The sequence below is a fragment of the Oncorhynchus masou genome, chromosome 12 (genome assembly GCF_036934945.1).
Source record: "Oncorhynchus masou masou isolate Uvic2021 chromosome 12, UVic_Omas_1.1, whole genome shotgun sequence".
Classification (NCBI taxonomy): domain Eukaryota; kingdom Metazoa; phylum Chordata; class Actinopteri; order Salmoniformes; family Salmonidae; genus Oncorhynchus; species Oncorhynchus masou.
In genome coordinates this window covers 59,111,132-59,399,489 of record NC_088223.1, presented here as the reverse complement: position 1 = coordinate 59,399,489, position 288,358 = coordinate 59,111,132, and the positions used below count along the sequence as shown (strand labels likewise).

The following is a 288,358-nucleotide window of genomic DNA, read 5'->3' as shown; positions in this document are numbered from 1 at the left end:
TGTATGGCTTGATTTGTTGTCTGAGCGCCGTACTCGGATTATTGCATGATTTGCTTTTTTTGAAATCTGACACAGCGGTTGCATTAAGGAGAAGTATATATCTAATTCTGTGCATAACACTTGTATCTTATATTAAAGTTTATGATGACTATTTCTGTAAATTGATGTGGCTCTCTGCAAAATCACCGGATGTTTTGGAAGCAAAACATTACTGAACGTCACGCGCCAATGTAAACTGAGATATACACTTTATCGAACAAAACATAAATGTATTGTGTAACATGAAGTCCTATGAGTGTCATCTGATGAAGATCATCAATGGTTAGTGATTAATTTTATCTCTATTTCTGCTTTTTGTGATTCCTCTCTTTAGCTAGAAAATGGATGTATGTGTTTTTGTGACTAGGCTCTGACCTAACATAATCATATGTTGTGCTTTCGCTGTAAAGCCTTTTTAAAATCGGACATGATGGGTAGATTAACAAGAAGTTTAGCTTTAATTTGATGTATTGCACTTGTGAATGTATGAAAGTTACATATTTCTACAAAATATTTTTGAATTTCGCGCACTGCCTTTTCAGCGGAATGTTGTTGAGCCAGCCTAGCCATTAAACATGCCTTAACAAGCTCTCATTGGACTGAACAAAATTAGAACTTAACTAAGAGAGCCTATGCTTGAGCTCTGACGAGGGCCTTCTTTGACCGAAAGCTCCAACACCAGGACCCCTGACTGACCCTTTTCCCTGTGTACCACTCTGTCATAATAGAAACTCACCTGAACCAGACAACACTCAAATTCACGTAAGTACCTTGTGGCATTTAATTTCCCTTCTGTGTGACGCTGCGTGCTACTCAAAGCCTAACTGTGGGGTCTGTACAGCTTAGCTAACGAGTAGCAGTGGGCTGAAGTGTAGCTGTAGTTAGCACTTTGTTACCAAGAGAGCACTTCATGGTGGTGTTGCTCTACAGGCTGAAAAAAAAACACGACCGTAGTACCGAGCGTGTGCTAGATTGGTTTTACCTTGCAACGTGGGCTAAACAAATCTAAAAAGTATCTTTACTCTCTTCCACCGTGGTGTGAAAAAGCAGCAAGAAGCAGGAGCTAATTGGGCTAGAGGGGCGAAGGCTTTTCCTTTCGGTAAAAGTACTCAACCCTCTCGAGGAAAATCTGTAATCCTACTCTTGGAGGTGAGTTCTAGCAGGTCACCTGTTCCCAGTTAAGCAGAAAAGCAGTAATTCAAGTCATGCTGAGGGGAGTTGGTGAGAGTTTATGATCTCCGTAAGGGGAGAAAACAATAACGACTAGTGGGCGGGATCGTGGCAGCTTTTACGGTTCCCCACTATTCGCCACACTTCCTTTCTGTCTACGACAGATGTTGTGTGATTGGAGCTTCATTGTGGTCAATGCATCGAAGGGGTTCCCCATCATGAGATACCGAAACAAGTATTTGAAAGAGAACCACATTTGCAAAACACTCTCAGGAATAGATAGACAGGGAGAGAGGGAAAGAGAGAGGTGACTAATGGCCCTCATGTTAGCAGCACTTTAGAGATGCTGAAAGCCATAGATGTGCCTCTGATGTCATTAGAGACCTCGCCTACTGGAATGCAGCCAACCTTTGGTGCAGTCAACTCTGAAAAATCATTGATGATACAATATACAACTTAGATAAGTGAAAGAGAATGCAAAGATATAATGTGTCAACAGATTTTGTTTTCAAAACAGTGATTTGTCTTTCTAAATTAATAAGAGGTTCTATGTGAAAAAATATAGTCCAAAGAGCAACTGAAAAGCACATAATGCAAGAAGAGCACATAAGTGTGTGTCAAGCAAAGGAAAGAGTGGTGCTGTTTTGGATAGGAGTTGAAGTGGCTAAAACTTCAGGGCTTACTGCAGTGTGGGGCATGTGTAATTATAGGGTCTAAAATGTGTCATCAATTATTTAATGGCGCCAGAGAAGAAGGCAGACGTTTTAGTGTCCCCTCGTATTTTTGTTAGTTTATTTGCGTTGTTTTGTAACTTGTTTTTTAATTTATTTTGTACATAATGTTGTCGCTACCGTCTCTCATGACCGAAAGTAACTTCTGGACATCAGGACTGCGATTACTCACCACGGACTAACAGAATCCCTTTTTTCATTTAACGAGTCTGACGAGCCCGACGCAAACGATATACTGCTTTCTCGGTAACAGGCCCAGATCCCAGTGATTTCCTTGGAGAGGAGGTGGAGAAAAAGGGGCCAGAGGGCAGGCTTACTTCTGAGAATTCGTAGGCGACCGAATAAACCCCCACTTTCTTCCATTCTGCTAGCAAACTTGCAATCTTTGGAGAATAAAATCGATGACCTACACACAAGATTATACTACCAACTGGACATTAAAACTGTAATATCTTATGCTTGACGGAGTTGTGGCTGAACGACGACACTATCAACATACAGCTAGCTGGTTATACGCTGTACCGGCTGGATAGAACAGTGGCGTCTGGTAAGACAAGGGGCGGCGGACTATGTATTTTTGTAAATAACAGCTGATGCACGATATCTAAGGAAGTCTCGAGCTATTGCTCACCTGAGGTAGTGTGGTTTACAGCTTATCATGAGATACTCTATCTACCTAGAGAGTTTTCATCTGCATTTTTCGTAGCTGTTTAAATACCACCATAGTCAGAGGCTGGCACCAAGACAGCATTGAATGAGCTGTATTCCTCTATAAGCAAACAAGAAAATGCTCACCCAGGGGCGGTGCTCCTATTAGCCAGGGACTTTAATGCAGGGAAACTTAAATCCTTTTTATCAAATTTCTGTCAGCATGTTGAATGATCAACCAGAGGGAAAAAAACTCTGGACCACCTTTACTCCACACACAGAGACGCATACAAAGCTCTCCCTCACCCTCCATTTGGCAAATCTGACCATAATTCTATCCTCCTGATTCCTGCTTACAAGCAAAAATTAAAGCAGGAAGCACCAGTGACTAGATCAATAAAAAAGTGGTCAGATGAAGCACATGCTAAGCTATAGGACTATTTTGCTAGCACAGACTGGAATATGTTCCGGGATTCTTCCGATGGCATTGAGGAGTACATCAGTCATTGGCTTCATCAATAAGTGCCTCGATGACATTGTGACCGTACGTACATACCCCAACCAGAAGCCATGCATTACAGGCAACATCTGCACTGAGCTAAAGCCTAGAGCTGCTGCTTTCAAGGAGCAGGACTCTAACCCGGAAGCTTATAAGAAATCCTGCTATGCCCTCAGATGAACCATCAAACAGGCAAAGTGTCAATACAGGACTATGATCGAATCAGACTACTAAGAACACTAAGGTAACCAGCCTAAATGACTAACGACCCGTAGCACTCACGTCTGTGGCCATGAAGTGCTTTGAAAGGCTGGTCATGGCTCACATCCCAGAAACACTAGACCCACTCCAATTTGCATACCACACCAGCAGATCCACAGAGGATGCAATCTCTATTGCACTCCACCCTGCACTTTCCCACCTGGACAATAGGAACACCTATGTGAGAATGCTATTCATTGACTCCAGCTCATCGTTCAACACCATAGTGCCCTCAAAGCTCATCAATAAGTTAAGGACGCCTCCCGGGTGGCGCAGTGGTTAAGGGCGCTGTACTGCAGCACCAGCTGTGCCATCAGAGTCCCTGGGTTCGCGCCCAGGCTCTGTCGTAACTGGCCGTGACCGGGAGGTCCGTGGGGCGACGCACAATTGGCCTAGCATCATCCGGGTTAGGGAGGGCTTGGTCGGTAGGGATGTCCTTGTCTCATCGCGCACCAGCGACTCCTGTGGCTGGCCAGGCACAGTGCGTGCTAACCAAGGTTGCCAGGTGCACGGTGTACCCTCCGACACATTGGTGCGGCTGGCTTCTGGGTTGGATGCGCGCTGTGTTAAGAAGCAGTACGTCTGGTTGGGTTGTGTATCAGAGGATGCATGACTTTCAACCTTCGTCTCTCTAGCGATGAGACAAGATAGTCGCTACTACAATAATTGGATACCACGAAATTGGAGAGAAAAAAAGGGGTAAAATTCAAATAAATCAAATCAAATCGAATTTATTTATATACCTCTTCGTACATCAGCTGTTATCTCAAAGTGCTGTACAGAAACCCAGCCTAAAACCCCAAACAGCAAGCAATGCAGGTGTAGAAGCACAGTGGTTAGGAAAAACTCCCTAGAAAGGCCAAAACCTAGGAAGAAACCTAGAGAGGAACCAGGCTATGTGGGGTGGCCAGTCCTCTTCTGGCTGTGCCGGGTAGAGATTATAACAGAACATGGCCATGATGTTCAAATGTTCATAAATGACCAGCATGGTCGAATAATAATAAGGCAGAACAGTTGAAACTGGAGCAGCATCATGGCCAGGTGGACTGGGGACAGCAAGGAGTCATCATGTCAGGTAGTCCTGGGGCATGGTCCTAGGGCTCAGGTCCTCCGAGAGAGAGAAAGAGAGAGAGAAGGAGAGAATTAGAGAAGGCATACTTAGATTCACACAGGACACCAAATTGGACAGGAGAAGTACTCCAGATATAACAAACTGACCCCAGCCCCCCGACACATAAACTACTGCAGCATAAATACTGGAGGCTGAACCAATAAATAAATAAATTAAGGACTCTGGGACTAAACACCTCCCTCTGCAACTGGATCCTGGACTTCCTGACAGACCACCCCCAGGTGTTAAGGGTAGGTAACAACACATCGGCCACGCTGATCCTCAGCACAGGGGCCCCTCAGGGGTGCATGCTAAGTCCCCTCCTGTACTCCCTGTTCACTCATGACTCCATGGCCAGGAACGACTCCAACACCATCATTAAGTTTGCCGATGACACAACAGTTGTAGGCCTGATTACTGACAACGACGAGACAGCCTATAGGGAGGAGGTCAGAGACCTGGCTGTGTGGCTCTCCCTCAGCGTGATCAAGACAGAGGAGATGATTGTGGACTACAGGAAAACGAGAACCGAGCACGCCCCCATTCTCATCTACAGGGCTGCAGTGGAGCAGGATGAGACCTTCTTGTTCCTTGGTGTCCATATCACCAACAAACTGACATGGTCCAAGCACACCAAGACAGTCGTAACGAGGGCACGACCAAACCTATTCCCCCTGAGAAGACTGAAAAGATTTGGCATGGGTCCTCAGATCTTCAAATATTTCTACAGCTGCACCATCGAGAGTATCCCGACTGGTTGCATCACTGCCTGGTATGGCAACTGCTCGGCCTCCGACCACAAGGCACTACAGAGTGTAGTGCGAACGGCCCAGTACGTCACTAGAGCCAAGCTTCCTGCCATCCAGGACCTCTATACCAGGCCGTGTCAGAGGAAGGCCCTAAAAATTGTCAAAGACTCCAGCCACCCTAGTCATAGACTGTTCTCTATGCTACCACACGGCAAGCAGTACCGGAGCACCAAGTCTAGGTCCAAGAGGCTTCGAAACAGCTTCTACCCCAAGCCATAAGACTTCCCAGACTACTTGCATTGCCTCCCCCCCTTTTTACACCGCTGCTACTCTCTGTTGTCATCATCTATGCAAAGTCACTTTAATAACTCTACCTACATGTACATTACCTCAATTAACCAATGCCCCCACCTATTGACTTTGTACTGGTACCCCCTGTATATGGTCTCCCTATTGTTATTTTACTGCTGCTCTTTAATTACTTGTTACTTTTATTTATTATTCTTATCCATATTTTTTTAAACTTCATTGTTGGTTAGGGGCTCGTAAGTAAGCGTTTCACCTGTTCTATTCAGCGCATGTGACTTTTACATTTTGATTTGATTATAAAATATTTGATTTGATTATAAAACACATTTTCTTGTCATCCAATATTGTAACGTCTGTTGTCGGGAGAAGGAGAAGACCAAGGTGCAGCTGGATAAGTATTCATAATACCTTTTAATCAATAAGAATACTTGAACAAGAAAAACGACAAACGAACAGTTCTGCAAGGTGCAATACACAAAACGGAAAACAACTACCCACAAACACAGGTGGGAACAGGCTACCTAAGTATGGTTCTCAATCAGAGACAATGATTGACAGCTGCCTCTGATTGGGAACCATACCAGGCCAAACACATAGAAATACAACACACAGAACAAAACAGACTGAAAAACATAGAATGCCCAACCCAATTCACGCCCTGACCAAACCAAAATAGAGACATAAAAAAGGAACTAAGGTCAGAACGTGACAAATATTTAAACGTTTCTTCAAAGGAAGCCATTGAGTCCCTCTAATGTTTGGCTTTCAAGAAAGATTTAACAATAACAAGACAACAGCATTATAGAATCAATGACGGAATTGTTTATTGAGATTTTTATGGATCTGCAGGAACAATTATGGTTGCTTTTGTGTTTATTTGCTATGACAGTAGAGGCTAGCATTTCTCTCAACGAGCGAGCCTATTGCTGAATATGCATAGCCCACAATAGGAGAGAGGATGAGAGGACCCCCTGAGTACTCTCAGGGTTGTGAGAATGGAACAATACTAACTTAAAAACACTTTATTTAAACTGCTCTCCAGAAACTACTCTGCCTTGGAATATTATAAATCAGCCATGGCTAGATGAGACAGGGGAAATGGCTATCGACTCATGGGACAGAATAAGTCAATTGAATTAAGACTGTTGCACAATGAGGAATATTTCATCTCAACTTTTGTCAGGCAATTTCCTTGCCATTTTGACTTATCTCAGCAGATATTAGATTTTCCTACTAAAATAAAGTTGCAGGAGTTGATAATACAATTATATCTAGGTCATGCACTTCTAGGAATGTATTAGGTCTATTCTTTGGGATTGTCCTTCATTGCCTTCAGCTACCTTGGCGTGGTCTGACTCTGATCTCTGATTAACACTTATCATTTCATGATGTGCCAGAAACATTCTGGGGGGATTCAAAAACCTCCAATAAAAAGCAGCTGCTCCTGGTGCAGCTGCTGCATGAGGGATGTGGACATGGCTGGATCGCATGACTGTCATGAACCTTCATATGTAGGCTACAGTACAGTATGATTTCTATAAGAAAGCGGTAAAGCTGATGGATGATCAGACAGTCGCAAGGGCATGTGAGCTTGGAAAGCACATTTTGCTACACCAAAGAAAACCAGTACAAACACTGCCACTATAGCATAGTGCAGACCAACATGACCGGCCCTAAGCGACATAGGCAGACACCTAGGGCCACCGGCAACTAAGGGGCCGCTGACCAGAAAAGGGGTCTTGACTTACTGTTGAGCTGTTAATAGTACAATACACAAGGTACAATCTCTTAATTTGTTTGTGCATCAGCAGTTTTCCTCTTCTTGTCAGGGGCCCTGACCTCCAGGGGGTTTGTCATGCCAAATAGTGTCCCTCTACCAAAAAGTGTCCCCCCCCCTGCTTCATAGTGGGATTCGCTAAACTATTAGTGTCCGTTGCTGTATAGATGGTATGATGAGCTAATGCATTGAATTTTGGAGATCATTACAGCCTAAATGACATTCTTTTCATCCCCACAATACAAGCAAAGCTGAGTTCTGCGACAATTTCGCTGTTTAAACTAGTTTTGCTTAGCTATAATAAGATGACACCATTACTTCAAACTACTTTTGTGTACTTTGTTAACATTTCAACAACATGAAGTCCATGTCATAAACGTTGCTACGTTTCGGGAAATAGCAAAGCAAATGTTTAATCTGCTTAACACGTCAATGTTATTTACCTTATAGATCACAAAATCAGCGAATTTCTGCTCCATTCATATGCAAATCTGTTTGATTCATACACTGGCTTGTCTGGCTGCCATGTTTTTATTTCAACCTGCCCTTCCCTTATCTACAGTGAAATAATATTATTTCAGTCCTCTGTTATGATTCATTTCTCTCTATCTCGCATAGCTCATTAGTACACCTTTGTGGTTGAATATATATGTATCTATTGTAGGTCCTAGGATACAGCAATGAATAATGTTGAACTAACAAATACCATCAAGGGATACCTTATCATTTACAACAATGAACACCTTATGAAACAGCTGTGAAAACCAACCTGGCAATATTTAAATATATTTTAAACTTTTTTTGGTACATGTGTGGCATTCCTTTATTTTCACAGATGTTTTGTACACTCACATGGTAATCATAGACTGCAATGCAAAATGTTGGTGTGTGTAATAGACAAGAGGTCACTTCTGTGTGCGTGGGAGGTTCTGCCTGTCACTTGTTCTCAACAGGCAGCCAGTCTCGGAAGGAGGACTCAAAGAGGGAGACTGCCAAGTCCAGGCACTGCTGCTTTCTTTGTTCTGAGTGTCTGCAGTGCTAGTGTTTTTAGTTCATCTGTGTATCACAGTATGATAGAGCAAGAAAACGTTCTTAGCAGATAATGACAACTTGACAATAACAGTAGCTGTGTATTATGTTATGAAAAGTTGGAGGGTGGTTGGAAATTGAGAAAATCAGGTTGACATCAGGTCATGACCCCCCAAAAGTCCTCCATCTGGCCACAGAGAGTAGCTGGCCTTACTTGCCCCCGTTGGACACTAGTGACAAGAACCTGAAAAGTGTCTTCTAGTCCAGTGACTGGACTTAGCTGCCCCTGTTCCTCCAGTCGACACAAGCCACCTGTGAGAACATTTGATGGATTAGTGCAGTTTTATGAAGGATAGATATGTACTTTTCAACCGTTTTTGAAGGTATAGCCTACTTCAAGCTGGTCCCCCTCCGAGCACAGAGAATCATCAGACTGATCCGAACTCACTGGCTCTGGTAGATGGTATACCTCATGGGTGGCTCGGACAGTCAATGGTCCTAAAGTCATTTGGAGAGGTCAATTGTAGAGGTATATTTTGTAAGCTCAGCATAACTACCATTTCTTGCTTTCTTAAATGTCAACCAAAGCTTAACATACTTTGTCTCATGGACTTCACCGAAGTGTAGGCCGTCAGGGCTTTCAGTGGTCAACCGTCCGACTGCTCCAACTGGAGAAGATTGTTGGCTTCCAGCAAGGTAACCCAAGGAAAACAAAGAAAAATATCATTGAAACTAAACAAGACTAAAACTAGCTTCAGGTTATTTTGTTTGCAAATGCAAATTGTTATTATCTGAGATTTTTATATTCACCTTAACATATGGTGAACCCCGCTAGGAGTGAAAAAGCATGGTTTTCCAAGTCTCGCCTTCTTTTCGTCCTTCTTCCAAACCAAGTCAATCGACCGGATGTCGAAGCACTTGGTCCCTTTCTTGATTTTCCTCCGGTAGCTCTCCTTCTGTTTCTCCTGCGCCTTGTCAATGTTCAGTCTCACCTTGATTGATAATAGAAATACAATTATATTTCATATTATTACAATTATACTGTATCTCGTACATATCTCTTGGAAAGACAGAATTGTTTTACTTGGTCAATAACGAAAATATATTTTTGGTTCAAATCACCCTTTTTTATGGGATACAGAAGGGAATTTAGAGTTGAGCACATGCTCTTCCTTTACTGAATTTAAAGGGTATTGCCTCCACCCACTTGGTAAAGTTGCCAACAGACACCAGCTGTTGCCATTCCTGGATTTTGTAAAGGGTCTAATGAGGTCCACCCCTAACATTGAAAGTGTTAGAGAGATTACTTAATTCTTAACTGTATCTGTGTAATACAGTATGCAGCTTTTCATATTTGTAAGGATACTGACACACACACATTCTATAATATTGAACTCTGCTGTGGTCAAATAAAGCAACCATTACAAAACAACAATCAGGGCAAAGTTGTTGACACTTACCGATCATGTGCCATGGTGAAACAACTGATGGGTTTCAACTCCGGCGCCACAGTCTTCACCCTCTCAAACTTCTGGGAGACCAGGTACTGACCATTAATCACAAAGTGACAAATTGAAACATTGTGTGCTCTCTGATATCACATTCATTGAAATCATAATCATTTCAGATATAAAAGAATGTGATTGTTAATCTGGTTATTTCATTGCCCAGCTGTCCACATCCTTGACAATTCCATGCCAGAAGAAGCGTAGGTTGATTTTGGCCATCAGCGCTTCACTCCGAAATGGCCAACATGCATGTTGGTCAGCACGGCCTCCTTCTCCTCAGTGAAAATCACCCTCCATAGGTACATGCTGTCTTTCTCTCTCTTTTACTCTCTCTCCCCATCTCTCTCTCTGTCTTTCACTCTCTTCCCACCTCTCTCACTTTCATCCTTTATTTATCACTTTCTCCCCTCTCTCTCTGTTTGTCTGTCCGTCTGTCTGTCTGTGACACCGAGTTAAGGGTAGTTGGGATTACCATAATTGCTTACACCTGTCCATTTGATTTATCAGGGTTAACTTATAGCTACATACCTCAATCAGCAGTTAGTCAACGATTCTGAGGTAATCATTTTGTGCGAACTGAGCGAGAGCTTATGAGGTGGAATAGAACTAGAACTGCCCACGTCCTCCATCTTCCGCGACACCTACGAGGACAAATAGTGCCAGGAAACCAGCATAGCAACAGATGCTTTGGTTCATTACATAGGCCAGTCAGAATTTTGCAAGTTCTAGCAACAACCCTAGAAACGGAAGCTGGACCTCATCGAAACCCCCTCCCTCCTTTCAGCAAATCTGAACACAACTCCATTTTAATCCTCCCTCCCTATAGGCAGAAACTGAAACAGGAAGTACCCGTGATAAGGACTATTCAATGCTGGTCTGATCAATCGGAATCCACACTTCAAGATTGTTCTGATCACATGGACTGGAATATGTTCCGGGTAGCTTCCGAGAATAATATTGAGGAATTCACTCAAACGGTAAATGAGTTTATCAGGAAGTGTATAGGAGATGTTGTACCCACTGTGACTATTAGAACCTACCCTAACCAGAAACCGTGGATAGATGGCAGCATTTGCGCAAAACTGAAAGCGCGAACCACATGAGTATAGAGACAAAGTGGAGTCGCAATTCAATGGCTCAGACACGAGACATATGTGTTAGGGTCTACAGACAATCACGGACTACAAAAGGAAAACCAGCCACGTCGTCTTGCTTCCCTGAACAAGCTTAACACGTTCTTTGCCCACTTCAAGGATAACAAAGTGCCACCTACGCGGCCCCCTACCAAGGACTGTGGGCTTTCCTTCTTCATGGCCGAAGTGAGTAAGACATTTAAACGTGTTAACCCTTGCAAGACTGCCGGCCCAGACAGCATCCCTAGCCGTGTCCTCAGAGCACTTCAATTTTCTTACCGCCCCAATATGTCCACAGATGATGCAGTCGCCATCACACTACACACCAGCATATTCCATCTGGACAAGAGGAATACCTATGTAAGAATGCTGTTCATTGACTATAGCTCAGCATTCAACATCATAGTACCCTCCAAGCTCATTATTAAGCTTGAGGCCCTGGGTCTGAACCCCTCCCTGTGCAATTGGATTCCGGACTTCCTGACCGGCCGCCACCCAGGTGGTGAAGGTAGGAAACAACACCTCCACTTCGCTGATCTTCAACACTGGGGCCCCACAAGGGTGCGTCCTCAGCCCCCTCCTGTACTCCCTGTTCACCCATGACTGCGGGGCCAAGCATGCCTCCAACTCAATCATCAAGTTTTCAGATGACATAACAATAGTAGGATTGATTACCAACAATAACGAGACAGCAAACATGGAGGAGGTGAGGGCTCCACACGACGCATCAGCAAGGGTAAACTACCTGCCCTCCAGGACACCTACAGCACCCAATGTCACAAGAAGGCCAAAAAGATCATCAAAAAGACAACAACCACCCGAGCCACTGCCTTTTGACTCCGCTATCATCCAGAAGGCGTGGTCAGTACAGGTGCATCAAAGCTGGGACTACTGTATCACAGTCTATGCCGCTCTGACATTGCTCGTCCATATATTTATAAATTCTTCAATCCATTCCTTACTTAGATTTGTGTGTATTGGGTATATGTTGTCAAATTGTTAGATATTACTTGTTAGATATTGTTGCACTGTTGGAACTAGAAGCACAAGCATTTAGCTACATCCGCAATAACATCTGCTAAGCACATGTATGTAACCAATAAAATTTGATTTGACGCACAGGAGGGCGGGGCACTATTTGGCATGACAGTCCCCCATAGATTTTGCTAGTCACTCTTAATCAGATATAATTTTAACATGGCATAAGTCATCGCAAAATGTGTTACATTTCAGTACATTTGCTTTAAAAGTGCAAAAATGTCTCTCCACCCTATGGCAAAATATGTAGAATTGCAGGAAACTTGCTGTAAAACTGCTAATTTTCTCTCCGCCCCAAGACAAAACGAATACAATTGAAAAATTGTCTCTACCCCATTGCAAAAGGAGTAGAATTGCAGAAAATGTACTTTAAAACTGTTCTCTCTGCCGTCAGGCGGGGGGGCCATTAAAATGTTTTTTCAGCCTGACGGCCTACCCCAGCCAAACCTGAACGATGCTGGGCCAATTGTGCGTCGCCCTATGGGACTCCCAATCACGGCCGGTTGTGATACAGCCTGGAATCGAACCAGAATCTGTAGTGATGCCTTTAGCACTGAGATACAGTGCCTTAGAATGTTGCGCTACTTGGGAGCCTGGCTAGGGCCGGTCCTACTGACCAAAGTTGATTTATTAAAGTTTTGAACACCCTTAATATGAACGAATGAGTGCCAGCAACCATCATACCTTCATACCTATCATACATACAGAAACTGATAAACCACAGCGATACAAGCTGCATCAGGTTATGTTTGTATCATAAGAAAAGAAAAGGCTGCACACTCTTGGAGCTCTGATGCAATAATGTATTTTTTTACCAACATTTCGACAGTCAAGCTGTCTTCATCAGGGTAGCATTACATCCATCATGTGGTTCAGAAGCCTCGTCTCCCAGACTGTGCACATTCAGTAAACTCTCATGTTTATCCGCAGTGGATTAGATTGTGCATTAGCTAGTTAGAGAATTATCCAATCAACATGGCTTAGTCTCCACTTGTCTTTATCATGAGACCAAGGGCTGAGAAAAAGGTTCATCAAGATCTTTCTTCACTCCTCTTCATCATGAGACCAAGCACTGAGAAACAATCAAGGTACAGCAAGGTCTTTTTTGTGATTACTTAAGCAACCCCTTATCAGTGTTAGGGAAACTATTCTGAAAATATAGTTTACCAAGCTCCCAATTACTTCACACTAAAATAACTTACACTAAAGCTACCCTTAATAAAAAATATTGTTTTTTAAAACTGAGGCTACTTTCAAAAAGTAGTTCTCTACTTCCAAATTAGGCTCCTTCATGAAACATGATCATATGTACATTTGAAATTTCAAAGACTACAAATTGCAAAATTGGCGTCATAGTGTAACAGAATATGAAATTTAGCCTATTAAACACGAAAACATTGTTGTGAGAGTCAAGGAGATCTGATGCCGAAAAATAATATTTAGGGATGCAAGCCAGCAAAGCTGGGTGAAACCCAGCGGTCTAAGGCACTGCATTTCAGTGCAAGAGGTGTCATTACAGTCCCTGGTTCAAATCCAGGCTGTACCACATCCGACTGTGATTTGGAGTCCCATAGTGCAATGCACAATTGATCCAGTGTCATCCGGGGTAGGCCGTCATTGTAAATAAGAATTTGTTCTTAACTGACTTGCCTAATTAAATAAAGGTTAAAAAATATAATAAAAAAACGTTTTTATTTGTTGGTATTCATTATTATATATTCTTGTTCGAGTTCTTCCATCAATTTTGTGAGGAAAATACAAATTCCTTTGGCATGGTAAGGCCTAGGAGGTTGCAACCTTGCTTAATGATAAAGGGCCACACCCTCTCATGCAATGTCATGCCAATTGGCCACATGGTGGCGCTATAAAAAGTGATGGAAATTGCAAACGCTGAAAGGTCAAGCCCCTCACCCCGTGTGACCCAGAGTCCTAAAATGAGGTACATAGGTCCCTCTCTTCACAAGGAGCAAATTTGCCTCAAGGACCCTAAAGGTCCGCCATGATGGATTTTACACAATTTAGAATTTTGTGAAACACTTAAAACGCTACTCTTCTGGCACTGAATGAGCGATCTGCACAAAACTTGGCATCTATGGGTACATGGCATCTATGGACCAAGCACTCACATGTCAAACAACATGGCCGCTACTAAACAAACTTTCACGTGGGCATGGTCTGGCACATAAATGCATAACTCTGACACAGATATTCGTATTATAACAAAACTTAGTACACATGTTCCAAACACTGTCAAGACTCAATATTTCTATATACATTCAGAACAACCACACAGTGGTGTATAATGGGGACATGTCTCTTGATTTGACTCACAGTGATGATATTTGGCACATATGGTGGAGCTGTGGCGCCAAAGCATGAACCCCGGCATGGCTGCTAAAAAGTACTGTGTCGTCCATTGCAGTAGTTAGCTGCACTGCTACATGGAAAAAGTATATTAACTACTGAAAACACTACCTAAATGTAGATTTGAATTTAGTTAAACTACCGCCAAGCTACTGCCAAATGTAGTTAAATTAATAGTTGAAATAGAATATCTCAATCTGTTGCATGTTGCTTTCACATTAGCTCCACCTGGCTCAGCTATCTCATAGCTTAGCCTCAATGCTATGTTGCCACAACTTGATTGATAGGCATTCTGATTCTGACTTTCTTTGTTGCTCTTAATTTCAAATCTCAAATAAATGTAGCGTGCTTTCAGAGACATGTACAGTATCTCAAATTAGTTAAGTGTATCCACTTGAAGGCCCAATGCAGTTAAAAACGTGATTTTCCTGTGTTTTATAAGTACAGCATTTCCACAATACAATATTTAAATAATTGATAAAATATTGATAATGGCCCTTTAGTGTAAGACTGCGATAACAGCTAATTTTCAGACCACTCGCAGACAGTCCTAGAATAATTATTGCTTGAGAAATGGCTCTTTACTAAGAAGTTTTTTTTTTTTACCATATTAATTGAAAACAATCACAATAAGGTATTTAACTGTTACCCATAAATTATTTGATATTGAGGTAAAAATGGCTGCATTGAACCTTTAAAGCACCGCATGTCTTCAACACCTTTTGACAGACTTTTCAGAAGGTAATGATGATTCAGACCATGACTCATGTGATTCAGTGTGAGCTCATAACTCACTGTCGGGTGGTGGTTTAAAAATAAAGAATTAGAGGAAGCCCTCTAACATTTATCTTGACCCTGCAGGCTCTCACATCAGTTTGCCTTCCGCATGTATAATTGTGAGCCCATGATCCCTGCACTGGCGTCCCTGTGTTTAACAATGCTTTCAAGTTTCCTCCCTGATTAGACATCTCCCCACTCGTGTTGAGGTTGGGCATGGTCCAACACTGCCATCCAACAATTCAGACCTGAAATAGCAAGTTGTGGGAATATATTGTAGAAAGTATAGATGTAAGAGATAAGCAAGAAGATAATTGAGTCGTAAAAGACTGTTTAATTAGCATGTTTATTCTCTGTGATGTGTTGTTTATTTAATATGCTACCCAGTAATTAACCCGGGGAATGTACAGTCCATTGAGACCAAGGCGATGGATCCCATGAAGAATTACTTATTCATAGTTTGTGAAGTGGAAAAACATCAAAGCACAAGGGCATTTAGTTTTTTTGTTAGTTCATTGGTTTTATTCGATTCAATCAAGAACGTGTGTTCCATGATTGTGCCTTTTTTTTTACATACAAGTCCTCAGATACTTTAAAAAAAATTGCGTTATCTGGTGAAAAATGTGACCGAAATTTCTACATATCTAAGCACGTCAGACTTTGTTCAGTGATGGAGTATAAGAAGAGCAGGTCATCTAGTACTGACAGGAATGCGATGGAAAAGTTTTCTTTAAAAAGTTGAAATCACTTCCTTTCTCAGGACACCCTCTGGGCTGTGAGGAAGACAGCTTTGGGATGGAGGGTGACACAGGGGTATTCATGGGGTAATGGAAAAATTTCACACCTCCACCTCTAAGACCCATTTAGAGCTTAACCCCTTTCCCCTGTGAGTTTTTTCTTTGTGTCGAACATGAATATGAATCCCCAAAGCCCCAGCAGTGAATGCCCTGAAACACCTCATTGAAAGGGGAGTGCAGAGTTCCTTAGCCCCCTCTCCACGTGAAGAGTCTGTCTTCCTCTTTCTCTCTCTCGCTCTCTCTCGCTCTCTCTGTCGCTTCAGTCCCACTGTTTCTTAGAAAGACAGGAGACACAACATAGCACCACACGGTCATCCTCAGAAGTGAGCTGCTGCTGCTATTGGGGAGTTTGAGATGTGTTTCTCATACACTGTAGTAGGCAGACTGCTAGAGAGCACACATCAATTGCAAAAAGTAAAATGAAAGATGTATGAAGTAAAATGTGACCATGTGGCTTAATAGGCCGATGCATCTCTGTCACACTAAGAAGATACAGACCCGACTCCACGAAATACAGAATTAGTTCAGCTGGAGCATCAATCATGTCAGCTTACTGAGCGAGAGGGACCCTCTTCCACTCCGCTCCACATGTTATGTTCCCAGATTTATTTCAGCTCTTGTCCCGGGATCATCTCTCCTTTTTGAAGATGAGCATTCATTTTCCCTGGGCATGCAGCAAAAGAGGCCGCCACGAGCTAATCATCCTTTTCCACTGTGAAATGGGGACTCGGGAGATTCAGTAAACAAGGCATGAAATTGAAGAGGACTGTGACAGACCCATAATTTCCACTAGGGACACTAATGGGAGGGGGGGGGGGATTAGGATGGAGAAGATAAGGATCTTTGTTCTCACCCCAAGGGATGGAAGTTGGTGGTGATGTGGGAGGATGGGGGTTCAGTACAGTATCCAGCCCTTATGTTGATAAATGAGGTTTCAGTGTCATACATAGTTATGTAATAGCTCTACATTACAGCATAAAGTGAAAAGGGACTAGACGCTGAACCCTGGTGTAAAGAGCTTTCCTCAGCGCTACAGTACATGATTTAATGATTAAAAAGTCCATTAGTACTGACATATGGATGTACTAAACAACTAATTAGGTGAAATGTTGCACTAAAGTGTATTCCCTTTCCAGAATTGTTATTGCTCTCCTTTATTAAAAATATGTTTTATTTACAAGATTCTTGAAGTCCTATTGTTACAAATTCCCATGACTTCAACATTTTATTCACTGTAAACAATGTAACTTTTGATACAAATCAGCTACTTTGACCACTTTCCCAACAACTTAGACAAAAACTTAGAGGGTATGACATCTTGGTCTTCTTCTCTGCTTTTTAAATCTAAAATCAGAACAGTATTCTACCAATCAAATTATACATCTGTTTTAGTAATCACAACTACTTTTTGTTTCAACTTTTTGAAACAAGTGATATTTTGACCACTTCCCCACAAGTTGGACAAAAATGTAGAGTATATTAAATATTTGTCTACTTCTCTGATATTTTAATCTGAATTCAGAACATTTATAACTTCTACCAATAAAGAAGTACCGCTGTTTTAGTAACTGCATCAACTCAATTCATTACACTAACTTTCCACCGCTGAATTAACTGTCATAGAAGTTTCAGAAAGGTCAAATTTATAGCACTGGCTGAGCACATTCTAAGCATGAGACAATAAGTAAGCATTGTGACTTTTGACACAGATGAGCTACTTTGACCACTTTCCTAACAAGCTAGACAAAAACTTAGACGTATGAAATCTTAGTCTACTTCTCTCCTATATAAATCTGAAATCAGATATTCAAACGATGCACCACTCTTAGTAACCACATCAACTACTTTTTTTTTATCTCAAATTTGACAAACAATTGACATATTGTCCACTTTCCCAACAAAAGAAGTCTTGGTCGACTTCTCTGCTTTCAGAACAGACATTTCTTCTACCAGTCAAATTATAGCAGTGTGGGAGCAAATAAGACTGATTGTGCCATTCAGCTCATCCAAACCCACTAAACTAACCCACTATAACAACCCCCACACTCACTAACCAAACTACCATAACAACCCCACCGACTATAGTTAACCCATGACCCACCAATCTAAAACCCTCCGTATTACTACTGCAATGTACTGCTACTAGCACTTCTGAGCTACTTACTACTACCTAGTCTCCCACTGAAGGCTACTATCAACTATTTATAAAACAGTCACTCCCTACTACACCAGCCTAAATTTTCAACACTAGCAAGATATATGCACCATCATATTTCTCTCACCAAATTATAGCCTAAAACTTTTCTTATTCCTTATGAGTAAAAGTGTAGTAGTCTGAGCGTAGTTATATTTTTTATTAAATATGTGATCTAACTGCCCCACACTCCAAAGTAAAAAGGTTGATATAGTAGTCTATCAAACTTTGACTCTATTTACTGCTTGAATAAATCAAATATTTTCAACTTCTTCAACTACCACAAAAATACTTAGAGCGGAAGCAAGTCACCAAATGTTTTTTCATGGAAAATTACCATTTAGTTATTACTGTAATTATTTATCATTAGCAATGAAGTACAGTAGATTTTGACTTAATCCAAAAGGTGAATATGTGTACTTTTCATGTTTCATTCCCATGAGAAGCAATTGCCTATTGTTGTTATTTTTATCACTTCCATTGAATGGGATGTGACAAAGTGATTAGTATTTTTTTTGAGGATTTAAGCATGATTGGCAGAGTGATTGACAGAGGAGGCTGACAGTCCAGAGTAGGGGAACTGAGAACGGGAAGGATAAGGATGTTGCATTTACAGTTCATGAGTGGACACTGAAGTGTTTAACTGTTGGCAAGAGACAGGGGAGCTGGAATGACTATTTTGTTCAGCAATCATATGTATTTACATGCATGTTGTAATGTGAACAATAGGCCTAAATAAAATGAAAATGTATTTTACTGTAAATTCAAATGTTCTAAATTGTTGTCTCTGTGTTGCCTACTCTTGCTCCTGTCTCTGTGCCTCATGTAATAGTTTAATTGCTATAGGTCTACTTATTTTTCTTAAAGAAAAGGTCTGTATTTGAACATGTATTAATTGGAAGTTTTATGCAAATTCCAGAACCCTTACAGTTAACAGTAAGGGAAGTTGAAACCTTCCCTACTTTGTTACCACCAGCTGTGAAAACACACATACAGTTGAAAACATCTCATACTGTACATTCTTCATCCTGTTTTTATCCTCATTTATATGGTCCATCATAAAGTCACACAAGTGACTAATACGACTAAGTAATAGATATGGTAAGGCCTGGGTTGCTTGTTCTGTATATTGACTACCAAAGGGAATTCCTCAATTTAAAGATTTTCCTTGTCTTGTACTTGGCACGAAAAGATGGAGCTCTCACCTCCCTGAGAATTGAGAGGATTTCTTCTCTTGTGGGGAGATAAAAATGCTCCATTGTATGTTGTCCTAGAGAACACACTTATGAATTGTTAGTAGCCCTGCTATTTTTCATTATAACTGGAAAATAACCACTTTAGTCACAGTCAGCTGAGACTTACTCAGTCTGGTTTTGAAATCGTGTACTTTCCATCATCGAATGGCAAACTAATTACAGTACTTTGCAAAAGTATTCATCCCCCTTGGCATTTTTCATCTTTTTTTGCATTACAACATGACATTTAAATTGATTTTATTTGGATTTGATGTAATGGACATACACAAAATAGTTCAAACTGGTGAAGTGAAATGATTTTTTTTTTTGAAAAAGTAAAAGTGGTGCGTGCATATTTGCTATGAAGCCCCTAAATAAGATCTGGTGCAACCAATTACCTTCAGAAGTCACATAATTAATTAAATAAAGTCCACTTGTGTGCAATCTAAGTGTCACATGATCTCAGTATATATACACCTGTTCTGAAAGCCCCCAGAGTCTGCAACACCACAAAGCAAGCGGCACCATGAAGACCAAGGAGCTCTCCAAACAGATCAGGGACAAAGTTGTGGAGAAGTACAGATCAGGGTTGGGTTATAAAAAAATATCCCAAACTTTGAACATCTCACAGAGCACCACTAAATCCATTATTAAAAAATGGAAAGAATATGGCACCACAACAAACCTGCCAAGAGGGGGCCGCCCACCAAAACTCACGGACCAGGCAAGGAGGGCATTAATCAGAGAGGCAACAAAGATAACCCTGAAGGAGCTGCAAAGCTCAACAGCGGAGATTGGAGTATCTGTCCATAGAACCATTTTAAGCCATACACTCCACAGAGCTGGGCTTTATCGAAGAGTGGCCAGAAAAAAGTAATTGCTTTAAGAAAAAAATAAGCAAACACTTTTGGTGTTTGCCAAAAGGAATGTGGGAGTCTCCCCAAACAAATGGAAGAAGATACTCTGGTCAAATGAGACTAAAATTGACCTTTTTGGTCATCATGGAAAATACTATGTCTGGCGCAAACCCAACACCTCTCATCACCACGAGAACACCATTGTCCTGCTGGAAGGTGAACCTCCGTCCCATTCTAAAATCTCTGGAAGATTGAAACAGGTTTCCCTCAATAATTGCCCTGTATTTAGCGCCATCCATAATTTCTTCAATTCTGACCAGTTTCTGGTCAATGCTGCCACCACCATGCTGTGGGGATGTTTTTCATCGACAGGTACAGGGAAACTGGTCAGAATTGAAGAAATGATGGATGGCTAAATGCATGCTCTTCAACCGATCGCTGCCCACGCCTGCCTGCCCGACTAGCATCACTACTCTAGACGGTTCTGACTTAGAATATGTGGACAACTACAAATACCTAGGTGTCTGGCTAGACTGTAAACTCTCTTCTAGACTTATTTTAAGCCTCTCCAATCCAAAATTAAATCTAGAATTGGCTTCCTATTTCCCAACAAAGCCTCCTTCACTCACACTGCCAAACATACCCTCGTAAAACTGAATATCCTACCGATCCTTGACTCCGGCGATGTCATTTACAAAATAGCCTCCAACACTCTACTCAGCAAACAGGATGCAGTCGATCACATCAATCCGTTTTGTCACCAAAGCCCCATATATCACCGACCACTGTGACCTTTATGCTCTCGTCGGCTGGCCCTCGCTACATATTTGTCGCCAGACCCACTGGCTCCAGGTCATCTATAAATCTTTGCTAGGTAAAGCTCCGCCTTATCTCAGCTCACTGGTCACCATAACAACACCCACCAGCAGGTACATCTCACTGGTCATCCCCAAAGCCAACACATCCTGTGGCTGCCTTTCCTTCCAGTTCTCTGCTGCTAATGACTGGAACTAATTGCAAATATCGCTGAAGTTGGAGACATATCTCCCTCATTAACTTTAAGCATCAGCTATCTGAGCAGCTCACCAATCGCTGCAGCTGTACACAGCCCATCTGTAAATAGCCCATCCAACTACCTACCTCATCCCCATATCGTTTTTATTGATTTTTTTTGCTCTTTTGCACACCAGTATTTCTACTTGCACATCATCATCTGCACATCTATCACTACAGTGTTCATTTGCTAAATTGTAATTTCTTCGCAACTATGGCCTATTTATTGCTTTACCTCCTTACTCCATTTGTACACACTGTATATAAATTTTTATCGAGTGTTGTTTTTTTGTAATACTGCTTTGCTTTATTCTTTGCCAGGTCGCAGTTATAAACTGGCCTAGCTGGTTAAATAAAGGTGAAATATTTAAAAAAAAAATACAATTAAAAAAAATGCCTGCTGTGACTACGATTCCTGCCTTCTGCGAAGGCGAAATAAACACCTGCCGCGCCCTGTACCACGCTTTTCTGGGCGCTAACTTTTACTATACCACAGGTCAATATAGTCTACTAGTCAATCTGCCCTGCCCTCTATCCAACATTCATAGTAACAATAGTGGTAGGTGGATTGTTTGTCCAGATCTGCAATAGGCTAACTAGCAATCTTACCACACATAAAAGCGTTTAAAGCTGCATCAATTTTCAATATGAATCCACAAGAACAAATAGGAAGATCTGATAGGCAGGGGAGAGGCCAGGTGCATCATTGCGCATGAAATAACTCAAAGGTCCCCTATTGATCTTGTTTAGGGACAATACAATTATCCTACCTAGACTAGCCTACAACATCAAAATGCATTGAATAATTACATTGTTTTCAAGTGAGTACAAAATTCTACTCTAGGCTGCAGTGAAAATGTAATTTTAATAATTGCGCAAAAGACATGTGAATCCCTCCAACCACAGTCCAACCCCAACCCAGGAGGAGCCAATGCCCAAGTCTCATCACCCAGTGCTACAGGCGTCGCTGTAGTTCCTCCAGTGAACCTGCACCGGGAACCCAAGATCCCAGCCACTGAGCAGTATGACGGCCACCCGGGAGGATGCAAGGGGTTCTTTACTCAGTACTCTCTGGTGTTGGAGTCCTCCTTGTTACACACTGATCGGGCCATGATCGCCTACATCTCTCTACACTTGGGCAAGGCCCTGGCCTTACAGAGTCAGTTTAGAACATTTTTACAATGATGGCCTAACCCGGCCAAACCCTCCCCTAACCCGGATGACGCTGTGCCAATTGTGCTTTGCCCTATGAATGAATTGTGTGCTGCTCACTTGATGAATTTATTAAATGTCTTCCAATTATTGATAAACATGCACCTGTTAACCTGTTACATCTATGGGGGCGCTATTTCATTATTGGATAAAAAAACGTGCCCGTTTTAAGCGCAATATTTTGTCACAAAAAAATGCTCGACTATGCATATAATTGACAGCTTTGGAAAGAGAACACTCTGACGTTTCCAAAACTGCAAAGATATTGTCTGTGAGTGCCCCAGAACTGATGCTACAGGCGAAACCAAGATGAAACTTCAAACAGGAAATGAGCAGGATTTTTGAGGCTCTGTTTTTCATTGTCTCCTTATATGGCTGTGAATGTGCAAGGAATGAGCCTGCCCGATCTATCGTTTCCCCAAGGTGTCTGCAGCATTGTGACGTATTTGTAGGCATATCATTGGAAGATTGACCATAAGAGACTACATTTGCCAGGTGTCCGCCCGGTGTCCTCCGTCGAAATTGGTGGGTCATCTTCAACTGCACAGGAGAAAGTAGACATCCACAAACGATATATCAATGAAGAGATATGTGAAAAACACCTTGAGGATTGATTCTAAACTGCGTTTGCCGTGTTTCAGTCGATATTATGGAGTTAATTTGGAAAACAGTTCGCCGTTTTGATGACTGAATTTTCTTTTTGGTACCCAAACGTGATGTACAAAACGGAGCGATTTCTCCTACACAAAGAATCTTTCAGGAAAAACTGAACATTTGCTATGTAACTGAGAGTCTCCTCATTGAAAACATCCGAAGTTCTTCAAAGGTAAATGATTTTATTTGAATCCTTTTCTGGTTTTTGTGCAAATGTTGCCCGCTAAATGCTACGCTAAATGCTACGCTAGCTATCAATACTCTTACACAAATGCTTGTTTTGCTATGGTTCAAAAGCATATTTTGAAAATCTGAGATGACAGTGTTGTTAAGAAAAGGCTAAGCTTGAGAGCTAGCACATTCATTTCATTTCATTTGCGATTTTCATAAATAGTTAACGTTGTGTTATGCTAATGAGCTTGAGGCTATAACTGGATACAGGTTTTTTTCATAGCCAAACGTGAACAAAACGGAGCGATTTGTCCTACACAAATAATATTTTTGGAAAAACTGAACATTTGCTATCTAACTGAGAGTCTCCTCATTAAAAACATCTGAAGTTCTTCAAAGGTAAATGATTTTATTTGAATAATTTTCTTGTTTTTGTGAAAATGTTGCTGGCTGAATTCTAGGCTTATAGCTATGCTAGCTATCAATACTCTTACACAAATGCTTGTTTAGCTATGGTTGAAAAGCATATTTTGAAAATCTGATGACAGTGTTGTTAACAAAAGTCTAAGCTAGAGAGCAAATATATTTATTTCATTTCATTTGCGATTTTCATGAATAGTTAACGTTGCGTTATGCTAATGAGCTTGAGGCTATAAATAGGATCCCAGATCCGGGATTGCTCGATGCAAGAAGTTAAGAAACTGACTGTTAGAACTGTTTAGGCTACATGAATTGATGAGGAATTGAAAAACTGAATGGTTGAAAGAGAATGGGGCGAGAGGAGTGGCTAATAAGTCTGGCTCCACTTCTAACTGGCTGACTTACTGCAAATTGAGAAATTATGTGACGAAACTCAACAATTTAAAATAAACTGTATTATGAAGCCAAGATCAATGACATAAAGAATGATGGAAAAAAGATCGACCACTTTAAATGAAATTATGAGCAGAAAGACATTCAACTCCGTCATTTATCGAATCAGATGGCTTGTTCATCACAAAATAATTTGATGTTGCCAATTATTTTAATGATTACTTCATTTGGCAAAGTTGGCAAACTTAGGTTATAACGACACAAGGCGAGACCCAGATGCAGACACAGGAGGCAGATGGTTCTAGTCTCTGATATTTATTGAACAACGAGGTGCAGGCAAGAGGCAGACAAGGACAGGCAAGAGTTCATAACCAGGTCAGAGTCCAAACAGTACAGGCAGGCCCAAGGTCAGGGGCAGGCAGAATGGTCAGGCAGGCTGGCTCAGTGTCAGGGCAGGCAAAAGGTCAGAACTGGGAGGACTAGAAAAGAGAGACTAGGAAAAACAGGAGCTTGGAAAAACGCTGGCTGGCAAGACAAGACAAAGGACAAACAGAACACAAGTAAAATGAGGGTAATAGGGAAGATGGGTGACACCTGGAGGGGGGTGGAGACAATCAAAAAGACAGATTAAATAGATCAGGGTGTGACATAGGCAGGAAATGCCAACAATGAATAGTGAGCCATCGTATTCATGCATAAAAAAAAAAAAAACTTTGCAGGTTTGAATTTTGTCAAATTAGTGTGGGAGAGGTGTAAAAATGATTGAGAAACCTCCTGGCATTGAAAACTTAGATGGAAAGCTACTGAGGATGGTAGCTGACTATAGCCACTCCTATCTGTCATATCTTTAATCTGAGCCTAGAGGATAGTCTTTGTCCTCAGGTCTGGAGGGAAGCCAAAGTAATTCCGCTACCCAAGAGTGGTAAAGCGGGCTTTACTGGTTCTAACAGCAGACCTATAAGCTTGCTGCCAGCTCTTAGCAAACTATTGGAAAAAATTGTGTTAGCCAAATACAATCCTATTTCTCTGTAAACAAAAAAACAACAGACTTTCAGCATGCTTATAGAGAAGGGCACTCAACATGTACTGCACTGACACAAATTACTAATGATTGTTTGAAAGAAATTGATAATTAGAAGATGGTGGGAGCTGTACTGTTAGATTTCAGTGCAGCCTTTGATATTGACCATAACATGTCCTATGGCTTTTAAACCACTGCCATATAGTGGATTCAGAGCTATCTAATAGAACTCAAAGGGTTTTCTTTAATGGAAGCTTCTCTAATGTCAAACATGTAAGGTGTGGTGTACCACAGGGCAGCTCTCTAGGCCATCAACTCTTTTCTATTTTTACCAATGACCTGCCACTGGCATTATGCAAAGCATGTGTGTCCATGTATGCTGATAATTCAACCGTATACGCATCAGCAAAAACCGCTAATGAAGTCACTGAAACCCTTAACAAACAGTTGCAGTCTGTTTTGGAATGGGTGGCCAGTAATAAACTGGCCAGTAATAATAAACATCTCTAAAACTAAGAGCATTGTATTTGGTACAAATCTTTCCCTAAGTTCTAGACCTCAGTTGAATCTGGTAATGAATGGTGAGGCTGTTGAACAAATTGAGGAGACTAAATTACTTGGTGTTACCTTAGATTATAAACTGTCATGGTCAAAACATATAGATTCAATGGTTGTAAAGATGGGGAGAGGTCTGTCCGTAAAATAAAGAGATGCTCTGCTTTTTTGACACCACACTCCAAAAGGTTCTGCAGGCTCTAGTTTTGTCTTATCTTTATTATTGTCCAGTTGTGTGGTCAAGTGCTGCAAGGAAAGACCTAGTTAAGCTGCAGTCCCCAAATCCAGAACAAATTCAAGAAAGCGTACAATGTTATTTAGAGCCATTATTGCATGAAACTCCGTTCCATCTCATATTGTTCAAATTAACAGCAAACCTGGTTCCAAAAAACAGATAAAGCAACACCTCATGGCACAACACCTCTCCCCTATTTGACCTAGATAGATTCTGTGCATGTATTGACATGTAGGCAAAGTGTGCCTTTAAAAAATGTATGTAGTTCTATTCTTGATGTTCTTGTCTATTAATGCTCTGTATTATGTCATGTTTCATGTTTAGTGTGGACCCCAGGAAGAGTAGCTACTGCTTTTTCAACAGCTAATGGGGATCCTAATAAAATACCAAAATACGGTAGCCATGCATGGCATCGATAGTGCCACAAAAGCATGATGATGTGGCAAAATCAATATCCACATTTATAAACACAGGATCACTACAGTTATTTATGTAATAAACAGGGGTTTAATGGTGCCTGGAGAAGTGGGTATACTCTACTTTGCCTCAATTTTACTAAGCAGCCTGCCCGGCGAAGGAAAGGCACCCTGTGTCAAAATATCTATGTGAAACAGGGACATACACTCTGAATGACCTAAAATGATGAATCCCTTATTGGTCTTTCACATTCAGGCCAACACAAGCTGTACTGTTCAAGTAGGCTAATAGTAGGCTTAATATTGAAACAGATAAATGAGGCTGGCAACGGGGTCAAAAATTCACAGGTTTCAGTTAATTCCCATTTTTTTGTCAGGTTTTTGCTCTCAGTCACACTTTTTTAATAGAAAAACAACAAAATGGTATGTTCAAAGTCTAGTTAACATTTAACTGAGAAGGTTTTTGGGAAAGCCTTTCCATATAACATAACACGGTTAGGCCTATTATTAGCGTATATATTTTTCCTGTTCCTTAATTGTGTGAAACCTGGAATATTTTTGTTGTTGTTGTTCTTGCTGTGAGATGTTACCCCACTCTTCCATCAAGGTACTGTCACGACTTCCGCCGAAGTCGGTCCCTCTCCTTGTTCAGGCGGTGTTCGGCGGTCGACGTCACCGACCTTCTAGCCATCACTCATCCATTTTTCATTTTCCATTGGTTTTGTCTGGTCTTCCTTCACACCTGGTTCCAATCCCATCAATTACATGTTTTGTATTTAACCCTCTGTTTCCCCTCATTGTTCCGGTTTTCTAGGTGTGAAGGAGAGTCGGACCAAAATGCGGTGTGTAGATTACGATCCATGTTTAATGAACTGAAGAAACACGAATCAAAATACAAACACTACAAAAACAATGAAAGTAACGAAAACCGAAACAGCCTAATACTGGTGCAAACTAATACACGACAGACAAAAGGACACTAAGGACAATCACCCACGAAACACTCAAAGAATATGGCTGCCTAAATATGGTTCCCAATCAGAGATAACGATAAACACCTGCCTCTGATTGAGAACCACTTCAGACAGCCATAGACTTATCTAGAACACCCCACTAAGCTACAATCCCAATACAAAACACACCACATACAAAAACCCATGCCACACCCTGGCCTGACCAAATAAAAGAAGAAAAACACAAAATACTTGACACTCATGTCCTTGTCGGAGATGGTTTTGTTTGTATGTGATGTGCTATTTAGTGTTGGTGTGCAACGGGTTTTGTACTCACTTTGTTATTTTGCACATTTTGGTTGTTTTGGAGTTTTGTCAGCATTTATTTAAAAAATCAATTTATACCAAGTTCGTACTCCTGTACCTGACTTCCCTGCCACCAACACGCACCCCTTACAGGTACCTGCATGATCCCGGACATTTCTGGGAGGAATGGCCCTAGCCCTCACCCTCCGATCCATCAGGTCCCAGACATGCTCCAAGGGATTGAGATCCGGGCTCTTCACTGGCCATGGCAGAACACTGACATTCCTGTCTTGCAGGAAATCATGCACAGAACGAGCAGTATGGCTGGTGGCATTGTCATGCTGGAGGGTCATGTCAGGATGAGCCTGCAGGAAGGGTACCACATGAGGGAGGAGGATGTCTTCCCTGTAACGCACAGCATTGAGATTGCCTGCAATGACAACACGCTCAGTCCGATGATGCTGTGACACACCGCCCCAGACCATGACCGCTTCCATCTCCAAATCGATCCCGCTCCAGAGTACAGGCCTCGGTGTAACGCTCATTCCTTTGACGATAAACTTAAATCCGACCTTCACCCCAACCGCGACTTGTCAGTGAAGAGCACATGTTGCCAGTCCTTTCTGGTCCAACGACGGTGGGTTTGTGCCCATAGGTAACATTGTTGCCGGTGATGTCTGGTGAGGACCTGCCTTACAACAGGCCTACAAGCCCTCAGTCCAGTCTCTCTCAGCCTATTGTGGACAGTCTGAGCACTGATGGAGGAATTGTGTGTTCCTGGTGTAACTCAGGGAGTTGTTGTTGCCATCCTGTACCTGTCCCGCAGGTGTGAATTTCGGATGTACCGATCCTGTGCAGGTGTTGTTACACGTGGTCTTCCACTGCGAGGACGATCAGCTGTCCATCCTGTCTCCCTGTAGCACTGTCTTTGGCGTCTCACAGTATGGACATTGCATTTTATTTCCCTGGCCACATCTGCAGTCTTCATGCCTCCTTGCAGCATGCCTAAGGCACGTTCACACAGATGAGCAAGGACCCTGGGCATTTTTCTTTTTGTGTTTTTCAGAGTCAGTAGAAAGGCCTCTTTAGTGTCCTAAGTTTTCATAACTGTGACCTTAATTGCCTACCGTCTGTAAGCTGTTTGTCTTAACAATCGTTCCATGGGTGCATGTTCATTAATTGTTTATGGTTCATTGAACAAGCATAGGAAACTGTTTTTAAACCCTTTACAATTAAGATCTGTTAAGTTATTTGGATTTTTACGTTCTTTTTTGCTGAGTTTACATTGCTATTGATTACGACATTGTTGGGTTTATAGTTTGCAAGAAAGGCATTTCACTGTACTTGTGACATTAACTTCAAACATCGTCAAGTTTAGCAGGTGAAGTTAACTCTTTGCTAGGTTGGCATCCATCTTACTCTGGCACGTAGAAAGTGCTTTCAGTACTCTGTAAATGAGAGCCTTCCACAGCGACCACCAGTCATTTGATACTTTCCAGGCTGTAATGTCAATGAAAGAGCTGGCGAAGCCTTCAGAGTCTCTGCATGACGAGGTAGACAGGCTTACTGTATAACCACCAACTCCCAGGAACTGTTTGAGAGGCCTCTCTCTGCCTGCAGCAACATTTGGTCTATGCTCAAACTGGAACTCTCTCGAGCACATTCTAAGAGATGAGAATAAAATACCTCTGAGATGTTTTTGTTTATCAAACAAATATTTGTACATATGTGGCTTGGTGCCATGTGCCTGCTTAGTGCTTTTTATGTGAGAATGCATAGCACTCCCAGTAGAGACACAAGAGTTGTAAATATTTTAATTCGGTGCCTCTGATATCTCTATGAATGTATTTTGTTCCATTCATCAATGGTAGATTTTTTTTTTATTCTGTCACTGACAAGTAAACAATTACCACAGGTTATTTGCATGAAGACTGTCAACCACATTGCTTCTTCTTCTCAATTACCCAAAGGTTATCTGCATACGGTATGAGTCAGCTAATGGCAGCCAATGATTTTTCAATGATCGAGTAACAGCAAATCACCAAAAGCCTGTGGGGTTTTCAGGGTGTCTGTAGCATGTCACCATACGATTTGTCAGTTTCCTACTGCAACACACAACACGTAACTCTAACCGTCACCTACCAGAGCAGGTGCTTCGAAATGCCGCTTGTCTGTAACCTGAACTGACTGGCAGTAAAAAAAAAAAAATTCAGCAGCTGTCACTCAAACAGGACTCGCATGAGTAATGTGAACCTGTCAGCTCTGCAAACCCTGATTTCAACTGTCCAAACACTGAGGACTTACAAGACAGCATAAAGTCACATAGCCTATAAAAATACTGTCACATTCCTCACTCAACACTCAATCACAATCATGCAAAGTGGTCAGTAACATGTCAGCACTTGACCCAATACGGAATAGTTATAGATGGATAAAAGAAAGTACAGCACAGTTTTCATTGTGCGATTCTTTCGTTTATTTTGGCACTCTTTGTTGTTATAAAGATAACAATGTATAAGCATGTAATTTTATTATTCTGTAACAACATTTCTTAAAACAGTATGTTTTTGACATACCTCGAAAATAACTGCTTTGAGCCTCTTACATGTTTCTAATATTTACATAAATTCTGAGACTTATGGAAAAGGAGGGGACATAGTCTTCATTAACCTACTTCGAGGCTTGTTTGGGCATATATTGACCCACTTATAACCCACTGGGCACAGACTTCATTTCGGAGTGTAGTTTTGAATTAAATTTGGTTGTGTTGTCAACTAACATGAATTTAATGTGAAATCAACTAAACATTTTAGGTTAAAATTTAAGATTTACGTTAAAAGTTGGATAAAAAAGAGACAGAATTTCCTTACGTTCATGACTTTTTTGCTAATTCAATCTGAAATTACATGTAAACAACATTGATTCAACCAGTTTTTGCCCAGTGGGAAGTGATGGTGATATGAGTGAATAATGCTAGACAGTCTGTAGGTCAGGCTCCAAAGTCTGTTAGTAGAGATGCAGTCCAATAATTTTCTCACATGTTGGTTGTATCTGAACTGTAGAGGGACGGTTCCAAGGCGAAACATGAATGTGCTGACAAGGAGACCATTTACCATACACAAGCAAGCAGCACAATAGACGTTTGAGAACGATCAGTAAAGCTCAAACCATTCTCATAGGCTTCCAATGAAACATGGCTGAGTGCTTGAATCATAGTCTGAGAAATGACGGGGGGTCCTAACCCCTGTGTTCATGTATAGTCTCAATCATGAGAGATATGTTAAGTGTAATCCAGAGCCTAAATACAGTGATTTAATATATTACTGTTTCTCTAAATAACTTCAGGGCAGATGTCACAGAGTCTTCAGACTGGAGCGACCTCTCCACGGCACCTTCTGCTTTTCCTCGCCACTATCAAAGCCCGTGGAGTGGTGGAGTGCAGTGGTTCTGCACTCATCAATCATCCTGAAGGGAGTGGAGTGGCAGCAGAGGGCGGGCCACCATTGTGACTTGTAATATCACTGGTAGAACATAGATAGACCATTGTACAGATAAAGACACTTTTTATCTTGCCTGGTTGGACTGGCATGACCAGAGGTGGGGGAAGGGGACATTACTTATCCCTGCAAAGTTTCAGCTAGAGTCATTACACTCATAAGCTTGGGGTCTAGCATTTTATATATCTGCTCTATTCTTTCCTCTCTCTTTAAATAATTTATTAGAAGACACATTTGTTTCAGGATTTCTTGCCCTACATTCCAGGTTAATGTTGCAGATACTTTATTTTCATGGACTCAGTGTGCCTCAGCACAAAGCACTGTGCAGTTTCTTAACAAGGTCCTTCTCAATTTCTGAGCGAACAGCTCATGTATAAGAGCAGCAGTATCATTATTTTTTTAAACATAGAACACGTTATACTCTGTAAACTCTAGATGGATGAGATATAGTAGCTTCAGACCAATTAACAAATGACAAGTGGAGAGTGGCCATGCTCCAGGGGGCAGAGAGGAACAATCTAATGTGTACAGTGTTTTGTGTGTACAAAGACAGTGTAATTGCCGGTCCTTTATCATTCCTGCCTGCAGATGCATGTTTCACAGGCCTCCTCTACACTTGAGTGCACTGGAGTTTAACAGCATATGGCCAACGACAGCATAAGTGATCTGTAGCAACATTCAATTAGACCCCTATCACCACCGTCTCTGGTTATGGCTCTTGGAAACAGGGAACGGCCACTGTGTGCAGAGCCCACTTCACACTCTCATCCAGGCTTTACAGTATATCTACAGCCTCCACTATCCCAGCTAGTGGAGTGCTACTTTGGTGTGAAAATGTAAGAAAATGGGGAGTGAACAGACCTTTAGAAATAGAGATAGTGCCATGACACTGTAATGCCTTAGAGAACACCAAGGATGGGGTTCTGTTGTGAGGAAAAGGACAAATAGAGGGGAGGACTTAGGAGGACGGACGGTCATTCTGAAATTATTGCCTTCAGGATAGCAACATTTATTTCATGCAATAAACATTTTGTGACCTTCGAAATCAAAGCTATCATCAGCAATTTTTTAAATAATAATATGCATTCTATACTGTCTTGTACATGAATGAATATGTCTGTAACATCAAACAACGTGTTTGGATTACTTGTCACATACCTGTGTAGTGTGCTAACAAGGAAAAAGTAACCATTGACAGAAGATGTGAAACATAGTGTAGCAGTATATTTCTTCTGGAGATTGGAGTTAATATACTATTCCCAGAGCATGAATTTGACAAATGAACGGTGCTGTATAGCCAATATCTGGTTTGTGTAAGAGGGAGTGAGTGAGGCTGTAGTTTCACTCATAGTTCTTATAATCGGAACCACATGATTTTTTCTAGCACCTTTGATTGTCCCCCTGTGGTGCATTGGTTAAGTTATTCTCTGGAATGTCTCATGACTGACATTATGATTTGATTTCGCAAGTATCAGTAGTGAAGGAACCTCAATTTCTTTCTCTGGCGATTCTTCCTCTAGTGGTTCCTCTGGCGGTTGTATTATTGACGGTATGTTTGTTTCTTCCATGTGTAACTCTGTGTTGTTGTTTGTGTCGCACTGCTTTGCTTTATATTGACCAGGTGGCAGTTGTAAATGAGAACTTGTTCTCAACTAGCCAACCTGGTTAAATAAATGTGAAATTAGAAAAAAAGGAAACCACCTGTATGCAAAGGATTTTCGATTAAAGATTAAGCGGTAAACAAAAAAGCAGACATATTTGTTTAAATTCTTATTTGTATTTTTGGGTTATGTACAGTCGTGGCCAAAAAGTTTGAGAATGAAACATATAAATTTTCACAAAGTCTGCTGCCTCAGTTTGTATGATGGCAATTTGCATATACTCCAGAATGTTATGACGAGTGATCAGATGAATTGCAATTAATTGCAAAGTCCCTCTTTGCCATGTAAATGAACTGAATCCCCCCAAAAACCATTTCCACTGCATTTCAGCCCTGCCACAAAAAGACCAGCTGACATATTGTCAGTGATTCTCTCGTTAACACAGGTGTGAGTGTTGACGAGGACAAGGCTGGAGATCACTCTGCCATGCTGATTGAGTTCGAATAACAGACTGGAAGCTTCAAAAGGAGGGTGGTGCCTGGAATCATTGTTCGTCCTCTGTCAACCATGGTTACCTGCAAGGAAACACATGCCGTCATCATACAAAATTGGCTTCACAGCCAAGGATATTGCTGCCAGTAAGATTGCACCTAAATCAGGCATTTATCAGATCACCTAGAACTTCAAGGAGAACGGTTCAATTGTTGTGAAGAAGGCTTCAGGGCGCCCAAGAAATTCCAGCAAGCGCAAGGACCATCTCCTAAAGTTAATTCAGCTGCGGGATCGGGACACCACCAGGACAGAGCTTGTTCAGGAATGACAGTAGGCACATGTGAGTGCATCTTCACGCACAGTGAGGCGAAGACTTTTGGAGGATGTCCTGGTGTCAAGAAGGGCAGCAAAGAAGCCATTTATCTCCAGGAAAAACATCAGGGACAGACTGATATTCTGCAAAAGGTACAGGGATTGGACTGCTGAGGACTGGGGTAAAGTAATTTTCTCTGATGAATCCCCTTTCCATTTGTTTGGGTCATCCGGAAAAATGCTTGTCCGGAGAAGACAAGGTGAGCACTACAATCAGTCCTGTGCCAACAGTAAAGCATCCTGAGACCATTCATGTGTGGGGTTGCTTCTCAGCCAAGGGAGTGGGCTCACTCACAATTTTGCCTAAGAACACAGCCAAGAATAAAGAACACATCCTCTGAGAGCAACTTCTCCCAACCATCCAGGAACAGTTTGGTCGCGAACAATGCCTTTTCCAGCATGAGGGAGCACACTGCCACAAGGCAAAAGTGATAACTAAATGGCTCGGGGAACAAAACATTGATATTTTGGGTCCATGGCCAGGAAACTCCCCAGACCTTAATCCCATTGAGAACTTGTGGTCAATCCTCAAGAGGCTGGTGGACAAACAAAAACCCACAAATTCTGAAAAACTCCAAGCATTGATTATGCAAGAATGGGCTGCCATCAGTCCAGATGTGCCCCAGATGTTAATTGCCAGCATGCCAGGGCGGATTGCAGAGGTCTTGAAAAAGAAGGGTCAACACTGCAAATATTGACTCTTTACATCAACTGCATGTAATTGTTAATAAAAGCCTTTGACACTTATGGAATGCTTGTAATTATACATCAGTTGTTACATCCATCGTCAATTGAATGAGACCGTCGCCGGAGGCTCGGGACCGCGGACCAGCGCCGTCGCAGGAGGTTCCGGACTGTGAAACGTCGCTGGAAGCTCTGGACTGGGAACTGTCGCCGGAAGCTCTGGACTGGGAACTGTCGCCGGAAGCTCTGGACTGTGGAGGCGCACTGGAGGCCTGATGCGTGGGACCGGTACAGGTGGCACCGGGCTGATGACACACACCTCAGGGCGAGTGCGGGGACGAGGCACAGGATGTACTGGACTGTGGAGGTGCACTGGAGGTCTGGAGCGTAAAGCTGCCACAACCCGTCCTGGCTGGATGCTCACTTTAGCCCGGCAAGTGCGGGGCGCTGGCACAGGACGCACTGGGCTGTGAAGGCGCACTGGAGACACTGTGCGTAGATCTGCATAACATGGTGCCGGAACTGTGACACACACCCAGGGCGAGTGAGCGAAGGAGACACAGGACGCACCGGACTTGGGAGGCGCACCGGAGGCCAGATGCGTGAAACCGGTGCACATGACACCGGACTGATGTCACGCTCCTCAGCGCTCTCAACGCCAGCACCTCTCTCCGGAATCTTGTGTCAAGCTCCTCACTCGACTCCCTGACTGGCTCTGGTTCAACCCTCTGCTCCGCCGACCACTCTGTGTCCCCCTCCCCAATTTCTTTTGGGGCTGCCTCTCGTGTTTGCGTAGTGTCCTAGATTCCTGGTCTCTTCGCTGCCTCTGCCTACTTCCATGGCAGGGTCTTGTCCCCTGCCATTACCTCCTCCCAGGTCCAGGATGTCACTTGGTGGTGGGATCTTCTGTTACGTCTGTCGTCAATTGAATGAGACCAAAGCGCAGGGTGGAAAGTGTTCATCGTACTTTATTAAATGAACACCAAAAACCAACAAAATATAAACGAACGTAAAGCTCTGTAGTGCAAAACAGCAACTATATACGAAGACAAGATCCCACAAACTAGGGTGGAAAACAGGCTGCCTGAGTATGATTCCCAATCAGCTGCCTCTGTTTGGGAACCCTACCCGGCCAACAAAGAAATAGAAAACTAGAATACCCACCCAAATCACACCCTGATTTAACCAAATAGAGAAATAAAAATGCTCTCTAAGGTGACATCAGTATTCCACAGTAACATCTGACAAAAATATCTAAAGATACTGAAGCAGCAAACTTTGTGAAAATTAATATTTGTGTCATTCTCAAAACTTTTGGCCATGACTGTACTTCTTATGCTTGTAATCTCAAAACTTATTCAAATGGAAAACATCATAATGAGTCATAAAGCGACAAATTATTTCAGATAAAATCAATCAAATGTGAAGTAATAGAGAAATTCTGTACATGGGGCTGCTTGTGTAAAATAGATAGACTTTTCCATCAACTCTTTATCTCTGCCTCTTCCTAACATACAGGCTCCCATCCTCATCATCGCTTGTTTGAAAAGTATATCCCAGCGGTGTCTCTCACCTCTGAGATATTGGGAAGGTCGAGAAACAAACAAGTACAATACCAGGAAGGAAAAGTAAGCAGACAGAATCGATCAGAGGACAGAATATCCCCCTATATACAAACTTTTAGGAAATCAACACTAGAGCCCCTGTTGGTTTGATTTAAATGCTTTTACTGTGAACTGTCTGGAATGTAGAGAGTTGATGATCACAGACAGCAGATAAGGAGAGCGGTGGCGTTAGCTATCTGAAAGGGAGCAGCATCTGTCTGTGACATGCATAAGAGATTCTGTGCCTGCCGTTATGATCACTCTGAATCTGCCTTAATCAAAGCTGCAGGGTCTGAAATTGCCCAGAGCTGACCCTCAGACCCTAGTTTGGAAACAGTACTTGTGACCTACAGGACAAATGTAGAACCAAATAAACTTTGTTAGATGGTTATTTGATGCAGCTGTTAAGACAAACTTGTGTTGACAGTCCTTCAGCAGCTGCCAACACATATTACTGGAGGGGTCAGACCCAAGAGAATTAGACACACTGGTATTCAGTACAATCACTATAATCAGTCATACTGTATGTCTGGCTGTTTTTAGGTACCAAGCTTCCTGCCATCCAGGATCTCTTTACCGGGCGGTGTCAGAGGAAGGCCCTAAAAATTGTCAAAGACTCCAGCCACCCTAGTCATAGACTGTTCTCTATGCTACCACACGGCAAGAGGTACCGGAGCGCCAAGTCTAGTTCCAAAAGGCTCCTTAACAGCTTTTACCCCAAAGCCATAAGACTACTGAACACCTAATCAAATGGCTACCTGGACTAAAGTATTTGCATTGACCCCCCTTTTTTTAAACTGCTGCTACTCGCTGTTCATTATCTATGCATAAATACTGTACCCCTACTTACATGTACATATTACCTCAATTACCTCAACTAACCTGTACCCCCGCACATTGACTCCGTACCGGTACCCCCTGTATACAGTATATAGCCTAGCTATTGTTATTTTATTGTGTTCCTTTTGATTTTTATGTACTTTCATTTATTTAGTAAATATTTTTTAAACTCGTATTTTTCTTAACTACATTGTTGGTTAAGGGCTTGTAAGTAAGCATTTCACGGTAAGGTCTTCACCAGTTGTATTCGGTGCATGTGACAAATAAAATTTGATTTGATGTTTTGCACTGAGACACTTGACATAAGTTGTGTGACAGTGTCTTCTGAGTGTGTGAAAAATAAGGAAATGTGTCACGTGTCTGTTTTTCTCCCATTAGCTTCCATCACCTGAGTTCCCACTTGTGGACAGAGGATGGTGGACCACACAACGTTTGTATCGCAAGAGTGGTCAACTTGTCTATCAATATACCCAGTCAGCTTGTCTGTCAAACGTGCAGTTAGCCACTCTCTCACTACAAGCTGCAGGTCTCTTCTCTTTCAGGCCAAGACAAGGCCCATCTGAAAGGGGGGATTAAAACCCAACAGAAGTTCAGCCCTTAATCCTGTTTAATTACAGGTCCATTTGTTTAACGGCTGATTGACAGCGTCCATGCAAATGCAGCTTCTCTTGACGACCACGCGGCTCATTGTGTGAATGCTAACTAGAGCGGTGCTTAAGAGAAGTAGCCCTGTGTGTGCAGAGAGCACAATAACACCAGGGTGAGGAGGAAGAGAATGTCTTCACACTCCTGGAGGGGGTCGTTACCACTAGAGAGGGGGAGCTGTGAATTGATCCGCCTTCAATGGCCACTGAGAGCACTGCGAACATTCCTCTTGGTGAGTGGAGGAGGAACCCAGCCAACCCCACAGCCAGGTCCACCATTCAACAGGGCCAGTCCAGCATGGTCTGGCTCACTAGTCATGCCACTAATGAGGAGTCATAAATAACTCTAAAATAACTGAACCTTTTAACTATGTCCAGCCAGGTGATGTTGTTACGGATTTGTTTTAAAATTTGATATTATATATGTTTGAATGTCTGTGAACATGTAACAATTTGCCATGTTTGACATGTATACTATGTAAGACAGCGTACATTTGAAGATAACAACTAACATAAGGACAGTTGACATGCTGGTTGATGTATCTCCAGTTATCTCTAGATTACCATGATTGTCTTTCTTATATGGTATATTGTGCAGGTAGATTCCTGATTTTAGGATGAATTATTAGTTCCCCATATGAACTCGGTGTCTGGTTCAGAGCCAAAGAAAATGACTGCTGAGAAAAGGTGAAAGTGATGACTTGAGATTCAACATCATCCTATATCCTGCTTATGGAACTAAGAACAGAGATCTGTAATAGCCATCACTGATGATGCTGTTGGGTACTGTACATCCCTATGTAAAAGCCCACTCACTGTTGCTTCAGTGTACATAAGGACACAGGGTGATGTTAATAGAGTCAAAGACACAATCATCAAGTCCAAACTTCCACCTCATTCAGTAGCCATGCTCTGCATCATCAGGGATGATGACTCTTCCAAACAGACAGGGTTGTTTCCAGTCTGTTGTGTCTGGCACAGGTTGGCTGACTCTCCAATCTAGTTTACCATCTGCATTGACAGTGCTCATTTCTCCCATTATTTATTTTTCAGTGGATGATAGATTTGACTGAATATTGCACAAACTAGAAATGTTGTGTGGACGGGTCAGAATGGTCTAAATTATGAATTCCAACTAAACTGTTTATCTTGTCCCCTTTGTGATGGAAAGCATGTATTGTGCTGTGTTTGTAAAACAACTACAGTATAATTGAAAGGGCTCCAATGAGAACCTACCTTATCACAAACAATACCTAGTTAGTGGAGGGGAAGGATGAGGACAGAGGTTAAAGATGTGCTGCGGGTTATTCTTGTCACGTTGTAACTTGTAGCTAGCATTCATATTAAAACTAAATATTTAGCTCTATGCTTGAGGAGTGTAAATTGCTTTATTGCTGTGTTAGTGCTGCTGCCAGCCCATTGAGCACACCATATTATTTCAATGTGCTGTTGAGACGTTGATCAACGAGATTATAACCTATTTTCAACACTCAAAAATACAGTCAATAGTTACTTGAATTTCCAATATGTTATCACTATGCTTTCAACCATCTAAAAGCACAACTAAAATCCAATGAAAAACAATGTCTGATTTTTGGTTTAGTTGTCACCCAAATGTCTGTCACTGCACTTTCAACCATTTTAAAAGCACAGCAAAGTTCAAATGTGAGTACAATGTCAGATATTTTGTTTATTTATACAACAGATGAATAAATTATTCTATCACTGTGCTTCATCTGATAGCAGAACCAAATGACCTGAATTAAAAGTACATGGTGCAAGTGATCAATGCTGTTCGAGATTCTGTGTAGACTATTACAGCAGTTGTGAAGATCTCCACAGACCTGCAACGACATATACACGGAGCTGTGAGGGGAACGGCACCGCAGTACCTCCAGGCTCTGATCAGGCCCTACACCCAAACAAGGGCACTGCGTTCATCCACCCCTGGCCTGCTCGCCTCCCTACCACTGAGGAAGTACAGTTCCCGCTCAGCCCAGTCAAAACTGTTCGCTGCTCTGGCCCCCCAATGGTGGAACAAACTCCCTCACGACGCCAGGACAGCGGAGTCAATCACCACCTTCCGGAGACACCTGAAACCCCACCTCTTCAAGGAATACCTAGGATAGGATAATGTAATCCTTCTCACCCCCCCCCTTAAATGATTTAGATGCACTGTTGTAAAGTGGCTGTTCCACTGGATGTCAGAAGGTGGATTCATCAGTTTGTGAGTCTCTCTGGATAAGAGCGTCTGCTAAATGACTTAAATGTAAATGTAAATGTACATGCTATTTTGATCATGCATGATTACATAAGCAGACATTTATACTTGCAGTAACCTCAATGTGGCCATGGATGTGTTACTCATTTTAAGGTTGAAAGTTACATTAGCCTTAACTTTAGGCTATTTATTGTATTTCAAAAGTGATATTGAATTGTGTTTGGTTGTCAATGCAACCAAATATCCACATTGGAACAAGATTTATCTGCTGCTTGGATAGTTCCATTTGTGCCACTGACTGGCCAATTAGAGCTTGAAATCCTAGGAATATTGTATTGTCTATTTTTAGTTGAATTATGGGTTGAATTGAAACAATAGCTGTTGATGACTTTGCAAATGCTATTTGGCCTAAATAGTATCATTGATGGTGAGTAAAAGTATGGTTACATTTAATTTACTCTGTAAAACCTACCCTTTGGATTAATTCTGTAGCAACAGCGAATTTATTTTGTTTTTAAGTGGAGAACTCTCAACAATCATTCTCATGATAACACGTTGGTAAAAGCCTGTGTCACAGCTAAGCAAGGCTGGGCTTGGTTAAAACCCTGGATGGGAGACCAAATGGTAGCTGTAGATAAATCAATTATCCAGTAGGAGATGCTGCCCCGCATATTGTTTTATTTTTTCTGATAGCGGATTTAACATTTAAACTCTGACATTTTTTTAAAGGTACAAATTCAACATCTTTTATACATGGTTTGTTTATGTTGAAATTTGGTTACCACAATGACATAATCCTGTGGTTGAAATTTCACCTTCAAAACAATAGTTGATGACTTTTTTCAAATCCAATGTATTTTCCAAGTAAATTCCACGTCACAATACGTTGACAAGTTAAAACAGCGTTGATTCAACCAGTTTTTGCCCAGTGGGAGGGCTCTTCCTCTTATTGGTTGTATGCATTCATTCCCCGTTTATTTAACTAAACAAGTCAGTTAAGAACAAATTCTTATTTTCAAGCAAGCCTGGATCATAATGTGCAACAGCTGATGAAACTAACACTGTAAAAGTGTGAAACATTTTGATCAGTGTTATTTCCTGATAGTTGCTGGTTGAATATACAATCAACACAGGACCTTCGAATCAGCAGGTTTCCATGGACAGGAGTTTCGTCTTTCCATGGTGACATCACCATGCGGTAAATTGGTTCATAGACAAATAACAAAGAGAGTTCCAAACCTCTCTGCAAATAACAGCTAGTTTTCAGTTTCCCCTCCCCACTCACACCACTTCCAGACAGTCCTAGCAAAATTCTTGCTTGAGAAATAGTTTTTTGCTAAAAAGCTATTTTCGTCCATTTTATTGGAAATCTATTACAGTAAGGTACTTAATTGTTACCCAAGAAATCATTTGATATAGATATAAAAATGACTTCATTGGGCCTTTAAATTAGGGAGATATGGCATATGTACTGTATCATTTTATGTGGAACTTTTAAACATAATCAAGCTCACAGCGATGATTGGACTAGCAATTGTAAGTCAAAAATATTATCCCAAAATAGCACACCTCCTAAATCAGTTATCTTCAAAGAGATACTGTATTATTGATCTTGCTACAGTAGTCCATTACTGTCAAATGCATTTGTAGCCCTTGACAGTTTTAAAAGTATTTGAATACAGAAAGCAGGTGTCTTCTCTCCCTGGGACAATAGACCTGTGACAGTAAAGGCCATGTGACAGTAAAGGCCATGTGACAGTAAAGGCTGCCAGTGTTATTTTAAGGCCTCATTAGTGGGATTCTTGTTTTAGCTCCTCCTTTTAGCTGTATCTCCCACCTGGTATGGGACTGATTTATGGAGTAAGGAGCCCTGTCTGAAACCCAGCTGAAACCGGCTGTGCTTTAGTACTCTCTTATATTTGTCTTGGATGTTTTATCTCAAATAATGTGTGGACTTCAAAGCCAACGGACAGGAAAAAACATCCCTTGGAGCCACAGCTTAAAGATTAACCAGTTTCCTGTGTCTGTGTGGTTTTACAGACAGTAAGATTGCATGATACAGTGGAGGTTATCTCGATGACCAGCTACAAATTTACATTCGGCACCGGACAAAGATTCCTGCTAAATGACAAACAATAGAAAACAATTTGCAAAGTACATTTCTCTCAAGAAACCAAGCATTTGGACTTCAGCTATTGCCAGTTCTATAGAAAGCCTCCCAAAGTGGTTTGTGTCCGTGTTTCTGTGTCACAGAGTGATGGCTTTGGCTAGAACAGTGCTGACCTATGGCCTCGACTGCACCTCTACTCTTAAGGTGTTAAGGTGAGCCATATAATGCAGCATGTGTGAAGCTGTGCCACATAAAGTTAATCCCCAAATGGAACAGCACAACTCGGCAATGCTACAGTACTGTATATGACTTTTAACGGCTAGAGGGTAAGTGTCAGAAAGCAGGTTTCTTAATCCTGCTATGACATCTTTAGCACCATATAGAGTGAGTCTGTGAAGGCGGTGGGCATTGATGTAGCTGTGAGTGACAGTCCCTGCTGGATCTGGGGACACAGTGTGTGACAAGACAGTACTCTTTTAACCCAGCAGCTGTCCTCACAGGGGTACATGTCATTCTGGGGGTATAGGGATGAGGTCTCTGCTGCCCCCAGCATCCCCTCAATGACGATCTGGTACTCTGCCTGCATGCCTGAGAAGGACATAAATCAATCACACAATCATGCAAAGGAATATTGTTAGAAAGGAACACCCCTTGTGATGTTAAATATCAGACACCTCACATCTCTATTAGTTTATCTGGTTGTCAGCAGAAAAGTTGTCTGGATCAGTCTTTCACTGGGCAAAATTGTTTAATGGTTAGACAACTTGGTTGTAAAATGTATGAATAAAAACTATTTTCCAATACAGTAAGCAGGCCCCATGGCATGTTGTTATGGTGTTATGTTCCATAAATACATTCTTAAGTAAAGTTCCTGAGTGTTAAATTGCATATGTGCCATGCTCGCTCCCCAGGTCACACCTCCCTACATTTTATTGCTTCTCTCTATTGACAAACTAGCTGTCACCTCACCACAAAGATCAGTGCCTCTGTCGGTCACCCCTTCCTGTTGCTCTCCACCCGTTGGTGATTCCAGCAACCATTGGGAGCTGCTTTTTCTGCTCTCCTCTCATTTTTTCCTTCATCCTATTCACGTGAGCAGAGATGTTCTTTACTGCTTTTGTTTGGAGAAGCTTGGCTAACCTGTTGTGGTGGAGGACCACCTGCCACCACACATTCTCAGGTTTCCAGAGCTCCCAGTGACTAGGGGAGGGGGCAGTGGAGGGGTGGAGGACAGACCTGTCCCAGGGTGCCTCCCCCACATCCATCACTGTCTGATGGACAGAGCTGGACATTCCTCCTCCCCCCCCCCATGTAGTACATCAGCCTGGTTTCATCCTGAGCTCATTTTTCACACCCCACAGAGCTGGGGAGGTGCGGGTGCTGATTTTGTGAATGGAGTGCCTTCACTGGATGATTGGCTGTCGTCAGCTGCTTCTGACCAGAGGTCGCTTCCTCTGCCTCATTTCTGAGTGGCTGACTGATCTTTACTTGAGGAGTAACAAAGAGATACTGACTTTAATGAACTCTCAGACCTGGCCTCCCAAAGGCATGAGGTCAGTGGAAACATCAAAGCTCCTCCAATAGACTTTAGAACCACCACTGGAACGTACACAACGAATCAGTCATTCCATGATTATCTACAGTTGACTTTTTTCATAATTCAATATTTTAAACTATTATAAATTTGGCGACAGAACTAAATTATGTATTATTCTTCCACCAAATTGCTCAGAAACTATTCATGTCAATGTCCATGGATACAATAAAGGCTTAAAGGCAGAGGTAATGGATTTTGACAGAATGTATTTTATTGCCAATGCCTCCATCCTTCAAGTACATCCTGTAATCAAAGTGTGATATGTATTAATCCACTGCACTGTGTGACAATCAATTGTAATTCATGTTTTAACTTCTTGGTGAAAGGGGGGCAGTATTGAGTAGCTTGGATGAACAAGGTGCCCAGAGTAAACTGCCTACTACTCTGTCCCAGATGCTAATATATGCATAGTATTAGTATTGGATAGAAAACACTCTGAAGTTTCTAAAACGGTTTGAATGATGTCTGTGAGTATAACAGAACTCATTTGGCAGGCGAAAACCTGAGAAAAATCCAACCCGGAAGTGGGAAATCTGAGGTTTGTAGTTTTTCAACTTTTTGCCATTCCAATATACAGTGTAAATGGGGTCATCTTGCACTTCCTAAGGCTTCCACTAGATTTCATCATTCTTTATAACGTTGTTTCAGGCTTCTACTGTGAAGTGGGGGCGAATGAGAGCTGATTGAGCCAGGTGCCTGACAGAGTGCCACAGGCTCTGAGGCGCGGTCACGAGAGAGTTAGCTCTCGTTCCATTGCTTTTCTACAGACATAGGAATTCTCCGGTTGGAACATTATTGAACATTTATGATAAAAAAATATTGATTCTATACTTAGTTTGACAAGTTTCTACGGGCTGTAATATAACTTTTTGAACTTTTCGCCCGAAGTTCGGCTGGACCTGAACGCGCGTTTGGATTTGTTTATCAAACACGCTAACAAAAGAAGCTATTTGGACATAAAGGTATGGACATTATCGAACAAATCAAAAATTTATCGTGGAACTGGGATTCCTGGGAGTGCATTCTGATGAAGATCATCAAAGGTAAGTGAATATTTAAAATTGTATTTCTGACTAATGTTGACTACACAATATGGCGGATATCTTTTTGGCTGCTTTGTTGTCTGAACGCTGTACTCAGATTATTGCATGGTTTGCTTTTTCCGTTAAAAAAAAAAGAAATCTGACACAGCGGTTGCATTAAGGAGAAGTATATCTATAATTCCATGTATAACACTTGTATTTTCATCAACATTTACAATGAGTATTTCTGTAGATGTGGCTCTCTGCACAATCACAGCATGTTTTAGAACTACTGAACATAACGCGTCAATGTAAAGAAAAATCATTTTTTTAAAGATTTTAAAAAATATAAATATGCACTTTATCGCACAAACATACATGTATTGTTTAACATGAAGTCCTATGAGTGTCATCTGATGAAGATCATCAAAGGTTAGTGATTCATTTTATCTCTATTTGTGCTTTTTGTGACTCCTCTCTTTGGCTGGAAAAATAGCTGTTTTTTTCTGTGAGTTGGTGGTGACCTAACATAATCGTTTGTGGTGCTTTCGCTGTAAAGCATTTTTTAAATCAGACACTGTGGCTGGATTATTTATTTATTTAACTAGGCAAGTCAGTTAAGAACAAATTCTTATTTTCAATGACGGCCTAGGAACAGTGGGTTAACTGCCGACAGATTTGTACCTTGTCAGCTCGGGGGTTTGAACTTGCAACCTTCCGGTTATTAGTCCAACGCTCTAAACACTAGGCTACCCCGCCGCCCCATTAACGAGAATTGTATCGTTAAAATGGCGTAAAATACTTGTATGCTTGAGGAATTTTTATTCTGAGATTTTCGTTTTGAATTTGGCGTCCTGCACTTTCACTGGCTGTTGGCGAGGTGGGACACTACTGTCCCACATATTCCAGAGAGGTTAACTATCAAAGCCTTTATTTGTGAGGGCATGGAAAATCCACTGGATGAAAGGTTAATTAACAAAATTGTAGGGTTAGGGTTGCAGAGGGAGTGTATATTACGGGATACTTTTGAAGTTTACCAGTAAACTACCAGAATTTAGGTAACTTTCAAGAATTGTATGTAATATATCACAAGACATCTAGTGGCCCTTTTGGGTACTTCAGATTATCACAGGTGTCTGTAATTATATCTGTCCCACTGTGTGGCCTTATCATATGTAACAGATTTTTAAATTAAAAAAAAAAAAAAATAGAATAGAACGACAAAGCTGTAAAACATTATCCTAAATATAAACCATCAACTTAGTGAATATCATTGATTTTTAATATGAGGGTTTTAGCATGAAATATCCTTTATATATTTTTTACACACTTTTATTTATTTTATTGAAAATATGTCTTTGATGTAAATGTTTTGGCGCCAAACTGGTAGCAGTTGTGAAAAAGTAAATAGTTTGAAGAATTGTAGAGTTAACTGAAAAAATGCCATTGTTGATTAAATGCTTTTTAAAAATTAATTAGGCTATTTTCTCTTGAACCATATGGTCTATGCACTAGAAACTCATGGACAATATGGACACATACATAAAAATGTATAGTACATATGAATACATTTTAAAAAGTTATTCAAGTATAAATGACAAAGTTACGATTGCTTTTTAATTACTAAAATTGCTGAAGATTCTGGTAACTTTGGTAAATTACCGGTAGCTTTCCAACCTATGTATAGTTCAAAGAACTAGCTGCTATGTGTGAAAAACAGCTCCACACTTAATAAAGTCCAAACAATATCATATTTGGCTTTAAGTGCTCACTCTTGCTATTGAAAATTACAGTGCCAGCAAAAAGCAAGCAGAGAGAAAATTATCTGAGATCATTTAACTCCCTGACTGCCATTCCTCTAGGTGAAGCATCTGACACCAAACTTTCCAGCCTCTCACTATCAGCCACCATATTTACTCCCCTCCTCCAAAAGTTCCCTCCATCCCCCAACTACCAAAACCCCCTTGCTAAAGCCTTTTAAGCTCCAACCATTTTAATAAAGTAGAGGGTTTCAATAGACTGCCTCCTTTTTGGGATATGTGAATGGACAAACATCTGGGACTGATCATGATCCCGTAGAGCAATAATCTCCACAGTGCAGAGTTGGGAAGTTTTCATATATCACCAGGCTATCTCCACTCAGCTCTCTTCTGCAAAAACCAAACAGGCCTCTCAACCACGCAGATGTATTACTCATTTCTAGCATATGGATGTGTGGGGAGTGGGGCTGTAGATGGGACTCACCAGTTAACAAATGGTCAGGATGAAGAATGGGCACTTGACACCAGCCTCAGTGCATTAGTCAGCCCGGCTAATTGTGCCAGCCTCCTGCCACCCAAGACTGTCTCCATCTGGCCTCTACTAACATTCCTCTCTCTACAGGAGTCTACCCTGCCCTGGCTGGCTCTTTCTCCGTAACTATTACCTTGGCCTGAGAAACACTCACTCCTTTCTTCTCTCTCCCATGCTGCTTAACTGGTCATTTATATCTCCATCTGTGTCTCATCTCTCATCTAACCCAATGGGTTTACCTTACCCTATCCCACCGCTCTGATTCTAACACTGGCTAGTTCCATCTCCAACCGATAGAGGAGGACATGCGTCATTAACTTCCTGAAGAATAGCATTGATTTATATGGATATAAAAACAATAATGAAAACTTGGATGTTGATGAAAGGAGTTCCTGGATGTGAATGTGGGACACAATGTGTCTTTGTTGAGTCAAAATTCAAACAGTATGTCATCCAAACTAAAAAGAAAACATGCATTGTGATGAATGTTTTGCAAACCTTCATTTTCAAGTTTCATGTTGATACACATTCATAAGCATACACTACCTTCATCTCTGTTCAGGCAGGTTCAGGTCGATCCCAGGATTCCTCCCGTAACATTTTTTCCTGCCATTGGAAATGTAATTCAAACAGACGTGGTTGTCTACACCCCCAATCAGCTCCCCACTCACCAAGCTTTTCTATTCAATTATTGAACATTTTCATTCGATTTAAATTAAAACAAGCATAGAGCAAATACTGATTCTTGCCTAGTCCTTCTGTTTAATTCTATGATTGCTAACTTAGGCGATAATCATTGCAATTTTTGTGACTATTACTGTACAATCCACAGCATTAAGAGTGGGGTTCTACATGTACCAAACAGTTTCCAAACGTGTTATCTACAATATTTGGATGGAATGTGTTGTTGGCCCACTGTGTCTACTGAGACAGAGATAGTGATGGAAAGCTCATCTAACAGAGTATGTGTGACTCTGTCCCCTTGGGGGATAGACCAACTGAAACAGCAATTACCTTTCCCGGCTTGGCCTGGGTCCCACATAAACTGTTTGTTTTGCACACACTGGGCTTGGTTATCTGGTTGAAGACTATACTAGGAGGAGGGGGTATCTGGTGGAAGACTATACAGGAAAGAGTGGAAATATGGAGATGTTCTGCCTCCAGATATAGTGCTTACTGTAGCAGCTGCCACAGCCCTGAGGTGACAAATGGTCCTGATTCCTCCCTGATGCACCAAAAACTGATGTGTTTTAGAGAGAAATGACCGAGTGTTATAAAATGGGTTGTTTGGATCCTGCATTATGATTGGTTGATAGCAGGGAGTTACTCGCCACAATCCCTGGGGAGGGGAGAGTGGGGTAAATTAAGCAACCCTTGTTTCTAGGAAACCTTTCACAAAATTAATAATTTGACCAAATGTTTAGGAAGAGGTCATCATTTCATGGAGTCTGTGAAGGAAGAAACCACAAGGAAAAACTGGTAAGCAAGTTAGGTCCAAAAAACAGATTTTTACCAAGTCAAATTAATTATTATAAATCATTGTGTTACAGGTTTCATGATGTTTGTATCTAAAACAAAGTAAATACTTTTAAGATTGTTCTATACATCAGTTGTGGTCTCTATAAGCTTAAATACGAGGTCCTAAACCTAGTATGAAAGTGGACCCTTGTTGCTCTGTGAACTAATATAGTCAAAATGTTTGCCTTGGGTTAAAGTGAGCCAATGTCCATGGGGTAAATTGAACCAATAGCCATGGGGAAGTGTTATGGTGCCGAAGGGGATGGCTGCCGTCTTATCGGCTCTTAACCAATCATGCTATTTTGTTTGTTTTTTCTCATTGTTCGTAACTTGTTTTGTACATAATGTTGCAGCTACTGTCTCTTATGAACGAAAAGAGCTTCTGGACATCAGAACTGTGATTACTCATCCTCAGATTAGACAAAGAGTTTTTCTTCAATGAGTCAGATGGGAGGGATATACTACAGACACCTGACCAGACCCAGATCCCTGTCATTCGCTGGAGAAGGAAACAGATTTTGTGGGAAAAGATCAAATCAAATGTTATTGGTCACATGCAGATGTTAATGCGAGTGTAGGGAAATGCTTGTGCTTCTAGTTCCAACAGTGCAGTAGTATCTAACAAGTAATCGAACAATTCCCCAACAACTACCTAATACACACAAATCTAAAGGTGTCACACCCTGATCTGTTTCAGCTGTCTTTGTGAACATCTCCACCCCCCTCCATGTGTCGCCAACCTTCCCCATTATACCCTGTGTATTTAGACCTGTGTTTTCTGTTTGTCTGTTGTCAGTTTGTTTTGTTCGTGAAACCTACCAGCGTTTATTTCACTGCTCCTTCCTGTTTTCCTGCTCCTGTGTTCTAGTCCTTCCGGGTTTTGACAATTCTGCCTGCCCTGACCCTGAGACTGCCTGCCGTTCTGTAATTTAAAAATCAAATCAAATTTACACCACCGTTCTGGATTATTGACCTCTGCCTGCCCTGACCCTGAGACTGCCTGCCGTTCTGTAATTTACACAACCGTTCTGGATTATTGACCTCTGCCTGCCCTAACCCTGAGACTGCCTGCCGTTCTGTAATTTACACAACCGTTCTGGATTATTGACCTCTGCCTGCCCTGACCCTGAGACTGCCTGCCGTTCTGTAATTTACACCACCGTTCTGGATTATTGACCTCTGCCTGCCCTGACCCTGAGACTGCCTGCCGTTCTGTAATTTACACAACCGTTCTGGATTATTGACCTCTGCCTGCCCTAACCCTGAGACTGCCTGCCGTTCTGTAATTTACACAACCGTTCTGGATTATTGACCTCTGCCTGCCCTGACCCTGAGACTGCCTGCCGTTCTGTAATTTAAACCACCGTTCTGGATTATTGACCTCTGCCTGCCCTGACCCTGAGACTGCCTGCCGTTCTGTAATTTACACCACCGTTCTGGATTATTGACCTCTGCCTGCCCTGACGCTGAGACTGCCTGCCGTTCTGTAATTTACACCATCGTTCTGGATTATTGACCTCTGCCTGCCCTGACCCTTGCCTGCTGTTCTGGACCCTTAATACATTCTCTCGATTATTGACCCCTGCCTGCCTTGACCTGTCATTTGCCTGCCCCTGTTAGGAATAAACTTTTGCTTCTTCAACTCGTTCTGTATCTGAGTCATATCTCAAACGTGATAAAAGGGATGAATGAGAATATGTACATATAAGTATATGGATGAGCGATGGCCTAGCAACATAAGCAAGGTACAATAGATTATATAAAATACAGTATATACATACATGTGATATGAGTAATGTAAGATATGTAAACATTAAAATGCCATTATTTAAAGTGCTATTGTTTAAAGTGACTAGTGATCCATTTATTAGCCTGTTGAAACTCTGGGGGCGCTATATCATTTTTGGATAAAAAGACGTGCCTGTTTTAAGCACAATATTTTGTCACAAAAAGATGCTCGACTATGCATATAATTGGTAGCTTTGGAAAGAAAACACTCTGACGTTTCCAGAACTGCAAAGATATTTTCTGTGCGTGCCCTAGAACGTGAGCTACAGGCAAAACCAAGATGAAACGGCATCCAGGAAATGAGCAGGATTTTTGAGGCTCAGTTTTCCATTGTCTCCTTATATGGCTGTGAATGCAAGAGGAGTGAGTCAGCCCTTTCTGTCGTTTCCCCAAGGTGTCTGCAGCATTGTGACGTATTTGTAGGCATATCATTGGAAGATTGACCATAAGAGACTACATTTACCAGGTGTCCGCCCGGTGTCCTGTGCCGAAATTGGTGCGCAAAAGTCAGCTGCAAGTATTTTTCCACAGAATTCAGAGAAGAATGCAGGCTTCCACGAACGATATATCAATGAAGAGATATGTGAAAAAACACCTTGAGGATTGATTCCAAACAACATTTGCCATGTTTCGGTCGATATTATGGAGTTAATTCTGAAAATGTTTGACGTTATTGGTGACTGAATTTTCGGTTCGTTTCGGTAGCCAAATGTGATGTACAAAACGGAGCGATTTCTCCTACACAAAGACGCTTTCAGGAAAAACTGCACATTTGGTATGTAACTGAGAGTCTCCTCATTGAAAACATCCGAAGCTCTTCAAAGGTAAATGATTTTATTTATTTGGTTATCTGGTTTTTGTGAAAATGTTGCGTGCTAAATGCTACTCAAAATGCTAAGCTAGCTTAGCATACTCTTACACAAATTAGTGAATTGCTATGGTTCAAAAGCATATTTTGAAAATCTGAGATGACAGTGTTAAGAAAAGGCTTCCATCACGGACCAATTTGGAAACAAGCATTTTAATTAGTCATTTTAAGTGATATCCTTTGAGGCCACATTGAAACATCCAGGTGCTTTTGCAAACTTCAGATTTGCAGCATTGTTATTTTTGGACAGCAGTGACTTCTTCCATGGTGTCTTCTCATGAACACCATTATTGTTTAGTGTTTTACGTACCCTAGACTCGTCAACAGAGATGTCAGCATCTTCCAGAGATTTCTGTAAGTCTTTAGCTGACACTCTAGGATTCTTCTTAACCTCTTTGAGCATTCTGTGCTGTGCTCTTGCAGTCATCTTTGCAGGATTGTGTGACGGTTTTCTTCCTATGATGGAAAGGAGGACCAAAATGCAGCGTGGTTAGTGTTCAACATGTTTAATAAGGACAATAAACATGAACACTACAAAATACAAAACAACAAATGTGGGGAAAAACGAAACAGTCCTATCTGGTGCATAGACACAAAGACAGAAGACAACCACCCACAAAACCCAACACAAAACAGGCTACCTAAATATGGTTCCCAATTAGAGACAATGACAAACACCTGCCTCTGATTGAGAACCATATCAGGCCAAACAACAAACCCAACATAGAAACACAAAACATAGAATGCCCACTCAGCTCACGTCCTGACCAACACTAAAATAAAGAAAACACAAAAGAACTATGGTCAGAACGTGACAGATGGCCACTCCTAGGGAGAGTAGCAACAGTGCTGAAATTTCTCCATTTATAGACAATTTGTCTTACCGTGGACTGACTTTTAGAGATACCTTTGTAACCCTTGCCAGCTTTATGCAAGGCAACAATTTAAGAGATCTCTATTGTTCGAGGCATGGTTCACATCAGGTAATGCTTCTTGTGAATAGCAAACTCAAATTTTGTGAGTGGTTTTTATGGGGCAGGCCACTCTAACCAAAATCTCCAAACTCGTCTCATTGATTCGACTCCAGATTAGTTGACTCCCGACTACAATTAGCTTTTGGAGAAGTCATTAGCCTAGGCGTTCACATACTTTTTCCAACCTACACTGTGAATATTTACATGATCTATTCAATATTGACCAGAAAAATACAATTCTTTGTGTGTTATTAGTTTAAGCACACACTGTGTGTGTGTGTATTGTTGTGACATAGATCAGATCAAATTTTATGTCAAATTTATGCAGAAATCCAGGTAATTCAAAAGGCTTCACATACTTTTTCTTGCCACTGTTGTAATATTTTTCCAATCGTCCCCAGTGATCTTACCCATGCACCGCTACTGTTAATGAAATGTTAGAGAAAGATCCCACTGAACGATTCAGAACATGAATAAAGTACTTTCTAACATACGGAAGTTAAATTTGATCACTCTGGGCAGGGTGGGTGGTCACCCTACATACTAGAGTGAATTAACGTGACAAGACTGACAGCTTCACAGAGCCACATTTATCAGGACCATTAATGGCAATAGAAACAAAGGTAAAATAAATAAAAATGCACATAGTTTGCTGTCATTTCAACTCCTTGGCAACCTTCTTTGCTTAGAACTTTGGATAGCAGCCATGCCAATAGAATGGACGACCAGCTCGTTTGGCTAGCAACTTCAGAATCTAAGAATTAACAACAAGCATTTGCCCGGATTATATCGTGAGGGGGAAGGATGAAATAAAATGAATTTACTCATTTAAACAGCTCTTAGTCGGGAGTTTTTTTATTTTTTTATTTTTATTTAACCTTTATTTAACCAGGTAGGCAAGTTGAGAACAAGTTCTCATTTACAATTGCGACCTGGCCAGGATAAAGCAAAGCAGTTCGACACATACATGGAGTATCATACGATAATCCCCGGGTTGTAAATGCCGTATTGCTAGCCTAGCCCTGTTTCACTGTAGAGTTTTGATGACTCAAAATATTTCACTCTCACCATTGTGACAGCATAGCTGGCACATTGCGCTTTGTTATTTTGCACTTAATATAATGTTATTTATACCGTCTCCCATGCTGCACTCTGCTTTTCATATGAAGGCCAGATTGAATGCATTAATTTGTCCTCTGGCAACTATTTTTTTTCTCCTGTGACAAATCACAAAATATAGTTAATCTTGAGGAATTTAAATACATGTTCTGAGCATTTTGATTATGTTGCATTAATTGAGGGAAGTCTCGTTCTTTCCCATCAGTGAGGGGAGCAACAGTATCCCCTTCTCCTGTCAGCGTTGTTTACTGAGATATTATGGTGCATGCTATGTGCCCGCATGTACCTGGCTGCTGATGAGTCTCCTTCCCATACCAACTGGAGCCAGAGCATATTTCACAAGTCAGACAGAACCACAATCAATCAGAAACCATCCCCCACTGAGCCTCAGCACCCTGGAAATATTCCCTAAAAGCTGCAGCCAATTCCTCTTTACTGAACCCCCAATCCCGCTTTGGGCACACATGTTTTCCGCTATTGAGAATCCCTCTCCCAATATTCCAGGCTAAACGTAACTCTTGGTAAGGTAACCAAGCCTCTGCTCTGCCTGACAGGAATGCTAAAAGAGATGTGCTTTTCCACGACTAAGATTCCTCCCTCCTGCCACCGCTTTCCCTCGGTACACATATGACTGATCCTTAAATCTTTAAACTGAGACCATCTGTCAAAAGCTGTAAAGACTCAATATTCCTGTGCCAGCCAGAATAGGACCATGATGCTCAAAGGCTGGAAAATCCCCTCGAAGGAGCCTCTCGAGTAACAGACAAGGTCTTACATTCTCTATCACCTTTGTGACTAAAAACCCCTACAAGCTAATACCACAACCTTACGGTGTCTCTAAAATCTGTCATTAAAAATCTAACTTGTGGTTGTCTCAGTGACTTTAGCAAATGTATATTTTTCAATTCACTTTTATTTTTCAGTCAAATTAATTTGGCGGTGATATTTAAAACCAATCACCTTGATTAACATATGGCCTTGGCCTCCACATAATATTATTTAAATTAGATATGCTTTAGGTTGCCTGCCTCCCAGGTTGGGCCATAGAAAGGCAGAGATATTCTCTACTCCTTTTCCAAATACCGGAAATTGTTGTGTGCCTAGTGTTGCAGACCAAGTGGTGTTTGCTAATTTGCCGAGCCATTAGTGAATGAAAATAATCATTCCTCAAATATGTTGGTCAAATTAGACAACATGCTTATGGTCATCTTAAAATCTCTTGCTCAGAGAAACCACACAGAGGGATACAGTAAAATGGCTGAGCTGAAATGTCCTGGGGCCTGGAGCCTAAAACATCTCTGGTGGCAGCCTCGTAAAGCTGGGCATGATTCATCCTTGCCTCAATGCTTCCTTTTTATACAGTACAGTGACACCGTAGCTAATATGATCATATCGCAGTGCTTTAGTTTCACTGTAGAATCTTTCATTTTAAAACATGATAAACAAGTGTTAAGAGCGCTGTACAAGAGCGCTATATTTCTGGGGAAATTAATTCAAGGTCAACTTCACTCCCTTTGTAGTAGGCTGTACTAGTAGGTACAAAGCAATTGACCTCAAACCTTTATATTTCTGTTGTGTATATAGCTACCATCTATACAGACAGCTCCAACAACCAGAGTGACATAGGCTATTAACCAATTTAGCCAAGATACACAAGCCATAGCCTCCGATGGAGGCATACTTCATATCATCTGACAAAATGACACGCTTCTCAGCTCAGCTCAGCCATAGACTGATGTAGCATTCACAGTTAAAACCAACAGGTGGCACTAAAATAACAATATACGGACACCAGTGGCGGTCGGTGACGTTTAAGATGAGGGAGGGTGATCATTATTTTTATGAGCATTGCCTTATATTACAGCATATTGGATGACTGCCATTCATATTCCATTCACCCAGATCAATGTCAGATCAAAATCATCGATAGGTTTAGGATAATACATACTCAAATTTTCACTATACCCATCATGAGTTTGCTACAACCTAACTTATGAATAAAAGTTTACAAAAGTTTACAACAGCACAGGTCGCGAGAAACATTTGAGTAATCAAGGTTACAGACATTCAATACCGCCTTGCACACACTTGCCTGCATCTAGCTGATCTAGGGTGTAATCATTAGTCCAACAGTTGCAAACGAGAGTTTCTATTGGAAAATTCATGTTTATCCCCGAGTCGGTGGAATGAATACACCCCAGGTCACACACAAACAAAGTCATAGCAGCCACATACAAACGGCATGATCATTTTGCTTGTTGTATAATTCCTTCTCGTATCTACGCGCTCTCCTCCTGTCACCTTTTCCCTTTGCATGTGGACTTCAGTGCACAACACATCAGCTCTCTGTGACCAGACGAAAAAACCTTTCCAAGCCATACCTTCATATCATAATCGCTAACCGCTACACACAGCGGTTAGCGATTATGATATGAAGGTATGGCTTGGAAAGGTTTTTTATATAGGTAGCCTACAGCCTACATCATAGTCAACAAAGCTTATAAAAGTCCCTTCGATGTCGGCTCTTCCTATGATTGTGAAGCAGAATTCACCAAGCGTTGGATTGTTCACCCACTAATAGGGAACGTGAGCTGGGTTTAGACCGTCATGAGACAGGTTAGTTTTACCCAACTGATGATGTGTTGTTGCAATAGTAAAAATCCCCAAAACTTCACAGATCTTCATTGTAAAGGGTTTAAACACTGTTTCCCATGCTTGTTCAATGAACCATAAACAATTAATGAACATGCACCTGTGGAACGGTCGTTAAGACACTAACAGCTTATAGATAGTAGGCAATTAAGGTCACAGTTATGAAAACTTAGGACACTAAAGAGGTCCTTTGACTGACTCTGAAAAACACCAAAAAAAAGATGCCCAAGGACTCTGCTCATCTGCGTGAACGTGCCTTAGGTATGCTGCAAGTAGGCATGAGGACTGCAGATGTCCGTACTGTGAGACGCCTAAGACAGCGCTACAGGGAGACAGGACGGACAGCTGATCATCCTCGTGGTGGCAGACCACGTGTAACAACACCTGCACAGGATCGGTACATTCGAACATCACACCTGCGGGACAGGTACAAGATGGCAACAACAACTGCCCGAGTTACACCGGGAAAGCACAATCCCTCCATCAGTGCTCAGACTGTCCGCAATAGGCTGAGAGAGAGACTGGACTGAGGGCTTGTAGGCCTGTTGTAAGGCAGGTCCTCACCAGACAACAGGCTCAGAGACAGTTTATATCTACAAGCCATCAGACTGCTGAACACTAAAACTGGACTTACCACCTGCTCTGTTTCTCCGCACCTTAGCACACATGTATTCACTCATAAACACACCCACACAGACATGCACACACACACACACACACGCATCGCTTCTAGTTCTTAGGAAACTTTGCCGTAGTAAATCATACATTGTTATTACATACAGCCGGGAAGAACTATTGGATATCAGAGTGGCGGTACCTCACCAGCACTACCAGCATTACAACCAGGGAATACAACTTTCCCAAAGCAGATCCTTTGTTCACAATACCCAGGGCAATTGAACTGATTCCAAAGGCCGACACAAAACATAACGCCAGTGAAAAAGGGGCACTCAGAGCGGTCTTCTGGTATGACTTAGGAGGCGCGCACACCACCCACTGCTTCCAAGTATATTACTCGCTAATGTTCAGTCCCTGGATAACAAAGTTGACAAGATCAAGGTAATGGTTTCTTTCCAGAGAGACATCAGGGATTGAAACATACCCTGTTTCACGGAAAGCTCTCTCGGGGTATATTGTTGGAGTTGGTCCAGCCATCTGGATTCTTATTTCATCGCGTCAACAGGAATAAACATCTCACCGGGAAGAAGAAGGGTGGGTGTGTATGTTTCATGATTAATGCCTCATGGTGTAATAGTGATAACATACAGGAACTCTCACCTCCTCCCTGTAGGCGTTTTTGTAATTATTGTTAATCAGGCCTACTACTGTTGGGTTGTCTGCAAACTTGATGATTGAATTGGAGTCATGCGAGGCCACGCAGTCATGGGTGAACAGGGAGTACAGGAGCGGGGCTGAGCTCGCACCCTTGTGGGGCCCCAGTGTTGAGGATCAGCAAATGGAGGTGTTGTTTCTTACCTTTACCACCTGTGGGTGGCCTGTCAGGAAGTCCAGGACCGACTTGCACAGGGCGGGGTTCAGACCCAGGTCCCCAAGCTTAATGATGAGCTTGGAGGGTACTATGGTGTTGAAGGCTGAGCTATTGTCAATTAACATCATTCTTATATAGGTATTCCTCTTGTCCAGATGGGATAGGGAAGTGTACAGTGCAGTGCGATAGCAATCGTCTGTGTATCGATTATGAAGGTAAGCAAATTGAAGTGGGTCTAGGGTGTCAGGTAAGATGGAGGTGATATGATCCTTGATTAGTCTCTTAAACTTCATGTTGACAGAAGTGAGTGCTACGGGTCGATTGTCATTTAGTTCAGTTAGCTTTGCTTTCTTGGGCACAGGAACAATGATTCACATCTTGAAGCATATGGGGACAGCAGAGAATGAATATGTCCGTAAACACTCCAGCCAGCTGGTCTGCGCATGCTCTGAGGACGCAGCTAGGTATGCCGTCTGGGCCGGAAGCCTTGCGAGGGTTAACACGCTTAAATGTCTTGCTCAAGTTGGTCACTGAGAACGAGAGCCCATAGTCCATGGAGGTGGGCAGCGTCGGTGGCACTGTGACATCCTCAAAGCTGGCGAAGGAGGTGTTTAGCTTGTCCAGGAGCAAGACGTCTGTGTCCAGGACGTGGCTGGTTTTCCCCTTGTAGTCCGTGATTGTCTGCCACAAACATCTGAGCCTTTGAATTGCGACTCCACTTTGTCTTTGTACTGACGTTTTGCCTGTTTGATTGCCTTACGGAGGGAATAACTACACTGTTTGTATTCTGCCATATTCCCAGTCACCTTGTCATAGTTAAATGCAATGGTTCGCGCTTTCAGTTTTGCGTTTTGCTGCCATCTATCCACAGTTTCTGGTTTGGGTAGGTTTTAACAGTCACTGTGGGAACAACATCCCCTATACACTTCCTGATAAACTCAGTCACCGTGTCTGTGTATATATCAATGTTATTCTCAGAGACTACCCGGAACATATCCCTGTCAACAATCTTGAAGCATGGATTCTGATTGGACATACCAGCGTTGAATTGACCGTAGCACGGTTACTTCCTGTTTGAGTTTCTGCTTATAGGAAGGGAGGAGCAAAATGGAGTCGTGATCTGATTTGCCGAAGGGGGGGCATGGGAGGACCTTGTAGACATCTCGAAAGGCAGTGGTCTTGTGTTTTTCCAGAGCGAGTACTACAGTCAATGATGTGTTGATAGAACTTCGGTAGTGTTCTCCTCAAATTTGATTTGTTAAAATCCACAGCTATAAAAAAATGCAGCCTCAGGACTCAGGATATGTGGTTTCCAGTTTGCATCGGCTTGAGGGGGAATATACACGGCTGTGACTATAACCGAAGAGAATTCTCTTGGGAGGTGATACGGCCGACATTTGATTGTGAGGTATTCTAGGTCGGGTGAGCAAAAGTACTTGAGTTTCTATATGTTATCACAATCACACCACGAGTAGTTAATCATAAAACATACACCACCGCCTTTCTTATTCTGCGTGATGAACTGAGAACATAGCTGGGTGTATGGATGGGGACAGTATATTCTGAGAGAGCCATGATTCGGTGAAACAGAGTATGTTACAGTCCCTGATGTCTCTCTGGAAGGAGATCCTCGCCCTGAGCTTGTCTACTTTATTGTCCAGAGACCGAACATTAGCGAGTAATGTACTTGGAAGTGGTGAATGATGTGCACGCCTCCTGAGTCGGACTAGAAGTCCACCCCAAATACCTCTTCTCCGCCGGTGGCGTCTTGGAGCTGCCTCTGGGATAAGTTCAATTGCCCTGGGGGTACGAACAAATCGGGAAAGTCATATTCCTGGTCGTAATGCTGGTGAGTTGCCGCCACTCTGATATCCAAAAGTTTTTTCCGACTGTATTTAATAACACAAAAAAAGTTCTGGGCTAATAATGTAAGAAATAACACACACAAAAATGAAATACTGCAAAGTTGCATAGGAGCTAGAAGCAGAGCTGCCATGCCTGTCGGCACCATTTTATGACGGTGCCATCCTATGACTGGAGTCAGGAATGGCTGCACGTGTCAATGATTTGAATGGAAAGGAAGAAATGCAGACATACCCTGGTTCCTTTCCTGAGATTGTAGTGCAGTTTTAGCAAATTCTGATAATTTGTGCATGAAAACCTCCAGAATCATTGTGAAAAAACATTACATAACAAATTATTGTTTGCATAAAAGCTTTTTTTGTTAGATTATCCCTGCCTAACCTGACTGCACGTCACTGGTATTTAATCTATATTTAGATGTAGTTTTATGAGACTGACCGCTTACTGCTTACATATGTGTATTTAATATCCATTAGTTATTGGGATGGGTAGTGATCTGAGAAGGCAGTAAGGTTGTCTGACATGTTTTGAGATGCTGGAAATTCAGGCACAGCTTGTCCTTTCAACCGTCTAACATAGTTATTTGTTTTTTAATAATTTAATTTGGCGAATGACAAGCCATACTGAATCAAGCCACATAACTCACAAAAGCAAGTTTGTATTATCTAATAAACAAATTACCCCTTTAAAAATAAATGTCCTCATCTCAGAGCAGCACACTCCAACATTGTCACATTTTAAGTCTCTATTTCTATGCTACATTGTTGAATGACAGAAATCAACTGACCAAATGTTTTATGAGAACACTCTTGAAGTACAGCACAGCACTCATTGTGCTATTGTGGAATTAGATTATTGCATCTCTTTCAGTTTGATAGAGTCTGAACCTCTCTCTAAAAGATGATGGGCCTTTTAAAAAGTGTCCTCTTACTCAGAGCAAAATCTTTAAAAACTGTTGTTGTTTGCATGTCAGCTGATGAATGATTCAGTCTGAAAGACAGGAAGGCCTTGCGTGCCCTGTGGCACAAACAAAGCATGCTGTAATGTAAACTTGTACTATCGGATTTCCCAGACTGTACCCGTGGGGCTGTTTTTACCCTTGGCTCGCTTTCCTTGGCTGTGCAGTGGTACATCAAGAGCACAGGCTAATAATACACTGAGCCGTTTCTGTGTGGCAACCCACATGAAAGTGTTTTACAGTTTACTATAGAACACTACAGTACATACTGTAGTATACTGTATAATAATATGCTACACACATTAGTATCCCTTAATCATGTGTAGTACTTACTATAAAATGTTGTAGTATTCTGTAGAATACAACATAATACTACAGTATTATCCCCAAACAGAAGCATTGCCCATCCCCCTCCTCCATATCGCAATTTACGCAATTTACGAAAAACCTACATGACTAGACTATATTGTGTTCCTTAGAGTATATAGAAGAGCAGAAGCATTAACTATCCAGTCAGACCTCAGTCCTACCAACCTAATGGTGATGGAGAATTTGCTCTTTTAGTATTTCTCCAGTAGGTTTCCTGAGGGAGATAGCCTCCACTTCCATGTCAAAGATAATAAAACAAAAACACTATAGTTAATACTACAGTAATGTCTCCATAAACACTACAGTAAATACTACAGTATACTACAATTCACAAAAACACATTAATTACTCTAGTATACCCTTAATACTACAGTTATTTTACTACCATATTTATACTACAGTTAACTGTAAATACTACAAAAGACTACAGTAAATATTACAGTATAGTCTGCAAAAACACTACAGTGAACGTTAAAGCACTGCAGAGAATACTGTAGTATTTGTGCCATAGTATACTATGACCCACTGCACACATTTAGCTCCAACATGGAGATCATACAGGGCAGAACGCTGCAGCTGTACTTTGAATTAGATCATGGGTTACTTGTCTTTCCTCTACGTTTCCCACTTCCTACAGGGGAGGGCAGTTAGACATGACAGCTCAGGCCACACTGGTTTCTAAACGTAATGTAATTTGGTCAAGTAATGAGTGTACCACAGGAAGTTGGTGGCACCTTAATTGGGGAGGACTTGCTCATGGTAATGGCTGGGGCGGAAGGAGTGGAATGGTATTAAATACATCAAACACATGGTTTTCATGTGTTTGATGCCATTCCATTTGCTCCGCTCCAGACATTATTATGAGCCGTCCTCCCATCAGCAGCCTCCACTGGAGAGAACCCACATAAAAAACTACTACAGTTTACTATAGAATACTACAGTACTTACTATAGAATTCTGTAGTAAATGGTAGTATACTGTAGAATATTATACTACACACTGTAGTATCCCTCAATCATGTGTAGTACTTAGTATAGAATTTTGTGTTATACCATAGAATATTATAGTACATAATTCAGTATTATCCACAATAAAGAAAACCTGCAAAAACATGATTTTTTTCCTACAGTAAATACTACAGTATTTTATTTTCATATACCCTGCTACCCCAACCCGGCCAACAGAGCCACACTCCCTGCAGCTACTTGCCCAAGCCTCCCCAGCTTCTCCTTTACCCAAATCCAGATAGCAGATGTTCTGAAAGAGCTGCAAAACCTGGACCCGTACAAATCAGCTGGGCTAGACAATCTGGCACCCACTCTTTCTAAAATGATCCGCCGCCATTGTTGCAACCCCTATTACCAGTCTGCTCAACCTCTCTTTCGATCCCGAAAGATTGGAAAGCTGCCGCAGTCATCCCCCTCTTCAAAAGGGGGTGACACTCTAGACCCAAACTGTTATAGACCTATATCCATCCTTCCCTGCCTTTCTAAAGTCTTTGAATGCCAAGTTAACAAACAGATCACTGACCATTTCGAATCCCACCGTACCTTCTGCGCTCTGCAATCCGGTTTCCGAGCTGGTCACGGTGCACCTCAGCCACGCTCAAGGTACTAAACAATATCATAACCGCCATCGATAAAATACAGTACTGTGCAGCCGTCTTCATTGACCTGGCCAAGGCTTTCGACTCTGCCAATCACCGTATTCTTATCGGCAGACTCAACAGCCTTGGTTTCTCAAATGACTGCCTCACTTGGTTCACCAACTACTTCTCAGACAGAGTTCAATGTGTCAAATCGGAGGGCCTGTTGTCCGGACCTCTGGCAGTCTCTATGGGGGTACCACAGGGTTCCATTCTCGGGCCGACTCTTTTCTCTGTATATATCAATGATGTCGCTCTTGCTGCGGGTGATTCCCTGATACACCTTTACGCAGACGACACCATTCTGTATAGATCTGGTCCTTCTTTGAACACTGTGTTAACAAATCTCCAAACGAGCTTCAATGCCATACAACACTCCTTCCGTGGCCTCCAACTGCTCTTAAACGCTAGTAAAACTAAATGCATGCTTTTCAACCGATTGCTGCCCGCACCTGCCCGCCCGACTAGCATCACCACTCTGTTATATTTAAGTAGCTGTTTTTCCCTCCTGTGTTTGTGGGATATTGTTTATGTGTAGTTGCATGTTAGCACTCCATTGTCATCATGTTTCGTTTAGTCTTTATTGTTTGTTGTGTGGTTCCCTTATTTCTAATAAAAGATGTGGAACCCAGATCATGCTGCACGTTGGTCTGAGTATGCTTCCAACGATTGTGACAAATATATTTACAACTTTTTTTTTTACTAAAATATTTATACTGTAAATACTACTTCAGTAAAGTCCTCAAAAACACTACAGTATTTCTTCATGTGGGTAGAGTTGAATTTTTCAAATTGATTACCTCAGAGCAATCAGAGCGGCGCTCCTGATTCTGATAACTTTGATTTGCAGTACAGAAGCTGTTTTCTCAATCATAATCTGGGGAAATTTATTTTTGGGCAATGCAAATATAAATAACAGTTTTAGAAGGACACGGGTGTTCAAACCCTTCCCCAACACGTATTATTTTTTTGGTTACTGCATCCTTCACGGCCAGCCATCAAAACAAGATCCTACATATCTGCATATTTAGATATTCATATTCTAACAATTTCAATATTCATGTGGTATTACTTTCATAACTGTTCTTGATGCCAGACTGACAACTCACAAAAGCATTATTTTGGCTACAAGTCTGCTATATGAGAACACACGGAATTAAAAGGTTGGAGGACGTCGAGTCAATCCAGAAACTAGCTAAATTATTAATGAATCAACGCGCCCAACTTCTTTGTTTCCTGAGAGGAGACCGTCCAACAGCCAGACAAAGCCCCTGCTTATGAATGAGCAGTGAGAACTGCCCTATTTTCCCTGGAATGCTGGGGATGGATTTATTGACTTGCTCCCTAAACTGTGAATCACTTCATTAAACTAGACCTTTGGGACTCTGAGGGGGTTCACTTATAAGTCTATTAAGAGAGCAGTTCTAATACATATAACTAACAGCATTGACATCTTTATTCTAGCTTTTCGTACTGTATGAGGTGTGTTCCCCTTTTTTTACAGTATGTTTCAGCTGTTTTCATTAAGACATAGCTATGTATATCCCTAGACACTCAGAATAGCTGTTATGAAGAGCAGAATAAGTGCAACACTGCATGGCCTCTCCATCGGAAATGCAACTTCCTTAAACACCCCATAAAATACACATTCCCCTCCCTTTCTAGCCATGTGTGTGAAGCCAACAGACAGGCCTCATGGTAGTCCCTGAGACCATTTATTCAATGATTAAATAAAGCTCTCTGTCTGCTCAATTAAAAAAAGATATGCTAATACATATGTGTGTGGAGAGAATAGAAGCATTATGCCTCAAATATCTTTAGTCAAAAGATTCCTTATATATTTTTTTACAAGTAATTGAAGCAGCACGTTTTCCCCCGAGTACAATATTGCAAGACAAACAATTATTGTTATTTGAGTCTGCAACGTGTTTGAGCCATACACATACTCTACTTTTGAGCCAGAGCCATACATGTACTGTAGTAAGTGTTGTGTACTGTAGGGAGTGATATCTTAATTTCACAGTGGGATGTCATGTCGCCATCGACATATTGCCTTCAATACAGCTTCAATTATATGTTAGAGCAAGTCATTGGAGGGGGAAACGTGTTAGAAACGTACATCACTTGAAAAGTAGATAGTCAAGTTATGGCATTTTTATTGCAAGGAGAGCGCGTGAGTGAGTGAGCCAGTGCATGTAGTGATCTTTCTATTTTAACCACAATCTTATCAGAACTCTGGGTGGGGGAGATATGACGGGCTCAATCTCAGGTGCCAGCATTTCTAGAACAATAGATGATTTGAATGGAAAATGATAACACAATGTGCTGTTTTCTGTTTTAGCCTAAATATATGCCAACGGGGATTTCCAGAGGCTAGTGATTCAGCATCTAATGTCTTCAGCAGGCAGTGTTTTGCCTACTGTATTGTAAATAACAGTGTCACCACATGCATGTGTCACTATCTCTTACACGCACATCAACTACACACAGCACACACACAGAGCCACACAGTTTTGTTTTGAAATACCAATCTTGTTTGAATTCATAATCCCCGAGGCATTGCTGTGTTGAAATGAAATGTATGATACATCTTTCTTATCCCTTCACATTACTCCAACACGTGTGATGTTAGCATACAAAAGCAAAGTGGGAACTCAGCCTGTATCCACAACTCCAGGTCTCGTTAAAGCCCCTGCGATAACTCTCCTGCCCTCCACTACGACATAAATCTCTGCTTATCTCAGCCCCTGAACAGCAGGCTTTCTCTAAATATCTGCTTTATATTAAGTCACAGCCTTTAAAAAGGAGAACAAAGACTTGTTCAGGGTATAAATAATGCCCAGGGTGAAGCCTTGAGCAGATTTACACTGCTAGACTGGGGCGGGGGGGGGGATTACCTCTGCCACTCCTCAGCTAGGCTGTAGCCCAGCACTGATCGGCTCTCTCTGTCCAGTTAGACGGATGGCCTAGGGCCACGTAGGGCCAGGCCTGGATCTGGAATGTCTGAGTTCACAGGGTCACCACAGAACCTTCACCCCACATAATCAGGGTCCAGTGATTAACTTCCATTACTCCCCTTTCCCAACAGACACAGCTCAAAACGTAAAGAAAATATTTTGAGCACAGATTATGGCTGTGTTCTATTGAGATTGAAGCATAGTAGGCTTAGTTACCCTTTTGTTTGTTTGAACCAAATGTTTTTGTTGACTCTCACAACTATTTATAGCAGCAGGCGTCTTTAAGGAATGTCTTGGGAATTATGATCAATACTCGTTCAAGCAAAACTAAATATTAAATATTTTGTTTCGTTTTCTACTCAGTTTAAGCTTCACATGAAATTCCAACCTAAGCATAAAGATAATAACCAACAGTTTAAAAATTGGTTGCGTTTCACAGTCATCAATTTGTAATTACATGTTTTAAATGTTCAATGCTTTCAGATATTTCTTACAGAATAATATTGCAATAGCTCATTTAGAAAGAAAACAACCTGTGAATGTGTTTCTTAATTTGGTGGTTTCTTCCTGGGCAGTATTACTTTCATCATTAAGTCCTCAAACATTTGACCGCACTCTGTATTATTCGGCATATGTAACCCATGAGCATAGTTTTTTATTACACATGCCTATGCAGCATAGGGAGATTGTCTTTAACTTATTCCCTCTCATCTTTATGGATTGTGAGAAGGAACCCAAGAGCAGTCTTAGTGTAAACATTTGTGATGGTCATCTGAACCTGCACAGCATCTTCTATTACAGTTGGAGATCAGATTACTGTACAATCAATAACGATGTTGCTCAATAATTCCGCTAGTACAGACTTACAGAAATTTGAGTCAGATGACCTCAGCAGTTTGCAATATTCTGTAAAATAAATTAATAATGATATCCAACTTGTATAAATGAACTACTCCATTTATGGACTTTGGTATTGTCCTTAAACAACCTTAGAGGGTAGGGTGTGTTTTTGTGTGTGTCTATGGTCAGTATTTCCTGTTAACATTTGTATCACACTATATACTTATACCAATCCTAGACCAATGATTGTTTTATATTTAGATCTTGGCTTGAGTTAATATATGTATGTTTTATTAAAAGACGGCAGACTTGGTCTGAAAACATCTGTTTCTAGTATGCGTTACCAAAACCTGTCCCTCCAGGTTAAACATTTGATCTTTCTATCTGGGCTGTTAGTCAAGCCTCTCCTGGGACTAGGGTTAGGGTGAGATTAAAGTAGGTTATAGTTTCTCCACAGCGCTTAGTTTACTGAGTCCATACTCTGAGTTAATAATCTGCGTTGGAGAGGAGAGTTCCTCGGTGAATTAATATAGTGGACAGTAACAATATAATCTCAAATCAACTACACTGAACAAAAATATAAACTCAATATGCAACAATGTCAAAGATTTTACTGAGTTACAGTTCATACAAAGAAAAATAAATAAATTCATTCAGCCCTGATCTATGGATTTCACATGACTGGGAATACAGATATTTGTGACCAACGGATGCATATCTTAAAAAATAAGTATGGGAGTGGATCAGAAAACCAGTAAGTATCTGGTATGACCACCATTTGCCTCATGCAGTGCGACATATCTCCTTCGAATTGTTGATCAAGGTGTTGATTGTGTCCTATAGAATGCTGTCCCACTCCTCTTAAATGGCTCTGCGAAGTTGACGGATATAGGCAGGAACTGGAACACGCTGTCGAGCACGTGGATCCAGAGCATCCTATACGTACTCAATATATGCAGGCCACAGAAGAACTGGGACATTTTCAGCTTCCAGGAATTGTGTACAGATCCTTGCAACATGGGGCGGTGCATTATCATGCTGAAACATGAGGTGATGGCGGCAGATGAATGGCACGACAATGGGCCTCACAATGTCGTTACGGTATCTCTGTGCATTAAAATTGCCATCGATAAAATGCAATTGTGTTCATTGTCCATAGCTTATACCTGCCTATACCATATCCCCACCACCACCATGGGGCACTCTGTTCACAACGTTGACACACGCCATCTGTCATCTGCCTGGAACAGTTGAAGCTGGGATTCATCCATGAAGAGCACACTTCTTCAGCGTGCCAGTGCCCGTCGAAGGTGAGTATTTGCCCACTGAAGTAGGTTACGACGCCAAACTGCAGTCAGGTCAAAACCCTGGTGAGGACGACAAGCACACAGATGAGCTTCCCTAAGAAGGTTTCTGACAGTTTGTGCAGAAATTCTTTAGTTGTGTTTCATCAGCTGTCCGGGTGGTTGGCTGGTCTTAGATGATCCCGCAGGTGAAGAAGCTGGATGTGGAGGTCCTGGGCTGGTGTGGTTGCACATGGTCTGCGGTTGGGAGGCCGGTAGGACATACTGCCAAATTCTCTAAAACAACATTAGAGGAAGCTTATGGTAGAGAAATGAACATGAAATTCTCTGGCAACAGCTCTGATGGACATTCCTGCAGTCGACATACCAATTGCACGCTCTTAAGCAACATTGCAAGCCCTTAAGCAACATTGCAATTCAATATATAGAGTTAAGAAAATATTTACTAAATAAATCGGATCAAATCAAAAAATTCCATAACAATGATGAGGCTATGTACAGGGGGTACTAAACATGTAGGTATTACAGACATGGTCAGGGAGAGGTTGAAAATGTCAGTGAAGACACTTGCCAGTTGGTCCGTGCAAGCTTTGAGTACACGTCTTTGTTATCCGTCTGGCCCCGCGGCTTTGTGAATGTTGACCTGATTAAAGATCTTATTCACATCGGCTATGGAGACCTGATCACACAGTCGTCCAGAACAGCTGGTGCTCTCATGCATGCTTCAGTGTTGCTTGCCTCGAAGTGAGCATAAAAGGCATTTAGCTGGTCTAGTATGCTCGCGGCTGGGTTTCCCTTTGTAATCCGTAATAGATTTTAAGCCCTGCCACATCCGATAAGAGTCAGAGCCGGTGTAATAGGATTCAATCTTAGCCCTGTATTGACGCTTTGCCTGTTTGATGGTTTGTCTGAGTGTATAGCGGGATTTCTTTTAAGTGTCTGGATTAGTGTCCCTCTCCTTGAAAGCGGCAGCACTAGCCTTAAACTCGGTGCGGATGTTGCCTGTAATCCATGGCTTCTGTGGGTACGACGTTGTCGATGCACTTATTGATGAACCGATGACTGAGGTGGTATACACTACCGGTCAAAAGTTTTAGAATACCTACTCATTCAAAGGTTTGTCCTTATTTTTACTATTTGGAGATTGTAGAATAATAGTGAAGATATCCAAAACTAAATTCAGAAAAAAATAAACATCCTCTCACTGTCAACTGCATTTATTTTCAGCAAACTTAACATGTGTAAATATTTGTATGAACATAACAAGATTCAACACCTAAGACATAAACTGAACAAGTTCCACAAACATGAGTCTAACAGAAATTGAATAATGTGTCCCTGAACAAAGGGGGGGGGGGTCAAAATCAAAAGTAACTGTCAGTATCTGGTGTGGCCACCAGCTGCATTAAGTACTGCAATGCATCTCCTCCTCGTGGACTGCACTAGATTTGACAGTTCTTGCTGTGAGATGTTACCCCACTCTTCCACCAAGGCACCTGCAAGTTCCTGGACATTTCTGGGTGAATGGCCCTAGCCCTCACCCCCCGATCCAACAGGTCCCAGACATGTTCAATGGGATTGAGATCCGGGCTCTTCTCTGGCCATTGCAGAACACTGACATTCCTATCTTGCAGGAAATCGGACCCTCCACCTTCAGATCGATCCCGCTGCAGCAGAGGTAACTCTGGGTCTTCCATTCCTGTGGTGGTCCTCATGAGAGCAGTTTCATCATAGGTTTTTGCGATTGCACTTGAAGAAACTTTCAAAGTTCTTTAAATATTCCGTATTGACTGACCTTCATGTCTTAAAGTAATAATGGACATTTGTTTCTCTTTGCTTATTTGAGCTGTTCTTGCCATAATATGGACTTGGTCTTTTACCAAATCTTCTGTATACCTTGTCACACCACAACTGATTGGCTCAAAACCATTAAGAAGGAAAGAAATTCCACAAGGCACACCTGTTAATTGAAATGCATTCCGGGTGACTACCTCATCAAGCTGGTAGAGAATGCCAAGCGTGTACAAAGCCGTCATCAAGGAAGGGTGGCTATTTGAGGAATCTCAAATATAACATATATTTTGATTTGTTTAACACTTTTTTGGTTACTACATGATTCCATATGTGTTATTTCATAGTTTTGATGTCTTCCCTATTATTATACAATGTAGAAAATAGTAAAAATAAAGAAAAACCATTGATTGAGTAGGTGTTCCAAAACTTTTGACCGGTAGTGTACTCCTCAATGCCACTAAATTAATCTCGGAACATATTCCAGTCTGTGTTAGCAAAGCAGTCATGTAGCGTAGCATCTGTGTCATCTGACAACTTCCGTATTGAGCGAGTCACTGGGGTTTTCTGCCTTTGTTTTTGCTTGTAAGCAGGTGTCAGGAGTATATAATTATGGTCAGATTTTCCAAATTGAGGGTGAGGGAGAGCTTTTTCTGCATCTTTGTGTGTGGAGTAAAGGTGGTCGAGAGTTGTTTTTCCTCTGGTTGCACATGTGACAAACTGGGAGAAATTAGTTTAAATGGATTTAAGTTTGCCTGCATTAAAGTCCCCAGCCACGAGGAGCGCCACTTTTGGATGAGCATTTTGTTGTTTGCTTATGGCACTATACAGCTTGTTGAGTACGGTCTTAGTCGCAGCGCCGGTTTGTGGTGGTAAATAGACGGCTACAAATAATATAAATGAGAACTCTCTTGGTAGATAGTGTAGTCTACAGCTTATCATGAGGTATTCTACATCAGGCGAGCAATACCTCGAGACTTCTTTAATACTAGACATCACAAACCAGCAGTTATTGACAAATAGACACACACCCCTCGTCTCACCAGACATAACTGCTCTGTCCTGCCGATGCACGGAGAAGCCAGACAGCTCTATATTATCTGTGTTATCATTTAGCCACGTCTCGGTGAAACATAAGATTTTACTTTTTTAATACCCCATTGGTAGGAAAGTATTAATCGTAGATCCACCAGTTTTGTTTTCCAACGATTGCACGTTGGCCAATAATACGGAGGGTAGGGGTGGTTAACCTACTCGTCTGCGAATTCTTACAAGGCACCCGCCCTCCTCCCTTTTTTTCTCTGTCTTTTCTTCACGCAGATTCAATTCAGTTCAAGGTGAGTAATCGCTGTTCTAAAGTCCAAAAGCTCTTTTTGGTCATAAGAGACAGTAGCAGCAACATTATGTACAAAATGAGTTACAAACAATGCTAAAAAACAAACAAAATAGGACAGTTGGTTAGGATCCCGTAAAACGGCAGCCATCTTTTCCTGCGCCATTATTAGAGCGAACTTTCATTGTCCCTAACACAAGGTGCACCTGTGTAATGGTGCACCTTAATTAGCTTCCTATTATGCCACACCTGCCAGATTACCTAAGCAAAGGAGAGATGCTCACTAACAGGGATCAGAGATCCTAATCATCCCCAGCTTACAATTGGCTCATTCATCTCCCTCCTCTTCCCTGTAAATATTCCCTAGGTCATTGCTGTAAGTGAGAATGTGTTCTCAGTCAACTCACCTGGTAAAATAACGGTAAAATAAATAAAAAAGAGAAATAAGCTTTTGTGCATATGGAACATTTCTGGGATCTTTTATTTCAGCTCATGAAACATGGGACCAACACTTTAAATGTTGCATTTATATTTTTGTTCAGTATATGTATTTGTAAAATGCATTTTTACTCTGACTGCGCAATCCACTGTCTCATCAGCCCAGCCAAGCAATTTATAAACTATAAAAAGCATCTAGACTATCTCACATTTCTTTTAGACTAACATTTAGTTTTCAACAGTGAATATTTGTAGAAACCTTTCTGTCTGTGTCTCCGGCATTTGTAACATTGTATTAATATTCAAATTTGATATCCAGCTGTCCCATAGTAACGAATGTGTCGGGAGTCAGGATGAGACAGACACGCAGGCAGTGTTTCTCAGCCAGTCAATTTCATCAATAATTTGTATGGATATATACAAAGAAATGTCAATTGAAAAAAAGTGCAGCTAGTTTGCAGTCTTTCCAGCTTATTTTTGAAGTGATTGTGTTAGCTGTGTTGTTGGCTAGCTCTTCTGAACAACAGTGTCCTGACGAGTGAGCAAATTTTCTATGCCAGGAAAAATCGTGTCTCATTAGCTCATTGTTATGGATGTATCCAAATAAATGTTGGGGGAAAACAAATATAGCAAATGCTAATGCGGCTACTTTGCTGTTATTCTGGCTGCACCTTTTGATGTGACTAAGTTAGCAGTAGTTGGCTAGCTAGCAAGCAAGGGATAAGAACATTGCCAGGCAATATGGCAATGGAACATTTAGAATGAACGACAAGGTTGCGTTCAAAGATACAGAACAAAAAGACTAGGTTGCGTCTCTAGCAACTGAACAAACAACCAACCCTAATTGTGTGATGGGACTATATCTTTTTATTGAACTAGGCAAGTCAGTTAAGAACAAATTCGTATTTTCAATGACGGCCTAGGAACAGTGGGTTAACTGCCTGTTCAGGGGCAGAACGACAGATTTGTCAGCTCGGGGTTTGAACTTGCAACCTTCTGGTTACTAGTCCAACGCTCTAACCACTAGGCTACCCTGCCACCCCATCTTGTGGAAGTATGAAATAGTATGAATAAATACATCAGACATTTTAGATTCTGTATGGGAGGTGGATATATATATAGTACACTGCCGTGGGAATACAGTCAGTAGCTGACTGTCCAACATGCTGACAAAGATAAAGTTAATGTAAAGCAAGGCACAGTTCCCTCTGGTGGTGGAATAGAACAGGCTATAACAGGACAGGACACCGTGCAAAGTTGCAAGGACTCTCGTATAAACAGCTTTTTGTTTAGACTTATCAGGGATGTGGTGCAAATGTCCTGCAGACATACCACGGGCGTTTCCTGTGTTACTTCACTGTCAAACAAGAACCCTAGCGTCTCAGACCATGTCTCGAGGATAAGGAGGAGGAGAGGCCCATCGTTGCCTCTCTCATGTCAGACTAGTAAATAAACACAAGTTAACCTATGGGAGTGGAGAACTTAAGAGCTCCCACTATGTGTCCATCCTGGCCTATGGTGCCTCGTGATGAGTGATGGGTGGTTGGGAGGCCTTTTAAAAATATACAGTCACTTTAGCCAGTTCTGTTGTTCCCTTTACTATCTAAAGATAAACCATAGCCAGCTGCAGACAGACCAGTCCTGGTCCTAGGGTGCTCTAAGATATTAGACATCAGCTGTGCTAACAACCACACCTCAGAGTCCCGGATGTAATATCCCAGATATCATGTAGAGTTATTTTTAATGGCCAAAGCATACATTGAGGAGGAAATGATGTTCTCACTGAAGTAATGAGAAGGGTTCAGGGATACAGTACAATAGACTCATTTACACTGTAGTAGGAAAACTGAGGGATAAAACAACTCCAACTTTGTTTTCTTCGTCCCGGTCTCCCTTTAATTCCTGGGGCAGCATATAAAAAGAACACAAACAAATTCACATATGTTTCACTTATTCAGTATCAAATTAGCTGTCATTTAGGTACAGACAATGATAGCAATACAGTGCCTTCGGAAAATATTCAGACCCCTTGACTTGTTCCAATGTTACGTTAGCCTTATTCTAAAATGGATTTTAAAAAATGCAATACACACACACACTACCCCATAATGACAAAGTGAAAGTAGGTTTAGACATTTTTGCAAATGTAATAATTAAAAAAAACTGATCTCTTATTTAGTATTCAAACCCTTTGCTATGAGACTTGAAATTGAGCTCAGGTGTATACTGTTTCCATTAATAATCCTTGAGCTGTTTCTACAACTTGGGAGTCCCCCTGTGGTAAAATCAATTGATTGGACATGATTTGGAAATGTACACACACACACAATATAAGGTCTCACAGTTGACAGTGCATGTTAGAGAAAAAACCAAGCCATGAGGTTGAAAGAATTGTCCATAGAGCTCTGAGACAGGATTGTGTCGGCACAGATATAAAGGGCAAAAAAATAAATAATAATTATAATAATAATAATTCTGCAGCAGTGAAGGTCCAAGAACACAGTGGCATCTGAAATGGAAGAAGTTGAAACACCAATCGAGGGAGAAGGGCCTTGGTCAGGGAGTTGACCAAGAACCCGATGGTCACTTTGACAGAGCTCTAGAGTTCCTCTGTAGAGATGGGAGAACCTTCCAAAAGGACAACCATCTCTGCAGCACTCCACCAATCAGGCCTTTATGATAGAGTGGCCAGACAGAGGCAACTTCACAGTAAAAAGCACAATACAGCCTGCTTGGAGTTTGCCACAATGCACCGAAAGGACTCAGACCATGAGAAACAAGATTATCTGGTCTAATGAAACCAAGTTTGAACTCTTTGGCCTGAATGCGTCACGTTTAGAGGAAACCTGGCACCCTCCCTACAGTGAACAATGTTGATGGCAACATCATACTGTGAGGATGTTTTTCAGGGGCAGGAACTGGGAGACTAGTCAGGATCGAGGCAAAGATGAACAGAGCAAAGTACAGAGAGATCCTTGATGAATACCTGCACCAGAGTGCTCAGGACCTCAGACTGGGGCAAAGGTTCACCTTCCAACAAGACAACAACCTTAAGAACACAGCCAAGACAAAGCAGGAGTGGCTTCAGGACAAGCCTCTGAATGTCCTTGAGGGGACTAGCCAGAGCCTGGACTTGAACCTGATCGAACATCTCTGGAGACCTGAAAATAGTTGTGCAGCAGTGCTCCCCATTCCACATAAGAGCTTGAGAGGATCTGCAGAGAGTAATGGGAGTAACTCACCAAATACAGCTTGTAGCGTCATACCCAAGAAGACGAGGCTGTAATCGCTGCCAAAAGGTGCTTCAACAAAGTACTGAGTAAAGGATCTGAATAGGGTTTGGTATTTTTCCTTTTTGTACATACAGTGCCTTGCGAAAGTATTCGGCCCCCTTGAACTTTGCGACCTTTTGCCACATTTCAGGCTTCAAACATAAAGATATAAAACTGTATTTTTTTGTGAAGAATCAACAACAAGTGGGACACAATCATGAAGTGGAACGACATTTATTGGATATTTCAAACTTTTTTAACAAATCAAAAACTGAAAAATTGGGCGTGCAAAATTATTCAGCCCCTTTACTTTCAGTGTAGCAAACTCTCCAGAAGTTCAGTGAGGATCTCTGAATGATCCAATGTTGACCTAAATGACTAATTATGATAAATACAATCCACCTGTGTGTAATCAAGTCTCCGTATAAATGCACCTGCACTGTGATAGTCTCAGAGGTCCGTTAAAAGCGCAGAGAGCATCATGAAGAACAAGGAACACACCAGGCAGGTCCGAGATACTGTTGTGAAGAAGTTTAAAGCCGGATTTGGATACAAAAAGATTTCCCAAGCTTTAAACATCCCAAGGAACACTGTGCAAGCGATAATATTGAAATGGAAGGAGTATCAGACCACTGCAAATCTACCAAGACCTGGCCGTCCCTCTAAACTTTCAGCTCATACAAGGAGAAGACTGATCAGTGATGCAGCCAAGAGGCCCATGATCACTCTGGATGAACTGCAGAGATCTACAGCTGAGGTCTACAACTCTGTCCATAGGACAACAATCAGTCGTATATTGCACAAATCTGGCCTTTATGGAAGAGTGGCAAGAAGAAAGCCATTTCTTAAAGATATCCATAAAAAGTGTTGTTTAAAGTTTGCCACAAGCCACCTGGGAGACACACCAAACGTGGAAGAAGGTGCTCTGGTCAGATGAAACCAAAATTGAACTTTTTGGCAACAATGCAAAACGTTATGTTTGGCGCAAAAGCAACACAGCTCATCACCCTGAACACACCATCCCCACTGTCAAACATGGTGGTGGCAGCATCATCGTTTGGGCCTGCTTTTCTTCAGCAGGGGCAGGGAAGATGGTTAAAATTGATGGGAAGATGGATGGAGCCAAATACAGGACCATTCTTAAAGAAAACCTGATGGAGTCTGCAAAAGACCTGAGACTGGGACGGAGATTTGTCTTCCAACAAGACAATGATCCAAAACATGGAATGGTTCAAAACTAAAAATAATCCAGGTGTTAGAATGGCCAAGTCAAAGTCCAGACCTGAAACCAACCGAGAATCTGTGGAAAGAACTGAAAACTGCTGTTCACAAATGCTCTCCATCCAACCTCACTGAGCTCGAGCTGTTTTGCAAGGAGGAATGGGAAAAAAATTCAGTCTCTCGATGTGCAAAACTGATAGAGACATACCCCAAGCGACTTACAGCTGTAATCGCAGCAAAAGGTGGCGCTACAAAGTATTAACTTAAGGGGGCTGAATAATTTTGCACGCCCAATTTTTCAGTTTTTGATTTGTTAAAAAAGTTTGAAATATCCAATAAATGTCGTTCCACTTCATGATTGTGTCCCACTTGTTGTTGATTCTTCACAAAAAAATACAGTTTTATATCTTTATGTTTGAAGCCTGAAATGTGGCAAAAGGTCGCAAAGTTCAAGGGGGCCGAATACTTTCGCAAGGCACTGTATGTTTCGTCCCCATCTGAACAAATACTAATCTGCTTGGACTGGACGACCAAGAGGTCAAGAGAGAGAAAGCTGGCCCTGTACCAAGGTAAGGTTGCTGTCTCCCTGCGCACATGTGCATCCAAAACGGTCCTGATTTCTAATATAAATGCACACATTCAATTTATAGACAATGTAACTAGTTCTAGGACCCCTGCGCAAAGCGAGTGCAACAGTATCAATAGGCTGAATTGGAGAGTAACTGATTACAAAAAAACAAACTTATCCGTTACCAGCGAAATATTGTAATCAGATTACAGATAGAAGATTACTTCAAATATTAATTTTGAATTCAGAATGGATGTTTACGAAAAGAAATAGGGCATGTGCTGTGGGATTATTTAAAATACTCTTGGAAGAGGTAGGGTTTCAGATGTTTTCTGAAGATGGGCAGGGACTCTGCTGTCCGAGCTTCAGGGGGAAGCTGGTTCCACCATTGGTGTGCCAGGACATAGAAAAGCTTTGACTGGTCTGCGCGGGAGCTGCCCTGCTGTAGGGATGGGAGAGCCAAGAGGTGACAGAACTGAGTACTCGGGTTGGGTTGTTAGCATAGCCTGAAGGTAGGGAGGGGCAGTTCCTCTTGCTGCTCTGTATGCAAGTACCATGATTGTGTAGTGTATGAGAGCTTTGACTGGAAGCCAGTGGAGTGTGCGGAGGAGCGGGGTGACAACTTGCAAAGGTTGAACACCAGACGGGCTGCTGCATTCTGGATAAGTTGCAAGGGTTTTATGGCACAAACTGGGACTCCAGCGAGTTGCAGTAGTCCAGATGGGAGATGACAAGTGCCTGGTGTAGGACCTGCAACACTTCCTGTGTGAGGAAGGTTGTACTCTACGGATGTTGTAGAGCATGAACCTGCAGGAGTGAGTCACTGGTTTGATGTTTGCAGAGAAGAACAGGGTGTTGTCCAGGGTCAAGTCAAGGTTCTTTGCACTCTGGACGTGGGACACCATGGAGTTGTCAACTGTGATGGAGGTCTTGGAGCGGGCAGGTCTTCCTCGGGACGAAGAGCAGCCCCGCCTTGAGCTTATGGTGGTGTGCCGACATCCAAGTTGAGATATCTGCCAGGCAAGCAAATATATGTGTCGCCACCTTGATGTCAGAATGGGGAAGGAGAAAAGTAGTTGTGTCATCCACTTAGCAATGACAGGAGAAACCATGTGATGACATAATGGAGCCAAGTGACTTATATGTATATTGAGAAGAGGGCCTAGAACTGAGCCCGGAGGACACCAATAGTGAGTGTATGTGGTGTAGAGAGATCCTCTCCACATCACCTGGTAGGAGTGGCCTGCCAGGTAGGAGTGGCCTGCCAGGTAGGAGTGGCCTGCCAGGTAGGAGTGGCCTACCAGGTAGGAGTGGCCTGCCAGGTAGGATGCAATTCAAGGGTGTGCAGAGCCTAGAACGCCCAGGCCTGAGAGGAGGATCTGATGGTTCACGGTGTCAAAGGCAGCGGATAGATCTAGGAGGATGCAAAGATGAGGGACAGTCCACTTTGTCAGTGCGGAGTGCCCCCGTGACACAGGACAGCAGTCTTGATTGAGCAACAGTCTTGAAGCCTGACTAGTTAGGGTCAAGAAGTTTGCTCTGAGAGAGATAGTGAGAGAGTTGGTCAGAGACAGCACAATCTAGTGTTTTGGAAAGAAAATAAAGGGACACCAGACTAGTCAGTGTTGATTTCTTAGGGAGGGGAGCGACTCTGGCCATTTTGAAGTCAGAGGGGACGCAAGCCAGTTGTCAGGGATGTGTTGAGGAATGGAAGAATGTGTCCAGCAATGGTCTGGAAAAGTTAGGAGTGGATGGCGTCTAGCGGGCATGTTGTCAGGCGGTGGTTGCAGGATTTTATCTGAAGAGAGGGGAGAAAGGGGTCAAGGTGTAGGGTAGTTCTGAGAGTGGAACCAGAGCTCAATAGGCTGAGTGATTGACAGTCATCTGCAGAGACGAATGAGGAGTGGAGGATTGAGGGAGAAGGTGAAAATAATTTCCTTGGGTAGGAGGCAGAAGCATGATATTTAGAATGATAGAAAGTGGCTTTCGCAGCGGATACTGAAGAGAAAGTTAGCGAGGACAGAGTGAATGGATGATAGGTCCTCCTGTAGTTTAGTTTCCCTCCATTTTCACTCAGCAGCTCACAGCCCTGTTCCGTAAGCTCGCAATGAGTCACTCAGCCACGGAGCAGGAGAAGAGGGATGAGCTGGTTGTGAGGAAAGGGAACAGTGCAAGTCATTGGATGCAGAAAGTGAGGAGAGTAGGGTTGAAGAGGCAGATTCAGGAGACAGGAGAGAGAAGGATTCAGCAGAGTGAAGTGATGATAGAACAGGATAGAGTAGTGAGAGAGCAAAAAATTGAGAGGGCGCATGAGGTTCTGGGTAGGTCCAGGGTCAAGTCAAGGTTCTGAGTGGGTAGGGTTGGAGGAGAGAGAGAGAAAAGGAAACAAAGTAGTGATCAGAGACCTGGATGGGGGTTGCAATGAGATTAGTAGGTGAACATCCTCTAGTAAAGAGGAAGTCAAGCATATTGCCTGCTTTGTGAGTGGGAGGGGTCTGGGAAAGGGTGAGGAAAGGAGGGAAAATAAATAAATAAAAATCGAAGGCATTGGGAGGTTGAAGTTGCCCAGTACGTTGAGCAGTCAGGAAATTAACTTATCAAGGTGTTAAGCTCATTGGGGAAATCTAAGGGCACCTGGGCAAGATGACAACAATATTAAGCTTGAGTGGACAAGTGACAGGAGTAGCAGAGTTCTCTGGGCTGAAAAGTCTAGGGACTGGAGGGCAACATAAACTGAGATGAACTCGAGATTCTTGACCGCAGATTGGCGGTTCCAGATGCTGCTGGAGATAAGGAATTCCACATGGGTTGTGCGCGCAAGGTACACTAAATTAGGAGGGTTGCAGCCAAGGTGTGGGAAGCATCTGTAAAGCCTACAGGGATAGGAGAAAACAGGTATAGAAAACACATACATATTTGATAAAGCTACAAAAGAGCAAAATGAGATCATCTGAAAATAACTAGATAAAATAGTCAAGCGAAAGAGTGGTGTTGCGCTTTCCTCTCTTTCCTTTTCGAACAACTCTGTTGCACAACAGTCTACGTTTCTGTGAGGAGACCATCACTTGCACCTGTCGCTGAGAATACAGTACAGGGTGAAACAGAACTACCTCCCGGTACTAATTTCTGATTGCCGAGGAGAGACCACTCCCCCTCCAATAAAGCTAATGATTACCAAAACAACAGCAGTCAGAAATTGCCCTGCCCCTTAATCCTGGTTGATGTGTAAACAATCAGCTGCAAGTTTTGACCAGTTAGCAGTTCACACACCAAGTAAGCTACTGGGAAGACAGACAGTGCTTAAATTAGATTCTCTTAGCTAGTAGAAATACAGTACTGGACAACAATTAAGTAAAAAAATTATACCTATCACTCCTGGAGATATCAGCAGTCCTCTAGCTATAGATTAAAGAATGACCAACTTGAATAAACGATCGGCGGTAAGGACAACAGCAGTGGTGCAGCTTACAGACAATACGGATATCACTTAGGCCTATTATTGATACTGTATATGCATAGCATTTACACCTTATATAAAATAGTATATGGACACCCCTTCAAATTAGTGGATCCAGCTATTTCAGCTACACCCGTTGCTGACAGGTGTATAAAATGGAGCACAGAGCCATGCAATCTCCATAGAAAACATTGGCAGTAGATTGCCCTTACTGAAGAGCTCAGTGACTTTCAAAATGGCACCGTCAGAGGATGCCACCTTTCCAACAAGTTAGTTCGTAAAATGTATGCCCTGCTAGAGCTATCATTGTCTAGGAGACAATCTAGGAGAAAAAACGGCTCAGCCGCGAAGTGGTATGCCACACAAACTCACAGAACTGGACCGTCGAGTGCTGAAAAGAAAAAAGTATGTCCTCGGTTGCAACACTCACTACCGAGTTCCAAACTGCCTCTGGAAGCAACGTTAGCACAAGAACTCTTCATCGGGAGCTTCAAGAAATGGGTTTCCATGGCCGAGCAGCCGCACACATGCCTAAGATCACCATGCGCAATGCCAAGCAACAGCTGGAATGGTGTAAAGAATGAATGAACACTTATTTTAACTTAACATAATACATCAATAAAATCAATTCAGCCTCAAATAAATAATGAAACCTGTTCAATTTGGTTTAAATAATGCGCAAACAAAGTGTTGGAGAAGAAAGTAACAGTGCGATATGTGTTGTGTAAAAAAAAAGCTAACGTTTAAGTTCCTTACTTAGAACACGAGAACATATGAAAGCTGGTGGTTCATTTTAACATGAGTCTTCAATATTCCCAGTTAAGAAGTTTTAGGTTGTTGTTATAGGAATTATAGGACTATTTCTCCCTATACCTTTTGTATTTCATATACCTTTTTTAATTTTAAGTTTTAAAAATGTTACCCCTTTTTTCTCCCCGATTTTGTGGTATCCAATTATTAGCAGCTACAATCTTGTCTCATCGCTACGACTCCCATACGGGAGTCATAAGTCAAAAGTCATGCGTCCTCCAATACACAACCCAACCAAGCAAACACCGTGCACCTGGCAACCTTGGTTAGCGTGCACTGCGCCCGGCCCACAACAGGAGTCACTCGTGCGCGATGAGACAAGGATATCCCTACCGGCCAAACCCTCCCTAACCCGGACGACGCTAGGCCAATTGTGCGTCGCCCCACGGACCTCCCGGTCGCGGCCGGTTGCAACAGAGCCTGGGCGCAAACCCCGAGAATCTGGAAACTATCATTTCGAAAACAAAACGTTTCAGTGAAATACGGAACCGTTCCGTATTTTATCTAACAGGTGGCATCCCTAAGTCTAAATATTGCTGTTACATTGTACAACCTTCAATCTTATATCATAATTATGTAAAATTTTGGCAAATTAATTACAGTCTTTGTTAGGAATAAATGGACTTCACACAGTTCGCAATGAGCCAGGTGGCCCAAACTGCTGCATATACCCTGACTGCTTGCACGGAACGCAAGAGAAGTGACACAATTTCCCTAGTTATAAGAAATTCATGTTAGCAGGCAATAATAACTAAATATGCAGGTTTAAAAATATATACTTGTGTATAGATTTTAAAGGAAGGCATTGATGTTTATGGTTAGGTCTCAGCCTCCAGTATTTATGCTGCAGTAGTTTATGTGTCGGGGGGCTGGGGTCAGTTTGTTATATCTGGAGTACTTCTCCTGTCCAATTCGGTGTCCTGTGTGAATCTAAGTGTGCGTTCTCTAATTCTCTCCTTCTCTCTCTCGGAGGACCTGAGCCCTAGGACCATGCCCCAGGACTACCTGACATGATGACTCCTTGCTGTCCCCAGTCCACCTGGCCGTGCTGCTGCTCCAGTTTCAACTGTTCTGCCTTATTATTATTCGACCATGCTGGTCATTTATGAACATTTGAACATCTTGGCCATGTTCTGTTATAATCTCCACCCGGCACAGCCGGAAGAGGACTGGCCACCCCACATATGCTCTCTCTAATTCTCTGTCTTTCTCTCTCTCAGAGGACCTGAGCCCTAGGACCATGCCCCAGGACTACCTGACATGATGACTCCTTGCTGTCCCCAGTCCACCTGGCCGTGCTGCTGCTCCAGTTTCAACTGTTCTGCCTTATTATTATTCGACCATGCTGGTCATTTATGAACATTTGAACATCTTGGCCATGTTCTGTTATAATCTCTACCCGGCACAGCCAGAAGAGGACTGGCCACCCCACATAGCCTGGTTCCTCTCTAGGTTTCTTCCTAGGTTTTGGCCTTTCTAGGGAGTTTTTCCTAACCACCGTGCTTCTACACCTGCATTGCTTGCTGTTTGGGGTTTTAGGCTGGGTTTCTGTACAGCACTTTGAGATATCAGCTGATGTCCGAAGGGCTATATAAATAAATTTGATTTGATTTGAGGTACACATTGGTGCAACAACAGTGCTTTTTTCACGAATGCACTTGTTAAATTATCACTCGTTTGGCGAAGCAGACTGTGATTCGATGAGAAATTAACAGGCACCGCATCGATTATATGCAATGCAGGACACGCTAGATAAACTAGTAATATCATCAACCATGTGACTAGTGATTATGTTAAGATTGACTGTTTTTTATAAGATAAGTTTAATGCTAGCTAGCAACTTACCTTGGCTTCTTGCTGCCCTAGCAGGTAGTCAGCCAACCACGTAGGCTCCTCGTGGAGTGCAATGTAAGGCAGGTGGTTAGAGCGTTGAACTAGTAACCGGAAGGTTGCAAAAACAATCCCCAAGCTGACAAGGTAAAAATATGTTGTTCTGCCCCTGAACAAGGCAGTTAACCCACCGTTCCTAGGCCGTCATTGAAAATAAGAATGTGTTCTTAACTGACTTGCCTAGTTAAATAAAGGCGTAAAAAAAAGGCCACAATCGGTGTCCAAAAAGTCAGATTACTGATTGTTATGAAATAGGCACTAATTAATCGGCCCTAATTAATCTGTCATTCCGATTAATCAGTCGAACTCTAGTCTGGAGCTGTTTTTCATGGTTCGGGCTAGGCCCCTCAGTTCCAGTGAAGGGAAATCTTAACATTCTAGACGATTCTGTGCTTTCAACTTTTTGGCAACAATTTGAGAAAGGCCCTTTCCTGTTTCAGCATGACGATGACCCCATGCACAAAGTGAGGTCCATGCAAAAATGGTTTGTCGAGATTGCCCAACCTCACTAATGCTCTTGTGGCTTAATGGAAGCAAGTCTAGTGGAAAGCCTTCCCAGAAGAGTGGAGGCTGTTATGGCAGCAAAGAGGGGACCAACTCCAGATTAATGCCCATGATTTTTGGGATGAGATGTTCGACGAGCAGGTTTTCCACATACTTTTGGTCATGTAGTGTATGTGAATCAAACAGCTTCTCTCAATTATTCAAGCCTTAAGGATTGTGGTGGTTGTGGATGGCTATTCACAAATGTATAAGTTTGTTTTAACCCAATAATGTTGGATTTAAAGAAATGTAGGCTAAGCTGCCTATCAATAATGGTTTGTTGAACCAGTGGACAGCCAGTTAAAATTGTGCTCTTGCAATAGCTGCATAGGGGGGGATCTCAGCCTATAGAATACAAGTTTGAGGGAGTTCTGTGGTGTTGTGCTCCATTCTAATATAATTGGTGCTGATTCACAAAAAATCTAAATGTCTAACGGACAAATTTGTGCACTTTTGATAGACAAATTATCAAGATATCAAAGTGTCACCCATAGAGATCCCAAAAAATGTATTCATTATTCTAATTCCGTATTCTATGGTGTCACAAACAAAAACTTAAACAATGTGCCTAAATGCAGCATATTGCATTCCTTTTTCACGTTTTGCAAATAGCACTTTTCGGTAATGCTCAAAGCATACCATTCCATGAGAGCAGAAATCTTTTTCAATCATGTTTTGAAGCAATGAGCCCGATCAATCTTCCATGACAACAAAAACATAAACAACAGAGTAGACTAATAAGTTCTTTGTTTTGGGGGGTTTGTTCAGGTAAAATAATTTGATTAATCTACAGTATATTTCCAGGGTATTTAATTACTTGGAATGACTGGAAATCTGACAGACTTTGGTTTTTAATGTAAATATATATCTTCATTTTTTCCTTTTGGGGTGTGTGGGATCTTGTTTTCTGTATAATTCATTTTGCCTTACAGAACTGTGCGCTTTCATTTTTGTCGTTGTTATTTTGCTTTTGGTGTCATTAATAATAAGAACGATGTACGCCTACCACGCTGCACCTTGGTCCGCTCATTCCACAAACGAGAGCCGTAACACATCTATTTACCCACTTTGCTATGAAGCCCTAAATAAGATCTGGTGCACCCAATTACCTTCAGAAGTCGCATAATTAGTTAGAATGCACACAGGTGGACTTTATTTAAGTGTCACATGATCTGTCACATGATCTCAGTATATATACATATGTTCTGAAAGGGACAAAGCTGTGGAGAAGTGCAGATCAGGGTAGGATTATAAAAAAATATCTGAAGCTTTGAACATCCCACGGAGCACCATTAAATCCATAATTATAAAATGGAAATATGGCACCACAACAAACCTGCCAAGAGAGGGCAGCTCACCAAAACTCAAGGACCAGGCAAGGAGGGCATTAAACAGAGAGGCAACAAAGATAACCCTGAAGGAGCTGCAAAGCTCCACAGCGGAGATTGGAGTGTCTGTCCATACGACCACTTTAAGCCATACACTCCACAGAGCTGGGCTTTATGGAAGAGTGGACAGAAAAAAGCCATTGCTTAAAGAAAAAATAAGCAAACATGTTTTGTGTTCGCCAAAAGGCATGTAGGAGACTCCCCAAACATATGGAAGGAGGTACTTTGGTCAGATGAGACTAAAATGTAGCCCCCATCACCCCGAGAACAACATCCTCACAGTGAAGCATGGTGGAGGCAGCAAAATGCTGTGGGGATGTTTTCATCGGCAGGGACTGGGAAACTGGTCAGAATTGAAGGAATGATGGATGGCGCTAAATACAAGGAAATTCTTGAGGGAAACCTGTTTCAGTCTTCCAGAGATTTGAGATTGGAACGGAGGAGCAGTTTTGCCTTGAAGAATGGGGAAAAATCCCAGTGTCTAAAATCCCAGTGCCAAGCTTATAGACACACCACAAGAGACTTGCAGCTGAAATTTCTGAAAAGTTGGCTCTACAAAGTATTGACTTTGGGGGGGTGAATAGTTATGCACATTCAAGTTCTGTGTTTTGTCTTATTTCTTGTTAGCTTCACAAGAAAAAATATTTTGCATTTTAAAGTGGTAAGCAGTTGTGTAAATCAACTGATACAACCCCCCCCCCAAAAAAAATAAATAATTTTATTTCCAGGTTGTAAGGCAACAACATAGGAAAAATGCCAAGGGGGTGAATACTTTATCAAGCAACTGCAACTAGAAACAGATTGCGTAGCCCTCGCTACATATTCGTCGCCAAACCAACTGGCTCCAGGTCATCTATAAGTCTTTGCTAGGTAAAGCCCTGCCTTATCTCAGTTCACTGGTCTCATAGCAACACCCACCAGTAGCATGCGCTCCAGCAGGTTTATTTCACTGGTCACCCCCAAAGCCAACACCTCCTTTTAGCCTCCTTTCCTTCCAGTTCTCTGCAGCCAATGACTGGAACGAATTGCAAAAATCACTGAAGCTGGAGACTTATATCTCCCTCACTAACTTTAAGCATCAGCTGTCAGAGCAGCTTACCGATCACTGTACATGTACACAGCCCATCTGTAAATTGCACACCCAACTACCTCATCCCCATATTGTTTTTTGTTGCTATTTTGCACCCCAGGATCCCTACTTGCACATCCATCACTCCAGTGTTAATGCTAAATTGTAATTATTTTGCCAATATTGCATATTTATTTCCTTACCTCTGTGTTGTTGTTTTTGTCGCTTTGCTTTATCTTGGCCAGGTCAGTTGCTCTCAACTGGCCTACCTGGTTAAATAAAGGTGAAATAAAATAGAAAATATATAAATAAAAACATTTAGAAAGTAACCTAAACAACCCTGTCCATAGGCTAGGTTTTGGTTTTGTAACATCATTTTAAATTATGTTTATGGATTACTCTATCTACCCTGTTGGTCAAAAACAAAAAACAAAGCATGTGTGTATGTGACCCCAATTTTGTTTCCCTATCCATGGCAACCAATGTGTCCTATGCAGACTAGAATTGGCAGTGTTAAAAATAGTAGACTGTTTTGGTCATGGAATACGGTGGCAGGGTTGGATTCAAGTTCAGAGATTTCTTTAGGCTGGTTTGTTGTTTATGCCGACATATTGAGTGTTGATTGCTGTCCTGCAGCATTTTATTTGGTTGAAAGATTGTTGGAATCTAGGGGGAAAACTTGGAAGATGTGCTTTTTGCTCAGTAGATTAAAAAACAACTTCCTCCACAATGTCTGTTGCAGTGCAGAAACACAGGGGTGCTTAGTACTGGGTGACCGTGCACAACTCCTACCCATAATGATGTCTTTGTATCATTAGAAAGTGCCTTTGGCTTTCTGTCCAAAACTCTGCTAGGACCATTTCAATGCACACACTTCTCCCCAAGCCGAAAGAGAGAATCATTGTGCAAGAGTATGGCAAGACTTGTAGCCGGGTTAAAATAAACAACTCTATCCCCAAGCTATTAAACAAACACTTGTGAGCCGTGACAACATCAAGTTGCTTGTGAGGTTCAGACCCGCCCCCCCCCCCCCCAATGTTGTTCCTTCTCTAGATACGCGTATAAGGTCTCAAGATTCCCCCAGCCAAAGGTCCAAAGACTAAGGGCACAAGTGTTGTGCTAGAAGTCTAACAGGCAGAAGCAGACCTTTTCTAATTACCCTCCAGTTCCTGGCTGCTTACATTACACAAAGTTATTAGTTTGGCCTTAGCAATCAAAGCAAATAAAGAGTCCACACTCTGAAAGACAATCTGTGTTTATTGGCCTTGGTGATGCCGACATTCCAGCTGGTGGCTCCATCCCGAATCCTGATCTTGCTCCACTGACTTTTAATGACCTCAGAAATATGTCATGAGAGCCAACAATGGAGCCAACGGGCACCCAGACCATTGCAAATGATTCATTAACTAGCCTTATATTCTTGACCAATGTTTCATAAAGCTAAGACCCCTCTTTCTACTTTCAAATCAATAAATATCATACTGTATATTGGCAGAAAGATAAATAAACAATTTATTGCTGGTGTTTTCACACTCAACATCTGTAAAAACAAAAGGTGTTAAAATATTTTTTTGGGGGGGGGGTGGCAGTTCCTATGAATCACTCATCGTAGTTGGACCAAATGAAAAATTATACTGGCTTTCATGAGCACCTATTCCCTAGGACTACTCTTTTACATGCGCTAACAGGCCCTGTTGAAGTGAAATGCACTTAAAGTGAACATGTTGGCTAATGTTACACGTCTCCAAGGTACAGTGGTTTCACAGTGAAGTTGGTTGCGGCGGCCTGGTCATGTTCAGGATTTGGTCTTGGCGAGAAACGAGGCTCCTGGTTTTTAAAGTGCTGGATATCTTACGTGAGAGCATGAGGAGTCGGGTTCAAGAAACCTGCCACAGGGATAAATCGAACCTGGCAAACAGGGACAAATTATTAAAGGCTCTTTTTAAACCAAGCCACTCTGACAGCCCAGAAGGAATAGTCCTCTTCTCCTTACAAAGGGCCTGATGTCTAGGTGAGGTCCAACAGGGAAAGGAGAGACATTGAGCATGCGCTCAGCTATGGAAACTGAACATGACTCATCCAAATGAAAAAACAATGTTCAAGTGTGTCTGCGTGTGCATGTCCGTCCGTGGGCATGTGTGGCCGCGCATGCGTGTGAACATATGTGTAGGCGGAGGAGAGAAGAGAGGACACAATGACTTTCAGAGACAGCACCATTGCACATGATCCTTCTCTGTCAAATGCCACCCATCATTGGCTGTGACAGGTCCTGACTGTGATGTGGCTGCAGGTGTCTCCTCAGCAGTGCAGCGTCTGGGAGAGGAGCAGGAGGCCTGTCTCCCACAGCCACATCTACAGCATGGAGCTGAGCAGGCCACAGCCTGACTGACTCACCCCTCCTGTCTGACCTGCGTCCACTACATACAGACATAGGATCTTAATTTGTTCACCCTATTGCAGGAGAACTGAGGCTTAAAAAGGCTTCTGAAGTTTGTAATTCCCACCGTTAATTATAATCCACATAATAATTCACATTTCCTGTTGCTGCAGGATTATTTTCCTGCTATTGCAAACTGGCTCAAATTAAGATCCTACGTCTGTACTGGTAGCAGGCGTTTCCTTCTATGGCAAAACTAAACAGCAGATATGAGAACGTGGACATCCTGAAGGTTGTGAGCTGAGTAATGGAGCCTGGACCAATAGGAGACTGGGAGTGGTTTTAAATTCATGACATGACTGACATGACTAAGATTTACATTGACAACATGACATATAAGTCAAATCTATTCATGGACTTTGATTTCAGGAAGACTTTTTAGATCAAAATTGAATTTGTCACAGTCTGCAAGAGCCTATGGGTGTCCAACTTTACCCTCTCTGAGGCAATATAAATATCCACAAACACAAACCCAGTGTATATAGAGGGCTGACCTCACCCTGACAAGAAATGCATGCCTCTGGTCTAGTTCTCTTTAAACAGGATGCACATGGAAGCAACGTTTTTTTGCCATTGAGTTTAAATGTCATTGCAAAATGTCCTTAAGCTCAGCTTTCATATTCTTTGGCATTTGCTCTGATACATATGAATAAAGGTATTCCCCACCTGTGGAAAAGTTTGCCTTTCTTAGTAATATCATTGCACTAAACATAAACAAGATGCACTAGTGTCCGATGTGGAAGTAAGCAATTATGAGACCATAATAAAATGTAAGCACAGTATAATGAGGCCTAATGGTCACAAAATAAACTGTTTGTTTGGTTGCTGTAATCACAAAGACAGCCCTCCAGTTCTGCCTACTGGCTCTAAATCCCAAGGAGAGCAGCCCACTGGCCCTCCCATTTGTAAGGCTCAAAGCAAATAGGCCTGAAATCACTAGTGTCACCACAGAGCCCTCCCTGGAGACTCCAACAGCTCTGAGATCAGTGATAATATCAAACAGAAAAATGTTCCATTTGGAAAATGATCTAGGGGAATTCTGAAGTTGTAGGCAGCAGTTTTCTGGGTTCCCTGTATTTTCTAACAAAGCAGTTAACTATCTGAGGTAGTTTTTATTTTTGTTTGTACCTGAACCAGTGGTTGTAAATCTCAATGAACTTATATGGCTGTGCACATGGAGGATAGCAGAACCAAAAATACTGCCAATGTGTAATGAAAGTGAGGGTTGGTTTGATCATTTAGCCTTTATTCTTACTTAAACAGTTCAATGTACACATGTGGAGTAACACCTGGGAAAGCATAATGAATAATACAAGGCTTTTTAGAGCATCTCTATAACCATGGATCTTTGCCTGCTAATGAGGAGCTCAGCCCTGAAGCAAGAAGAGTACAAAAATAGTTTACTGATAGTTTTACTGAAAGATGCTGATTTTACTTTTTACAATATTTATATTGGTTTTGCTTTGTGCAGGGTTTAATAGATGAATCTGGCTTTTTCTTAATTATTTTCAAGTTTTGAACGATCCATACTCTTATTGCTGAAAATATTTTCATCATATTCCACAAGTCTCACGTCTTAAAGTGTCACGACTTCCGCCGAAGTCGGCTCCTCTCCTTGTTCAGGCGGTGTTCGGCGGTCGACGTCACCGGCTTTCTAGCCATCGCCACTCCATTTTTCATTGATCCCTTTGTTTTGTCTTGTTCCCTGCATACCTGGTTTTCATTCCCCAATCACACTGCATGTATTTATTCCTCTGTTCCCGCTCATGTCTTTGTGTGAAACGCGCCAGACTGGTTTGCTTATACCGTGTTGTTCACGAAGATGTTTATTGTTAAACAAATTATTGTGAGTGTTTTGCTCGTTTTGCACTTTTGTCTATGGGCTGGAGGTTTTGACGCAATTGCATCCGTCTGTTGGTTTCTCCTGCCTCAATAAAGTGTGCGCCTGTTCACAACTCTCTGCACCTGACTTCGCTACCAGTACGCGCACACCTGACATAAAGGCTCACATTTTACCACGTCCTTATTTGATGAATCAAGTTTGTCACAGGGATGTAATCTGTTTCATCACCAATAAGCTCCATACTCAGATGAAGGCATGAAAGAGGAATGTGTGCTTCTGAGAGAGCCTCATCAAACACAATAGAAGGAAGCCATGCCAGAGAGAGTCTCTCCCGATGTGTGTGTGTGTCTCATGTCCCTGGCTAGCCTTGTGTGGACAGCTCATTAGCATTTCCCATACACTTCCTGGCCCTCAGCTTGAAGAGGCTGCCTGGCACATGTAACTGCTGAGGAAGCCACGTTGAGCCCACCCACATGAAAAAATACTACAGTTTACTATAGAATACTACAGTACTTACTATATAATTCTGTAGTTAACTGTAGTATACTATACTACACACTGTATTATACCTCGATCATATGTAGTACTTACTATAGAACATGGGTCTCTAACAGGTCCGCAAAAACACTACCTTTTAACTATAGTAAATAATATAAAGTATTTAATTTGCATATACCCTTCCCACTCCCCTTCCCCATATCGCAATCGCAATTTGTGCCACCCATACAGTGTATCCGGAAAGTATTCAGACCCCTTCCCTTTTTCCAGATTTTATTTCATTAAATCAAATCAAATCAAATTTTTTGTCACATACACATGGTTAGCAGATGTTAATGCGAGTGTAGCGAAATGCTTGTGCTTCCAGTTCCGACAATGCAGTAATAACCAACAAGTAATCTAACTAACAATTCCAAAACTAATATCTTATTCTTATTCTAAAATGTAATATATAACATGTTTTCCTCACCAATCTACACAAAATAACCCATAATGACAGAGTGAAAATTTGTTTATAGAAACAGTCCACCTGTGGTAAATTAAATTGATTGGACATGATTTGGAAAGGCACACACCGGTCTATATAAGGTTCCACATTTGACAGTGCACGTCAGAGCAAATACCAAGCCATGAGGTCCATGGAATTGTTCGTAGACCTCAGAGACAGGATTGTGTCGAGTCACAGATCTGGGGAAGGGTACCAAAAAATGTCTGCAGCATTGAAGGTCCCCAAGAACACAGTGGCATCCATCTTTATTAAATGGAAGAAGTTTGGAACCACCAAGACTCTTCCTAGAGCTGGCCACCCAACCAAACTGAGATATCTGAGGAGAAGGGCCTTGGCCAGGGAGGTGACCAATAACCCAATGGTCACTCTGACAGAGTTCCAGAGTTCCTCTGTGGAGATGGAATAACCTTCCAGAAGAACAACCATCTCTACAGCACTCTACTAATCAGGCATTTATGGTAGAGTGGCCAGACAGAAAGCCACTACTCAGTAAAAGGCTTTTACCAGCCCGCTTGGAGTTTGCCAAAATGCACCTAACGGACTCAGACCATGAGAAACAAGATTATCTGTTCTGATGAAACCAAGATTGAACTCTTTGGCCTGAAGGACATGCCTCATGTCTGGAGGAAACCTGACACCATCCCTACGGTATAGCATGGTGTTGGCAGCATCATGCTGTGGGGATGTTTTTCAACGGCAGGGACTGGGAGACTAGTCGGGATCAAGGGAAAGATGAATAGAGCAAAGTACAGAGAGATCCTTGATGAAAACCTGCTCCAGAGTGCTCAAGACCTCAGACTGGGGCGAAGGTTCACCTTCCATCAGGACAATGACCCAAAGCACACAGCCAATAAAACGCAGGAGTGGCTTCGGGACAAGTCTGAATGTCCTTGAGTGGCCCAGCCAGAGCCCGGACTTGAACCCGATTGAACATCTCTGGAGAGACCTGAAAATAGCTGTACAGTGATGCTCCCCATCCAACCTAACAGAGCTTGAGAGGATCTGCAGAGAAGAATGGGAGAAACTCCCCAAATACAGGTGTGCCAAGCTTGCAGCATCATACCCAAGAAGACTCGAGGCTGTAATCACTGCTAAAGGTGCTTCAACAAAGTAGTGAGTAAAGGGTCTGAATACTTTTATGTTAATTTTATATTTCAACTATTTTTACTTTGTCATTATGTGGTATTGTGTGTAGATTCATGGGGGGGGACAATTTAATCCATTTTAAAATAAGGCTGTAACCGAAAGTATTTCTCCAGTAGGTTTACTCAAAGAGAAAACCTTCACAAATAAACACCATAGTAAAAACTGCAGTATGCTTCAATCAGCAAAAACATCACAGCAAAGACTACATCTGCAAAAATACTACATTAATTACTATAGTATATACTACAGTTCTGTTTTACTACAGTAGTTATACTATAGGTAACTGTAATTACTACAGTATACTACAGTATTCCACAGTAAATACTGCAGTATTCACTACAGTAAAGTTCACAAAAACACTACAGTGAATACTATAATATTTATATATTGTACACAGTGGCTTGTGAAAGAAATTAACCCCCCATGGCATTTTTCCTATTTTGTTGTCTTAAAACTTGGAATTAACATGGATTTTTTTTTTTTTGGGGGGGGGGGGGTTGTATCATTTGATTTACACATGCCTACCACTTTAAAGAATATTTTCTATCGTGAAACAATCAAGAAATAAGACAAAAAAAACTTGAGCATGCATAACTATTCTCCCCCCCAAAGTCAGAGCCACCTTTTGCAGCAATTACACCTGCAAGTCTCTTGGGGTATGTCTCTATAAGCTTGGCACACCTAGACACTGGGATTTTTTCCCATGCTTCAAGGCAAAACTGCTCTGGCTCCTTCAAGTTGGATGGGTTCCGCTGGTGTAGAGCAATCTTTAAGTTATAATACAGATTCTCAATTGGATTGAGGTCTGGGCTTTTACTGGCCATTCTAGATATTTAAATGTTTCCCCTTAAACCACTCAAGTGTTGTTTTAGCAGTGTGCTTAGGGCCATTGTCCTGCTGGAAGGTAAACCTCCGTCCCCGTCTTAAATCTCTAGAAGACTGAAACAGGTTTCCCTCAAGATTTTCCCTATCTTTAGTACCATCCATCATTCCTTCAATTCTGACCAGTTTCCCAGTCCCTGCCGATGAAAAACATCCCCACAGCATGATGCTTCCACCACCATGCTTCACTGTGGGGATGTTGTTATCGGGGTGATGAGAAGTGTTGGGTTTGTGCCAGACATAGTGATTTCCTTGATGGCCAAAAAGCTACATTTTAGTCTCATCTGACCAGAGTACCTTCTTCCATATGTTTGGGGAGTCTCCCACATACCTTTTGGCGAAAACCAAATGTGTTTGCTTATTTTGTTCTTTAAGCAATGGCTTTTGTCTGTCCACTCTTCTGTAAAGTCCAACTCTGTGGAGTGTATGTTTTAAAGTGGTCGTATGGACAGATACTCCAATCTCCGCTGTGGAGCTTTAAAGCTCCTTCAGGGTTATCTTTGGTCTCTTTGTTGCCTCTTTGATTAATGCCCTCTCTTTGTTGTGGTGCCATATTCTTTCCATTTTTTAAATAAGGGATTTAATGGTGCTCCGTGGGTTGTTCAAAGTTGCTGATATATATTTATATTTAATTATCTTATTTAGGTGGCTTCTTAGCAAATGGGTGAATACATATGCACGCACCATGTTTCCATTTTTTTTATTTTTTTTCATTACATTTTTTTTCATTTCACTCCACCAATTTGGACTATTTTTTGCAAGTCCATTACATGAAATCCAAATAAAAATCTATTTAAATTACAGGTTGTAATGCAACAAAATAAAAAAAAACGGCACTTTTGTAAGGCACTTTACTATGGAATGTTTTTCTTGTGGGCACCGTGCCACAGTTACATTTCAAAGACCTCAAAGAGGGCGGTGTTTCGTGTGAAACCCCCGTGCTATGTTCTTATTGTGTTCCAGAGCCGTGTAATGGAGGCTGCTCTTACTGAGCTAATGGTACAGACTTGGTGCTGTAGCTGCAGGTTTTGCTATTTCAATACTAACTACTCTGCAAAACACTGCCCTGTTTGCCATACACGTAGACTCTCTCTAAAGTGCATTTACTGTATTATGGTGTTATGTGATTTTCACAAGTCTTTTAGGCCATAGATAAAGCCAGTAGGGCATTATTTTCAGTGAATTGAAAGGAAATGTGCTTTTCTTTTCTTTATTTTGAGCTTGTAGTCCTCCAACCATTGCACTCAAAATGTTAAACGGCTCAGCCTCTGTTTTCCATTTTTCCAGAGAAGGACTGTGTCATTATTCTGTGTTGGCTGGGTGGTGGTGAGACACTGTGAATTTTGTGCTGGCACATTAGTCATATGAGACAAGAAATGCAGTTTCTCATATTCTGTTGACGTGTCAAATGTACTTGCTTTTTCACATCCAATGAAGCTGAGCTCAAAAAAAGAAATGGATTTATGCTGACATTCTGTTCAAAAACCCACAAACCAATATGACGTGGTGCAGCAGCACATACAGAAGTCCAGAGCCTACCCTGTCAATGAATAAGAAGAAAGACTAGTTCAGCAAGGAAAGACTGTTACTGCCATCTAATGGCTCAAATAGATCAAATTGTTTTTCTTAGCCAATAACTGCTTCAATTAGCTCTTATTTATTTCTGAATATTTTTATTTTCATGTTGAGTTGCCTCTAATTTCACATTTAGCCTTTTAGTTTCCGCAAATGCTTATTTTTATATGTCATGGTGTCTCAGGAGTTATTAAGATGGCCTCAAACTTCAGAATGACAGATATTTATTAAGTAGTACTTTAAGCTATTTTTGCTTTGCACCACTGTATAAAACAGTAAGTTACAATGGCCTTATATTAATTAAGAATGATTGGAAATCATAATATTTTAGAGAAAAGAAAGACTATAAAAGCTCAGACCTTTTCTCTTTCTTAAGTGTCCACTCTTTCACTTCTGTTTTGAGTGAAATATGGTCTCTATCATAGGGCCGCTCTTGGAATTTGTACCCTGACGGTTTATTTAGGGCAGGTTATCTCAGTGTGCAGCGACATAATTCTTAATGGCACAGGGTTGTGTTGCATGACCCAGGTCATTAGTCCACTCCAGACAGTGGGAAGAACTGATAAAATTCTAGGAGAGTTAATGAATTACAGTTTAGGGCAGATGAGTGGCTCCTCTTATGATGTAATTCACCCTAAGTCCCCCCTACCTGCCAGGCATTACTCATCCTAACCCCTGACCCTTCAACTCTGTTATTCCAGGTCCTGTTAGAGAGAATGTGCTGAGTTGCAAGGAGCCTTATCTGCTAAGCCTGTTGAGTGTTTGTTTAAAGGCATGTCGATGATGATCCGGGAACAGCAAAATGAAAGTAAGAATGTACTGGGATAGTTCTAAAGGGATTTTTATTGTTCCTCAAACATGCAAATACTGTGTAGGCATATACAAGTTCCAATGAATTCATGTTTCAATATGTTAGTAAATTATTTCATTACTATAGGCATTTTATTACACAGTTACTGTAAATTCAAGTATATAATCTAATGTGTTCTAGCTTGACTGTACTGAGTTGTACATTATGTGATACTATTTCCGATTGAGGGAATGAATGTGGATGTTGAGTTAATTTTTCCTTGCTTCACCACAGCAAAGAAAAGGGTAGCTCTATTATTCAGCTTCCTTTCCCACTTTTAGAATGGCACTGGGTGGGGTGCAGCACTGGATAAAAAGACTAAAACAATGGCTGCCCATGTTGTGGTTGGCAGGCGGAACACTATCATTATCAAATCATTTAAGTGACAACCGCCTGCCATCGACCAACATAGAAAGTATGATGAAAGCTATCATTAATAGAAGACCACGAGATGGTTATTGTTGGCCTTTTTTAGTTACAGAGGAAGTCAGCTTGTTTTTTATGAAATGTCATAAATCCTTGTTGGAGATGGAATAAGTCATGTTGTCAGTCATGATGGCTGATACTTCACATTAAATACAATGCATCAGATTGTCTAGTTTATAGAATCTGCATTATTACAAAGTGCAAAACAATCCATTTTGAATTTTGATTAGAGCTTGTCTGCAATCATACATACAATTTTATAAATCTTCTGTGCACTGGCATCCATCTAACAATTCCCACAACTGTCATTAATGTAATAACTAGATGTTGGCTCCAGGTACTATGGCTGTTGGTCTATCGAGAAACAGCCTGGCAAATGATTAATTTTGCCAAGAGTAAGGTAGGCATTTTTCATGGGGCCCTCCACACAGTATGTTACAAATTTTACGAATGATATATAGGTTTACACTACCACTGTGATTGTATGTACTTGTCCATACATGTTAACTGTTGATAAATATACATCTAGTTTCTCAGATACAGTACATTTCTGAGTAGCATATTTCATCTCAGATATTTTAGTGTAGGGTCTTATGTGGATCACACTAGCATTTTCACAGGTGCGGTGTTATCACCTGAGACCTGGAGCCATCGCAAATCAAACAGGCAGAGACTGAGAGCTTTGGCCCTCAGAGTATAAGGGCCTGAGGTGATTCACTCCATGGCTCAGCATTCTGGCCTATCACGTTACGCCAGCTCTCCAAACATACCAGGGCCATCTAAGCCTGCCAAAGGAAGTGTTATCTTACCTCACAGTTCAGCAAGTTTGGACTCCTCCACTTTCAGTACCTTTGCCATTCCCTTAGCCTTCAGGAGTATTTAAGGACTGAATCAGGATCAGCTTCTGAGGGACCTCTGGAAACACAAACCTCTGTGGCAGCTTAGACAGTAATCAGGAGCTGGGCTGAGACTGATACTAGCATTATGCCAGGTAGTGGTGGCTGACCCCTGACCTTGGAGTTTGAAACTGATCATTGGAGTTCTTGGGAGAGGCAGTGTATTATTCTAATTGAGAAGCAGAATACTGTTGATATGCACGCATAGGACATTCATGAGTCTTCTTCTCGAGGGATGGATTACTCGGTCCTCACAACTCAGGGAGTCACCCTCTCCATTACACTCAATCCGTGTCCTTCTGACACACAGGGGGCAAATAACCAATGAATGTCTCCCATGATCTCTCCATCAATGCTCTGCTGTAACCCAAAGCTTTTTGACAAACATTAGAGGACTGAATGTTCTCGATATATCTATTGACTGGATGTTCTCAGTGACGTGGAAAAGTTATTGATTGTTCACTGATCTGATTCACTGCTATTGACATTTTCTATTTTGGTTTTTGTCCATTATTTACCCAATAAATATTTACTTGTTTCTCCAGTAATTTGGTTATGTGTGGTTGTGTGTGGGCCCGAGGTTTGTTATGAGTGAGACCCTTGAGTCTTTAAGAGCAACTTCCTGAGAGAGGGAGTTTGACAGCCACACTGACGGCAGGATGCTGCAACAAAACACCCACAGTCTTCCATCATCACCAACCCACTAACCACGTCGCCACAGAAACCAATGAGCCCTGAGCGACAATCAATGGTAATATGGTGAATCAAAACATAGGCCGTCTTTCATCTGGAGTCGTATGCATAAATAAAGAAGTGTGTTCACCCACAAGTATTCTCAACAGAGGAGGTTGGTGGCACCTTAATTGGAGATAATGGGCTAGTGGTAATGGCTGGAGAGGAATAAGTGGAAGGGTATCAAATACATCAACATGTCCTTTCCGTGTTTGATGCCATTCCATTTGCTCCATTCTGGCCATTATTGAGTCATCCTCCCCTCAGCAGCCTCCTGTGACTCAAGTATGTGTATAATCTAGGTTAGATGACATATCTAATGGTAATGACTTCGCCTTCCCACTGGGCACACGCTGGTTGAATAAACGTTGTTCCCACATCATTTCAATGAAATTACATTGAACCAACATGGAATAGACATCAATGCCCAGTGGGTTTACTCTTTATTCCGCAACAACAAAAGATGTAACACAACACCACATCTGACAATGGTGGAGGCGTAAAACCACTACAACATTGTCGCTGTCATTGTTTGATATGGCAGTCGTCTATAAAGAAATAAAAACAACCATTGTAACCTCTTTGTAGAGAAAGCACCTCTAAATCTAATCCAATCAAACATCTTGACCAGTGCAGCTAGAGGGTGCCAGGTTGAGTTTAATCTATATTAAGCTTTTACTCAGCAATTGAAATGGAAAGGGAAAGGGGATACCCAGTCAGTTGTCCAACTGAATGTATTCAACTGAAATGTGTCTTCCACATTTAACCCAGATGCCTAATGATAGTACATCAAATCAAACTTTATTTGTCACATGCGCCGAATACAACAAGTGTAGACTTTACCGTGAAATGCTTACTTACAAGTCCTCAACCAACAGTGCAGTTCATGAAGAAGAAAATATTTACCAAGTAGACTAAAACAAAAAGTAATAATAAAAAGTAACACAATAAGAATAACGAGGCTATATTCAGTGGGCACCAGTACAGACTCAGTGTGCAGGGGTACAGGCCAGTTGAGGTAATCTGTACATGTAGATGGGGGTAAAGTGACTGTGCATAGATTATTTTATTTTATCTTTATTTAACTAGGCAATCAGTGAAGAACAAATTCTTATTTCAATAACAGCCTAGGAACAGTGGGTTAGCTGCCTGTTCAGGGGCAGAATGACAGATTTGTACCTTGTCAGCTCGGGATTTGAACTTACAACCTTCTGGTTACTAGTCCAACGCTCTAACCACTAGGCTACAAAAGTACAAAAGGGAGGGAGGGGTCATTTTATGAATTGGGGTGGCGATTTTATGAATTGTTTAGCAGTCTTATGTCTTGGGGGTAGAAGCTGTTGAGGAGCCTTTTGGTCCTAGACTTGGCATGGCCATTATGTGTGTCACGTCCTGACCTTAGTTCCTTTTTTATGTCTCTATTTTTGTTTGGTCAGGGCGTGAGTTGGGGTGGGCATTCTATGTTTTGGTTCTGTGTGTTATATTTCTAGGTGTTTGGCCTGGTATGGTTCCCAATCAGAGGCAGCTGTCAATTGTTGTCTCTGAATGAAAACCATATTTAGGCAGCCTGTTTTCCCACTATGGGTTGTGGGTAGTTGTTTTCCGTTTCAGTGTTTGCACCATACGGGACTGTTTCAGTTCTCATGTATTCTCTTGTTCTTTTGTATTTAGTGTTCAGTTAATTAAAGGAAATATGAACACGTACCATGCTGCGCTTTGGTCTACTCCTTCTTCCTCAGACGAACATTGTTACAATGTGCCTGTATTGTGGCTATCTGGTAATGTGATGTGGAGTCTGTCTAAACTAAAGCACATCTCTATCTTTGAATTTCTTCCCAGTGCAGAACCGGAATCCTGACCTGCCTGGCTCTGATGTAAGATGCTGGCCCTGAGGTTGAAGCAAGCCCGAACAGAACCTTTTTGTTCTGAGTGCATGGCCCCACAACATGGCCTAGATGGTCATGAAGCTATCAGTGGTAAATATGTACACATCTCTCCGGGATCTGGTTTGTGGTCTTCCAGACAGCTGATACCGCTGTGATGTATTACGGAGCCCAAAGACATAGAGATATTTACAGCACACGGTGTCATAGGAAGGCCTCGATCATCATCAAGGCCCTCAGGCACCCGAGCCACGGTCTGTTCTCCCTGCTACCATCTAGCAGACGGAGACAGTACAGGTGTATCAGAGCCGAGACCAAGAACCAACAATCTCCAGGCCATCAGACTGTTGAACAGCCATCACTAGTCGGCTACCTGCCCGGTACTCTGCCCTGCACCTTGATACTAATGCCTCATGTACAGTATATAGAGTCATTGAATGCTGGTCACCTCATATTCTGTTTATATACTGTGTATTTACAGTATATACTGTATTCTCGACATAGCTCATCCTAATATACCTACTACTATGCCTTTCCAAATGATATACTGCCTATACACACACCACATATTTGTATTCTGGATACTAACACATGTTCACTCTACTCTAGATTGTAAATTGGACTTATTCAGTTTTTTCTTGATTTCCTGTTTTTATTATTTGTGTAATTGTATTCTATTTGCGTGACTTTCTACTACACTGTTAGAGCTAGTAACATAAGCATTTCGCTGCAACTGCTATAACACCTGCAAATCTGTGTACGCGACCAATAAACTTTGATTTGATTTGACAAAGGAAACAACAAACTGTGGTGTTTGAGCTGGAGTGAGGAGGGGAGTGAGGAACTGCTCAGCACACTGTGCTTATATCAAAGAAAACTTCCTTCACAACATGCCTCCCACCCTGTCACACGCACACACAAACACACATATATACACACACCACAAGAGGTTGGTGGCACATTCATTTGAGAGGACAGGCTTCTGGTAATGGCTGGCGTGGAATGTGTGGAATGGTATCAAATATATCAAACATGGTTTACAAGTGTTTGATGCCATTCCACTTGATTCGTTCCGGTCATTATAATGAGTCGTACTCCTCTCAGCAGCCTCCTGGGGCACACACAGGCATGCAGACACATGCACACACACCAACAACAACTTCTGACTTCTTCTTGCCCTCATTGTTTTTAAGAGTGGGGTTGAGTGTCCAAAAATGCAGCCTTTACAGAGGAGTGAGAGTTCTATCTCACCATGTGGACTAGTGTCAGGAGGATATTGTACAAAGCCATATGCATCAATGACAGACTAATTCACACAAAACATGCTGTCAGACAACTTTCCCAACCCCCATTAGGTTCTAAAAGATCAGAGTTGACGTTTCGAGAAATATTTAGTACTGTTTTCAAAATATACGCATTACAATGCATATACCCACAGTACTGTAACTGCCGTTGTGACTAAACAGAGAGCAGTTTCATTTTGTCTCATTTGGAATTATTAGAAACTGACAGCATCACCCACTGTAGAATATGAATGTGTATACTTATTTTGTCATTACAAAACAATAATAGTTGATTACAGGCTTATTGTTCCATTGCTTTTAAAAACGTTTTCATAATTGATATGGTTTCTATTGCCCTTATTGGCTATGAACATGTACATTGTTGTTATAGAATTCCCTTACCAGCAGGGGGAACTGCAAAGCCATTTGTAGACTCTTATATTTCATATAGAACGGCAGCAAAAAAAAGCCTCTATTTACATGTTCCTTATGAATGCATTTCACACAACTTTTGGATTATAATTGGATTTTAAGGCCAATATGAATGTCCTACTTCATATAATGTTTGTGTCATCATTGCAAATCAACTGCATTTGCTACAACCTATGTCAATGAGCGTTAGCATTGTAGCTAATAATTGCTGTATCCAAAATACTTATTTTGCAAAGATCACAACCAAATATAATCTTAGCGACTGTTAAAGCAAAAATCTAAACATAATTGTAAGTGTATGAGAACCCCAAAAGTGATTTTGTTTAGAAGTAAAACGTAAACGTACATCTAGACTATGTTGAATGGGGGCAGATGGAGATGGCTTTCTTACTGCCGCCAATAGTCGTGTGTATCTTTGCATGACATCAGTGTGTTGTGTACTGGAAAGGGGTCTATAGTACTGGTATGTAGCCTGTCACGATATTGTCTATTGAAATCATGTGGTATTGCAAGTGGCTTGTTAATGGAAGGCAGCATGTGGGATTTCAGTATTGGCAGGCAGAATTGAGGTTGAAGCCAGGTGCAGCTATACCATATCTGAATCAGGCATTTCTTGGCCATAGAAGTTACAGAGACACCTGCTCAATGCAAAGCCATGGAAACTGAAGGTTTATAATCGTTTATTTTAGTTACCTTAAACTGATTGTGTGTGTGTGTGTGTGTGTGTGTGTGTGTGTGTGTGTGTGTGTGTGTGTGTGTGTGTATGTATTGTAGAAACATGGTAATAATCCGCCTTTGAAACTGGGTAAATGAAAGGGGAACTAGAGTCTCAGATTTCACATGATGCATATGCATCATATTCCGCATCCATCACAGGAAAATCCTGACATCATGGAGGAAGAATTTTCTAATTCCATTTCGGCAATTGTCCACAGATGCAGCCTTAAAAAGTACCATATTTCAATGAAGATAAATGTATATCCACTCTTATTACGTTTTTAAGCACAAAATACTGTACTTTCATCTTCTGCCTTCATAATAATATACAAAACTTTTCTGAGCGAGAAGGACTGATTGTGGAATTTACTGCTGGTGTTTTCCAATTTTAAAATGCAGAATACATTGGCAGAAATATTAGGATAGAACCTATATGTATCTGTTTATTTATTTTCCCTTTCATGCTTCAACTATTTGCACATTGTTACAACATTGCCAATAATATAGCATTTGACATGTCTATAATTTTATGTGTTTATTTCCCTTTAGCTTCTTGTCTGTTTCACTTGCTTTGGCAAGTGAAATAGATAATAAACAAAAGTTAAATAAACTATAGAAAATGAACAGTAAACTTTACACTCACAAAAGTTCCAAATGAATAGAGACATTTCAAATGTCACATTATGGCTATGTACAGTATGGTAACAATGTGCAAATAGTTCAAGTACAAACGGGAAAGTAAATAAACGTAAATATGGGTTGTATTTACAATGGTGTTTGTTCTTCACTGGTTGACTTTGTCTTTTGGCAACAGGTCAAAAATCTTGCTGCTGTGATGACACACTGTGGTATTTCACAGTCCCCAAATCGAAAACAAATTCAAGAAAATGTACAGTATTATATAGAGACATTATTGCATGGAACTTTGTTCCATCTGAAATTGCTCAAATAAACAGAAAACCTGGTTTCAAAAAACAGATAAAGCAACACCTCACGGCACAACGCCTCTCCACTATTTGACCTAGATAGTTTGTGTGTATGTAGGCTATGTGTGCCTTAAAAAGAAGTTCCGTCCTTGAGCTGTTCTTGTCTATTAATGTCCTGTATTATGTCATGTTTCATGTTTTTTGTGGACCCCATGAAGAGTAGCTGCTGCTTTTGCAACAGCTGATAGGGATCCTAATAAAATACCAAATTACAAAATAGATATGGGAGTTTATCTCTCTCAATAGCACGGCTATGCTCACTGAGTCTGTACATAGTCAAAGATTTCCTTAATTTTGGGTCAGTCGCAGTGGTCAGGTATTCTGTTCAGAGCCAAGGTAATTCTCTTTTTGTTTTCTCATGATTTGGTTGGGTCTAATTGTATTGCTGTCCAGGGGCTCTGTTTGTGTTTGTGAACAGAGCTTCAGGACCAGCTCGCTTAGGGGTCTCTTCTCCAGGTTCATATCTCTGTAGGTGATGGATTTGTTATGGAATGTTTGGAAATCGATTCCACTTAGGTGGTTGCAGAATTTAACTGCTCTTTTCTGGATTTTGATTATCGTGTATTGACCTAATTCTAACACTTGGGGCTCCCGAGTGGCGCAGAGGTCCATGGCACTGCATCTCTGTGTTAGAGGCGTCACTACAGACCCTGGTTTGATTCCAGGCTGCATCACAACCGGTCGTGATGTGATTGGGAGTCCCATAGGGCGGCGCATAATTGGCCCAGCGTCGTTAGGATTTGGCCGATGTAGGCCGTTATTGTAAATAACAATTTGTTTTAACTGAAAAAATCTGCTCTGCATGCATTATTTGGTATTTTAGGTTGTACACGGTTTCACTCTCAACAACATCTATCCACAATAATCCTATTGTATTTATATTGTCTTATTTCGGACCTGCCTTCCTGCCTTTGGGATAACAACTCCCATTGTTGGGGCAGAGACATGAGCATCTTGTCATTTTATACAGATCTCCGGATGGATACACAGCCTGCTACTTTAGGTTAGATGCACACATACCACACACAACACAACGATGAGGGACAGAGACCGTTTGTGAAAGTATGCCTTATCTATGTACTTTGAAGAACTAGTCAAATTATTTTGTCAGACAGCTGTGCTGCATACTTAGGTAGGCTAGCTAAATAGAATGACTAAAGGCAGTACAGTACAGTAAAGGCAGTACAGTATGGGGAGCACTGTCTGAGCAGAGATGAGATGATTACTTTTAAGGAATGAAAAATAATAAAGTCATCACATAAAAACAAAGTAATATACACAAGTGAAATATTGTATTATTATGTCTACCCAATTCTGGACCTGATTGAATGTTCACTATTTTGGCCTTTGGAATTTCCATTAAAAAGCTCTAAAATCATTGTAATTTCGAAAAAGATTATCAAGACCGAAATCCTGGATTATTTTTTAATAATCTTACCGAAACCGAACCAACCTCAAAAAGCACTAATCGCTCAGCACTACTACATATAGTAGTGCACCACCATCACACTGCATTAAAATGTATTACACACGTGTATGCTTTACTGGAATGGGGACAATTCTAGAGCACATTCGACAGCCAAATTCACGTATCTTCTTTACACCAGTCATCTGTGGCCGACCAGTTATTTAGAAATCACTACTGAGAAACCAAAAGGGCAGGAGAGGTGTCCTCTGTAAAATTACTATGGCTTCATATACTCAATCTGTGGCCCAAAAAACTATTCCTGGATTTGTGAGGATTGAATGCTCTTTCACTAGGGAGGCAGGGGGGAAATAATGTTTGGAAAAAAATCCAGGTTAACGCACTAAAGAAATGTAATAAAGCACAGGCAGTGATTGAAGTAGCACGCCGTGTTAAAACGACTAGGGTCTGTAGCTGGCAGGTTACCAGGGCAGATGGTTCTTATTTAACCTTTGATCTTGATGCCAAGGTCTGTCATAAAGAAAGCCCATTCTCCCCATCTGCTGGTGACAAGGGCTCATCTTTAAAGCCTATTTGACATAAGAGAGGTGAGCCACATGTTCATGTGCATTACAGGGTTAGCTACCCTATACAGTCTGCTCTCCCATGGATAACATGACGTTTAAACAATAGGCTGTTGTCTGACTTCAGAGACGTGCTGTAAAATGTCTTTGTCCAAATGGTCTGATTTGCGCAGAGCTTGAACATGCATGTCTGTCTCTCCAATCCAGTGGCGATTTTAGCACATAAATCTTGGTGCGGCAGACTCCCAAAATGTATATTGTGATGCATGCCAGCAAAGCCACTACACAGCACAACACTAAATAATACATTCATTACACTATAATGGTGACAAACAGTTACCACAAACTGTTAGGGCCTACATAAAGCTGTCCCAACAGCAGAGTCCCAACAGCAGTAACAACAGCTGTCCCAACACCTTACCACTGCTACACCTGGCTATCAGCGGAGCCTTGTCTGGCAGCAGAACAGTTCATTCAGCCTCATTTAATGATATGGGTGACTTGCTTAAACAAATGTGGTTTCTACTGACAATTGAGATGTACAAACTATAGCATAAGAGGACGACGAGCGGATAAGAGGCAATCTGTAATTTGGATTAAGACATAAATGAGCAAGCTCGGACAGACGTAGTCAATATAACTATTTGTTCAGCACTTTTGAAATGTACAGCGACAGAATTCAGAACATGGGCCATTCTTATAGTTCTCCCTGTACACAAAGTCAGAACCATAGGATAAATAAAGGGGGCAGATAAGTACAGAGATGGCCGCCTCGTCGCGTTCTAGGAAACTATGCAGTTTTTTGTTTTTTACGTGTTATTTCTTACATTAGTACCCCAGGTCATCTTAGGTTTCATTATATACCGTCGAGAAGAACTACTGTATATAAGATCAGCGTCAACTCACCATCAGTACGACCAAGAATATGTTTTTCGCGAATCCTGTGTTCTGCCTTACAAACAGGACAATGAAATGGATCGCATGCAGCGACCCAAAAACGACTCCGTGGCGGTATTCTGGTCAGACTACGGAGACGGGCACATCGTGCCCCACTTCCTAGCATTCTTCTTGCCAATGTCCAGTCTCTTGACAACAAGGTTGATGAAATCCGAGCAAGGGTAGCATTCCAGAGGGACATCAGAGACTGTAACGTTCTGTGCTTCACGGAAACATGGCTCACTGGAGAGACGCTATCCGATGCAGCCAACGGGTTTCTCCACGCATTTTCTGGTAAGAAGAGGGGTGGGGGTGTATGCCTTATGGCTAACGAGGCATGGTGCGATGAAAGAAACATACAGGAACTCAAATCCTTCTGTTCACCTGATTTAGAATTCCTCACAATCAAATATAGACCACATTATCTACCAAGAGAATTCTCTTCGATTATAATCACAGCCGTATATATCCCCCCAAGCAGACACATCGATGGCTCTGAACGAACTTTATTTAACTCTTTGCAAACTGGAAACCATTTATCCGGAGGCTGCACTCATTGTTGTTGGGGATTTTAACAAGGCTACTCTGAAAACAAGACTCCCTAAATTTTATCAGCATATCGATTGCGCAACTCGGAAAACCTTGGATCACTGTTACTCTAACTTCCGCATGCATATAAGGCCCTGCCCCGCCCCCTTTCGGAAAAGCTGACCACGACTCCATTTTGCTGATACCTGCTTACAGACAAAAGTTTAAAAAAGAAGCTCCCACACTGAGGTCTGTCCAACGCTGGTCCGACCAAGCTGACTCCACACTCCAAGACTGCTTCCACCACGTGGACTGGGACATGTTTCAAAGTATTGCGTCAAATAACAACATTGACGAATACGCTGATTCGGTGTGCAGTTCATTAAACTTGCGTTGAAGATGTCGTTCCCATAGCAACGATTCCCTAACCAGAAACCTTGGATTGATGGCAGCATTCAAAGCGCGAACCACTGCTTTCAATCAGGGCAAGGTGTCTGGTAACATGACTGAATACAAACAATGCAGCTATTCCCTCCATAAGGCTATCAAACAAGCTAAGCGTCAGTACAGAGACAAAGTTCCCAATTCAACGGCTCAGACACAAGAGGCATGTGGCAGGGTCTACAGTCAATCACGGACTACAGGAAGAAATCCAGCCCAGTCACGGACCAGGATGTCTTGCTCCCAGGCAGACTAAATAACTTTTTTGCCCGCTTTGAGGACAATACAGTGACACTGACACTGCCTGCAATGGAAAAATGCGGTCTCTCCTTCACTGCAGCCGAGGTGAGTAAAACATTTAAACGTGTTAACCCTCGCAAGGCTGCAGGCCCAGACGGCATCCCCAGCCGCGCCCTCAGAGCATGCGCAGACCAGCTGGCTGGTGTGTTTACGGACATATTCAATCAATCCCTATACCAGTCTGCTGTTCCCACATGCTTCAAGAGGGCCACCATTGTTCCTGTTCCCAAGAAAGCTAAGGTAACTGAGCTAAACGACTACCGCCCCCGTAGCACTCACTTCCGTCATCATGAAGTGCTTTGAGAGACTAGTCAAGGACCATATCACCTCCACCCTACCTGACACCCTAGACCCACTCCAATTTGCTTACCGCTCAAATAGGTCCACAGACATGCAATCGCAACCACACTGCACACTGCCCTAACCCATCTGGACAAGAGGCATACCTATGTGAGAATGCTGTTCATCGACTACAGCTCGGCATTCAACACCATAGTACCCTCCAAGCTCGTCATCAAGCTCGAGACCCTGGGTCTCGACCCGCTGCAACTGGGTACTGGACTTCCTGACGGGCCGCCCCCAGGTGGTGAGGGTAGGTAACAACATCTCCTCCCCACTGATCCTCAACACTGGGGCCCCACAAGGGCATTCTCTAGCCCTCTCCCTGTACTCCCTGTTCACCCACGACTGCGTGGCAACGCCTCCAACTCAATCATCAAGTTTGCGGACGACACAACAGTGGTAGGCTTGATTACCAACAACGATGAGGGCCCTCGGAGTGTGGTGTCAGGAAAATAACCTCACACTCAACGTCAACAAAACTAAGGAGATGATTGTGGACTTCAGGAAACAGCAGAGGGAACACCCCCCTATCCACATCGATGGAACAGTAGTGGAGAGAGTAGCAAGTTTTAAGTTCCTCGGCATACACATCACAGACAAACTGAATTGGTCCACTCACACAGACAGCATCAAGCGCCTTCAACCTCAGGAGGCTGAAGAAATTCGGCTTGTCACCAAAAGCACTCACAAACTTCTACAGATGCACAATCGAGAGCATCCTGGCGGGCTAATCACCGCCTGGTACGGCAACTGCTCCGCCCTCAACCGTAAGGCTCTCCAGAGGTAGTGAGGTCTGCACAACGCATCACCGGGGCAAACTACCTGCCCTCCAGGACACCTACACCACCCGATGTTACAGGAAGGCCAAAAAGATCATCAAGGACATCAACCACCCGAGCCACTGCCTGTTCACCCCGCTGAAGGCGAGGTCAGTACAGGTGCATCAAAGCTGGGACCAAGAGACTTTCTATCTCAAGGCCATCAGACTGTTAAACAGCCACCACTAACATTGAGTGGCTGCTGCCAACACACTGACACTGACTCAACTCCAGCCACTTTAATAATGGGAATTGATGGGAAATGATGTAAATATATCACTAGCCACTTTAAACAATGCTACCTTATATAATGTTACTTACCCTACATTATTCATCTCATATGCATACGTATATACTGTACTCTATATCATCGACTGCATCCTTATGTAATACATGTATCACTAGCCACTTTAACTATGCCACTTTGTTTACATACTCATCTCATATGTATATACTGTACTCGATACCATCTACTGTATCTTGCCTATGCTGTTCTGTACCATCACTTATTCATATATCCTTATGTACATATTCTTTATCCACTCTAGAGCATTTCGCTACACTCGCATTAACATCTGCTAACCATGTGTATGTGACAAATAAAATTTGATTTGATTTGATTTGAAAGCTCTGACAATAGGTTATAGGCTACATGTGCACCATGGACCTATTAGGGTAAGACACATGGGCTACTAACAGTTTACTACACAACATACACTTAGTATTACTTTCTTAGCTACAATATACATATCTCCCTGGCATATTACGTCATTTATGCAGCAGCATACAATACATTTTTGCACTCACCTTGTTGTGCTGTGCTCACTTGAACAGAAAGGTGGAGCATAAGTTTTTTGCAGGCAAATTTTGTCATCAAACTTTCATCTGGCATTTTCTGGATTTATTGTGCTTTCAAGACAACTGGGAACTCTGAAAAAAACAAGGTTGAATCATGAGGACGTCAGTGATCTTCAGGTTAGAGCTCTAGAAAGAGACCAGAGTTCCCGACTTGCAATTCCGAGTTGGATCACTGTTCAAAACGTATTTTCCCAGTCAGAGCTCGTTTTTGTCTGAGTTCCCAGTTGTCTTGAACACGGCAGAAGTCATGCTGGATTGACAGCATGGCCAATGTTGAATGTTTATCCTTTTAAGCTTGGAAAAGAGACCCTTAAACCAATTTAACCAATGACTCCAAACCACTCATTGTTGAGATTGCGATTTCCAACTCGTGGTGTAATGTTTATGTCCAATGGCCGATGAGCACCGACTTGTTTTATCTATAATTTCTCTTCATTATTTATTTTCATATGACAAGGATTGAAAAAATATTTGCCAGTAGATTGTTGAGTTGATTCATGATGACGACTTGCTAGCTAAGATTTTGAAGGTATGATGTTGACATGATCAGTCCAATCAAATCTACTGTAGATATAACGTGATTTGACGTAATTTTATCTGTAGCCAATGACCTTGAGCCTTCTTGGATGGGCACTTCTAATGTAACTCCATGGCAGCACCCAAGGGGCTTGAATTTTTGAGCTATACTCGTAGATTTTGCAGTGACATAGTGTCCTCATGAGTGACAGAACACTGAGCAAATCATGGCGCAACTAGAGAACATTACCAACCATTACGCTCCGTATTTTCCACTGGCTGCCCCACCACCACGGAAAGCACTGAGCTTGGCTGAAAGACCTGCATTTTGGAGTTGCCCTACTCAAGAAAGCAAAAAAGACACCAAGTTTGTATGTGACTTAATTAACTTTATTAACATTTCTTTATATCGTTTGCAAACTGATATGTACTAATGCCAAAATAACATGTAAAACATGAAAAAAAATGTTGGGGTCGCCACTGCTCCAATCAGAATTAGTTCCTATAGGGTAGAGACATGACCATTACAACTGTTTCTGGATGAGGATAGAGCAGACAAAATAAAAATCAGATACAAAACTTTGGGGAGCCTGTGTGAGATTCTGTACTTTTGCTTGTTACTAGTTAGAAATGCCTGCTGAAAACAAAGAAAAAAACTGTTCATATTTCTTATTAATATTATTCCGCTAACCTCGTCACCAGGATCGAATTGCTGGCGCATATAGCCTGGTAACACTGTGCAATCAAGTGGCACTCGAAAGAAGTGTGTTTAAAATCGAGGCAGGAGAGGGAGCGAGCCTGCAACTGATTTAGATGGAACCATATGATTTTTTGGAAGCCCAATTGATTCTGAATTCCGGCATGTAAAGTCTTCGAGCATATGAAGTCTGTCAAAACTTTTTCTAAAATGCGGTACTTTCAGATTTTCCGAACTCATGTCCACTTTCGCTGCCTGTGCTTTGAAGTCCACAATGTAGGGGAGGTTAAAAAGGTTATATTAGATGGTGATGGACTGAGAGATCAGTCAATTAAAACCAATGCTAGTTTTGTTCGCTCCTGCCATAGATTTACAGTCAAACCCCATTCTGAGGCGCTGTGAAACCAGACAGTTCGACAGAGAGAAAGCCGGCTGGTGAACTAGATTATTATTCCACTGGAACCTGTAGCATGAAAATTGTAAAAGCTACCAACACCAAAACAACTTTAAAATGTCCAGACAACCACTTGTAGGTGTGTTTGAAGAAACGTTTCACACTACAAACATTATTTGCATAATTTCCAATGCATTCCAGTTGCCATAGCCTTGAATGGGAAAAATGCAGGTCACTGCTAGTCTTGGACCATTTAATCTAGAAACACCATCAAACGTTAAAATGTGCAGACCGGTCTGGAATAGTGTGCTTGTATACAGCTTTTTCATACCATTTATACATTTTTATTTTATTTTACATAGAAGCTCCATAGCCTTGAATGGGAAGTATTTGAATTCCCTCTGCTCTTGAACCGTTAAAGATACGAACACCAAACAAATGTTTACATGTGCAGACTGACTCAACTTAAATTGCTTGTCAAAAGATTGTTGATGCTATTTATTCATTTTGAACTATAACCGTCTTAAATTAGCATAAACGTTCCATAGACGTCTAAGGCACAATTTTATTCAACACAGCTTTGTGCTACCATTCCTACTTCATAAACTATAAAGCTCGTCGTATCCCCATTCATTTCAATTGCGGAATGCAGGCTTCAACATTCTAAGCTGAAATCACTGCCACGAAACTCAGAATGTTCGAAACAAAACATATTATATGTCTTAGTTTGTGACTCACTCTAACCTACTATACTAGCCACTAACCCACTATCATTAACTCTACACCTACAAACCACCCAAAATAGGTCACTATAACTAACACATAGCCTATGAAAAACCTATTACTAGCATTACTACTACTACTACCATTACTACTGGCGACACTACCACTGCTATTTCACAACTGTAAATACTTCAAGACTTGCAAATACACCACATTTACTGAAGTAAATGTAATTTTCTAGTTGCCTATTTGATCCACTTCAATAACATTAGTACACAGCAAGTTATACAAAACATGTGCCTGTTAATTAGCTATGCTAATATTAAGTTCATATATAGTTTATGAGACAGTTCTCTAGTCAGTGATTTAAAGGGAGTCACTTTCATTATTTTTCCAACAGGTGTCACTGTACGGCAAAAAGATGTGTGCTTAGTTAGGTCAATGCTTGACAGTTACTGAAAACCTGATTCACACTATATATATTGTACTGTATAAACTCACACTATTTTGCCTTTGATGGACTATGGTGATGTTCCTTTACATGTATATCCCAGGCTTACACGTACACACTAGAAACAAACACAAGGCCCTTACACATCACTGTACCTTCTATCAGTTAGCAGCATGGTCATCCTTAAACAGACTAACTAATACATGTTTGTCTATAAGCCATTGTAGGGCAGTACCAGTCAAAAGTTTGGACACAACTACTCATTCAAGGGTTTTTCTTTATTTTTACTATTTTCTACATCTGAAGAACAACAGTGAAGACATCAAAACTATGAAATAACAGCTATGGAATCATGTAGTAACCAAAAAACTGTTAAACAAATAAAAACATTTTTTTTATTTGAGATTCTTCAAAGTAGCCACCTTTTGCCTTGATGACAGCTTTGCAGACTCTTGGCATTCTCTCAACCAGTTTCACCTGGAATGCTTTTCCAACAGTCCAACTCATTGGCTTGCGGTTGGGTGATTGTGGATGCCAGGTCATCTGATGCAGCATTCCATCACTCTCCTTCTTGGTCAAATAGCCCCTACACAGACTGGAGGTGTGTTGGGTCATTGTCCTGTTGAAAAACAAATGATAGTCCCACTAAGCGCAAATCAGATGGGATGATGTATCGCTGCAGAATGCTGTGGTAGCCATGCTGGTTAAGTGTGCCTTGAATTCTAAATAAATCCCAGACAGTGTCACCAGCAAAGCACCCCCACACCCTCGCACCTCCTCCTCAAAGCGTCACGATGAGAACCACACATGGGGAGATCATCCATTCACCTACTCTGTATCTCACAAAGACACGGCGGTTGGAACAAAAAATCTAAAATTTGGACTCATCAGACCAAAGGACAGATTTCACCAGTCTAATGTCCATTGCTCATGTTTCCTGGCTCAAGCAAGACTCTTCTTATTATTGGTGTCCTTAGTAGTGGTTTCTTTGCAGCAATTTGACCATTTAGGCCTGATTCACTGTCTCCTCTGAACAGTTGATGTTGAGATGTGTCTGTTAATTAAACTCTGTGAAGAATTTATTTGGACTGCAATTTCTGAGGCTGGTAACTCTAATGAACTTATCCTCTGCAGCAGAGGTAACTCTGGGTCTTCCTTTCCTGTGGCGGTCCTTATGAGAGCCGGTTTCATCACGGCGCTTGATGGTTTTTGTGACTGCACTTGAAGATGATGTATTGATGATGTATTCACTATTATTCTACAATGTAGAAAATAGTAAAATAAAGAAAAACCCTTGAATGAGTAGGTGTGTCCAAACTTTTGACTGGGACTGTATATAAGCACTTTACTCACCCTACAGAGTCATGGACCTTACCATCTGAGATCACAGAGCTGTAAATCTCAATGTGACTTCTCTGGTTAAATTAAGTATAAATAAAGAATCTCTAAAAATATAGGACTGAGCCGAACCAGCTCTGATATTTTTTATTTTATTAACATTGTCCTTTCCAGCATAGTTCCAGCAGCGAAGGTGGATGCGTAACCAGGCCAGCACAGTTCGGCTCAGCATGGCTTGGCTCAGTTTGCCCTATATTGTGAATCAGATTGAAATCTACATGTATTATATGAAATTTAAGCAAATAACTTCTGTTATTGTATGTAACAAATGTATATAGCAGCTCAGGATCAGTCGAACAATGAGTCAAACAGATACCTTTTTGGACAAGAAACAGACTAAATTATACTTAATTATAGAAACTGGTTGCAAGTAATCTTATTTAATCCATTGATTTAGCTAATGGGGGAGTAATTTTGCTTGCATTATTACACTATATAGTGAGAAACAATTCTAAAGCAATCTAATTTGTGCGGTAAAATTGAGTTTACTTTCTTGTGGACCAAAGGATGTCTTTACAATGTAAACCTGCATTGCAGAGAAATTACATTTTTCCAGTGCCAACACAATTATGAGTGTCTATAGAGATGACTACTCCTTCTCAATTTATTCATTTACATGTCATATACATTCAAAAAATGTGTTTTCAATACAATATAAGGCTTGATCTACATAGTTATGTGCAGAACCATAGAGTTTAGGATTATTATTATTATGCCATACATATTATGGTTCGTTTTTTTATTTTGTATTATTACTGTGATAAACTTTAGTACTAGTAGCCTAGCCAGGCAGGAGAGGAAGGACTACAGTAGCAATTGATGACAATCAGTACCACTCTAAAATATGGTGAGGGTGGTTTCTCTGTTGGGAAAACACCATCAAAGAAGTGTAAAATGAAATTAACTAACATTTAATGATCTTCTGACCTCACAGTTTTGGGTTTGTAGTATATCACCACACTCAACATCATCTAAATACGTTTACCATGGCATATATTTTTTACAACATATAAATTGTCACATGTATCTATAGTCACATTAAATATTTTCTTGCGAACCAGATGAATAACGTGGTGTTTAATCTCTATCCTTAAATGCCTCCTGGGGTAAAGCTGTCCAGCGAAAGGAATGAATGAAAGCTGGGGAATGAATGGAGCTTGCGTTAATGGGGATGTAAGAGATGTGGAACCACAGGGGCGACGAAGAGCGCAGGCGCCCCAACCCCCTTCAATTAAAAAATCTCAAGGTTTTCTGTGCAAAACCGAAGATGGCGACAGACTAAACGAGACTATCAAGGAGGGAGAAGATGAGAGGCAAATTTCGCTTTTTTTTCATCAGAAACGGAAGAAAAAAATTAGTAATTGTGTCATGTTTGAGGATGACAGATATAGAATAAAGATTTCGTTTTTGTACATACTATGCGTTTCTTGTGTGATGCTGCACCGGTGCTGGAGGTGTCAGTAGGATTTCGCAATATGTTACAATTTTGGGTGTATAGGGAATATTATGCCGGACGTTATCTATTTGCAATGGATCATTGTAAAAATTAGACGCCAGGGTTTGGAACTGGATTGATTTCTTGACACAACAACTTGGGGAAAATTCTTCCCATCACCATGTTGCAAACGAGGTAGGTGACATTGTTTGGGGGATAGCCTATATTGCAGAGGTGAAAAACCCATCTGAGATCGCTTTTGTCTCCCCCCTAAAATATGATCAGGGGTGCTTGGATGTTTCGAAGGGAAGATGACGCCGTGTTAAAAATCTGTTGTGCACCCAAACAAAACGACAAACCCTGTGCCGATTCCGAGAGGGTACAGAAATGGCGAATGTCTTTGGCATCCCTATTATTTTTCACTGTCCTTCTCTCTGATCACCTCTGGTTGTGTGCTGGAGTTAAACTGAGGTCCAAGGATAGGAGCAACCGCAAAATCTGGAGTAACGCGACTGACGGGGTCCACCCGGCTCTAAATGAGGAGAAATTTGGTATTTTTCTAAGCAATTTCACCAAATCCGCTGCTCCAAGTCCTCATTGCACTGATTCTCAAAGCCACCACACTCACCTGGAGTCAGCCTGCACCACGTTGTATCAGCAAAAAAATGGCTTTGGGTCCTCTTTCTCAACTCCATCAACGTTCTCGTCACAGATGTTACTTGATTATTTTAGGAATTTTAGCCTTTCTTTTTGTGATTCTTACACCATCTCCGACTTACTGTTGGGGATGTCAAGCCCAGACAGTTTGAATTGCAGTCTTCAGAACATGGTTTTGGATTTGTTTAGAGGCGGTGGGGATGACGAGGATGTCTGCAGCATCTGTATCCAGGCGTACATGCGGCTGGACCAACACGCTCAGGAAAAATATGAAGAGTTTGACTTCTTCTTTCTCAAGTATTTATCGGAGGATTATTCCGTCCGATCCCACACAGAAGACTGTAAGGTAAGATCAACTTGTACATCCTGTCATAAGGGCATTTTACATTGTAATTGCTGTTTTATTCAGCAGGGAGCTATGGGCGGAACAGTTAAAGCTCCTTCGTCTTCAGGCTACAGAAGACACATTTACACACAATAAATGATTTCAGGTGACTAATTACACAGACAAAGTACCATATGCCTACACAATACCTCTTATGAATGTTTTCCATTTGAAACAATTTATTTGCTCATTCATGAACAGGCCTACTGTATGTGAATATTCATACTGAATGCATGAATAGCCTATGAATATAATAATACATGTGGTTCATGGTTGTATAATATCTACCTATAGCAGATGTTTGTTTCCTTGTGCTTCTATCATGTTAATAGTGTTTTGTTTTTCATGCCACTTCTCAGCTCTGGTATCTTGCCACCTGTGTGTCGAGCTGTGATGATGTCACCCCTCTGTGCCCTCTCTGGGTTGTCTGGCAGAGCCCTTGATGTTCCACTACCTCACAGCAGAGGGATGTCTGTGGTTAGGGGTATTTATGAGTCATATTGGACCACAGTCAGACTCTTTGCCCTGGTTGGTGTTGATAGAGCCATGATGCCTTAGGTGTTTCCCAAGTCTCTAATGAGAGCTCGGCAACCAGGATTTCCTAAGGCTTTGAAACTACTCTGTTTCAGGGTGGCACATGTGGAGAGAGGTGTCACTGAGCTGTAGACTATTGACCCACAGCTGTAGGTTTAAGAACAGCCCTGGTGATAAGAGACAGTGCTTCCAGCAAACAGAAGATGTAGGCTACATAGAGCAAAGGTAATATTCTATGATGGTTGTCATAAGGTTTTGACCTATGAATGTTCTAAAAACTTGGAAGGCTGAACTAATATCCATTTCAAAGATTCCATGCAGAAACAACAGGCAAAAAAAGGCCACAGGCTCACTCAGGGATTTTCAATGAGTGATGGATTTACTTGTGCATATTAACCAACCGTTATTAGAATGTTATTACACAGGTATAAGAGAAACACTACATTTAAAATATATCTAGTTGAGATGATCATATTTTGAAAACTTCAGATAACATCCACTTTTTCATGCTGGCTGCCAAGCCATCGAACACCTTGCAAAGTAACAACTTCATGTACTGTTACCTTGTTATCAAATGAAAATGTTAGAAGTTATCCAGAGTGCAATTGATCCCACACATACAGTTAATTCTGCATATGCACACCCCAGCGGTAGAAGCTACCCCATCCTAAGGCTACTAATTGGTTCCCAGGTGCTGCATATCAAAAACAAGCAAGGCACCCTGTCTTCTTAAACAAGACTGTCTTGACATTTTGTCTCAAGGTCACCTTTTGTAGAGCACATCGGTTGCCCTTCAAGTGTCAACTAAGAAACACCTGTCAACTAAGGAGACCTATCCACACAGCACTGCGCTGTGCTGAGGTGACACGTGTCATGAGTTTACTCATGTCCCCTGCCCTGTTGTCCCCACTTACATCCTCTATTATGGCATTTTCTCACAAATGTCCAAAATGCAGAAAAACAATTTTAAATAGAAAAAAAACATTTGATGTATTCCTGTATTAAAATACCATGATTGGTATTTCAGGAATGTATGTACAGTAAGCCCATTCATTTAATAGATTGCCACATGGCTTCTGCATTTTTACTAGTTAATAAACAAAAGGATCTATTTCTATGTGAGTAGGGACATGAACTGAAACATTTTGGGCCGGAAGAGGTTGCTGTCAGTGTCAATTAGTTATCACATGTCTCATCTCCTTCGCTGTGGATATTCTTGTTTATATGATCATACACTGGGCTTATGTTGGTTGTAGAGCTTAAAATATGGAGACAGATAGAAGGTGACAGCCCATACAGGCTAATTCCTCATCTTTCCTCTTATGTAGGCTAGAGATGCTGTTATTTCAGACAGCCTCTCCAGGCCCTTGTCCCAAACTCCTGAAAGCCTTCCCCTGTTTGACAGAACTGTTGCTCTTTCCAAGGACAAACATTTTGCTCACAGTGTGACCTTACAGATCCGTCTTCTTTGGTGACGGGACACACAGTGATCCTTCAGGCCTAACTGTTATTGATGGTGTCGACCTCTTGGTGGGGTCAGCTACAGATCATTTTCAGTTATGTTTTAACATTGCTAGTGCCAAGTCGTAGCTCCTCCCTCTAGGATGTAATGTATCCCCTGGCTACTACTTTACACAAACGAATGGACACATTTCATAGGTGCCGTGGATTAGAGGGGGATTGTCACTGTCCAATGCTTGACTCATACACATTTACTCTTAAAACTGCTTTGTGTTTTACAAAACACTACTCTGCCCATACAACTATGAATTGTATAGTTCACATTTTTCCAGTTCAGTTTAACCTGTAGGCCTATCCCAGTTGTTTTCCTATTACCATATCATTATCAGAGTAGAGTGTAGGGCTTGAAGGAGATGTTTGTTACCTTTTGATTTTTACATACAGTACATATTTTCTAAGACCAGTTCCCACTATTTAAAACAGGGTCAATTATTTATGATCCCGTTCTGCTGCTGCTACAAAAAGGCAGCCAGTAAATACAGCCTTGTAGTGAACACTGTGTCTAATCAGAATCAATGTTTAATCACTGTTAATCTTATGTAACATCAGCTTTCTTGTAGGAATAACAGAAGCAGCACCTGTGCACTCTGCTTTGAGATATGATATTAGTCTACGCTTGTACATTCACTACACCAAGCTGCTTTGATACCTATTTCCTATTCCAGAAAGTAGGGAAAATATTGTAATCTTGAAGCTGCAATATGCAACTTTTTGGGAGACCCAACCAAATTCACATAGAAATTTGACCTATAGATCTGTCATTTTTATTGAAAGCAAGCCTAAGAAGTGGTAGATCTGTTCTATGTTATTTGTATGCTTCACGTTCTTAAGTTTAGTTTTTTTGGTTTTGTACACTGAGCTTCAAACAACTGAAAATACAATATTTTGGGTTATGAAAAATAGATTTGACAGCAGTTTAGATGGTACACGGATTCTCTACAGTATACTTGCTTGTTTTGTCACATAAACTGAAATTCGGTGAACTATTAGAATGGTAGCAACCAGGAAGTGGCAGAACGATTTCTGCATAGTGCATCTTTAATGAGTACTGTTTATATTCAACCCATATTAAACCCTTTAACACATTTTCACACACGTTTTCAGCAATTTAATGTTTTCAGTTATTGGTGTGAATATGTGTACTTACTTATTGCATTATCGAATATTCATCCTTTACATCGAAGTAAAATACTCCAAACAGCCACATGGTAATTTGTGGACCAGAGGGCTGTGTTTTGGAAGTAACATGGCTGGCTCAAAGAGAGTGTCAGAGTATGAACCAGCTGACTCACAGCACACTAGAATATCAATGAGGCAATGAGCTTCCTGAAGGATTTACAACAGGCTTGTCACGTACCCACACCCCTAGTATTAGTCCAGACCATTGGCTGCTGATTGGCATCATCTGACCAATAAAACGGTGCTAACCTGGACAATCTCTTTCATAAGCTTGCGGTCATCCTTCTTTACCACATGCATTGAGTAACAAGCATACTGCATCACATCTGTGCAGTGGATACCTGCAGTATAAGTAGAAAGAACATCTTGCATTGAGATACCATGAAATTTATCCTAAATGGTAGTCATATTAATACTAATAGTAACATTGCGAATTATGTGCTGCTACAGTCGTTGCACTGATAGTTTTTTATATCTTCCTGAAAGCAGTGAAGCCTACAGGGCCCTACTGCTGATGAGTGATTATGTGCTTGCCTTCACGGGAAGGCCATGCTGTCTGCCTGCTTATCACCCTGGTGAATGGGCTCCATCAGCTTTGTAATGTGGCCTCCCTCCGTTGTCCTGGATGGCAATATTATAAATGTGCTCACAGAGGAAAGTGGCACCACAGGGAGAAAGACCGTTTCTAACGTAAACAAAGGGATATTTTATTTATGCAGTTAATCAATTCCGTGCCTAACGTTTGAGGATTTCAAGTAATATCTGATCTTGAGATTGTTTGTATTTTTTGATTTTGGCTTTGCATTTACATTATTCATTGCACTTTGTGTATTTACTTAGATTATTCCATTAATTTGGTTGAATAATAATGTATGACTAATGTCAATTTAAGAACCTTTTTCCCCTTCATGATTAAGGTTATAACAATCTTCAACAGCATATTGTGGCAACTTCTAATTTAATACGCACTATATATACAAAAGTATGTAGACAACCCTTCAAATTAGTGGATTCGGCTATTTCAGCCACACCCGTTGCTGACAGGTGTATAAAATCGAGCACACAGAAATGCAATCGCCATAGACAAACATTGGCAGTAGAATGGCCTTACTGAAGAGCTCAGTCACTTTCAACGTGGCACCGTCATAGGATGCCACCTTTCCAACAAGTCAGTTCGTAACATTTCTGCCCTGCTTGAGCTGCCCCAGTCAACTGTAAGGGCTGTTATTGTGAAGTGGAAACGTCTAGGAGCAACGGTTCAGCCACGAAGTGGTAGGCCGCAAAAGCTCGCAGAACGGGGACCGCCGAGTGCTGAAGAGCTTAAAATCGTCTCTCCTTGGTTGCAACACTCACTACTGAGTTCCAAACTGCCTCTGGAAGCAACATCAGCACAAGAACTGTTCGTCAAGAGCTTCATATCAAATCAAGTTGTTTGTCACATACACATGGTTAGCAGATGTTAATGCGAGTGTAGCGAAATGCTTGTGCTTCTAGTTCCAACAATGCAGTAATAACCAACGAGTAATCTAACCTAACAATTTCCCAACAGCTACCTTATACACACAAGTGTAAAGGGATGAAGAATATGTACATAAAGATATATAAAAACCTACAGTCATCTCATGGGTCTCTCAGTCAAGGGTATTGAACCAGCATCTGCAGCAACACAGCTTGATCTGCTATGCATCTGTAGCAGTATCTTAGACCGTTGAGCCACTGAGGTGCACTGGTTGAGCAGCCGCACACAAGCCTAAGATCACCATGTGCAATGCCAAGCGTCGGCTGGAGTAGTACAGCGGATTGCGAAACCTGGAATTTAAAAAAAAAATTGAGGGGTTTGTATCATTTAATTTACACAACATGCCTACCACTTTGAAGATGCAAAATATTTTTTACTGTGAAACAAACAAGAAATAAGACAAAAAAAATGAAAACTTGAGTATGCATAACTATTCACCCGCTCCTTGGTCTTTATTAAATTTTTTGTTTCACCTTTATTTAACCAAGTAGGCTAGTTGAGAACAAGTTTTCATTTACAACTGCGACCTGGCAAAGAAAAAGCAATACAGTTCGACACATACTAGAATACAGAGTTACACATGGAATACACAAACATACAGTCAATAATACAGTAGAAAAAGTCTATAAACAGTGTGTGCAAATGAGGTAAAGAAATAGGCCATGGTGGCAAAGTAATTACAATTTAGCAATTAAACACTGGAATGGTAGATGTACAGAAGATGAATGTGCAAGTAGAGATACTGGGGTGCAAATGAGCAAGTTAAATAAATAATGGGGATGAGGTAGTTGGATGGCTATTTACAGATGGGCTATGTACAGGTGCAGTGATCTGTGATCTGCTTAAAGCTAGTGAAGGAGATACTGTATGAGTCTCCAACTTTATGGTGCCCCTAGTTTAGTGGTGTTGCAGACTCTGGGGCCTTTCAGAACAGGTGTATATAAATACTGAGATCATGTGACACTTAGATTGCACACAGGTGGACAAATTATGTGGCTTATGAAGGTAATTGGTTGCACTGGATCTTGTTTAGGGGCTTCATAGCAAAGGGGTTGAATACATATGCACACACTACATTTCATTTTGAAATCTTTTGAAATAAGTTATCTTTTCCTTTTCACTTCACCAATTTGGACTATTTTGTGTATATCTATTACATGAAATCCAAATAAAAATCTATTCAAATTACAGGTTGTAATGCAACATAATAGGAAAAACTCTGGAGTGATGAATCACGCTTCACCATCTGGCAGTCCGACAGACGGATCCGGGTTTGGCGAATGCCAGAAGAACGCTACCTGCTCTAATGCATAGTGCCAACTGTAAAGTTTGGTGAAGGAGGAATTATGGTCTGGGGCTGTTTTGCATGCTTCGGGCTCGGCCCCATAGTTCCAGTGAAGGGAAATCTTAAAGCTCCAGCATTCAATGACATTCCAGACAATTCTGTTCCTCCAACTTTGTGGCAACAGTTTGGGGAAGGCCCTTTCCTGTTTCAGCATGACAATGCCCCCATGCATAAAGCGAGGTCTATACAGAAATGGTTTGTCGAGATCGGTGTGGAAGAACTTGACTGGCCTGCACAGAGTCCTGACCTCAACCCTATCGGACACTTTTGGGATGAATTGGAACGCCTACTGCAAGCCTGGCCTAATTGCCCAACATCAGTTCCCGACCTCACTAATGCTTTTGTGGCTGAATGGAAGCAAGTCCCTGCAGCAATGTTCCAACATCTAGTGGAAGGCCTTCCCAGAAGAGTGGAGGCTGTTATAGCAGCTCGACGAGCTGATACTCGATACTTTTGGTCATGTAGTGTATTTAATTGTATAGTTTGAGGTGTCTATCTGAAAAAAGATTTGTTGATGACAAAGGTCAATATTGCTAGTTATAAAAGTTTTATTACACTTTCATTATGCTTGGGCATCAGAAAATCCCTTGTAAAAAAAATGGCAGAATTGGAGCAGTTTTATTTTCAAAAACATAATCTTTCTATGAACCAATTTCAATAATTAGATAAGACGAGTTTCAAACAGTTTTGGCATCAGCACTTCAAGTTGAAACAAACTCCAGAGAACACCTGATGACTAATTTACTGTAGAATACTGACACCTTGCATTTCAATTTGTTGCGCAAGGGCATTTTATTGAGTGAGATTGTATCCATCTGCATTTATCTTAAGATTTGGCTCAAATAACTTTATATCGAAGGATGCGAAGATACTTTGACAAATGGAATTATGTCACATTTTCACATTAGAGTGAGTTTCTCACAAAACCAGGACAAAAAGGGACCATGATTTTTTTCACAAGATTTAATCCATAGAATGGTCTTTTGAAGGAAGGATTGTTGACATATATTTGACATTTGTATCTAAAAGCACAACTGAGAAATAATTCATCAAAGATAGCATATTTATGACGTTTTGGTCTCCTGCTACTTTGAGTTATGATCCAATTTGTAAGCATTACAAACAGTGAACGTGAAATTGGATTCAAAATGCCCTCTGCTGGTGATTTGCAGAATGTGCAATAAAATGAAATCAAATGAAATCCATTTTTATTGGTCACATACACATGGTTAGCAGATGTTAATGCGAGTGTAGCGAAATGCTTGTGCTTCTATTTCCGACAGTGCAGTAATATCTAACCTCTTGAAGCTAGGGGGCACTATTTTTATGTTTGGAAAAATAACGTTCCCAAAGTAAACGGCCTATTTCTCATGACCAGATGCTAGAATATGCATATAATTGACAGATTAGGATAGAAAATACTCTAAAGTTTCCAAAACTGTATAAATATTGTCTGTGAGTATAACAGAACTGGTATTGCATGCAAAAGCCTGAGGAAAATCCAATCCAATTCCTTTTTCTGTGGCTTCCCTAAGGTGTCAACAGTCTTTAGACATAGTTTCAGGCTTTTATTTTGAAAAATGAGCGTGAAGGATCACATTGTGTAAGTGGAGAGGTGGGGGCTCTCAGAGTGAGTTTGTGCGCAATTGAGTAAAGCGGCCATTGTTCCTCCCGCTGTTATGGAAAAAGCTACACACGGTTTATATATTATCGAATATATATTTTAAAAACTACCTGAGGAATGATTATAAAAAACGTTTGACATGTTTCTGTGGACACTATGAAGAATATTTGGAATTACAGTCTGCGTTGTCGTGACCGCTCTTTCCTGTGGATTTCTGAACATAACGCGACAAACAAATGTCGGTATTTTGGGTATAAAAATAATCTTTATGGAACAAAAGGAACATTTGCTGTGTAACTGGGAGTCTCGTGAGTGAAAACATCCGAAGATCATCAAAGGTAAACGATTAATGTGATTGTTTTTCTGATTTTCGTGACCAAGCTTCCTGATGCTAAGTGTACATACTATGCTAGGCTATCGATAAACTTACATAAACACTTGGATTGCTTTCGCTGTAAAGCATAATTTCAAAATCTGAGATGACAGGGTGATTAACAAAAGGCTAAGCTGTGTTTCGCAATATTGCACTTGTGATTTCATGAATATGAATATTTTTTAGTAATATTATTTGACTGTTGCGCTATGCTATTCAGCGGTTGCTGACGAAAATGATCCCGCTACAGGGATGTGTATGCGTCAAGAAGCTAACAAGTAATCTAAGAATTCCCCAACAACTACCTAATAGACACAAATCTAAAGGGGTGAATGAGAATATGTACATTTAAATATATGGATGAGCGATGGACGAGCAGCCTAGGCAAGGTGCAATAGATGGTATAAAATGCAGTATATGATATGAGTAATGTAAGATATGCAAACATTATTAAGTGGCATTATTGAAAGTGGCATTGTTAAAAGTAACTGGTGATCCATTTATTAAAGTGGACAGCAGCCTTTCTGAGTTAGTGATTGCTGTTTAGCTTTGATGCACCTGTACTGACCTCGCCTTCTGGATGGTAGAGGTGTGAACAGGCAGTGGCCCAGGTGGTTGTTGTCCTTGATGATCTTTTTGACCTTCCTTTGACATCGGGTGCAGTAGGTGTCATGGAGGGCAGGTAGTTTGCCCCAGGTGATGCATTGTGCAGACCACACCATCCTCTGGAGAGCATTGTGGTTGAGGGCGGTACAGTTGCCGTACCAGGCTGTGATACAGCCCCGACAGGATGCTCTCGATTGTGCATCTGTAAAAGTTTGTCAGGGTTTTGGGTAACAAGCTACATTTCTTCAGCCTCCTGAGGTTGAAGAGGCGCTGTTGTACCTTCTTCACCACACTGTCTGTGTGGGTTGACCATTTCAGTTTGTCTGTGATGTGTACACCGAGGAACTTAACATTTTCCACCTTCTCCACTGCTGTCCCTTCGATGTGGATAGGGGGGTGCTCCCTCTGCTGTTTTCTGAAGTCCATGATCATCTTTGTTTTGTTGACGTTGAGTGAGAGGTTGTTTTCCTGACACTACACTCCAAATGCCCTCACCTCCTCCCTGTAGGCTGTCTCGACGTTGTTGGTAATCAGGTCCACTACTGTTGTGTCGTCTGCAAACTTGATGAGTCATGCATGGCTATTCAGTCGTGGGTGAACAAGGAGTACAGGAGGGGGCTGAACACGCACCCTTGTGGGGCCCCAGTGTTGAGGGTCAGCAAAGTGGAGATGTTTCCTACCTTCACCACCTGGGGGCGGCCCGTCAGAACGTCCAGGACCCAATTGCACAGGGCAGGGTTGAGACCCAGGGCCTCCAGCTTGATGATGAGCTTGAAGGGTACTATGGTGTTGAATGCTGAGCTGTAGTCAATGAACAGCATTCTTACATAGGTATTCTTCTTGTCCAGATGGGATAGGGCAGTGTGCAGTGTGATGGCGATGGCATCATCTGTGGACCTGTGGGAGCGGTATGCAAACTGAAGTGGGTCATGGGTGGCAGGTAAGGTGGAGGTGATATGATCCTTGATGAGTCTCTCAAAGCACTTCATAATGACTGAAGTGAGTGCTACGGGGGCGGTAGTCATTTAGTTCAGTTATCTTTGTCATCTTGGGTACAGGAACAATGGTGGCCATCTTGAAGCATGTGGGGACAGCAGACTGGGATAGGGAGCGATTGAATAGGTCCGTAAACACACCAGCCAGCTAGTCTGAGTATGCTCTGAGAACGTGACTAGGGATGCTGTCTGGGCCAGCAGCCTTGCGAGGGTTAACACGTTTAAATGTTTCACTCACCTCGGCCACAGAATAGTAGAGGGGGCGCACTCCTTATTAGCGGGCCGTGGTGGTGGCACTGTATTATCCTCAAAGCGGGCAAAGAAGATGTTTAGTTTGTCTGGAAGCGTGACGTCGGTGTCCGTGACTTGGCTGGTTTTCTTTTTGTAGTCCGTGATTTCCTGTAGACCTTGCCACATATATCTTGTGTCTGAGCCATTGCATTGCGACTCCACTTTGTCCCTGTACTGGTATTTCACTTTTTTAATTTCTTGCGGAGGGAATAGCTACACTGTTTATATTCAGCCATATTCCCAGACCTCTTTCCATGGTTAAATGCGGTGGTTCGCACTTTCGCGCGATTGTCGCCATCCATCCACTGTTTCTGGTTTTAATAGTCACAGTGGGTACAACATCTCCAATGCACTTCTTTACTCACTCACCGAGTCAGCGTTAAGATGTGATTGGTTACATTGTCTACTGCAGGGTTACCCAACTGGCATTTAGGTGATTTTATTTGGCCCCCCAAGTTTTTGGAGAAAAAAAAGTAACAATATATATTTTTATTGTTGGACATAAAATACTATAAAAACACCAGCAAATCAGCTCCAAGTCATTTTTATTTTGGAAATCTGTTCTAAACTATTCCCATGCATAATAGAAAGATACAGTACCAGTCAAAAGTTTGGACACACCTACTCATTCAATTTCTTTATTTTTACTATTTTTTACATTGTAAAATAATAGTGAAGACATCACAACTATGAAATAATACATATGGAATCATGTAGTAACCACAAAAGTGTTAAACAAATAAAAATGTATTTTTGATTTTTCAAAGTAGCCACCCTTTGCCTTGATGACAGCTTTGCACAATATTGTATGTAAAGTGGTAGGCAACAAAGAAAGAGTGAGATATAACTAACTAACTAACTTACTTAACCATTAATTTGTCATGTTCACAGACTGTTTATTCTACTCTTTTCAAACTGAGAGGATTGTGTTTTTAATCAGCTCTCCCATCTCAGTGTGCCTATTAGTGGAGGGGAGGTGACTGTGGAACTCCTTTCTGCAAGGATCAGAGACTCACATTAAATGAAGACACCTCGCTCTGTTCCTCTTCCCCTGACTTTGCACATCTATCACTGCACATCTATCACTCCAGTGTTTATTCGCTAAATTGTAATTGTTTCGCCACTATGGCCTATTTATTGCCTTTCCTCCCTTATCTTACCTCATTTGCACACACTGTATATATACTTTTTTTCTATTGTGTTATTGACTGTATGTTTGTTTATTCCATGTGTAACTCTATGTTCTTGTTTATGTCGCACTGCTTTGCCTTATCTTCGCCAGGTTGCAGTTGTAAATGAGAACTTGTTCTCAACTAGCCTACCGGGTTAAATAAAGGTGAAATAAAATAAAAAATAAAATACAAAAACATTGCATGCACAAGATTTTCAGGGTCATGACTCAATTAACCATCATCCTCCCCATGAGTTGGCGTGTCCTTTATATGCTTTCAGTTAACACAGGGAAGTTCTTAATTCCCCATTCTCCAATTACCTTGTGTATCAGAGATACCTCCGCTGACTAGTTTGTGTGAACATGTTCCTATGGTGGTTCATTACACAGACTTCATAATGGTAACTGCCCAATCACACACCATTGTCCTTCCTCCAGAGACTGTAACGTTCTTTGCTTCACGGAAACATGGCTCACGTGTTTTTGGGAAGGGGATTTGGGGGGCAAGTGTTTACATTGTGCAGTATTTAACAATACTGATAAGTCTGGTAGCAGCAGTTGTGGTGTGTGGATGATTGTATATCTGTATGGGTGTGAGTGAGTGTATATGTGCTAAGGTGCAGAGAGTCAGTGCAGGTGGTCAGTCCAGTGCAAGTGTTCAGCAGCCTGATGGCTTGTAGGTAGAAACCGTCTCTGAGCCTATTGGTATCATACCTCATGCTTCGATACTGTCTGCTTAATGGTAAGGGAGTGAACAGCTCATGGCTGGGGTGTGTGGGGTCCTTGATGATCCTGAGGGCCATCCTCAGGCACCATTTTGAGTAGAGGTTCTGAATGGGTGGGACCATGGTCCCAGTGTTGTACTGGGCCATCTTCACCTCCTGCTGGAGAGCCTTGAGGTCGCAGATGGAGAAATTCCCATACCAGGCCGTGATGCAACTGGTCAGGACTCTCTCGATGGTGCAGTGGTAGTATTTGGAGAGGACCCGGGGTGTCGTGCCGAATTTCTTCAGCCACCTTAGGAAGTAGAAATGCTGATGCGCCCTTTTGAAGTTAGTCTTGTTGGTCCAAGTCAAGTCCTCAGTGATGTGGACACAGAGGAACATAAAACTGCTGACTCTCTACTGCAGTTTCATTGATGTGGATTGGGGCATGTTCCCTCCTCTGCTTCCTGAAGTCAACAAGCACCTCCTTTGTTTTGCTGAAATTGAGGGAGAAGTTGTTGCCCTGGCACCACAATGCCAGTTCACTTACCTTCTCCTTATAGGTTGACCACTGCCGACAGTGTAAGCCGATCAAACAAATGTTCAGAGCCCTTTTTTACAATGAGGTTGTGCTCTGTGTTAGGCCACCAGAGATAACATAGTATAGTAATGACCTTCTCTGCCCACAGCTTGTTTAAGGTCTTGGTGTCTTTTCTGATTGGTGCCCACCTGGAAGACCCTGGGGCCTCATTTATAAACTGAGCGTACGTACAAAATCAGTGGTGGGCCGTCAGGGCCAGCAAGGCCTTCTATGCTGGCCTAAATATTATCAGAATATAATTTTAAAAAATATATATTTTCACACAAATATGTATTAAATTATTCCCCAGAGTAAGAGTTACACTCTTCATTTCATAGCGTTCCTCTTGGTTGCACTGCTTCCAGCCCCAGGTTGAGATTTGGAGGGCTGGTCTTTATGATAGATATTTTATCCAATCATATTCAGCCATCATGTGTTGCCAGGGGTCTAAAATCTGCCCCCAGGCCTTCAGAATCAACAGTGCAGTGCGTAGCTTAAAGTGAATGGAAATTAGAATTGAGTGTCAACCAATCAGCTTTAGAGTTGGCTATTGTACGCCTGCTGGCTGGCTCCAGTGTTACACAGGAGCCAGCGAGCAGGCGTAGTGCGTACACGTCTTTTGATTGGATTACCAATATTGAGAGGCAGGTCCTATATGGGCAGGTCTCAGAACTAGGAAACTGAAATTGATCAACTAATTAATTTGCGTACTACTAAGCTGTTTTTTCAACCCACAATGGCGGAAGGAGAAGATATCGATTTGGTCGAGGATATAATTATAACGCCATTCTCAAGACAAACTTTTCAAGAAAAGTTAGACATTGTCAGGAGAGGTGGACGCCGACGCTACAAAGCCTGTCACAGGCGGGAAAGGGGTTCGTTCGCCACTTCCAATTATGGGCGCTATCAATGACTCACAGGCTCCGAGAAGCAATGCAAACTGTACTGCTGGGAATGCCTATTATTTGCAAGTGATCAATTTGTTGTTTGGAGCCACACTGGCTTTGCAAACCTGAGTTGTCTAACCAAGGCAGCAACGAGACACCAAAGTACGGCTGGGCACTTACAAGCAATGGTGCTTTTGAAAACTTTTGGGGACACCTGAGTGGATCTAAAGCTCAGTGAACAAGCGCACAGGGCAACGAAGCTGCACAATGAAAAGGTATTGTACTCTTCCCCTGCAATTCTCTGAATAAAAATGTAAATTTCAAGGTGACGCAACGCCTGGTTATACTGCGTTTCTGTCTAAATGTATAGTGTGTAGAGCCATGGCATCAAAATGATGGTAATAAGAGGTGGATTAATTCGGGTGGGACTGTGTAGGACTTCACTGAAGGCCCAGGCCCCAGAACCACGATGCGCTACTGTACGAAATATACCCCAAAAATGTGCGTGCGTCAGTTTTCACGCAAAAGTTAGCATTCATACAAATTTTACTTGACACGAGAATGTGCTCATCTCCCCACAGACCTTAGACCATGCGGACACACATCTGCTAGTGGTTGAAATATTGTATTGCAAGCTGGCAAGTAAGTGTTTGTGCAAATGGGGGATATGATGAAAAACTTATTCATAAAAGAATGAGCGAAAAACACAGATTTACTTTTAGAATCTAAAATAATTAGACATAGGAATCTTATAATTAGACATACAGTACCAGTCAAAATTTGAACATACCTGCTCATTCATTGGTTTTTCTTTATTTTTACTATTTTCTACATTGTAGAACAATACATTTTATATTTGAGATTCTTCAAAGTAACCAACCTTTCCCTTGATGACAGCTTTGCACACTCTTAGCATTCTCTCAACCAGTTTCATGAGGTAGTCACCTGGAATGCATTTAAATTAGCAGCTGTGCCTTGTTAAAAGTTCATTTGTGGAATTTCTGTCCGTCTGGCGTTTGAACTAATCAGTTGTGTGGCAAGAACAACTCAAATAAGCAAAGAGAAAAGGCCATCCATCATTATTTTAAGACAGTGAAAGTCAGTCAATCCGGAAACTTTCAATAACTTTGAAAGTTTCTTCAAGTGAAGTTGCAAAAACCATCAAGCCCTATGATGAAACTGGCTCTCATGAGGACCGCAACAGGAAAGTAAAATCCAGAGTTACCACTGCTGCAGAGGATCATTGGAGTCATCCGCCTTAGAAATTGCAGCCCAAAGTAAATGCTTCACAGAGTTCAAGTAACAGACACATCTCAACATCAACTGTTCAGAGGAGACTGCGTGAATCAGGCCTTCATGGTCTAATTGCTGCAAAGAAACCACTACTACAGGACACCAATAATAAGAAGAGACTTGCTTGGGCCAAGAAACACGAGCAATGGATATTAGACCTGTGGAAATCTGTCCTTTGGTCTGGTGTGTCCAAATTTGAGATTTTTAGTTCCAACCTCTATCTTTGTGAGACAGAGTAGGTGAACGGATGATCTCTGCATGTGTGGTTCCCAAAGTGAAGCATGGAGGAGGAGGTATGCTGTGTGGGGGTACTTTGCTTGTGACACTGTCTGTGATTTATTTAGAATTATTATTTAGCACACTTAACCAGCATGCCTACCACAACATTCTGCAGCGATACGCCATCCCACCTGGTTTGCTCTTAGTGGGACCTCCAGGCTGTGTAAGGGCTATTTGACCAAGAAGGAGAGTGCTGGAGAGTGCTGCATCAGATGACCTGGCTCAGCATATGTGGGAACTCTTTCAAGAATGGTGGAAAAGCATTCCAGGTGAAGCTGGTTGAGAGAATGTCAAGAGTGTGCAAAGGTATCATCAAGGCAAAGGGTGGCTACTTTGAAGAATATCAAATATAACACTTTTTTTGCATTCTACGTTATTCCATAGTTTTGATGTCTTCACTATTATTCTACTTTGTAGAAATTAGTAAAAAATAAAGAAAAGCCCTTTAATGAGTAGGCGTGACCTAGTAGCCTAGTAAATAGATAGGGTAAATATATTTCAAGTTGTGCAATATCATAAGCAGCACGGTTTATATTACCGGTATAAAGTCGAATTTAACAGCTGATCTATTACATAGAAGTAGGCCTATTTATCAAGTTTCACGTTTTTATTGTCATGTGCACAAGTACAGTGAACTGTAAGTGCTGTTATTGTGAAGTGGAAACGTCTAGGAGCAAGAACATCTCAGCCGCGAAGTGGTAGCAAGCTCACAGAACGGGACCACCGAGTGCTGAAGCTCATAGCGCATAAACGCATAAACGCGAGTTCCAAACTGCCTCTGGAAGCAATGTCAGCATAAAAACTGTTGATCGGAAGCTTCATGAAATGGGTTTCCATGGGCGAGCAGCCGCACAAGCCTAAGATCACCATGCGCAATACTAAGCATTGGCTAGATTGGGGTAATGTTTTGCCTCCATTGGACTCAGCAGTGGAAATGCGTTCTCTGGAGTGATGAATCACGCTTCACCATCTGGCAGTCTGACGGGTCAATCCGGGTTTGGCAGATGCCAGGAGAACGCTACTTGCCCGAATACATAGTGCAAACTGTAAAGTTTGGTGGAGGTGGAATAATTGTCTGGGGCTGTTTTTCATGGTTCGGGCAAGGCCCCTTAGTTCCAGCCAAGGGAAATCTTAACGCTACAGCAAACGATGACATTCTAAATGATTCTGTGCTTCCAACTTTGTGGCAACAGTTTAGGGAAGGCCCTTTCCTGTTTCCGTATGATAATCCCTCCGTGCACAAAGCGAGGTCCATACATAAAAGGTTTGTTGAGATCGGTGTGGAAAAACATGACTGGCCTGCACAGAGTACTGACCTCATCTCTATCGATCACCTTTGGGATGAATTGGAACATCAAATGCAACGCAGGTCTAATCACCCAACATCAATGCCCAACCTCACCTCCGGAAGGTGAGGTCAGTACAGTTGCATCAAAGCTGGGACCGAGAGTCTGAAAAACAGCTTCTATCTAAAGGCCATCAGACTGTTAAATAGCCATCACTAGCACATTAGAGGCGGCTGCCTATATACACAGACTTGAAATCATTGGCCACATTTTTTTATTTGGATTTTAATGCTCTTGTGGCTGAATGGAAGTCCCTGCAGCAATGTACCAACATCTAGTGAAAAGCCTTCCCAGAAGAGTGGAGGCTATTGTAGCAGCAAAGAGCGGACCAACCTAATATTAATGACCTATATTTTGGAAGGAGATGTTTGACATGCAGGTGTCCACACACTTTTAGTCATGTAGTGTATTTGACAGTATGGGTAGGCTACAGTATTGCTGTGCGATAGGAGCATTTTCTATTTTCTATTTAATCACATAGCCTTTACCCATGCAGGACATATAAACCTAATGCCAATAGTTCCAAATTATACAGCAGATAAAGGGCGTTATTGTCACCATAAAAGGCGATTGGAGGCGTTTTCCAGGCAGAGTTTTAATGCTGTTCACTCTCGCACAGTTTTACGACAGGTCTGATTTATAATAGGAAACATACGTATGGCGAGCGCCAAGTTTATTAATCTTAATATTTTGTCCGTGTGCAGATTTTTCAGAAATGGCGCAGAAATGTTGTGTAAAATTGACGGAATGGTTACAAATGAGGCACATTTACTTTCCAACCTTGTCTCCCTTGCAGCCCCCCTCTGCTTTAAGGGACATAGTGATCCATCATCTGACAAGATAATTTTGTTTACTCATAATTGTCTTGCCAAAGCCAATCAGTTTGTTTACAGCTTAAAATCACTTGCAACACTGAATTCTTATGAAGCCCTATTTGTAACTTGAAGCAGTATACTATGACTTCTATGCTGCAACTAATATGTATGGCAACTAGTGGAATGGACTGAACATGATCCTTTACTATCTATTTACCATAACCTTTACCAGATTTCATACATTTCCTTCTGATTGCAATGAAAACTTTTGTCTTCAGCACGTAGTAGAATATTAACACCTGGAAGCTGGATCAACACTTCTGGGGCTCCTGCCTAAACCAGTACTGATAGGAATGTACTGTGGTGGTGGCATAACGCATGTCAGGAGAGGACTCACATTTAGCTGATCAATGTAAGCTGTTAATGAATCCAATCACAGGGATGTTTAATGAGATCTATGGGGACTTCAGCATTACAGGTTGACCTGTCACGCTTTAATGTCTTCATATGGCAGCAGTTACTTTAGACTGCTTACTCAGATATGAAATTATGTTATATTTTGCTCCAGAGCAGTAACTCTCTGATATTCAGACCACTAGTTCCACCACTGAGGACGTCTGTGTGGGTGCTTGTGTGTGTGTGCGTCGTTTCTCTGCTACATGGATATTCCAAAGATCTTGACAATAGTTGTATAACAGTGTAGCTGTGTTTATTTACATGCAAATGTATTTCCCTTTACTATTGTCCAGACACCCCATCTCACATCACTGTAGGCTATGTGTGGCCTGTGCTCAGCTGCTCCACTCCATGTGAAGGACCCTGGGTAGGGTCTGTCTATGAAACGTATGCAGTCAGTCAGTATTGTATTCTGTGAGGTGTGGGTGGAAACTGTTTGCATGATCCTTTTCCTCAGTCTTGATTTAGCTGTCCAGGCAGCTGTCTGTGTCCAAAGGAAGGGTTGGCAGTTCACAAGCTCCTAGCCTTCCCTCGGGACTCCCGTTCAGGGGAGTCTGCAGTTACCATAGATACGACAGTCCATGACTAGCAACCTTCATTTGTATGGCTTAGAGAATAATCACAATTAGAAAGGATTTGTTTAAATTTAAACTAGCCTCTGAAGGGTTTACCGGTAATACCCATTTTCAGATGTTTAGATACCTTGACTTGGTGCAGATGAGATAAGTTGTGAATAGTGATAGGATTGTTCAATTTATTATCAAGAATTGACAGAATTGACATAAATATTACTGTCACATTGATTAGATTGACACCACTCAATTTGCAATAGTTTTTTTCGGGAAAATGTCTAGGGTGCATTGAGCTTGAAGTTCTATCATGGAGTATAACAGATTTGATTTCCCTCTTTAGAGATAAAGTAGAGTCAATATTAAACATCATCTCACAGTTAAAGGGATACTTTCGGATTTTGGCAATGATGTCCTTCATCTACTTCCCCAGAGTCAGATGAACTATGTATGAAAGAAGTAAGAGGTAGTTTTGTGAGCCACTGCTAACTGGCGTTAGCGCAATGACTGGAAGTCTATGGGTATCTGCTAGCATTAAAGTCAAATCAAATTGTATTTGTCACATGCTTTGTAAACAAGCAGTGAAATGCTTATGGACCCTTACCAACAATGCAAAGACAAATACAATTGAGAATGAATAGAAAAGTAATAAGATGTTATAATAAAAGTAATAATAAACACACAATGAGTAATGATAACATGGCTATATACACAGGATACCAGTACAGAGTCAATATGCAGGTGTACGGGGTAATTGAGGTAGATACAGTATATACATATAACTAGGAATGGAGTGACTAGGCAAAATGATAGATCGTAAACAGTAGCAGCAGCATATGTGATGTGTCAAAAAATGTCATGCAAAAAGGATAAATGCAGATAGTCTAGGTAGCTATTTGGTTAACTTTTTAAAAATGATTTAGCAGTCTTATGGCTTGGGGGTAGAAGCTGTTCAGGGTCCTGTTTGTTCCAGAGTTGGTGATCGGTATCGCTTGCCATGCGGTAGCAGAGAGAAAAGTGTATGACTTGGGTGGCTGGAGTCTCTGACCATTTTTTGGACCTTCAAAAGGTAAATGAAATACAAATCGTATAGAGAGAAATAGTCCTATAACTCCTATAATAACTACAGCCTAAAACTTATTACCTGGGAATATTGAAGACTCGTGTTAAAGGGAACCACCAGCTTTCATATGTTCTCATGTTCTGAGAAAGGAACTTAAACATTAGCTTTCTTACATGGCACATATTACACTTTTACTTTCTTCAACACTTTGTTTTTGCATTATTTAAACCAAATTGAACATGTTTAATTATTTATTTGACGCTAAATTGATTTTATTAATGTATTATATTAAGTTAAAATAAGTGTTCATTCAGTATTGTTGTAATTGTCATATTTAAAATACATTTTAAAAATCGTCCGATTCATCGGTATCAGCTTTTTTTGTCCTCCAATAATCGGTATCAGCATTGAAAAATCATAATCGGTCGACCTCTACCCTCTGTAGTACCTTGCGGTCGGATACGAAGCAGTTGCCATACCAAGCGGTGATGCAGCCAGAGATGCTCTCAATGGTACAGCTGTAGAACCTCTTAAGGATCTGAGGGCCTATGCCAAATCTTTTCAGCCTCCTGAAGCGTTGTTGTGCCCTGGTGTGTTTGGACCATGATAGATCCTTAAGGATGTGGACACCGAGGAACTTGAAACTCTCGCTCGACTACAGCCCATATTTGCATTTGAAGTTTGGTCCAAAAAAAGTTTGAGATTTGAGCATAAAAGACACATTTTTATATAAGTAACTGGCAACTAGTAAACATTGAAATATGGGTAGAACTTTGACTTAACCTGGGTAACAGCTTCTTACGTCAAACTAATTTCATCATAATCATCAAAACTCAGTATATGTTGAAATTGCGTTGATAATATTACATAGAAACAAACTATCTTTTTCATCCCATATTCAGTATATTGTAATGACCTGACTAGATCATAAAGGAACAATTGTCCAGACAGAGGCTTGAGTTTGCGAATTGACAGTTTATTAAACCAACTTTACACAGGCTACTGTTTGGGCCGTAGCACACGCCAAAAAGATAACAGATAACCCATAAGCCAATCGTGACCTTCTCTTGGGACATGGCGTCGGCGTTGGAGTGGCGTGCCCCTGCCCTGTGCACCACCGTGAAGTCATACGGCTGAAGCTCCTCCAACCAGCGTGCCACCTGCCCCTCTGGCTCTCTGAAAGACATGAGCCACTGGAGAGCAGAGTGGTCAGTCCTTACAGTAAAGGGCAGACCACCCAGGTAGTACTTGAAGTGTTTGACGGAAGCCACAACAGCCAAGAGCTCCCGCCGGGTGACACAGTAGCGGCGCTCATGTTTGTCAAATGTTTTGCTGAAGTACGCCACCACTCTCTCCCCTCTGGCCCCACCTGGGCCAGCACCCCACCCATGCCCACATTGCTCGCGTCTGTGTCCAGGATAAAGGGCAAGGTGAGGTCAGGGGGCGAGCACGGGGGCCTCGATCAGTGCACGTTTGAGGGTGTTGAACGCCTCCTCACACTCCACTGTCCAAGTGAAAGCCTTGTCCTTCGGCAGCAGGCGGTTCAGTGGAGCAGCAACGCTTGAGAAGCCCCGTACAAACCTCCTGTAGTACGAGGCCAGGCCCAGGAAGCTCTTCAGCTGACGCTGGTCGGTGGGGGTGGGCCAGTCTCTGACAGCCCCTACCTTGTCCTCCATGGTGCTGATCCCCTCCTTCCCCACTCGGTGGCCCAAGAAGGACACCTCTCTCCTCATGAAGTGGCACTTCTCGGGGTGGAGCTTCAGACCTGCGGCAGCCACCCTCTCCAGCACACGCCGTAGCGCCCCCAGGGCTGACTGGAAGGAGCTGCCATGGGCCAGGATGTCATCGAGGTATACCAGACACTGCTGTCGGGGATGCCATCCAGCACCCTGTCCATCAAACGCTCAAAAGTAGCTGGAGCGTTGCACAGGCCAAAGCACAGGACCTTGAACTGCCAGTGTCCTCTGTTAGTGGAGAATGCAGTTTTGGCTCTGGCCTCTGGGGAGAGGGGCACCTGCCAGTAGCCACTTCGGAGGTCTAGTGAGGAGAACCAGGAGGACCCCTAACCAGGTCCAGCGACTCATCGATACGTGGTATGGGGTATGAGTCCTTCCTGGTTACCTCATTCAGCCGCCTGTAGTCCGCACAGAACCTCAGCTTGCCCCCTTCTTCGGAACCATGACGACTGGCGTCGCCCAGGGGCTGTCTGAGGGCTCAATGAAGTCTGCCCGCTGCATCTCCAACACAGCCTTGTCTGCCGCCTCCTGGCGTGCCAGCGGGATACGGCGGGGACGCATCTTGATGGGTCGAGCATCACCTGTGTCGATCTCATGCTGCACCAGATAAGTCTGACCCACCTCTCCCTCACTCAACGCAAAGCTGTCTCTGAATTCAAACAGCAACTGCCACAACCGTTCCTGCTGCTCTGGGTCAAGACCAACACAGTTCCTCCCCCATATCTCCCTCACTGCAGACAGTGTCCTCTCCTCTCCCATCTGGGGTAGCTGGGCTGGGGGTTGCGGCCCGGGCTCACAGAGGGCTGTGTCATGGAGGTAGCTGGGGGAATGTAACACACCGCCGTAGGTGACAGGGGGACTGGGGAAAAGTCACACACAGCTGTGGGGGAGGGGGCACAGCCATGAGTCTCTGCTGCTTTAACTGTTGGAGTAAAGGGTTTGTTGGGTGGAGTGAATGTGACATTAGGGGGGCCATGGTGACTTCCGTCCCTCCCTGGAAGCTCAGTGTGCCCCTATTTAGGTCTAACTGGCAGCCTGTGCTCCTAAGAAAGTCCAACCCCAGGATACAAGGGTCCTGCACAGCCGCCACCCACACAGGATGACGCACAGTCCTGCCCCCTACTGTCAGAGTCATTATTCCCTTCCCTTTCATGGGTGCCAGCTCACCTGTGACTGTGCGGAGCTGCACAGTTGTAGGCTCACACTGAGTCCAACCTGGCACAATATCTGGCCTCACCAGGGTTACTGTGGACCCAGTGTCCACCAGGGCGGAGCAGGCCCCCCCTCCACAGTGACAGGGACATGACAAAAGTCCCCAACACAGGTCCGGCCCACCACAACAACAGGCTCCATCCGCTTGCCCTCGTCTGCTTCTGGGGGAAGTGGAGCCTTGCTTCCCCGTCTGTGCCGGTGGGCTCCTCCTGAAGATGATGGTGGTTGGGATAGAAAGCCAGGGGTCCGCACTACCCGGTCTATGCGGGCCCCGAGCCGTTTCCCTGAGCTCTGGGGGACATGGGGCAATCTCGGCGCAGATGGCCTGGCTGGCCACAACCCCAGCAGACCGTGGGACCAGGGCTTGTGTGACGTGCCGCCTGTAGCGACACAGCCCGAATGAGTTTTGTCATTTCAGCCACCCAAGCAGGCTTTTCCGGCTCCGGGCTGCTCTGCCCCCAGCTCGCACAGAGGGTGTGTCTCCCTGCACCCCCACCAAAGCCCCAGCTGAAGCCCCAGCCCACACCAGCTCCCTCTCCAAAGCCATCTCCAAGGCTGTCTGCAATGACTCAGGATGAGCCAGCTGGGTCTGTATGCGCAGCTCCGTAGGAGAGAGCGCCTGTATGAACTGGTCCCGTGCTAGCTCGCTCTGCACGGAGGGGGCATGTGAGCATATGCCTGCCGAGAGAGGCTCTCAATGTCATTAGCTAGCACCCGTAGAGGCTCTCCAGGCTGCCTGCGTCTATTACTCAGTTCGGAGCGCAGTAGCCCGGGCTGTACACACTGTCCATAGCGCCTCCTCAGTGCTCCCACTAAAGCACCATAATCATGCCTGTCCTCGGGGCTAATCAATATCAAACAGGCCAGAGCTTCATCCGTGAGGCATAAAGCCAACTGCAGTGCCCTTTCTTCATCCGACCACCCCTAAAATGAGCTAACAGTTCAAACTGAGCATGAAAAGCTTCCCAATCCGCCTTACCGGAATACTTCGGGGTCTTAACAGATACGGACGCAGCCGGAACTGGGCGCCGCCATGTTTGTTTACATCCTGAGCCCCAGATTCCTCGTCACGCCGCGTCGACGTCGCCACTTCGGTCCGCCCACCAGAATCCGCGCGAAATACAGTCGACGAAGCACTCATGCCCGCTTCAGCCGCCATCGCTCTAACGTCCTCCCTCAAGCGGCCTCTGCGCTCCGACGCCCTGGCGATCTCCTCAGACAGAACCCCCGACGTCCATTCACACGCACCTCCTTGGCCATAATCGTCCCCTACCTCCACCTTCACTTTCGGATTCCTCGACGCATTCTCAATCCCTGTTCTCACCTACGGTAGCTAGCCACTTAAGTCAGCTAGCTAGCTGGCTAACTTGTATCAACGTTTTTACTTCTGACACCAATGTAATGACCTGACTAGATCATAAAGGAACAATTGTCCAGACAGAGGCTTGAGTTTGCGAATTGACGGTTTATTAAACCAACTTTACACAGGCTACTGTTTGGGCCGTAGCACACGCCAAAAGATAACAGATAACCCATAAGCCAATCGTGACCTTCTCTTGGGAAGCCCAGACGTAAGAGAGAACAAAAAGCTGAACCTGGTCTTAACTTCCAATGCTCCACCCCCCTGCCCAACCCCCCTCCACGCCACTCTGCCAACCACCAGGATGCCCGGCATCAGAACATTCCAGGCATTCCCGTGATTGGCAGATAGCAGGTTGATTGACATGTCGGACCCCGCGAACACCGGGTACTGGTCAGTACAACACAACCACCTCCTAGCCTAACACATAACACACAGCTGTCTGTGCGGGTCGCTACAATATATTGCCATTGGGTGGTTGTAATTATGTTTAATTTTATATTTGATTTAACCTTGTTTCCATGTTGGTACAAAAATGTTATGTTTGAATCAATGTCATTGTTTCAACGTCATACCATCAACCTAAATAAAGAGATACTCTATATTGAAATAAAATGTGAAGCCACAGTCCAAATATTGACTCCTAAGAACGAATCCACCATCCAGATGCCTACCTCTATGTACCCTGTTTAGCTTTGGAAAGAAGCTATGTACGTTTCAGCTGAGCAAGTTCCAGCTGAGGTATCATGTCAACACATTTAGACATTGATCGGCTTCCATGCTCATTTGCGAAAACCACCTAAATAACATTGAATAGTCGAGAGTAGCTCCTCATTTGTCTTACACAAGCTGTATGGTAAAGTCAATTCTTCTCTCCAATAACCGTGATCCAAATTCCATGACCGTCACAGCCCTACCTGTGTTTATTTTCTATTATGCCTGCTACAAGAAGTTGGTCATTATTAGTGGATGTGAACGTTGCTTGGTTCTGGCTACATTATTTATGAAAAAGGGAATTTTCATAGAAAGACTTGAAATCCAGATCAATGATTATTGCAAACATGTTAAACTATTTTGATAAAATCATTAAATTATTAGTGGGTCTTATTGTTGTGGAAGGCTTATATTTAACCCTGAATTCATTTGATTATTGCTGACTGTTTGAAATGCAGTGTATTGAGATTTAATTTGCAACACAGCTTATTTAGAGAAAAAAATGTTTTAATCGAGATATATATCGTGAATCGCCCATAAATTTGAAAACAAATCTAGATCTGATCTTTAGGCCATACCGCCCAGCCCTACGTAGAGCCCTCTGGCAGCATTATGGAAAGTCACCCTTCCATCACATTTTTGCCCATTTTTGCAATTATAGAGCATATTATTTTATGCAGCAATGTGCCTTGAGCACGAGGGGAGAACGGTGCTTGTTGTTCACCTCGTGGGCTAATAGCCTACCTATAGCTATCAAAGTGCTAGCCTGGTGCTAGGGGGTTCTTTCAGTCTGGAAAACCTCTTTCGACTGACACCATTCGGTGTAGCTGGTCGGATCTAGCTAACAGAAAAGGAGTGAACGCAAAGTGTGTTGAAAAGAGAGGTAAGTTAGCAATTCTACCGAGATTCTATCCACTTCCTCTTTTTGTCCGGTTGTCGCATAGAGATGTACAAAGTTCGCGAAGTTGAATCGGTCTCAATGGCACTGCCCGTGCGCTCTCAGATGCGATAATAGGATAGACACAATGTTGCGATCTCTATACATGTCTATGCGACACCGGGCCAGAATAAGGAAGTAAACTTTGATTAAGGGGCAGTGCAGTCAAAACTAGATTTTCATTTTTTTCCCTATGATATTTCCACTATATGACATCGAAATTACACTGAAATTGTGAAAATTACGATAATGCCCTTTTAGTGTAAAACAGTGGTATTAAAAGTCTGGGTCACGACCCCTAGTTGGGTTGAGGGGGAACTGCAATAGGGTCATACATATACAGTACCAGTCAAAGGTTTGTACACACCAACACATTCCAGGGTTTTATTTGATTTTTACAATTTTCTACATTGTAGAATAATAGTGAAGACATCAAATCTATGAAATAACACATATGGAACCATGTAGTAACCCAAAAAGTGTTAAATATATTTTAGATTTTAGATTCTTCAAAGTAGCCACCCTTTGCCTTGATGACAGGTTTGCACAGTCTTGGCATTCTCTCAACTAGCTTGGGTGATTGTGGAGGCCAAGTCATCTGATGCAGCATTCCATCACTCTGTTTGGTCAAATAACCATTACACAGCCTGGAGGGGAATTGGGTAATTGTCCTGTTGAAAAACAAATGATAGTCCCACAAAGCGCAAACCAGATGCCATGGCGTATATAGCTGCAGAATGCTGTGGTAGGCATGCTGGTTAAGCGTACCATACATTTTAAATAAATCACAGACAGTGTCACCATCAAAGCACCCCCACACCATCACACCTCCAACTCCATGCTTCACGGTGGGAACCACATATGCAGAGATCATCCGTTCACCTCCTCTGCGTCTCACAAAGACACAGAGGTTGGAACCAAAAATCTCAAATTTGGACTCATCAGACAAAAGGACAGATTTCCACCGGTCTAGTGTCCATTGCTCGTGTTTCTTGGCCAAAGCAAGTCTTTAGTAGTGTTTTTTTTTTGCAGCGATTCGACCATGAATGCCTTTGTTGATGTTGAGATGTGTCTCTTACTTGAACTCTGAAGCATTTATTTGGGCTGCAATCTGAGTTGCAGTTAACTCAAATGAATTTATCCTCTGCAGCAGAGGTAATTCTGCGTCTTCCTTTTCTGTGGCGGTCCTCATGAGAGCCATTTGCATCATTGCTCTTGATAGTTTTTGCGACTGCACTTGAAAAAAAATTCAAAGTTCTTGAAATTTTCCAGATTGACTGACCTTTATATCTTAAAGTAATGATGGACTGTCATTTCTCTTTGCTTATTTGAGTTGTTCTTGCCATAATCCAAGTAGAGGTATCTTCTGTATACCACCACAACACAACTGATAATCTCAAGTGCATTAAGAATGATGGAAATTCCACAAATTAACCTTTAACAATGCACACCTGTTAATTGAAATGCATTCCAGGTAACTACCCCATGAAGCTGGTTGACAGAATGCCAAGATTGTGGAAAGCTGTCATCAAGGCAAACAACGGCTACTTTGAAGAATCTCACATTTAAAATTTAAAACACTTTTTTGGTTACTACATGATTCTATATGTGTTATTTCATAGTTTTGATGTCTTCACTATTATTCTATAATGTAGAACATTTGAAAAAATGAAGAAAGACCCTTGAATGAGTAGGTGTGTCCTATCTTTTGACTGGTACTATATATAGACACACCCTATGTGTTTGAACTTTTACTGAACTTGTCTGGTGCTTTAAGTACGCTCTTTGATTAAATAATGATGTGACACTAATGACTCGAGGGAGCCAGAGATCAATATAGCCTAACCAGTTAGAAAAAAAAAACGGTTTCCGAGCCTCCTCACACTGCTGCTGGCCTTTGCAGATTCTGCCATTGTGCTCCTGAAGTAGCCCGGTAATATGCTACATCAGCGGTCGGCAGCCATATCTATTTGGAGTGCCAATTTATCTTAACATTTCTACCAGTCTGCGTGCCAGTTATGATTTTCATATGCACATTTTCATGGACCAGTTTCACTTCATTTTGAATAATATGTGTATCTCAAAATCATTGTGTGTGGTTAATCTACATTCAATCTAAATCTAAATGAAAATTATGCAAATCTAAAAGTATCCTGTATTGCCATTGCCAACGATGTAATAAACCCAATCAAAAAACATTGCAGTTTACAGGTAGAAAATATCCTGATAAAAATAAATATCCTTTAAATTACATTGGCTACCCATGGCCTGTCTGCAACGATCTTGAAACATTGTATCAACTATCAACTGAGTCACCCCAAAACTTTACCAAGCAAACTTCAAACATTGTATAAAATATTCTGGGCCCTCAGTTTCCTGTGCTAGTGAGCTCGAGACAGACACAGGTGTAGGCTATTTGTGGAAGGGATAAGAAGTAATCAGGTATTTTAAGACATTTCCACTGGATCAGAGCATTACATTTTTCTGTTTCATGCCAAGTGGTTATCGAAAGAGAGCTGGAAATGTTGTTCAAATACTTTGAGGGACTATTGTCATGCTCAATTGATTCTAAAAACAGACTTTGTTTACTTGCTGTTTGAGGTGAAGAAAAATTACTTTGAGAAGCTCCACAGCTCATTAGTGGTGGTGAGTTAAGACAATCAGAGATACTATCAGACATCCCCAAATGGGCACATTCATAGGCCTAAAATTGCACGCAGGCCAGGTAGACTAGTCCTACTTCTATATGCATAATCAGGTGTGCATCCTTACACAACATAGACAGGAGAGTTTAAAACAAAAGATGATGAATAAACTGACAAAACTCATAAATGGAATGAAATGAACAAAAACTTGTTTCTCACAAGTGTAGTATAGGTTGTGAGTTCTACAAAACACATGTCCAATCCGACAATGAGAACGGTAAATTACTGTAATAAAAATATATTTAATGTATTAGCAGAAATTACCATAACCAAACAAACATTGCAGATTAGAAATTATGTGAATTAATAGGTAAATGTCGGCTACTACTGGTGATGTATCTAATGGGGAATTGATGGACTTAGTAAACAATACACACAATGAAGTTATGAAACAATAAATACTCACAAAATGGTGAGTGAGAGCTCATTCTGGAGAGAGACGTGCCTTATTCATCTGAGCCCCAATTCTCATATTCTTGGACCGTGGCCTCCTCAATGGATTAGTTCACTAAGACAGGCACAAATCACACAGGTGTCTTGTGTGCCAAGAAAATAATGTTTTCTATATTGCGCTGTCAAAATGTACCGGTCTTCAAGGGTTTGCTGGTTTGAGGCAAAAATAATACCTAAAGTTAGTGAGCTAACTAGCTAACGATAGCCAACTTTTGGCTAGCTCTAATAGTGCGTACAACAACTGCCGAAAACTAGCCAAGTTAATTTACTTCTGTTGAAACGGGACAAAAAGGCTATAAAACATTTCCATACACACAACAGCACACTCTAATATACTTGTCCTCTTGCTCAGTTGTGCACCGGGGCCTCCCACTCCTCTTTCTATTCTGGTTAGAGCCAGTTTGCGCTTTTTTGTGAGTAGTACAAAGCGTTGTACAAGATCTTCAGTTTCTTGGCAATTTCTCGCATGGAATAGCCTTCTTTTCTCAGAACAAGAATAGACTGATGAGTTTCAGAAGAAAGTCTTTGTTTCTGGCCATTTTGAGCCTGTAATGGAACCCACAAATGCTGATGCTCCAGATACTGAACTAGTCTAAAGAAGGCCAGTTTTATTGCTTCTTTAATCAGACAACACTTTTCAGCTGTGCTAACATAATTGCAAAGGGGTTTTCTAATGATCAATAAGCCTTTTAAAATGATAAACTTGGATTAGCTAACACAACGTGCCATTGGAACACAGGAGTGATGGTTGCTGATAATGGGCCTCTGTACACCTATGTAGATATTCCATTTAAAAAATCAGCCGTTTCCAGCTACAATAATCATTGACAACATTAATAATGTCTACACTGTATTTCTGATAAATTTGATGTTATTTTAATGGACCAAAAATGTGCTTTTCTTTCAAAAACAAGGACATTTCAAAGCGACCCCAATCTTTTGAATGGTACTGTATGTGAACAGACATTTTCAGTGATGAAATATAGAAAGTCAAGGCACAGATCGTCTCTTACTGTCTCTCACCTCTCAGCAATCCTGAGCATAGAGACGTCAGAAACTATACCTGACTTCACTGCTCTAGTCAATGGCCATCAGAGAATTCACTCCTCACACTGATTGAGTAGTTTAAATGTAATGTTGATCTCTCTCTCTTTCTTGTGTTTTTGTGCATACCCGTTAACAAGAGTTCTGTCCGTGGTGCTGACCGTGGTGCTGAATGCACAATGTACTTTTTCCTCCGTGTAGTTCATTGCATGTTTAATAATGAAAATACCTACCAAAAGGAAAACATGGATATGGTTTATATATGTGCATGTTAAAAAAGTAAAATAAGTAGCCTATCTGGACGTGATTTACAGTAGATATATCTGTCAACACAGTCATACACATGATGTATAATCCTGTCATATGATTCTGGCCCGCGATGGCAAAAATATATTATAATGTGGCCCTCCATGGAAAATAATTGCCAGGCCTTCTCTAGAGTCTAGATGATCCTATCCGCCAATCAGGGCTGTGTATGTATATATATTTACATTTGTATCAACACAATCATTTTTATTTTTTTAAAGACAGAGATACAAACATTGACATTCATTGTACTGTTGAATGGGATGGCAAATTTAGAGGACAAAGCAAAGCTTAACTCACACATACAAAAATCCTGTTCGGCGGTACATATTATATGAAGACAGCATATAGTCATTACAAGCAGTGTAGGTAAGCCAAATGTAAATATTGAGTGGAGTACAGCACAGAGTAGCAGCAGATCATCAACCCAGTTATGAAGCTGGACTAGACCATTTATCCTGTATCGGCTGCCATATTTCGTAAAACATTGGACTTCTATTGGAGGTATTGTATCGAATCTTTTCCATATGCATTACATTCCCTAAATCCTATAACCACATTTCAAAGGTAGGTACAGTCTCCAATTTCCAAAATTGTAATATGAGCCTTTTGGCTAATAGAGTACAAAGAGGGACAGCCTTCCCTTCCTGGTTATTCCCATCAACTGTAGCAAACAGAGCGGTCAATGGGTCAGGGGCTATAATTCTATCAAAGGCTTTAGATAAATCATCAAAAATGAGAGCCCAGTAAGCATGTAACTTAGGACATGTCCAAAACATGTGGGTCAAAGTCCCCTCCTCCTGCTTGCACCTCTCACACAGTGGTGAGGTGTCTGGGAATATTTTATGCAGTTTAACCTTTGAGTAATGTAACCTGTGTATCACCTTAAACTGAACATGGTTGTGTCTGGCATTCACTGAATGGTGGTTTATATTCCTGGGAGCTTCGACTGAGGCCTCATCTGAGATTTCTGAACCAAGTTCCTGCTCCCAAGCCATTTTAATAGTGTCTGTCGATACCTCTATGTGGGCACCTCTATGTGGGCATGTAGCACATCATACAGTCTGGAGACTGACCCTTTTGAATGGGGTTTGACAAGGATCAGGCTATCTAATGTAGGATTATTTGGTTTAATGTCATACTGTGTGATATGTGTCTTGAAGAAATTCCTGATTTGGAGGTATCTGAAAAAAATGTGTCGTTGGCAAGTTAAACCTACCCTGTAATTGTTGAAATGAAGCTAAATGACCAATGTATAAGTTACCAATTGTTGTGAGCCCCTTCTCCCTCCACGGTGAAAACACCATATCATTCAATGCATGGTGGAATGCATGATTCAGGCAAATTGGGCTGTCAATGTATACAGTGGGTATGTTAAGAAAATACCTAATCTGTTTCCAGATCGTAAGAGTGTGGCAAATGACTGGGTTAGAGTCATAAGGGGCAGTGCAGGCAGTGAGGAACGTTGACAGGAGGCCTGCTCAATCAAAAGCCACGAAAGCATATCATTCTGTCGGATCCCAGGTAAACTTTCCCTCCAGAAAGACAGAATATTCAGATTAGCAGCCCAATAATACCATTTAAAGTGAGGAAGGCCAAAACCCCCAACTAACTTATACTTGCATAAATGCTTCTTTGAAATTCTGGCTGCCTTGTTAGCCCATAAGAATGGAATTACTATTGAATCCAGTTTCTTAAAATAGCTTTGTGGTATGAAATTGGGTAGACATTGGAAGAGGTAAAGATACCTGGGTAGGACAACCATTTTAATAGCGTTTATACAACCAAGGAGATAGGCGGAGTTTTCCAAAAATCTATGTTTTGTTTAAGCTGATTTTCATATCCCAATTCGTTTTCAATAGCTGATCAAGTTCTTTTCACTATGATGCCAAGGCTTGTGAACTTGCCCATCACTGTTCTAAATGGGGAAGAGTGCACAAATTGCATATCCACAGGCCGTGATATCGGCATCAATTCGCTTTTTTGCTAGTTTATCTTGAAGCCCGAGAAGGAGCCACATGTATCTATCAAGTTAAGTAAGGGGAGAATATACGTTTTAGGCTTGGATAAAAACAAAAGAACATCATCTGCATAGTGGGAAATATTGTGCTGCATGTCTTTTATTTTAACGGGAGCTATATCAGCACTTACACGACTGAGAGTAGCAAGGGGTTCCATGGCTATAGCAAAGAGAGCAGGCAAATATATATTAATAGATATATCATATTTCAATGGCAAAAGGAGGCTCAGGGAAATACATGATAAAAATATATTGGAGTTATTTTCATGAAATAAACACACACAGTGATTTATTAGACATACTGTGATGATTTCAAAATACAATTAAAAAGACTGCATGGGGGCTTTAACAAGAACTTCCTACAACAACAGCTGTTTAGTGGACTTGGTGCACCATGTTATTATCAACATCAGGGTTTTCCCAAAACCTAGCTATCTCCCTGTCTAGCTACATGTTGTGTATGGAAATGTCTGATGAATGCCTATTTTGAAATAATGCTGGTACTGCTAAAGCACATTAATTACCAGTTCATTACAAACAATACACATTGAAGAAAATATTACTTTCCTGGAGGCCTGTAAAAAAGAATAGCACTATTGCAAGCAGACATAAGAGAAAGCAGAGAAACGACCCCTGTCTCTGCGCTCATGCTTCTGCCCATCGCTCTGAGTGAGTAATCTATTGGCAACTGACAAACCAACAAGGAAGACACAGGGAAAAACTAATCTGTCTCTCTACTCTGACTGATGACTGGAAACCTCTTAATAAGGAACTGTAGTATGCTATGGTCTCTCTTCTCAGACCTGTGTATCATGTTTTAATATGCCATTGTGCGAAGCATTACATTATCCTGTAAGACTCCTCACCGGAGTCATAGACTGTTCTCTCTGCCACCGCATGGCAAGCGGTAAGTCTCGGTCCAAAAAGGCTTCTTAACAACCCCCCCACCCCCCACCCTATTTTTATTCTGCTGCTACACTCTGTTTATTATCTATGCGTAGTCACTTTACCTCGACTAACCTGTGCCCCTGAACATTGATTCTGTACCGGTACCCCTATATATACAGTTGAAGTCAGAAGTTTACATACACTTAGTTTGGAGTCATTAAAACTAGTTTTTCAACCACTTCACACATTTTTTGTTAACTATAGTTTTGGCAGGTCAGTTAGGACATCTACTGTGTGCAGGACACAAGTAATTTTTCCAACAATTGTTTACAGACAGATTATTTCACTTATAATTCATTATAATTCACTGTATCACAATTCCAGCGGGTCAGAAGTTTACTAATACTAAGTTGACTGTGCCTTTAAACAGCTTGGAAAATTTCAGAAAATGATGTTATGGCTTTAGAAGCTTCTGATAGGCTAATTGACATCATTTGAGTCAATTGGAGGTGTACCTGTGGATGTATTTCAAGGCCTACCTTCAAACTCAGTGCCTTTTTGCTTGACATCATGGGAAAATCAAAAGAAATCAGCCAAGACCCCAAAAAATAAATTGTAGACCTCCACAAGTCTGGTTCAACCTTGGGAGCAATTTCCAAATGCCTGAAGGTACCACGTTCATCTGTACAAACAATAGTACGCACCTATAAACACCATGGGACCACGCAGCCGTCATACTGCTCAGGAAGGAGACGCGTTCTGTCGCCTAGAGATGAACGTACTTTGGTGCGAAAAGTGCAAATCAATCCCAGAACAACAGCAAAGGACCTTGTGAAGATGCTGGAGGAAACAGGTACAAAGTATATATATCCACACTAAAACAAGTCCTATATCGACATAACCTGAAAGGCAAGGAAGAAGCCACTGCTCCAAAACAGCCATAAAAAAGCCAGACTACGGTTTGCAACTGCACATGGGGACAAAGATCGTACTTTTTGGAGAAATATCCTCTGGTCTGATGAAACATAAATAGAACTCTTTGGCCATAATGACCATTGTTATGTTTGGAGGAAAACGGGGGAGGCTTGCAAGCCGAAGACACCATCCCAACCATGAAGCACGGGGGTGGCAACATCATGTTGTTGGGGTGCTTTACTGCAGGAGGGACTGGTGCACTTCACAAAATAGATGGTATCATGAGGCTCAAAAATTATGTGGATATATTGAAGCAACATCTCAAGACATCAGTCAGGAAGTTAATGCTTGGTCGCAAATGGGTCTTCCAAATGGACAATGACCCCAAGCATACTTCCAAAGTTGTGGCAAAAGGGCTTAAGGACAACAAACTAACTGACCTAAGAGAGGGAATTTTTACTTAGATTTGGGAAAAACTGAGTTGAAATGTATTTGGCTAAGGTGTATGTAAACTTCCAACTTCAACTGTAGCCTCGTTACTGTTATTTTATTGTTACTCTTAAAATGTTACTCTTATTTTTTCATTTTTATTTATATATTGTTTCCTTCAATTTATTTAGTAAATACTTTCTTAACACTTTTTCTTTCTTAAAACTGCTTTGTTGGTTAAGGGCTTGTAAGTAAGCATTTCCACTGTAAGGTCTACACGTTATATTCGGCGCGTGTGACAAATAAAATTTGATTTGAAAATTTGATTTGAGGTAGTATAGTCATGGGGGAGGAATTGATCACCTAATGATATAATGTTCAAGATCATCTCAACACCACACAACATGATCTTGTGATCATTTAAAAATCAGAGAAGTTGACCCATCAGAAGGTCCTGATTTTTCTGGCTCGTGCAGTTATTCTCTTTCCAACAATTTGTTCCTTGGTCCAAGTCTCCAGTGAGACTTGGTCTCTCTGATTAAGTAGATGTGAAATGTTTAAGACAGCTGTATATTGGGCCATTTCCACCCCATTTATACACAGATAATTGCTTCACCTCACTATTACTCAGAAGGAACCCTGCAGTTGCAAAAGAGCTGCAGGGTAGGCCCATTGTCACCTCACCCCTTTAGTCATGAGAATAGATTTGAAAGAGAGAGAGAGAGAGAGCTCTTATAGCAGGACCTTCTATACCCTTCAGTGATAAGGACTTATATGGGAGAGAGAGAGCTCTCATAGTCTTCAATAATATATTACTATATCATACAGTATAGCCTTTTGTCCCAAAAGGGACAATATGGGGTAGCTAAGTAGATTCTAGACTGACAATAGGTCATAAATACTGGAAAACAGATCTACTGAAGCTACTGCTGGACAATACTGCGCCAGAATATACTTGCCGATATTGCTTGACGATGTCTCAACTGTGTTGGACTGAAACTGGACTGTGTTTTGTACCAACTGAGTGTGATCTGAGGTCACATTTGTAGCTGATACTTACTCCAAATGTTTATCTTGGAACAATTGATTTTACTTATCTGTGGTTCAGATAAGCAACCTCCCCTTTGCAACAAGCTATACCTATTGATTAAACAGCAAGCTAGGTGCACCACGGACAAGTGATATGCATTTTTTTCTCATTGCTAAAAGGCTAGGAAAAATACAATTGTAGAAGATTGAATGGGCAATACTATACATACGCTGTATGTACAGTATATTGAATACAACACACTCACAATACTAGGAATTTCTAAACTTGTCTTGGCAACCTGAGGCTTATACTCTTAACTCGCTCTCTGCTCTTTTCCTGAGCTGTGCATAATGACAGGTTTTACTGTGTAGTGGCAGGAGTGAAAATCACATCTGCTCTGAGAGACGTTAAGGCTGTCTGACCGCCTGCTGACTGTATTTATTTGAAGTTATTAGTGATCCCCATTAGCTGCTGCCTTGGAAGCAGCTAGTCTTCCTGGGGTCCAAACACATTAAGACAGTTATATATAATTTAAAATATGACATGACATTACATTTTATAACACTTTTCACAACACATTGTGTGTGCCCACAGGCCAAAACTCTACTATCACATATCTACAATTCAAGATCCATTTGTATGTGTGTGTAGAGTGTGTGACTTACCATGTGTCTATGCCTGTGTGTGTGTGTGTGTCTCCATAAGGTGTATTTTTATCAGATTTATTTATCTGATTCTTCTGGTTGCACCAGTTACCTGATGTGAAATAGAGTTTCATGTAACCATGGCTTTATGTAGTATTGTGTGCCTCCCATAGTCTGTTCTGGATTTGGGGATTGTGAAGAGATCACTGGTGGCATGTCTTGTGGGGTATGCATGGGTGTCTGAGCTGTGTGCTAGTAGTTTAAACAGACAGCTTGGTGCATTTAGCATGTCAACACTTCTCACAATTTTTTTTGTGATGAAGTCAATCTCTCCTCTTTGAGCCATGAGAGATTTACATGCATATTATTAATGTTAGCTCTCCGTGTACATTTAAGGGCCAGCCGTGCTGCCTTGTTCTGAGCCAATTGTAATTTTCCGTTTAGACTGCGTTTACACAGGCAGCCCAATTCTGATATTTTTTTCAACATTGGTCTTTTGACCAATCAGATCAGCTCTGAAAAAGATCTGGTGTGATTTGTCAAAAGACCAATTAGTGGTAAAAACATCAGAATTGTTGTGTGTGTAAACGCACCGTAAAAGGTTCGTGATTAGATACCTGCTTAACACCATACTTAACGAGGTGATTAAAACGGTGCAGACATACACTATATATACAAAAGTATGTGGACACCCTTTCAAATTAGTGGATTTAGCTATTTCAGCCACACAAGTTGCTGACAGATGTATAAAATCAAGCACACAGCCATGCAATCTCCATCTCCAGTAGGAGGCATTCTTTCCTCTGGTCTAAAAAAAATATCCAAATGCCCCAGGGCAGTGATTGGGGACACTGCCCTGTATAGGGTGCCATCTTTCGGATGGGACATTAAACGGGTGTCCTGACTTTCTGAGGTCATTAAAGATCCCATGGCACTTATCGTAAGAGTAGGGGTGTTAACCCTGGTGTCCTGGCTAAATTCCCAATCTGGCCCTCAAACAATCACCTAATAATCCCCCAGTTTACAATTGGCTCATTAATCCCCCTCCTCTCCCCTGTAACTATTCCCCGGGTCGTTGCTGCAAATGAGAATGTGTTCAGTCAACGTACCTGGTAAAATAACGGATAAATAAAATAAAATAGACACAAATTGGCATTAAAATGGCCTTACTGAATAGCTTAGTGACTTTCAATGTGGCTCCGTCATAGGATGCCATCTTTCCAACAAGTCAGTTCGTAAAATTTCTGCCATGCTAGAGCTGCTCCGGTCAGCTGTAAGTGCTGTTATTGTAAAGTGGAAACGTCTAGGAGCAACAACGGCTCAGCCGCGAAATGGTAGGCCAAACACAAGCTCACAGAATGGTACCACCAAGTGCTGAAGCGCGTAGGACATAAAAATCGTCTGTCTTCAGTTACCTCACTCACTACCGAGTTCCAAACTGCCTCTGGAAGCAGCCATGGAAACCATGGCTCGAGAGCCACTTCGGGATTTTGAAATTCAACGGAGGGCCGCGTTTGTTGGGGGACAAATTGTTTGTTAAAAGTTGCGGGAGATTCCAGAGTGGCGCAGCATCGCCGTGCTTGAGGCATCACTACAGACCCGGGTTCAATCCCAGGCTATGACACAGATTGCCGTGATTGGGAGACCCATAAGGCGGCGCATAATTGGCCCAGGGTCGTCCGGGTTAGGAGAGGGTTTGGCAGGCCGAGATTTCCTTGTCCCATTGTGCTCTAGCAACTCCTGTGGCGGGCCGGGCGCAGGTACGCTGACATGGTCGCCAGGTGTATGGTTTTTAATCCGACACATTGGTGCGGCTGGCTCCCGGGTTAAGGGGGTATTGTGTCAAGAAGCAGTGCCGCTTGGCTGAGTCGTGTTTCGTAGGACACACGGCTCTCGACCTTCGCCTCTTCCGAGTCCGTACAGGAGTTGCAGCAATGGGACAAGACTGTAACTACCAATTGGATACCACTAAATTGGGGAGAAGAAATGGGTAAAAACAAAAGTACTTTTATTTAAAATAAATAAATAAATAATGTATGTCTCGGCCGGATTGAAGTGCCCGGCGGGCCGTACTTTGACCCCCCCCCCCCCCCCCCCTTGTTCTAGACAATTCTGTGCTTCCAACTTTCTGGCAACAGTTTGGGGAAGCCCTTTCCTGTTTCAGCATGACAATGCCCCTGTGCACAAAGTGAGGTCCATACAGAAATGGTTTGTTGAGATCGGTGTGGAAGAACTTGACTGGCCTGCGCAGAGCCCTGACCCCAACCCCATCGGACACCTTTGGGATGAATTGTAACGCAGACTGTGAGCCAGGCCTAATCGCCCAACATCAGTGCCAGACCTCACTAATGCTCTTGTGGCTGAATGGAAGCAAATCCCCTCAGCTATGTTCCAACATCTAGTGGAAAGCCTTCCATGAACAGTGGAGGCTGTTATAGCAACAAGGGAGGACCAACTTCTTATGCCCATGATTTTGGAATGAGTTGTTCGACGAGTTGGTGTCCACATACCTTTGGTCATGAGGTGTACTTTGCTTTAATTGAATCTGCTCTGGATGCTTTCCTCCAGCATCACTTTCAGTCCTGGCCGAATATAGGACCTGCAGCAAAAAATATGACTCATTACATTCTACCTCCACCTTTACATACTAGAAGCTATCTGTATACACAAGACCACCATGACACATTCTTAATGGGCTAACATTAAACACGATGACAGCATGAGAAGTACTGGATGACTGGTAAAAGGCTTATTTTCCCTGTGTCTCTTATGACTTTCTATTGAGCACTTGAAGCATCAGTGATCTCATGCAGTTGACTGTTAAGAGTAGCCCTGTGCTGTACTGTGCTGTGTGTCTGTCTGCGGGGCTAGGCATGGAGCCAACTCATTGGGCTGTGTAAGGACAGCCAGCCAGGTTAGCAGGCCCACATTCAGAGCCAGGCAAGCGGCTAACACTCCTTAGTCTGAGACCCACACAAAGCCAGGTTGTCAGGTTAGCACACTCGGCTCTCCTTGAGTCTTTCACAGAGCACATTCAAAGCTAAGCTAGCGTTTAGCACATCTCGGAGGCAGGCTATCATTATGGAGAACATAATTTAATGATTTGGACTTTGGGTTTGTTGATCATAATGTGCTCAATGTCTATTTGACCAAGAATTCAATAAATCTGATGCTGTTACTCGGAAAGTCATGAAACATTGAAGAATGTTTCATTTAAGGTAATTTATTAAGATTGTAGAAAAAAAATGGATTTGTGATTTTTCCCATTTCTAGGAATTACTTTTAATTATTGGATGGTAAACCAATGTCCACTCTTATGGACATTGGTTTTTGGTCTGTATCTTTGAGGCCATTCATGCCACGGTGGTAATTAATTCCTGGTGTGCCTTTGAGAGAACATTCTGGGCTTTTCAATGATATCACATGTGAGGCTGTGACCTGGATAACTTTCTCTTCCTGGTTTTTCAGAATTGCTGCCAAACACAATTAGCACATTTTATGGTATAAGAAAGGTTAGTGCATGTAATTGTGTAATTATATTTTTTTGTGAGTTTGATATTCAAATTGTTTATAGTAAGTAAATATCTCAAGAATAGTTTGGTGAGTTGTCAGATCAGTGTAATGTTTTTTTCACATTAAATAAATAAGAGCTTTTTTATAAATGTCCTCTGTAGTGGACATCAGGATGCGCCAACTATGGTTTTTACCTACTGAACCCATTTATTGTAATGTTAAGTGTTTCATATTTATTATCAACCAATTCCTTATGTCCACTACATAGAATAAACAATGTGTTCACATTTTATTTTATTTGTAAAATGTTTTTTTTCCAACCCAAACACTAATCTGATGTGAAACAAATAAAAATAACTTTGTTTTGCTGGGTGTTAGGAGGATATGACACCTAACAGCCATGCTGAATGTGATTTATGGCAACGCGAAACAGGGTTTCAGTGTAGCAGTGAGGACATCTGCTGGTGAAAAGAATACGACAGACAACTTTTGCTTTGACTGAAAGACTACTGCAGTATGCCGAACTACACTACAGTGTGCTCAAAGAAGTCAAATCAAAACACACATTTCATAGAACTTCCCATGTCACGCCGTGTGGTCTCTAACTGTGGAGAGGATAGCTGTGTGGAAGATAGGCTCGGTTTTAACAGTGTGTTCTCGACTGACTAGGGATGCCCAGGGCTGACTTTTTAATAGGCCTCATAAAAGGAAGACAGACCCATGATGTCATGAGAAAATCCATGGAAAGGTCGTTAAAAAGCAAACATTTCCTTTGTCTTCTCTGCATCATTATACCCATGTTGCTACAGAAGAGTAAAGAGTCCCCTATTAGCTAGAAAAGTAGACTCCATCCAACTGTGTGCAGCACTTAAAGTTGATTCTGTTGTGTTCTTGTTCTCTATGCAATTTGTTTGGAGCCCACTGAAAAATGCCCTACAGTATGGTAGGTCAGCGCTATAGGTCTATGGCGGCATCAATCAAACTGGCCTAGACACAGTGTTGGCAGTGATCTCAGTGGTGGACATAGGTGGCCTTTAAAGTTCACTGAATGTCTCAGTTCATCATTGTGAAGTCAACGTACCCTTGCTAGATTGAAGTTTTCCAGATACATCATCCAACATCTCCAAGTTCTAAAATGCTCCAGACGTTTATCCATGTTGAAAAGATAAACGCGTCTTGCGGTCAGGGAGACAGGCAGGTAAGAGGCTAAGGATGAGAAGAGGAAAAATATGTAATTTCAAATCAAATTGATGGTAGAGGTGGTTAGAATAAATATAATGTTGGCAAGATAAATCAAATCAAATTGTTTCGGGCTCATACACATATTTAGCAGGTGTTATCACAGGTGGCGTGAAATGCTTGTGTTTCTAGCTCCAACAGTGCAGTAATACCTAACAGTACAAAACAATACACACAAAAACAATACAAAGAAAGAACTTAAGAAATAAGCTAAAGTACTTATAAAAACAAAATATGAGCCACATTTGACAGGTTCCAATATCAAAATCGAATCTAAAATAATCACTGATTGATTAATTTTATTCTGGGTAAAACAATTTGTACAGTTTAAAGGTAGAGTCAGCGAAATGACGTTGCATGAGCAGCACCACAGATATTGTGATGAGTAAGATGCAAGACTTCGCTCTCACACAGTCACATATAGTATCTGCGCATGTGCATGGGTTCGCTTCACACTCTTGCAATGTGGTAGCCACAGAACCAGAACAGTGGAGTTTAGCCACAAGCTCCAACACTCTTAGTTGTTGCTGAAATTGACCCTCTATGCTGTTTACTTTTGCATTCACGTCAGGGGTACTCAACTACCACACACATTTCCTAGGTGACAAATGTCCAGAGGGATACTGTCATTTATCAGTGTAGTACATAGAGTTAGATAGAGGACTCATCTTTGTATCTGTGCCATTATAGCGTTTTTGACAGCATGGGCAGTAGTCCATTTTCTTCTTCACGATTAGCTAATCCCTCCAGATGACCTGGTTGGACATGACATGAGAGATCAGCCAATGAAGTTGGAAGTCCCACCCAGTTGACTACACAGGAGGCTGCTGAGATGAGAACATCTCATAATAATGGCTGGAACTGAGCAAATGGAATGGCATCAAACATCTGGAAATCTTGTGTTTGATGTATTTGTTACCATTCCACTAATTCCGCTACAGTCATTACTACGATTCCTTTCTCCCCAATTAAGGTGCCATCAACCTCCTGTGATTGACTACAATAAATTGGTGGACGCACTCAAGGGCGGACGAACTCTATCATTCTTTATGGCGTAGTAACAAACCCCCACCTCGCGACCAATGTTTCCTCTACTTTTTTTTCAGCGCTGCCAAAATGTCAGGTCTGCTGAGTGCAAACTTGAACATTGTGAAAATTCTGTGCAACTATGAGCATTTACTGTGAACACTAAGGCTGTACCCGCTTTAAGTTACAGTTTTAGCAGTGGCCGAGTAGGCTGCAGTGGCTATTTGATCATAATGTAGGCCTACCAGAGTGACCTACCATGAAAAACAATGGAGCAAATGCATTCCATAACATTTTAACATGGGAATAGCTGTTCTGTCAGTAAATGTGTGGTGTTCAATGTAGGCCTGAGAAAGGCACACATTTTGTGCTCTTGTTGGAAGCAATCACTACCCCATTGTTGACTAGAAGTTAGCAATAACTGGGCTAATAACTCACTAACTAGCAAAGAATAATAACAAATGTGTGCACAGGTGGCTACATGCAGCTCTCGCTTTGATATCAAAACAAGCGCATCTACTCACGACTGCTCATGCTATAAAATAGTCCAGCTCAAAGTGAATGGCACAGATCCATATATGGCAATAGCTTTTTGCATATAGGCCTACTGCAGCTCTGATTGGTTATGGCGCACCCGGCTGGCAGAGTACAGGCATGAGTCGTGCCTGTCAATGCAATAGAATCCTACTCCAATGTGCTCTGCCTACAAGAAAATCACTTGCACAGTTAGTTTTGCATAGTTTGTTTTGTTTCAGTATGTTACAATGAAAGAGTTTAATATTGCGTTGATTCAAGCACAATTCCTACAGTAAAGGGAAACGTTGATAGTGTTAACTAAGGGGAAAACTCTAGAAAGTTGAAGTTCAATCTCATGCTTCTCTGCACGGGCTGATATTTATTCTGTGTGCCAGTCCGAGGGGAGCTGCACACCTGCACATGCCTGCAGTTTAGAGGGAACATTGCTCGCAACCTGTTCACACCCCTCTTGTTGGCGGAAAGAGAATGTTGCGCTATATTTTAAGCTCATTTCCTACAATTGTACACATTTTGCTATGGAGTGGAGAGAACATTTAGCAATTTAAGCTAATTTCCTGCAATTCTACACATTTTGTCATGTCTTACGCGTGTGCAAAAAGTTTATTTCTTTTTTCTCGGACCTGCTGTCCGTATTGATCCCATTATTGGTACTGATCCTGATCCGGACCACCATCCGCCTGCTGGGTATGTATGATCTACGTCATATCACTGACGTTACCTTTAAAAAGGTATTTAATAGTACAAGAAACCCAGAGGATGACACATAAAAGTGTAAAAACGCGGATTTCCAGGTGATTCTTTATTCTACATGTCAGAGAGGCATGTTTGTTCTACATAGCATATTTCTATCTGAACATAACTTGTGTTCTGCTGAGCACACCCCTAGTGCCACTCTCGGGCTAAACCACAATGAGCAGGGGTGCACTTGACCAAATAACTGGTAACTTCTTTTACCCAACACAGAGGCTATACAATGTCTAAACCAGACATAGCACAATTGTCACAGGCCTTTCTCAAACAAACTGTTATGTATCTCAATAAACTAATAATAGATATGGTATGAAAGTGACTTGTCGTTTTCCAGGAAGTTGCTTGTATAATTGTAAATATCTAAAATGACCATGTTTTCACAAATTTGATGAAATAATTGTCACGTCCTAAATTAGGGCAGAGACGGAAGAGGAAGTGGAAAAATCCCACTCCCTCGTTTTTTATGGTTCATATACAGTCAATGAACTAAGCAGACCAGACCTACAGTAGCTGCTAACGCATTGGTGTCTGTAGGAGAGCAGAACGGAACACCCTATGAATGTCCCGCCTGGTTCAAGTCCTTTACAGTTTTTGAATGGGCTTCAAGCTTATATCATTAAATTAATGAAAATGGGGTCATTTAAGATATATGTAAAATTATATTTGTATTTGTGGATTAATTATCTTTACCCAATGCCTTCTATGTAGGTTTTCGATTACGAAAAAGACAATAACACAGTCGAAACTAAATGAATCAACAAATAACATTTGACATATTTCTTAAATGACCACATTTTCATGAATTTGAAGCCTAAAAGCAGAATGGGACTTGAACCAGGAAGTAGGCGGGACTTTTATAGCGTACTGTGAAAATTTTTGTTCAATGGTAAACGGCCTGAGTGGGACATCTTCATTTTTCCATCATCTTTGAGTTGGGGACAGGACAAAATGACAGAACCCGTGGGGAAAAGGAGTGTGGGTGTCTCATGCGTCTGATGGTGTACAAGCACACGTGGCATGTCTCGTATCGAGGGCCAAGCCCAGGCCACTGATACTTTTCAGCTTGTATTTACATAACAGTGGCTAACTGTGAACATGGGTTAACACCTTCTTCTTCTATGGTATATTAGCGATCGCACAATTTAATGAGCATTTAATGCGCACCTACTGTGCGGGATGGAAACAAAATTGCCAAAAACAGTAACAAATTACCATAAAACTACCAAACTACAAAAATAAAAAAAATCAACAACTTTTCTGTTAAAAAATACAACTAATCTGATCCCTACACAGGCTCAAGGGAAACCTGGAAGGGTGGGTCTTCCAGCACCAATACCCTTTGCAGGTCTTTAGATGTAAAATCCTTAAATCCCCAAAACTTTTCTCCCGCAGTCCAACTCCAGTTTCTTAGCCGTTGAGACTTCTGCCGTACAGTTTATAACTGTGGCAATGAACGCCACAAAATCCACCAAGGTATCTTTTGACTGGCAGCAAACATTTACTACAGGCTGTGGTGCATTGACTACAATATCTTCACTAGCATCATTTGTTTTCTCAATTATTTTAATAGCCGCCGCATAGGAGATTCGATTGACCGCTCTAACTTTTACCACCTCAATCTTCTTCACCCTTACAGGGAACTCCAGGAAATCGTGATCATGATCCCCACCACAATTGCAACGCTCACTGTCGTCCTTCTACACATCGTTGTTCCGTACACTCTGTCCGTCTGCACACACTGGGAACATGGACTAATCCTTTACAATTTTTACACTGCAATGGTTTGGGGACAAAAGCTCAAAATCTTACATAACCAAGCTTCACATACGTAGGCATTTGCTCTTTATCAAAAAACAACAGGGCCGGCTGGCTTTCTTCTTTTTCTCCATTCACCCAGCGGGACAGACGCCAGCACCAACCACACCAGGAATTCTCTTCAAGGATTCAACCTGAACATCCGATGTCACCCCGAGATGAATCCTTTGACGGGTGCTCTACTAAGACAAAACTTCTGTTGTCCGGATTCTTTTGAGGCTCACTGCAATCTTGCTCTGTTCTTCAGAAATACAATTAATCTAAACAGGACCTCTCCTGGTCACTCTGACAGACTTTTCCCAGCGGATACTTTAAATTATTTTGTATTTTTTTTACATTTAACCTTTACATGTATTTAACTAGGCAAGTCAGTTAAGAACAAATTCTTATTTACAATGATGGCCTACCCCGGCCAAACCCGGATGACACTGGGCCAATTGTGCGCCGCCCTATGGGACTTCCAATCACGGCCGGATGTGATACAGCATGGATTCAAACCAGGGACTGTAGTGACGCGTCTTGCACTGAGATGCAGTGCCTTAGACCTTACTTCACCATTTGACACCTCAAACGGGTCTCCCACATATGCATCCTTACTCAACAAATGCATCCCAACAAGAAGTGATTCATTATCATTCAAACACGTATCCTCCACTCCAATTTTAGATAAATGAAGGAAATAACTACAGTCAACTTACACCGATAACTGGTATTTCATAGTCACACTCACACGTGTTTAAAATCAGTAGCTAAATTGGGGATCTTCATAATTTACTATAGAGCAAGGGAGAGCAGAGTTTGCTTTTGGCCGCGAGTGTTATGTGCGCACATGCACTGCAGTCGCCATCTTTGATTGCTGTGTGCTGTGAAACTGAATTGTCCCCAATTCAACCGTGTACAAGTGAGTCTTAGTACAGATTGCAGACACTACACTGATGCAATGGCATCGCAAGAGGAGGATGAAGTAGCTTTGAATTTAATCCCAGATTAAGATTGAATGAATCAGTGTTCGCTGGAGGTTCATTGATGAAACCTAAAATCAATGTATCCCTACCATCACTGGTTCCTTTCTCTGCCAGTTACCATGCACTAGGCTTATTATACACCGAGTGTACAAAACGTTAAGAACACCTTCCTAAAGTTGAGTTGCACCCCTCCGGTACACAACTGAGTAAGAGGACAAGTACATTAGTGTCTAGTTTGACAAACCAACACCTCACAAGTCCTCAATTGGCAGCTTAATGAAATAGTACCCGCAAAACACCAGTCTCAACGTCAACAGTGGAGAGGCGACTCCAGGATGCTGGTCTAATCGCCTCATCTCTCGCAACTATTTAATTTTGTATTGCAGGATTAGTATTGTGTTGCAATAGGTTGTACATACAAAACAGCCTCTAGCTCTTTTTTTCTTACTCTGCACAAGTGTCTTGTAAAACACGATGTTTGATAACATCTTATGTTACAGAGTCACCTTCTGTGGTGTTAACTTATTCAATCAGATGGGTTCAGTTCTCTGAGCCCTCTTACAGCAACGACCTGGGGAATCGTTACAGGAGAGAGGAGGGGGATGAATGCTCCAATTTGAAACTGTTGATGGTTAGGTGACCATGATGGTACGAGGGACAGAAATTTACCCAGGACATTGGGATTAACACGCTTACTCATACGATAAGTGCCATGGGATCTTTAGTGACAACAGAGAGTCAGGACACCCGTTTTAACGGCCCATCCAAAAGACGGCACGCTACACAGGGCAATATCTCCAATCACTGCCCTGGGGCGTTGGGATATTTTTTTTAGAGCAGCGGAAAGAGTGCTTCCAACTAGCCGTCCAACACCACTTCCAGCAGCATCTCGTCTCTCATCCAGGGACCGACCAGTACCGACCCTTATCCTGTTGTGAATTAAGCAAAGACAGGTTGTAGTATTGGGTGTAGTGATGGGAGGCTGACCATATGATAAATAGAATGGCTGTGAAAGGCTCTGGCTCATCCTGCTGGCATGACAGCGGTAGCCCTTGGCTCCACAGCAGAGCGAGGTGAAGAAACTGCTGTGGTCCTCTGTCTACATCACTGCTGCCCTGTTTCCTGTGCCTCTGTCTGTGGAGGGCTGCTGCTGCTGCCTTGCTCATATTATCATCTATATTTATCTCTCTTACTTAATCAAACACAGGGCCTGGTGGAGAGCTTCCTGAGTAGGATGAAGATGTACCCTGGCTTTCCTTTAGCTACAATGTACTGTACTCAATGAAGTTCACTGGCCCCATGCAGTGCTTGTCTTACAGTGATTTACAGTGTGCATTAGCACAGTGGCTGATTCAGTAAATTTCACTATAGGGTTCCATAGCTACAGCCCTGAATAAAATTATGTTTATTGGTCGCGTACAAATTTGCAGGTGTAATAGCAGCTGCAGTGAAATGCTTGTGTTACTAGCTCCAACAGTGCAGTGAAATGCTTGTTTTACTAGCTCCAACAGTGCACTAGAGTGTCTTGTGTTACTAGCTGCAACAGTACAGTAGAATGTCTTGTGTTACTAGCTCCAACAGTACAGTAGAATGTCTTGTTAGTAGCTCCAACAGTACTGTAGAATGTCTTGTGTTACTAGCTCCAACAGCGCAGTATAATGTCTTGTGTTACTAGCTCCAACAGTACAGTAGAGTGTCTTGTGTTACTAGCTCCAACAGTACAGTAGAGTGTCTTGTGTTACTAGCTCCAACAGTACAGTAAAGTGTCTTGTGTTACCAGCTCCAACAGTACAGTAGAGTGTCTTGTGTTACCAGCTCCAACAGTGCAGTAGAGTGTCTTGTGTTACTAGCTCCAACAGTACAGTAGAATGTCTTGTGTTACTAGCTCCAACAGTACAGTAGAATGTCTTGTGTTACTAGCTCCAACAGTACTGTAACGACGTTCTTCGTTTGTCGAAAGAGAGTCGGACCGAAATGCAGCGTGTTGGTTACTCATGTTCTTTAATGAAACAAATAACGGAACTATACATGAAATAACGAATAAATACAAAAACAACAAACGGAACGTGAAACCTATTACAGCCTATCTGGTGAACACTACACAGAGACAGGAACAATCACCCACGAAATACAAAGCGAAACCCAGGCTACCTAAATACGCTTCCCAATCAGAGACAACGAGAATCACCTGACTCTGATTGAGAACCGCCTCAGGCAGCCAAACCTATGTAACACACACCCCTAATCAGCTACAATCCCAATAACTAAAAAACCCCACTAAGAATACAACAAACAATAAACCCATGTCACACCCTGGCCTGACCAACTAATTAACTAAAACACAAAATACTAAGACCAAGGCGTGACAAGTACAGTATAATGTCTTGTGTTACTAGCTCCAACAGTACAGTAGAATGTCTTGTTAGTAGATCCAACAGTACAGTAGAGTGTCTTGTGTTACTAGCTCTAACAGTGCAGTAGAAAATCTTGTGTTACTAGCTCCAACAGCGCAGTAGAATGTCTTGTGTTACTAGCTCCAACAGTACAGTAGAATGTCTTGTGTTACTAGCTCCAACAGTACAGTAGAATGTCTTGTTAGTAGCTCCAACAGTACAGTAGAATGTCTTGTGTTACTAGCTCCAACAGTACAGTAGAATGTCTTGTGTTACTAGCTCCAACAGTACAGTAGAATGTCTTGTGTTACTAGCTCCAACAGTACAGTAGAGTGTCTTGTGTTACTAGCTCCAACAGTACAGTAGAATGTCTTGTGTTACTAGCTCCAACAGTACAGTAGAATGTCTTGTGTTACTAGCTCCAACAGTACAGTAGAATGTCTTGTGTTACTAGCTCCAACAGTACAGTAGAATGTCTTGTGTTACTAGCTCCAACAGTACAGTAGAATGTCTTGTGTTACTAGCTCCAACAGTACAGTAGAATGTCTTGTGTTACTAGCTCCAACAGTACAGTAGAATGTCTTGTGTTACTAGCTCCAACAGTACAGTAGAATGTCTTGTGTTACTAGCTCCAACAGTACAGTAGAATGTCTTGTGTTACTAGCTCCAACAGTACAGTAGAATGTCTTGTGTTACTAGCTCCAACAGTACAGTAGAATGTCTTGTTACTAGCACCAACAGTACAGTAGAATGTCTTGTGTTACTAGCTCCAACAGTACAGTAGAATGTCTTGTGTTACTAGCTCCAACAGTACAGTAGAATGTCTTGTGTTACTTGCTCCAACAGTACAGTATAATGTCTTGTATTACTAGCATGTCCAACAGTACAGTAGAATGTCTATCTTGTTACTAACTCCAACAGTACAGTAGAATGTCTTGTGTTACTAGCTTGTAGAATGTCTTGTGTTACTAGCTCCAACAGTACAGTAGAATGTCTTGTTTACTAGCGCCAACATTACAGTAGAATGTCTTGTGTTACTAGCTCCAGCAGTACAGTAGAATGTCTTGTGTTACTAACTCCTACAGTACAGTAGAGTGTCTTGTTACTAGCTCCACAGTACAGTAATCAGTACAATGTCTTGTGTACTAACTAAAAACTCCAACAGTACAGTAGAATGTCTTGTAATTAACTAAAACACAAAATACTAACAGTACAGTAAGGTCGTGACAGTACAGTATAATGTCTTGTGTTACTAGCTCCAACAGTACAGTAGAATGTCTTGTGTTACTAGCTCCAACAGTACAGTAGAGTGTCTTGTGTTACTAGCTCCAACAGTAGAATGTCAGTAGAAAATCTTGTGTTACTAGCTCCAACAGTACAGTAGAATGTCTTGTGTTACTAGCTCCAACAGTACAGTAGAATGTCTTGTGTTACTAGCTCCAACAGTACAGTAGAATGTCTTGTTACTAGCTCCAACAGTACAGTAGAATGTCTTGTTACTAGCGCCAACAGTACAGTAGAATGTCTTGTGTTACTAGCTCCAACAGTACAGTAGAATGTCTTGTTACTAGCTCCAACAGTACAGTAGAATGTCTTGTGTTACTAGCTCCAACAGTACAGTAGAATGTCTTGTGTTACTAGCTCCAACAGTACAGTAGAATGTCTTGTGTTACTAGCTCCAACAGTACAGTAGAGTGTCTTGTGTTACTAGCTCCAACAGTACAGTAGAATGTCTTGTGTTACTAGCTCCAACAGTACAGTAGAATGTCTTGTGTTACTAGCTCCAACAGTACAGTAGAGTGTCTTGTGTTACTAGTCTCCAACAGTGCAGTAGAATGTCTTGGACTAGCTCCAACAGTGCAGTAGAATGTCTTGTGTTACTAGCTCCATGTTCTTTAATGAAACAAATAGAATGTCTTGTGTTACTATACATGAAATAATGTCAAATAAATACAAAAACAACAAACGTACAGTAGAAACCTTGTTACAGCCTATCTAGTGAACACTACACAACAGACAGTTGTGTTACACCCACAGTAATACAAATGCACCTAGAATGTCTTGTGTTACTAGCTCAACAGTAGACAACGTGAATCACCTGACTGTATTGTGTTACTAGCTCCAACAGTACAGTAGAATGTCTTGTGTTACTAGCTCCAACAGTACAGTAGTAAGAATGTCTTGTGTTACTAGCTCCAACAGTACAGTAGAGTGTCTTGTGTTACTAGCTCCAACAGTACAGTAGAATGTCTTGTTAGTAGCTCCAACAGTACAGGAGATTGTCTTGTGTTACTAGCTCAAACAGTACAGTAAAATGTCTTGTTACTAGCGCCAAAAGTACAGTAGAATCTTGTGTTACTAGCTCCAACTGTACAGTATAATGTCTTGTGTTACTAGCTCCAACAGTACAGTAGAATGTCTTGTTACTAGCTCCAACAGTACAGTAGAATGTCTTGTGTTACTAGCTCCAACAGTACAGTAGAATGTCTTGTGTTACTAGCTCCAACAGTACAGTAGAATGTCTTGTGTTACTTGCTCCAACTGTACAGTAGAATGTCTTGTGTTACTAGCTCCAACAGTACAGTAGAATGTCTTGTGTTACTAGCTCCAACAGTACAGTAGAATGTCTTGTTACTAGCTCCAACAGTACAGTAGAATGTCTTGTGTTACTAGCTCCAACAGTACAGTAGAATGTCTTGTGCTACTAGCTCCTACAGTACAGTAGAGTGTCTTGTTACTAGCTCCAACAGTACAGTAGAATATTTGTCTTACTAGCTCCAACAGTACAGTAGAATGTTTTGTGTTACTAGCTCCAACAGTGCAGTAGAATGTCTTGTGTTACTAGCTCCAACAGTGCAGTAGAATGTCTTGTGTTACTAGCTCCAACAGTACAGTAGAATGTCTTGTGTTACTTGCTCCAACAGTACAGTAGAATGTCTTGTGTTACTAGCTCCAACAGTACAGTAGAATGTCTTGTGTTACTAGCTCCAACAGTACAGTAGAATGTCTTGTGTTACTAGCTCCAACAGTACAGTAGAATGTCTTGTGTTACTAGCTCCAACAGTACAGTAGAATGTCTTGTGTTACTAGCTCCAACAGTACAGTAGAATGTCTTGTGTTACTAGCTCCAACAGTACAGTAGAATGTCTTGTGTTACTAGCTCCAACAGTACAGTAGAATGTCTTGTTTACTAGCTCCAACAGTACAGTAGAATGTCTTGTATTACTAGCTCCAACAGCGCAGTATAATGTCTTGTGTTACTTGCTCCAACAGTACAGTAGAATGTCTTGTGTTACTTGATCCAACAGTACAGTAGAATATCTTGTTACTAACTCCAACAGTACAGTAGAATGTCTTGTGTTACTAGCTCCAACAGTACAGTAGAATGTCTTGTTACTAGCTCCAACAGTACAGTAGAATGTCTTGTGTTACTAGCTCCAACAGTACAGTAGAATGTCTTGTTACTAGCTCCAACAGTACAGTAGAATGTCTTGTGTTACTAGCTCCAACAGTACAGTAGAATGTCTTGTGTTACTAGCTCCAACAGTACAGTAGAATGTCTTGTGTTACTAGCTCCAACAGTACAGTAGAATGTCTTGTGTTACTAGCTCCAACAGTACAGTAGAATGTCTTGTGTTACTAGCTCCAACAGTACAGTAGAATGTCTTGTTTACTAGCTCCAACAGTACAGTAGAATGTCTTGTGTTACTAGCTCCAACAGTACAGTAGAATGTCTTGTGTTACTAGCTCCAACAGTACAGTAGAATGTCTTGTGTTACTAGCTCCAACAGTACAGTAGAATGTCTTGTGTTACTAGCTCCAACAGTACAGTAGAATGTCTTGTGTTACTAGCTCCAACAGTACAGTAGAATGTCTTGTGTTACTAGCTCCAACAGTACAGTAGAATGTCTTGTGTTACTAGCTCCAACAGTACAGTAGAATGTCTTGTGTTACTAGCTCCAACAGTACAGTAGAATGTCTTGTGTTACTAGCTCCAACAGTACAGTAGAATGTCTTGTGTTACTAGCTCCAACAGTACAGTAGAATGTCTTGTGTTACTAGCTCCAACAGTACAGTAGAATGTCTTGTGTTACTAGCTCCAACAGTACAGTAGAGTGTCTTGTGTTACTAGCTCCAACAGTACAGTAGAATGTCTTGTGTTACTAGCTCCAACAGTACAGTAGAGTGTCTTGTGTTACTAGCTCCAACAGTACAGTAGAATGTCTTGTGTTACTTGTGCTCCAACAGTACAGTAGAATGTCTTGTGTTACTAGCTCCAACAGTACAGTAGAGTGTCTTGTGTTACTAGCTCCAACAGTACAGTAGAATGTCTTGTGTTACTAGCTCCAACAGTACAGTAAAATGTCTTGTTACTAGCACCAACAGTACAGTAGAATGTCTTGTGTTACTAGCTCCAACAGTACAGTAGAATGTCTTGTGTTACTAGCTCCAACAGTACTGTAACGACGTTCTTCGTTTGTCAAAGAGAGTACCGAAATGTCTTGTTCTTTAATGAAACAAGCTAACAACAGTACAGTGAAATAACGAATAAATACAAAAACAACAAAGTACAGTAGAATGTCTTGTGTTACTATTCCACAGCCTATGTCTTGTGAACTAGCTCCAACAGTACAGTAGAATGTCTTGTGTTACAATCACCAGTGCACGAAAATCTTGTGTTACTAGCTAACAGTACAGTAAATACTTGGTTCCCAATCAGAACAACAGAATACCTGTCTTGTGTTACTAGCTCCAACAGTACAGTAAACCTTGTGTAACACACTCCAACAGTACAGTAATCAGCTACAATCCCAGTAACTAAAAACCCCACTAAGAATACAACAAACCCATGTCACACCCTGGCCTGACCAACTAATTAACTAAAACACAAAATACTAAGTGTTACTAGGCTCAACAGTACAGTATAATGTCTTGTGTTACTAGCTCCAACAGTACAGTAGAATGTCTTGTTTACTAGCTCCAACAGTACAGTAGAGTGTCTTGTGTTACTAGCTCTAACAGTGCATTAGAAAATGTCTTGTGTTACTAGCTCCAACAGTACAGTAGAATGTCTTGTGTTACTAGCTCCAACAGTACAGTAGAATGTCTTGTGTTACTAGCTCCAACAGTACAGTAGAATGTCTTGTTACTAGCTCCAACAGTACAGTAGAATGTCTTGTTACTAGCTCCAACAGTACAGTAGAATGTCTTGTTACTAGCGCCAACAGTACAGTAGAATGTCTTGTTACTAACTCCAACAGTACAGTAGAATGTCTTGTGTTACTAGCTCCAACAGTGCAGTAGAATGTCTTGTGTTACTAGCTCCAACAGTACAGTAGAATGTCTTGTGTTACTTGCTCCAACAGTACAGTAGAATGTCTTGTGTTACTAGCTCCAACAGTACAGTATAATGTCTTGTGTTACTAGCTCCAACAGTACAGTAGAATGTCTTGTTACTAGCTCCAACAGTACAGTAGAATGTCTTGTGTTACTAGCTCCAACAGTACAGTATAATGTCTTGTGTTACTTGCTCCAACAGTACAGTAGAATGTCTTGTGTTACTAGCTCCAACAGTACAGTAGAATGTCTTGTGTTACTAGCTCCAACAGTACAGTAGAATGTCTTGTGTTACTAGCTCCAACAGTACAGTAGAGTGTCTTGTGTTACTAGCTCCAACAGTACAGTAGAATGTCTTGTGTTACTAGCTCCAACAGTACAGTAAAATGTCTTGTTACTAGCTCCAACAGTACAGTAGAGTGTCTTGTGTTACCAGCTCCAACAGTACAGTAGAGTGTCTTGTGTTACTAGCTCCAACAGTACAGTAAAATGTCTTGTGTTACTAGCTCCAACAGTACAGTAGAGTGTCCTGTGTTACCAGCTCCAACAGTGCAGTAGAGTGTCTTGTGTTACTAGCTCCAACAGTACAGTAGAATGTCTTGTGTTACTAGCTCCAACAGTACAGTAGAGTGTCTTGTGTTACTAGCTCCAACAGTACAGTAATGTCTTCTTCTAGCTTTGTTACTAGTCTTGTGTTACCAACAGTACAGTAGTAGAATGTCTTGTGTTCTTTAGCTCCAACAAATACAACTATACATGAAATAACAAATAAATACAAAAACAACAACTTGTGTTACTAACTCTAACAGTACCTAGATCTGGTGAACACTCACAGAGAGTAGTCTTGAACTAGCTCACCCAACAGTACAATATAGAACAGTAAATGTCTTGTGTCCACAATCAGAGAACAGTACAGTAGAATGTCTTGTTAATTTAACTAGCTCAGTACAGTAGAAAACCTGTGTTACACACCCCTAATCAGTACAATCCCAATGTCTTGTGTTACTAGCTCCAAACATGTACAGTAGAATGTCTTGTTACTAGCTCCAACAGTACAGTAGAATGTCTTGTGTTACTAGCTCCAACAGTACAGTAGAATGTCTTGTTACTAGCTCCAACAGTACAGTAGAGTGTCTTGTGTTACTAGCTCCAACAGTACAGTAGAATGTCTTGTGTTACTAGCTCCAACAGTACAGTAGAGTGTCTTGTGTTACTAGCTCCAACAGTACAGTAGAAAATGTCTTGTGTTACTAGCTCCAACAGCAGTACAGTAGAATGTCTTGTGTTACTAGCTCCAACAGTACAGTAGAATGTCTTGTGTTACTAGCTCCAACAGTACAGTAGAATGTCTTGTGTTACTAGCTCCAACAGTACAGTAGAATGTCTTGTGTTACTAGCTCCAACAGTAGAATGTCAGTAGAATGTCTTGTGTTACTAGCTCCAACAGTACAGTAGAATGTCTTGTGTTACTAGCTCCAACAGTACAGTAGAGTGTCTTGTTACTATCTCCAACAATACAGTAGAATGTCTTGTTACTAGCTCCAACAGTACAGTAGAATGTCTTGTGTTACTAGCTCCAACAGTACAGTAGAATGTCTTGTGTTACTAGCTCCAACAGTACAGTAGAGTGTCTTGTTTACTAGCGCAACAGTAGTAGAATGTCTTGTTTACTAGCTCCAACAGTACAGTAGAATGTCTTGTGTTACTAGCTCCAACAGTACAGTATAATGTCTTGTGTTACTAGCTCCAACAGTACAGTAGAATGTCTTGTGTTACTAGCTCCAACAGTACAGTAGAATGTCTTGTTACTAGAGCCAACAGTACAGTAGAATGTCTTGTGTTACTAGCTCCAACAGTACAGTAGAATGTCTTGTGTTACTAGCTCCAACAGTACAGTAGAATGTCTTGTGTTACTAGCTCCAACAGTACAGTAGAATGTCTTGTGTTACTAGCTCCAACAATACAGTAGAATGTCTTGTTACTAGCCCAACAGTACAGTAGAATGTCTTGTGTTACTAGCTCCAACAGTACAGTAGAATGTCTTGTGTTACTAGCTCCTACAGTACAGTAGAGTGTCTTGTTACTAGCGCCAACAGTACAGTAGAATGTCTTGTTACTAGCTCCAACAGTACTGTAGAATGTCTTGTGTAACTAGCTCCAACAGTACAGTGAAATGTCTTGTGTTTCTCGCTCCAACAGTACAGTAGAGTGTCTTGTGTTACTAGCTCCAACAGTACAGTAGAGTGTCTTGTGTTACTAGCTCCAACAGTACAGTAGAGTGTCTTGTGTTACTAGCTCCAACAGTACAGTAGAATGTCTTGTGTTACTAGCTCCAACAGTACAGTAGAATGTCTTGTGTTACTAGCTCCAACAGTACAGTAGAATGTCTTGTGACTAGCTCCAACAGTGCAAAATGTATACAGTAGAATGTCTTGTGTTACTATGTTCTTTAATGAAGTAAATAACTTGGAACTAGCTATACATGTAACTTAAATACAAAAACAACAAACGTGTCTTATTACAGCCAGTATCTGGTGAACACTAACAGTACAGTAATCACCCACGAATGTCTTGTGTTACTAGCTCCAACAGTACAGTAGAATGTCTTTGTGTTGTACTAGCTCCAACAGTAAGTAGAATGCTTGTGTTACAATCCCAATAACAAAAAATGTCTTGTGTACAACAAACAATAAACCCATGTCACACCCTGTTTACTAGCTCCACCAACTAATTAACTAAAACACAAAATACTAAGAATGTCTTGACAAGTACAGTATAATGTCTTGTGTTACTAGCTCCAACAGTACAGTAGAATGTCTTGTGTTACTAGCTCCAACAGTACAGTAAAATGTCTTGTTACTAGCGCCAACAGTACAGTAGAATGTCTTGTTACTAGCGCCAACAGTACAGTAAAATGTCTTGTTAGTAGATCCAACAGTACAGTAGAGTGTCTTGTGTTACTAGCTCTAACAGTGCAGTAGAAAATCTTGTGTTACTAGCTCCAACAGCGCAGTAGAATGTCTTGTGTTACGAGCTCCAACAGTACAGTAGAATGTCTTGTGTTACTAGCTCCAACAGTACAGTAGAATGTCTTGTTAGTAGCTCCAACAGTACTGTAGAATGTCTTGTGTTACTAGCTCCAACAGTACAGTAGAATGTCTTGTGTTACTAGCTCCAACAGTACAGTAGAATGTCTTGTGTTACTAGCTCCAACAGTACAGTAGAATGTCTTGTGTTACTAGCTCCAACAGTACAGTAGAATGTCTTGTTACTAGCTCCAACAGTACAGTAGAATGTCTTGTGTTACTAGCTCCAACAGTACAGTAGAATGTCTTGTGTTACTAGCTCCAACAGTACAGTAGAATGTCTTGTTACTATCTCCAACAATACAGTAGAATGTCTTGTTACTAGCTCCAACAGTACAGTAGAATGTCTTGTGTTACTAGCTCCAACAGTACAGTATAATGTCTTGTGTTACTAGCGCCAACAGTACAGTAGAATGTCTTGTGTTACTAGCTCCAACAGTACAGTAGAATGTCTTGTGTTACTAGCTCCAACAGTACAGTAGAGTGTCTTGTGTTACTAGCTCCAACAGTGCAGTAGAATGTCTTGTGTTACTAGCTCCAACAGTACAGTAGAATGTCTTGTGTTACTAGCTCCAACAGTACAGTAGAATGTCTTGTGTTACTAGCTCCAACAGTACAGTAGAATGTCTTGTTACTAGCGCCAACAGTACAGTAGAATGTCTTGTGTTACTAGCTCCAACAGTACAGTAGAATGTCTTGTGTTACTAGCTCCTACAGTACAGTAGAGTGTCTTGTTACTAGCGCCAACAGTACAGTAGAATGTCTTGTTACTAGCTCCAACAGTACAGTAGAATGTCTTGTGTTACTAGCTCCAACAGTACAGTAGAATGTCTTGTGTTACTAGCTCCAACAGTACAGTGTTACTTGTGTTACTAGCTCCAACAGTACAGTAGAATGTCTTGTGTTACTAGCTCCAACAGTACAGTAGAGTGTCTTGTGTTACTAGCTCCAACAGTACAGTAGAATGTCTTGTGTTACTAGCTCCAACAGTACAGTAGAATGTCTTGTTACTAGCTCCAACAGTACTGTAACGATGTTCTTGTTTAGCTCCAACAGTACAGTAGAAATGTCTTGTTACTAGGTTACTCATGTTCTTTAATGAAACAGTACAGTAGAATGTCTTGTGTTAACTAGCTACAAAAACAACAAACGGACAAACCTATTACAGCCTGTCTTGTGAACACTACACAGACAGGAACAATCACCCACAGTACAACAGTAGAAATGTCTTGTGTTACTAACTCCAACAGTACAGTAGAATGTCTTGTGTTACTTGCTCCAACAGGCAGCCAAACCTATGTAACACACCCCCTAATCAGTACAGTCCCAATAACTTGTGTTACTAATCCAACAGTAACTAAAAAACACTAAAAATACAACAAACAATAAACCCAGTCACACCAGTACAGTAGAATGTCTTGTGTTACTAAAACCAAAATACAAGTACAGTACAGTATAATGTCTTGTGTTACTAGCTCCAACAGTACAGTAGAATGTCTTTTTACTAGCGCCAACAGCACAGTAGAATGTCTTGTTAGTAGCTCCAACTGTACAGTAGAATGTCTTTTTACTACCGACAACAGTACAGTAGAATGTCTTGTTACTAGCTCCAACAGTACAGTAGAATGTCTTGTGTTACTAGCTCCAACAGTACAGTAGAATGTCTTGTGTTACTAGCTCCAACAGTACAGTAGAATGTCTTGTGTTACTAGCTCCAACAGTACAGTAGAATGTCTTGTTAGTAGCTCCAACAGTACAGGAGAATGTCTTGTGTTACTAGCTCCAACAGTACAGTAGAATGTCTTGTTACTAGCTCCAACAGTACAGTAGAATGTCTTGTGTTACTAGCTCCAACAGTACAGTAGAATGTCTTGTGTTACTAGCTCCAACAATACAGTAGAATGTCTTGTTACTAGCGCCAACAGTACAGTAGAATGTCTTGTGTTACTAGCTCCAACAGTACAGTAGAATGTCTTGTGTTACTAGCTCCAACAGTACAGTAGAATGTCTTGTTTACTAGCTCCAACAGTGCAGTAGAATGTCTTGTTTACTAGCTCCAACAGTACAGTAGAATGTCTTGTGTTACTAGCTCCAACAGTACAGTATAATGTCTTGTGTTACTAGCTCCAACAGCGCAGTAGAATGTCTTGTGTTACAAGCTCCAACAGTACAGTAAAATGTCTTCTTACTAGCTCCAACAGCGCAGTAGAATGTCTTGTGTTACTAGCTCCAACAGTGCAGTAGAATGTCTTGTGTTACTAGCTCCAACAGTACAGTAGAATGTCTTGTGTTACTAGCTCCAACAGTACATTAGAGTGTCTTGTTACTAGCGCCAACAGTACAGTAGAATGTCTTGTTACTAGCGCCAACAGTACAGTAGAATGTCTTGTGTTACTAGCTCCAACAGTACAGTAGAATGTCTTGTGTTACTAGCTCCAACAGTACAGTAGAATGTCTTGTTACTAGCTCCAACAGTACAGTAGAATGTCTTGTTACTAGCTCCAACAGTACAGTAGAATGTCTTGTGTTACTAGCTCCAACAGTACAGTAGAATGTCTTGTGTTACTAGCTCCAACAGTACAGTAGAATGTCTTGTGTTACTAGCTCCAACAGTACAGTAGAGTGTCTTGTGTTACTAGCTCCAACAGTACAGTATAATGTCTTGTGTTACTAGCTCCAACAGTACAGTAGAATGTCTTGTTACTAGCGCCAACAGTACAGTAGAATGTCTTGTTAGTAGCTCCAACAGTACAGTAGAATGTCTTGTTACTAGCGTGCATTGTTGTTACTCATGTTCTTGTAACAACAGTAGAATGTCTTGTTACTATAGAAATGTCTTGTGTTACTAGCTAAATACAAAACAGTACAGTAGAATGTCTTGTTACAGCAAACAGTACAGTAAACCTATTACTAGCCTATTGTGTTACTAGAACAGTACAGTAGAATGTCTTGTGTTACTATCCAACAGTACAGTAGAATGTCTTGTGTTACTAGCTCCAACAGTACAGTAGAATGTCTTGTCAGGCAGTACAGTACCTGTCTTGTTACTAATCAGCTACCAACTAGTACAGTAGAATGTCTTGTGTAATTGTGTTACTAGCTCCTAAAACACAACAGTACTAAGTCTTGTTACTAGCTCCAACAGTACAGCTCCAGTAATGTCTTGTGTTACTAGCTCCAACAGTACAGTAGAGTGTCTTGTGTTACTAGCTCCAACAGTACAGTAGAATGTCTTGTTAGTAGCTCCAACAGTACAGTAGAATGTCTTGTGTTACTAGCTCCAACAGTACAGTAGAATGTCTTGTGTTACTAGCTCCAACAGTACAGTAGAATGTCTTGTGTTACTAGCTCCAACAGTACAGTAGAATGTCTTGTGTTACTAGCTCCAACAGTACAGTAGAATGTCTTGTTACTAGCTCCAACAGTACAGTAGAATGTCTTGTGTTACTAGCTCCAACAGTACAGTAGAATGTCTTGTGTTACTAGCTCCAACAGTACAGTAGAATGTCTTGTGTTACTAGCTCCAACAGTACAGTAGAATGTCTTGTGTTACTAGCTCCAACAGTACAGTAGAATGTCTTGTTACTAGCTCCAACAGTACAGTAGAATGTCTTGTGTTACTAGCTCCAACAGTACAGTAGAATGTCTTGTGTTACTAGCTCCAACAGTACAGTAGAATGTCTTGTGTTACTAGCTCCAACAGTACAGTAGAATGTCTTGTGTTACTAGCTCCAACAGTACAGTAGAATGTCTTGTGTTACTAGCTCCAACAGTACAGTAGAATGTCTTGTGTTACTAGCTCCAACAGTACAGTAGAATGTCTTGTGTTACTAGCTCCAACAGTACAGTAGAATGTCTTGTGTTACTAGCTCCAACAGTACAGTAGAATGTCTTGTGTTACTAGCTCCAACAGTACAGTAGAATGTCTTGTGTTACTAGCTCCAACAGTACAGTAGAATGTCTTGTGTTACTAGCTCCAACAGTACAGTAGAATGTCTTGTGTTACTAGCTCCAACAGTACAGTAGAATGTCTTGTGTTACTAGCTCCAACAGTACAGTAGAATGTCTTGTGTTACTAGCTCCAACAGTACAGTAGAATGTCTTGTGTTACTAGCTCCAACAGTACAGTAGAATGTCTTGTGTTACTAGCTCCAACAGTACAGTAGAATGTCTTGTGTTACTAGCTCCAACAGTACAGTAACAGTTCTTCCAACAGTACAGTTTGTCTAGAACAGTACAGTGTCTTGTTACTTTACTCATGTTCTTTAGTGAAACAAATAACTTGGAACTAAAATAACGAATAAATACAAAAACAACAAACGGAATGTCGTGAAACCTATTACAGTATGGTGAACACTACAACAGAGACAGGAACAATCACCCACGAAATACAAATGTCTTGTGTTAAGCCCAGGCAGTACAGTAGAATGTCTTGTGTTTCCCAATCAGAGACAACGAGAATCACCTGACTCCAACATTGAGTCTTGTGTTACTAGCTCCAAGGCAGTACCTAACAGTGTAGAATGTCTTGTGTTACACCCAACAGTAATCAGTTACTATCTCCAATAACAGTCCACAGTACAACAAACCCATGTCTTGTGTTACTAGCTCACAAAATACTAGACTAAGGCACAAGTAACAGTATAATGTCTTGTGTTACTAGCTCCAACAGTACAGTAGAATGTCTTGTTACTAGCTCCAACAGTACAGTAGAGTGTCTTGTGTTACTAGCTCCAACAGTGCAGTAGAAAATCTTGTCTTGTTACTAGCTCCAACAGTACAGTAGAATGTCTTGTGTTACTAGCTCCAACAGTACAGTAGATTGTCTTGTGTTACTAGCTCCAACAGTACAGTAGAATGTCTTGTGTTACTAGCTCCAACAGTACAGTAGAATGTCTTGTTACTAGCTCCAACAGTACAGTAGAATGTCTTGTGTTACTAGCTCCAACAGTACAGTAGAATGTCTTGTGTTACTAGCTCCAACAGTACAGTAGAATGTCTTGTTTACTAGCTCCAACAGTACAGTAGAATGTCTTGTGTTACTAGCTCCAACAGTACAGTAGAATGTCTTGTGTTACTAGCTCCAACAGTACAGTAGAATGTCTTGTGTTACTAGCTACAGTAGAATGTCTTGTGTTACTAGCTCCAACAGTACAGTAGAATGTCTTGTGTTACTAGCTCCAACAGTACAGTAGAATGTCTTGTGTTACTAGCTCCAACAGTACAGTAGAATGTCTTGTGTTACTAGCTCCAACAGTACAGTAGAATGTCTTGTGTTACTAGCTCCAACAGTACAGTAGAATGTCTTGTTACAGTAGCTTGTGTTACTAGCTCCAACAGTACAGTAGAATGTCTTGTGTTACTAGCTCCAACAGTACAGTAGAATGTCTTGTGTTACTAGCTCCAACAGTACAGTAGAATGTCTTGTGTTACTAGCTCCAACAGTACAGTAGAATGTCTTGTTACTAGCTCCAACAGTACAGTAGAATGTCTTGTGTTACTAGCTCCAACAGTACAGTAGAATGTCTTGTGTTACTAGCTCCAACAGTACAGTAGAATGTCTTGTGTTACTAGCTCCAACAGTGCAGTAGAATGTCTTGTGTTACTAGCTCCAACAGTACAGTAGAATGTCTTGTGTTACTAGCTCCAACAGTACAGTAGAATGTCTTGTTACTATCTCCAACAGTACAGTAGAATGTCTTGTGTTACTAGCTCCAACAGTACAGTATAATGTCTTGTGTTACTTGCTCCAACAGTACAGTAGAATGTCTTGTGTTACTTGATCCAACAGTACAGTAGAATATCTTGTTACTAACTCCAACAGTACAGTAGAATGTCTTGTGTTACTAGCTCCAACAATACAGTAGAATGTCTTGTTACTAGCGCCAACAGTACAGTCGAATATCTTGTGTTACTAGCTCCAGCAGTACAGTAGAATGTCTTGTGTTACTAGCTCCAACAGTACAGTAGAATGTCTTGTTACTAGCTCCAACAGTACAGTAGAATGTCTTGTGTTACTAGCTCCAACAGTACAGTAGAATGTCTTGTGTTACTAGCTCCAACAGTACAGTATAATGTCTTGTGTTACTAGCTCCAACAGTACAGTAGAATGTCTTGTGTTACTAGCTCCAACAGTACAGTAGAATGTCTTGTGTTACTAGCTCCAACAGTACAGTAGAATGTCTTGTGTTACTAGCTCCAACAGTACAGTAGAGTGTCTTGTGTTACTAGCTCCAACAGTACAGTATAGTGTCTTGTGTTACTAGCTCTAACAGCGCAGTACAATGTCTTGTGTTACTAGCTCCAACAGTACAGTAGAATGTCTTGTGTTACTCGCTCCAACAGTACAGTAGAGTGTCTTGTGTTACTAGCTCCAACAGTACAGTAGAATGTCTTGTGTTACTAGCTCCAACAGTACAGTAGAATGTCTTGTTACTAGCTCCAACAGTACAGTAGAATGTCTTGTGTTACTAGCTCCAACAGTACAGTAGAATGTCTTGTGTTACTAGCTCCAACAGTACAGTAGAATGTCTTGTGTTACTAGCTCCAACAGTACAGTAGAATGTCTTGTGTTACTAGCTCCAACAGTGCAGTAGAATGTCTTGTGTTACTCGCTCCTACAGTACAGTAGAGTGTCTTGTGTTACTTGCTCCAACAGTACAGTAGAATGTCTTGTGTTACTAGCTCCAACAGTACAGTAGAATGTCTTGTTTAGCTCAGAAAGAGAGTGTCTTGTGTTACTAGCTCCAACAGTGCAGTAGAATGTCTTGTTTACTAGCTTTAATGAAACAAATAACTTGGAACTATACAGTGAAATAACGAATAAATACAAAAACAACAAACGGAACGTGAAACCTATTACAGCCTGTCTGGTGAACACTACAACAGAGACAGCAACAGTACGAAAGTAGAATGTCTTGTACCTAAAGTAGCTCCAATCAGTACAACGAGAATGTCTTGACTCTGATTGAGAACTAGCTCAGTGTTACAGCTCCAACAAACAGTAACAATGTCTTGTGTCCCAATAACTAGCCCCACAAGAATACAACAAACCCATGTCACACCCTGTGACTAGCTCCAACACAAAATACTAAGACAGTACAAGACAGTATAATGTCTTGTGTTACTAGCTCCAACAGTACAGTAGAATGTCTTGTTAGTAGATCCAACAGTACAGTAGAGTGTCTTGTGTTACTAGCTCTAACAGTGCAGTAGAAAATCTTGTGTTACTAGCTCCAACAGCGCAGTAGAATGTCTTGTGTTACGAGCTCCAACAGTACAGTAGAATGTCTTGTGTTACTTGATCCAACAGTGCAGTAGAATGTCTTGTGTTACTAGCTCCAACAGTACAGTAAAATGTCTTGTTACTAGCGCCAACAGTACAGTAGAATGTCTTGTGTTACTAGCTCCAACAGTACAGTAGAATGTCTTGTGTTACTAGCTCCAACAGTACAGTAGAATGTCTTGTGTTACTAGCTCCAACAGTACAGTAGAATGTCTTGTTAGGAGCTCCAACAGTACAGTAGAATGTCTTGTGTTACTAGCTCCAACAGTACAGTAGAATGTCTTGTGTTACTAGCTCCAACAGTACAGTAAAATGTCTTGTTACTAGCGCCAACAGTACAGTAGAATGTCTTGTGTTACTAGCTCCAACAGTACAGTAGAATGTCTTGTGTTACTAGCTCCAACAGTACAGTAGAATGTCTTGTGTTACTAGCTCCAACAGTACAGTAGAATGTCTTGTGTTACTCCAACAGTACAACAGTGCAGTAGAATGTCTTGTGTTACTAGCTCCAACAGTACAGTAGAATGTCTTGTTACTAGCTCCAACAGTACAGTAGAATGTCTCGTGTTACTAGCTCCAACAGTACAGTAGAATGTCTTGTGTTACTAGCTCCTACAGTACAGTAGAGTGTCTTGTTACTAGCGCCAACAGTACAGTAGAATGTCTTGTTAGTAGCTCCAACAGTACAGTAGAATATTTGTGTTACTAGCTCCAACAGTACAGTAGAATGTGTTGTGTTACTAGCTCCAACAGTGCAGTAGAATGTCTTGTGTTACTCGCTCCAACAGTGCACTAGAGTGTCTTGTGTTACTAGCTCCAACAGTACAGTAGAATGTCTTGTGTTACTAGCTCCAACAGTACAGTAGAATGTCTTGTGTTACTAGCTCCAACAGTACAGTAGAATGTCTTGTGTTACTAGCTCCAACAGTACAGTATAATGTCTTGTGTTACTAGCTCCAACAGTACAGTAGAATGTCTTGTGTTACTTGATCCAACAGTACAGTAGAATATCTTGTGTTACTAAACAGTCCAACAGTACAGTAGAATGTCTTGTGTTACTAGCTCCAACAGTACAGTAAAATGTCTTGTTACTAGCGCCAACAGTACAGTAGAATGTCTTGTGTTACTAGCTCCAACAGTACAGTAGAATGTCTTGTGTTACTAGCTCCAACAGTACAGTAGAGTGTCTTGTTACTAGCGCCAACAGTACAGTAGAATGTCTTGTTACTAGCTCCAACAGTACAGTAGAATGTCTTGTGTTACTAGCTCCAACAGTACAGTAGAATGTCTTGTGTTACTAGCTCCAACAGTACAGTAGAATGTCTTGTGTTACTAGCTCCAACAGTACAGTAGAATGTCTTGTGTTACTAGCTCCAACAGTACAGTAGAATGTCTTGTGTTACTAGCTCCAACAGTACAGTAGAATGTCTTGTGTTACTAGCTCCAACAGTACAGTATAATGTCTTGTGTTACTAGCTCCAACAGTACAGTAGAATGTCTTGTGTTACTAGCTCCAACAGTACAGTAGAATGTCTTGTGTTACTAGCTCCAACAGTACAGTAGAATGTCTTGTGTTACTAGCTCCAACAGTACAGTAGAATGTCTTGTGTTACTAGCTCCAACAGTACAGTAGAATGTCTTGTTACTATCTCCAACAGTACAGTAGAATGTCTTGTGTTACTAGCTCCAACAGTACAGTAGAATGTCTTGTGTTACTAGCTCCAACAGTACAGTAGAATGTCTTGTGTTACTAGCTCCAACAGTACAGTAGAATGTCTTGTGTTACTAGCTCCAACAGTACAGTAGAATGTCTTGTGTTACTAGCTCCAACAGTACAGTAGAATGTCTTGTGTTACTAGCTCCAACAGTCAGTAGAATGTCTTGTGTTACTAGCTCCAACAGTACAGTAGAATGTCTTGTGTTACGCTTCTTAGTGTCTTGTTTACTAAAACAGTACAGTAGAATGTCTTGTGTTACTCAGCTCTTTACAGTAACAGTAGAATGTCTTGTGTACTAATCCAACAGTACAAAGAATGTCTTGTGTTACTAGCAACAGTACAGTAGAATGTCTTGTGTTACTAGCTATTACAGTAGCTCCAACAGTCTTGTGTTACTAGCTCCAACAGAGACAGGAACAATGTCTTGTGTTACTAGCTCCAACAGTACATACAATGTCTTGTGTTACCCAGGCTACTAAATGTGTTACTAGCTCCAACAGTACAGTAGAATGTCTTGTGTTGTGTTACTAGCTCCAATAGCTACCAACAGTACAGTAGAATGTCTTGTCACTTGTGTTACCCTTACTAATTACTACTCACAAAATACAGTAAGACTTGTGTTACTAGTGACAAGTACAGTATAATGTCTTGTGTTACTAGCTCCAACAGTACAGTAGAATGTCTTGTGTTACTAGCTCCAACAGTACAGTAGAGTGTCCTGTGTTACCAGCTCCAACAGTGCAGTAGAGTGTCTTGTGTTACTAGCTCCAACAGTACAGTAGAATGTCTTGTGTTACTAGCTCCAACAGTACAGTAGAATGTCTTGTGTTACTAGCTCCAACAGTACAGTAGAATGTCTTGTGTTACTAGCTCCAACAGTACAGTAAAATGTCTTGTTACTAGCTCCAACAGTACAGTAGAATGTCTTGTGTTACTAGCTCCAACAGTACAGTAGAATGTCTTGTGTTACTAGCTCCAACAGTACAGTAGAATGTCTTGTTACTAGCTCCAACAGTACAGTAGAATGTCTTGTGTTACTAGCTCCAACAGTACAGTAGAATGTCTTGTGTTACTAGCTCCAACAGTACAGTAGAATGTCTTGTGTTACTAGCTCCAACAGTACAGTAGAATGTCTTGTGTTACTAGCTCCAACAGTACAGTAGAATGTCTTGTGTTACTAGCTCCAACAGTGCAGTAGAATGTTTTGTGTTACTAGCTCCAACAGTACAGTAGAATGTCTTGTGTTACTAGCTCCAACAGTACAGTAGAATGTCTTGTGTTACTAGCTCCAACAGTACAGTAGAATGTCTTGTGTTACTAGCTCCAACAGTACAGTAAAATGTCTTGTTACTAGCTCCAACAGTACAGTAGAATGTCTTGTGTTACTAGCTCCAACAGTACAGTAGAATGTCTTGTGTTACTAGCTCCAACAGTACAGTAGAATGTCTTGTGTTACTAGCTCCAACAGTACAGTAGAATGTCTTGTGTTACTAGCTCCAACAGTACAGTATAATGTCTTGTGTTACTTGCTCCAACAGTACAGTAGAATGTCTTGTGTTACTAGCTCCAACAGCGCAGTATAATGTCTTGTGTTACCAGCTCCAACAGTACAGTAGAATGTCTTGTGTTACTAGCTCCAACAGTACAGTAGAATGTCTTGTGTTACTAGCTCCAACAGTACAGTAGAATGTCTTGTGTTACTAGCTCCAACAGTACAGTAGAATGTCTTGTGTTACTAGCTCCAACAGTACAGTATAATGTCTTGTGTTACTAGCTCCAACAGTACAGTAGAATGTCTTGTGTTACTAGCTCCAACAGTACAGTAGAATGTCTTGTTACTAACTCCAACAGTACAGTAGAATGTCTTGTGTTACTAGCTCCAACAGTACAGTAGAATGTCTTGTTACTAGCGCCAACAGTACAGTAGAATGTCTTGTGTTACTAGCTCCAACAGTACAGTAGAATGTCTTGTGTTACTAGCTCCAACAGTACAGTAGAATGTCTTGTTACTAGCTCCAACAGTACAGTAGAATGTCTTGTTTACTAGCTCCAACAGTACAGTAGAATGTCTTGTGTTACTAGCTCCAACAGTACAGTAGAATGTCTTGTGTTACTAGCTCCAACAGTACAGTAGAATGTCTTGTGTTACTAGCTCCAACAGTACAGTAGAATGTCTTGTGTTACTAGCTCCAACAGTACAGTAGAATGTCTTGTGTTACTAGCTCCAACAGTACAGTAGAATGTCTTGTGTTACTAGCTCCAACAGTACAGTAGAATGTCTTGTGTTACTAGCTCCAACAGTACAGTAGAATGTCTTGTGTTACTAGCTCCAACAGCGCAGTAGAATGTCTTGTGTTACTAGCTCCAACAGTGCAGTATAATGTCTTGTGTTACCAGCTCCAACAGTACAGTAGAATGTCTTGTGTTACTAGCTCCAACAGTACAGTAGAATGTCTTGTGTTACTAGCTCCAACAGTACAGTAGAATGTCTTGTGTTACTAGCTCCAACAGTACAGTAGAATGTCTTGTGTTACTAGCTCCAACAGTACAGTAGAATGTCTTGTTACTAGCTCCAACAGTACAGTAGAATGTCTTGTGTTACTAGCTCCAACAGTACAGTAGAATGTCTTGTGTTACTAGCTCCAACAGTACAGTAGAATGTCTTGTGTTACTAGCTCCAACAGTACAGTAGAATGTCTTGTGTTACTAGCTCCAACAGTACAGTAGAATGTCTTGTGTTACTAGCTCCAACAGTACAGTAGAGTGTCGTGTGTTACCAGCTCCAACAGTACAGTAGAGTGTCTTGTGTTACTAGCTCCAACAGTACAGTAGAATGTCTTGTGTTACTAGCTCCAACAGTACAGTAGAATGTCTTGTGTTACTAGCTCCAACAGTACAGTAGAATGTCTTGTGTTACTAGCTCCAACAGTACAGTAGAATGTCTTGTGTTACTAGCTCCAACAGTACAGTAGAATGTCTTGTGTTACTAGCTCCAACAGTACAGTAGAATGTCTTGTGTTACTAGCTCCAACAGTACAGTAGAATGTCTTGTGTTACTAGCTCCAACAGTACAGTAGAATGTCTTGTGTTACTAGTTACAGTAGAATGTCTTGTTACAGTACAGTACAGTAGAATGTCTTGTTACTAGCTCCAACAGTACAGTAGAATGTCTTGTGTTACTAGCTCCAACAGTACAGTAAAATGTCTTGTTTACTAGCTCCAACAGTACAGTAGAATGTCTTGTGTTACTAGCTCCAACAGTACAGTAGAATGTCTTGTGTTACTAGCTCCAACAGTACAGTAGAATGTCTTGTGTTACTAGCTCCAACAGTACAGTAGAATGTCTTGTGTTACTAGCTCCAACAGTACAGTAGAATGTCTTGTGTTACTAGCTCCAACAGTACAGTAGAATGTCTTGTGTTACTTGTGTTACTAGCTCCAACAGTACAGTAGAATGTCTTGTGTTACTAGCTCCAACAGTACAGTATAATGTCTTGTGTTACTAGCTCCAACAGTACAGTAGAATGTCTTGTGTTACTAGCTCCAACAGTACAGTAGAATGTCTTGTGTTACTAGCTCCAACAGTACAGTAGAATGTCTTGTGTTACTAGCTCCAACAGTACAGTAGAATGTCTTGTGTTACTAGCTCCAACAGTACAGTAGAATGTCTTGTGTTACTAGCTCCAACAGTACAGTAGAATGTCTTGTGTTACTAGCTCCAACAGTACAGTAGAATGTCTTGTGTTACTAGCTCCAACAGTACAGTAGAATGTCTTGTGTTACTAGCTCCAACAGTACAGTAGAATGTCTTGTGTTACTAGCTCCAACAGTACAGTAGAATGTCTTGTTGTCTCCAAAGTTACTAGCTCCAACAGTGTCTTTAGTAGTAATGTCTTGTGTTACTAACATACAAAAACAACAAACAGTGAAACAGTAGAATGTCTTGTGTTACTAGCTCCAACAGTACAGTAGCCCAACAGAATGTCTTGTGTTACTAGCTCCAACAGTACAGTAATGTCACTAGCTGTCTTGATTGTTACTAGCTCCAACAGTACACTAGCTCCAACAGTAATGTCTTCCAACAGTACAGTATAATGTCTTGTGTTAAAACCCCACTAAGAATACAACAAACAGTAGAATGTCTTGTGTTACACTCCAACAGTACAGTAGCTTGTTACTAGCTCCAACAGTACAGTAGAATGTCTTGTGTAAAACAGTACAGTAGAATACTAAGCTCTTGTTACAGTAACAGTATAATGTCTTGTGTTACTAGCTCCAACAGTACAGTAGAATGTCTTGTTAGTAGCTCCAACAGTACAGTAGAATGTCTTGTGTTACTAGCTCCAACAGTACAGTAGAATGTCTTGTGTTACTAGCTCCAACAGTACAGTAGAATGTCTTGTGTTACTAGCTCCAACAGTACAGTAGAATGTCTTGTGTTACTAGCTCCAACAGTACAGTAGAATGTCTTGTGTTACTAGCTCCAACAGTACAGTAGAATGTCTTGTTACTAGCTCCAACAGTACAGTAGAATGTCTTGTGTTACTAGCTCCAACAGTACAGTAGAATGTCTTGTGTTACTAGCTCCAACAGTACAGTAGAATGTCTTGTGTTACTAGCTCCAACAGTACAGTAGAATGTCTTGTTACTAGCGCCAACAGTACAGTAGAATGTCTTGTGTTACTAGCTCCAACAGTACAGTAGAATGTCTTGTGTTACTAGCTCCAACAGTACAGTAGAATGTCTTGTGTTACTAGCTCCAACAGTACAGTAGAGTGTCTTGTGTTACTAGCTCCAACAGTACAGTAGAATGTCTTGTGTTACTAGCTCCAACAGTACAGTAGAATGTCTTGTGTTACTAGCTCCAACAGTACAGTAGAATGTCTTGTGTTACTAGCTCCAACAGTACAGTAGAATGTCTTGTGTTACTAGCTCCAACAGTACAGTAAAATGTCTTGTTACTAGCTCCAACAGTACAGTAGAATGTCTTGTGTTACTAGCTCCAACAGTACAGTAGAATGTCTTGTGTTACTAGCTCCAACAGTACAGTAGAATGTCTTGTTTACTAGCGCCAACAGTACAGTAGAATGTCTTGTGTTACTAGCTCCAACAGTACAGTAGAATGTCTTGTGTTACTAGCTCCAACAGTACAGTAGAATGTCTTGTGTTACTAGCTCCAACAGCGCAGTATAATGTCTTGTGTTACTAGCTCCAACAGCGCAGTAGAATGTCTTGTGTTACTAGCTCCAACAGTACAGTAGAATGTCTTGTGTTACTAGCTCCAACAGTACAGTAGAATGTCTTGTGTTACTAGCTCCAACAGTACAGTAGAATGTCTTGTGTTACTAGCTCCAACAGTACAGTATAATGTCTTGTGTTACTTGCTCCAACAGTACAGTAGAATGTCTTGTGTTACTAGCTCCAACAGTACAGTAGAATGTCTTGTTACTAGCTCCAACAGTACAGTAGAATGTCTTGTGTTACTAGCTCCAACAGTACAGTAGAATGTCTTGTTACTAGCTCCAACAGTACAGTAGAATGTCTTGTGTTACTAGCTCCAACAGTACAGTAGAATGTCTTGTGTTACTTGCTCCAACAGTACAGTAGAATGTCTTGTGTTACTAGCTCCAACAGTACAGTAGAATGTCAACAGTCCAACAGTAGAATGTCTTGTTACTAGCTCCAACAGTACAGTAGAATGTCTTGTGTTACTAGCTCCAACAGTACAGTAGAATGTCTTGTGTTACTAGCTCCAACAGTACAGTAGAATGTCTTGTGTTACTAGCTCCAACAGTACAGTAGAATGTCTTGTGTTACTAGCTCCAACAGTACAGTAGAATGTCTTGTGTTACTAGCTCCAACAGTACAGTAGAATGTCTTGTGTTACTAGCTCCAACAGTACAGTAGAATGTCTTGTGTTACTAGCTCCAACAGTACAGTAGAATGTCTTGTGTTACTAGCTCCAACAGTACTAGCTCCAGTAGTAAATGTCTTGTGTTACTAGCTCCAACAGTACAGTAGAATGTCTTGTGTTACTAGCTCCAACAGTACAGTAGAATGTCTTGTGTTACTAGCTCCAACAGTACAGTAGAATGTCTTGTTACTAGCTAACAGTACAGTAGAATGTCTTGTGTTACTAGCTCCAACAGTACAGTAGAATGTCTTGTGTTACTAGCTCCAACAGTACAGTAGAATGTCTTGTGTTACTAGCTCCAACAGTACAGTAGAATGTCTTGTGTTACTAGCTCCAACAGTACAGTAGAATGTCTTGTGTTACTAGCTCCAACAGTACAGTAGAATGTCTTGTGTTACTAGCTCCAACAGTACAGTAGAATGTCTTGTGTTACTAGCTCCAACAGTACTTGTGTTACTAGTAGAATGTCTTGTGTTACTATGCTCCAACAGTACAGTAGAATGTCTTGTTTAGCTACAGTAGTGTCTTGTGTTACTGAAACAGTACAGTAGAATGTCTTGTCCAACAGTACTTGTGTTACAGTAGAATGTCTTGTGTTACTAGCTCCTTGTTACAGCTCCACAGTAGAATGTCTTGTGTTACTCCAACAGTACAGTAGAATGTCCAAACAGTACAGTAGAATGTCTTGTGTTACTAGTACAGTAAATGTCTACTAGCTAGCTTACTAGCTCCAAAGTACAGTAAATGTCTTGTGTTACTAGCTCCAACAGTACAGTAGAATGTCAGTTGTGTTACTAGCTCCAACAGTACAGTAAAATGTCTTGTGTTACTAAACAGTACTAGAGTGTCTTGTGTTACTAGCCCAACAGTACAGTAGAATGTCTTGTGTTACTAGCTCCAACAGTACAGTAGAATGTCTTGTGTTACTAGCTCCAACAGACAGTAGAATGTCTTGTGTTACTAGCTCCAACAGTACAGTAGAATGTCTTGTGTTACTAGCTCCAACAGTACAGTAGAATGTCTTGTGTTACTAGCTCCAACAGTACAGTAGAATGTCTTGTGTTACTAGCTCCAACAGTACAGTAGAATGTCTTGTGTTACTAGCTCCAACAGTACAGTAGAATGTCTTGTGTTACTAGCTCCAACAGTACAGTAGAATGTCTTGTGTTACTAGCTCCAACAGTACAGTAGAATGTCTTGTGTTACTAGCTCCAACAGTACAGTAGAATGTCTTGTGTTACTAGCTCCAACAGTACAGTAGAATGTCTTGTTACTAGCTCCAACAGTACAGTAGAATGTCTTGTGTTACTAGCTCCAACAGTACAGTAGAATGTCTTGTGTTACTAGCTCCAACAGTACAGTAGAATGTCTTGTGTTACTAGCTCCAACAGTACAGTAGAATGTCTTGTGTTACTAGCTCCAACAGTACAGTAGAATGTCTTGTGTTACTAGCTCCAACAGTACAGTAGAGTGTCTTGTGTTACTAGCTCCAACAGTACAGTAGAATGTCTTGTGTTACTAGCTCCAACAGTACAGTAGAATGTCTTGTGTTACTAGCTCCAACAGTACAGTAGAATGTCTTGTGTTACTAGCTCCAACAGTACAGTAGAATGTCTTGTGTTACTAGCTCCAACAGTACAGTAGAATGTCTTGTGTTACTAGCTCCAACAGTACAGTAGAATGTCTTGTGTTACTAGCTCCAACAGTACAGTAGAATGTCTTGTGTTACTAGCTCCAACAGTACAGTAGAATGTCTTGTGTTACTAGCTCCAACAGTACAGTAGAATGTCTTGTGTTACTAGCTCCAACAGTACAGTAGAATGTCTTGTGTTACTAGCTCCAACAGTACAGTAGAATGTCTTGTGTTACTAGCTCCAACAGTACAGTAGAATGTCTTGTGTTACTAGCTCCAACAGTACAGTAGAATGTCTTGTGTTACTAGCTCCAACAGTACAGTAGAATGTCTTGTGTTACTAGCTCCAACAGTACAGTAGAATGTCTTGTGTTACTAGCTCCAACAGTACAGTAGAATGTCTTGTGTTACTAGCTCCAACAGTACAGTAGAATGTCTTGTGTTACTAGCTCCAACAGTACAGTAGAATGTCTTGTGTTACTAGCTCCAACAGTACAGTAGAATGTCTTGTGTTACTAGCTCCAACAGTACAGTAGAATGTCTTGTGTTACTAGCTCCAACAGTACAGTAGAATGTCTTGTGTTACTAGCTCCAACAGTACAGTAGAATGTCTTGTGTTACTAGCTCCAACAGTACAGTAGAATGTCTTGTGTTACTAGCTCCAACAGTACAGTAGAATGTCTTGTGTTACTAGCTCCAACAGTACAGTAGAATGTCTTGTGTTACTAGCTCCAACAGTACAGTAGAATGTCTTGTGTTACTAGCTCCAACAGTACAGTAGAATGTCTTGTGTTACTAGCTCCAAGTACAGTAGAATGTCTTGTGTTACTAGCTCCAACAGTACAGTAGAATGTCTTGTGTTACTTACTAGCTCCAACAGTACTTAGAATGTCTTGTGTTACTAGCTCCAACAGTACAGTAGAATGTCTTGTGTTACTAGCTCCAACAGTACAGTAGAATGTCTTGTGTTACTAGCTCCAACAGTACAGTAGAATGTCTTGTTTTACTAGCTCCAACAGTACAGTAGAATGTCTTGTTACTAGCTCCAACAGTACAGTAGTGTCTTGTGTTACTAGCTCCAACAGTACAGTAGAATGTCTTGTGTTACTAGCTCCAACAGTACAGTAGAATGTCTTGTGTTACTAGCTCCAACAGTACAGTAGAATGTCTTGTGTTACTAGCTCCAACAGTACAGTAGAATGTATTGTGTTACTAGCTCCAACAGTACAGTAGAATGTCTTGTGTTACTAGCTCCAAAAGTACAGTAGAATGTATTGTGTTACTAGCTCCAACAGTACAGTAGTAGTAGAATGTCTTGTGTTACTAGCTCCAACAGTACAGTAGAATGTCTTGTGTTACTAGCTCCAACAGTACAGTAGAATGTCTTGTGTTACTTGCTCCAACAGTACAGTAGAATGTCTTGTGTTACTAGCTCCAACAGTACAGTAGAATGTCTTGTGTTACTAGCTCCAACAGTACAGTAGAATGTCTTGTTACTAGCTCCAACAGTACAGTAGAATGTCTTGTGTTACTAGCTCCAACAGTACAGTAGAATGTCTTGTGTTACTAGCTCCAACAGTACAGTAGAATGTCTTGTTACTATCTCCAACAGTAAAGTAGAATTTCTTGTATTACTAGCTCCAACAGTACAGTAGAATGTCTTGTGTTACTAGCTCCAACAGTACAGTATAATGTCTTGTGTTACTTGCTCCAACAGTACAGTAGAATGTCTTGTGTTACAAGCTCCAACAGTACAGTAAAATGTCTTCTTACTAGCTCCAACAGCGCAGTAGAATGTCTTGTGTTACTAGCTCCAACAGTACAGTAGAATGTCTTGTGTTACTAGCTCCAACAGTACAGTAGAATGTCTTGTGTTACTAGCTCCAACAGTACAGTAGAATGTCTTGTGTTACTTGCTCCAACAGTACAGTAAAATGTCTTGTTACTTGCGCCAACAGTACAGTAAAATGTCTTGTGTTACTAGCTCCAACAGTACAGTAGAGTGTCTTGTGTTACTAGCTCCAACAGTACAGTAGAGTGTCTTGTGTTACTAGCTCCAACAGTAAGTAGAATGTCTTGTGTTACTAGCTCCAACAGTGCAGTAGAATGTCTTGTGTTACTCGCTCCTACAGTACAGTAGAGTGTCTTGTGTTACTTGCTCCAACTGTACAGTAGAACGTCTTGTGTTACTAGCTCCAACAGTACAGTATAATGTCTTGTGTTACTAGCTCCAACAGTACAGTAGAATGTCTTGTTACTAGCTCCAACAGTACAGTAGAATGTCTTGTGTTACTAGCTCCAACAGTACAGTAGAATGTCTTGTGTTACTAGCTCCAACAGTACAGTAGAATGTCTTGTGTTACTAGCTCCAACAGTGCAGTAGAATGTCTTGTGTTACTAGCTCCAACAGTACAGTAGAGTGTCTTGTGTTACTAGCTCCAACAGTGCAGTAGAGTGTCTTGTGTTACTAGCTCCAACAGTGCACTAGAGTGTCTTGTGTTACTAGCTCCAACAGTGCAGTAGAATGTCTTGTGTTTCTCGCTCCAACAGTACAGTAGAGTGTCTTGTGTTACTAGCTCCAACAGTGCAGTAGAGTGTCTTGTGTTACTAGCTCCAACAGTACAGTAGAATGTCTTGTGTTACTTGATCCAACAGTACAGTAGAATATCTTGTTACTAACTCCAACAGTACAGTAGAATGTCTTGTGTTACTAGCTCCAACAGTACAGTAGAATGTCTTGTTACTAGCGCCAACAGTACAGTAGAATGTCTTGTGTTACTAGCTCCAACAGTACAGTAGAATGTCTTGTTACTAGCGCCAACAGTACAGTAAAATGTCTTGTGTTTCTCGCTCCAACAGTACAGTAGAGTGTCTTGTGTTACTAGCTCCAACAGTACAGTAGAGTGTCTTGTGTTACTAGCTCCAACAGTACAGTAGAGTGTCTTGTGTTACTAGCTCTAACAGTGCAGTAGAATGTCTTGTGTTACTAGCTCCAACAGTACAGTAGAGTGTCTTGTGTTACTAGCTCCAACAGTGCAGTAGAGTGTCTTGTGTTACTAGCTCCAACAGTGCAGTATAATGTCTTGTGTTACTTGCTCCAACAGTACAGTAGAATGTCTTGTGTTACTTGCTCCAACAGTACAGTAGAATGTCTTGTGTTACTAGCTCCAACAGTACAGTAGAATGTCTTGTGTTACTAGCTCCAACAGTACAGTAAAATGTCTTGTTACTAGCGCCAACAGTACAGTAGAATGTCTTGTTACTAGCTCCAACAGTGCATTCGAATGTCTTGTGTTACTAGCTCCAACAGTACAGTAGAATGTCTTGTGTTACTAGCTCCAACAGTACAGTAGAGTGTCTTGTGTTACTAGCTCTAACAGCGCAGTACAATGTCTTGTGTTACTAGCTCCAACAGTGCAGTAGAATGTCTTGTGTTACTCGCTCCAACAGTGCACTAGAGTGTTTTGTGTTACTAGCTCCAACAGTGCAGTAGAATGTCTTGTGTTACTAGCTCCAACAGTACAGTAGAATGTCTTGTGTTACTAGCTCCAACAGTACAGTAGAATGTCTTGTGTTACTAGCTCCAACAGTACAGTATAATGTCTTGTGTTACTAGCTCCAACAGTACAGTAGAATGTCTTTTGTTACTAACTCCAACAGTACAGTAGAATGTCTTGTGTAACTAGCTCCAACAGTACAGTAGAGTGTCTTGTTACTAACTCCAACAGTACAGTAGAATGTCTTGTGTAACTAGCTCCAACAGTACAGTAGAGTGTCTTGTTACTAGCGCCAACAGTACAGTAGAATGTCTTGTGTTACTAACTCCAACAGTACAGTATAATGTCTTGTGTTACTAGCTCCAACAGTACAGTAGAATGTCTTGTGTTAGTAGCTCCAACAGTACAGTAAAATGTCTTGTGTTACCAGCTAGAGTGTCTTGTGTTACAGCAACAGTACAGTAGAATGTCTTGTGTTACTAGCTCCAACAGTACAGTAAAATGTCTTGTTACTAGCACCAACAGTACAGTAGAATGTCTTGTGTTACTAGCTCCAACAGTACAGTAGAATGTCTTGTTACTAGCTCCAACAGTACAGTAGAATGTCTTGTGTTACTAGCTCCAACAGTACAGTAGAATGTCTTGTGTTACTAGCTCCAACAGTACAGTAGAATGTCTTGTGTTACTAGCTCCAACAGTACAGTAGAATGTCTTGTGTTACTAGCTCCAACAGTACAGTAGAATGTCTTGTGTTACTAGCTCCAACAGTGCAGTAGAGTGTCTTTTGTTACTATCTCCAACAGTGCAGTAGAGTGTCTTGTGTTACTAGCTCCAACAGTACAGTAGAATGTCTTGTGTTACTAGCTCCAACAGTGCAGTAGAATGTCTTGTGTTACTAGCTCCAACAGTACAGTAGAATGTCTTGTGTTACTAGCTCCAACAGTACAGTAGAATGTCTTGTTACTAACTCAACAACAGTAGAATGTCTTGTGTTACTAGCTCCAATGTACTAAAATGTCTTGTTACTAGCGCCAACAGTACAGTAGAATGTCTTGTGTTACTAGCTCCAACAGTACAGTAGAATGTCTTGTGTTACTAGCTCCAACAGTACAGTAGAATGTCTTGTGTTACTAGCTCCAACAGTACAGTAGAATGTCGTGTGTTACCAGCTCCAACAGTACAGTAGAGTGTCTTGTGTTACTAGCTCCAACAGTACAGTAGAATGTCTTGTGTTACTAGCTCCAACAGTACAGTAGAGTGTCCTGTGTTACCAGCTCCAACAGTGCAGTAGAGTGTCTTGTGTTACTAGCTCCAACAGTACAGTAGAATGTCTTGTGTTACTAGCTCCAACAGTACAGTAGAATGTCTTGTTTACTAACTCCAACAGTACAGTAGAATGTCTTGTGTTACTAGCTCCAACAGTACAGTAGAATGTCTTGTTACTAACTTACTAGAATGTCTTGTGTTACAACAGTACAGTAGAATATCTTGTGTTACTAGCTCCAACAGTACAGTAAAATGTCTTGTTACTAGCACCAACAGTACAGTAGAATGTCTTGTGTTACTAGCTCCAACAGTACAGTAGAGTGTCTTGTGTTACTAGCTCCAACAGTACAGTAGAATATCTTGTGTTACTAGCTCCAACAGTACAGTAAAATGTCTTGTTACTAGCTCCAACAGTACAGTAGAATGTCTTGTGTTACTAGCTCCAACAGTACAGTAGAGTGTCTTGTGTTACTAGCTCCAACAGTGCAGTAGAGTGTCTTGTGTTATTAGCTCCAACAGTGCAGTATATTGTCTTTTGTTACTTGCGCCAACAGTACAGTAGAATGTCTTGTGTTACTAGCTCCAACAGTACAGTAGAATGTCTTGTTACTAGCTCCAACAGTACAGTAGAATGTCTTGTGTTACTAGCTCCAACAGTACAGTAAAATGTCTTGTTACTAGCGCCAACAGTACAGTAGAATGTCTCGTGTTACTAGCTCCAACAGTACAGTAGAATGTCTTGTGTTACTAGCTCCAACAGTACATTAGAATGTGTTGTGTTACTTGATCCAACAGTACAGTAGAATGTCTTGTTACTAACTCCAACAGTACAGTAGAATGTATTGTGTTACTAGCTCCAACAGTACAGTAGAGTGTCTTGTGTTACTAGCTCCAACAGTACAGTAGAGTGTCTTGTGTTACTAGCTCCAACAGTGCAGTAGAGTGTCTTGTGTTACTCGCTCCAACAGTGCACTAGAGTGTCTTGTGTTACTAGCTCCAACAGTACAGTAGAATGTCTTGTGTTACTAGCTCCAACAGTACAGTAGAATGTCTTGTGTTACTAGCTCCAACAGTACAGTAGAATGTCTTGTGTTACTAGCTCCAACAGTACAGTAGAATGTCTTGTGTTACTAGCTCCAACAGTACAGTAGAATGTCTTGTTACTAACTTCAACATTACAGTAGAATGTCTTGTGTTACTAGCTCCAACAGTACAGTAAAATGTCTTGTTTACTAGCTCCAACAGTACAGTAGAATGTCTTGTTACTAGCTCCAACAGTACAGTAGAATGTCTTGTGTTACTAGCTCCAACAGTACAGTAGAATGTCTTGTGTTACTAGCTCCAACAGTACAGTAGAATGTCTTGTGTTACTAGCTCCAACAGTACAGTAGAGTGTCTTGTGTTACTAGCTCCAACAGTGCAGTAGAGTGTCTTGTGTTACTAGCTCCAACAGTACAGTAGAATGTCTTGTCTTGTGTACTAGCTCCAACAGTGCAGTAGAATGTCTTGTGTTACTAGCTCCAACAGCGCAGTATAATGTCTTGTGTTACCAGCTCCAACAGTACAGTAGAATGTCTTTTGTTACTAACTCCAACAGTACAGTAGAATGTCTTGTGTTACTAGCTCCAACAGTACAGTAGAATGTCTTGTTACTAACTTCAACATTACAGTAGAATGTCTTGTGTTACTAGCTCCAACAGTACAGTAAAATGTTTTGTTACTAGCGCCAACAGTACAGTAGAATGTCTTGTGTTACTAGCTCCAACAGTACAGTAGAGTGTCTTGTGTTACTAGCTCCAACAGTACAGTAGAGTGTCGTGTGTTACCAGCTCCAACAGTACAGTAGAGTGTCTTGTGTTACTAGCTCCAACAGTACAGTAGAATGTCTTGTGTTACTAGCTCCAACAGTACAGTAGAGTGTCTTGTGTTACTAGCTCCAACAGTGCAGTAGAGTGTCTTGTGTTACTAGCTCCAACAGTGCAGTAGAATGTCTTGTGTTACTAGCTCCAACAGTACAGTAGAATGTCTTGTTACTAGCTCCAACAGTACAGTAGAATGTCTTGTTACTAACTCCAACAGTACAGTAGAATGTCTTGTGTTACTAGCTCCAACAGTACAGTAAAATGTCTTGTTACTAGCGCCAACAGTACAGTAGAATGTCTTGTGTTACTAACTCCAACAGTACAGTATAATGTCTTGTGTTACTAGCTCCTACAGCGCAGTATAATGTCTTGTGTTACTAGCTCCAACAGCGCAGTCGAATGTCTTGTGTTACTAGCTCCAACAGTACAGTAGAGTGTCTTGTGTTACTAGCTCCAACAGTACAGTAGAGTGTCTTGTGTTACTAGCTCCAACAGTGCAGTAGAGTGTCTTGTGTTACTAGCTCCAACAGTGCAGTATAATGTCTTGTGTTACTTGCTCCAACAGTACAGTAGAATGTCTTGTGTTACTAGCTCCAACAGTACAGTAGAGTGTCTTGTGTTACTAGCTCCGATAGTGCAGTAGTGTCTTGTGTTACTAGCTCCAACAGTACAGTAAAATGTCTTGTTACTAGCGCCAACAGTACAGTAGAATGTCTCGTGTTACTAGCGCCAACAGAACAGTAGAATGTCTTTTACTAACTTCAACATTACAGTAGAATGTCTTGTGTTACTAGCTCCAACAGTACAGTAAAATGTCTTGTTACTAGCGCCAACAGTACAGTAGAATGTCTCGTGTTACTAGCGCCAACAGTACAGTAGAATGTCTTGTTAGTAGCTCCAACAGTACAGTAGAATATTTGTGTTACTAGCTCCAACAGTACAGTAGAATGTGTTGTGTTACTTGTGTTAGAATGTCTTGTGTTACTAGCTCAACAGCACAGTAGAGTGTCTTGTGTTACTAGCTCCAACAGTGCAGTAGAGTGTCTTTTGTTACTAGCTCCAACAGTGCAGTAGAGTGTCTTGTGTTACTAGCTCCAACAGTGCAGTAGAATGTCTTGTGTTACTAGCTCCAACAGTACAGTAGAATATCTTGTTACTAACTCCAACAGTACAGTAGAATTTCTTGTGTTACTAGCTCCAACAATACAGTAGAATGTCTTGTTACTAGCGCCAACAGTACAGTAGAATGTCTTGTGTTACTAGCTCCAACAGTACAGTAGAATGTCTTGTGTTACTAGCTCCAACAGTATAGTAGAATGTCTTGTTACTCTCTCCAACAGCACAGTAGAATGTCTTGTATTACTAGCTGAAACAGTACAGTAGAAGGTCTTGTGTTACTAGCTCCAACAGTACAGTAGAATGTCTTGTGTTACTAGCTCCAACAGTGCAGTAGAGTGTCTTGTGTTACTAGCTCCAACAGTACAGTAGAATGTCTTGTGTTACTAGCTCCAACAGTACAGTAGATTGTCTTGTGTTACTAGCTCCAACAGTACAGTAGAATGTCTTGTTACTATCTCCAACAGCACAGTAGAATGTCTTGTATTACTAGCTCCAACAGTACAGTAGAATGTCTTGTGTTACTAGCTCCAACAGTACAGTATAATGTCTTGTGTTACTAGCTCCAACAGTACAGTAGAATGTCTTGTGTTACTAGCTCCAACAGTACAGTAGAATGTCTTGTGTTACTAGCTCCAACAGTACAGTAGAATGTCTTGTGTTACTAGCTCCAACAGTACAGTAGAATGTCTTGTAACTTGCTTCAACAGTACAGTAGACTGTCTTGTGTTACTAGCTCCAACATTACATTAGAATCTCTCGTGTTACTTGCTCCAACAGTACAGTAGAATGTCTTGTGTTACTAGCTCCAACAGTACAGTATAATGTCTTGTGTTACTAGCTCCAACAGTACAGTACAATGTCTTGTGTTACTAGCTCCAACAGTACATTAGAATGTCTTGTTACTAGCTCCAACAGTACAGTAGAATGTCTTGTGTTACTTGCTCCAACAGTACAGTATAATGTCTTGTGTTACTAGCTCCAACAGTACAGTAGAATGTCTTGTGTTTCTCGCTCCAACAGTACAGTAAAATATCTTGTTACTAGCTCCAACAGTACAGTATAATGTCTCGAGAATAAAGTATATACATACGCACATACGGTGATTAAGCAACAGTATATAAACAGAATATGAAGTGACCAGCATTCAATGACTATATAAATGGGGCATTAGTATCAAGGTGCAGGGCAGAGTCCTGGGCAGGTAGCCAACTACTGTAGGGATAGCTGTTCAACAGTCTGATGGCCTGGAGATGGCCTTGACAAAGTGTATACTGGGTTGGCTTTGTTTTGGCAAAGTTTTCTATCACTGTAGTCACCCCAATGTGTGTCATCTGTACCCTTATAGAGGATTCACTATAGCTACCCATTGCCACCTCAGCAGAAAATAGATGTTTGTAGTAGCTGCTGCCCTAACACTGTAGAAATGGTTTTAATGTCCATCAATTAGCCTCAATTACACTGCAATGACAAAAACCTGCTGTGTGTGAAAGCTGCCAGGCGCTGTGCTCTTCTCTTGCAGTCAGTCTACAAAGCCTGGTTATGCTCAGAATACTTCAACGCCACCCAGAGCCAGTGTCAACACAGGATTCCCTGCAAGCAATATTGTCTGGAGGTCCAGACCATGTGCCCCTTTGTGTTACCAGACAATGACGACTTGGTCTACGGAGGACTATCTAGTTTCATCTGTACAGGTACAGTATGATTGGTGCCTTGAGTGACATTTAGTCGTTATTGTTGTTACCATTTTTCTCTCAAGCTTATGTATTTGCACAGAAACTGTGGGTCGATTCCACACCAGGAAGGCCTGAAAATATTTTGGATATCTCAGATTGTTTTATAACTAGCTCCTTGTTCTATCTGTGCCTGTAGTTGACAGTAGCTGCCATTACCTCAGCAATGGAAATCTGTTTTCCGGATCCTTTTGAGGCTCACTGCAATCTTCCTCTGTTCTTCAGAAATGCAATGAATCAAAATAAGACCACTCCTGGTCACTCTGACAGAGTCCACTTTTCCCAGCGCATACTAACCATTTTCGACACCTCAAACAGGTCTCCCACATATACATCCTTATTCAACAAACGCATCCCAACAAGAAGCGATTCATACACATATCCTCCACTACAATTTTAAAAAATGTACATTTTGTTCCAGTTTTCAATTCTACTGTTGTCCATTCAGAACATTCGTCTACACCAACTTTGCTTGATTCAAACTCATCATCCACTTCCGCCATCTTTCCCAAGCACACCCTACTATTCTCTCGCATGAGGGGGAGTCAAATTACGGAGGACTTTCTGGGACTACTCAAGAAAAATATTCACTAGTACCTGCAACCTGGTTCAGGTTATCAGTCAAGTAGTTACAAACAGCACAGGAATGAAATCATTAACATGTACTGATCACATCTTTACTCAGCTTGAAAGCGGTATCCAGATGCAGTGACCACAATATAATGGCCATATCTAGGAAAATCAAAGTTCCAAAACCTGGGCCTGATATAGTGTATAAGAGGTCATACAATACGTTTTGTAGTGATTCTTATGTTTTTCATGTAAAGAATATCTGTTGGTCTGTGGTGCAAACAGACGTTGCACTTGACACATTTATGAAATTGCTCATCCCAGTATGCTCCCATTAAGAAAATGACTGTAAAAACTGTTCAATCCCTGTGGATTGATGAGGAATTGAAAAAAAATATATGGTTGAGAGGGATGAGGCAAAAGGAATGCCTAATAAATCTGGCTGCAAATTGAGAAATCATGTGACTAAACTGAATAAAAAGAATAAGAAACTAGAGTATCAAACAAAGATAAATGACAAAGAATGATAGTAAAAAGCTTTGGAGCACTTTCAATGAAATTTGCGGAAATATGGCAAACTCCGCTCCATCATTCATTGAATCAGATGGCTTATTCATTGCAAAACCGACTGATATTGCCAACTACTTTAAATATTTTTTCATTGGCAAGATTAGCAAACTTAGGTATGACATGCCAGCAACAAACACTGACACTACACATCCAAGTATATCTGACCAAATTAAGACAAGAATTGTAATTTTGAATTCTATAAAGTTGAGTATGGAAGAGGGGAAAACATTATTGCTGTCTATCAACAATGACAAGCCACCGGAGTCTGACATCTTGGATGGAAAATTACTTAGGATAATAGCGGACGATATTGCCACTCCTATTTGCTATATCTTCAATTTAAGCCTACTAGAAAGTGTGTGCCCTCAATTCTGGAGGGAAGTAAAAGTCATTCCACTACCTAAGAATAGTAAAGCGCACTTTACTGGCTCAAATAGCAGACCAATCAGCCTGTTACCAACCCTTGGAAAAAATAGTGTTTGACCAAGTACAATGCTATTTTACTGTAAACAAATTGACAACAGACTTTCAGCACGCTTATAGGGAAGGACATTCAGCAAGCACAGCACTTACACAAATGACTGATGATTGGCTGAGGGAAATTGATAATAAAAATATTGTGGGGGCTGTTTGTTCGACTTCAGTGCAGCTTTTGCGTTATCAATCATAGTCTGCTGCTGGAAAAACATATGTGTTATGGCTTTACACCCCCTGCTATATTGTAAATAAAGAGTTACCTGTCTAACATTACACAGAGGGTGTTCTTTAATGGAAGCCTCTCCAACATAATCCAGGTAGTGATGGTTGCTGATAATGGGCCTCCGTATGCCAATGCAGATATTCCATGATAAATCTGCCGTTTCCTGTTACAATAGTCATTTATAACATTAACAATGTCTACACTGTATTTCTGATCAACTTGATGTTATTTTAATGAACAAAAAATGTGCTTTTTGTTCAAAAACAAGGACATTTCTAAATGACCCCAAACTTTTGAACGGTAGTGTATAAAATCAAATCAAAGTATTTGTCACATGTGCCGAATACAACAGACCTTACAGTGAAATGCTCTAACCAATAGTGCAAAACAGGTATTAGGTGAACAATAGGTAAGTAAAGAAATCAAACTACCGTAAAAAGACAGTGAAAAACAACAGTAGCGAGGCTATATACAGACGCTGGTTAGTCAGGCTGATTGAGGTAGTATGTACATGTCGATATGGTTAAAGTATGGGTAATGTCTTCAAAAATAAACAAACAAAAAACAAAAAATAAGCTACATCTTTTTGAGATATTCATATTAATATTTTTTATGTTTAATAAATTAATGTGAAAAATTGTATTACAGAATCTAGACCGAGTCCATATTTTAGAAAACAAGATGTTTTCTGTATGATATACGGGTCGTAGTACAGTGCCTTCAGAAAGTATTCACAGACCTTACATTTTTCTACATTTTGTTGTGATACAGACAGAATTTTAAAATGTAATAATCAAGATTTTTTTATCACTGGCTGCCACACAATAACCCATAATGTCGAAGTGGAATTATGTTTTTCAAAATGTTTACTAATTAAAAAGCTGAAATGTCTTGAGTCGATAAGTATTCAACTCCTTTGTTATGGCAAGCCTATGCAAGTTACAAAATACACATTTGCTTTACAAGTCACATAATAAGTTGCATGGACTCACTCTGTGTGCAGTAATAGTGTTTAACATTATTTTTGTATGACCACCCCCCCCCCCCCTCTCTGTACCCCACAAATACAATTATCTGTAAGGTCCCTTAGACGGGCAGTGAATTTCAAATATCGATTCAACCACTTAGACCAGGGAGGTTTTCCAATGGCTCGCAAAAAAGGGCACCTATTGGTAGATGTTTTTTGAGCAGAGTGAAGTTATTAATTACACTTTTGATGGTGTATTAATACACCCAGTCCCATTTTACCATAAGACCAATGAGTTAAGGGCAGTAATAGTAGAAAACTGAGGATGGATCAACAACATTGTAGTTACTCCACAAAACTAACCTAATTGACAGAGTGAAAAGAAGAAAACCCGTACAGAATAACAAATATTCCAAACCATGCATTCTGTTTGCAATAAGGCACTAAAGTAAAACTGAAAAATATGTGGAAAATAAATTAACTTTTCATCCTCCAATACAAGGTGTTATGTTTGGGGCAAATCCAATTCAACACATTGCTGAGTACCACTCCTCATATTTTCCAGCAGAGTGGTGGCTGCATCATATTATGGGTATGCTTGCAATCATTAAGAACTGGGGAGTTTTTCAGGATAGAAAAGAAATGGAATGGAGCTCAGCACATGCAAAATCCCAGTGGAAAACCTGGTTCAGTCTGCTTTCTACCAGACACTGGTATATGAATTTACCTTTCAGCAGGACAATAACGTAAAACACAAGTTGCTTACAAAGAAGGCAGTGAATGTTCCTGAGTGGCCATGTTACAGTTTTTACTTAAATCTACATGAAAATCTATGGCAAGACATGAAAAGGGTTTTCTAGCAATGATCAACAACGAATTTGACAGAGCTTGAATAATGGACAAATGTTGCACAATCCAAGTGTAGAAAGCTTTTAGCCAGAAAGACTCACTGCAGTAACCGTTGCTTCTACAAAGTATTGACTCAGGGGTGTGAATACTTGTGTAAATGTCATATTTCTGTATTTCATTTTCAAAAAATGTGCAACAATTTCCAAAAATAAATATTCACTTTGTATTGTTTGTAGATTGGTAAAAAAAAGTTTAATTTAATCAGTTTTGAATTCAGGCTGTAAAACAACAAAATGTGGAATACTTTCAGAAGGCACTGTATAGGTCTAGAAAGGGCCTATAATTTTATTTATGTATTTTATTTATTTTACCTTTATTTAACCAGGTAGGCTAGTTGAGAACAAGTTATCATTTACAACTGCGACCTGGCCAAGATAAAGCATAGCAGTGTGAACAGACAACAACACAGAGTTACACATGGAGTAAACAATAAACAAGTCAATAACACAGTAGAAAAAAAAGAGTCTATATACATTGTGTGCAAAAGGCATGAGGAGGTATGCGAATAATTACAATTTAGCAAATTAACACTGGAGTGATAAATGATCAGATGGTCATGTGCAGGTAGAGATACTGGTGTGCAAAAGAGCAGAAAAGTAAATAAATAAAAACAGTATGGGGATGAGGTAAGTAAAAATAGGTGGGCTATTTACCGATGGACTATGTACAGCTGCAGCGATCGGTCAGCTGCTCAGATAGCAGATGTTTAAAGTTGGTGAGGGAGATAAAAGTCTCCAACTTCAGCGATTTTTGCAATTCGTACCAGTCACAGGCAGCAGAGAACTGGAAGGAAAGGCAGCCAAATGAGGTGTTGGCTTTAGGGATGATCAGTGAGATACACCTGCTGGAGCGCGTGCTACGGGTGGGTGTTGCCATCATGACCAGTGAACTGAGATAAGGTGGAGCTTTACCTAGCATGGACTTGTAGATGGCCTGGAGCCAGTGGGTCTGGCGACGAATATGTAGTGAGGACCAGCCGACTAGAGCATACAGGTCGCAGTGGTGGGTGGTATAAGGTTCTTTAGGAACAAAACGGATGGCACTGTGATAAACTGCATCCAGTTTGCTGAGTAGAGTATTGGAAGCTATTTTGTAGATGACATCGCCGAAGTCGAGGATCGGTAGGATAGTCAGTTTTACTAGGGTAAGTTTGGCAGCGTGAGTGAAGGAGGCTTTGTTGTGGAATAGAAAGCCGACTCTAGATTAGACTTTTTGATTGGAGATGTTTGATATGAGTCTGGAAGAAGAGTTTACAGTCTAGCCAGACACCTAGGTACTTATAGATGTCCACATATTTTAGGTCGGAACCATCCAGGGTGGTGATGCTAGTCGGGTGTGCGGGTGCAGGCAGCGAACGGTTGAAAAGCATGCATTTGGTTTTACTAGCGTGTAAGAGCAGTTGGAGGCCACGGAAGGAGTGTTGTATGGCATTGAAGCTCGTTTGGAGGTTAGATAGCACAGTGTCCAAGGAAGGACCAGAAGTATACAGAATGGTGTCGTCTGCGTAGAGGTGGATCAGGGAATCACCCGCAGCAAGAGCAACATCATTGATATATACAGAGAAAAGAGTCGGCCCAAGAATTGAACCTTGTGGCACCCCCATAGAGACTGCCAGAGGACCGGACAACATGCCCTCCGATTTGACACACTGAACTCTGTCTGCAAAGTAGTTGATGAACCAGGCAAGGCAGTCATTAGAAAAACCGAGGCTACTGAGTCTGCCGATAAGAATATGGTGATTGACAGAGTCGAAAGCCTTGGCCAGGTCGATGAAGACGGCTGCACAGTACTGTCTTTTATCGATGGAGGTTATGATATCGTTTAGTACCTTGAGCGTGGCTGAGGTGCACCCGTGACCGTCTCGGAAACCAGATTGCACAGCGGAGAAGGTACGGTGGGATTCGAGATGGTCAGTGATCTGTTTGTTCACTAGGCTTTCGAAGACCCTAGATAGGCAGGGCAGGATGGATATAGGTCTGTAACAGTTTGGGTCCATGGTGTCTCCCCCTTTGAAGAGGGGGATGACTGCGGCAGCTTTCCAATCCTTGGGGATCTCAGACGATATGAAATAGAGGTTGAACAGGCTGGTAATAGGGGTTGCGACAATGGCTGCGGATAGTTTCAGAAATAGAGGGTCCAGATTGTCAAGACCAGCTGATTTGTACGGGTCCAGGTTTTGCTGCTCCTTCAGAACATCTGCTATCTGGATTTGGGTAAAGGAGAAGCTGGGGAGGCTTGGGCAAGTAGCTGCAGGGGGGCGGAGCTGTTGGCCGAGGTTGGAGTAGCCAGGAGGAAGGCATGGCCAGCCGTTGAGAAATGCTTGTTGAAGTTTTCGATTATCATGGATTTATCAGTGGTGACCGTGTTACCTAGCCTCAGTGCAGTGGGCAGCTGGGAGGAGGTGGTCTTGTTCTCCATGGACTTTACAGTGTCCCAGAACTTTTTGGAGTTAGAGCTACAGGATCCAAATTTCTGCTTGAAAAAGCTGGTCGTTTGACTGCGGGCCCGTAGCGGATACAGGCAATGAAGCAGTGATCTCTGAGATCCTGATTGAAGACAGCGGAGGTGTATTTGGAGGGCCAGTTTGTCAGGATAACGTCTATGAGGGTGCCCTTGTTTACAGATTTAGGGTTGTACCTGGTGGGTTCCTTGATGATTTGTGTGAGATTGAGGGCATCTAGCTTAGATTGTAGGACTGCCGGGGTGTTAAGCATATCCCAGTTTAGGTCACCTAACAGAACAAACTCTGAAGCTAGATGGGGGGCGATCAATTCACAAATGGTGTCCAGGGCACAGCTGGGAGCTGAGGGGGGTCGGTAGCAGGCAGCAACAGTGAGAGACTTATTTCTGGAGAGAGTCATTTTTTAAATTAGTAGTTCGAATTGTTTGGGTATGGACCTGGAAAGTATGACATTACTTTGCAGGCTATCTCTGCAGTAGACTACTTTCAAGACCACGTTCATCACTTTCCAAAAAATTGTGATACAAATGTGAAGAGCAGGTCAAACATCATTCCTTCCAGTGACATTTCTTTGTGAGAATTGCAAGAACATTCTTTGATACCAAAAATATTTTCGGGCGTTTCCTGGGCTGGAATCGCCTGGTATCTTGTTGTTTGTTGTCATCTGAAAAACTAATCTGGATCTGAATTATGTTTCTTCTCTGTGTGTGATGCAGGGCTACTAGAAAACCATTTAACCAATGCAGACCCTGAGTGTTGTGATGTCAGATGGAGTGGCTGCGACCCCTCTGTGGGGGCGGCGTGCGCCCTGACACAGCTACCAGGGTCGTCGTCATGGCAGCGGCGCAGCTCCCCGCCCATGTCAGCTGCATCACGGCTGTGCAGCAGCAGACTAAGACTGTGTGTTCTGGTCCTCATCCTGCTGCACACTGTCGTCTCCTTCTCCACTGTCCAGAGCAGTGGCGCTGTGGGCCTGGAGGCCATGGTACCCCTGCCCCTAGAGGAGAGCTCTGCCCGAGAGGAATGACTGATTTTGAACAAGAGTTTCTACTGTTCCCTGCCTCCAGTCTACAGAGACCCCTTCCTTCACAGTACCTGAGGAGTGTGGCGTTTATAACCCTCTCTCTCCATCCAGTCCCCTCCACAGGACATCAGCAATGAGGAGGTTATACACCGTTCCAGGGCAGGCTACAGGTCGGTATACCTCCTCACCCTCCACCACACCGGAGGAGTGGCGAAGCACGGGCCCTCCCCTACCTCGACACAGAGAGGTATGGAGGTGGATGAGGTTTCGAAACTGAGAACCAGACATGTCTCACATGTAAGGAGGACATGAAAGGGCATAGGGAAAGAGAGGCGGGTCTCCTATCATCCCAGGGTCCAGAGGAAGCGTCGATTTTATAACTGAAAGAGGTACTGTATGCTGTTTCTGAGAAAGTTTTGGGTACAAATGGCCTTTTTCAAGTTTTATCACTACTCTATTTAATGAGTTGAGTGATGTTTTTGGGGATTTACGTATGACGTTGGGTGTTGAGTTTGTGAACTGCACAGTGGGGAAAAGTATGAGTTGCAGGCTCGTATGCTATTTTTTTTAATCTGGGTGTGTGTGTGTGTGTGTGTGTGTGTGTGTGTGTGTGTGTGTGTGTGTGTGTGTGTGTGTGTGTGTGTGTGTGTGTGTGTGTGTGTGTGTGTGTGTGTGTGTGTGTGTGTGTGTGTGTGTGTGTGTGTGTGTGTGTGTGTGTGTGTGTGTGTGTGTGTGTGTGTGTGTGAGAGAATACAGTGAAGAAGTCAGCAATATAATGTATATGACCCAACACAAATCAGATGACCATTACCATTATCTTCCAAGCTAACAGAATACGCACAACAAATACTTTGAGTAAATATTATTCTTATTCTCAGTACCACTACCCTCATTATCATACATCAAGTAGAATCAGTTCATGCAAGTATTGGATTACAGATCCTAATCAAAGGTAAACCATGTTGTTTTTGATAGATGTCAGAAGTACACTACTAATGCTGTGGGGGAACATGTGTTTATGCAAAGCTGATTGAAACGAGTTGAAACCCCCACTGGGTCTCTAATCGCTTACAGAAGGCACATGATTGTGCAATGGAAGACTGTCTGTATTATAACTACACCAATCATTTCTTACTCATAAAACAGACAATTTACCACGTATTACACATAACAAAGACCCAGAGTGATAATTGGAGCAGAATGTTATCATGGCTGAATGTTTAAGAAATGTTCAAGATGTGAATGCATCGCGTCATCAAAAAACTGAGGCATGTGTCTATGCCCTCAATGTCTTCTTGTGTGTTCATTACATTCATGGTGAAATGCAGTGATTGCAGTATTTGGAAAGAACCAAAACTTTATAAATATACTTCTAAATATTAGAGATATAGAAAAAGATCCACCTTGATTTATTCATAGGCAATCTGTTGGGGAAAAAGCGGTTTTGTTATTTGTAAAGACAAACTAGAGCATGATTATATAAATGGTTCTCATATGTTTCTGATTTCTTGGATTGAATACTTCTGACCTCTCTTTTCCTGGCATAATTTGTGTATTATTCTTATAAATAGTTGGTCAAATTTGGGCTTGTATTTGGGAAGCTGAAATAAAATAACTGTCTTCCAATGTGACAAATTGATTCACAAATAGGAATTGTGAATAATTTTTTATCTTACAAAGTATTCCTGGGTTCACCTCCCAAACAGATACTATATGTGACCTTGGTCTACCAGAATACAGGCATATTGTTTATGTCCTAACAAAACTATCTTAACTATTTTACTATTGAAAAACTATATCATAGCACAGGTTTTTACAGAGTATTGTATACAGTATGTATATGAATTTAACTTGGATTTGAATATCTGAGCATTTTAGTAATATAAACAAATCAGAGATCTATGAGATGCATGAGATTCAGATTATTTATTTATCTAAAATAAAATATATTATAAACTTGGTGGTTCGAGCCCTGATGACTGATTGGATGAAAGCCGTGGTATATCAGACTGTATACCACAATATGCCCCCCAAAATGTTTGTACTGTTCTAATTACGTTGGTAACCAGTTTATAATAGCAATAAGGCACCTCTGGCGTTTGTGGTACATGGCCAATATACCACGGCTAACGGCTATATCCAGGCCCTAAGAACAGCCCTTAGCCAATGTATATTGGCTATATACCACACACCCTCGTGCCTTATTGCTTAATTATATCACTGTAGCCTTTAATGCCAACAATGAATTAGTAAGAACTAATCTCATGTCAGTCTGATAAACTGCTCGAGTCTTTTGCTAAAAGTGCAATATTTTGTTTTTGACAGCCTGTGTTGTTTCATTTAATATCTAACGGACATTGTCAGCATGCTGATTATAAACTGGTTTAAGATGCCGAACACTCTAAAAGAGACAACCATGTTGATAACTGCAACTTGGGATTGGAAATCTTGCCTGCCTTATATGACTAACGTGTGTAACATTGTATGGTCTCTCCATTTCCAAAAAGGTCACTTGTACCCTTCTCTCTCCTATGTCAGTCATCACTGTTGCTTATCCGTTAGAATGTAAAGGAATGGTACCTCAATCAGAGAAGGGAAAAGGGGTATAAATCTACACTGGTGTCCTAAGCCTGTATGCTGTGAGGGGACTACTTCTTATGCCATTTTATACACTGTGCTTTAATGTTTAGAACTTTTTGCACTAGTTCTAATAACTTTTTTTTTCCTGAGATTTGTTTTAAAACTGTGCTTACTAATTCCGTTCTAAAACAAATATTATCCCATATGTGTGTTTCTAGTTGTATATGTAATCTGTTTTCTGTTTCTATTGTATTTTGGGCGGAGCAGTGCCTGCTCACTGTTAAAGCTCATTAAAGTAATACAATCGTTCATTAACAGACTCTCTTTTTGTGAGGGGTTAAATAAAAGATTTAGCTGTTTGTCATTTTACAATCTTATACATCCCGAATGTCTTTTCAGTTCGACACATTTAAAAATTAAGGTTAGCACTACCCTTGTAACCATGCCTCGAAATATATCAGTTGGTAGGTCATATACAGTGGCTTACGAAAGTATTCACCCCCCTGGGCATTTTTCCTATTTTGTTGGAATTAACCTTGAATTAAATTTGATTTTGGGGGGGATTTGCCTACAATTTTGAAGGTGCAAAATATTTTTTCTTGTGAAACAAACAAGAAATAAGACAAAAGAAAACATTTTGCAGCAATACAGCTGCAAGTCTCTTGGGGTATGTCTCTATAAGCTTGGCACATCTAGCCACTGGGATTTTTGCCTATTCTTCCAGGTAAAACTGCTCCAGCTCCTTCAAGTTGGATGGGTTCCGCTGGTGTACAGCAATCTTTAAGTCATAACACAGTTTCTCAATTGGATTGAGGTCTGGCCTTTGACTAGGCCATTCCAAGACATTTAAATGTTTCCCCTTACACCACTTGAGTGTTGCTTTAGCAGTATGCTTAGGGCCATTGTCCTGCTGGAAGGTGAACCCACGTCCCAGTCTCAAATATCTGGAAGACTGACACAGGTTTCCCTCAAGAATTTCTCTGTATTTAGCGCCATCCATCATTCTTTCTAATCTGAACAGTTTCCCAGTCCCTGCCGATGAAAACATCCCCACAGCATGATGCTGCCACCATCATGCTTCACTGTGGGGATGTTGTTCTCGGGGTGATGAGAGGTGTTGGGTTTGCGCCAGACATAGTGTTTTTCTTGATGGCCAAAAAGCTACATTTTAGTCTCATCTGACCAGAGTACCTTCTTCCATATGTTTGGGGAGTCTCCCACATGCCTTTTGGCATATACCAAACGTGTTTGCTTATTTTTTTCTTTGAGCAATGGCTTTTTTCTGTCCACTCTCCCATAAATCCCAGCTCTGTGGAGTGTACGGCTTAAAGTGGTCCTATGGACAAATACTCCAATCTCTGCTGTGGAGCTTTGCAGCTCCTTCAGGGTTATCTTTGGTCTCTTTGTTGCCTCTCTGATTAATGCCCTCCTTGCCTGGTACGTGAGTTTTGGTGAGCTGCCCTCTCTTTGCAGGTTTGTTGTGGTGCCATATTCTTTCTATTTTTTAATAATGGATTTAATGGTGCTCCGTGGACTGTTCAAAGTTTCTGATATATTTTTATAACCCAACCCTGATCTGTACTTGGCCACAACTTTGTCCCTGACCTGTTTTGAGAGTTCCTTGGTCATCATGGTGCCCCTTGCTTGGTGGTGTTGCAGACTCTGGGGCCTTTCAGAACAGGTGTATATATACTGAGATCATGTGACAGATCGTGTGACACTTACATTGTACACAGGTGGACTTTATTTAACTAATTATGTGACTTCTGAAGGTAATTGGTTGCACCAGATCTTATTTAGGGGCTTCATAGCAAAAGGGGTGAATACATGTGCACGCACCACTTTTCCGTTTTTGATTGTTTTGATTTTTTTAAACAATTTATTTTTTACTTTTCACTTCGCCAATATGGACTATTTTGTGTATGTCTGTTAAATGAAATCCAAAAAAAAATCGATTTAAATGACAGGTTGTAATGCAACAAAATAGGAAAAACACCATGGGGGATGAATACTTTTACAAGGCACTGTAACAAGTCATAGAATCTGTGTTACTCTGTATCACCAGTAGGGAGAGCCATTGTTAAGTGAGAATTGATTGTGAGAGAAAGTATGCTGTGTAACTGTCTGCAGCACCATACTATTTCTGCATCAATATCAGTGAAAAGGTTTTATACTGATTACTGTGAAACAAAATTATTTAACTTCCTACTGACATCTGTTATATCATCAGAGTCCCACATTCCTGGAACAACAACAAATAGACTAAATCACATTTAAAATGTGATGTGTATCAATATATACAGTGCCTTGCGAAAGTATTCGGCCCCCTTGAACTTTGCGACCTTTTGCCACATTTCAGGCTTCAAACATAAAGATATAAAACTGTATTTTTTGTGAAGAATCAACAACAAGTGGGACACAATCATGAAGTGGAACGACATTTATTGGATATTTCAAACTTTTTTAACAAATCAAAAACTGAAAAATTGGGCGTGCAAAATTATTCAGCCCCTTTACTTTCAGTGCAGCAAACTCTCTCCAGAAGTTCAGTGAGGATCTCTGAATGATCCAATGTTGACCTAAATGACTAAAGATGATAAATACAATCCACCTGTGTGTAATCAAGTCTCCGTATAAATGCACCTGCACTGTGATAGTCTCAGAGGTCCGTTAAAAGCGCAGAGAGCATCATGAAGAACAAGGAACACACCAGGCAGGTCCGAGATACTGTTGTGAAGAAGTTTAAAGCCGGATTTGGATACAAAAAGATTTCCCAAGCTTTAAACATCCCAAGGAGCACTGTGCAAGCGATAATATTGAAATGGAAGGAGTATCAGACCACTGCAAATCTACCAAGACCTGGCCGTCCCTCTAAACTTTCAGCTCATACAAGAAGAAGACTGATCAGAGATGCAGCCAAGAGGCCCATGACAACTCTGGATGAACTGCAGAGATCTACAGCTGAGGTGGGAGACTCTGTCCATAGGACAACAATCAGTTGTATATTGCACAAATCTGGCCTTTATGGAAGAGTGGCAAGAAGAAAGCCATTTCTTAAAGATATCCATAAAAAGTGTTGTTTAAAGTCTGCCACAAGCCACCTGGGAGACACACCAAACATGTGGAAGAAGGTGCTCTGGTCAGATGAAACCAAAATTGAACTTTTTGGCAACAATGCAAAACGTTATGTTTGGCGTAAAAGCAACACAGCCCATCACCCTGAATACACAATCCCCACTGTCAAACATGGTGGTGGCAGCATCATGGTTTGGGCCTGCTTTTCTTCAGCAGGGACAGGGAAGATGGTTAAAATTGATGGGAAGATGGATGGAGCCAAATACAGGACCATTCTTAAAGAAAACCTGATGGAGTCTGCAAAAGACCTGAGACTGGGACGGAGATTTGTCTTCCAACAAGACAATGATCCAAAACATAAAGCAAAATCTACAATGGAATGGTTAAAAAAAACATATCCAGGTGTTAGAATGGCCAAGTCAAAGTCCAGACCTGAATCCAATCGAGAATCTGTGGAAAGAACTGAAAACTGCTGTTCACAAATGCTCTCCATCCAACCTCACTGAGCTCGAGCTGTTTTGCAAGGAGGAATGGGAAAAAATTTCAGTCTCTCGATGTGCAAAACTGATAGAGACATACCCCAAGCGACTTACAGCTGTAATCGCAGCAAAAGGTGGCGCTACAAAGTATTAACTTAAGGGGGCTGAATAATTTTGCACGCCCAATTTTTCAGTTTTTGATTTGTTAAAAAAGTTTTAAATATCCAATAAATGTCGTTCCACTTCATGATTGTGTCCCACTTGTTGTTGATTCTTCACAAAAAAATACAGTTTTATATCTTTATGTTTGAAGCCTGAAATGTGGCAAAAGGTCGCAAAGTTCAAGGGGGCCGAATACTTTCGCAAGGCACTGTATATACACAAGCTAACTGCCTAAGAAAACCAAATCTGATGTATGTGACCTATGTTCTTAACAAACCAACCTGTTTTAAAATGGATATTTTCATTTCACTTTCAAACACTGGAGTGAACAACCACATTAGCATGGTCAAGTGTTACATAAATGGTACACATTTTGAATATTCCTGTCCTTTTGAATGATGCATAAGTAGTCTCCAACATTATTTGGTGATACTGTGTACAGTATATCCACTTTGGCAGCAGTTGTGTCTGATTGATTTTGCAATAATGTTCTATAATTGTTATATTTCTCTTCAAACAGTACAGTATGTGGGCCTGGTCTCTCCAATACATCTGTTCTGTTGACGTCTGTCAGATGTTGAGAGAATTAATGGATCACAGCAAATGTTCACATCAGAAAGGGTCTCTGTGCTCTGTTGTATTGATGTTCAAATCTCATTCTCAACATTGGATCTAATAAAGTTACTCTAAAAGCATGATCCATTCCCAATGCTGGAAAGTGATGAAAGGCACATTTATATTAAGCTTGTTTTAATGCTCTTGGAATGGTGCTGCTGCTCCAGAAAGTCCTCTCTAAAGTTAATACTTTCAAGAACAGACATGGCCCATGGATGATATAGGGGTACCTCTGTGGGACAGCCCCCTTGGTTCTGGGACAGGGACAAAGGAACCATGATTTAAAGTATGTTCCCCACTGTTTTACTTTGTCACATTACCTATGACCTTCCCAAATCAAATCAAACTTTATTTGTCACATGCGCCGAATACAACAAGTGTAGACCTTACCGTGAAATGCTTACTTACAAGCCCTTAGCCAACAGTGCAGTTCAAGAAGAGATAAGAAAAATATTGCTCAAATGAACTAAAGTAAAAAATAATTAAAAGCAACACAATAACAATAACGAGGCTATATACAGGGGGTACCAGTTCCGAGTCAGTGTTCGGGGTACAGGTCATGTCCACCCGCCGCTGTCATGTCTACAGATATGGATCACTATATAGAAACATGAAAACATCTTGGGCGCATTGAATAGAAATAATAGGCGTCAGTGATGGCTTTGCTTGGATTTACATAGCACCACTGAATGGATTTACATAGCACCACTGAATGGATTTACATAGCACCACTGAATGGATTTACATAGCACCACTGAATGGATTTACATAGCACCACTGAATGGATTTACATAGCACCACTGAATGGATTTACATAGCACCACTGAATGGATTTACATAGCACCACTGAATGGATTTACATAGCACCACTGAATGGATTTACATAGCACCACTGAATGGATTTACATAGCACCACTGAATGGATTTACATAGCACCACTGAATGGATTTACATAGCACCACTGAATGGATTTACATAGCACCACTGAATGGATTTACATAGCACCACTGAATGGATTTACACCCACTGAATGGATTTACATAGCACCACTGAATGGATTTACATTGCACCACTGAATGGATTTACATTGCACCACTGAATGGATTTACATAGCACCACTGAATGGATTTACATAGCACCACTGAATGGATTTACATAGCACCACTGAATGGATTTACATAGCACCACTGAATGGATTTACATAGCACCACTGAATGGATTTACATTGCACCACTGAATGGATTTACATAGCACCACTGAATGGATTTACATAGCACCACTGAATGGATTTACATAGCACCACTGAATGGATTTACATAGCACCACTGAATGTTAGTGGGTGATAGACAAGGGTTGTCTATGGGATTCTATGCTGGAATTAATGCTTTACTATTTTATGACATTGATGGGCAATCCTTACCCTAAGGGGCCTTGGTGTCTGCATGCTCAAGAGGTTGCCTACGAATCCACAACAGATCTAGACTTGGAAAACCAGATGGAGTCACTTACTGCCTATTGTGCCCAAAACAATGACAAAACAGAAATCAGCTAATCCTGAAGCTTTCCTGTGGTTTTCCAGGTTGGCCAACTATATATCTATGGCCACTGTTAATGTGTTGGTCAAATAAAGCCAACATATCATGTAACTCTATGCCCAGACAGATTACATCAACTAGGAAGCATATTGGTCACAGTCAATTTTTTACACCATTACTGCACATGAGAAGAGATTATTGTGGTTGACAGTCATTTTGCACACTGTCCTTTCCAGTGAGAGGCCAGAGGCGCTATGGCATTCAAATAGAAAGAGACTGGTCAGACGTCAAAAGGCTAATGTTACTGGGAGTATATGAGGTCGTTCATCAAATCCCTGAAACTAATAACAACTAAAAGGGATCTAGGTACTGTATTAATGTATGCTGTAGGCCTTGACATTGTGTTTGCTTCTCACTAAGAAGTCATTAGATGGGTGAGGGGGTGGGGCTTCAGGGATACTACATTGATCTTTTTAATGGGCATGAGGAAATTATTACAATCTAATGTTTATAGAAAAATATATACAGTACCAGTCAAAACTTTTGACACACCTACTCATTCAAGGGTTTTTCTTTATTTTTACTATTTTCTACAACGAAGAATAATAGTGAAGACATCAAAACTATGAAATAACACGTATGGAATCATGTAGTAACCAAAAAATTGTTAAACAAATTTAAATATATTTTAGATTCTTCATAGTAGCCACCCTTTGCCTTCATGACAGCTTTGCACACTCTTTCCATTCTCTCAACCAGCTTCACCTGGAATGCTTTTCTAACAGTCTTGAAGGAGTTCCCACATATGCTGAGCACTTTTTGGCTGCATTTCCTTCACCCTGTGGTCCAACTCACCCCAAACTATCTCAATTAAGTTGAGTTCAGGTGATTGTGGCCAGGTCAGCTGATTCAGCACCCCATCACTCTTCTTCTTGCTCAGATAGCCCTTACACAGCATGGAGGTGTGTTGGGTCATTGTCCTGTTGAAAAACAAATGATAGTCCCACTAAGCGCAAACCAGATTGGATGGCATATTGCTGCAGACTGCTGTGTTAGCCATGCTTGTTAAGTGTGCCTTGAATTCTAAATAAATCACAGACAGAGTCACCAGCAAAGCACCTCCACACCATCACACCTTCTCCTCCATGCTTCACAGTGGGAACCACACATGCGGAGATCATCCGTTCACCGAGTCTGCGTCTCACAAAGACACGGTGGTTGTAACCAAAAATCTCCAATTTGGACTCATCAGAACAAAGACAGATTTCCACCGGTCTAATGTCCATTGCTCATGTTTCTTGGCCCAAGCAAGTCTCTTCTTCTGATTGGTGTCCTTCGGTAGTGTTTTCTCTGCAGCAATTCGACCATGAATGCCTGATTCACTCAGTCTCCTCTGAATAGTTGATGTTGAGATGTGTCTGTTACTGGAACTCTGTGAAGCATTTATTTGGGCTGCAATTTCTGAGGTGCAGTTAACTCTAATGAACGTATCCTCTGCAGCAGAGGTAACTGGGTCTTCCTTTCATGAGAGACAGTTTCATCATAACGCTTGATTGGTTTTGCGATTGCACTTGAAGAAACTTTCACATTTCTTGACATTTTCTGGATTGACTGACCTTCATGTCTTAAAGTAATGATGGAGGGTCATTTCTCCTTGCTTATTTTAGCTGTTCTTGCCATAATATGGACTTGGTATTTTACCAAATAGGGCTATCATCTGTAGACAACACAACTGATTAGCTCCAACACAAATAAACTTTTAACAAGGCACACCTGTTAATTGAAATGCATTCCAGGTGACTACCTTATGAAGCTGGTTGAGAGAATGCCAAGAGTGTGCAAAGCTGTCATCAAGGCAAAGGGTGGCTACGTTGAAGAATCTCAAAAACGTCAAATATATTTTGATTTGTTTAACACTTTTTTGGTTACTACATGATTCCATATGTGTTATTTCTTAGTTGTGATGTCTTCACTATTATTCTATAATGTGGAAAATAGTAAAAATAAAGAAAAACCCTTGAATGAGTGGGTGTGTCCAAACTTTTGACTGGAACTGTATATAGTATAACCAAACACATTCCGTGATATTTGAAGTCTCTCAGCCAACTGTGACAGATGCCTAGAAAGGAGTGAGCTGGGTAGCATACGCGCTCTCTCCCTATGCCAAGAGCTGACGGATCCTGCTGTTTCAAAGGGACCCTAACACTTTGAGGCTTACGCATAGCTCTGACATGGATGGGGCTCAGCGCTGGAAAGTGTTGGGAGTGAAAAACCAGTCCCAGTTCAATTCCCTTCACCTCCACAGGTCCACTGGTATACTCCTGTTGACCTAAATGTGTGTGTGTGTGTGTGTGTGTGTGTGTGTGTGTGTGTGTGTGTGTGTGTGTGTGTGTGTGTGTGTGTGTGTGTGTGTGTGTGTGTGTGTGTGTGTGTGTGTGTGTGTGTGTGTGTGTGTGTGTGTGTGTGTGTCTGTGTGTCTGTGTGTGTGTGAGAGATTCATAAGACATGTTCTAAATAGAATATAATTATAGCCGAACAGCTTTGAACTTAATTTCAGAGTTGACTTGAAAGAGGGCAGGGTTGGTAAATCCAGTCAGATGATGATGAAACTTCACTGTATCTGTTTATATTTGGGAAAAATGGATGTGTATTTTACACATATAACAATGTTTAGAAGGGGCAATTAATAGGGAACCATCATTGCTTTCCATTGCCATTTTTACATAGATTATCGTCACTACAGTATGTCCAACTGTATCCCACATGAACATAAGCAGTGCCTGGTCATGGAACCAACATGTATACCTCTATCCAATACGTACATACAGTAGATGAATAAGGTCATAGATCTAGTCATAGATCCTCATGACTGTTCAAATTTATTTGACATATAAATCACACAAGTTTTTTCCTTTTAAGTGGCAGGCTTGAAGGGATGGAAATATATTGCTCTACATATTTACTATTACGCCTTTTTTTAACACTGTAAAGAGGTCAGCTCCATGCTTTGAGAAGACCATTTTTCAACATAGACAAACAAGCCTTGAATTTATACCTTTGAAACATCTTCAGATCTTCAACAGTATATCCACTATCAGAAAAACACTATATGCTGGGCAGCACCTCCGACTGGAGAGCTGATCTATCCACAACTATGCATTTGGTCATCCATAACTGGCATTGATATTTGTCCCTACCAATGTGCTATTGTGAGAATGATTATTGACTGATCTCTTAACTTTTGCTATCAAAGTTATTCCAAATGGTAGAACAGAGCAAATTAAATGTATCCATACCACACTGAACAAACATATAAATGCAACATGCAACAATTTCAAAGACTTTACTAAGTTACAGTTCATATAAGGAACTCAGTCAATTTAAATAAATAAATTAGGCCATGATCTATGGATTTCACATGACTGGGAATAGAGATATACACCTTTTGGTCACAGATACCTTAACAAAAGTAGTGATGTGGATCAGAAAACCGGTCAGTATCTGCTGTGACCACCATTTGCCTCATGCATCGCAACACATCTCCTTTAAATATCTCCTTTAAGCTGGCTTGCTTCTGAAGGTCCTTAGATGGGAGACCAGACGCTGCTGGAAGTGGTGTTGGAGGGCCAGTAGGAGGCACTCTTTCCTCAGATATTAAAAAAATATTCCCAGGGCAGTGATTGGGGACACTGACCTGTGTAGGGTGCCGTCTTTCGGATGGGACGTTAAATGGGTGTCCTGACTCTCTGTGGTCACTAAAGATCCTATGGCACTTATTGGAAGAGTAGGGGTGTTAACCCTGGTGTCCTGGCTAAACTCCCAAGCTGTCCCTCATGCCATCATGGTCACCTAATCATCCCCAGCTTACAATTGGCTCATTCATCCCCCTCCTCTCCCCTGTAACTATTCCCCAGGTTGTTGCTGTAAATGAGAATGTGTTCTCAGTCAATTTACCTGGTAAAATAAAAGTATTTGATCAGGCTGTTGATTGTGGCCACCTCTGTCCCACTCCTCTTCAATGGTTGTTTGAAGTTGCTGGATATTGGTGGGAACTGGAACATGCTGTCGTACATGTCAATCCAGAACATCCCACACACACTGAACAAAAATAAAAACTATATATAGTGCATTTGAAAAGTATTCAGACCCATTGACTTTTTCCACATTTTGTTACATTACAGCCTTATTCTAAATTGGATTAAATAAATAAACATTCTCATCAATCTACACACAATAACCCATAATGACAAAGCGAAAAACAGGTTTTTATAATTTTTGGGACATTTATTAAAAATAAATAACCCAAATACCTTATTTACATAAGTATTCAGACCCTTTGCTATGAGCCCCGAAATTGAGTTTAGGTGCATCCTGTTTCCATGAATCATCCTTGAGATGTTTCTACAATTTGACTGGAGTCCACCTGTGGAAAATTCAATTGATTGGGCAGTATTTGGAAAGGCACAGAGCTGTCTGCATAAGGTGAAATCAAACGTTATTGTTCACATACACGTGTTTAGCAGATGTTATTGTGGGTGTAGCAAAATGCTTCACATTCTAGATCTAACAGTGCTGTAATATCTCACAATAATATCTAACAATTTCACAAAAATACGCACACATCTAAAGCAAAGAAACGGAATTAACAATATATAAATATTGGGCGAGCAATGTTAGAGCGGTATAGACTTAGATACAGTAGAATAGGATATAATACAGTATATACATATGCAATGATTAAAATATTAAAACTTGATTAAAGTGACTAGTGTTCCATTAATAAAGTGGCCAGTAATTCCAAGTATATGAATATAGGGTTGCAGCCTCTAATGTGCTAGTGCTGGCTATTTAACAGAATGTAACAGTCTGATGGCCTTGAGATAGAAGCTGTTTTTCAGTCTCTTGGTCCCAGCTTTGATTTACCTGTACTGACCTCACCTTCTGGATGATAGCGAGGTGAAGAGGCAGTGGCTCGGGTGGTTGTTGTCCCTGATGATCTTTTTGGCCTTCCTGTGACATCGGGTGCTGCAGGTGTCCTAGAGGACAGATAGTTTTCCCCCGGTGATGCATTGGCCAGACCGCACCACCCTCTGGAGAGCCCTGCAGTTGCGGGCAGTGCAGTTGCCGTACCAGGTGGTGATACAGCCCGACAGGATGCTCTCGATTGTGCATCTGTAAAGGTTTGTGAGGGTTTTAGGTGACAAGCCAAATTTATTCAGCCTCCTGAGGTTGAAGAGGCGCTGTTGCACCTTCTTCACCACACTGTCTGTGTCGGTGGACCATTTCAGATTATCAGTGATATGTACACCAAAGAACTTGAAGGTTTCAACCTTCTCCACTGCGGTCCCATTGGTGTGGATAGGGGAGTGCTCCCTCTGTTGTTTCCTGTAGTCCACGATCAACTCCTTTGTTTCGATGACGTTAGGTGAGAGATTATTTTCCTGGCACCACACTCCCAGGGCCCTCACCTCCTCCCTGTGGGCTGGCTCGTCATTGTTGGTAATCAGGCCTACTACTGTTGTGTCGTCTGCAAACTTCATGATTGAGTTGGAGGCATGCAAGGCCACACAGTCATGGGTGAACAGGGAGTACAGGAAGGGGCTGAGCACGTATCCTTGTGGGGCACCAGTGTTGAGTATCAGCGAAGTGGACGTGTTTTTTCCTACCTTCACCACCTGGGAGTTAATTGTGCAGACAGGAATACATATATCATGATTCCTTATGTGTTATTTCATATTTTTGATGTCTTCACTATTATTCTACAATGTAGAAAATAGTAAAAATAAAGAAAAACCCTTGAATGAGTAGGTGTTCTAAAACTTTTGGCCGGTAGTGTATATACTGTATTCTATTCTACTGTATCTTAGTCTATGCCACTCGTCCATATATTTATATATTCTTAATTCCATTCCACTTTACTTAGATTTGTGTGTATTGGGTATATGTTGTGAAATTGTTAGATATTACTTGTTAGATATTACTGCACTATCGGAGCTAGAAACACAAGCATTTTGCTACACCTGCAACAACATCTGCTAAACACGTGTATGTGACCAATAAAACTTTATTTGTTAAAAGTTAATTTGTGGAATTTCTTTCATTCTTAATGCATTTGCGCCAAGCCGTTGTGTTGTGACAAGGTAGGGGTGGTATACAGAAGATAACCTATTTGGTAAAAGACCAAGTCCATATTATGGCAAGAACAGCTCAAATAAGCAAAGAGAAATTACCCTCCATCATTACTTTAAGAGGGAACATTTCAAGAACTTTGAAAGCTTCTTCAAGTGCAGTCGCAAAAACCATCAAGCACTATGATGAAACTGTCACTCATGAGGACCGCCATAGGAAAAGAAGACCCAGAGTTACCTCTGCTGCAGAGGATACGTTCATCAGAGTTAACTGCATCTCAGAAATTGCAGCCCAATTAAATGCCTCACAGAGCTCAAGTAACAGACACATCTCAACATCAACTGTTCAGAGGAGACTCCGTGAATCAGGCCTTCATGGTCGAATTGCTGCAAAGAAAACACTACTAAAGGACACCAATAATAAGAAGAGACGTGCTTGGTTCAAGAAACACGAGCAATGGACATTAGACCGGTGGAAATCTGTCCTTTGGTCTGATGAGTCCAAATTTGAGATTTCTGGTTCCAACCACTGTGTCTTTGTGAGATGCAGACTAGGTGAACGATCTCCGCATGTGTGGTTCCCACCGTGAAGCATGGAGGAGGAGGTGTGATAGTGTGGGGGTGCTTTACTGGTGACACTGTGATGTATTTTAGAATTCAAGGCACTCTTAACCAGCATGGCTAACACAGCACTCTGCAGCAATACGCCATCCCATCTGGTTTGCGTTTAGTGGGTCTATCATTTGTTTTTCAACAGGACAATGACCCAACACCTCTCCCGGCTTTGTAAGGCTTATTTGACCAAGAAGGAGAGTGATGGAATGCGCCATCAGATGACCTGGCCTCCACAATCACCCGACCTCAACCCAATTGAGATGATTTGAGATGATTTGGGATGAGTTGGACTGCAGAGTGAAGGAAAAGCAGCCAACAAATGCTCAGCATATGTGGGAACTCCTTCAAGACTGTTGGAAAAGCATTCCAGGTGAAGACGGTTGAGAGAGAGAATGGCAAGAGTGTGCAAAGATGTCATCAAGGCAAAGGGTGGCTACTTTTAAGAGTCTCAAATATATTTAGATGTGTTTAACACTATTGGTTACTACATGATTCCATATATGTAATTTCATAGTTATGACTTCTTCACTATTATTCTGCAATATAGAAAATAATAAAAATAAAGAAAAAACCTTGAATGAGTAGGTGTGTCCAAACTGGTACTGTATATACAGTGCATTCCGAAGTATTCAGACACCTTCACTTTTTCCACCTTTTGTTACATTACAGCCTTATTCTAAAATTGATTATATAGTTTTTTCCCTCATCAATCTACACACCCCATAACGACAAAGCAAAAATAGTTTTTTAGACTTTTTTCCAAATGGAAATATCACTTTTACATAAGTATACAGACCCTTTATTCAGTACTTTGTTGAAGCACCTTTGGCAGTGACTACAGCCTTATTGGATAGGTCTTCTTGGGTATAACGCAACAAGCTTGGCACACCTGTATTTGGGCAGTTTCTCCCATTCTTCTCTGCAGATCCTCTCAAGCTCTGTCAGGTTGGATGGGGAGCGTCGCTGCACAGCTATTTTTAGGTCTCTCCAGAGATGTTCGATCAGGTTCAAGTCCGGGCTCTGGCTGGGCAACTCAAAGACATTCAGAGACTTGTCCCGAAGCCACTCCTGTGTTGTCTTGGCTGTGTGCTTAGGGTCATTGTCCTGTTGGAAGGGGAACATTCGACCCAGTCTGAGGTCCTGAGCGCTCTGGAGCAGGTTTTCATCAAGGATCTCTCTGTACTTTGCTCCATTCATATTTCCCTCGATCCTGACTAGTCTCTCAGTCCCTGCCACAGAAAAACATCCCCACAGCATGATGCCACCACCATGCTTCACCGTAGGGATGGTGCCAGGTTTCCTCCAGATGTGACGCGTACCATTCAGGCCAAAAAGTTCAATCTTGGTTTCATCAGACCAGAGAATCTTGTTTCTCATGGTCTGAGAGTCTTTAGGTGCCTTTTGGCAAACTCCAAGCAGGCTGTCATGTTCCTTTTACTGAGGATTGTCTTCCGTCTGGCCACTCTACCATAAAGGCCTGATTGGTGCAGTGCTGCAGAGATGATTGTCCTTCTGGAAGGTTCTCCCATCTCCACAGAGGAACTCTGGACAACTGTCAGAGTGACCACCTCCCTGACCAAGGGCAATCTCCTCCGATTTATCAGTTTGGCCAGACGGCCTGTTCTTGGAAGAGTCTTGGTGGTTCCAAACTTCCAAGAATGATGGAGGCCACTGTGTTCTTGGGGATCTTCAATGCTGCACAATCCTGTCTCTGAGCTTTACGGACAATTCCTTTAACACCATGGCTGGTTCTTGCTCTGATATACAGTGTCAACTGTGGGACATTATATAGACTGGTGTATGCCTTTCCAAATCATGTCCAATCAATTGAATTTACCACAGGTGGATTCCAATCAAGTTGAAGAAACATTTCAAGGATGATCAATGGAAACAGGATGCACCTGAGCTCAATTTCTTATACTTATGTAAATAAGATATTTATGTTTTTGTCATTTTAATACATTTGCAACGAAAATCTTAAAACGGTTTTTGCTTTGTCATTATGGGGTATTGTGTGTGGATTGATGAGAAAAACATTTATTTAATCCATTTTTAATTTTTAATTTTTTTAATTTTGAACTTTAATGTAAAACAATGTGGGAAAAGTTTGAAAACTTTCTGAGTGCACTGTATATATATATATATAGTTGAAGTCGGAAGTTTACATACATCTTAGCCAAATACATTTAAACTCAGTTTTTCACAATTCCTGACATTTAATCCTCGTAAAAATTCCCTGTATTAGGTCAGTTAGGATCACCACTTTATTTTAAGAATGTGAAATGTCAGTATAATAATAGAGAGAATGATTTATTTCAGCTTTTATTTATTTCGTCACATTCCATGTGGGTCAGAAGTTTACATACACGCAGTTAGTATTTGGTAGCATTGCCTTAAATTGTTTAACTTGGATCAAACGTTTCGGGTAGCCTTCCACAAACTTCCCACAATAAGTTGGGGGAATTTTGGCCCATTTCTCCTGACAGAGCAGGTTTGTAGGCCTCCTTGCTCGCACATGCTTTTTCAGTTCTGCCCACAAATATTCTATAGGATTGAGATCAGGGCTTTGTGATGGCCACTCCAATACCTTGACTTAGTTGTCCTTAAGCCATTTTGCAACAACTTTGGAAGTATGCTTGGGGTCATTGTCCATTTGGTAGACCCATTTGCGACCAAGCTTTAACTTCCTGACTGATGTCTTGAGATGTTCATCAGACCAGTAGACATTTCTCCAAAAAGTACGATATTTGTCCCCATGTGCAGTTGCAAACTGTAGTCTGGCTTTTTTATGGCGGTTTTGGAGCAGTTGCTTCTTCCTTGCTGAGTGGCCTTTCAGGTTATGTTGATAAAGGACTCGTTATACTGTGGATATAGATACTTTTGTACAGGTTTCCTCACACATCTTCACAAGGTCCTTTGCTGTTGCCCTGGGATTGATTTGCCCTTTCTGCACCAAAGTACGTCCATCTCTAGGAGACAGAACGTGTCTCCTTCCTGAGCCGTATGACGGCTGTGTGGTCCCATGGTGTTTATACTTGCGGACTATTGTTTGTACAGATGAACATGGTACCTTCAGGCGTTTGGAAATTGCTCCCAAGGATGAACCAGAATTGTGGAGGCCTATAAAAAATATTTCTGAGGTCTTCACTGATTTATTTTGATTTTGATTTTCCCATGATGTCAAGCAAAGAGGCACTGAGTTTGAAGGTAGGCCTTGAAATACATCCACAGGTACACCTTCAATTGACTCAAATTATGTCAATTGACCTATCAGAACCTTCTAAAGCCATTAATTCATTTTCTGGAATTTTCCAAGCTGTTTAAAGGCACAGTCAACTTAGTGTATTTAAACTTCTGACCCACTGGAAATGTGATACAGTGAATTATAAGTGAAATAATCTGTCTGTAAACAATTGTTGGAAAATTACTTGTGTCAAACACAAATTAGACTGACTTCCCAAAACTATAGTTTGTTAACAAGAAATGTGTGGAGTGGTTGAAAAACGAATTGTAATTATCTCAAACTAAGTGTATGTAAACCTCCAGCTTCAACTGTATATATACATATATTTATATATATACATATATTTGTTTGTTGTTTTTTTTTAGCTTTTTGTGTTGCTTCTCTAAAAAGCTACTAGCAATTTTATTAATTTGACTTTAGCTAGCCCTGACAGGTTCCCAATCTCATAATCGCATAACTAGCTACAAAGAATCCATTTCAGTCTATCAATCAAGTTAGAGTAGCTATATTAGCTGGCATGCCTGCTGGCAAGGTTGTTAGCCTTTTGAAAAGCAAGCAATTACTAAATGTATTGAATAAGACTCACATTCCTTTTAATATTTATCCCAGATTTTAGAAAAGATGCACAGAAAAAATACAATTTTAAATAAACAGTCAGGAAGATACCGAGAGCTCAAGAGGTATGCTTAGACATGCAGAAAAAAATATTTATTTAAAGTTAAGCATCATGATTATTGCTCTCGATTACAGGAAAAAGCTGCTTCAGATGTTTGAAAAATTCTAAATTCTCCAACTTCCAGATGGTGTCCGGAACACCGGAACAGCCATCCTCATGTACTCTACTCTTGTGTCCCTTCAGATTTTTGGTGTGCATGATGATGATAACGCATTAAGGGCTCTATTCAATTCGTATCACGGAAGTTCAGCGTTACAGAGTGATTGAAATTTAAAGGCAATTTTCCCTCGTTCATGCATTCACGGTAAATGTTGCATATGTCGGTACAATCGGAAATTGCCTTTACATTTATATTTTGCTTTCTGTAACACTTCAGTTATACAGATTGAATAGAGCTCTAAATTGTTGTATAAATACAAAATATCTGGCATATTCCCATTTGAACTTTGTTGTGCTTTTAAATGGTTGAATGTCCAGTGATAAACATTTAGATGACAACTAAACCAAAAATCTGACCATTTTTTCCATTGGGTTTTTAAAAAATAAAAAATATTCCCCTTTTTTCGTGGTATCCAATTGTTAGTAGCTACTATCTTGTCTCATCGCTACAACTCCCGTATGGGCTCGGGAGAGACGAAGGTCGAAAGTCATGCGTCCTCCGATACACAACCCAACCAAGCCGCACTGCTTCTTAACACCTCGCGCATCCAACCCGGAAGCCAGCCGCACCAATGTGTCGGAGGAAACACCGTGCACCTGGCGACCTTGGATAGCGTGCCCTGCGCCTGGCCCGCCACCAGAGACAAGGTTATCCCTACCGGAGACCACCGCGCCACCCATTGGAATTTTGTTGGACTTTTAAATGGTTCTTCTAAGGCATAGTGATAACACATTAGCAATTCAACGAACTCTGTATGTCCTTTATGAGTGTGTAAATAAAGATTGAAATCTCATTGATCAAGGTCTCAAGCAAATATGTTCCACATTTCAACGTTGAAATGACGTGATGTGGCCAGTGATGGGATGTTCTGGTTTTGGCTGATCTATCAAGCCAGACGACCCGGACAGCATTCGTAGTTTTGAATGGAGTGGGACGTAATAGGCGCAGCCCAATCAGATACAAGAGGGGCGGATCTTTCGACAAGGATTGCTTTAAGTTACGGTATCAGTGTGGGTTACTGTACCGTCCCTCTGCCTTGATGTGGATGGAGATAACTGTCGATGTGCGAACGTTTGAGCATCAGACAGCCCAGGTTAGGGCCATAGCATCATAGACAAAAGCCTAGTATGCTGAAATAGCAACGACTGAAAGTATTTAAACATGGCACCTAAATCTATGTCTGAAAAGTTTGCACACATAGAGGAGATTGACTTGAAAGAGACTACTTGCATTTGCAGGAAACATTGTAATAACTGTAAAATCTTCCTGGGATTCTTCGTCTTATCCCTTTCATTGCATCTAGTAACGCTTTTCTGTTATTTGGACCTGAGATCGGAGGTGAAACGCGAGATTCTCCAGAAGAACAGAGAGGAGACAGTGTCACCGGCCGCAGACGATATGAATGACCGATATTCTCCAGTATTCCAGCTGTTGGATATCAGCTACCCAACTGATCTACAGCCACAGGTATGTTAATTATCGGCTCTTTAATAGCGTAATAACACTAAACATATATTAACATTTAGTAAGAATTCATATAAATACACATAAGAGGACCAACGTGTAGCCCACACCAAATTATTTTCACTTGTGGGATGTTGAAACAACATGTGGCAATTTCTGTCAATTCCGATGAAAGGATGTGTATGATGAATATTTACCGCCATCAGTTAGAAACTTTAATTTGTCCTTGATCAGACACAGTAATACAGTATACTGGTCAGTGTTTCTCGGATAAGGACTACTTAGGCTTTGTTTTATTATGATACAGTCTAGTTGCATGTTGGCAGTATAGCTATACAGAGCATAGTTTCACGGTAGAGGCGCCCAATTGTTTATTGTTGCTTGAGATGGATAATGGTTAATAATGCTTTTGGTGAAAGTATTTTTTCCAAAGTGGTTTAGCGAGGATTTGAATAGTGAGTGTATGGTTTAAGTGACCTGATGGTGCATGTTGAGACGAGCAGACATCTACAGTAGAGAATACTGCCTGCATGTCATCAGCATGTGGCACAGTAAGATTCCACACATCCCCTCCAAGAATTAACAACCCACTCTCACATTTTAATGCATTGGCATACTATAATGCCTTACAATTTCTTAATTGACTTCAGAAAAAACCTGGGGGCATTTGAGTTGTTACTGGAATCAAATCCTAAAAGGAGCTAAAGTTCTCTTGTCAGTTATTCTTTAAGCCTGTGGATTGACAGCATGGGAGAGAGAATGCTCCCACCTGTCTGTGAGGCTGGGGTGTAAGATGGCTCTGCCAAATGTGCTTGGTTTAGAAAATATGGTCAGAAGCATGATCAGCCATGTTAAAAATACAGCTGCACAGAAACATCATGGCAGTAAAATGAGACTAAGTGGATGCCTTTCAATTACACATAAATTACACCAACAATTCTGCAATGTTAAGATCCATCTGGCCCTCATCTATGTTATAATCAGATGAGATGAGAAAGGTTTATTGGTTTGTTTGTGATCATGTCGCTCTGAATTCTCCAGAATCCACATTGTTGTCTTTGACCTTGCTACGAACTGCAAAAGTACTACACAGCACAACTGGTTGCTTATATCTAAAGATTGCCATAGTTCAACAAAAATCCTCAGCTTTTAAGTTCAGTCACTATGTTTTTTGTAGGCCTATGGATGGTTTATACATAGAGGTTTATTTAGAGAAAAACACTTCAAAAATCCCAAATGAGATTGTAAATTAGCTAAAGCAGGTAAATGACCCCCCGCTTTGTCATTTCAACTTCCCCAGGCATTGTGGCTTGTCTCCAGAGCTCAGTGTGAAATCTCTGGCTAGCAGAGTTAGCTCCACAAAAGATCCAGTGCCAACCCTCAACATCACTATTAAATCAAACTGTGTGCTCTGTTGGAGTATGAGATTTCTTACAGGATATTACCTTAATAGCAACATTGTGCACGCAATTAACAACATCCACACAATTACTCAACTCCATTAAAATGTATATTTGTTTGAGAATGTACACATGGCTGTAAATGTTAATAGAGACAGGCAAATATTTGAAGTGAGAGGTCTTTAGAGATGATTTAGGCCCCATATTTGGAAATATCTGTGAAAGATGTGATTACGGATGTGTGTATTGTTTCTATCGTTTGTTTGTCTGTAGGGTAAGTTGCATTGGGTCCTTATGATCATATATTCAAGCAAAGGCTCAACCTGAACCAAAGAACCATCCAGAGGGGATATGGTCAGTGTTCAATCTGAGGGCTGTAGTTATAGAGGTTAGGGACTGTAATTTTACAAAATCTTTTGTAATACCCACCACTCAAGCTCATAAAACATAAGTAAACATCCCTGATGGTGAACTGTAGATGTGTGGTCAAGAACGATGTGCTTATTTTAGCTGTAGGTTTTAATAGAGTTATTTGGAATGATTTCAAAGGAACAGTGGGCCTCAGGCCATAGTTGTTACTGGGGACAGGTGTCAAGACTATTACAAGTTTTGTTCTGCTTGCAAGGGAGTTGGGAAAGAATGTTTGAATGACCTTAATTGTCAATTATGTTTCCCATGATATGCACCTGCATCTATTTAGATTAACTTGAGGGTGTAGCTAGTGGTTACACAGATGTTCTTTTCTTTCTTATGGGAAGCTATCCATACAAACAAAACATTTTGTGCCTTTCGGTATGTTTAGAAAACAGAGGAGAGACTAAAAGTTACTGCTAACTAAAGAAATGAGTCAAGAAAGCTAAAATTGTTTCCTGTTGAGTATTATTTTGAAGGTGAAAGCTTTTTATATCATAAAGGGATTTACCTCTTGCATGAGACTGGACACAATAGCTCACGTTCATTGCTTCTCCCTCTTGGAGCTACTAATTAGATCGACCAAACAGTTTCTAACCTGAGTCATGACTTAAGACCATGTTAGCCCACAGAGCTAAAGTCTAGGCAATGGTATTAGCCTTGGGAACTAAAACAAGTCTCCAGGTCTCAGGCAAGGTTACTCATCATATCAGGGTATTTCACAGAACCACCACTGCAACACTTCAACCCCATTCAACCTCCTCCTCCTCTCCACCAGCAGCTAATATACTTCAACTGTATGTTCCAAATCACATGCAACTATTTTCAAAGGAGACTAATATTGATCAATCATATAGCAGTAAATGGATGGCTTTCCCTTAGAATTCTATTCAACATTTTGGGACAAAGTAGGCCCTCTATTTACACAAATGTAAATTCAGTACTTCCTAGTTCCATGTATCAAACAGTTATTTCAGTTAAATTAAAACCAGGAAAATCTGGAGAGTACCCTGCTGATTATAGACCCATACATTTAATCAATTGTGACAATAAAATGATAACAAAGCTTATAAGCAATAGAATGGCTAAAGTCTTACCCGACTTGATACAGACTTGATACATATCAATCAAACAGGGTTTATTAAAAATAGACAAACAAATACAAGAACATGTTTCAGTTTAATACAATAAGCAAAAAAACAAGATATAGATGAATCAATAATGGCTGTTAAAGCCGAAGAGGCTTTTGACCGTCTTGAATGACATTTTCTATTCAAAACTTTGGAAGCTTTCAACTTTTCAGCTGAAATACATGTCATTCAAATATTGTATAAATGTCCTAAAGCAATAAATATACACAAATAATACATTATCTCTATGAAATTGCTTAAGAAAGGGACGTAAGACAGGGATGTCCCCTCTCCCCTCTCCCCCCTCCTGTTTACAGTGGCAGTTGAACCGCTTGCAGAAAGACAGGACCCAAACGTAACAGGTATCAGTATTGGTAAACATGAATATAAACTCAACTTATTTGTAGATAATCTCCTGATATACCTGTCCAATATTGAAGACTCAATACCCCCTTTGCTAAAACTTATGACATATCGTTAACTGCATTAAAGAGGAACAATGGGTGCATATTGTCCCCAGAATCTTTGTGTTGATTTTCAAAGGATAAATCTAAGAACATTAACAACTTCATAGTTAAGAACACTATAACAATATGGAAGAAAATGAAACTCTCACGATGGTAAAAAAAAAAAAGAAAGGATTTTGGAGACAGGCGCAGGAATACACAATAGGGGTTTTTGATACACCCAAAACAAACGCGTATACACTGGGCTGAACCCAAACAAAAGAGCGAGGGTAAACCTCGTTGACTGACACGGGACGATACCGATAATAAACCATATATAAATATATACAGTGCCTTGCAAAGGTATTCACCCCCTTGGCATTTTTCCTATTTAGTTGCATTACATCCTGTAATTTAAATGGATTTTAATTTGGATTTCATGTAATGGACATATGCAAAATAGTCCAAATTGGTGAAGTGAATTTAAAATATCACATGATCTTAGTATATATACACCTGTTCTGAAATTCTGCAACACCACTAAGCAAGCGGTACTTTGCTCCACAGCGGAGATTGGAGTATTTGTCCATAGGACCACTTTAAGCCGTACACTCCACAGGGCTGCAGGCAGAACAGTTGAAACTGGAGCAGCAGCATGGCCAGGTGGACTGGGGACAGCAAGGAGTCATCATGCCAGGTAGTCCTGAGGCATGGGCCTAGGGCTCAGGTCCTCCGAGAGAGAGAAAGAAAGAATTAGAGAGAGCATACTTAAATTCACACAGGACACCGGATAAGACAAGGGAGAAATACTCCAGATATAACAGACTGACCCTAGCTCCCCGACACAAACTACTGCAGCATAAATACCGGAGGCTGAGACAGGAGGGGTCAGGAGACACTGTGGCCCCATCCAATGATACCCCCGGACAGGGCCAAACAGGCAAGATATAACCCACCCACTTTGCCAAAGCACAGCCCCACACCACTAGAGGGATATCTTCAACCACCAACTTACCATCTTGAGACAAGTATAGCCCGCAAGGGGGGGGGGGCAACCCAGACTGGAAGACCATATCAGCGACTCAATTAATTAAAATGTAACAAGTCTGAGCAGAACGAGATTAGGAAGTGATTATACATGATTATACGGTTAAATAAAGGTTCAAAAAAAGGTATTGGGTAGCCTAGTGGTTAGAGCGTTGGACTAGTAACCGGAAGGTTGCAAGTTCATACCCCCGAGCTGACAAGGTACAAATCTGTCGTTCTGCCCCTGAACAGGCAGTTAACCCACTGTTCCTAGGCCGTTATTGAAAATAAGAATTTGTTCTTAATTCACTTGCCTAGTCAAATAAAATCTGAAAGGCCTTACTTTATGGATGTTAATATGTATGAGCCTCCCAAATTCTTAACATTATTATGGAGGTGATTGTTCAAAACAATCTCATTCTCACAAGACCACCACCCTTCTATCCTCCCTCCACCTCCCTCAGATAGTGATCATAGCAACTTCCTGGGCCAATTGCTGGACCTACATCCAACCTAAGGCACTATACAGCATGTATTATAAACCTAAACTGCACTGTAATGTTTATTAGCGTATTAATTGCATTACCCATAGATGTTCATGTAATGCGAAGCATTGAATGGCACCAACACTGATTACAAATGCTAAAGTTTATCTTTGATGAATATATATTTGCATCCATATAATAACAATGTACTGAAGCCAAAATGTAAATTATGAACACTGCTATTAGATCACTCAAATAAATAATAGACATATTGTCTACATTTTCTCAGCATAGATTGTTGTAGTGGTTTGAGTTTGGAAAGAGACTACAGATGTAGGATCTTAAATTGAGCCAGTTTGCTACAGCAGGAAAATACTCCTGTAGCAACAGGAAATGTCAATTATTATGTGGATTATCATTAATGGACATTTTTGTAGAGATTCATAAAACTTTCTGAAAATCAAGTTTGACATTTCTAAGTGGAAATTACCAACTTCAGAAGCCTTTTAAAACCTCAAATACAGTACAAGTTAAACATGTCCTGATCAAATTAAGATCCTACATCTGTATGAAAAATAGAGGAGTAGTGAAAGTATGTTGTCAACCTTGCTGCAGAACAGATGTGGGGCCACATTTACGAAACATGTTTCATGTGGTTTTCTGGTTGCCCCAAATTGGAATTGTTTTAAACAGAAACTGTCCCAGGAGGAAGGGTAGGGTGAGCACTTGGAGGAAAAACATAGGGGGGGGAGGTAGCAGGTGGAAAAACATATTTGCCAAATTACTGACAGGTGCTCCACAGCCTTGGTTAGAAGGTTCAAATAGAAAACACAGCATGGGGAATTGAACAAGCTTTCAGAATTTGGCGAAGAGCCACTCAAAGCAAGATGTGACCTTTTTAGCTACCTAGCACCAAGATGTTGGGATATTTGTTGGAATTTTCTTTGTGGATATTTATTTAAGTGTGAGAGCTACAGTTTTTAGGTTCAATGTCAATTGATTGGTCGCTGTTCATACTGTAGTTTGGTACAGAAGAATGTTAAGCGAATTGAGCTAGACATATTGTGGGGTTTCATGATTGGTACTGATCTGAGCATGAATGTGTTACCTCAGCTGACTAATAGATCAGACTTTAGCCTTACATATGAGGTCATGCCAAGCAATTCCACTTGTTCAACACAGGAGATCAACATGCAGCAGCTTGGCCTTGACTTGAAATTTGATCATGGGTTCATGTTAGGGTTGAATCATTTCCCGGTATTTGACAAATATTCCACCCCGAGAATACATCGCTTTTCTCCGGGTAACCCAGTATTTGCAGCCAAAACCGGAAGTGTCATTCTAAAGCATATATGTCTGGATTTGATTAGAGCTTTGATCGGCATGAAAATTCAAGCCTGATGCTACCTGAGCCTGATGAGGCATACATTAGATACATTTTATGAGCCCTACATTAAAGACATTTTATGATCCCAAGCCCAAAAAAAGCCCAAATGATTGTGCCGTTATCCAATACTGGTCTATGATATATAGGCTACCGCACATTACGCCTGACAGAAAAACATAAAAGCCCAAACATGTAGCTATGCTCTCTTGGGTAAGTAAATGAAACAAGCTCCAATAGGCTAATCTTTTTGAGTGTGGACTGTAGCCAATTAGGGGAAATGTATTATACTGTATTATATGGATTGGAATGACGAACCTCTCTCAAACAATGAAGCTGGGAGCGAACATGCGATGCTGGTGCAGGACATGCGGCCAACAAAGTTACAATTATAGGCTAGTGAATTTGACTTAAAATTTGACATGTAATATGTTCTATTTTACATTTTTATAATTAGTAGGCTGACGGAAATATAGGCTACCTTTTATAATATTTTCCCTAATGTCGTGCGACTGGTATTAGCCCACCGCCTTTCTCTCTCTCTATTGTTGCTTCTTTCCTTCCTTGCTTTCAACAGTTAAATGAAATAAGTTTCGTTTTCCTTAAATTCATAACTGTAATGACATGCTTGAATAATATAGGGTCTGAATAAATAACTACTATAGACAACCGCCGTCGCACGTTCTCTCTTCTTTCAAACTCCTGTGAGTTCTGTATGCTGCTGTATTTAACATTCAGCAAACAAGAGCGTGCATCCCTCTTCGAATAGTCTATTTGTATAAGAAATGCTTTAAAAGATGTCCAGCAATCTATTTGTAGTCTAGCTTTTGCTGGGACAGCCAGAGCTAAGGGGCGTTTTTTTAAAGAAGAGAAGCTAGCGGAGCGCAGGTGCGTATTGCACAATATATATTGAACAGGATTATGATTACCCTATTTTGGATTAAATTGGAATGGAATTGATAGAAAGACTGCGAGAGAGTGCTCGTGTGCTTACTGATTTAAAGCAACGATATTCGAGTGATACGCCGTTTTAAAACTCTGCAGATGCAACTACAAAAATGCATCTTTACAATGGAAAAATAGGGTGACCCCTAAAGCCAGATGGAGATGTGTAAATTAGATGTGCATTCAGTCCTTATATTACTGTAGCATAGGCTATGCTGCAGCAAATGTAGTCCTTCCTTTCACAAGAAAAAAGTTACCATGACGAGATAATACATGCGTTGTATTATGCGCTCCATACTGAGATGAGCTGTCTGTTCCCACCCTGAGCGTTGATGAGTGATCCTGCAGATACCAGAGTAAGCCAAGGGCCTGTAGAGAAGCCAGATTTAGACTTCATATGTCATTTATCAGTTCCATGTAACGTCATGCTGTTCATATGAATAATTGATTATAATTTACCGGTTTCTCTCAGTTATTTATACCAGGAAAGGGAGTGGATTTGGGTGGTAAATCTCAGTAAACCGGTTGGAGCAATTCGACCCTAGTTCCTGTTGAAAGTGATCAATCTGGAACGTTGTGTAATGATGACCTATGCTCACTTAATGCTCTTTTTGTTATATAAAGGAAGGCCCATGTTCTTAAGGCAGCAAATGTAGTCCTTCCTTTCACAAGAAAAAAGTTACCATGACGAGATAATACATGCGTTGTATTATGCGCTCCATACTGAGATGAGCTGTCTGTTCCCACCCTGAGCGTTGATGAGTGATCCTGCAGATACCAGAGTAAGCCAAGGGCCTGTAGAGAAGCCAGATTTAGACTTCATATGTCATTTATCAGTTCCATGTAACGTCATGCTGTTCATATGAATAATTGATTATAATTTACCGGTTTCTCTCAGTTATTTATACCAGGAAAGGGAGTGGGTTTGGGTGGTAAATCTCAGTAAACCGGTTGGAGCAATTCGACCCTATTTCCTGTTGAAAGTGATCAATCTGGAACGTTGTGTAATGATGACCTATGCTCACTTAATGCTCTTTTTGTTATATAAAGGAAGGCCCATGTTCTTAAGGCAGCAAATGTAGTCCTTCCTTTCACAAGAAAAAAGTTACCATGACGAGATAATACATGCGTTGTATTATGCGCTCCATACTGAGATGAGCTGTCTGTTCCCACCCTGAGCGTTGATGAGTGATCCTGCAGATACCAGAGTAAGCCAAGGGCCTGTAGAGAAGCCAGATTTAGACTTCATATGTCATTTATCAGTTCCATGTAACGTCATGCTGTTCATATGAATAATTGATTATAATTTACCGGTTTCTCGCAGTTATTTATACCAGGAAAGGGAGTGGGTTTGGGTGGTAAATCTCAGTAAACCGGTTGGAGCAATTCGACCCTAGTTCCTGTTGAAAGTGATCAATCTGGAACGTTGTGTAATGATGACCTATGCTCACTTAATGCTCTTTTTGTTATATAAAGGAAGGCCCATGTTCTTAAGGCACTCATTCCTCTACTGTGTCTTTAATCCTTAAAAGCTTTTGCCTTCAAAATAATGTGTATTTTGGAGGGGGGAGGGTTACTTTTAATGAACCCTGTAAAATCTGGTATTAAAAACTGAAACTAAGAAAACACTGGGCCAACAAAAAGCATGATCCTTTGTTAAAGATATTGAAAACATTCCAGGTTTTTATTTGAAACAACTAGATGACCATATGCAGTTAGACTGCCTTAAAATAATACAGAACAGTTAGATAACATTTTGTCATCTCCAGAGTCTTCTTCTGTGAGGCTCTCTGATAAGAGTGATTTGGGAAAGCAAATTGATCTTTCAAATACTAAAGTAGATGAAATTGTTATGAATGATTTGTCTCATGGACCAGGTTCTCTGAAAACCCAATGACATTCTCTTTCCCAAAAGTAAACATCCATAAATAAATATCTTATTTTGAGAAAAGTTCATGTTTTCCACAAATTGTATCTCTTGTCCTCTTTTGTCTTTTGATGTCAGAGACAGCGGATTATGACAGTGTCATTTGTGATGAGCCAGCATCTTCATTTCTTGCAGAGCAATGTCCAAAGGCCTTCGTGACTGCCTTACTGAAAGCAGCTGTGAGACATTACTGGGACTAGATGAGATAAGGCGTGTCTGAGACGTCCCAGGCCCTTTGTTGATATGCAAAGTGTTTGAAGTCAGTTTCAGTGCAGCTAGGCTTATGGGGAGAAAAAAACAAACGTGTCATGTTGGAAAGCCTTATATTACTTGTGTTTTACAGAGCACATCTCAGATTGTCTTTCTTTGTGATTTAGTCCAATTTTAGAGAGCTATAAAACGAAATTACAGGGAACAGGGGGTTCCCTTTTTTATTTGTAGTATCTACAGTAGGTACAAGAGCTTTACTATAGGCTTCCCGGGTGGCGCAGCTGTGCCATCAGAGTCCCTGGGTTCGCGCTCAGGCTCTGTCGTAACCGGCCGCGACCGGGAGGTCCGTGGGGCGACGCACAATTGGCCTAGCGTCGTCCGGGTTAGGGAGGGCTTGGTCGGTAGGGATGTCCTTGTCTCATCGCGCACCAGCGACTCCTGTGGCGGGCCGGGCGCAGTGCGCGCTAGCCAAGGTTGCCAGGTGCATGGTGTTTCCCCCGACACATTGGTGTGGCTGGCTTCCGGGTTGGATGCACGCTGGTTGGGTTGTGTATCGGAGGACGCATGACTTTCAACCTTCGTCTCTCCCGAGCCCGTACGGGATAAGACAAGATAGTAGCTACTACAACAATTGGATACCATGAAATTGGGGAGAAAAAGGGGTAAAAAAAAGAGCTTTGCTATAAAAGAGGAAGTTAAAGGACATACGAGAGACTATGCAGCATTGACATAGTGGAGGGCATATTCAGTGGCCATCTTGTGACCTATGCATATTCAGAAGTCAATCATTTAGTTTTGACAGTGTTGGGAGTTTTAATCAAATGTACATCTGCACCTGGGTCTACTTTCAAACTAATGAAGATGTAAATAAAGTGAAGGTTCCTAGATATGTTTGTAGCTGTGCGAACATGCAAGTGTTGTAATTGTTGTAGATCACATTCTAAATTCTCTGAAAAAAGTTGGCCTCATCACACAATGGTGTGGCTTTACTGTGTGTGTGGCAGACTTTACAAGATGCCAGGATAAATAATCTGACTCATTATGAATTATGACCTGTTTCATTTCTTAAATGTCCTAATTGATGTAGACTATTCAAATGAGCTACAAGGAAATGAATTGATTCTTTACTAGATTACATACAGATGTTGCACTGAATAATAATTTTATTTCAGGAAAAGCAAAGGCACAATTTAAAAAATATTTTATATTACTTAAACAGATATGTTTTATCTTTTAAATCTCATCATCAATCAGATGATTTTCAAACGGACTCTCACCATGCATCGCCCTTGTAGGCTACTCTTCAACACAAATACAATATGCTAAGATTCTAATATTGTCTGATGTTACTTTCCTGTGCCAATTATTCTAAGCATTTTTCTATGATTGTATGATAAAATAATTAGTTCCCAGTTCGCAGGTAGGTGCGAGTGCACACTTGATGACAGTATGCCTTGCATATTGGATTGTGATATGGCAGCTGAAATGAGTTGTTTAAATATATTGGGAGTTATTAAAGAGTTACTGCCAGTGACCGTGTTTTACCATTGATTGAGTTTGCCAACCTGTCAAAACATTGGCTTCTATAAAGCTGAAGCTTTAGCTGACAGTCACTATTCTGTGAGCAGGTGAAGGTGTAAATAGCCAGTACCTCTCAAAGTGTCAAGCTTTGGCTTTCTTTCTGGTTGTTGCTCCCTGCTATTTCACCGTGATCAGCGTGGCAACTATAAACTCACACCATTGCGGTCATCCATGGCCAAGACTTAGAGTCTGCATGAGGATGACCAAATGACTTGGGATTAGTGATTAAAATAGAAAATCTGAGAGCCTCAAACTTGCATTAACATTTCTCCTGAGAGGTCAAGAATGTGGTGGTCTTGAACTGTATGTTTGGGGGCTTCAAGGTAAAAGCTGAAAGAGAACATGCTTTTCCCCTGGTATATTAATGTACTCTTAAACTCAGTGACACATAATCCTATTTTATTATTTCTGGCCTTATATACTAATTTATATTTGATTCTCCATGTAATATGTGAATTGGCTGTCTACATCATAGAGTATTGCATGTCTATTTGATTTGATTTATTTCTTATCCACTTATTGGAGTGTTTTTTTATAAACTTCCCCCATGTGTATGAGTCCTTAAGCCCAAATTCAAAATCTGTTATCAAACCATCTCTAGAACAAAGTGCAGCTGATTGCCAATCCTGCAATTATTTGAGGTTTATTTCATTGCTTAGTCAATAAGGGAATTCTGGTTTCTGGACTTTTGTGGGAACAATTGGAGCTTGGGAGTAGTTAGAATAACATTTTCGCAATATATATTTTCATAGTTTGAAGAAAGAGCCCAATGAGTCGTATGACAGGCATCTTGGCTATTGTTTAAAGAGGCTAGATACTGTTTGTTGTGTTCAGACAGAGGAAAACCCAGTACTTAAGAATATTTCTTCTCATAACTCTAGCTGAAAGAGACCAGTCTTTGTTTGAAGTCTTCTTGGAGTGTGTTGACATGACCATAGTAACACTGATTCCCAAAGCAGCACTGGATGGTCTCGTTCAAACAGATTACAACAATGAAGGCTAGTCACTCACAACTTTCATAAAGTCACAATTAAGCCTTCCTAATGAAAACAATTTCAAGCTGGCCATAACGAACTGAACTGAAAAGGATTGAGAATCACTATGAATTTTGTTAATATTTACTGTGTGTGGTTCAGTAACTGTGAAGACCTCACACTAATCTGTCACATAGCTGGTTCATGTTTTAAAACATTTTCATCAGGGGTTTGATCCAATACATTTTGTATGTAATTGTCAAGATTATTTTCCCTTCTTTTGAGGTTTTCTCATGGTTAGTTGCAGCTTTGAAATTTTATTTAAAGCTAATTACAGTTAAAGTTCGAAGTTTACGTACACCTTAGCCAAATACATTTAAACTCAGTTTTGCACAATTCCTGACATTTGATCCTAGTAAAAAGTCCCTGTTTTAGGTCAGTTAGAATAACCACTTTATTTTGAGAATGTGAAATGTCAGAATAATAGTAGAGAGAATAATTTCTTTCAGCTTTTATTCATTTCATCACATTCCCAGTGGGTCAGAAGTTTACATACACACAATTCGTATTTGGTAGCATTGCCTTTAAATGTTTATGTTTAACTTGGGTCAAACATTTCGGGTAGCCTTCCACAAGATTCCCACAATAAGGTGGGTGAATTTTGGCCCATTCCTCCTGACAGCTTGACAGAGCTGGTGTGAAATTGAGTCAGGTTTGTAGGCCTCCTTGCTCACACATGCTTTTTCAGTTCTGCCCACAAATGTTCTATAGGAGGAGATCAGGGCTTTGTGATGGCCACTCCAATACCTTGACTTTGTTGTCCTTAAGCTCATTTTGCACAACTTTGGAAGAATGCTTGGGTTCATTGTCCATTTGGAAGACCCATTTGCGACCAAGTTTTAACTTCCTGACTGATGTCTTGAGATGTTGCTTCAAAATATCCACCTAATTGTCCTTTCCTCATTATGCAATATATTTTGTGAAGTGCACCAGTCCCTCCTGCAACAAAGCACCCCCAAAACATGATGCTGCCACCCCCATGCTTCACAGTTGGGATGGTGTTCTTCGGCTTGCAAGCCTCCCCCTTTTTCCTCCAAAGAAAACAAAGGTCATTAATGCCAAACAGTTTTTTGTTTCATCAGACCAGAGGATATTTCTCCAAAAGTACGATCTTTGTCCCCATGTGCAGTTGCGAACTGTCGTCTGGCTTTTTTATGGCGGTTTTGGAGCAGTGGCTTCTTCCTTGCTGAGTAGCCTTTCAGGTTATGTCGATATAGGACTTGTTTTACTGTGGATGTAGATACGTTTGTACCTGTTTCCTCCAGCATCTTCACAAGGTCCTTTGCTGTTGTTCAGGGATTGATTAACACTTTTCGCACCAAAGTACATTCATCTCTAGGAGACAGAACGTGTCTCCTTCCTGAGCAGTATGACGGCTGGTGGTGTTTATACTTGCGTACTATTGTTTGTACAGATGAACTTGGTACCTTCAGGCGTTTGGAAATTGCTCCCAAGGATGAAACAGACTTGTGGAGGTCTGCAATTTTTTGGGGAGGTCTTGGTTGATTTCTTTTGATTTTCCCATGATGTCAAGCAAAGAGGCACTGAGTTTGAAGGTAGGGCTTGAAATACATCCACAGGTACAGCTCCAATTGATTCAAATGATGTCAATTAGCATATCAGATGCTTCTAAAGCCATGACATCATTTTCTGGAATTTTCCAAGCTGTTTAAAGGCACAGTCAACTTAGTGTAGGTAAACTTCTGTGAATTATAAGTGAAATAATCTGTCTGTAAACAATTGTTGGAAAAATGACTTGTGTCATGCACAAAGTAGATGTCCAACTTGCCAAAACTATAGTTTATTAACAAGAAATTTGTGGAGTGGTTGAAAAAACGAGTTTTAATGACTCCAACCTAAGTGTATGTAAACTTCCGACTTCAACTGTACCTTGGTTTGAAGAAGGCATAGCTGCTGGGTCTCAACCTAGTGCAGGCTCATGCCCCACATGCTTTTAGTCAAACCCTATTCATTTCCTATTACAAACAATTGATGGCTTTTGAAAATTGTCGTGGCACAACAGTGTGTTTATTAAGTGTAACCAAATCCTGTTTCTTGTAAAGAGGGTAAATCCGCAAGAGTCACAAACAGATACAGATGAGTTTTTCAAAGCTGTGGCTTTTGCTACTGCGATGACAAGGGAGTGTGTAGTTCCTCCACATTGGCCGGCAGTGCAGTTGAACTGATGTGACAGAACAGAGACAAAGAAGGGCTATCCCCATTATCTCACCATGGCACTGCCGCAGTCACACATAGCCTCTCATCAGACACTGTCTATCATGATGTCTATCTTCAATTACTTTTTCACACAGAAAAAAAGGTAAAGTCATCACTTTGCTTAAAAGAGGGGTTGGCGTGTGGTTTGAATTTGAGTTGGTCTTTGCAGGATTCTCTCATCGTAGTACAGTCTTTGTATTCTAACACTGCTAAACATATAATAGGGTAATGAACCCCATCCACCCCCCCTGTGTTGCACAGGCCTCGGTGATGCATAGCTGTTATTTTGGGTAGGAATGCCAAAATATTTACTCATAGAGGCTTTCAGCTCTCCGTGGTTCTCATTGTGAGGATAGTTTACTGCTCAAAATCTATTGTTTGATTTTAGAATCTCTTTTGCAGTAAATTACCAACATATCTGACTGTTTTAATCAAAGCTGTTTGGTTTTTGGAGGACAAAGATGTTTTCATTGATTCTTGTTGTTTCTGACCAAGTGACTATTGGGCAATCGTTCATTGGCCAAAAGACTCATTTCATGTTGTTGTTAGGCTCCTGATATTGAGACCATCAGTAAACTAGAGATGCATCAGCCTTCATTTTGTTGAGAAATGTTGTGTCTCAGAAGGTCTGATCAGTAAACTATTACTTCATATCAATAAGATATTCATAAATATCTCAGTTTGTTAACATTTCTCATCTCATTGTGCACTGTTCTTCATGTTTCATGAACGCAATGTCTAATATTAATGTGTTGGGACCAGATGGCAATAAACACTTGTGCAGCTGTAAATGTTTTACTACACACGTATTTGCACAGATGGCAGTATTAAACAATCCTGATTATGGGTTCAGGTGGATTGCTCTCTCCGTTGAACTCCAGGGGACTATCATTGGACTCTGTCATGAGTGATGCTTTAAATTAAATCATCATCATGTGCTATCTAGAACCTAAAAGGGTTCTTCGGCTGTCCCTATAGGAGAACCCTTTGAAGACCCTTTCTGGTTCCAGGTAGGACCTTTTCCACAGAGGGTACTACATGGACCCAAAAAGGGTTCTACCTGGAACCAAAAAAGGTTCTCCTATGGGGGCAGCCGAAGAACCACTTTGGAACCCTTTTTTCTAAGAGTGTGGGTAATGTCCCATACAATTCTTGATTGTCGAATACTGTTCTCTGACATTGTTGTTTTACACCCTATTCCTACAGTATGATAGTATTTTCTAGTGGCAAAAATGTACAATACTTTTTTGTTATTCTGTAAATTGTTGAGAGAAGGAGCACAGTTCGTAGTGGGTGAAATCTGTAGACTGCATATAATGGAGGATGGTTGGTTTTCTGTGCTGTGATGTAGACTAGCGTTGCAGTACAGCTGTGTACCATCTGGCCAGGGCTGCAGACTGGTGCAACATCTGGAGCTCTGTGGACAGACAAGTCTCTCTCTCTCTTTCCTCCACTGTACTTTATCGAGGCTAATACTGGGCTTGTGAGGTGAGTACATGTTCACGTCTGGTCAAGTGCTCTAGCTGTAGCCTCTCATCCAGTGTGAGCCTCGGTTGCTGATGACTGTCATTATGCCACTGAGCACACAACACCACCAGGTTCTCTTCTCTTATGAGTCCCTGGGGAATGGATATGATTGGCTGGATAAGAACTCTCATAAACTCAAGGTTAAAGGGTGGATTATGATTATAATGTTAAAAAGGAAAGCCATGAATAGAGCTTCTTAGACCACATCAAGTGAGGCCATGATGATCACATAATCAAATTGTGTTGGTCACATACACATATTTAGCAGATGTTATTGCGAGTCTAGCGAAATGCTTGTGTTCCTAGCTCCGATAGTGCATTAATATCTAATCATTCATAACAATATACACACATCTAAAAGTAAAATAATGGAATTAAGAAATATATAAATATTAGGATGAGCAGTGTCGAGGTGGCATTGACTAAAATACAGTATACACATATGAAATGAGTAAAGCAATATGTAAACATTATTGAAGTGACTAGTGTTCCATTATTAAAGTGACCAGTGATTCCATGTCTATGTACAGTTGAAGTCGGAGGTTTACATAGCCAAAAACATTTAAACTCAGTTTTTCACCATTCCTGACATTTAATCCTAGTTAAAATTCCCTGTATTAGGTCAGTTAGGATCACCACTTTATTTTAAGAATGTGAAATGTCAGAATACTAGTAGAGAAATAATTTATTTCAGCTATTATTTATTTCATCACATTCCCAGTGGGTCAGAAGTTTACATACACTCAATTAGTATTTGGTAGCATTGCCTTTAAATTGTTTAACTTGGGTCAAACGTTTCGGGTAGCCTTCCACAAGCTTCCCACAATAAGTTGGGTGAATTTTGGCACATTCCTCCTGACAGAGCTGGTGTAACTGAGTCAAGTTTGAAGGCCTCCTTTCTCGCACATGCTTTTCCAGTTCTATAGGATTGAGGTCAGGGCTTTGTGATGACCACTGCAATACCTTGACTTTGTTGTCCTTAAGCCATTTTGCCACAACTTTGGAAGTATGCTTGGGGTCATTGTCAATTTGGAAGACCAATTTGCGACCAAGCTTTAACTTCCTGACTGATGTCTTGAGCTGTTGCTTCAATATATCCACATAATTGTCCTTTCCTCATGATGCCATCTGTTTTGTGAAGTGCACCAGTCCCTTCTACAGCAAAGCACCACAACATGATGCTGCCACCCCCGTGCTTCACGGTTGGGATGGTGTTCTTCGGCTTGCAAGCCCCCTTAAAGACACAGTCAACTGAGTGTATGTAAACGTTTGGCCCACTGGAGTTGTGATACAGTGAATTAATCTGTCTAAACAATTATTGAAAAATTACTTGTGTCATGCACAAAGTAGATGTCCTAACTGACTTGCCAAAACTATAGTTTGTTAACAAGAAATTTGTCGGAGTGGTTGAAAAACGAGTTTTAATGACTCAAATGTAGGGCAGCAACCTCTAAGGTGCAGGGTTGAGTAACCGGGTGGTAGACGGTGGTAGACGGCTAGTAACGTCATTGTTCACATATATCTCCGGTGTCACCTGGATTTTCTCTCTGCAGAGTTACAGAACCATGAGTCATCGTTAATGCCTGCTGCGTGGAAACGTTGCGTGCTTTGCTTAACTTGGCAGGCTGCGTGAACAGGAATCTGCATACTATTAGAAATGGCTGGAGTCAGTGCATGATCTGGATGAAGGAGGAAAGGAGAACAGTGTCCAAACCTCTTCTGTGGTTCTTCTTTCAATGTCTCTGTGTTAGTCTGACCAGACTCATATCTAAGGAATCACAATAACACTGATGCGATGCAAGCTCCTGACAGTATGTGTGATTAAAGTAGTCTGGGGAATGCCCTTTAAGATAAGTGTCCATATATTTTACAATTGCTTTATCACTGATGTCTTATGGATAGTCTGACTTGTCCCGATGCTGCACATGGTGAATCAATTGAATTGTATAGTACTTTTTACTTGATTTTAGAATGTTCAATATGTAGCGCCCAATACCCAACACATGGTGTTGTTTTCAGTTTGTGCAATACTGTATAACAGGGGAACAGTGCTCTCTACTCATGTAGACAGTAGACTCCACTTGAGCATCCTGTCCACACTATTGTTCTTTATATATCTTGTGGCATTCCTACTGATAGCTCGAGAGGTCATGGATACTGAAGTCTGTTGACTCCTAAGTACAAAGGCTCTAATATGCTGTATGTGGGACTTTCTCATTGTGCTTAAACTGTTCAATCTCCAGAGGCCTGTAACATGAGTGTAATTCTGACTTCATAGTGAGACAATCAGGAAGGCTTGTCTGGGCTGTACCATGACCGTTTCTGACATCTCAGTGGGATCTGGTTGGTTGCCTTTGGTGCTGAAATGACATAATGACTCACAAAAGCAGAAGATGTTGCATTGGTTTGTGTCCTGGAATTAATAGAAAGAGTGTCACTCTCCTCAACCACAGTCACTTACTTATTGATGGGCTTACCCACCCATTCTCCATGGAAGTGACAATCTTCCTGAGAACACTCCACACTGGGGAATCCTTTTTGAGGCACTGTACTGTAGCTACTGCCAGCATGGTTACGATGATTGAGTCTCTGTGTACAAATGCATCTCAGTGCAACCCCTGATGCGCCTCCCTTCATGGCTCACTCCCCCTACTCCACCCTACACATAACTCATGATGCTCAGACATTTGTACACACCTTTCCAAAGTTAAGGGTTAAAATTCAGTTTGAATAAGTTGAGATCTTTAATAGTGCCCATCCACAGTGTTTCTTGACTGAGTCAATACACCACTCTGTGTCTGTGCCAAATGCTATACAGTTTGCCAATAGGGCTTCCACACATATTGGTTGTAGTATAACTGTTAGCTAATAACTAATAGTTACTAGACATGTCAAGTGATTTACGTTCATTCCCTTTGAAATGTGATGTTTCATAGTCATATTGTCGATGTTTTATGAAATGTTTGAAATTACCTGAGCAATAGTGTGCCAGAAATGCTTTCCTATGATTGGCAGTTGGCTAACATGAGAGCACTTGGACAAGGGTGAATGTTAACACTCAAACATTTGGCCTTAGGTGGACCCAGTGCCCAGTTCAAACATGGGCCTCTGAGAATGGTGTCTGTAGACTGGTTCATGTAAGGCAGTGGGCTTCAAGACATGTTTCATTTCCCTTCTTTACAACAGTCGTTAACATCTCCATGATCTCTACATATACAATAGATTCTGTGCAGTATAAACAATAGCAGTTGTGTTTATTATTTGAATCATTCATGCGGAAGGTCATGAAATGTTCCACGCATTCATTGCGGGTGTTTTTATGGGCTGTTCACAACATAATGACTAACTGCATTTGTCATGATATAAAAACACTACTCATGAAGACACACTTGGGTTTGTACGACAAGTGAAAATAAATATGAAGGCAGAGGAAGCTACTGTGAAACATGCCCACACATACAGGGTAATCACTCTACCTCTCAGTCCCAGTGTTCCACGCAATGCTAAACATACTGGCCAAAGAAACATCTTTGTAATAAATGATGAACATGTTTTCCATTCATTTAACTCAAACTACCAACCAACAGTAGGCCTTCTACCTCTCCAAAAGCTTCTTATCAGAATCATCTTGTGGTGTCTAAACATTTGACCAAACACCAGCGTTGCTGAAAACGAGATCCTTCTTGATCCTATGCCAGCAATAACAAACAAGCAACCTTGCATACATATATTGTAATTTTTGAAAAATCTAGATGTCTTCAGTTTCCATGTTTTATGAATGAGTAGAGCTGCTATCCAACATGTATCTGATAACTGAAATCTGTGGACCAGCATGGCATGCATAACAGATACAATATGACTCAATAGAGCAGTATCCCCGGGCTCTAGTGTTCCTCCCATGGCTCCTCTTCCCCAAAATCATTCCCAAAAGTGATAGCACTACCCACTGTGCCAAAAATGCTTGACGTGTCACTGCAGGACTGAATTTAGGACGATTTTGGAATCAATCATGTGTTTTAATCCCATATGTACATATGTTTCCACTCTAATGTCACATAATCATTCAGTCTGACCCCTCATCAAAGTTACATGCTGTTTAGACAGAGGGGGAATACATTTTTCACACTGCACACACCAACATAAAGAGTAGAACAGTGTTAGCCTTCGTCAAGAATAAGACTCTGGGTGGTCTGTTTGCAGCAGTGAAGAGGAATAAGTCAAATCTCTTGTGTTTTTCTACCCACCGGTCCCCTCAGGGGTTGGCGTGTCTGAGTGGGCTGTGGGCTCCCTTTTGGGCCCCTGAGCAGAGCACGTATCTGACAGAGGAGCCTTTAAATCAAGTCCCAGACACAAGTGCATGACCCACTCTAGGGACAACACACAGTGGACATGTTGACTTGACCTCAGGCTCCAGATGTGGACTTGTTGTAACCTTATGATCCAGGCATCATTCAATGTCTTTCAATCACTGCAACATTTTCTTTCAGCTCATGGCAAAATGTGTAGAATTATAGGAATGGGCTGTTTCCCCCAAAAAATCCCTTGCGTGGGGGACCCGTGAAACTGCGGTACACCACTGCTTTCAATCCTGATTCGTGCAGGGAAGAATATCAGACTAATTAAAGTTGTTATAAAAAAGATTTATGCTGAAATTATGTATGCATGCTTGCTTGCCAATGTAGGTACAGCAGGTCTGCATTTGTTTGATACTCTACGTGTTGCCAAACACAAAACCGAGGTTATAGCAGGCAGTGACTCATTGGAAACATGCCTACTCAGCTTGTCCCAGTATCAGGCATCATACGCAAACAAGTGCTAAACAAAGTATGGTAAACACCCCTTGTTATGCGAAGAGAACTTCCTGGTCTCTTGACTGTTTGGAGTTCAGTTGAGTACATCATTCCAGTCCCAGTTCCAGCTGCACTACTAGAAACAGGGTCAAAGGTCTGTAAAAAAAAAAGTATGGTCCGCAGATCTCATTTGTTCTGAACATCCCTTTAACTGGAACAGAATATGGAAAAATATGACCATGGCATCCTGTAATCGGAACCATCAACTTATACTGTACATTGTAAGTTTGTTCAGACTGTATTCAGTCATGGAGAAAGCGCCCAATTGTCATAAAAGTAAAGATACCTTAATAGAAAATGACTCAAGTAAATGTGAAAGTCACCCAGTAAAATCCTACTTGAGTAAAAGTCTAGAAGTATCTGGTTTTAAATACTCTTTTCAAATTCCTTATATTAAGCAAACCAGACAGCACCATTGTCTAGTTTTTTATTTATTTATGATAGCCAGGGGCACACTCCAACACTCTGACACTTCTCGTATGCAGCATGTGTTTAGTGAGTCCGCCAGATCAGATGCAGTAGGGATGACCAGGGATGTTCTCTTGATAAGTGTGTGAATTTTCTGTCCTGCTAAGCATTCAAAATGTAACGAGTACTTTTGGGAGTCAGGGAAAATGTATGGAGTAAAAAGTACATAATATTCTTTAGGAATGTAGTGAAGTAGCCTCCCAAGTGGAGCGGTGGCCTACGGCACTGCATCGCAGTGTTAGCTGTGCCTCTAGAGATTCTGGGTTTGAGTCCAGGCTCTGTTGCAGCCAGCCGCGGCCGGGAAACCCATGGGGTGGCGCACATTTGGACAGTGTTGTCCAGTTTAGGGGAGGTTTTGGCCGGCAGGGATGTCCTCGTCCCATCGCGCACTAGCGACTCCTGTGGCGGGCCGACAAAGTCGCCAGGTGTGCGGTGTTTCCTCCGACACATTGGTGCGGCAGGCGTCCGGGTTAAGTGGGCATTGTGTGAAGAAGCAGTGTGGCTTGGTTGGGTTGTGTTTCGCAGGACGCACTGCTCTCGACCTTCGCCTCTCCCGAGCCCGTACAAGAGTTGCAGCGATGAGTGAAAACTGTAACTACCAATTGGATACCACAGAATTGGAAATAAAACAGGTTATAAATTCAACAAAAAAAGGAACGTAATGAAGTAAAAGTTGTGAAAAATAGTACAGATACCCCAAAAAACGACTTAAGAAGTACTTCCAAGTACTTTACACCGCTAACTGTATTTAACACAAGGAAACATTTTACAATGAAATTGGCCCCAACTCCCAACTGTTCACTGTGTCCCCTAAATCAGGTAGGCACATTCCTTCATATGATGTAGGAGTGCGTTGCAGTTAAATGCTTCTGGGGCAAAGTTACAAATTTCATGAATGTAAATTGTCAATGCTTTGCATCTCTTATGTTACTTAACGATAATAGCTCCTTGAATCTCTCAATCAATCAGAGTTGATTACTGCTGGCAGGCAGCACTGCCGCAAAAAAAAGATGCTGGCTCTTAGATGACAATCACCTCACTCTCTCCCGATTCACCAGTAGATACAGTTACTATTAGAAGTTATAACATTAGAATGATCGACAGTGAGAGTCAAGGAACAATTGAGACCTGGACAAATATACTTGACTCTGTAAAGAATCATCTCAGCTAAAGGCCAACACACAAATAAACAATCCATAAAGGCCAAAAGATACAGTACATATATACACACAGTTGAAGTTGGATGTTTACATACACATTAGCCAACTACATTTAAACTCAGTTTTTCACAATTCCTGACATTTAATCATTAAAGTAAAAATTCCCTGTATTAGGTCAGTTAGGATCACCACTTTATTTTAAGAATGTGAAATGTCAGAATAATAGTAGAGAGAATTATTTATTTCAGCTTTTATTTATTTCATCACATTTTCAGTGGGTCAGAAGTTTACAAACACTCAATTAGTATTTGGTAGCATTGCCTTTAAATTGTTTAACTTAGGTCAAACGTTTCGGGTAGCCTTCCACAAGCTTCCCACAATAAGTTGGGTGAATTTTGGCCCATTCCTCCTGACAGAGCTGGTCTAACTGAGTCAGGTTTGTAGGCCTCCTTACTCGCACACGGTTTTTCAGTTCTGCCCGCAAATGTTCTATGGGTTTGAGGTCAGGGCCTTGTGATGGCCACTCCAATACCTTGACTTTGTTGTCCTTAGCCATTTTGCACAACTTCGGAAGTGTACTTGGGGTCATTGTCCATTTGGAAGATCCATTTGCGACCAAGCTTTAACTTCCTGACTGATGTCTTGAGATGTTGTTTCAATATATCATAATTGTCCTTTCCTCATGATGCTATCTATTTTGTGAAGTGCACCAGTCCCTCCTGCCGAAAAGCACCCCCACAACATGATGCTGCCACCGCCGTGATTCACGGTTGGGATGGTGTTCTTTGGCTTGAAGCCTCCCCCTTTTTCCTCCAAACATAACGATGGTCATTATGGCCAAACAGTTCTATTTTTGTTTCATCAGACCAGAGGACATTTCTCCAAAAAAGTTACAATCTTTGTCCCCATGTGCAGTTGCAAACCGTAGTCTGGCTTTTTTATGGCTGTTTTGGAGAAGTGGCTTCTTCCTTGCTGAGCGGCCTTTCAAGTTATGTCAATATAGGACTCGTTTTACTGTGGATATCGAGAATTTTGTACCTGTTACCACCAGCATCTTCACAAGGTCCTTTGCTGTTGTTCTGAGATTGATTTGCACTTTTTGCACTAAAGTACGTTCATCTCTAGGAGACAGAACGTGTCTTCTTCCTGAGCGGTATGACGGCTGCTTAGTCCCATGGTGTTCACACTTGCGTGCTATTGTCTGTAAGGATGAATGCGGTATCTTCAGGCGTTTGCTCCCAAATTGCTCCCAAGGATGAACCAGACTTGTGGAGGTCTACAATTTTTTTGGCTGATTTATTTAGATTTTCCCATGATGTCAAGTAAAGAGGCACTGAGTTTGAAGGTAGGCCTTGAAATACATCCACAGGTACACCTCCAATTGACTCAAATTATGTCAATTAGCATATCAGATGCTTCTAAAGCCATGACTTCATTTTCTGGAATTTTCCAAGCTGTTTAAAGGCACATTCAACTTAGTGTATGTAAACTTCTGACCCACTGGAATTGTGATACTATGAATTATAAGTTAAATAATATGTCTGTAAACAATTGTTGGAAACATTAGATGTCCTAACCGACTTGCCAAAACTATAGTTTGTTAACAAAAAATGGGGGGTGTGGTTGAAAAACTACTTTTAATGACTCCAACCTAAGTGTATGTAAACTATGTAAAACCTGCAAAATCGACAGTGTTTCCTACTTACAAAGCATGTAGAGGTCTGTAATTTTTATCATAGGTACACTTCAACTGTGAAAGACAGAAACAAAATTCCAGAAAATCACATTGTATGATTTTTAAGTAATTCATTTGCATTTTATTGCATGACATAAGTATTTGATACATCAGAAAAGCAGAACTTAATATTTGGTACAGAAACGTTTGTTTGCAATTACAGAGATCATACATTTCCTGTAGTTCTTGACCAAGTTTGCACACACTGCAGCAGGGATTTTGACCCACTCCTCCATACAGACCTTCTCCAGATCCTTCAGGTTTCGGGGCTGTTGCTGGCCAATATGGACTTTCAGCTCCCTCCAAAGATTTTCTATTGGGTTCAGGTCTGGAGACTGGCTAGGCCACTCCAGGACCTTGATATGCTTCTTACGGAGCCACTCCTTAGTTGCCCTGGCTGTGTGTTTTGGGTCGTTGTCATGCTGGAAGACCCAGCCACGACCGATCTTCAATACTCTTAATGAGGGAAGGAGGTTGTTGGCCAAGATCTCGCTATACATGGCCCCATCCATCCTCCCCTCAATACGGTGCAGTCATCCTGTCCCCTTTGCAGAAAAGCATTCCCAAAGAATGATGTCTCCACCTCCATGCTTCACTGTTGGGGTGGTGTTCTTGGGGTTGTACTCATCCTTCTTCTTCCTCCAAACACGGCGAGTGGAGTTTAGACCAAACAGTTCTATTTTTGTCTCATCAGACCACATGACCTTCTCCCATTCCTCCTCTGGATCATCCAGATGGTCATTGGCAAACTTCAGACGGGCCTGGACATGCGCTGGCTTGAGCAGGGGGACCTAGCATGCGCTGCAGGATTTTAATCCATGACGGCATAATGTGTTACTAATTGTTTTCTTTGAGACTGTGTTCCCAGCTCTCTTCAGGTCATTGACCAGGTCCTGCCGTGTAGTTCTGGGCTGATCCCTCACCTTCCTCTTGATCATTCATCCCCCACGAGGTGAGATCTTGCATGGAGCCCCAAACCGAGGTTGATTGACTGTCATCTTGAACTTCTTCCATTTTCTAATAATTGTGCCAACAGTTGTTGCCTTCTCACCAAGCTGCTTGCCTATTGTCCTGTAGCCCATCCCAGCCTTGTGCAGGTCTACAATTTTATCCCTGGTGTCCTTACACAGCTCTCTGGTCTTGGCCATTGTGGAGAGGTTGGAGTCTGTTTAATTGAGTGTGTGGACAGGTGTCTTTTATACAGGTAACAAGTTCAAACAGGTGCAGTTAATACAGGTAATGAGTGGAGAACAAGAGGGCTTCTTAAAGAAAAATTAACAGGTCTGTGAGAACCAGAATTCTTATTGGTTGGTAGGGATCAAAAACTTATGTGATGCAATAAAATGCAAATTAATTACTTAAAAATCATTGATTTTCTGGATTTTTGTTTTAGATTCTGTCTCTCACAGTTGAAGTGTACCTATGATAAAAATTACAGACCCATACATGCTTTGTAAGTAGGATAACCTGCAAAATCGGCAGTGTATCAAGTACTTGTTCTCCCCACTTTATATTTATATACCCATTGTAATCTTTTTAACTTTCTCTGCTTTCAGGCCCACGGGAAGGGGTGGTATGGGGAGGGTTTTCTCTGGTCGCCGGGTGGAGGGGTCTGGGGGGGGGGGTGACTGACGAGCAACCCTATTTGATGGGGGGAGGGGGGTTCCAGAATGGGGGGGGGGGGTTGATAGAGACATGTTGGCTGGTTGGGGGAATGGGATAGGAGGTTGGGGGTGGAGGCCCACTTTTTTTCTTGTTTAAACTGAATGTATTATTACCTAAACCCCTGTATGTATTTCTTACTGTTATTTTTATTTTGAGTGGCAGCCTATGGGTACATTTTTTCTAAGAGAGGTATGTACTCTGATCTCCCTATTACAGCACGATGAATGAGATGGCAATGTCCGCCATCAGTATAAAAGGTGCAATTTAAAACGCACCTGGAAACGCCACCTGCATAGAAATGCTCCATGTCTCACGGCAGACTCATGTTGCATAGTCTAGACAATGCGTCTCTCCAGCCTTTCAGGGAACCGGCGCATTAGGTTAGCATTTGGCAGGTCAGCATCTATTCTGGTGGTGGTGATACTTCCCACACCGCCCCAGACCACACTGGGTTATTCTAATATTGGATGTTTCTCTCTCTCTCTCTGATTTACTTTGAGCCTCTTTACACTTACTAAACTTTGCGTAAAAATACATATACAAACTTGTGTACTTGCTACGTCTCGACCTCTACCTCTGGAGGTAGACACGATGCTAGCCCGACAGTTGCCCCCTTGAAGCAGGGCAGTGTAAACAGAATTGTCTTGTTGAGCCAACACTCCTACTGTATAAATGGTAATAGCAGAGCAATGGTTTTGAAACAGATTAAATGTATAGACATTTTCCTCATATTTGAGACTCGTTTTATTGTTTTTACCTGAAACTGCAGTAACAGCCTGCTACATTCTGAAATTGTCGCACTGAGCCACGTTAAACTACGGAAGCCCATCATACAAATAGGATATGTTTTTTTTTCATTTGTAACATTGTGTGGTGTTTTCCTGGGTCCCAGAGTTTTTTCTGATCTGATAGTAGGCTAACCTATCTAACTCCGGACCCTAGTTGTAGCGTATTACATAGTAATACATCACTGTAAAAAAAAAAACACACAAAAAACGGTTCTATATGGGCCAGATTATTTTTCTAATCAGGACATATGTTGTTGTTTTTTACTCCTGGAAAAACTCCTGGCCCTAGGGAGAATGAAAACATTAAAACCCTTTAAACAGACAAAGAGACAACAATTGCTATTGGACAATAAAACTAACAAGGCTGAGCTTGCTGTATGCAGAGTTGCATCTTGTAGGCCTTTGAATCTGTATATAAAAATATACTCATAGAGTATGTCATCACTATTGTGTTGATTGATTCATTCCAGTCAATAATTCTGGATTAAAAACGTCTAGGTAGCCAAGCCACCCGAAGTGTGAATATAAACCACATTTTATCACATTCACATTTTCTCAGAACATAAATGGGCCTATTTTAGGCTATAAATACATAGCTTAGGCTATAAAAACATGACGTTACGTTTCCCCAAGCCGGGACCAGATGGGATCAGAGCACATAGGCTTCTCTAGTCTACCTGCAGCTGTGGTTGTTATCAGTAGGTTACAGTTGATCAGACTGAAGCACAGACTAATTGTTCATGTTGGCAAATATTTTGGGGTGGCGGGTATGGGCTTCTATATCAAACAGCTCTTCGCAAATCTGCAGTGAATTAACTTATACCCACATTTCCAGCCACAATATGCTTATACCACATGTAATGATTTGCATGATATTGGTGAAAATGAAGTCTGGTTTGTTGTAATGTATATGGAAAAGTCTGGTTTGTTGTTATGTAAGGTAGGCCTACTGTAATATTCGTATGAGGCGGTTAATCGGCTAAAGTTACATGATGAAGACATGCTGTTAGCAACTCTGTGCTTTGTCTTGAAGTTAAAATGTAACGAGTGTAACCTACAGACAAGAGAATAAACCCTTTAAATGTCTGCACATGCTTGTGAATTGTTACATTATTCAAGAGTGTAATGTTATTGTATTATTCAATAGTGAAATATGTTTTGGTCATTGTTTAATAGTTTGTGCTAACTGGCTAGCAGCTACTGTGCTATTTACAGTCAATTTGAGCTGCGGACCAAGAATGTGGCGTTGCAAGCCACAACAAAAAGTAAGGCAAGGATGTAATGTGAATTGAAAGGTTGAATTCTCTTTTGCCATCCCGCTCCTCAGACACTCCTTCATATCTAGGGATATAGGGATGCCTCTGTTCCCCTGTTGCTTTACACAGTCTCTCCCCCACACCTCATTCTGTAGGCCTATGATCTTATTTTGCACCTGTCTAATGAATCACTACCTCCAAGCTGCAGTTGTTCCCTCATTTGATCCTATTCCAACTTGTGTGCACACTTCACATACTACAAGGGAACATCAAAGTAGAAGCTTATATTGGATTATGTACTATAAAATAGATTGTATTGTATAAGGATTTGAAACAGGACAGTAGATTGTGTGTCACTGAGACAGTTTGTTTGACCTATTCTTCTGAGTTTCTCCTGGGGGGGGGATTTCATAATAGAACTCTAAGTACATATTTGTAATATTCGTGCCTTAGCAATCACGTTTCATTTTCATGTCTTTATCCAACCTGAATATGACAACTGCTGTAGAATATAATGAACACAGTTTACCTAACAGCAGATTGTTGGTTTTACCCATCCCCCTGAAAGACAATATCTGCTCAGAGAGCATGTACTCCTGTCAAATGTTGAGACCTTAATTCTTAAACCAGTAAGTGTGCAACCCAATACGTTTAAGGACCGCTGCTTGTGTGATCGTTTTAAGACCTCAAATTACTTTTCATTACTAATCTTGTCCAACAACATTGTGTTTTTCTCGCTACTGGCTGTGTTTGCTGATATCTTGTTTCAGATGTGCATATATGTTTGATTGATATGAAGATAACGCTCAGTGAATGGCAGGATATAGTGATCATCTGTTGGGGGAATCATATAACATTACATCATAGTTCCTGCCATCCCATACTTATCATTTAGCTTGGACTGAGGATATCCTCTGTAATCACTGGATGGAAGCCACTTGTTAGATTGACATTTGGCTGGAATTCTAGTTGCGCAAGGACAATTAATGACTCAAACTCACCTACATCATCTGTAATGGGTGTTGTAAGACACACATTTACATTTCATTTTTATAAAATGTTATGATGTACAGTGGGGCAAAAAAGTATTTAGTCAGCCACCAATTTTGCAAGTTCTCCCACTTAAAAAGATGAGAGAGGCCTGTAATTTTCATCATATGACAGACAAAATTATTTTAAAAATCCAGAAAATCACATTGTAAGATTTTTAATGAATTTATTTGCAAATTATGGTGGAAAATAAGTATTTGGTCAATTTCAAACAAGCAAGATTTCTGGCTCTCACAGACCTGTAACTTCTTCATTAAGAGGCTCCTCTGTCCTCCACTCGTTACCTGTATTAATGGCACCTGTTTGAACTTGTTATCAGTATAAAAGACACCTGTCCACAACCTCAAACAGTCACACTCCAAACTTCACTATGGCCAAGACCAAAGAGCTGTCAAAGGACACCAGAAACAAAATTGTAGACCTGCACCAGGCTGGGAAGACTGAATCTGCAATAAGTAAGCAGCTTGGTTTGAAGAAATCAACTGTGGGAGCAATTAGGAAATGGAAGACATACAAGACCACTGATAATCTCCCTCGATCTGGGGCTCCACGCAAGATCTCACCCCGTGGGGTCAAAATGATCACAAGAACAGTGAGCAAAAATCCCAGAACCACACGGGGGGACCTGGTGAATGACCTGCAGAGAGCTGGGACCAAAGTAACAAAGCCTACCATCAGTAACACACTACGCCGCCAGGGACTCAAATCATGCAGTGCCAGACGTGTCCCCCTGCTTAAGCCAGTACATGTCCAGGCCCGTCTGAAGTTTGCTAGAGAGCATTTGGATGATCCAGAAGAAGATTGGGAGAATGTCATATGGTCAGATGAAACCAAAAAACTCGTTGTGTTTGGAGGACAAAGAATGCTGAGTTGCATCCAAAGAACACCATACCTACTGTGAAGCATGGGGGTGGAAACATCATGCTTTGGGACTGTTTTTCTGCAAAGGGACCCGGACGACTGATCCGTGTAAAGGAAAGAATGAATGGGGCCATGTATCGTGAGATTTTGAAAACCTCCTTCCATCAGCAAGGGCATTGAAGATGAAATGGGCTGGGTCTTTCAGCATGACAATGATCCCAAACACACCGCCCGGGCAATAAAGGAGTGGCTTCGTAAGAAGTATTTCAAGGTCCTGGAGTGGCCTAGCCAGTCTCCAGATCTCAACCCCATAGAAAATCTTTGGAGGGAGTTGAAAGTCCGTGTTGCCCAGCAACAGCCCCAAAACATCACTGCTCTAGAGGAGATCTGCATGGAGGAATGGGCCAAAATACCAGCAACAGTGTGTGAAACAAAGGGTATATAACAAAGTATTGAGATAAACTTTTGTTATTGACCAAATACTTATTTTCCACCATAATTTGCAAATAAATTAATTAAAAATCCTACAATGTGATTTTCTGGATTATTTTTCTTCTCGTTTTGTCTGTCATGGTTGAAGTGTACCTATGATGAAAATTACAGGCCTCTCTCATCTTTTTAAGTGGGAGAACTTGCACAATTGGTGGCTGACTAAATACTTTTTTGCCCCACTGTATATACACTGAGTGTACATGACATAGACTGACCAGGTGAATCCAGGTGGAAGCTATGATCCCTTATTGATGTCACCTGTTAAATCCAATTCAATCAGTGTATATGAAGGGGAGGAGACAATTGAAATAAGAATGTTAAGCCTTGAGACATGGATTGTGTATGTGTACAATTCAGAGGGTCAATGGACAAGACAAAATATTTAAGTGCCTTTGAACGGGGTATGGTAGTAGGTGCCAGGCGCACTGCTTTGTGTGTGTCATGAACTATAACGCTGCTGGGTTTTTCACGCTCAACAGTTTCCTGTTTGTATCAAGAATGGTCCACCACCCAAAGGACATCCAGCCAACTTGACACAACTGTGGGAAGCATTGGAGTCAACATGAGCCAGCATCCCTGTGGAATGCTTGAGGACCTTGTCGAGTCTATGCCTCAATGAATTTAGGCTGTTTTGAGGGCAAAATTTTAGAATGGTGTTCTTAATGTTTTATAAACTCAGTGTTGAATTTTTATCATAAAGGTGGGCAGCAGCATATGGAAATGTACTTGGTGAGAGTCATGTTGACACAAAGCTGAGGTTCAGAGGTCTTGTCTCAGGCTCTACAGACCGTAATGAGTGCCTGTCAGGTTAGCTGAAGTTTTGGCCATCCTCTCCCTTTACGGGCTGGCTGGGATATCAAAGGCCCCGCTGATAAACAAAATAAACTCCCAGCACTGCTTTCACCCTTTATTGTCCTGCCCGGTTTTAATGTCGGCCAGGTGCAGAGTTAAGCACAAACTCCAGCATTTTTTAAGTCGGCATGCAACGAGCAGAGCATCCATAGAAGCCTGCCTGTTGTTGGTATCACTCAGCTACAGAACATCCTCTGTACCTGCTAAATAAAGCCATTGTTATTCAATTTTTTTGGAGTACATACTGTATGTTGAAGGAATGTAGTCCATTGGTTACTGTTCTCATGTAATATTCCTGTCCTTAAAGCCAATGCTTTCGAGTACTGTACAGTCTCTAATGTAGGTTGAAAGTACCCTGATATCAGTGCAGTATCCATATGGAGCTGAACTCTATAAACGTTGACACGCGTGTACCAGCACATGAGACTCACCTCTGGAGAGTATAATGATAGCTGGTGGAAGTGGACAATCACCCCAAAGGAATGCAGAGGGGCCATAAAATGAAACCATTGGCTGGGAGTGATGTGAGGTAATTCTTATTGTTCACATTTGGCAAGCGCTAGTCTCTCTGGCCAATTTTCACAACATTTAACAGGTACGGTATTGCCTTTATCAGCATTACTCTTTTATGTAGAACTTTTTAAACAGTAGTTTGAAGACACTTTTATGGAAGACTGAACTAGTGAAAAGTGAACTATAGTGCCCTCTAATATTTTGGAGGCAGAACTCCCCTATAACTGTTTGCCCAGGCATTATCTCAGCGGGCTAACACATTCTTGTGGCACGCAGATGACCCATGTTCAAACCCAGTCAAAAGTAATGTTTCTTTGCCTGTCTTAAGGTTATTGATGGACTTTTGGAATTAATGTCTACTGCTTTCTATTGTCATAAAATGTGCTATTTTCAATGAGTAATCAATACCACACTATCCAGTAGGAGCCATGGAAACAAGCGGCCTGCTCCTCTATCCATCAGATAGAGACTCTGCCTGGGTTTGGTTTTCTGCATCTTGTACCATTCACATAAGCCTGATGCCTTCCATCAATGGAATCATGTTTTCACGTTGTTTCCCCTGGAGTTGGGCATGAAATGTTAACCTTTCTCCCTCTCCACTATTCCCTATCCCCACTTCTTAGTGTCTGTAGAGAGGTACTCTGCTGATCGCGTTGCAGTTTGGTCTAATTTATGTTCCACAGGTGCAGGTCTCATAAATACTCAAAGTAAACAAAACCAAGTAATTCCATTCTATGTCAACAAAAGCCAAAATACAGACACAAATCTAAACCACCCAGCAGGGTTCCAGTCTGGATTTGAAATATTATTTGAAAAAACGTAAAGTTTGTCTCCTTTTCCATACATTGCCCCTGATTTCAATAAATGTTATGAGATAATATGAACACACTTCGTATATCTTATGCAAGTTCTCATGACTGGCTAGTTAAGAGGTCCTACAGAGGCTTGAAATTATAAAGAGACCATTGCAAACTACAGTTCTATTTCAATTTTACAGCACTTTTTTTGTATCCCTCACTGACCAACAGAATAGATTGCCTCTGGGGAACAGTGAGGAAAACTCTCACCTCACAGAAGACAGAGAAAATGCCGTCCATCGCACCAAAAGGAGCCAGCAGAATAAACGACTTGATTCAGGTATGGATTCTTTTTCAGAGCAATGATTTCATTACATTCAGAGAATGCCTTCAACTTTAATGTTCTAATTAATTTGATGGCTGGACGGATGAGTATACATCAAAGTTTTTCCTCCAGGGAAAAGACTCATGTAATCAAGATAGCAGGGACAGAGCAGGCCTGAACCCTGTATGCTGCAAGGGTCATGGTCGGGGTGGTATTTCTTGTAACGCCAGCGATGTTTAGTTTTGTTTACAGAGGCTGGATCTGTGCACTTTGGGAGGGAGATGTTGTTCCCCACTTTTATGCTGTTGGTATGAAACCAGACCTTAAGTAATTATTCTTTGCGGCCATTCTCCTGGTTTCTTGGTTTGACAGGGGTGAGCACTGGGGGTTTTGATGTGGTGTTCAATTCAAAGCCTGAGATGCATTGCATGTGTACATTTACAATGCAGTAATTAGTTTGGGCACTCTGTCATTAGAGAGGGTTTTAGTCTCTCTTCTCCCTCTCTCTCTCTCACTCACTCGCTCACTCTCTCATTCCATTGTGGGCTACTGCTGCTTAGATATCAGTTGAAGTGAGTCTACATACCTCAGCTTCACACACATTAAGGTTGGAAAGATCCTGCCAGGATCAGGTTTGGCTCGTGAGGCAATGTTCCTTTCCTCTGATTACCTCCAGTAAGGCAAGGCTGAGGAGATGATTGACATGTGTTTTGAAAGCCGCCCCTTTCTGCTCGGAGGATTTATTTACATGTAAATGTGGTGCAGTTCCAATGTTGTGTTTTCAGTGGAGAGATACTATAGGGAAGAAATGGTGCTGTGATCCCAGATGGAGAGCTGCTCTATAGGCTTAATGCTGAAGATCTCCCCTTATGGACACTAATGATGTGTCAGTCACCAAGCACATTTAGTGAATAGGATATTAGGGGCTCTATTTTAACAAACTTAACGCAATGGTTAATCTAATCGCTGGCAGAAGCACAATAGTTCTGGAGGTATGTCAGAAATATTTTTTGCTATTTTCATAGCTGGGGCAGCAGGTAGGTAGCCTAGCGGTTAAGAGAGTCAGGCCTGCAACTGAAAGGTAACTGGTTTCAATCCCTGAGCTGACTATTTGTAAAATCTGTTGATGTGCCCTTGAGAAAATTGCTCTGGATAAGAGCGTCTGCTGAATGTATATGTATGTTTTAGGATGTGCGGTATATTTTCAATTCAAGGCACTCTGACGAATAGACCATTTAAACACCTTTTATCGATAGGCTACTTTGCAAGGCCAGGATAAAAAAGGCAATGCATTGCTGTTGAACCAGCCATAGTAGCCTAGGGTAGCCTATAGAGGGCTTGATAGAAAACGGAAAACAAGCAATCTTGTTTTTTAAAACAACAACAATATTTCTAAACAGGATGGGGTCAGAAGCATGATATCATAAATTGCTTCTCTTGTTCCATTGCATTGTGTTCACACGTCCCAGCTAGCATATCAGAGAACCATATGTTTCTTAGAGCTTGGTGAGAGCGTGGTTTCCTATCGTTATTTTGCATAAAACCTTCCCACAATGTTCTGTGATTGGTGCAGGATAGTTGCATGGCTTTGTAACATTCTCAGCACATTTAAGCAACTTGACAAAATAATTGTAATTTTATTGGTATTACTTTAACATAATGTTTTGTAAAAGTACAAACGTGGTACATTTAATTACATTGTCGGTAATGTTCTAGGAACGTTCTCTGAAGGCATCAGCATGCTTCAGTTCGGCGAAGTCGGCTAGCCGAATTAACAAGTGTGCTCGCATACTCGCTTGAAAAGCAAGAAAAAAGCGTCAAATGTACAGTTTGTCCATTTTGAGACATTGTAGCCAATATACACTTCCTGAAAATAATCTAAGATAACTCGAGAAATCTATCATTAATTTTGATGGTTTTGCCGAGGAGGTCTTAGTTGCACAATTTTACATCTAACTATGTGAACAAATGTGCATGAAAACGAGTCATCTCTCATTGAATGACAACAAAGACTTTATTGAAGAATTCCTACTGTTGACCAATCACCGACGAAGGGGCGTAGACTTCGGCAACATACTTCGGCTTGCCTCCAGAAAAAAATGTTGTGTGCCCGAATAGCCGAAAAACACTCACCGAACTCTTCTGAACTGTTTCGGCTGGGAAGCATGTGGACGCCTTAACTGGTTTGACATTGGGAATGTTCTGAAATAAGTCAGAGAATGTTAAGAACCAATGTTCCCCTGTGGGAATTTCAATACTTCTGCATAATGTTATTTAAAAACGTATACCTAACGTTCTCAGCGTCAACAAAACTCTATCTCTATCTTGTTAAGTGTGTTCAGGTGTTTTGGCCACACCCACTAATTGGCCACACCTGATCTTAATTTGTGGTTATTTCCGTTGAAAGGGGGTCTGTTTGAATAGTCTAAAATGAACAGCTTTATATGAGTTTATAAAACATGGCTCCATCCTGGTGGTGCAGTGGACTAATCCCATGGACAGACCACAGAAGATCATAGGTTGATAGCATCAGTGAGATGTGCCATATTTAACATTTTAAAAATGATATGTTTGCTTGATTAATGCCTAAGCAAATTAATTTATATCTGTGCTTGGAGTTCTAAGCAGTTAAACTACGTTAGCAGTGTTATTAAAAGTCTTATTGAAACGTTTAAGGAAGCTATTCAAAAACCTCATAATAACCTATTATTTCCATTCTCAGAACATGAATAAAACCTCCCTGGAAAGCTTTCAGGGAACCATAGTAAAACATTCTCAGAACCTCCCTGCAACCTAAAAAGAATGTTCCCAGAACAGACAAAATGTTCACTGCCATTCTCAAAACATTTTAAAAAACGTTTCGTTTTACCGGTCAGGACACATATGGCTTTGTTCCCAGAACCAATGGGAAACCAAAACCATATGTTCCCACAACTTCAAAGGAACCAAATGTGCTAGCTGGGGTAGGCATATATGTCTCTACCATAACATTTGCACTTCTATACATAATACTAGGCTCCTGTCAATTGTATCATTGCCTATGTGCAAGGCAGATCCTCAAAAACAATCTGCCGTTGATATGGCATGATAGGAGGCCTGAATAGTTTGGAGGAGTGCGTCAATTTTAATCGGACGAGGTCAGCTCTTTCAAAATGTGTTTCCACGTAATTTTTATGGAATGACGTTCAACCAACGTGGAATAGACATTGAATTGACATCTGCCCAGTGGGCAACTTGAACAAGATAAATTAAGTATGTCAATTGTGAATAATGAAGACATATGAGGGCAAAAGCTTAATATTTAAAAGCACTCTCAGTAGACCATTTAAACCCCTTTATTTATAGGCTACTTAGCTAATGACCAGGACATAAAGACGCACCTATGCTTTGCTGCTAAACCAGCATTGTTTAAGGGGAGGGTAGGCTATGCTTGGTTTTAAATAAAATTAAACGAAATGGGGGAAACCCAAAAGTTGTTTATGTTTATAAATACGAGATTCACTGGCACAAAAGGCATATCTCTCTTTCCACTCTCAAAATCCATGCCATTATCACCTGCGTTACCGTTAACAGCTGCATTTGGTGGGTTTTAAAACTTTCCATTAGCGCTGCATGAAATTGTAATTTTTTTTGCTTATTTTTAAGGACACACCTGTAATATTGCCAACCCCTCCCACCTCAGCGCAAGCGACCTGATGTTAGGCAGGTAAATTGCCAATCCTGGCAGTTTGAAAATGCCAGTGTGCCGGTTTTTACATGGGGAAATTGTAAACTAATGTGCGTTTGACACTTGAGCCATAGGAGTTAGAAATAGTATGTTAGATTGGTGCCAGGAAAGATTTCCACTGGTGACAAAGATACATGCAAGCACAATGGTGCTGCATGCCAGAGACGGGTTGGCAGAGCCCAGAAATGCCAGGGTCTTTGGCTGCTTCAGGAATGCTTGCCTGGCCTTGAACTACGCGCATTCCCAAGATCAGCGTGAAAAAGTGACTCCCCTATAAAAATTAAAGGAAAACGAAATGGAGAAAGTACTGTATGGAGTGAAAGGCCTCTCCAAAAGAGCCCCCCAAAAGATGTGGAAAGGATAGGCATTATGGAGGGTTAGGTCAACCGCAAATGTATATTTTCACTGGACTGAAATGACACCAGACTATCCATGTATGATCACACGGCTCAGGCTTAGAGCACTTTCACCTACATCAAAACCAGACGAGATGCTCGTGCGGTGAGCAAACCTTCTGTGACACCTGATCTGTTTTGGTCTCTATCACCTTTGGTTTAAGAGACAAAGCAGGAAGAAGGGAGGGAACCCAACCCCTCCTGTGTTTTCTTCATGTGGAGCTTAAGCAATGTATTGAGGGTGGCATTGATCTTTACAAGCACAGAATGTTTGTGATTCTTCACCTGCACAAAGAGTGCGGGGTCACCGCTGTAACAGGTAGAAGTGGGATCGCTGGGATACATGCCCCTACACAGATGGCTGCTGCTGTTGAAAGGAAAAGCTTCATGTTCACCTGTCGTTCCTCCTCATTATCATCACCTACATGTGTCACTGAATTTAATCACAGAGCTGTATTCACACCGCAAAGCCCATCTGTCTTTACTTCACAGTCAAATGTCATCAAGGTTAACATCATTTTTTTATTCCAAGGTGTTTATTCATTCTTTCTGGAGTGCACAGTTTGTGGTTGCATTGGAAATGGATTGTGAGAGTGAGTCATGAAAGCCTGGAGTCCTTGTATGCTCTGTGTACCATAATGTAAACTGAAACACTCAGCATGGGGACTGTCAGAATAACATATGTAGACATTCCGTTAGTCTTCAGAATATGTCAGTTTCATGCACTGGATATGCCTCCTCTCTGTCTCACTGCAAAGTGGAGTTGTCAGTTTTATAGGGGATATCTTTAAACACAGACAGATCTGAGAGCCGAGACGGCAGTGTTACTAAATCAGAGGCCTATTACGTCAAATAATTGTCTGTTTTGTCGCAAAGTCCTCCCTCATAGTTATACTGTTATATATCACTGCTGTATATGGTTCATCACAGTACACCTCTAATATAGCTGCCAACTTGGTTTGGTCCTCTGCTCATACAGTATTTCATGTGTGGAGAATATATTGTACTTTTCCTTCAGAAAGTATTCATACCCCTTGACTTATTCCACATTTTGTTGTGTTACACCCTGAATTCAAAATGGATTCAATAGATTTTTTTCTCACCCATCTACACGCAATACCCCATAATGACAAAGTGAAAACCTGTTTTTAGGCATTTTTTCAAGTGTATTGAAAATGAAATACAGAAATATCTAATTTACATAAGTATTCACACCCCTGAGTCAATACATGTTAGAAGCACCTTTGGCAGCGATTACAGCCATGACTCTTTCTGGGTAAGTCTCTTAAGAGCTTTCCACAGCTGGATTGTGCAACATTTGTCCATAATCTTTTTCTAAATTCTTCAAGCTCTATAAAATTGGTCTTTGATCATTGCTAGACAACCATTTTCAGGTTTTGCCATAGATTTTCAAACCAATTTAAGTCAAAACTGTAACTCAGTCACTCAGGAACATTCACTGCCTTCTTGGTAAGCAACTCCAGTGTTGATTTGATCTTGTGTTTTAGGTTATTGTCCTGCTGAAAGGTGAATCCATCTCCCAGTGTCTGGTGGAAAGTAGATGGGAACAGGTTTTCCTCTAGGATTTTGCCCGTCTCAGCTCCATTCCGTTTCTTTTTTAATGTGTTGTATTGGATTTGCCCCAAACATAACACTTTGTATTCCAAACGTAAAGTTCATTTTGTTGCCTTTTTTTGCAGTTTTACTTGAATGTCTTATTGCAAACAGAATACATGTTTTGGAATATTTGTATTATGTACAGGCTTTCTCCTTTTCACTCTGTCTATTAGGTTAGTATTGTGGAGTAACTGCAATGTTGTTGATCCATCCTCATTTTTCTCCTATCACAGCAATTAAACTATTTTTAAAGTCACCATTGGCCTTATGGTAAAATCCCTGAGCGATTTCCTTCTTCTCCAGTAACTGAGTTAGGAAGGACATCTGTATCTTTGAAGTGACTGGGTGTATTGATACACCATCCAAAGTGTAATTAATAACTTCACTATGCTCAAAGGGATATTCAATGTAATTTTTTTACCCATCTACTGTGCCTTTCTTTTTTTTGGTCTTTGTGGTTGAATCTGTGTTTGAAATTCACTGCTCGACTGAGGGACCTTACATATACAGTGGGGAGAACAAGTATTTGAGACACTGCCGATTTTGCAGATTTTCCTACTTACAAAGCATGTATAGGTCTGTAATTTTTTATCATAGGTACACTTCAACTGTGGGAGATGGAATCTGAAACAAAAATCAAGAAAATCACATTGTATGATTTTTAAGTCATTAATTTGCATTTTATTGCATGACATAAGTATTTAATCACCTACCAACCAGTAAGAATTCAGGCTCTCACAGACCTGTTAGTTTTTCTTTAAGAATCCCTCCTGTTCTCCACTCATTACCTGTATTAACTGCACCTGTTTGAACTCGTTACCTGTATAAAATACACCTGTCCACACACTCAATCAAACAGACTCCAACCTCTCCACAATGGCCAAGACCAGAGAGCTGTGTAAGGACATCAGGGATAAAATTGTAGACCTGCACAAGGCTGGGATGGGCTACAGGACAATAGGCAAGCAGCTTGGTGAAAAGGCAACAACTGTTGGCGCAATTATTAGAAAATGGAAGAAGTTCAAGATGACAGTCAATCACCTTCGGTCTGGCGCTCCATGCAAGATCTCACCTCGTGGGGCATCAATGGTCATAAGGAAGGTGAGGGATCAGCCCAGAACTACACGGTAGGACCTGGTCAATGACCTGAAGAGAGCAGTCTCAAAGAAAACCAGTAGTAACACACTACGCCGTCATGGATTAAAATCCTGCAGCGCACGCAAGGTCCCCCTGCTCAAGCCAGCGCATGTCCAGGCCCGTCTGAAGTTTGCCAATGCCCATCTGGATGATCCAGAGGATGAATGGGAGAAAGTCATGTGGTCTGATGAGACAAAAATAGAGCTTTTTGGTCTAAACTCCACTCACCGTGCTTGGAGGAAGAAGAAGGGTGAGTACAACCCCAAGAACACCATCCCAACCTTGAAGCATTATTTGGGGATGCTTTTCTGCAAAGGGGACAGGATGACTGCACCGTATTGAGGGGAGGATGGATGGGGCCATGTATCGCGAGATCTTGGCCAACAACCTCCTTCCCTCAGTAAGAGCATTGAAGATGGGTTGTGGCTGGGTCTTCCAGTATGACAACGACCCGAAACACACAGCCAGGGCAACTAAGGAGTGGCTCCGTAAGAAGCACCTCAAGGTCCTGGAGTGGCCTAGCCAGTCTTCAGACCTGAACCCAATAGAAAATCTTTGGAGGGAGCTGAATGTCCGTATTGCCCAGCGACAGCCCCGAAACCTGAAGGATCTGGAGAAGGTCCGTATGGAGGAGTGGGCCAAAATCCCTGCTGCAGTGTGTGCAAACCTGGTCAAGGTTTCTGTACCAAATATTAAGTTCTGCTTTTCTGATGTATCAAATACTAATGTCATGCCAGAAAATGCAAATTAATTACTTAAAAATCATACAATGTGATTTTCTGGATTTTTGTCTTAGATTCCGTCTCTCACAGTTGAAGTGTACCTATGATTAAGAATTACAGACCTCTACATGCTTTGTAACTAGGAAAACCAGCAAAATTGTCAGTGTATTAAATTCTTGTTCTCCCCACTGTAACTCTATGTGTGGGGTGCAGAGATGTGTGGGGTACAGGTCGTCATTCAAAAATCATGTTAAACACTATTATTGCACACAGTGAGTCACCATAACAAAGGGGTTGAATACCTATTGACTTTAAGACATTTCAGCTTTTCATTTTGTATGAATTCAATTCATCAAAAATCATAATTCCACTTTAACATTATGGGGTATTATCTGTAAGCCAGTGACAAAACATCTCAACGCAACAAATCCATTTTAAATTCAGGCTGTAACACAACAAAATGTGGAAAAAGTCAAGGGGTGTGAATTTCTGAAGGCACTGTACCTCACAAATCCACCAAGGTCAATTACTTGCCTGAGGCAAGCTGAAAATACAATAAAGGAGCTTAATGTAATTTTCGGTCTCCCAGTGTCATTTGAAACACTGCTGTGTAATGGCCCGCAACCGATCAGGCCTCCTACTGTGAGACCTGTCCAAATTGCAATAATGAAGCTGCTGGCTAACTTCACTCTTTTTAAATAAAATTAGCCAGAGAGATGACAGATTGACCAATTGGCTCATCTCCTTGTTCTCCCCATCTCCCCATCCCCCCATCCCCTGCTTGTATTAGGTTCTCCTGGGGCACCCATGTACTCAGACAGCATTACATGACAAGGCCTTTGACAGGACTGGGAGCACCAACTCACTACATTAGATAATGCTGTTTTTCCCCTTCCCCTTCGCATGGAGCAGGGGAGAGCAGAGCTAATTTTAAGATGTCACTCATTGTCTTCAATAACAGCCATTTATAGTTCAATTTGATTTCAACTTAATATCCATTACATTTCTTGGACATTACTTTAACGGATCAAGCAGCCCCGGTCAAAAGGTCTTTCCAAATTAGGCAACAAGACAGACGATGTTATCGAACAAGCTGAGTATATGATTTATGAATTAATAGCTGTAATAAGAATTTGGGGGGTGCTTGTAGTTGTATGTAATAGAATGTAGTTTTTTTTTTGCATATCCCAACTCCCCCTGAGACATCTGCAGGGATTGAGGTCACAATTGTACAGCACCCCTGGAGCAATTAGGATTACGGGCTATGCTTAAGGTTACATTGATTGATTATTTTTTTATACCTTGTCCAGTATTTGAACTAGCAACCTTGTGGTTACTGGCCCAACACTCTAACTTTAAGGCTACCTGGATATGTGATTTTAGTTCTACATTATAAACGTATTCAATTAAGACTGAGCTTTAAAGCAAAGATCGACAATCTCAGGCCTAAGGAATGAATGTTAACAATTTCCCCCATCTGCTCTCTGACAGGTCTGTCCTTCTTTCATTTTGATTAAAATGAAGAAAGACCATGTATTACAATCCCATGCCATGAATCACAGTCTGAGCTCGGAGGTTAGAGCTGCACTGTGCAGGATCCATGCAGTATGAGATTACACAAAGCAGATCCTATTCCATTTGGACAACTGGTGAGGGCTTCTTGGCAGTCAGAGCGAATTTTGTGCAATGCCAAGGTTGACTTTGTGTCTTTTAATTAGAATTTTTTGTGGAAAGACGTGTTGCAATGTGTACGGTTTGTACTTACAGAAGAAACAGAAAGCTAAAATCTTTTCCCAACATTGGGTTATTTTAGAGTAGTAGCTACGTTGAGCAAGCATGAATGCTCCCAACCCAGAATATTTGACACGTTGAGTGTTTTCACACAGTGACTCCCTTTATGTTCTCTTTTTGATCCATTTCATCACCACAATATCTGGTTTCTGTTCTCTTGCTGCTAGATTTCAATTCACTAATGACACAGATGAATTGAGTGTATCCCAATGTGTTTGTTTGACATATCCCAGCTAGCACATTTGCTTCCTTGAAAGTTGTGGAAACATACATTTTTGGTTGCCCATTAGTTCTGGGAATGAAGCCATAAGTTTCCTGACCGGTAAAACTGAACGTTTTTTAAACGTTCTGAGAACAGATGTGAAGATTTTGCCTGTTCTGGGAACATTAATTTTTTGTTTGCAGGGAGGTTCTGAGAACATTTTACTATGGTTCCCTGAATGTTTTCCTGAGAGGTTGTATTAATGTTCTGAGAAGGTAAGGTAATTAAAAAACATTCTGAGAACATGTTTCAATAAGACTGCTAGCTTAGGTTAACTGTTTTGAAATCCAAGCACATGGAATCATCCACAGATGATGCAATCTCTATTGCACTCCACACTGCCCTTTCCCACCTGGACAAAAGGAACACCTACTTGAGAATGCTATTCATTGACTAGAGCTCAGCATTCAACACCATAGCGCCCTCAAAGCTCATCAATAAACTAAGGACCCTGGGACTAAACACCTCCCTCTGCAACTGGATCCTGGACTTCCTGACAGTCCTCCCCCAGGTGGTAAGGGAGGGGTAACAACACATCCGCCACGCTGATCCTCAACACAGGGGCCCCTCAGGGGTGCGTCCTCAGTCCCCTCCTGTACTCCCTGTTCACTCATAACTGCACGGTAAGGCACGACTCCAACACCATCATTAAGTTTGCCGATGACACAACCGTGGTAGGCCTGATCACCGACAACGACAAGACAGCCTGTAGGGATAAGGTCAGGGACCTGGCCGTGTGGTGCCAGGACAACTATCTCTCCCTCAATGTGCTCAAGACAAAGGAGGTGACTGAGGACTAAAGGAAAAAGAGGACTGAGCATGCCCCCATTCTCATCGATGGGGCAGCAGTGGAGCAGGTTGAGAGCTTCAAGTTCCTTGGTGTACACATCACCAACAAACTAACATGGTCCAAGCACAACAAGACAGTCGTGAAGAGGGCAATACAAAACCTATTCCCTCTCAGGAGACAGAAAAGATTTGGCATGGGTCCTCAGATCCTCAAACGGTTCTACAGCTGCACCATCGAGAGCATGGTTGCATCACTGCCTGGTATGGCAACTTCTCGGTCTCTGACCGCAAGGCACTACAGAGGGCAGTGCGAACAGCCCAGTACATCACACGATCTTCCTGCCATCCAGGACCTCTATACGAGGTGGTGTCAGAAGAAGGCTCTAAAAATTGTCAAAGGCTCCAGCCACCCTAGCCATAGACTGTTCTCTCTGCTACCGCACAGCAAGCGATACCGGAACGCCAAGTCTAGGTCCAAGAGGCTTCTATACAGCTTCTACCCCCAAGCCATAAGACTCCTAAACACCCAATTAAATGCCATAAGACTCTGTTGATAAACACCACTTCAATAACTAAATGGCATAACCGCCCCCGGTGCCCCCCCCCCACATTGACTCTGTACCGGTACCCCCTGTATATAGTCTTGCTATTGTTATTTTACTGCTGCTCTTTAATTACTTGTTACTTTTATTTCTTGTACTTTTCTGTATTTTTTAAAGCTGCATTATGATTAGGGGCTCGCAAGTAAGCATTTCCCTATAAGGTCTACATCTGTTGTATTCGGTGCATGTGACTAATACAATTTGATTTTAAATGTATTTGCTTAGGCACTAATCATGCAAACACATTTCTTTTTTTATTGTGGAATGGCATCTGTGAGATTCAAACCTATGATTTTCTGTTCTGTAGCCATGGAATTACTCTACTGTGCCACCAGGATGGAGCAAGCATGCCATGTTTTTTTTTAACTCAGACAAAGCTGTTCATTTTTGTCTATTCAAAATTACAACATTTCAAAGGAAACAAACACTAATTAAGATCAGGTGTGGCCAATTAGTGGGCATGTTCAACACACCAGAACACACTTAACAAGATTGAGGATAGAGTTTTGTTGATGCTGAGAACAGAATGTATATGTTTTTAAACATTTTTAGAATGTTTTCTGAACGTTACTAAAGTTTTCTTGTATTTTTTATGGAAATGTTTCTTAATGTTTGGGGACATTACTTTAAATAGAACCATGAGTAAACGTGTTGGAAACATTATGCTGAAGTTTTATTTTTACTTTTGCTTAAAATTTATTTAACTGGAGTACTGAAATTCTGACGGAAGAACATTGTTTCTTAATGTTTTCCTGAACTATTTGAGAACATTCCCAACATCAAACAAGTTGGAGAACGTTCCTAGAACATTACCGAAAATGGAAATAAATGTAACCATGTTTGACATATTAGTAAACCTTCTGTTATAGTAATAAAATACCCCCCAAAATCATGTTTTTTTTGTCCAGTTCCTTAAATGTGCTTAGAATGTTCCAAAGCCAAGCAACAATCCTGCACCATTCCCAGAAGGTTGTGGGAAGGTCGTATACAAAATAACCATATGACAACCACTCTCTCACCAAGTTCTAAGAAACATATGGTTCCCACAATGTTATGTGCTAGCTGGGATGCTAACCAACATCATAGCTAAATATGCTTCTGGCAGTGTGATGTGACATCTGACATATGCCAGACTGTGCAAACTGCTAGTAAGAACAGTGTCTGTCACATGTAACCAAAATAACTGAGGTTACCCCAGTGCAAATGTTTTGTATTGATTCCAAATGGTAGACCGACCTAAGGACCATGTGTACCTTTTGATGGTAAACAGTTAACACTACAGTGTGGGATACAGCAGTCCTCAGCTGTTTAACCATTACTGGATGTGTTAATGATGGAAGTCAATCAGCTGGCCCTGGGAGAGGACTTGAAAGAGCCCTCTGCGTTATCAGACCAAAGGAGCTGGTACTGAAGCATTTGCCAAAATAATAATTTCTCTTTCATGTCAGATGCACTTTGCCTTCATAAATATGCAGTTTGCCTTTGCAAGCCATTTCACAGCAGATGTGTTTTTGTAGTACGTGTTGTGAAAATGTGTTTTCAATGTTGGCCCTCTTTGATGCTAATTTGTTCCATTCATTAAAGCATTTTACCACTTTTTTGTCACAATCTGTTTACAGATGGGGATTCTTTTCAGAAATCAATTCTCATGACTGTACGGCCATTAGAGCTGTGTCACACTGGGGACAGCCTTGTTCTCTCTCTTTGTTGTTTTGTTCCCCTGCCTCTCCATAACACATTGACCAGTATTTATTACCCATATCCCCACCCATAAAATTCCTTGTGCACCTCTAGAGGCTGTGCTGAGCCATGTGCTTAAGTGGGGACACCTGTTGTAAAAACAGCTGAGTTATGAGCAGTGTGTATGTGTGTGTGTGTGTGTGGGCGAGTGCTTAATGGAGCTCGTCTGGCCCAGGACCTGTACCAGGGTGATGGGTTGGAGTGATCATCATGTACTCCCCAGCAACAAGAGTAAACTTGTTGCTGGGGAGAATGTATGATGCTGAAAATAACCATGATTTCTTCAGCAACATGTATTGCTAGTCTATTGTCAAGGCAGGGTATGTTCAATGCTGTGGGCATGTTGATCTTTCGTGACAACACTTTGTGGCTGACAACCTGAACGTAAAACATACTTATGGCTATAGAGTGAAAGGGCGTAAGCTTTACTGCAACTATCTATCCACTGGTAACAAACTATCCATGTTGACTGATATAGTACAGTCGTGAAAGTAAGCAGACACACTTGGGATGGAGGAGAGATTGTTTTTTAAGCATCAGTGATTCCGTCTCACTCTCCAACTATTGCATGTTTCATCCAAACCAAGCAAAGGAGTGTTAAGTCCAACATTAAACACATAGTACAATCTGTCAATATACACAGAACTTCTCAGTGAAAATAGACATATTGTTGTACTTTCTCACATAGGGTCTATGCATATGGTTATTTTGGTACTGATATAAAAATATAGAGCACAAATATTTTACCTGATTGATGATTAATCAACATGTGTTTTTTTCGAACTATCTGTGTGCTGATGTATCAGTATTGCTTCTGTCCCTCTCTTTGCCCCTACCTGGGCTCAAACCAGGGACCCTCTGCACACATCAACAAGTCACCCAAGAAGCATCCTTACCAATCGCACCACACAATCCACAACATTTGCAGAGCAAGGGAAACAACTTCTTCCACAGTCTCAGAGCGAGTGACGTCACCAATTGAAACCTTGCTAGTGCGTATCATTAACTAGCTAGCCATTTCACACCGGTTACACTCACCCACCCCCCTTTACCACAGCAACCGGGCAGTGCCTAACTGAGTGATCCGGATTACAGTGCCAATGTAACAGTAGGCCTATTGCTTCCATCACTCTCCATGCCTGAACCTGGACTTGAATCAGGGACCCTCTGCACACATCAACAACAACAGTCACCCACAAAGCATCGTTACCTATCGCTCTACAAATGCCACAGCCCTCTCAGAGCAAGGAAAAAAAACAACTTCAAGATCTCAAAGTGAGTGACATCACCGATGGAAACGCTACTAGTGCGCACAACTAACTAGCGAGCCATTTCACACTGGTTACAATGTGAGGTTGCTGAATGCTTTTAAAAAATCTCAAATCATTGGTCGCGTACACAGATTTGCAGATGATATCTCAGGTGCAACCAAAAATGCTTACAGTGCAATAATATCTAGCAATACAATAACAATACACACATCATTTTAAAATTAAAAGTTGACATATCAGAAATTTCAGAACGAGCAATATCACAACGAGCAATGTCAGAGTCCTGTATATAAATATATATATATATAAATGGTGTGTTTAGACATTATGGACAGTATATGAATTGAAAAAGTGTGTACAGCAGTAGTTATATAGGATGAGTCATGAATTCGATACAGTATATACATATAAAGTGGGTAAAACAGTATGCAAACATTGTTTGTCACGTGCTCCCTCTCCGACCTCTAGGTCACCAGGCTGCTCGTTATGGCGCACACCTGTCACCATCGTTACGCGCACCTGCGCGTCAGACTTACTGTGCCTGGACTCCATCACTTCCCGGATTACCTTCCCTATACCTGTCACGGATCCCTCTGGAACTTTCATTACGCACACCTGTCCCGTATTCCCAATGATTAGTACTTGTATAAGTGTGCCCTTTGGTTTCCATTGGGCAGTCAATTATTGTTACTATGTCGTGTGGTGCGTGTGAGTACCTGTGTTGTGTGTTTTGGCTTTCTTGCAATTGTGGTTTGCGCAGATGATAAGGGGTCTCACTCCGTGTGTTAATCATTGTGCTTGTGTGTTATTTATTCGAGGTACTCCTTGCTCTTTTGTTTTGGGTTTCTACCCTGTGTTTTGTTACGTATTTGTTTGGTCTTCGTCCCCTTGCTTTTACACGGCATGCAGTAATTTGGGCTTAATAAAAAAAACTATTACGCATTCCTGTGCCTGTCTCCCGATCTTACATACCAATGTGACAGAATAATCGACCATAAAGGGAGACAGCGGGAATGGCCCGTCCGACGACTCTGTGACTGGTCCGTCCGGCACCACCGGCGGCAGCTGTAACTAGGTCGGCCGACATCGCTGCAACGGGTCCGTCCTACGACGACGCAACTTCAGCAGCTGCTGAAGGGGGGGGGCTACTGTGCGTCGGGGGGTACTGTGCCTGTCTCCCGATCTTTCATACCAACATGACAACTACCTTTGGTTCCTTACCCAGGCGTCATTGTTTCTGTTCCAGTGTCATGTCTGTGCATTGTTCGTGATTGGTATTATGTTACGTTTATTTATTAAAACACTCACTCCCTGAACTTGCTTCCTGACTCTCGGCGTACACGTTACAGATTGACGACTCAACAAAGGGAAGCATCGGGGAGGGGTTTTTTTGTGTTGGGGTGATGTCGGTCTGAGTGTTGGAGCCGGAGCTACCTGGGAGGCCTCAGTCGGTTTGTAGGTTCCCATGCCTCAGCGGGTTCGATAGGCTCCCATGCCTAAGCTGGGTGAACAGGTTCCCGTGCCTCAACCGAGGCAACTGGGGAGGTCTCAGCCGGCTCATCAGGCACCCAATCCTCAGCCGGTTTGTCAGGTTTCTGCACCTCCGCAGAGGTGACAGGTCCACTGCTGATCCCTTGGATCGTCATCTTCCTGCGGCTGGAGCCACACGTTGGGGAGGAGGTACTGTCACGTGTGCTCCCTCTCCGCCCTCTTGGTCTCCAGGCTGCGCGTTAGGGCTGTCACCAGTGTTACACACATAATGATACTCACCTTGACTCCATCACCTCCTTGATTACCTGCCCTTTATATGTCACTTCCTTTGGTTTCTTCCCCAGTCATTGTTTCTGTTTCATGTCTGTGCGTGGTCCGTTTTTCTTGATTTGTGTTATGTTCCATTTATTTATTAAAACACCCGACTATCAGCGCATATCGTTACATTGTTAAAGTGACCAATGTTCAATGTTTCTATACACAGTGCCAGTCTCTAAGAGCATTGCACACCTGGATTGTACAATATATGCACATTATTTTTTTTATTTTTTTTTATCAACTTGGGGCTCTATACGTTATATGAAAGACAATGCAACTCCGTGAAAGGTCAGTTCCACTCCGCTACACCTTCCACGTAATTTATCATTTTTTCCTTAGAACACATAGATCCTCGTTGATTATCCCTTACTTATTGAACACAGACGGAGTCCCTGCAACTTATTATGTGACTTGTTTAGCACATTTTTACTCCTGAACTTATTTAGGCTTGCCGTAACAAAAGGGTTGAATACTTATTGACTCAAGACATTTCAGCTTTTCATTTGTAATTACAGTGGCTTGCGAAAGTATTCACCTCCCTGGGCAGACAAAAAAACAGAAAACTTGAGCGTGAATAACTATTCAACACCCAAAATTAAAACTTTGAAGAGCCACCTTTTGCAGCAATTACAGCTGCAAGTCTCTTGGGGTATGTCTCTATAAGCTTGGCACATCTAGCCACTGGGATTTTTGCCCATTATTCAAGGCAAAACTGCTCCAGCTCCTTCAAGTTGGATGGGTTCCAATGGTGTACAGCAATCTTTAAGTCATAACACAGATTCTCAATTGGATTACTAGGCCATTCCAAGACATTTAAATGTTGCCCCTTCAACCACTCGAGTGTTGCTTCAGCAGTATGCGCTTAGGGCCATTGTCCTGCTGGAAGGTGAACCTCCGTCCCAGTCTCAAATCTCTGGAAGACTGAAAGGTTTCCCTCAAGAATTTCCCTGTATTTAGCGCCATCCATCAATTCCTTCAATTCTGACCAGTTTCCCATTCACTGCCGATGATGCTGCCAGCACCATGCTTCACTGTGGGGATGTGTTCACAGGGTGATGGGAGGTGTTTGCGCCAGACATAGCGTTTTCCTCGATGGCCAAAAAGCTCCATTTTAGTCTCATCTGACCAGAGTACCTTCTTCCATATGTTTGGGGAGTCTCCCACATGCCCTTTGGCATATACCAAACATGTTTGCTTATTTTGTTCTTTAAGCAATAGCTTTTTTCTGTCCACTCTCCCATAAAGCCCAGCTCTGTGGAGTGTACGGCTTAAAGTGGTCCTATGGACAGATACTCCAATCTCCACTATAGAGCTTTGCAGCTCCTTCGTGGTTATCTTTGGTCTCTTTGTTGTCTCTCTTATTAATGCCCTCCATGCCTCGCCCGTGAGTTTTGGTGGGCGGCCCCCTCTTGGCAGGTTCGTTGTGATGCCATATTCTTTCCATGTTTAAATAATGGATTTAATGGTGCTCTGTGGGATGTTCAAAGTTTCAGATATTTTTTTATAACCCAACCCTGATCTGTACTTCTCCACAACTTTGTCCCTGACCTGTTTGGAGAGCTCCTTGGTCTTCATGGTGCCGCTTGCGTGGTGGTGCCCCTTGCTTTGTGGTGTTGAAGACTCTGGGACCTTTCAGAACAGGTGTATATAGACTGAGATCATGTGACAGACCATGTGACACTTAGATTGCACACACTTAGATTGCACACACACTTAGATTGTGGACTTTATTTACGTAAGTAATTATGTGACTTCTGAAGGTAATTGGTTGCACCAGATCTTATTTAGGGGCTTCATAGCAAAGTGGGTGAATACAGTGGGGCAAAAAAAGTATTTAGTCAGCCACCAATTGTGCAAGTTCTCCCACTTAAAAATATGAGAGAGGCCTGTAATTTTAATCATAGGTACACTTCAACTATGACAGACAAAATGAGAAAAAAAATCCAGAAAATCACATTGTAGGATTTTTTATGAATTTATTTGCAAATTATGGTGGAAAATAAGTATTTGGTCAATAACAAAACTTTATCTCAATACTTTGTTTCATACCCTTTGTTGGCAATGACAGAGGTCAAATGTTTTCTGTAAGTCTTCACAAGGTTTTCACACACTGTTGCTGGTATTTTGGCCCATTCCTCCATGCAGATCTCCTCTAGAGCAGTGATGTTTTGGGGCTGTTGCTGGGCAATATGCACTCACCACTTTTCCGTTTTTTACTGTTTTGAATTTTGTGAAACATGTTATTTTTTTCAATTCACTTTAATACACTATTTGTAACGACGTTCTTCGTTTGTCGCAAGAAAGTCGGACCGAAATGCAGCGTGTTGGTTACTCATGTTTATTAGTGAAACAAATAACGAAACTATACATGAAATAACTAATAAATACAAAACAACAAAACGGAACGTGAAACCTATTACAGCCTGACTGGTGAACACTAACACAGAGACAGGAACAATCACCCACGAAATACAAAGCGAAACCCAGGCTACCTAAATACGGTTCCCAATCAGAGACAACGAGAATCACCTGACTCTGATTGAGAACCAGCCAAACCTGAACACACACCAAACCTATGTAAAAACGGGTATTGTGTGGGGTATTGACACAAAATCGGAAATTGAATACATTTTAAATTGCAGTAACGCAACAAAATGTGGGAAAAGTCAAGGATGTGAATACATTCTGAAGGCACTGTACATGGTTGCAGGGGAGTACCAGGTGGTAGCGGGCTAGTGACAGTCTTTAAGGTGCAGGGGAGTACCAGGTGGTAACGGGCTAGTGACTGTCTTTAAGGTGCAGGGGAGTACCAGGTGGTAGCGGGCTAGTGACAGTCTTTAAGGTGCAGGGGAGTACCAGGTGGTAACGGGCTAGTGACTGTCTTTAAGGTGCAGGGGAGTACCAGGTGGTAGCGGGCTAGTGACAGTCTTTAAGGTGCAGGGGAGTACCAGGTGGTAACGGGCTAGTGACAGTCTTTAAGGTGCAGGGGAGTACCAGGTGGTAGCGGGCTAGTGACAGTCTTTAAGGTGCAGGGGAGTACCAGGTGGTAACGGGCGAGTGACTGTCTTTAAGGTGCAGGGGAGTACCAGGTGGTAACAGGCTAGTGACAGTCTTTAAGGTGCAGGGGAGTACCAGGTGGTAACGGGCTAGTGACAGTCTTTAAGGTGCAGGGGAGTACCAGGTGGTAACGGGCTAGTGACAGTCTCAAAGCTGCCAGGCAGAGTACCGGGCGGTGGCTGACTAGTGATGGTCTGTTGAACAAGCTGTTTTGTCTCTCTGTCCTGTCTTTGATACACCTGTACTGTCTCTGTCTGCACGATGGTAGCAGAGTGAACAGACCGTGGCTCGGTGCCTTAGGTTCTTCTTGGCCTTCCTATGACACCGGGTGCTGTAGATGTCCTGGAGGGCAGGCAGTGTTTCCCGGTGATGCGTTGGGCCGACCGCACCATCTCTGGAGAGCCATGCGGTACAGCCCAACGCATCAGTACCAGGCGATGCAGCCTGAAAGAATGCTCTAGATTGTGAATCTATAGAAGTTGGTGAAATCAACTGTGCTCCTAGCTTTCTAGTCCTCTTCCCAGTAAAACAGTCATTTCCTATATGGCTGCCAATGAAAACAAAGTAAAAAGTGTTATGTTATCACTGATCCAACAAATGTGTAAGTTGTTTAACGAGTCATTCTCATTTTGGCTCTTTTCTTGCTATGACCAATTCAGCGATTTCTTTGCTAGGATTTTGAGCAGATGAATTACTGGGTGGTGCTGTAGGTGGACAGTTTCCCTTAATATGAGGAGCACTTCTATCTTCTTTATACAATATAGTTCCTGCATGTAAAGTTTTTTATATTTTAGCACAGTTGGGCCTGTATGCACATTTGACAAACCAAAGGAAGATCCAGTGAATTGAAATATTTTGGAGTCTGTTCCGTGTGTGGTCAATTCTTTTTGTCTTCACTGTAGAGTTATTCACCATTCGGATGCATAGTTAGCCATGGTATACATTTATCTTGCTCATCAAAGGAACTATTGAACTCATTTGGAAAGAAAGTCATCTGGAATAAATACAAACTTGAAAGCTAGTGTCTTAAGCAAATTGTTCTTCATACTTTTGAACGCTTATGAATTGAGAAAAATAGATTGGGTGAGAAGACATCTCGACAACATCAAGAAACAATGGAAATTAAAACAGCAAAATTATGGCATTTATTGAGAAAATAATTCTAAGACAAACAGGCACACATGTATATCACAGGTTTTACAGTGTCGTTGACAGTCTTCTTGCGTATTTTCACTTAGTTGCTGCACAGATGTTGTTTATATGAGTTGAGCAAGGTTGTTAGGGTATTCTTTTCAAATTGTATAATTGCTGCGCTTTGGATGGGTCCATTCTTGCAATTCAACTACAAGAAACGATGTGTGCTGTGCAGTCATTACAGGCCATTTTACTTTGACTGTCCATCCTAGACTGTGATACGTGTCCAGTAACATCCAAGTCTTATTGTTTTTGGAGTCCTAACATGAATTACATTGTGTTCAGCCAGTCCCATGCAGTACCTGACAACTATGAAAGCTGTGGTTAGGGAATTTGTTTTCGGGAAACCCTAACACACTCTTATACAAAGAAACAGCTCCAAATATACCACAGTGCCACCGCAGTGGGCACAGTGGCACAGCATCTCTCACTATTAATTAATAACAAGTGTTTTTAAAAACAGGGCCCTCATGGGCTTGCCTGGCTACCCAGACTCTGGCCAAATGCTCTGGCCAAACGCTACGTCCACAGATGTTAGTTTCTTCTCCGCAATGAGTCTGGATTTGAGTACCTCCTCGACCCTTAACCAAATGCGAACAAATTTGGGCCATCTGATTGGTCCTGAAACCGATTGGTTGGGCCAGAGCCAGAACACACATGGTGAAACAGCAGTTTTAAATGTGTAATTGGCTTTGATACTCTGATTGGTTAGAGACGATCCAATCGCTGATGACTTTGTTTAGTTTTGTACAATGCCCCTCATGCTCCTTATCACCACAACCAACTTCAATGATGGCAGTCTCAAACTGAAGTATGTAGCAAACGACAGATCAGCTGAATGATTTCATGTGAGTTGTCAGGCTACTCATGGCCTTCATGGGCACAATGATTGGGATTTGTTGAACATCTCTTGAAAGTAATTTCTTTCTGAAAGTCTGTTCGAAAATATTCCTCTAACTTTTGGAATGTGACATATCTCCAGATTTGCTTTCTTGAAAGTTGTTTTTATGACGCATGTAACACACAATGCTCTTAGGTTCTTTTCATTCCATGTCAAAACTTGGAAGAAAAGCTTCTCAAAGGATGGCAAACTCAAATTCTCTGTTTATGTTGTTTGACATAGCCAACGCAACTGCAACTAGGGTTGCAAAAGGAGGGTATATTACTGGAAACTTTAGACATTTACCAATAAACTTCCAGAATTTTGGTATCTTTCAAGGATTTTATGTAATCCATCACAAGACATCTAGTGGCCCCTTTGAGTACTTCAGTCGTCTGTAATTATCTCTTGCCCACTGTGTTGGGTTAATCACATGAAAAATAAATGATTTTAAAATTAAAAATTGAATGACAAATCTGTAAAACATTATCCTAAATATAAACCATCAACTTAGTGAATATCATTGATGTTAATATGAGGGTTTCAGCATGAAATATTCTTTACATATTTTTTACACACTTTTATTTATTGTACTATGTCAATATGTATTTGTTGTCAATATTTTGACGTCAAACTGGTGGTTGTGAACACAGTCAATAGTTTGAAGAGTTGCAAAGTGAATAAAATATAATGCCATTGTTGATTAGAAAATCTTTTCATTAATTAGGCTATTTTCTCTTTAACCATATGGTCTCGAACTCATGTAATATATATAATAAATTAATGCTATATATGAATACATTTTTTAAAAGTTATTTAAGTATAAATGACCAAAGTTACGATAGATTGTCATATATTTTCTCTTCATTACCAAAATGAAGTTTCCGGTAACTTTTGTAAATTACCGGTATTTTTACAACCTGAACTGCAACATACAGCAGTATAAACAATGAAAACCACCTTTAGAGATATTTTCCTCAAATCAGTAAAATTCCTGAGTCTTTCAATTATAATTACTCTCAGACCACCTCCTGCTCGCCTGTGATACAAAGACTTTTGGCATTTCTGTTTTTTCACTCCTAACGTGTTCCAGATTTTTTATCACTCATGAAAGATTTTTTAGGAGAAAATCTATTTATGTCTCAAGACGTTATCTTGATACAGTACATATACAAGGAATGGAGAGATAATGGCTGTCCTCAGAAAACTATGCCTTCTAATTTTATGGACAGACCATTTTTAAATCGTATTTGTTGAGAGTAAATCATATTCATTTCAGGACAATAGCATGTTGATTCCTTTTCAGTTGGGTTCACCTTGTGTTAGGCACAAACCACCTCAAGCTAACTCTAATAATTTGCTCTACATGCTTCTACAGTAATATATGACTCTATTTTTAATTATACAACGGGTGGGTCTAATCCTGAATGTTTATTGGTTGAAACCACATTCCAGCCAGTGACTATTCCACAAGTTACCACGGGCTAAATCTTGAAATCATGAATCAGCTGGCATAATTTTTGGGATATATACAAAGAAATGCCAATTGAAAAAAGGTCAAACGAAACGAAGAGCTGCTAGTTTGCAGTCTTTCCAGCTTCAGTTTCAAATGATTGTATTTGCTGTGTTGTTGGCTAGCTGCTCTGAACATCAGTGTCCTGACGAGAGAGCACATTTTCTATGCCAGGCAAAATCGCTCCTTATTAGCTCATTGTTATAGATGTGTCCAAATAAATGTCACTAGAAAACAGCTGAAACAAATACATATGCAGCTACTGTTGTTATTCTGGCTGCACTGTTTGATGTGACTGTAATTTAGCCGTAGTTGGCTAGCTAGCAAGTAAGGGATAAGAACTTTGCCAGCCATCGGGTCGGGTCCATAGATACAGAACAAAAAGACTGAACGACTGGGTCGCGTCTCTGGCAACTGGCAATCGATAGAATAAACGTTTTGTATATTGTGGTAGGATTAAATAGTATGAATAAATTCATAAAAATAAAATTGTAAATGAAGATATGTCAATCATTATTTGAATATGTTGGTAACCAGTAATAATGCCCTCGAAGCCAGAGTTTGGAGGATATATTGGCACGGTTTGCTAACAACACCCGTGCCAATATATCCTCCAAACACCGTCTTCTCGGGCCTTATCACTTAGTTCTGCAATCTAGACTAGGGGAGAAATGAGATGGAAAGATGGGAAAGCTGTAAAGACATATCTTTGAGAACAGAAGTGGCATATCTTGTGCCGGGGGGAGTGTTTTCAACTTGTATTGTACTGCATCTGCACCCACCTTAACTTGTTTGATTCTCTCTAACTGTATGTTCTATCTCTTTCAGAATCACATGGAAACAAACGGAAAGAAAGGAAGAAAGGTAAAGTTCACAAAATAATTTATACTGTACATCTACACCTAAATTCTGTCAAAAACTATTTGTGTTTTTCTTTCATTAGTCCACTGGTAATACAGTCCCAAAATATTTCAAGAAGCAAAGTGTCACCATCCACATCATCATGGTGATGCAAAATTTAAGTGAACGCTTCCATTGCTACAGGTGATGGTGCAGTGAGGAGGAGGTTGTTTGTATTTTCATTTATGTCATAGTACTCACTAATTCAGATTTCTTTCCATGTCTTGTTTTTTTTAGGCAAGAAAGGCCCTCCGGGTGCACCTGGCCCCCCAGGCCCTCCAGGGCCACAGGGGCCACCAGGTATTCCTGGCATCCCAGGTATCCCTGGGAACAACGCCATGGGTCCCTCAGGACCACCCGGACCGCCAGGCCCTGCTGGACCCCCAGGGCCACAGGGACCCCCTGGTCTTCAAGGACCCTCAGGTACCTCCTCAGTTTCATTCCATTTGGCCAAAATCCTGATTTGAGATGTATTTGTGTTTTTTAACCTTTCATTAAAAAAACTGACATTGTAATTGTTTCTTAATCTGTACAGGGGGCAGAGTCAGAGATAACCAGGTATGTTACCCTTTCAATGTTCTGATGATAATTTGTATTTATGTATGTCCACTTTTTGAGGAATGTATTCTTTCTTGTTGTGTTACAGCCTGCTGTGGTACATCTCCAAGGCCAGGAAACAACAATACAGGTCAAGGAAGGTAAGAGTTAAATTTTAGATACTCTGGTCACATCACTTAATGGATGAAAACAAGCCAAATTTACTTTCAGAAATCATTCTTAAGAAGTCTCTTATTTGTTATTTGTTCCACTAAGAATAAATCTGAATAGAAGGTCACTAAAAAGATGTGTGCTCATCGATGGGGCACAAGTCTCTGTGTTGATATGATTCTGGACAGTCAGATAGCTGTTTTGCTCCACAGTTGCACACACATCAGTTTTGTTGATTAACAGCCCACTCATCTATAAGTTAAAACATTAATTCACAGGCCTCCCGAGTGGTGCAGTGGTCTAAGGCACTGCATCGCAATGCTAGCTGTGCCACTAGAGATTCTGGGTTCGAGTCCAGACTCTGTCACTGCCAGCTGTGACCGGGAGACCCATGGGGCGGTGCACAATTGGCCCAGCATCGTTCGGGTTAGGGGAGGGTTTGGCCAGCAGGGATGTCCTTGTCCCATGGTGCACTAGTGACTCCTACGGCGGGCCGGGCACAGTGCACAGTTGCCAGGTGTACGGTGTTTCCTCCGGGTTATGTGGGCATTGTGTCAAGAAGCAGTGCGGCTTGGTTGGGTTATGTTTCGGGGGACGCAAGGCTCTTGACCTTTGTCAGTACAGGAGTTGCAGCAATGAGACAAGACTGTAACTACCAATTGGATACCATGAAAAAGGGGAGATAAAAAAACATGAATTCACTGCTGGAGAAAAACACATATTGTATTTACTGTAGTTTATTTTTTAACAATGAAGAACCCTGTCTGTAATTGTATGGCAACGACGGATGTTAAGTGACTGCCCTTTTCTCACGCTGAGATCTTTCAGAAGGCGTACTGAGAAACTGGAAAATGATATCCATGCATCACAAGGTGTTCAAGATGCACTCGCGGTCTGGGGAGCTGGAGGTGCTGGTAGATGGTACCTACTTCATCTATAGTCAGGTAGAAGTGAGTATGGTCTTGGGCCTAACTCTTCCTGTCACCTGCATGTCACTCGTCCTTTCTCTTTGCAGTCCCAGTGGATTATGCTATCTCAATGATTAGGTCAAAATATCTCAATTGTCTGTTGTAAGGCCTACAATACTAAGGCATAATCTATAAAGACTCCTTAGCTTTGAGCCTAAACATTCTTATTCAGAAATTAGATTTCCCCATGTAATGACTTTTGCAAGTATTCAATTGAAATGATTTGGCATACTGTAGGCTACATTTCTCAGAACCCAGGTGGTTGATTTTATCAGTGCTCTTGGCTGCAGAGGGAAATGTCTGGATGAGTGAAGTGAATGTATTGCATGCCCTTCAATGTGATCCACCTTGTACAAAGTGGATCTTATTCTGTGGTAAATTTTCCCAGTTTGCCTGCTATATTTTATGATTGTTAATAAAATCATTGTTAATTACCTATTAAGTTATATAAGTAGTCTAGTTCATTATCTGCATGCTCACGCTCTTACTTTGAACCAGAAAGGGTTCATCAATGGGTTCTCCTATGGGGAAGGCCGAAGAACACTTATAGGTTCCAGATAGCACCTTTTTTTCTAAGAGTGCATATTTGTATTATTCCCTCTGAATTAAACACAATATTTATAGCATGTTTGTCTCCACATAACTTCTACTGCCAGGTTTACTACCTCAACTTCACTGACATTGCTAGCTATGAGGTGATGGTGGACAAGACGCCGTTCCTGCGCTGTACACGGAGCATCGAGACTGGACAGCGCAAGTTCAACACCTGCTACACGGCTGGGGTGTGTCTGCTGCGTGCCCGGCAGAGGATCTCCATCAGGATGGTGTACGAGGACACCTCCATTAGCATGACCAACCACACCACCTTCCTGGGGAGCATCCGACTTGGGGAGGCCCCCCCAGCCAGCCACTCCTGAAGAAGCAGACACAGGCCCACCAAACTGACTGTCAAATCAGGACCCAACCCTCAACCACCATATCCATCTATGGTTTGTGGGAGACTCCACCGACTCTACTCTGCCTCTACAACCATCACCACCATCTATCACATATCGACCAATGAGGAGATGAGAAGGCCCACCTACTCCTGAGTTGACATGTACAGTACATATAGTATCCACCCTCAGGCTGGGCCAGGCCCCATCCTCAGGCTACTACTGAGCTGATAGGTCCCACCCTACCTGATATTAGGGTGTAATGGTGTAATGATATTAACCCACTGCCTGTTATCTCTGAGTGGAAGATTCTTTCCAAAGAGTGATGATGACTCTGATCTTCGGTGCTGATTATGGACAAATATGCACCCAACTTGTCAAGCATTAAGAAAGGGAGGAGTTGCTGATTTTTTGGGAAGAAAAATACATTAGGCTTTAATTCTAGAATAGTGCATTTATAGGGAATAACTTGGTTTCCCTGATCATAACATGCTTGAGAAACCAAGGTTGACAGGAGTCATTCAAGTCTCCACTAAAATAACTCTCTGTCATGACAAAGTACATAAAACACTTGTTATACATTATTAAACAAATGTAGAATGCTTGTTTTTATCTACCAAACTAAACCTATTTGGAGAAGTGAATGTTATTGTAGGTGTGGTATCAATCCACCGAGGCATATAGGTCGTTAGCTAACATGGGTACATACTGTAAAAGCATTTGAATACAATATAGAAATACAATGTGTGAGAGTTCTCTGATGAATAGAACATGCACAGCTGAAGCACAAACATGTCTCTGTTAGAATGTGCACTGATTAAAACAAATGATTGATCTGTAGGCAAATCTCTCTCTCTCTCTACCTCTCTCTCTCTTTCTCTCTCTCTCTCTGTTAAATAACAAGGTCTTTATGGATGTTTTTTTTAGGGTTGAAATGAAGTTGTTTGTCAAATATGGAATCACCCAGATTAATACTGTAGATTAATTTTTCCAAATTACTAACATGACCTAAAAATGACATTCTTCATGTTACTATGTTGACCGTTCATGATCCCAAGGCTTGTCATGGACACCATTTATATTTCTTTTTCTTTATTTAGTTTTGCTTTGGTTTGTTTGAAATAACCAATTCACTTGTCATTCCCTTTGAGCTGAACCAGTTATGTCCTGTTTCTGGAAGGCCATTTGTGTTTCAGTTTTTCTCAGAAGAATTTTGTCTTTCCATATACATAGGCAGCTTGAATCTTTTGTGAATAATCACACACAGTCAAAACATTTTTCAGCATATAACTCCTTTGCGTGTTCATGTTTATATGTGAGTGGACACATTAGTCTTTAAGGAAGCATTTAAGGGCCCAGATTATCTGTCAACATTACAGTTTCTGGATGTTTATGAAACTGCTCTGCACTGTGCATGTATTAGAAATATTACAGGTTTTGGTCAATCACCATGCAGTCAACCTTCTGGAAAATTGGTGACAAAAGCAGAATCATGTCCAGTTGTTTTGAATTAGTTTGATAACCGTTATGGAAGGAAAGATAGATCAGACCATTACCCAGGGAAGTTCAAGTGTATTACTTTTCTGTTATTATGGGAATTCTACAAACATTACATGGTATCAAACATTACAACTTTCAGTTTAGAAACCTGACCAAAAAGGGCAGTGAGTGTACCATGTTCTTGTAGTATTACTTTAGTTGTGTAGCAATCAGAATTAGTTTGGTTCAATTCAGTGCTTATTCAGTGTTCATTCTCCAATTCATGCTTTGTGATTAAATTCAATGCCTGAGTCAAGTTGAGTCAAGATAGAATTGTCCCAACCTCTGGTAGCTATAGTCCTTTTAATTCAAACACTGTTTAGTTTAAGTGTTTCAATACATTGTGGTATGTATTGTGATATGAATTATTTGGATTGTTTGTAGGTAAATAGCGTATAATTGTTTCCCTGCTTTGTTGACTAATATGTACATTTGTATACTCTGTTGTGATTGTAAATATGTATATAAAATAGAATTCTGTTTTTGTACATTGTATTGATGTATATTATTATTATTATTTTAATTCACAGTTGTTATATAACATAGTATTTTGTAACAACACTTATGGCAGTTGTTAAAAGAAAGAAGTGAAAAGAAGATGTATTGTATTGATCTACTGGGGTATATATTGACATACTAAGGTATATATTGCTTCTTTAAAATACAGCAAATATACTCTATGCAGCTTACAACAAGTTACTTTCAGCAGGTTTGTTGCAGGCGAGATGCTGTTTCCTTTCAACCCATGGGGGCCATGGACATACTTCGTGTGACTGTGGAAGCGTAACCTAAATCAACCAGCGCTAAACAACACACTCCTTTTTTCACCTCATTTATGACTTTATTTACTTAACAAAAGGCACATCTCAATAGGTGGTCCAGGTATCCTCATGACCTGGCACTGTTGCGCTATTGTTCCTGCAAGCAAGGGGGAAAGGCGATGAAATCAGAGTGCAACTCCTTGAATGGCCAACTCCTGTTTTTCAACAGGAAAAGTTCAAAAATAGCTGGAGTCCATCTTTGACACGTGCTTTTTGTCATCTGATAAAGATGATACAATCACGCTTTGATTGAGACAGTAGATGTGGATTCTATGTCTCTGGAAAGTCCGTCCTTCTGTTTCACCACTACCAGAAATGCTAAACTGTATTGTCTTTCCACAGAGTTAGACTGGGCTGGGGCCTCCCTTTACTTGTCTGCAGATCAAGGACAGTGAAGGAACTGTCCACATCGTTAAATTAAGCAGCAACGGAAGAAGAATGCGTTGAAGTACAGCGTAATGCCAGCCTGTCTAATGGCAACTATGGCGCCATTACTGGAGCCACATTTTGTTGATGTACAGTGCCCCCTTTTGGTAAGAAATCATATTCAGAAAAGTTTAGAAACAGAGGACTCATTATTTAAGTGTAATAAATAAACACACTTGGGGCATAGGAGCATGTATTTGAGTACCATCTCTAAATTGTGAATATTTGGTAAAAATGCAATAATGATTGAAACTCACTATTAACTTTGGAACCCTGATTTGATATGGGAAGAACCAAAATATAGGACGATTCGACATTTTTGTCAGGTCATTTTGAATGAAATTAAAATCAATGCCTATTTGCTCTTATCAGTTGTAAATGTGCCCTTTTAGCAAATACTTCAAACGTCTGCCTCTCCAACACCCAATACACACTATCTGTAATTTTGTGTGTGTAGGCTATACTCTCATTCCTTTGGTGGATTCCAGGAATAAGCATTCTAAGAAGAATGAATAGAGGCACAGGAAGGGCAAGCCTTTGCATGCCAGTTCACACCTCAAAATTCACCTTTCATAAACATGAACGATTTCTCACATCTCAAGACTCCTAACACCCAATCCAAAACTGGGGATCCAACCAAAGGAAGGATTTGCTTTGGGGTAGAATAGTTCTCACCTGGTTCTCACGGCAGAAAGAGGCAGAGGGAGGGAGGGGGGGCTGTTCTGGGGGCAGAGGAGTGGCAAATAAACTACCCTTCAATTCAGAATTACATATGGTAGGTGAGAGCAAGACATGACAACCTGCACTCAGGGGTAGACGTAACATGGTAAATGTACAGTGGCTTGCGAAAGTATTCACCTTTCCCCCCCAAAAAGTAATTACCTTGTAGGGCAACCTTTTTCAGCAATTACAGCTGCAAGTCTCTTGGGGTATAACTCTATAAGCTTGGCACATCTAGCCACTGGGATTTTTGCCCATTCTCCAAGGCAAAACTGCTCCAGCTCCTTCAAGTTGGATGGGTTCTGCTGGTGTACAGCAATCTTTAAGACATAACACAGATTCTCAATTGGATTGAGGTCTGGGCTTTGACTATGCCATTCCAAGACATTTAAATGTTTCTCCTTAAACCATTAGAGTGTTGCTTTTAGCGGTATGCTTAGGGCCATTGTCCTGCTGGAAGGTGAACCTCCGTCCCAGTCTCAAATCTCTGGAATACTGAAACAGGTTTCCCTCAATAATTATTTCCCTGTATTTAGCGCCATCCATCATTCTTTCAATTCTGACCAGTTTCCCAGTCCCTGCCGATGAAAACATCCCCACCGCATGATGCTGCCACCATGCTTCACTGTGAGGATTGCGTTCTCGGGGTGATGAGAGGTGTTGGCTTTGATGAGAGGTGTGGGCTTCCTATATGTTCACATAATATGCTTACCCATCCACCCCAACCAACCACCCTATTTTCATTTTTGCCTTAAGTAACATTCTGTCTTATGTAACCACACAAAACATAACATATACTAATTTGAGTGTCCCAGATCTATGTTTACTATGATACATCTACTCTATGAGACCAGGCTGGACAAAAGTAGCTCACATGCCCCACTGGAGAGAACATTTGTTTTGTTTTGACAGTGAATATTTTGTTTCAGTAATGAGACTTGGAGTTAATCAACCAAGTGTAATATGAGATGCAACATGGGAACAAGCAATCAGCCAAAGAATAATCGTACAACCTTAAGCATAAAGAAAAGCATTGACCTGATAAAACAAAAACAGACGACATGCTGAAGCTACAATATGAGCCTCAAAGATGGAGGTGATGTGTTTCTGATAGACTGAGCTTGATGAGACAGACAACCCTTAGCACACAGTGGCAGAAATGTGCTGCTGTTCAGGGGCCTTGCTGATGTTAGAAAATCAGTAATCTCACCACGGGGTTACAGAGCATTTCTTGTTTTGGCTGTGAACAGAAATGATGGTTCTGCCAAAAGGTGCTAGGATTGGCTACTGAGGAAGAAATGGTATACAGTATATCAAAGTACTAATATGAACATATTACATGCACAATACTGAATCGCCATCCTTTGCTGATAATTTGTGAATAGATTAATGCAAATGTAGAAGCAATGATGGTGAAATTAGGAGTGGCAATACCACTGAACCCCTAGTTCCTTTAAACAG

The 288,358-nt window shown here is 41.2% G+C and overlaps 2 protein-coding genes and 1 non-coding gene across 4 annotated transcripts; all 3 read left to right on the top strand.

The window, feature by feature from the left end:
- Window positions 1-60,366: 60,366 nt before the first annotated feature.
- On the top strand, window positions 60,367-60,421 carry LOC135551168 (U7 small nuclear RNA). Its single transcript, XR_010457214.1, has one exon. It is a non-coding gene; the product is annotated as a U7 small nuclear RNA (small nuclear RNA).
- Window positions 60,422-113,504: 53,083 nt separating this feature from the next.
- Window positions 113,505-204,732, top strand: LOC135550516 (NALCN channel auxiliary factor 2-like). Its single transcript, XM_064981420.1, has 3 exons — window positions 113,505-114,638; window positions 196,695-196,866; window positions 203,799-204,732. The coding sequence occupies exons 1-3, from the start codon at window positions 113,913-113,915 to the stop codon at window positions 204,107-204,109; spliced, it is 1,209 nt and encodes a 402-aa protein (XP_064837492.1). The 5' UTR covers window positions 113,505-113,912; the 3' UTR covers window positions 204,110-204,732.
- A 19,680-nt stretch (window positions 204,733-224,412) lies between these two features.
- Window positions 224,413-285,375, top strand: LOC135550515 (ectodysplasin-A-like). 2 transcript variants are annotated; one of them, XM_064981418.1, is made up of 8 exons: window positions 224,413-224,842; window positions 257,281-257,389; window positions 280,709-280,744; window positions 281,018-281,203; window positions 281,316-281,338; window positions 281,427-281,478; window positions 282,317-282,438; window positions 283,113-285,375. In XM_064981418.1, the coding sequence occupies exons 1-8, from the start codon at window positions 224,537-224,539 to the stop codon at window positions 283,371-283,373; spliced, it is 1,095 nt and encodes a 364-aa protein (XP_064837490.1). In that variant the 5' UTR covers window positions 224,413-224,536; the 3' UTR covers window positions 283,374-285,375. The 2 variants fall into 2 exon arrangements, with proteins under 2 accessions (XP_064837490.1, XP_064837489.1); XM_064981417.1 differs by having other exon boundaries at window positions 282,308-282,438.
- The last annotated feature ends 2,983 nt before the right edge of the window (window positions 285,376-288,358 follow it).

What these genes read in the sequence shown, in the direction of transcription:
- LOC135550516 (XM_064981420.1), top strand. Translation starts at nt 113,913, where the DNA reads ATGATCAGGGGTGCTTGGATGTTTCGAAGGGAAGATGACGCCGTGTTA. An exon ending in CCCACACAGAAGACTGTAAG is followed by an intron (nt 114,639 to 196,694) that starts GTAAGATCAACT and finishes CTTCTCTTGCAG; the next exon opens with TCAGTCTACAAAGCCTGGTT. An exon ending in ATCTAGTTTCATCTGTACAG is followed by an intron (nt 196,867 to 203,798) that starts GTACAGTATGAT and finishes TGTGTGATGCAG; the next exon opens with GGCTACTAGAAAACCATTTA.
- LOC135550515 (XM_064981417.1), top strand. Translation starts at nt 224,537, where the DNA reads ATGGCACCTAAATCTATGTCTGAAAAGTTTGCACACATAGAGGAGATT. An exon ending in GAATAAACGACTTGATTCAG is followed by an intron (nt 257,390 to 280,708) that starts GTATGGATTCTT and finishes TATCTCTTTCAG; the next exon opens with AATCACATGGAAACAAACGG. An exon ending in AACAATACAGGTCAAGGAAG is followed by an intron (nt 281,479 to 282,307) that starts GTAAGAGTTAAA and finishes TCTCACGCTGAG; the next exon opens with ATCTTTCAGAAGGCGTACTG.